The following is a 225,885-nucleotide window of genomic DNA, read 5'->3' as shown; positions in this document are numbered from 1 at the left end:
TGCCTTCCTAAGCGGCCGTGGGGAGGGCCCCGGAATGGGTTGCCAACCTCGCCAGAGGTGGGAGAAATAGGTCCGCCCACTGCGGCTGCCTGGGCGCCCCTCCGCGGACCATAATAGTAGCCCTGCCCGTGGCGCGTCTGCGCCCACGAGCGGAAGTAGAGTAGTGGGGCCCAGGGGGGAAGAGGAGAGGGGGCGACTGGGGCAGAGCAGGGTCCCCCAGCTGCCCCCCGCGCCTGCGGCCTCGCCACTAGTCACCTGGCAGAAGCTCACCGAGCCTGGCCTGCAGTCCATCTCCAGACCTGCAACTTGAAACTCGACATTACAGTTTCTGGTGGCCTATCATTACCCACAGTGTTTACAATCTTCTGCCCACTATTCATTTTCCACCAAAATCTGGTCCCATATTAATTCCAGAGGACAGCTCAGCTAATATCCTTAACTCAAGCCCTTTGCTAGTCTCCATGCATCTACTGTATGCTTGACCCAGTAGGCCTCCTCCTCCTTGCCTATCTGAAGCTTGTCTTTGGTTTAAGGGCCTGCTCGGCTCTTCTCTATTAGCCCTCCCCATTCTCTGAATTCCCATAACAATTTCTTTAGTAAGAACTTAGGTCTTGGAGTCAGTTCAAATTGAGTTCAAATTCCAGTTCTGCCATTTACAAGTGGTGCGAGCTTTGGGATGTTTTAGCTGTTTGATATTCAATGTTCTCATCTGTAAAATGGGGATAATAATAGCACCTACCTCCTAGGGTGGCTTTGAACAAGAGGGTGAATATAAAGCAGTCAGCACCATGCTTGGCTCACAGGAAAGTACTTCATGAATCACAGCTGGTTCCATCATCATTTGACAACAATGTACTGCTCATATTGTTTTCACGTGAGGCATGTTTTTCTAACTGGATTGTAAGTTACTCATTGAAACAGTTTTGGTATCTCCTACCTTACCTGGTACAGTGTTGAGCATGTAGTTGTAGCTCAATTGGTACTGAATGAATGAATGAATGAAAGAAAATAAGTCATGTTCAGCTGGGTCCCCTATGTATCATCCTTAACCAAGTTCATTTTCAAAATTCCATAACATGAATCTGTGTCACTCGACTAAAGCACCAAACCCATTATCTCACTTTTTCTTACTATTGGCTCTTAAATAATGCAGCAATCCACGTGATGCGCCTCCATGCAAAATTTGCTATGGTCAAGGGGTAAATAAAACTAGACATTAAGTTATCACCATTAAATCTCTTGGAATGTGAATATGTACTCTTACAGAACTCTCACATATACTGTAACTAAAAGCTGGGATTATTGCTTCCTTTCATTGCTGCCTTTGTTCACAGTGAGTTCTTCTTCAAGGGTCCATTTTGTAGCCATAGGGGAAAATAACTGATGACCTTTACATATCACCTGACATTTCCATCCAGGATAGAAACATTTTCAGTCTCTTGGTCTCTTTGTAAATTCTGCTACACACATATACCTCTTTTGGTGCATAGCCAGCCTACATTCTTAGGCTTTGGTCTATGCTTTAATGTATATTATCATATAAGCTGTATTTTTCAATAAGCTTGAAATTCAGGAATAAAACCAAAAAGAAGGAAGGCTATTACTTTTTTAACTTTTAAATCTCCAAGCAAATTTCAGTGATGCTTTTTGGACTACAAGCTCTGCTATATAAAAATCAGACTCATATCTTAGATTTCTATGTCCCTGAGATATAAAACCTCCATTTCTTGGTCCCTATATCCATGAAAACGTTCTCTGGTTGTGTCCCAATAGAAACCCATCTCCGAGTCATTTCTCAAATGTTTGTTAAGAATCAGATATGGAATGTGATGGGGTATGCTGTTGTTTCTGAAGCTGATTCATGATCTTTATAAAGATGAAAGTCTGAAACTAGACCCTTAGGTAGCACCATGTATAACTTCTCTGACCCCAACCAGAGGGTCTGCCCCTTGTCCTGCCGTGGGGGGCTTCTGCCAAGGAAGTTCCCAGGGAGCCACATGTCACCATCCAAGGTGGAAACCAACAAATGTTTCTCTTGGAGGGTTCAGGTCTTTGACTCTAAAGAAAAGCACGCCATCTTTGACACAGAAGAGAGGGTCCGTTCTGAATTAATTTGCTGAAAATAGCCAATTTGCCAAATAATTTCTATGACAATTTAATTTTAGTTGACTGGAGATCATTTTGTTTTTTATCACAATATTTTAAAGAATGCTGAATATATCTCTGCTCCAGCTTCCTGCAGCTAGTTTGAGACTGAGAGGTAAAGAGAGAAACGCCAGGGAGCATAAGATTTCTTCACAGCGAGGTATATATCTATAAATATTTTATTTTTATTTATTTATTTATTTTGGACTGCATTGGGTCTTCGTCGCCGCGCTCAGGCTTTCTCTAGTTGTGGTAAGCGGGGGCTACTCTTCATTGCAGTGCACGGGCTTCTCATTGTGGTGGCTTCTCTTGTTGCAGAGCACGGGCTCTAGGCACTTGGGCTTCAGTAATTGTGGCTCGCGGGCTCTGGAGCGTAGGCTCGGGAGTTGTGGCGCACAGGCTTAGTTGCTCCGCGGCACGTGGGATCTTCCCGGACCAGGGCTCGAACCCGTGTCCCCTGCATTGACAGGCGGATTCTCAACCACTGCGCCACCAGGGAAGTCCTATAAATATATTTAAAAGAACACATTCTGGAAGAATGTATTCAATTTTTGTCCACCCCAACTTTTTTTTTTTTTTGCAGTACGTGGGCCTCTCACTGTTGTGGCCTCTCCCGTTGCGGAGCACAGGCTCCAGACGCGCAGCCTCAGCGGCCATGGCTCACGGGCCCAGCCGCTCAGCGGCATGTGGGATCTTCCCAGACCGGGGCACGAACCCGCGTCCCCTGCATCGGCAGGCGGACTCTCAACCACTGCGCCACCAGGGAAGCCCCACCCCAACTTTTTGATGCTGTACCTAGAGACTAAGGTGAAAAGAAAAAAGAATATACTGCTAAGAATTCTTCCCGTTCAAGATGATGTTCTTATGTCCACTCAGTCTTATCTTTCTCCTGCCCGTCCTTCAGACTCCAACCGCAGTAGCGAGGAGCTGAAGCAGAGAAAAACTCAATAGTCCTTAAAATGCTCTTATGGAGACAAAGTGACAACGCACTAGTCCATCTGATAAATTGCTTGTTCAGTAAATTAGCTCTCTGTGGAAATGACCTTCAACAAACTAACCTGCCTCCTAGGTGACCTCGTTAGACACAACCCAGTATCTCCAGTGAAGACATTTCACCCTTTTTACTGAGAACAATCATGATGCTGTCCATTGAAGTTAACAGAGTTACTTTGTGGGATTAATGAATGCAGCGTTTTGGGGGAAAAACAAAACGAAACAAAAAAAATTCTCGAATGTTCTGAGAAAATACTCCTTCAAATACTGGCCACTGTTGTGATACTCCTTGCCTCCTCATATTGCCACCACCTTTGTCTCCTTCAGTAGAGTCTCAGATTGTGGGACCAATTTGAAAGCCAAAGGAGGGTGCTTCTCAGGAACATTCTCTCTGTCCTGCCCCTTATCTGTCTGAAGTAAAAATACAGACGAGAATTTGGCTTAAGGACTGTAGCCAGACACAAAACACAATAGGAAAAATAAGGGGTGGGGGGCAGGACCTAAAGGTTGTCAGACATTGTGTATCCTTTTGTGTACACTTTGTTTACATAATCTGCTTTGGGAGATTTGGTTTCTGATATCTCACCCCCAAATCTAGAGTATCTCACCACCTCTCTCATCAAATTAGTACTCAACATCTTTGAGGCAACTGAGCATCGTGGAAGGAGAGATTGCTCAGACACCTCTTGTGGAGTTGAGGCCAGCTTTCCCCATTTGTGGCTCCTATATGCTAATCAGCTCCCCAGAAACCCCAGTTCCGATCCTCACCTTCTTGAAATCCTACTGTTTGATGCTGAGGAAGCAGACACTTGGAGGGGATCCAAATCTGGGGCTTGTGTGAGCCAATGTCAACGTGTGTTAAAGAGATAATCTTGAAAGAGCAAGAGGAAAATGAAAAAGAGACCTCAGAAAGCAATCGCGGGAGGCAGGACAATCCTTGCTCCGACTTCACGGTCACAGCGTGCCTGCCGCCTGCCAAAGGATGCTACTGTCGAGTTGCCTTCCTCAGGGTGGTCCTACCGCTTCCAAGCTCCACCACCAGGGAAAGAGATCACAAATGTTTTCCTTTTGTGAAAGTTCTCGAACTTAAAGGGCTTAACTGCAAATTTATTTTGGCAATTTTAACATTTTTGTCAATTTTAACGTATAAATACAAGACAATTAAATAAATCGGAGAAGAAATATTGCAAAGACAAATCAGCACTCACAGAAGTGTATTACGTTATTACTGTGGTTAGTCTGGGATACAACATTCACTTGAAATATATGCAAGGGAACCTTGGCGAAAGACCTAACTAAAGGTTTTTGAAATGTTCCTAGTAAGGACATACTTGAGGCACTGCTCAAGCAGTTGTAGGTAGGAAGCAAGACAGACTCGCTATGACTAGGACCAATCAGGGTTTGATACATATGGAAACAATAGCATTGCAGGATAGTTCACTGTTCCCAATAGCTGCTCCCCCTTGTCACTATACACTCATCAAGACAATTCTTTAAAAAAAAATAATTAAAGCTCTGGCTGGGCCAGAGTGTACCAGTCATAGCAATCAACAAAGTACCATGCAGTTGCTTTTTAAAGAACAGCAATATGATTTTTTTTTAATGTACATCTCTTTTAAAAAGTAATCCTACTCTACTCCCCTCTTCTGAAAGGCTCTGGGGATTTGAGAAGTGGCAGTGTATGTATCGCTTCCACATCATGATTTTTCTACCATATGGTCTAGATTACAGTTCCTTCCCTCTCGGTGCCCAAGGTATTCAGCTAAACACCTTGGTGCAGCTCCCATAATCTGATGATTAGGGAAGAGGTCAGGAGATGGGTGTCAGTATCGGATGCTATGTACGGTTGTACAGGTGCCACCCTGAACAACGGTGCATCCAAGAGGGTGAGTGGGGCGAAAATATGGCCCTCATTCTGTTTGCCAAATCACGAGCCCATGGGGCTGTGTCTGCCCAGTGGGGGCACCTTTTTCTAACTCACTCCAAGGCACTATATGAGCTAATTGTGGCACTATCTGCTTACATTTTTCCAGTCTGGCTGGCGTCATTATTTCTTGATTTCAGTGAAGTTCCTGTATTTCACATCCCATATAATCTCCAAAAGGAGCTTTAGAGGTCACTGAATCAGCAAGGATTTTCTGAATTATCACATTAGACACAACAGCACAACCGTGATTCTACAAAGAAAGAAATTTACACAGTAGAAAATAAATACCAAAAATGGAGAAGTAAGATTTTTGACATGTGGGTCACTAGAATTTATCTTATTTACAACAAAGGCATGCACGACGAAACTCACCAACAGGCTGAAGCCAACAGTGGCTTCATATGTTATCAAAGATAACTTGGCATCTTTAACTGGGGCTGGAAATGAACTACTTTGATTTTTTAAAAATGAGTCTTATTCTTAGTGTGTTGTTTAAAACCAGTCTTCTTTTAAAATGAAGGATGAGAAACCAAATCACAAATGTCTAAGAACCATGGTATAACGTCTTGGTTTCCTCTTCCAATAGCAACCATTGCGCTCAATTAGCTTATGCTCCTCCAGAAGTTGCTGAGTATAAAATTAGTTGATTTTCATACAACTCACATTGTGTAAAAAATAAGATTGGACATTTTCACACTGTCAAGCAACATGCTTTGATTTTAGGAAACGGAATCACATTTGCTCAATAAAGTGTAAGCTTCCCCGCTTTGAAGTCCTTCTTAGAGCGATACGGTTTTTACCATTGCAGGAATCTTCTTTCTCATTAAACATGTGCTGTTTTCCAGTGAAATCATGGAGGCACACGTCTCCATTCTGAAGACTGAAAGAAAAACCATTCTTCTCGGTAGAAGCATTCGCTGTATGAGGAAAAACAAAATCAGCGTCATAAAGTATCCACAGAAAGCATTTTCAGGGGACAGGAGAAGATGGCGGAAGAGTAGGACGCGGAGATCACCTTCCTCCCCACAGATACATCAGAAATACATCTACACGTGGAACTGCTCCTATAGCAAGCATTTTCAAAATAAACAAACGTCACTTTATTCTTAAGTATGCACATGTAGAGCATGTCTTTTTTTAAAAAAAGTCTGATATATTGTCATATTTTATTTACTTTTCATTCCTTTCCTAAGACCACTCAAAGTAAGCAAAACAAATTGGAGAATGATTCAGAAACCAGCTCTCTGTGGCAGCTTTTTTTAAATGAAACGGTCAAAATATGAAGCAAAGCAATGCTTTTCATTTTAAAAGGCCCATTTCCTAACTCTGGTTGAACATATATTGCCTTCAAGTAGTAGCGTTTGTATAATTTAACTTAAGGTAATATTCTGGTCTCTCCCAGAGGTTAGCAGAGATCCCTCACAAGGTTCTCAGTTCCCTAAGATTCCTACAAAGTAAAACTTTGTACCAGAGAAACCCAGAGTGACAACAGTCCTGGCAAGAAAAAAAATCATCTCTCATACACTAAACCAGCCCCTCTGACTAAATCAGGATAAGACTGATTCCCAGGAGGAAACAACAGAGTCCAACCTCAGAGTCCAGGCCAGGGAGCAGGTGAGCCTCCCCAATCCCAGGCAGGCCCTGAATTGTGTGTGTGTGGGCGGGGGTGGGGTGGGCACAGCTGCTGAGATCCTCTAGCTCCTTGGCACCATCTTTTTGACCGTTACACCATTTGAAGACAATGTAGAAAGCTGAATAATAAGCCCAACTGTTAGTTCATGCCATAATTATACTAATAATGACAGTGCTGAGAACTTTATAAGAATTATCTCATTTACTACCCTACGGGATGAGTGCTATTATTATCCCCATTTCACAGACGATGGAACTAAGGTGTCAGAAAGTAAGTGCTTTGCTTAAGGTTACATGGCTCAGAAGCGAAAGAGTCAACATGTGATGTCTCTTCCAAGCTGTGAGCTTGTGGCCCTGTGTACTGAGTGACATGGCTGCTAGTAGCCAAGCCTCCAAGGCATAACTGAAATAGGTAGTATTCACACACACTAGGTGACGGATGTGGCTAACACAGCTCCACCTCTGGGCATAGCGATGGGCAAGTGACTGTCCGAGGCTGCTCTTCTGATTTAGGCATTTTGGTTCGAGGACATTCTTGTGCAGGAACAATTTGACCTGGTATAATAAACAAACCGTTAAACTTCCAGCTTCTTTTTCTGTCATCCATCCCAGATCCTGATGTGCAGGTTATGTGGTATTAAACACGTGGCCATTTTGTTGACCTAAAATGTACCCCGCCCTCACTGTCAGCCATGGAAAATAGCGGTGCGAAGTCAGCCACGTCAAACAGTTGTGCAAAATGTGCTGCCTCCATTCAATCCGATTCCCCGAAGGATGGCAGCATATTGGCAGGCTAGGCAAGTGAGGCTTCGTCTCTGAGTTCTTTCTAGAATATGGGAGCCCCAAACACTTCTATCCAAACCAGTAGGTTTGACTGATACGTTGTGATTCTGAGGGATCTTGATGACTCAGCTCACACCTCTGATTTCTCGACTTTGAACTCGGTTTCTCCCACTAACTTATGAATCAGCCTTGACTGCCACTGCCTCTACTCTGTTTACCTGCACTGAGTCACTCCCGCTATAGCAACTTGGCACCGAGCCCAGCTCTCCCTCTGGTATCTACAATAAAGAGCTAAGGCCCCAAGGCAACTGTTTCTCATCTGATACGGCAATGGTTCTCAACAACTGGGGGGCGGGGCGATCTTATTCCCCAGGGAACATTCCACAATACTGGAAGACATTTTTAGTTGTCACAGCTGGGGGGGGGCGGTGAACGGCTGGGTGCTACTGGTACCTGGTGGGTGGAGACCAGGGGTGCTGCTAGACACTCTCAAATGCACAGAACAGGCCCCACAACAGAGAGTTATCTAGCCCCAAATGTTAACTGTGCCGAGGTTGAGAAACCTTGATTTAGAGACCTCCTCTTGTATTTTATTTATTTAAAAACAATTTTTTAAATTAATTAATTAATCTTTGGCTGCGTTGGGTCTCCATTGCTGCACGTGGGCTTTCTCTAGTTGTGGCGAGCAGGGGCTGCTCTTCATTGCGATGCCCGTGGGCTCTAGAGCACAGGCTCAGTAGTTGTGGCACACGGGCTTAGTTGCTCCGCGGCATGTGGGATCTTCGCGGACCAGGGCTCGAACCCGTGTCCCCGGCATTGGCAGGTGAATTCTTAACCACTGCGCCACCAGGGAAGTCCCTCCTCTTGTATCTTAAAAGTCTATACAAACCAGTAGGACCTCCCACCTTTGGGAGGCTAGAAAATTATCTGGTAAGTATATGAACCTTCTCACAAATTTATCTGAATTTGTCATGCAAATAACTAATATTCTAAAATGATAAGTAAAGGCAAATTCTCCAGGAAAGGAGAAAGTATACCAGCAGAATTTAAGTTTTTATAAAAATGCAAAAGACATATTAAGAAGCCAAAGAAGAGAGAAACAGATAAGTTTTTATGAGAAATGAACTGCCCAGTCTTATGAAAGAAAGAAAACGTAATGGAAGTTCTAGCTAGAAATGTCAGAATTAATGAGTAAAGGAGGCACAGCAGCAATGATCTGTATGTATATTGGAGACATATATAGTCACCAATACAGGTCACAATTCATCTTCCAGTATTTGATATATTCATGGGGATTTGGGCACTGTCACAAGGCAGCCACGCTGTGGAAAAGAATGAACAAACATGACAAGCAAAAAATAGGCAGGTTTAAAAGTGTTGAAGATGTGTATAATTATAGATATACTAAAAAATTGATGTAGTCTTACTGAGTATTTTAGGTACTGCTTGCACAGAAACAGCATAGGACTGAAGTCTTTGGGCAATACTTAAGTCAGGATTTGCCACATTAAAACTTTTAGGTCGTCATCAATTCCCATCGTGAAAACTTAAATCTTTAAAAAAAAAAACAACCCCTAAATCTTAAAAAAAAAAAACTGCTCTAAAATGAATGAACTTGGATTAATAAACTTTCTCTTTTATAAGGGAACCACATTTTGATCCACTAGTCATACATGTAATTATACACTTTGCTTAGCAAAAATGCCATTAAAGGATAAAAGTGCTTTAATACAACAAGCACTAGCTTGAGAAATACCATATTGAGACATAACGTACCGTTTCCGCTCGTGAGTCCTGAGCAATCATTATTCACTAGCAGCGTGGTGGACTGGGTGGAGTTACTGTTTGACTGTAAGGAATTTGAAGAGCTCGAGACTCCTTGGTTTACAGTCTGCTTCTTTAAACCATTAGTAGCAGTTTTACTCCAGTCTACAGTAGGGTAAGCATTACAGAAAAACAGGGCAGAATGTTGAAACTCAGATGCAGGAGACAGGTCACAGCATAACTCATTCTAAGCAACTGATCTCTCGCTTCCAGATCTTACAGAGAATCCCACATTTCACAGGTTGGTGTGATAAAATGTATTTTCATTTAAGACTGTATACATTCGTCCTTTAAATGACTGCCTGGTTAAAAGTAACCTATGTTCTCTGGGAACTAAAGGCCAAGCTAATTTGATTGTGTCTATAAATATCCTCTGAATTAGGTAATATTTCAGAGCCAAGGACTGTCTTCACAAGAACACAAATCGACCTGCTGTGATGACTAATGGCTCTTCAATCCAGGCAAATGATGGAACTCTAGGTACTGCCATTTTCCAATCTTGTGCAACCAGATCTTTGCAATACTGCAAAGTCTGTATTCATGGGTAATATTTATGCAAAAGGAATTTAGATTTTCAAAGAGTACCTCGTTTTTCTTATTTTCTTAAAAATGAGCTATTTGCTCTATAACCCAGGAGGGCATAGCTGAAAATAACTTCAAAATAACCAAATGTATGCTAAGGCTTATATATAAAGTCTGGCCCAATAACAAATAAATGAAGTCACTGACAACCAGGACCTGTGGAAAAAAGGTTGAGTCAAGACTTAAAAAGTTAGGGAGGTAAATATTAAAAATTTCTTTGGACAAATGGAAAGCATGCACTCGAAAGGAAATGAATTCTAAAAATTTCACTGTTGCTTCATTCAGGAAGCAGCCAGGCCACTAATTCTATTGCTCACTAAGTTCCCAGATGTGAGTAATTGGTTTTTAATTCACTAGGTTTTTTCCCCTAATGTTCACAATGGATATTTTGTGTCGAGCAGGCTCCATTCATTGATTTCCAGACCCGATATTCCTTTGGCATTAATTGCTTTGGATCTTAGCTTATACAGTCTTTTCCTCAAGCTTTAAGGGAAGGAGAAAAAGTAAGGTAAATATGTACCAGAATTTTCAGCCAGTCGTAACTTTCCACAACACAGATACCGTCTCCACTGCTTTCTGACGTTCTCTTTTGCTACACAGTAAAAGATGAATATGAAAAATCCTATGGGGAGGGGGGGAAAAACATAACACAATGAATTCCAAACTAAGACTTGAATGTCATGAGCTTACTCTGCACAAAAGATAAAACCTTTGGCAGCCATAGGCAAAATGAAATTTTGCAGATTGAAAATAAAGCCCGAAGTCCTGGGAAAGTTTGCTCTCGAAAGGCACCCTGGGAGGACTCTCTTTGTAAGATTAAAAAAATACTTGTAAAAAGAATATCACTCCATATGTCCAAAATTAAACTCACTGTCTCACCTCTCACATCCTGTCATTGGCCTTCCCTATCTTTGGAATTACGAGCCATCTACCCAGGATGCCAGCTCAGACCTAGGCTCTGCCAACTAAAGAATGTTGCTGGCCATCCAGCTCTACAAGGATCGAGTCATAAGCCACTGCAGTCACTGACATTCAACACACCCTAAAAGGGTTTCAGGATGGAGATCAGGCATGAGGCGCTCTGTGCTCGGGGAAAACTGGTAGAAAAGGCCTTCGGATGGTTAGGTATTTTCAGGAGAAAATTTTATGAACCCAGTTTCTTGCATCTTCCCACACTTAGAAAAGCACTAAAAGCATTAACTAAGATATCTGTGCCTTGTGACAAGCAGTAACCTTCTGCCGAGATGTGTGCTTGACTGTACATACCCCTTCTCCAAACTCACACATATGCTGATCTCCCCCCTTACCTCTTCGAAGCAGCTCTTCAGAGCTTTCTGAGCGGCTCTCTCCCGGACTCTATTCCCCCAAAGAAAATTGAAACTCACAGCTCTCACATTGTGCTTTTTTTTTTTTTTAATATTTATTTATTTGGCTGTACCAGGGCTTAGTTGCGGCAGGTGGGATCTAGTTCCCTGACCAGGGATTGAACCCGGGGCCCCTGCATCGGGAGTGCAGAGTCTTAACCACCGGGCCACCAGGGAAGTCCCTGTGCTTTTTTACTTTCAGTCCACAGCTCCTACCTCCCCGTCCCTCCATATGCGTAATCGGTTTCCAAGTTCTGTCAAATGCCATCTCCTCCTTTGTCTCACACCCCTCCCTGCTTCTCTCCAGTCCACAGCCATATCCCTTCCCTGGGCCTTCCTGCGAAGCCTGGGGCACTGCAGCCATAGCCTTGTCTACCTTCCAGCCTCCCTGTGACAGGCTCAAGGAAATTCTCCAGTGGTGTCCTGGCCACAACACTACAGACGGGAAGAGGCCCTCAGGCTCTGCCTCCACCCCCCACTGCATGCAGGCGCAGGGCTCCCCACACAGCCCCCTCGCTACCACTCCCCAAGGCTTTGAACGCGAACAAATATTAGCAGAATGAATGGGCGAATTGAGTTCTCCCTCTCCCCAGCCCCCAAGCTATCTGCTTTAAAACCTTCATGTTAAAATATCAGGTTTGCCTCTAGTAGGGTACACGTGCCCAGCCTGAAGACTGATATCTCGAGTACTGCACACCTTTGTCCACCTGCCACCCTGGGCAGCTACACTTGGTTGCATTAGGGGAGACATCAAAATGGGGGTACCCAAGGCCCAAATCAGAACCTGTATACATCTCTCCTTTTATCAACCCCAAAGCCCTGTGAATTAGGCTTTAGTTCCCTTTTATAAATGAAACAATACATTCTTTCTGTCCACTCATATTCTAATGAGAAGTCATTCTAGGGAAATGAAAAAGAGGCAGGTTCAGTTTCCACGGTAAATATGCGAGGGGAGGTACCTTGCTTTCATGTTTACGATTAGTGTGATTTGGGCATATATTTTTTCTCTTTAAAATAAGTGTCTCTTACTTTTAGCATGCCATTGTTGGCAAATAAAACTTTTATAAGTTGTCCAACACCTGGATATACCAGTTCAGGAACTGTACATTGTAGGTAAAAATGAACAACTGTATGTACCCAGCAAGCACGTTAACTGGCTTCCTCCGAATAAAATAAGAACCGGTAGCCAAATTAGGCATTTGAATTCAATCTCAGGTTAATGAACTATATTGCCTGAAAGAACTACAGGAGAATGCTCTGGGAGCTAAAAGCCACCAGCAAAAGATGAAAACGAGTGGATGAGAATGCAGTTAAAGGCATCAACACAGAGGATTTGGAGTAAAAGGAAACCAAGGGACACGTAAACTTATTAGCCTGCTCCGCTTTTAATGCCAAAGTGCGTCCATGAAAAATTAATCACAGCTGGGACTTCCCTGGTGGCACAGTGGTTAAGAATCTGCCTGCCAATGCAGGGGACATGGGTTCGATCCCTGGTCTGGGAAGATCCCACATGCTGCAGAGCAACTAAGCCCGTGCGCCACAACTACTGACCCTGCACTCTAGAGCCCGTGCTCTGCAACAAGCCAAGCCCGGGCACCACAGCGAAGAGTAGCCCCCGCTCGCCGCAACTAGAGAAAGCCCGTGTGCAGCAACGAAGACACAACGCAACCAAAAAAAGAAAAAAAATTAATCACAGCTGACAACTCTTTTATAATGCTGATCTAGAAGAATGAGTAATTTGCTTTCCTAAAGAATACAATGAGACCAAAGGAAAAAAAAAAAGAATACAATGGAAGAGGGCTCCCACATGACTGCGGCTGGGCTTCATTAACTAAGGGGAAGCTCCGAGGTCAAGGGTCACACACAGAGCCTGCCCTTCCCGCTGCATGTCAGGGCAGAGCAACTGCGTGGGATTAAGCACTGGGCCAGGCTGCTGCCATTGACTTCACATTTATCATTGTCTTCAAATCAAACACAGACCTAGGAGGTCAGAGTGGTGAGACCTCACGGGGACACTTATGGGTATGTGCACTTTTCTGTATGCATGTTCTACTTCAATAAAAAAGTTAAAGGGAAAAAAGGTAAGGAACCAGGTGAAGGAAGAGTGAGTGACTCTCCCAGAAACAGTTCCCTGGTAGGTTCCCCTTGATATGTTTGTTCCCTCCCAGGAGGTAGTGATGGATAAGGAGGAAAAAAGGACCACTTCTTGAATTTAACGAATTTAGCCTTTCTTCCAAGGCTCTCAGAGCACCCTTTCTCAAAGTTAAATCTGTTTTTCCATGATTATATCTTAAGCTACTAAGTAAGCCACTTTGCAGATACTCTAACTTTTAGTAGCAATATTTTTCAGTTCGACTGGGTCATCCAGTGTGTATTTAGTGCTGTAGAGCTTACCTTGTAACGTGTTAAAGATGGCAAAGAGATACATGAAGGTGACATTAACTGGTCCCCACGCAAAGAAGGCAAAGCCCCAAGTAATTCCTAGTAAAAACGTAAGGCCAGCGACACTCCTGAGATCTTGAATACTGGTTTTTCGCTGGGCTCCCAGTTGCTTCTTCTTTTTAATTCGAAAAAGTTGAACCAGGACCACAATGAACATGCTGACGTTCAGCAAAAATATCACACAGAAATATCCCACAACCGTAATATAGAATACAGCATTGCTGTTGATCCAGCAACTGGAATTGGGGGGAAAAACAGGGAAAACATATTATGGTTTTTTTTGCTGAAATATGGTTGAAAATGATAACAATGAATCTATATTGTTTTACTGAAACATTTTCCTACAATTACAAGAGAAAAAAAAGATAAAACCTCTGATCTCCACAGCCATTTATAGCTCTAGGGGGAAAACTCCAAGAGGGTTTATTTTAGGACACTTGGTGATTGAAAGTATTTAAAAAATATTCTTTGAAGACATTAAAAGATTTTATCCCCTTTAGATCCTAGTAACTCTATTCCATGAGTCTTTACTAACATAGTGTAGCTGGTATTTTATTTTTATCAGAGGCTTATAAAAGTATTTTTGAAATACTTCCTCCGAATTCATTTTTTTAATACTTACATAGTAGCATGGCTTTTCTAACTAGCTGATCTCATTACATATATAACTGCAAAGCCTGCTGTAAATGTTACTGGATTTTATTAGGATGAGAGCCAGTTGATATGCTGATTAGAGCCTCCATTTTCTTGGAGAATTCTGCTTTCCAGTTCACTTAACATTCCGAGGGGGGCTTTGTACTCACAAGTCATCAGGTGACCCGTTGGGGAATTTCCCATAGGATCCAAGTCCATAGTTATCTGGAGATATAATCAGGACAATAGTCACAACCACAGCTGGTACCCCTGGAAGATGGGAAACATTGGTCACACACAGTTCTAATAACCAAAGGTGGTGAGAAGAAAGAATAGAGATCACGTTCTATTTTCTTCTGAAATAGCAGAGACTGTGAGCTGTTCACCAAACCCAGTTTCTCTTCCTCCCGGCATGTGGCTGGCCATCTCCCAGCCTCTCTTACAGCTAGGTGTACGTGGCTACTTGACTAAGTCTTGGCCAATGGAACATGGACAGAAGTGATTTGCTCCACCTCTTGGCCTAGCCCATAAAAACCTCCAGTGAGATTCTCTACTCTTTTCTCCCAAATTCAGAGCGACCTCGGAAGCCCTGTCTTGAGGCAGAGTCTCCAGCAGCTTGGCTCCTGAAAAATCACAAGACCAGAGACCCCTCCACTTCTGCTAACTGGACTGCACATGAGTAAGAAATGACCTGCTCCTGACATTTCAGGGTTTGTCTGCTATGGTAGCTAGTGTTAGCCTTAACTTACACCCATCTGGAATGTAATTTTAAGGGTCAGGTGGCAGGCAAAGTGAAGGACTCCAAAATATACACCAAAGAATCAACCTGTTAGGGTTACCAGCAACTTCTGGAAAATCTTTCATTATGAACCCCAAAGTCCTCAACTGATTATCTGGAACCCGTTGATGGACTGAGATGCCTGACCTGATTGATTTGGGGGTGTTGACTGCCACTACACTGGCTCTCTCACTGGCTCTCCCAGGGCGCTTGGGCTAAGAGGAAGCATAATGAAAAGGCTCCTCCCCGCTTAAAGTGACCTTGGGCTGGGTAGGAGTCCGTCTCACCCCTCTACCCCATCACTCCCCACCCCACGCTGACACTTCACACTCTGTGCACACAGACCAGCCTGGCATACAATCTCAAGGCTCTGGTAAATAAAAAACAATTCCTTCTCACAGCCAGGCTGGGCTACCTGGTACCATCTAACATAATATTTCATTTAATTCTTTTGTATTTGTACCTTACGGAGACCCTGACATATGGTGACTTCCTAAGCGAGACACCTTCCTAAAAAGAAAATACTGGGGGTGTGGAGCTTTTCCTTGACAAGGGAATCTGACCATTCAGGATTGTACAAAGAAGACGGAATCCGTGCCCAAGATCAGAGGCAGGGATTTCTTTTTCTGGGAATAAGTGACTTTCTAGAAAGGTGTTGTTCTTCACAAAGATATAATAACAAGCAGGATGACAAGGGAGGAAAAGGGTCTGCAATCCTATTGCATAGGGAATATCTGAAGGAATATTTATTTAATATACATATATTTTAAAATATCTTTTGATGTAGACCATTTTTAAAGTCTTTATTGAATTTGTCACAATATCACTTCTGTTTTTTGTTTTTTTTGGCCCGAGGCATGTGGGATCTTAGCTCCCCAACCAGGGATTGAACCTGCACCCCCTGCATTGGAAGGCGAAGTCTTAGGCACGGGACCGCCAGGGGAAGTCTCTGAAGGAATATTTAGCCTGAAGAAGAGGAGGGAGTCTGGGAGGGATGGCGGCTATAATACAGTGGAAGGGATATGCATAAGAAATTAGAGGGCTTCCCTGGTGGCGCAGTGGTTGGGAGTCCACCTGCCGATGCGGGGGACACGGGTTCGTGCCCCGGTCCGGGAGGATCCCACATGCCGTGGAGCGGCTGGGCCCGTGAGCCATGGCCGCTGAGCCTGCGCGTCCGGAGCCTGTGCTCCGCAACGGGAGGCCACAACAGTGAGAGGCCCGCGTACCGCAAAAAAAAAAAAAAAAAGGAAATTAGAAAGCCAGCCTCGGCTGTTCTCGAGCTGTGGAAATTAGGGTAAATTACGTCATCACTTTGAGCCAGGTTCTTCACCTGGTATTAGCAGTAACTGCCTTGCTAACTTCACTGACTTGTCTCTTATGGGATTACTTGTGTGAAAATACATTGAGAAATAGAGCATTATACATATACATTACATGTAGATTATCTAAAGGACTCTTTGGCAGAAGAGGTATCAGCTTCTTATTTTTTCTCCTGAGAGAGCAAAACCAAGACCGCTGGAGTGCCACCAGAGAGCCAAGTGAACTTAATGGAAAAACAGACCTGCGGAGCTTTAGAAGATGGGCATTGGCTGCCTTGTAAGGTATTGAAAACGAGACAACAGGCCCAAAATGGATTCGCTTATGCTAGCCACAGGTCACCAAACTGAGACTTAACTCCATTACAGAGTTAAGTCTTCGGCTCTCCCAGAAATGGAATCTTAAACCAGTCAATCCGAAATCACCTTATCAGCACTAGGTAGGTAACCTGCCTGATAGACCCCTGCCACCCCTGAAGGAAAGTAACCTTGCAATAACCAACCCGTTTTATTGCCCAGAATGACTTCCTTATTCCTGCTTCCTTCTGCCTATAAAAAGTCTTTCACTTGGTACAGCTCCTCAGAGCTCCTTTCTATCTGCTAGACGGGATGCTGCCCGATTCATGAGTTGTGAATAAAGCCAGTAAGATCTTTCAAATGTACTCAGCTGAATTTTGTTTTTTAATGAAGGTAATGAGCTCCCCTACAATAGAAAAATTCAAGCAGAGGTTAAATTATCTTTAGTCAAGGGTAAGTCAAGTCCAGGAGGCTCCTACATTTGGTGGGGAGTTGAATGAATAAACCTTCAAGATCTTGGGGGCGTCTAAGACTTTGTGATCCACCACTGACAGGTGGCATGATCTGAAATACCGGGCCGGTGTGGTGATGAAGTTACATTAGGTTTTATCTGTACGTCCTCTCGCTCTGCCCTGCTGAGCACACTGTCGTGCACATGTGTGAATCTGGGAGGTACAGAGCAGAGTGAGGCTGGCCGGGAGCTTGGGGACTGACAGTCTGGCCTCATTATCACCAAGCTGATATTTTCAATTGATTGAGCACCTTCTGTGCCAGCCCCAGTTCTAGTTACTGGAGATACAAAGAGGATTCATAGCCCTAACCTCAGAGTGTTGTGGTCATAACCAATCCAGGGTAAATATACAGGTGTTCTAGAAAGAGACTTGACGAGGTTGCTCTCTGGGCAGTGAAACATGAAAAGGAGAATAAAGCTGTTTTAGAAACCTGCCAAGTATGACCTGCTTCATCAATGTCTCTATCTGATTAAAAATCAAAACACTGGAGAAAAAAGCAGAGAAAACCCAGGCACTGTGTGAGCAAAAATTATACGTACCCCAACCAACAATGCAGAATTTAAGGATGTATTTTCGGATGTAAGTATTAAACACTTTGACAAGGGCCAGGTACATATGGAATGCTTCCAGGCCCATCCAAGTGAACGAGACCAAGAGAAAATAATGCAGAAATATAGCCACTGAGATGCAGAGGCCTCTTATGTCATACAAAGCAATCCACGAGTCCAAGAGGAACACCAGGTTCAGCAGCAGCAGAGCTGCACACAGCTGGATGAGGATTTTGGAAGGGTAATCCCTCCGGATCTTTCTAAAAGGAAAGGACAAAAAAAGAATTAGCATCACAATCTGCCAACGTTTATGTGAACATATCTGTGTTCTAAGCAATTTATTTGTATTTTTTGGTAAATGTCTATATGTATAAATTTCGTCTCTTTGAGCGTGGGTGTGTATGTGTGTGTGGGGGGAGGCATTAAAGCCAACAATAACAACAAAGGGAAAATCGAAACCGAATCATCTGTGATAACCATATGGAAAATTCATGTTTATATTTCAGTGGAACCTTTTAATACATGCCGACTATTGACCCATCCTTTCAAATAGTTTGTAGTGGAATCTTCTGAGCACCCACCTCCACTTCTCCCAAACTACTTCTAGAAGCATTGTGCTGCTTCTCATACAATAGGCTCCTCTATTCAGATCTTCAAAAAGCCAGATTCTCCTCTTATCTTATGTTAGTAGTTAAAATGAGATCATGGAAAGAAGAGTTCAAACTATAGCTAAATGAAACAGCCGTAGGAAAATACAGCTAACTGATGACACGTACATGTTTATGCGTGTGAAATTAGATCTGGTGAGATCACTCTGAGTAATGGTTGGCCTTATAGTAATTTAGTCTCATTAATCGTATTTCCAAAGGTCCACTAGAAGATCTGTGGTCACAGCTGGACCCTAAGTTTGGCACTAAAAGTAAATTTGTGCATTTCCTGATCAGTGTCCAAAATCTAAATCCCAGAACTTACATATTATTTCATTTAGTTAATGCAATAAAAGTGCCTATATTTCTTTTCCGACAGAATTTATTGGAATCCCCCCCCAGAAGTGACCAAAGGGACCCTTCTGATAAGGCAAGAAGGAGATGCTGTCATTTGGAATGTCATTCTTGCTTTGACCTACAAAGCCACACTCACTGAGTATCTGTATTTTTCAGTGACACTTGATACACTTTATTCTTCTTCATCCCCACACCCGTTAATGCATTGAATCTTTTGTGTTTGCTCACTATTATTTAGAAACTTAACATATTAAACACAGCTCTTGTGCTGTACATGGAGCTATGGTCTACTTCACATTGTAAGCTCTTGGGTTTCGGGGTCTGCACCCATCTTTCATTTCTCACTTAATGCCAGCTAGGTACCAGGCATCATTTTAGGGTACAAGGATGATTAAGACACAACCCCTGCCTTCAGTGAGGGCATGAACTAGTGGAAGGAAGGAAGTATATAAACCAAAAAGTCCCATGAAGTTTTACATATAGGTGGCCCCACTAGATGGGTGGACAGGATAAGCTAGGCCAAGGAGCATGCTTAATTAATTAATAGACTTTGGCAATTGAGGTGGTACGTCATATAATCCAAGTTTCCAGTTGTGGATACTCACTCAAAGGCTATGTAGGTTACAAGAGTAACTGACAAAAAAATTGACGAAAGCCCACAACCAATATAGGTGATAAATGTCAGGGCCATTATCTGAGCCGGTGGCAAGGATGTTCGAGACAAGTCCTGGAAAATAAAATATTGCTTTCAAGACCAAATATTTTTAAATAAATAACAGAGTCATAATTTACATTTATTGGGTATTCAGGTACCCGTCCATAGTTCGTTCAACAAACCTACAAGATAGGCGCAATTATTATCATCATGTAAAGATAATAAAACTGAGGCCCAGAGAGGATAAGTAATTTGCCAAGGGTCACACAGCTACAAAGTAGAGGAGCCAGGATCCAAATTCAGGTCTGGCCGACTCCAAAGCCCATGTACTTGATCACTGCATTATGGTGCACTGGAAAAGCACCAGGCTAGACGTCAAAAGACTTGAATTTGGCTTCCGGCTCTTATATTTCTTAGTTCTATGACTGTAGACAATTACCTAACAAGTGAGTCTTGATTCTGACTTCATTAATATGAAAATAACAACTCCCTATTCTACCTATCTTGCTGGATTGTTGGGAAGATTAAATAAAATAATTTATGTCAAATGTTTTATAAAATTTTAAAGTGCATTAAAACTACTTTATTACCCATTTTAATCTGAATTCCCTAGTCCTCTTATAGCTATCTTAAAAAGAAAAACTTAAATGTAAAAATAGAATGCGAAAAAATACTTCTACGTTCAAGTATTTTCCTTCAAGTACATTTGCTTATTAGAAGAGTCATTTCATTGGTCTATAACTTTGCCACAATATCATGAAACCTGCTGATCTATCAAAGTTATCCATCAGATTAGACATCATGGTATGATCCCCAGCTAACCCTCAGACCCAAATCTAAGGCCAGGTAGAGTGGGGATATTACCAGTAGGACGCCGAAGCTTGTAAGGTGGCTGCAGGTACAGGTGGTTTCATTTAGCCTCCTGTCTTTGACAGAGCAGCCATCAGATGACCAGCCTCCTCTGCCACCTGTTGGCATTGGAAAGAGTGTCTGCCCCGTCAGCAAAGCCACTGCGCCAATCACTGCTCCTCCCTCCCTGCTCCCCCTCCCCTTCCCACTCAAGACTGAAAAAGTTATGTCTGGAACCTACCGTTTCTGCCCAAGTCCCAAAATACACATCTCACTGTTAAGTCATCCTGTAACAGAAAGATAAACTACAAATAATTAATTTACAGAACTGAAAAAACTGGAAAGCGATTAAAAAAAAAACGGTATTTTAAAATTTCAGAATCTCGTTCCTGATTCTAGGAGAGTTCTTATTTTACACTGGTCTCTAGAAGCAAGTGAGTCTCATATACGTCAGCACTTAAACTCAGCAATTGTGCATAGGAATCACCTTGAGGCCTTGCTAAAAGGCACATTCTGATTCAGTGGGTCTGGGGTGGGGCCTGAGAGTCTGCATTTCTAGCAAGTTCCCAGGTGATGCTGATGCTGCAGGTCTGCAAACCACACTTTGAGCAGCGAGGTCATAGATGATGCTCAATGTGAACTGAACCAAGATGCTTCCTCTTTGGAGGTGAGAATCAGACCTGTAGCCGCAGATATAAAGCACTGAAAACTGGCAAGAAGAGCTTGCTTTTTACACTGCTCCTTCTTGGAAATTAGGAAGGCAGTTATTAGGCATGTTAAAACCCAACGGAGTGACTATGTGATTCTAGTCTTACACGCTGCCCTAACTGGGTCTAAGGATCTGCTGAATCTACTTTTTTCAGGCAAAGTCTTACAGCCATAGTTTGCATGAGGTGTTTCTGGTCAACGAACAGACCAGACAGGCCCCGCCCACCTGGCTCCGGTGGATGTGCTTTAATGTAACCGTCACGTTTCTTGTCAAATTCTTGACTGTCAGGTTCGCCACGCTCGAGGAAATGACATAGCTGATCAGAGAGAGGTTCTCCAAGGCAGGGTCCTAGCACACCAAAGAATCAACAAGATGGCAAGGGAAAATGAAATGTTATCAGAGAATTTTAGAGCTAGACGGGACCCTAAGGACTATTTAGTCCACACTGGTTTATTTTACTACCTGGGTCAGGAATTCAGGGGCAGGGAGTAAAGTGACTTTCCCAAGGACCATAATGAGAGGCAGAGCTTATTCCACTATACAATGCTCTAAATGCTGAGTTAAATTTCACAGATTGACACAACGAGACCCTCATGAATCTTAAAGGGAACATAACATTAAGCCATTTAAGCTGTGTGTTCCTGAGCAAGTTACTTAACCTCTCTGTGCCTCCATAGCCTCATCTGTAAAACTGGGATAATTCAATAGTTCCTCCCTCATGATGTTGTTGAGAGGATTAGAGTTAACATTTCTAAGTGCTTATGATACTGCACGGCAGGTGATAAATGCTATGTGAGTGTCAGTTATTGTTATTTATCCTCAGCAGCATCATTAGGTCCTGTTTAAAAATAAACTACAGGGTTTCCCTGGTGGCGCAGTAGTTGAGAGTCCGCCTGCCGATGCAGGGGACACGGATTCGTGCCCCGGTCTGGGTAGATCCCACATGCCGCGGAGCGGCTGGGCCCGTGAGCCATGGCCACTGAGCCTGCGCGTCCGGAGCCTGTGCTCCGCAACGGGAGAGGCCACAACAGTGAGGGGCCCGCATACCGCAAAAAAAAAAAAAAAAAGAGAGAGAGAGAGAGAAAAAAATAAACTACAGCTTTTCAGCAATTCATGTGACTTATAGCAGGCTTAAGAATATGTGAGGATTAAAAGAAATAAAACTCCCTCAGTCCCCTCCAAAACCGAAACCAAAAGCAATTAGAGGCAACTTTACCTGAAACAGGGCAGGTGTTTCAAAAAAGTTGAACTGCACCCTGGAAGCCAGCTCCACATCATTAGCTGGTAAATTACTCATCAGCGAAGAAGGCAGAGTAATAACACCAATACTATTCTCAGGAGCCTGAGTTTCCAGAGAAACCTGAAAATCAAGTAAAAGATCATAAAGACACCTGGGGCTAGTATAATGAAGAGATGGAAAACACAACACCTAATTAAGATGGAGGATCCTGTAAGGGCATTTATTTGTGGTGTCTCTATGTACAATTGGTTCTTCTTTTTTCTCTGACTGCTATGAAATTAGAGGATGTGTAATAGGGAGATGAGGCCTCGGAGCAGGAAAGGAAACATTTTAAGGATAAAGGATATACAGAAACAGAAAGTGCAGGATACTATATGTCAATTATATCTCAATAAAGCTAGGGTGGGAGGGGAGAAAGTTCAGGATAACTGCAGACCCCAAGGAAACCACAGCAGCAGACACACCAACTTGGTGACCTGTTAGGGCAAAGTCATCATAGAACCACATGCACTAAACTTGTAAAGGGAAGACTAGACAAATTAAGTTTAAAGGCGAGACTTGGTTTTACTTGCATGTTTCCAGTCCCCAATCCCTCTAAAAGAAAACACTAGAAGCAGGATTGATATACAGCACCACTATTCACACCAGTGTAGTCGTAACACTTGTTAAAATATTGAAATGGGGACTTCCCTGGTGGCACACTGGTTAAGAATCCGCCTGCCAATGCAGGGGACATGGGTTCGAGCCCTGGCCCAGGAAGATCCCACATGTGACGGAGCAACTAAGCCCATGCGCCACAACTACTGAGCCTGCGCTCTAGAGCCTGCAAGCCACAACTACTGAGCCCACGTGCCACAACTACTGAAGCCCGTGCTCCGCAACAAAAGAAGCCACCGCAATGAGAAGCCCGCGCACTGCAACGAAGAGTAGCCCCCACTTGCCGCAACTAGAGAAAGCCCGCGCGCAGCAACGAAGACCCAATGCAGCCAAAAATAAATAAATAAATTTATATATTAAAAAAATTACTGAAATGGGTCGAAAAGTAGCTTGTACCGAACGTAAAATAGATAGCTAGTGGGGAAGCAGCCGCATAGCACAGGGAGATCAGTTCGGTGCTTTGTGACCATCTAGAGGGGTGGGATAGGGAGGATGGGAGGGAGACGCAAGAGGGAGGGGATATGGGGATATATGTATACACACAGCTGATTCACTTTGTTATACAGCAGAAACTAACACACCACTGTAAAGCAATTATACTCCAATAAAGATGTTAAAAGAAAAGAAAAAGCGAAGTAGCCGGTGTCCCTGCTCTCTCCCAACTGCCTAGAACCCGCTGGACACCTCCCCGACTTGACTGCCCCCCCGCAAACTTCCACAAGCCAGCTGCTGAAGGGTTAACACTGGGCACAACGAGGGCCTCTGAGATCCTGCTCCAGGCAAGACCAATGTCCTTTTTCTTGATTCTGTGGTGCCCCACTGTTCTAGATGTTAAATATTTTGAATATCACCCCTGAGTATAGCAGTAATTGCCTCAATCATGAAGTACACAAGGACTATAATCATATACAAAAAAAGGTCTTTTCCACAATAAACTAGGATGTACCTGAAGATTTGCAGGGTCTTGAGCAGCAAAAGTAGTTGTGTCAAAATTACTGGCATTCACTCTGATCACAGTCAGAGCCAAAGAAGGGGAGGTCAGACTTATGGTCTTGGTTGAAAAATTCAGCTGTAAGCCAATGTCATCCACTACTTTTAGCAATCTGTAAAGAGAAGTAGCCGTTCAAATTCACTCCCACTTTGTTTTCCCCAGTCTAAGCAGAATATTGAGTAGAAACTTAACAAGTCATCATGAACCTCGTACGTGAGAGAAAAATACTTGGCTTTAATTAATCATATAGAAGCATCATTATCATTAGAGGGTCCCCTCTCATGACCACATCAGTTTGCTAAGTCATACCTTTGGGCCAAAGGGGCCAGCAAGGTGGGCGGGGAATGAAGGAGTCTGCTGACTTGGTTTATCATTTGTCCTGCGAGGTTAGGCTCCAAGCTGCCTAAGGAAAGAACTTTCTCCATCCGGGACACTTGGTTCTCAAGCTCAGAAACACTGACGCTGCTGGTGTGAACAATTTCTATAACAGAGAGCCAAATCACTTTCTGAACACATAATGGAAAAAGCACTAATGAAGAAACACACATAGACTCTGTGACCTAGCAAACCCACTCCTAGGTATTTGCCCCAAGGAGATGAAAACCTGTCTTAAGAAGACATGTTCATAAATGTTGATAGTAGCCTCTTTCATAATAGTCCCAAACTAGAAACAACCCAAATGTCCATCAACTGGAGAATGAGGAAACAAACTGTGGTCCATCCATACAGTGGACTATTACTCAGTAATAAAAAGGAATGAACTGCTGATAAATGCAACAACATGGACAGGTCTCCAACAGTCCAATGTATTATGTTACATGAAAGAAGCCAGACTCAAAAGGCTACATACTGTATGATTCTCTTCATGTGACATTCCAGAAAAACTGAAAGCATAGGGAAACAAAACATATCAGTGGTGCCCAGAGGTTTGGGGTAGTAGGTAGGAGTTGACTACAAAGGGACACGAGGGAACGTTGGGGATAGTGGAAACGTTATATATCATGATGGTGGTTACGTGACTGTGGGCATTTATCCAACCTCATAGAACATCTATAGAACTGGATGAATTTTATTGTAGGTAAATTATACTTCAAGAAACCTAACTAAAAAAAAATGTAAAAGCACATTAGTGTATTTAGTGTATATCTGTATAAGCATAAATATACATGTATTTAATTTACAGCATGAATACAGAACTTTGTGTGGGTAACTAAAAGCTTAGTTATGTGCTTAGTTATGTGGGTAACTTAGTTATGTGGGTAACCAAAAGCTTAGGAAAGGAGAATATTATGAAATCAACAGCTGGACTACCAGCTGTAAGCCTGATTTTTAGTAATGTTTTTAATTGGGAGACAATGATATAAACCTGTCTAACAACAAAGAAGTCTCTCTTTTAATTTTATTGAAGTATAGTGGATTTACAATGTTGTGTTTATTTCTGCTGTACCGTAAAGGGACTCACTTATACATATATATATTCTTTTTCATATTCTTTTCCATTATGGTTTATCACAGGATATTGAATATAGTTCCCTGCACTATATACAGTATGACGTTGTTTATCCATTCTATATATACTAGTTTGCATCTGCTAATCCCAAACTCCCAATCCTTCCCTCCCCTATCCCTCTCCCCCTTGGCAACCACAAGTCTGTTCTCTATGTCTTGTGAGTCTGTTTCTGTTTTGTAGATAAGTTCATTTGTGTCATATTTTAGATTCCACATATAAATGATATCATATGGCATTTGTCTTTCTCTTTCTGACTTACTTCGCTTAGTATGATAATCTCTAGGTCCATCCACGTCGCTGCAAATGGCATTACTTCATTCTTTTTTTTTTTAATTTTTATTTATTTTTTGGCTGCGTTGGGTCTTTGTTGCTGTGTGTGGGCTTTCTCTAGTTGCGGTGTGTGGGCTCAGTAGTTGTGGCACACGGGCCTTAGAGTGCATGGGCTTCAGTAGTTGCGGCGTGTGGGCTCTAGGGCACGTGGGCTTCAGTAGTTGTGGCACACAGGCTCAGTAGTTGCAGCAGGCAGGCTCTAGAGCGCCGGCTCAGTAGTTGTGGCACATGGGCTTAGTTGCTTGGCGGCATGTGGGATCTTCCCAGTCCAGGGATTGAACCTGTGTCCCCTGCATTGGCAGGAGGATTCTTAACCACTGCACCACCATGGAAGTCCTATTTCATTCTTTTTAATAGCTGAGTAATATTTCATTGTATATATATGTATAAAACACATATATATAAAAAACATATCTTCGGGCTTCCCTGGTGGCACAGTGGTTGAGAGTCCGCCTGCCGATGCAGGGGACACGGGTTCGTGCCCCGGTCTGGGAGGATCCCACATGCCGCGGAGCGGCTGGGCCTGTGGACCATGGCCACTGAGCCTGCGCGTCCGGGGCCTGTGCTCCGCGGCAGGAGAGGCCACAACAGTGAGAGGCCCGCGTACCGCCAAAAAATATATATATATCTCTTCTTTATCCATTCATCTGTCGATGGACATTTAGGTTGTTAACATGTCTTGGCTATTGTAAATAGTGCTATGAACACAGGGGGTGCATGTATCTTTTCAAATTTTCGTTTTGTCTTTGTATATGCCCAGGAGTGGGATTGCTGGATCATATGGCAACTCTATTTTTAGTTTTCTGAGGAACCTCCGTACTGTTCTCAATAGCGGCTGCACCAATTACATCCCCACCAACAGTGTAGGAGGGTTCCCTTTTCTCCACGCCCTCTCCAGCATTTATTATTTGTAGACTTTTTAATGATGGCCATTCTGACCGGTGTGAGGGGATACCTCACTACAGTTTTGATTTGCATTTCCCTAATAATTAGCAATGATGAGCATCTTTTCATGTGCCTATTGGCCACCTGTATGTCTTCTAACAAAGAAGTCTCTTAATTTCACCACCTAACATCCTATTTCTTATTTTGCATATTCCCTTCTAATCTTTATCCACCTGTTATAACTTACTATTACAAACATGGTGTGCAAACTATTTACTGTCGCGTTATTTTCACTTCACTCAAGACTTGAAAAATGCCCCAAGTTTCTGTCTAGCTGTTCTTATGCACAGCTGCGTAATAGACATTTTGTTGAGGTGGCGTATCATATTTCATCATTCCTCTCTTGTGGAATTCAAAAATATCTCCAGTCATTTGGCTCCAGATCTCCTGGGGATGCTTGCCCGGCGTAGAGGAGGCAGGACCACAGCTCGAGCTCCAATCTCATGTCGCCAAGAAGTTGGCTTTGCCTCCCACCCTCCAAATTCTAGAGGAAGGCCTGCTTCTTACTCACTGGCTTGAAACTCCAGAGAGTAACCAGAGTTCTCTCTGCTTCCTTCCCTCTTCCCTTTATCTTTTTAACCCTAAGCCTACTTTGTGTCCGGGGAGCCCCGTGCAGTTTCCATGGCATTCTCATGTCCGCCACGGTTCCAGACCTATGAGGATAGTGGGATTATTTCCATCTTCAGGCAGAGCAGGCTAAGTCAGGGGGAGCTAAATGGCTTATTCTGGATCCCACCGCCTGTGAGGGCCTGGGCAGACCCACCCCTAGGTCTTCTGAATTCTCTTCTCCTCCTCACGGCTACTGTGGCTCAGCCCCAGCTCTGGCACTCTGTGACTGACTGGTTTTCAGGAACATCAATGTTTTCTTTTGTCTTCTGTCTAAATGGAGTTACTGTGTTTAATAGTTCAAAATCTTTCTCTTCAGAATGTCGAAAACAGTGACCCAACAACCTTTTGTAGGAGAAAGAAACCTATAAAAGAACTCATCGTGACAAAATGAGATCTGTGTTTGCCTCAGAGCTATTTCTCTTGGCCGAACAATCAAACTCAGCCCTATCTATGTTCTAAGAATGCCCAAAGGAAAGCTCTCAAAATCAAGTAGGCATCACAAAAGCAAAGGCTTAACGTGGTTTCATTACAGGTATTTTGATTTGGCAGGCTGGCAGCTGGGTTTCACGTGACCAGAATTACAACAAACGTGGGAGCAGCGTTGCTCCCTGTACTTACCTGTCTTGTCAGGAGGTGTGCTGGTCGTGTTGACATTCACAGGGGCAGACGTGGTGCGAGAGGGAGGTAAGGATTTCACAGGTGGCAGGGTGTGGGAAAGATGAGTTGGAGGCACAGGGGAAGAGATAGTTCCAGACTGGGGGAGCATATCAATGGCAGGGCTGGAAGCTATGGGAGCTGAAGGCTGGGGAGAAGAAAGGGGAATCACCCCTGTTGGAGAGTGAGGGCTCTGGATTACAGACGGATGAGCTAGAGGCTCAGTAAAAGAGAAGGCACTGGAGGCCTGGGACACAATGGTGGCCTGAGGAGCAACTGCGATGGAATTGCTGGAAGAAGAAAATGGTGTACCATGTGGATGACCAGCAAGACACACAACGGGATCCTGCACGTCACTAAAGGAAAGAGTCAGAGAGATGCACGTGAGACACGAATGAGCTACAGAGGCTAATCTCTTCTTCTGGCAACCATCTGACACCACCACTGTGACATGGCTCCACCAGGGACCTGCCACTGCACATCCTCTGTGGACCTGCTACTGGCCTCCTGCCCCTGCCCATTGCCACCACCTTCTCCCTGGAAGGGGAATTAGCCAGGAGGGATGCTCTTTCATGAATTCCCAGTTCTGCTTCACTTGTTCACTGCCGCTCCCTGACTCTATCAGTCAGTTGAGGAGATCTTGTAACATTTCCAGGTGCTTCTTGCAGAGGGGAGCTATTAAACGCCCTGCGACCCAACTGGTAGTTTCCATATACTAGGAATCTGTCTTTTTTGGTGTTTTTTTTGATTTTACAAAATTTACTCTCAAAGAAAATGGAATCACATGCCCAAACTGTGCCCAACATACTTAAAATTTTTCTAAAAACTGAATCAAATGCCAAAATACCATTTTCCTTTAATATTCAAATCCACACTGACAAAACTGGCTCATCATTTTTGGAACAACTGATTCGACTTAGAAGCTAAAGCACACCCATTTCAAAACTATGTCTGTCCATAATAGATCCACTAACTCTTGTGTCAACTCAGTATTAACAACGGCTTCAAAGTGGTATGGCGTAAACTGAAAAGCAGTTCTAAATTTACCAGTAACAACAAAATGTTCTTCAAATTTTTCTTACAGTTTTTGCAACCAAAGTACATAATTCTGTCAATTACAATTACAATCTTCTGCATATTGATTGATAGAAGAGAAAAATATGTAGAAATCACTATTATTAATTTGTAGAATGGAATTTTTAATTCTAGCAAATTCTTGTACTGGTCTTGGTGGGTCACAAATAAGCTTTTCCTTTCCAAGAAACTTCAAATTTAGGTCGTTCACATGCACACTGGTGATACTGGCTAGGAAAGGTAAATCACACTGCCATTTTTTTTTCTTCAACGTATTGAATTTTGTTTCAAGAAAATCTCGAATTGGAGTTAACAATACATAAATTTTTGTGAAACTGATGAGCATAGGAATCTGTCTGGATCAATTTTATACTGCTATAGCCTGCCATGGTCCTAACTAGCACGTAGTATGTGAACAAGAAATGCTTGCTGAATGAAAACATGGATCAAGCTGGGGCCAAAGGGGTGGTCCCCAGCTTGTACATCAGCTACACCCTCAATGTTACTGTAGCCCAGTGGTTCTCAACCTTGGCTGTGCCTGAGAATTACGTAGAGGACTTTTTTTTAAAAACAGAGAGATTTCTGTGGCCTTCTCCTAAGTATCTGATTCAGTTGGTCCTGGAGTGGGGCTGAGATTCCCAGGCCCATGTATTTTCATGACATGGAAGACTGAGAAGAACTCATCTACCATCTGGCATAAAATCCACCAGTCTTCAGGGGACAAGGCAACAAATTATCACTCAGGGAAGACTCTGGTGGATCCAGTTTTAGATGGTGACTTAGAACACCAGTGAGAATGTATTCCTGGAGCTTCTCTTGGGTTAGAGGAGGGAGGAATATCAGGTTGAGAGACCTAAGGAAAGTCATACCCATAAAAAGAAATGCTGGCTCAACCCAGTCTGGGCCAGGCACCCAGCGAGAAGCCTCTCCCCACGGCCTGATGTTCGGGAAGCAGTATGGACAAAGGGGTGCCAGATAGAAAGATGATGAGTCGCGAAGCCTTGGCTGGGGCTCCAGCTCTCACTACTCCTCTGGGCAATCCACCCAACTTCTCTGAGCCTCCATTCCCTAAATTGTATAATGCGGCAACCCATCTGGCCAAGCTGTGGCAAAGGTGCTTTGAGAAGTGTAAATTAAATTTCCTTCATATTATCTGGGGGCTGCAGCAGCCGGACCCCTTAGCATGGGGCTCCCATTCGCTGGGCTCAACCATGAAGAGGCTGCCCTGTATTGCTCTCATCACTTCTGCTAATCAGAGCCCTTAACCCACTGGGTGACGTACGTGGTGAGCAGCAGAGCAGTGGCGGGCAACGCCACCTATACGTTAGAAACCTTGGAGCACTTCAGCACCAGTGCCGGGGCTCCCAACCCAAACCAAATGAGCGAGAATCTCCGCGGTGGGTGCAGGCATCCATATTCATTTTAATGTGCTTCTTTGCCGAGGCCTAGCCTAATACAGTAAACTGTACTAATCTTACATTTAGAGCTTGAAGGATTATAAAAATTGTAATTGTAATATGTGTACACCTCTATCATCACCACCCGGATCAAAATATAGAGTATTTCCAGCACCCAGAAGGAGACCTTGACACATCAGTTCTAAAAGAGCCCCATGTGTTTCTAATTGGTTCTTAAGAACCAATGCATTGGAAAGACACTGGGCCATCATCTAATTCTAGCCTAATTTTTAAAAAGTCCAGAAACCTAGGCTGCACCCCAGACCAATGACATCCCTAGCTCTGCGGGTGGGAGGCAGGCATCAGCGCATGTACGTATGTATGCATGTATGTATGTATGCATGTATGTACATGCTGTGCCGCGTGGCTTGTGGGATCTTAGTTCCCTGACCAGGGATTGAACCCGGGCCCCAGCAATGAAAGTGCCAAGTCCTAACCACTGGACCACCAGGGAATTCCCAGCATTGCTGTTTTTAAAACTCCCCAGATGATTGCAACATACAGCCAGGGTTGAGAACCACTGTTCTACAGTCTAGAACTCCACTACTCAAAGTGGGGTCCATGAACCAGCTTCACCTGGTTCCCCCAATGTTAATATCTAACATTTGGAGTTTAACCCAAATAGCTACCAAAATTTAGCATATGACAAAGGTGGCATCTCAGGTAACTGAGGAAAATGTGGACTTTTTTTTTTTTTTTTTTTGCTGTACGCGGGCCTCTCACTGTCGCGGCCTCTCCCGCTGCAGAGCACAGGCTCCGGACGCGCAGGCTCAGCCGCTCCGCGGCATGTGGGTTCCTCCCGGACCGGGGCACGAACCCTTGTCCCCTGCATCAGCAGGCAGACTCCCAACCACTGCGCCACCAGGGAAGCCCCAAAAGGTGGACTTTTTAATAAATGGTGCTGGGACCACTAGATAGACATTGGAAGAAGATTAAATTAGACCCATACCTCCCACCACATAAGAATAAGTTCCAAGTGGATCTAATGTAAAAGCAAACAAACAAAAAAAGAAACCATACAAGTACTGTAAAAACACAAGGGTAAATTCCTCTATAGCCAGGCGTAGGGAAAGGCTTTCTAATAATGCCTCCAAATTCACAAGCAATAAAATAAAAGATTGGTAAATTTAACTACATAAAAAAATTTTCATTTGCATGACAAAAACATCACAAACAAAGTCAAAAGATAACTGACAAATTGGAGAGAAAATATTTGCAACATATACCACAGACAAAGGGCTAATATCCACAATATAGAAATATATAAATTACTCTTAAAAACTGATTAAATATCTAGTGGGAAAAAGATATGAACACACAATTCACAAAAATACAAAAAATGGCCCCACATATATGAAAAGAAAATGTTCAAACAGTTTTAATAAGAGAAGTACAAATAACACTAAGACACCATTCCTCATCTACCACACTGGAAAAATTTTTCAGTATGAGGACACGGTCAGTTGGTGAGGCTGTGGGAAGTCAGAATAGTGTCAATGCTCCCCAGGTGATTCTAATGTGCAACCAAGATTGCAAACCATTGGTTTAAAGTGAAGGAAACTTCATACAAAAGAAAACTGTGCTTTTTCCCTAAACTTGAAAGCCCTTCTTCACCGTCAAAATTTCAAATTCCTTAGCCAGCATGGCGATTAAGTAGTATTATTATTATTATTAGGAAAAGGGTCAGCATATTTGCTACATACCACTGCAGTTTTTCTAACTCTTCCGGGGAGGAAGGGCAGGGGATCCTGACAGAACAGCAGCACTGTTCTGCAGGAAACAAAAAGAAAAGAAAGAAGAAAATGCATTGGTCAAGAATAAGGCAAGGTAGAAGCTCAGCTCCGTCAAGTATAACAGTTCTTACACTGATGGGATTTTGAAGAGCATTAGTCTAAAACAGGTGATAAAATAAATTGGATTCCATTATACTGACAATTATATATAAATAGTAGGTGCTCAAAAATATCTATTGAGTGAATCATTTGGGGTTATATGCACACAGTATCAATCGCTCTTCAGCAACTCCTAAGAGAAATTCAGGAGTAAATATATCCCAGCAGCAATCGATCGAGCACTCCAAATAGAATTCTCCCTCTCAGTAGGGTTTGTTTTATCATGATTTGCAATACGGCATACTGAAACTTTACTGAGAAAGCAGGACAAATCACCTTTTCGAGCTCCTTAAAAACTGCCCAAGGACAAAAGAGTCAAAACAGAAAGCTGTAACATATGTAAATTTATTCATTGTATTTTCAATTTTGAAAAGAACACATCAAAGTCATGTGAAAATGAACACAGCAATAAAGACAGAGACAACTTACCCATCCGTCGAATCGTTACTGTTTGCCAAGCAACCATCGCAGTACATATGTTCATTGTCTTATGCAGTTTTATTGTGAATGTACAATTTAATGTGCTATAAAGAGAAATATATATAAACAGAGTATTACTAAACTGGAAACCTACCTACATATTTGTAATTGCTTTTTCAAGCTTAGAGTGAGGAAAGGGGGCACTGATACTGTTAACCTGCAATGTCACCCCAATAAGCTTGTAAACACCCACCTATCAAGGGCTGAACTTTACCCCAAAGACTTTCTAGGATGAAGAATTTATAGAGGTTTACATTCACAGGGACTGCAAACCAGAGACCCTCTGACCACACACAGCTGCTGAGTCGTTTTGCCTGCCCGCATCATGAACATACAGGGGTGAAACCTGGTTGCAAAGACAAGCGTCCTGACATCTACAGTCTTACCACCCACCCACACCACCCGGTGTCTGGAGGCATTTGCGTTTCCATCAGGAGAGCCCTTTCACATACCAGCCTAGATGAATAGCAAGGTCTCTTAAATCCAAAATCTTTCTGGCAGTTCAATTCAGGTCACCAGATAACCAGGAATTTAAGACATTCTATTTCTTTTTTACTTTCGTCTTGGTTTAATGTTGCAAATAATGAAAAGTGAAATAACCAGATACATACAGTGAATAGGAATCCTATCTACAATTTCACGGAAGGCTTGCCTTTATTTGTACCAATGAACCGTCTGATGAGTAGAAACTGTTATTTTCTAGGACTTTTACTCTCACAGAATGCTCAAGATTCGGGTAGTGAGATTATCGACCTAAAAGCCATTGGCTTATGCAGCCAGGACAGCCAATGGACATAATTTCAAATGATAATCTGTGTAACCTCAAATAGCTGTCAGGCAATCTCTGATTCATCCTTGCACACACTTTTTTTTTTTAAAATAAATTTCTTTCTTTGTTTTTGGCTGCACTGGGTCTTTGTTGCTGCACGCGGGCTTTCTCTAGCTGCGGAGAGCGGGGGCTACTCTTCGTTGCGGTGTGCCGGGTTCTCACTGTGATGGCTTCTCTTTTTGCAGAGCATGGGCTCTAGGCGTGTGGGCTTCAGTAGTTGTGGCTCACAGGCTCCAGAGCACAGGCTCAGTAGTTGTGGCGCACAGGCTTAGTTGCTCCGCGGCATGTGGGATCTTCCCAGACCAGGGCTCGAACCCGTGTCCCCTGCACTGGAAGGTGGATCCTTAAACACTGCGCCACCAGGGAAGTCCCGACCCTTGCACACACTTTTTATTTTCTTCTTTTCTCTTTCTTTCCTATCTTTTCCTTCCCCCTCTCTCCTTTTCTCTCCTAGCTCCATAGTTCCTTCTTCTCTGTGTGGCCTTCACCCTGACTGGACCACTGGGAGCCATTTATTGTTCCTATTGGTGGCCTTATGGGGCTAAGGGAACTGATGACCCTTAGCTTCATAGAACCAGAGGCAAATGGCCCAACACCACCCACCCCTCTGTGCTTCATAAAGAAATGAGAATATGGATATGACAGTGATATGTGTTTGGAAGAATAAAAAATTATATATCCAAAATGTCACTAATGTGTATTTATTTTAGAGGAATGCTTTTGAATTTGCACCCTAAGACTCCTTGTACTTTATTTCTCATGAGTAGCGAAATAAGGTTATTTATATAAAAGTATTAAAAATGACTGACCTTTGGGCCTCTGCTGTAGCACACACTATAAAATAAGTCTGAAACAAAAGAAAAAAAAATCCATGTTAGTTTGACAGTTGAAAATGTCAGGCAAGATGACCCAGGACTAATCACAGCATCACAGAATCTTAAAACCACAAGAACCCCTAGGAATCATCCAATTCACATTCCTACCAGATCAACGACATATGATCAAAGCTATTCAGGCCAATACAGGCTCTACTTGGATACCTCTAGTGTCAGGAAACTCATTACCACACAAGGGAGCTCATTCTCCTGGAGCCCTTGTTTTAAGAAACTTGGTTTTACTTACAGGAAAATCTACCCCCTTGTAATGTCCATCCATTGAGCCTAGTTCTGATTTTTGGAGTAATGGAACTAGCCCGTTCATTCTTATACATGACAGATTTGGGGTAATTTGAACACATATCTCCTCAGGAGTACAGAACTCCATGCTCTCCCCCAAATAATAACAATAATTATAAACAAATACAGGATGTACTATGATTACCTCACTTAAAGTTTGCAGGGTTTTGTTGAGTTCTGATCGTCTGTTAAAAAAATGAGAAATTGATATGAAGGAGATCATTGGTGATGTTAAGTTCAAAACAAGTTAGACTTTTAGCAATTAAATTAAGCATATGGTATTTATTGCTTGCAGTGCTCACTCTGAAGAAATACTGGGTATAACAAGAGATTCCTAGGTGGGAAAAATTCATTATTTATATGACAAGGGAAACTAACCAGACAGAAGCTGTATCGGTTCTAGCCAACAGCAAGATATAAATTATGGTTGAACAATCTTATTTCATTAGGCTACTGCAACCCCCAGGCAGCTGCTTCTGGCAAAGGGCCAGAGGAAGAGCCGGCCGGAAGCAAAATTTCTGAGAGGGGCCAGCCACTCACCCTGGGGTCTGTCTCTGATTTCTTACTCATTCTCTCTCCAACTGACCCCACCTGCCCTCTAGCACTCCCCAGCCCTGCCTTCCTCTCCTCACAACTCCTCTTTAGGAATTTCCCTCATTCCTCTCCTCCAATCCCACTCCAACAACAGTTTTATTTCTTCAATGTGGCAGAGCTTCACATGAACTTAGGATGAAAGAAATCTAGTTAAAGAACTCACGTGAAGGCAGCGATTCTCAACTGGGGTGACTCTGCCCCCCCAGGGACATCTGGCAATATCTGGAGACATTTTTGATTGTCACAATTGGGGGCAGGGTGCTCCCTGCATCTAGTGGGTAGAGGCCAGGGATCTGTTACACATCCTACAATGCTCAGCACAGCCCCACATAACAAAGAATGATCAGGCCCCAAATGTCAACAGTGCTGAGGCTGAGAAATCCTGCTCTAAGGACTGGGCAATAGTTCTTGGCTCCAGGGAAGGTCTGGAGAGAAGAGAAGTATCGTGGCAACAGTAGTCAGCTAGCTTTTCAAGCTGGCAGGAGCTGCTCCTGCAGAACTGTGCTCAGAGGCCACCTTCTTTCTGGGGTTTCCCTGGCCACTCCAGTCATGTCCAACTACTCTGCCTACTCGATATTCAGACACTCAGAACATCCTTTGGTAGCCTGTACGTGTCACCTTCATTGCAGGGATTATACTGTATCGTTATCATTTGTTTGCTTCCTGCTTCTTTCCCATCAGACTCTAGATTCCTGCTTCTCAAAATTGGCCTCGTGCTGGAACCACCTAGGGAGTTTTCAAAAACACCAATGCCTGCAACTCAGGCCCCAAATACCCATTTAATTGTTATGGAGTGTGCCTGGATAGCAGGCATTTTAAAAGCTCCCCAGGTGATTTTAATATACAGTCAGGGTTGAGAACCACTGCTCTAGACCCAGTTTTCCATCTCAGAGAGTTGGGTTTATCCCCATTTGTATCCCCAATGCCTAGCACACAGTAGGTGTTCAACAAATGCTTGGTGGCTTTAAATGAACTCATCTATATTTCAAGTCTAGCAATTAAAACGAATTACTTACAAGTATGCTAGGTTGTGTTCTATTTACGAACTTGTGAGTTTAAAAACATGTTTCCTATCACATGTGGTTTTTTTTAATTGATACCTTGGAAAAGTTTTTCTCTTCAGTGTCATCACAGATACTCCTCAGAGCTTCTGGATTTGGTTCAAAAGTTTACGAAAATCTCTTTTGAAAGATAATAGCAAGGTTGAGAGTGGATGAATTTCACCTGTGACAGTCAAGGTGCGCCTGTCTGCTGGCCGACATTTTGACCTATTGTCTAACTAGGAGCATTTATTTGTAATGCATTTCTTACTATCTGTGCTTACCCTTGTAAACTGAGGTCTACTTAACAAAGACCTCTCTCTGACTTTCGAATGACCGATGCCTCATGAAAGCATGAGTAAATGGTATACATGGAGTCCTACCTTGAACTCTTATTTCAACCTGGCTGGCTACCAAATCATATTAAAACCCAAATACCATTTCAAATGGAGCTCTTGAAACCGTGGGTAATTATTAGTCAAATCCATTTCGCCTATAACCTGCCTTCACTAATCAAAGTCCTTTTAAGACCTGCATGTCCTCCAAGCAGCATGTAGCCTAAACAATAAGATGTTTTCCCGAGTTGTTTTCCAGGAACTTGGAGTCAGCTGTATCTAGTTCTAGCTGAACTGGTTAAGACGGGATAGGACCCGTGACCCTCCAACTGGGCATGCGCGAGTGTCCGATGTCCTTGGCATCAGAGGGCTGAAAACTCCACCCTCAGATGGTGCTAAGCGCCTCCATTTTTGAACATGCAGAGGTCTGTAGCTTAGTAACACCTGCACAGAACAAAGCTTATCCACCTTTTTCCAATCACCTTTCCCCATGCTCCCCACGCTCCCCAGCCTCAGACTGCCCTGCCACTTTATTCTTTACCTCATAAATACCCCAAGTCCCTGGCCTTTGGGGAGGCAGATCTGAGACTTGTCCTCCTCATGTGGCTGCCTTGGGAATAAACCCTTCTCTTTGCTGCAAACCTTGGCCTCTCAGTGTTTTGGCTTGCTGTGCATTGGGCAAAACGAATCTGGTTTGGTGACACTCTTACATATTCGATAGCATCAAAGAGAACAGCCTCACAGGGATATTAGTTGAAGACAGGCGACTATGGTTAGTTTGCAAAGATCTCAAGAACCAATTCCTTATGACCTCTGGGGTCTGTCTCTTTCCTATTCTCAGTTTCCAAAAGTATAGATAGCGCAACAAGTATCTTTCCGTAGTTGATGTCTTAAGTTTTAAATCAAACAGCAGACTGATTACTCACTTCAATTCCCTTAGAGACAGGATTCCAGTTGAGGTGCCATTAGCCATAACTTGATTCTGCTAGAAGCACAAAATCATTAAGAATACAACAAATATTGTTTTGCTTTATAACACTTTCTAAGAAGAAGCTGTTCTTCAGTTTTGTTGGGCATCCAAAGAACTACACCCCAAAGACTGTGATTCCTAACGGCATGGAATATTGTCTAGCAAACGATCAAATATATATTGGCTGAGTCAGTTTTTGTTTTTATGTTTTCTTTAAAAAAATATTCTGAATCAGCAAGTCTGATGTGCTAATTTCTATCTTTTGTTGTTCCAAGGGGTCCCCCAAAAGAACACTATTAAAGTTCTCTATGTGAATGTAAACAGGGACACTTGGTAGCAACCATCACTGCATTTCTAGCACCTAGCTCATTGCCTGGCACATAGTAGGTGCTCAGGAAATATTTACTGAATTAACAAACCATATTTAGCTGGGATCTTCTGAACCAATCTAGGTTATGGGAAGGCTGATACTACTGTGTCTGAATCCCCCATGGGGTGAACAGGATCAGATTGAGAAGACAATCTTTAGGTTCAATATATTACATTTCTTACTGCTAGGAGTTTCTAATATAATTTCAAATTTTGACTGGCAATAGAACTGTATCATATAAACACTCTATTCAGCATCAAGCCTAGTGAAAACTAAAATATAATTTTTAACAAAATACCACGATTATCATGAAGTCAAGCCCTCCCAACAAAGCTAATGTTTCAACAACACGTACTTTATTTAAATTTAGTGATTAAATATGCTAAATATCAGAAATAATTTGAACCTTAAATCTTTAAATACATGAAAATTCACTTTTTAAATTGCAATTAAAAAGTCTTTAAAACCTACCTGGGTAACATTGCTTTCTTCATCATATTGAAACACGATCTCACCTCTAAAAAAGGCTAAAAATAAATTTTCAAAAAGCAATTTGAAACTTGCATCCTTAGAGTTTGAGGATTAATACAATACAGAAAAATATTATCAGATTACTTTATAAACAATTTCATCAAATTCTTTGTTATTCACATTTACTTTCTTTTCTATCACAAAGTTACCCAACGATTATCAATCAGTATAATTTTCAGAAAATATCAACTATACATTTTATGTGGGAATGCAGAAAAACAAAAGACTTGTCCCCTTGTCAAGAAATTTTATCCCTATCTATGTGCTTCGCATCAGGACTTTGTTTCCCTTAATGATGTTAACTGGGGAACTGTGGCTCTAACACTGCAAATCTTTTTAAGCTGTTATAGTTGCAGTTATGGGAGACATGGGAGGGAGGGCAAAAGGATTTCTCAGCAGTTACACAGCCTTATGAAAGTCTATTTATTCCTTGCCATTTTGGGTTTTTCTTTTTTGTTTTAAAATACAGCTACCAGATGAAAATAAAAATATATATATAATAATAAAATAAAATACAGCTACCAAATGCACTATCTTTCCTAGGAGCAAAGTTGAGATTTTGCTTTGAAACCTGAACAGAATGCAGAGCAAATCCTTTCTTCAGCTGAAAAACTCACTGTGGCTTTCGTCCCAGAAACACCAGAAAACCCTGTTCTGAAAATGCTCTCCTTGGGAAACACAACTCAATTTCAGTCAATGCCATTTCCTGCAGGGTATACTGGGAAGGGCTTTGGCTCTATCTGGAGACAAAACAGAGACTCCTTAACAGAAGTACACTGTGTGCACTTCATAATCTACAGAGACAAAAAACTGGCCTCCTGATCAGAAGGGCAAGGATATCATATAAACAAGAGCAGGATGCAGCCAACTCTTTTGGTAAGAGATCAGAAAGTAAATATTTGAGGTTTTGTGGGCTATAGGTTCTCTGTCGAAACTACTCAACTTTGCGGTTGTAGCGTAAGAGCAGCCATAGACAGTATATAAATGAATGGCATGGCTGTGTTCCCATGAAACTTTATTTACGAAAACATGTGGCAGGCTATTATCTGGACTATGCGTAGTAGTTTGCCAACTCCTGAGCTAGAGGGTGGAAGGCCACCCCGTCTCATCTTTTATTGCACTACAAAGTACAACTGATTCCTACAGCCAAGGACCCAGTGGTCCACTTCCCCTTAAAATGGCTGACAACGCCACTAGGCCAGTGATTAACATGATTTATCTATTCCAGCAACCTTTCTACTGAGAACCTCAAACTCTGCATATTGATACTGAAATTTCAATTAATGCACTACATAATTATTAAAAGTAAAGATAATTGATGGGGCTTCCCTGGTGGCGCAGTGGTTAAGAATCCACCTGCCGATGCAGGGGACACAGGTTCGAGCCCTGGTCTGGGAAGATCCCACATGCCGCGGAGCAACTAAGCCTGTGTACCACAACTACTGAGCCTGCGCTCTAGAGCCCACGAGCCACAACTACTGAGCCCGTGTGCCACAACTACTGAGCCCACGTGCCTAGAGCCCGTGCTCCTCAACAAGAGAAGCCACCGCAGTGAGAAACCCGCGCACCGCAACGAAGAGCAGCCCCCGCTCGCCACAACTAGAGAAAGCCCGCGCATAGCAACGAAGAACCAACGCGGCCAAAAATCAATTTAAAAAGAAAAGATAATTGATACATGCATAGAATTACTCGTACATTTTTGCAAAAATCTTAGCTTTTAAAAACTTATTTAGTGCCTGTGTGTGTGTGCTGACACCCACAATTTTTCTCCCTCACCTCTCCATTCTCCAAGTTCATCCCTCAGTCTTACTCAGCACATGCTGAGTTTCAAGAATGTGCTGGGCGCACAGGGGTGGCAGAGCAACCAGGAAGCAACCACCTTCTGACCCTCAGCCTAACTCTACCTGGTCAGCTCTCAGTTTTTTCACCAGCCTCCATTTCCCTTAATGAATCCAGATTGGAAACTGCAAGAAGTGAAGGTTTCTAGTTTCTGGGAGGATATCGTGGAATTTCTGGTGACAAAACAGTAGGTCCCCTGAAGAGGCTGTTTTCACCAGACACTAAAACAGATGGTCAATTCAGTAGCTTAACTGGGGAAAACATTACTCTAACCAGCTTCCTGGCATCTGTTACTCAAGATGACCAGGTTTTTTTTTGACTTAATGTTCAATTTTCAGTTATCAAACATCATGTAGACATAACACTAAGCTAGACATTAGTCACCAGTCCAAAACATAGATGAAGCATGAAAATAACGAAATTATGGAGAATTCCGTGAAGAGAAGGGTAAGAGAGGAGGGAGAGGAGAAGGAGGAGAGAAGAGAGTTCCACAATATATAAAAGTGAAATGTATCCAACAAGTTTCTGCTCCCTTTAATCAAAGCCAGCTAACACTTTCCTGCTATATTCGACCTGGAGCATACTATCAGCAGAAAGCTGATGTAAGTAAACCTCACAATCACATAAACAGAAAGTGTCTGTGGAACATTCTTTCAATGGAAGTTTTCTAAACTATCCAACCTTAACTTACTTCACTTGAAATTGTTTCCTATGTTTTTCAAAGAAATTATTAAACTGTTAAAAGGAACAGAATAAAAGGAAAACATTCCTATAATGATTGGCTTTTTTGTATCACTGGAGCTACACTAAGACTTCAATATTATAAAATACTTTGTTACTCTCCTCTTCTTTCTTCCCATGGTCCAGTTCTGACCTGCCATACCATGTTTTTCTGTTTTTCACATCTCTTTCATTGGTTTTAATAAGGAAGGGACCCCAGAGAGCCAAACCAACGTCAGAAAAGTGGTTGTTTCATTCCTTCTGGCCCATGGCAGAAGGGAAAATATTCCCATTTCAAAAATAGCATGTTCTCAAGCGACTGCCATCTTAATTTTTAAAAATAGTGGACAGTCTAGTTAGAGATGGCAAAATACACTATGGGCACTACTGCAATTAGCGTCCAATTAAACTAGGTGTACGTAAGATTTGCAACATTCTAGTAGAGTGGTTTGTTTTATTTTTAGCAAAAGACAACATCCTGTTTCTAAGTTATAATACTTAAGGTCCTATGGAGAACCTTGAGGATATTATATATAAGAACTGGCTTTCAATAATTAAGTTCATTATTATGTTCATAAATCAACTCTAAGGGCATTAGCTATGGATTTAAAGCTATGGTGAAAAATATTTGGTGCAGAGCTTCACGTTCTCATATTAAGGAAGTTAACCCATTATCTCACTTTCAGCCTGATCTAAAATTTGCTTTTGTTTTCATTCGAGACTCTTAGTAGCCAGGTGTGATGAAAGGAGATAAATCAGAGGGGCACACATCACATACTCAACGGCAGGAAAACAAACCATTTCTCTGTGGAGCTAATTTACCCGGTAATGTGTAGTGTACACAAGAACTAACCTGAGTCATTGCAACTAGATGACAAATTGCAGATATTTCTCTGGGGTTTGACACCTGCAAAGAAAACACAACACAGCGGGTTAAGCATGTAAACATCTGCGCTTACATACTACATTAAGAGAATTCACAAATTCAAGCATTAAGCGTGTACCCAAAATATTACATGTTGGATATAATTGGCTGGATGAATTCCACAAAGACTAAAGGAATGAGAATTTTCATTTCTTAGTAGTTCAATTATGGAACTGGACTCTACTATTCTTTAGTATGTCAGTGTCTGATCCCCTACTCCCTAAAATTTCTTTGTCCCATTCCCAATTAATCCCTCTTCTGTCCAATATAAAAGGAACAGCATGAATACAATCGAGTATAGAGACTTTAAATGAAATAGCCCTTCCCTACTCATAGGTCCTCCTTCCTTTCCTAGGCAGGGGATTCCATGAACACTCTAACGCTGGTCTTAGCTCCTTATGCAAATGTATGTATGAAATAACATCAATGTCATGATGTCATTTCACATGGGCAAAAACTACAAAATTCAAAAAATGTTTGCTGAGCACCTACCTTATTCTATAGGCTTTGGGAGGTTCCAGATACAGACCCTGCCCTCAACAAGCTTACAATCTAGTGAGTGATACTGGCCAGTAAATAAAAAGTTACAGTGAGGGCAAAATGGAGTGATGGACAGTACAACAGATGACGTAGGCATACAAAGGAGGCAGAGACGAATGGGAGGTGAAATAAGCCATGTTAGAAAAAATACTTCATACGTATTAACCTGAGAAATACTTTCTCCTTTGGTGAAAGGAGAGGTACATCTCTTCTTTGATTTGATTTACTCTGCTGAGAATCTTCCCTTCATTAATTTCATCCTTTTGGCAAAGTATAAGAAATCTATAATAAGTGTGAGAGGCAAATGCTGATAATGTATTAGCAGACTGCCAAGGGGAGAAGGTTGTCATATTTTGATGTCCCTGTTAGGTCTGGTTTGGTCAGAATTAACGTATGCAATGCCTGATTGCTATTTTATTTCTATAGTACTTTATGAGTGCTTAATTCTTCCCTAAGAGAACTAGTTTGGACACAAACTAAAATTATAATTTGAGTTAGTGCATGCGATGTGGTTCCTGCCAGAATGATTTAGTTGACATTTGGTGTGTAGGCATCACGTTTCAGCTAAGAGTTTTGATTCTGTGAGCGAACTGAATTTAGGTGCCAAAAGTTACCTGACATGTAGATTTCTATATTGTTCTGCAGCAATGTTACCCACACCAAAAGAGAAAGATTTCATTTTAAATATACTTGCTTATGGACATAACTCACTGGAAACATACACTATGCAAATACTATAGATTACTATGGATAGTAATGCTTTAATGTTCTTGGTCAAACATTGTTCTATTGCTTACTAAGCTTTTCATTCTCTCATCTCCATCTCTCATCTTTCTTGAAATTTTAGTAGCACCTTTGTTTCCAGTGATGCGTATCTTTTGCTACTCGTTCATACTGAGAATTTTCTTTCCTATTGTTAGGGCTGTTATCCATAATTCCCTCCAAGTACATGGCCACAAGTCAGCCTTTAAATCATGAGCGAGAAAACTCTGGCTGTAATGGGCCAACCCTATTGTAAATATTTTAGGCTTTGTGTGTCATATAGTCTCTGTTGCAGCTACTCTACTATTCCTTGTGGCGGGAAAGTAGCCATAGACAATGTGTAAACAAATGGGCATGGCAGTGTTCCAATAAAACTTTATTTACAAGAACAGGTGGTGGGCCATATTTGGCCCACAGGCCATAGTTTGCCAACCCCTGCTTTAAATCAACTGGAAGCCTTTGTTAAGCAAATCATGTATCCTTAATCTTATAATAGGCACTTAATAGTACATCCCTTATTTGATTTAAAAAGAGTTTGAGGTTCACTCCTCTAAGAATCTTTCCTTCATAAATTGCATCTCACTGATAATCATTAGCACCAGCCCTTCTATCTCTCATGATTCTTATCCATGTCAGAATCACTTGTGAAATCATTGCCTTTATCTGCACACGTGTTCATGCTGGTTACCTGTTTGCCTTGTCTCTCCTCATAGACTAGAAGATTCTAGAGGGCGGGCATTGTGTCTGATCATTATTATATAACCCCAAACACTTAGTACAATTTAAGGTACCCAGTGCATAAACACCTACACGTGAAGAACAGATTTGATTTTTAAAAGACAGGAAAAAAGAGAAAGAAAACATAAACACCAGCCATTTGTTTAATTTTACTTTAGTTACAAAAAAAGAAAGTCTTGATATTGATAATAAGTCATACCTGATGCATTGAAGGTTTTTACTATAGTGATTTTAGTTTTTTCTGCAAAGAAGCAATTTAAATATTAGAGCAGAATTGTTATTTTTAAAAAACAATTTGCCATGAGTATCATTTTAGTGAACTGCTAAGAAAATCAAACCGTTGACACATTTAAGACACTATTGGTCATCTCAGCAGCAGAATGAATGAGAATTACATACTCAGATCATATAGCATTGGCAGAGGGTGGGTCTGGATTCAGATTCCTACATTTACCCAGTTAGATCATTCCTGTTACCCCACTGCCTGCATAATTCTACTGCAGTTTCCATGCGCTGCTGCTAGACAAATTAATGTGAACTTACACTTCAGATATGCAGAATTAAGTCACTATCAGGACCTTCGGGTGATAGGTTGTAAGGAGCAGGTGATTCAGAATAAAAATGAATGGAAATAGTAAACACAGGATCTACTATCAAAATATTGCTACTATACCCGAATATCAACAGTGTCCTCCTACCTTCTTTAGGAGTTAATAATAATAATATAATATTATTGATAGATAAAATTATTCTCAGAGAGGCTGAGACTATCCAACTACAGTCATCCAACAAGCTCACAGCAGAACCAGGACAGAATTATTCCAAGTCCATGACTCACAGGCAAATATTAACACACTCTGAAGAAACGAACCTTAGAAATATCTTCCCGACACACTTTGGGAACAGAGCCCATGGCTTATTTCCCAGATAATAGAGAACCAGGCTCAGAAATCCTTACTGTAAGGATGGCCAGTTAGAAGAGACTGTGTTCCGGGCACAGACTTACAAAGAAGGTCTGTCTCCTAGGGTGAGTAGCAAGTTCTGAAGAAAACACAAAGCTCAGATCTTGGAGAAACACTTAAGAATGATGACGTTATCCTGACAGTTTCAGAAATCTCATGTCTGTATGTGTTATTGACAAGCTTCTGTTTCAGTGTGTGAAAGACCCATGGGCAATGATCGGTGGTAATTATAAAAGCTGACAGCATTTTGCATTACTATTAAGAATCCTTTTAATATATTATTTTGTTTTGCCCTGACACTTTCCTTTCCAGAGCAAACAAAACACAGCTGTGAAATGAACTTCTGATTCCAGTAAAAAAATCTTTGGGGGAAAAGTGTTCAACCTCACAAATATGAAAACATGCAAAATAGAACCTAAGGAATTGAGAGGAAAATCTAATAGTGTATGACATAGTCTCAGCTCTAGGCAAAGGTACGGTTACAAAGACATTCTCATCCACTGCAGACAGGAATGTTGTTGGGTGCAACTTTTCTAAAAGGTAATTGGGCAATTGGTATCAAGGGCCTTAAAATATTCATAATGCTGACCCAAATAAGTCCAATCCTTGAAGAGCATTCTACAAAAATCAGGGAGAAATGCAAAGATGTTGGCACAAGGATGTTCACTGCAGCAATTTCTATTTAAAAAGCAGAAACAGGGACTTCCCAGTCCAGTGGTTAAGACTCTGCACTCCCACTGCAGGGGGCACGGGTTCCATCCCTGGTTGAGGAACTAAGATCCCGCATGCTGCGCAGTGCAACAACAACAACAAAAAAACAAGTAGAAACAAATTTAATGTTCACACATGGTACACGACGGAATATTACCAAGTCATTAATAGTAAGGGATGCTGGAAAATACTTATAATTTAATATGAAGTCAAAAGGGTAAGATACAAAAAAGTATGTAAACTATGACTATTTTGTTATATATATATACATAGTGTGTATATATATATATATGATACTGAATGGAAATATACCAAATTATTAACAGTAATAGTCGTAGGAAGGTAACATTAAAGATGATTGCTATTTTCTTCTTTGCATTTTTCTATATTCCCCATTTTTTATGAGCTAAGATGTATTACTACTGTAATCAAAAAAATTGTAAATGTTATTTTAAATGGAGTGCTATGGCCATAAGAGTTTGGAAGTTCAGGAGTGTGGTGACACCAGAATTATAGTTCAATGTCAAAGTAAAACGAGTAATAAATCAACAGTTGGAGTCATAGGAAATGGGCAAGGAGATAACTTTTACTAACCCAGAAGACCACACAAGTGAGAAACTCAAGAAGCCACAGAAGACAAGTTATTATATTTAGAAATAACTTGACATTACCTGTTTTGTTCAAAGTAGATAATACGCTCGAAGTAGCATCTGAAATAAAATGATAAAAATTAGCACGGCTATTGACATGGTTAACAAATACATGCATCTTCCTAAGTTCCTTAAACATTTCACTTTTCCCCAAATCCTGGAGAAGTTAGAGACTTTTGCAAAAGCCAACTGGTCCACCCCCTCACGACACTAGCCATTCCCCAACCCGCGTAGACCATTCCTCAGCAAGTATTCATTCATTTAAAAATGTGTTTCCTGAACACGTTTTACGTGTCTAAAACACAGCAGCACTCCTATAATCATTAGATTTAAATAAACCTATTTATGTTGTTTAATATTCTGTCCCCTTTTTTTCTCTATTATAATGAAAGTCTCTAAGGGATATGACATTTCCGTAGTTAGTAGTAACTTTAATATTATACATAGCCCTATAGATGCTTAATGCATTTGTACCTAAAGGTATACTCTTATAAAACAATCGTTAACAAATTCTAGTTTAAATTTGGAGTTCTTGAACATGATATTCAACGAACTTTTAAGGAAATCTCATTTTGATCGTTTCACTTAAAATCCAATTTAAAATCTACCCTATTGGTATTTCTTTAAATGAAAATCCTTCTAGAATTTATTATTCTGGATGAAACTTTAAGGGGGAAAAAAAGGCCTGTAATATATTATTGCACTTAAAAAAAAAAAACCCCACACAAATGGGATCCAAAAACTACTGCCAAGGCTATTTTAAAGATGTTTTTTCACTGTAAAAAGTAATTGCACATAAAAATGATAATGTCTTGGGCTTCCCTGGTGGTGCAGTGGTTGAGAGTCCACCTGCCGATGCAGGGGACACGGGTCCGTGCCCCGGTCCGGGAAGATCCCACATGCCGCGGAGCGGCTAGGCCCATGAGCCATGGCCGTTGAGCCTGTGTGTCTGGAGCCTGTGCTCCCCAACGGGACAGGTCACAACAGTGAGAGGCCTGCGTACCGCAAAAAAAAAAAAAAAAAGATAATGTCTTTCCTTCCCACTGGACCAAATGTGAATTTAAACCAGTTTTGATTGGCATGAGTTGCATCTATGATTGTTTAGCTCCTTAACCACCAACCACATGGTGAGATTTCATCTTAACTAAGGGATTGTGAAAAGTGTTGGGTTTTTGACTGCAATAAGATGGAAGGCTGTCTACCCACAGAGAAAGGGAACAGAATGTGCTGCCCTGCCCACCTCCCTCGATTATAGCCCAATTCTTTGCCCTTTTCCCTAGCATGAAGCCAGATTTTTTTTTCATTTCATACTATTTAAAAATTGATAAAATCATCTGTAAAAAAAAGGCTGTCTCTGAACACTTTGTGCCTCTAAATCTACGGTGAATCACATTAAAGTCACTGGATGTGCTTTTCCCATTTAAACAATCTGTCCTGTAAAGTGTGTTCACATCGTGTTGGAGAGCAAGTAGAGCTCTCAAAATGTGATCGATATTTCTTTCCTTTCACAGCACAGTTAGAATGGTGTACGGCTGTCCTCCTTCCACAATAAGAATGTTATCATTTAACCAGAAAGTTTAGGTTGCTCTCCAGGGTCGATGGTCTGGGGGATTTTTTGTGTTTGTTTGTGTTTGTTATTTGAATAAGGAAACCTTCAACACCATTCATTATACTTATATTCATATTAAGGGTTATCAATTTTCACTTGCTACAGAAAAATTCTCACCATTTAAGCTTGTAGTTTCAACCTCTTTTGACCCAAGGAAAAATGACAAGACAAAGGTATGATTAAATCAAAAACTTAACAAATTGGGGTAAATATAGGTTTAAATTTTTTCAAAATCTTGCCTGGAGTACCATTGGAGTAGGGGACAAAACCAACAAGAGATGATTCAGCTGCAGGAGAAAAAAAAATTCCAATTAATACTTTGAAACAATTATTTATTGAGTTTTAAGGAGTTAAACTTTTGAGATATAATTATGAAAAGTAGAAAACAGGCTATCAGACCAACATGTAGTTAAATCTGCAAGTCCCATAATCACTCAGTGAGTATACATTTAATCAGAAAATCATAAAGAAAGAACCCAAGAGATGAAATGAGTACAACTGTTTCATTTTACAGGTAAAGAATATGAGACTCATGACCACGAAGCTTGCTCTGACCTATGGAATATTATGGAAATAACTTTAGGAACCACAACAAAATAGAGACATACTACTTTCAAAATTTTTCAGCCACAGAGTCCTAGAAAACATTTTATAGTTTAATAATTTGTCACACTACAATTATGAAACATATTGGCACATAGGTTCTATTCTGTTTATAATGACACCTGGTAACTTTTCTCATAATGAATTTAAGATTTAAAAAAATGACACTGCTATCACTCAATACTGTACTACCTAACACAACTTCCTGGTAAGTTATTTTAAAATATGGCTGCTGGGACTTCCCTGGTGGTGCAGTGGTTAAGAATCCGCCTGCCAATGCAGGGGACACGGGTTCGAGCCCTGGTCCAGGAAGATCCCACATGCTACGGAGCAACTAAGCCCGTGCGCCACAACTACTGAGCCCGCATGCCACAACTACTAAAGCCCGCATGCATAGAGCCCGCGCTCCGCAACAAGAGAAGCCACTGCAACGAGAAGCCCGCGCATCTCAATGAAGAGTAGCCCCCGCTCGCCGCAACTAGAGAAAGCCCATGCACAGCAACGAAGACCCAACATAGCTAAAATATTTTTTAATTAAAAAAAATAATAAAATAAAATATGGCTGCTATTAAGACAATCAGGTTGTAAATTTCCTGTGGAATAACTCTATTTATGCTAAGAGGTCAGTCTACTGCACACACTTTGCATGTTTAAATATTAAAAAGATCCAATGGCTTGACCTCTCCGTATACACAGGACAAGTAAACATTTTACAACTAAACTGAGCTTTGCAATAGGGAGCCTGATATTCAGCTGGTAAGGACAACATTTGGGTGTGTCGAGGCGCTTGGCTGGCCTGTCTGTTTTAGACCAATCATGCGTTGGCTGAAACACACACACCCTGTCTGTCCTACATTATTCCTTCCAAATTTTGTCATTTTTTTAAATTACCAAGTATATTTCTTGAGAAGTAAGACAGTTCCTGAGCAATAAGATTCAAAGCCTGGGTATGGAATCCTTTGCTCTTGGGGCAGAACAATACAATTGCCCAAAGGTGGTTTTTAATCAATGGCTATTCATTTTTCTGATTGGAGAGGAATGGGTGACACCATCCAAAGAGGCCTGCAGGCACAGCCGCCTGTCCATCCCTGGATGTGTGCTGGCTTTCCCCTGGGGCCCTGGGGCTGTGCCTGGCATCATTGTGTGCCTCCAAACCCTCGACCTCATTCCATGCAAACAGAGTTTTGCAAAGATATCACCATGATTAAGTCTGAGAAGGCTACTGCAGCAGAAGAAAAATACAGTGGTTCATTTTATCCTAGAAGTTTAATAACAAGGGGGCAAACTGGCTTAGTTAAAAGAGCTTGGGCTTTGGAGATTTGCAGTCCTGGGTTTGAATCTCTGTCCTGTTACTTAATAACTTAATAATAATGATCAGAGACTTCCCTGGTGGCACAGTGGTTAAGAATCTGTCTGCCAATGCAGGGGACACGGGTTTGAGCCCTGGTCTGGGAAGATCCCACATGCCATGCAGCAACCAAGCCCGTGCGCCACAACTACTGAGCCTGCGCTCTAGAGCCCGCAAGCCACAACTACTGAGCCTGCACGCCACAACTACTGAAGCCCACACACCTAGAGCCCGTGCTCCACAACGAGAGAAGCCACCGCAATGAGAAGCCAGTGCATTGCAATGAAGAGTAGCCCCTGCTCACCGCAACTAGAGAAAGTCCACGCACGCAGCAACGAAGACCCAACGCAGCCGAAAATAAATAAATAAATAAAATTCTAAATAAGTAAATTTGTAAAACATAATAATAATGATCGTTATTACTTACTGAGGGTTTACTCTGTGCTAGGCACATGTGTTATCTCATTTCATCTTCACAACTTCCCTATGAAGCGAGTACTGTTATTCTCTTCAATTTACAGATGAAAAAACTGAGGCACAGAAAGGTGAAGGAACTTGTCCAAAGCCACACAGATAGCAATGGAGGTGGGGGGGCGGGGGGGTGGCCAAATTCAAACCCAAGTAGTGCGGCTCCAGAGAATGTGTGAACATGAGCAAGTTTCATCCTCTCTGACCCTCGGTTTCCTCATCTATAACATGAATATAACGATCCCTATACTGCAAGACTGGAAGCAAAAAGATGTCGGAAGACTCCCAGACATTTAGTATGTGCATGAGCAGTAATAGCGATCATTACTAATTTCAGTTAAATGAATTAATAACAGTAGAAGCTCATTTTCACACAACTAAGGACAATGTGAGTTGACTCACTCCTTACCGTAAAAGATTGTTCTGTACTATATGGTATATATATCACAGAATGAAACACAGAAGTAGGAGTTAGAGAAGCTATGTGCAGCCTCTGTGATGTAGGGCAAGAAGCCGTGTGAACTTAGATAAGTTACTCAGCCTCTCCAGGCTGCACCGTGTTATTAACTAAGGGATGGGGTGGGACCACTTTATCCCTGAGGTCCCGTTGTAGCCAGCAGTCTGGAATGCAGGTTCAGCTCCTGGTTCCTGCCAAGACGGGTCCTAGTTATAAATTTCTCTTTATTGATTTGCCTTCCCATTCTCATGAGTGCTAAGCCTTTAGAAGCCTTTTGAAAAATATTAATTCAGTGGGGTGCTGAGGAAGTATATTTAAGAGAACATCTCAACCCTCAAATATAGAAACATTTAGCATGTTTATGTCCTTGATACTCTTCAGGAGACATGAACTAGAATACTAAAAATAACACTGAAGAACTGAAGCAGTTACCATGATGAAAACCCACAACTTAGTCCCTAGCTTTCTTTAGCAATTGGGGGGGATTGATAGACTATCCTGTTGTCTGTGTCTGCTTTGATTTTTCGGGAGTAGGTTTAATGACAGAATTTAATTAAGCTTTATAGAAGAAAACAATTTTTCTGTATCTGACATTGCATGGAGAACTTTTAGAATATTTTGCTGAAATGCCCCCAAAGTCATGAAATAACAATCTTACCAGAAGGTGATAACAAACTGGAATTATCAGCATGCTCTGTTGACGAAAAAGGTGATTTAAAGTTAGTTTAGTTTGTAGATTAAACAACAGGGAACTACTGTATAATACAGGGAATTATTACAGTATCTTGTAATAACCTATAATGGAAAAGAATCTGAAACAGAATATATATATATATATATATATATATATATATATCTGAATCACTGTGCTGTACACCTGAAACTAACACGACATTATTGTAAATCAACTATACTTCAATTAAAAAATGTAAAAGTAAATAAAATTAGTTTGTACATGAATTTGTAGGAGATTAACATCTTTAACGGCAGCGAATGTAAAATGAGTTGCAAATAGCTACCAAAAGAGGGCAGTATGTTAATTTACTATTATTTTCAACAGCCTAATCAGTTCTTTCAATTCTCCACAAAGACATATCTCTGGTGAAGCAATTCTTCCAATTTAACTGTTGATGGTACTCTATATATCTTGTTATATAATGGTTTAGTACATTTTAAAATAAAAATGATGACTAAGAACTTCGGTTGTTGGCAAATGTTCATTAGAATGTGTAAATGTATACATCTGCATAAATTAAACTTCCCGTAACTGTACTTCTTTTTATACCTATTAGCGCAGACTTTATACCTTTAATTAAGCCAATCAGACACCTCTGGGTATATAAACTACAAGAACTGTTGTGTTATTTATTTTGGGAGGATGCTAGATTCCTTGAAAGAAAAGTAATTCTATTTTTTTCTCTATGAAAAATAATACACTTATTGGAGAAACTTCAGAAATTACAGATAAACAAAAAGAAGAAAATTAAAACCACCTATAATTTCACCACCCAGACATAAATGACATTAACATCGTGACATATATTCTTTTCTCTTTCTATGTGTTAATGTATATCTACATATGAATATAAATGTATGAATGTATGTGTATACATATGTACTTACACGTACGATAAGAAAGATCATGTCACTTAAAACTACTTGTAACCTGGCTTTTCTCATGACACTATATCCTGAACATTGTTCTATATCATTAAATAATTTTCCCCAATACCATTTTGTAATGACTGCATAGCATTTCATTGATTGGATGTACCATTAATTTATATAACAAATTTCCTTTTGATGGACATTTTACTGTGCACAGTTTATCATGATTACAAACAACGCTGCAAGAAATCCTCTTGGTAAATTTTTGCATACATACTTGCTATTTCTTTCAGAAATTCCATGAATTTTGATTGCCAAGATGCCTTACAGAAAACAAACCAATTTATACCACTCTTTGCAGTACATCAGAGTGTTACTTTCGCAAACTCTCACCCAATGGGATATTACCTTATAAATTCTTAAACTGTTTTTAATTACAAAGGAATGGTTATTTCCATAGTGGTATCTTGAGATACAATTAAAAAGAAAGAATAAGTATACTTAGAAACTAAAATTGCACAGTGAAACATACCTGGTAGCTTCCAGGAGCCTATTTTCCTTAAATGGTGGTAGGGTACTGATTATTTTCTGGTATAATTAAAACACAGTTCTTCTTGAAAGCAGGACTGAATGAGTGCTCCAGTGGTTGGCGCAGAGTAGTTAGTGTCTTGATGCCCTAATTTAATTGGCATTGCCTCTTCTTAGTCTCTGTCCTTCAATATATCCCTCATGCTACCTTAAATATCCCACCAATCAAAGAGTCTGTTGAATTAACAGGAGTTTAATTTTGAGAATGCTCCTGGGAGCATTAAGGGGAAATCAGTCATTCACAGCTTAGTATGAATTAATTCCAATTGGCTGAAGTCTTTTGATTATGTAGCAAAGACCTACCATACTGGGCCATGTTGAAAATTTCCGGGAAGAATCAACATTCAATATGGGCTACTTGAAAATGACACATCAGTTTAGGCAGGTGAGGTAGAGTGGTGTGGGAGCGTGGCACAGGCAGGGAACAGCATGAAGGCACTGAGGAAGAGTTGAGTACCAGGGAAGAGGGATGGAGAGTGATGTTGAAGGGCAACAGGGGCTAATACTGCTTCCTTTTCAATTTTGCCCAGTGGCTGACCAGAATCACCAATTGTTCAACCTTCTCCATTGCTAAATCCTTTGACAAGAGCTGTATACCCACAGGGAAAGGGGCTCATCTGAGTTTCACCTCTTTCTTAGATGCTAGAGGAAATGGACAACTCAAGGGTAATAGGAGAGCCAGAGCAGAGAAGGAACTTTCCTGGTTGGCCATCTCTGGGTAGACAGGTTTGATAGGCATGGATTCACAATCAAGAGGTAAAACCTGATCAAAATATAGATCAGGGCTCCCCTGGTGGCGCAGTGGTTGAGAGTCCGCCTGCAGATGCAGGGGGCGTGGGTTCGTGCCCCGGTCCGGGAGGATCCCACGTGCCGCGGAGCGGCTGGGCCCGTGAGCCATGGCCCGCGGAGCCTGCGCGTCCGGAGCCTGTGCTCCGCGACGGGAGAGGCCCCAACGGTGAGAGGCCCGCGTACAGCAAAAAAAAAAAAAAAAAAAAAACCATAGATCAAGGGCCAGCCCAGCCCAGCCTACAGGGCTCCCAGCAGAGACGTACACTGATGAAGGGAGGGAACCCAGTAAATAAAAGTTAAAGGTTTTTAAACTGTTATTGTCCGCTTTTTGTCTTTTGGCATTTTTTTTCTTCTAGGGGCCCGATTACTCAGTGACTAACATTTTATTCACTTTTTCTGTCTCTCATTATAACGCTCCACATCACTCCTCTTGGTGCCACATAGAGACGTCCCATAGGCCTTACATTTTCCTGAGTATCAGCCTCTGTTTTTCTTGGGCTCTCTCCTAACTCACTTCTCATTTGTTAAAACCAAGGAGGTGGTCGGCATTTCCAGTGAGTCATATATTTGAGTTCCATGTCACTCTTAGGAGACAAAACATTTCCATTGTTAAAAAGATTCGCAAAAAAAAAAAAAAAAAAAAAAAGATTCGCAAGCAAAGAAAGGAAAAACATTTAAATTTTTCAGATTTTCCTTTGGAAACTTACAAAGAGCAAAATTTAAAGCATTATTCATTTATTGAAGTCTCGATATAAATCCATAAATAAAATTGTGAGCTGTCTATAAAATTTACTCAATATGACCCCCTAGTGATTTTTTAAAACAAAGTCCGTATATTGCAATTATGATGACCAGGAGTTTGGCATGCCTAAGCTTCGAATGGACGCCAAACAGAGGAACTGGCAACTCAAGAAAGCGGCCCCCCTCGACGGGGTCTCTTTCCCTACATCGCCTCCCTGGCACATTCTTTCAAATTTACTGCTACCACCTCCCCAAATCCAATCCCACATGATCAAGTGTGGTCTGAGCACTGCCATGTGAATGCCTTACTGTCATTGCCTCTCCAACTCCATATATCCAAGACCTTGTCCCCCATCGCCCCACAGCATTTCCATATCATTCTTGAATTTGATGGACCTCTGGTAACACCAGCCAAACAACTGAAACTGGAAAATTCAGTATATTAGTTTCCTGTTGCTGCTGTAACAAATTACCATGAACTTAGTGGTTTAAGACAATGCAAACTTGTTACGTTAGAGTTCTGTAGGTCATTAGTCCAACATGGGTCTCACCAGACTAAAATCAGGGTGTCAACAGGCTGCACACCTTTCTGGAGGCTCTGGGGGAGAACCTGTGTCCTCCTTATTTGGATAACTGGCAGAATTCAGTTCCTTGCAGTTGGAGGACCTAGGTCCTCATTTTCTTGCTGGCTATAAATTGAGGGCCATTCCTCGATTCTAGAAGCCACCCACATTTCTTGGCCCCATTCCTCCATCTTCAAAGCTAGCAACAGTGGGATGGGGTAGGGGGAGTCCTTCTCATGCAGCATCCGTCTGACTCACTCTTCTGCCTTCCTCTTCCACTTTTAAGAACTCGAGTGATTAGACCGGGAGCACCCAGGCAATCCACGATCACCTCCCCATCTCCCAGTCCTGAGCTTTAATCACATTTGCAAAATCCCTTTTGTCATGTAAGGCAACATAGTTACAGGTTTGAGGCATTAGAAGGGGACATCTTCGGGGAGCCATTATTCTTCCTACATACTCAAAAATCCAGGTTTTTTTAAATTATGGAGAATATGACTTGCAAGGAACCACACTTTAGGAAGAAAAATCCCACAGGGGTTAAGTGAAGGGCCCAGAAAACTAGAGTCAGTTTCAGCAATACAGCTGAGTCTACAAACCGAAGGCCAACGCTCTGGCCATCGCTCCTGACTCCTCCTGTTCCCCACCTCCCATCCCACCCCCAGATTCCGTCATCCATCCTGTGCATTCTTCTCACCCTAACAGGGAGCTGTTGCAAGGATTAAAGAGAAATGATGTGTGTGATGACAGTAAGAGTGAACACTGATTGATGCTTCCTGTGAGCCAGGCTTAACGCACGAAGAGCTTCCTGCACATTTTATTATTTAAAATCAGCCAACGACTCTGTGAAATATGTGGATTCCTTAGCATCAGTCCTTTTTAGCGCTTGAGAAACTGAGGCTGCGCGAGGTTCCGTGAATTGTTCCAGGCCTCCGTGGGAATTCACTGTAGAGCTGGGATATGAACCCAGGCAGTCTGACTTCAAAGCTTACCCTCTGGGCCTCTATTCTATCCTACCTCCAATGACAAACTGTGTAGACCATAAACTAGTACATAAATGGAGGGTATTAATATTCCCTAATCTCTCTCTTACCTCTCCTTTCTTCCCATGCCCACTGCCCCCTTCTAAGCCCAGATCTTGATCGCCTCACATATAAGTGAAATATTAGAACCCAGAACCTTCTCATTGGCAAGGATCTTAACGTTCTTTGCGTCTGACTTCTCACCCAACTCAGTAAACCATCCCCCGCACGCACACCATTGGCTCCCAATCCCAGCTCAGCTCCCCGACGAGTTCTATCTTGCCCACACGATGGAACTCACACTGAAGTTTTTGAAAGTTTGAATTTCTTACCAACATTTAAGAATTAGGAGATTTCAAATAAAATTCCAAATTCTTACCCTTCCAAAATTGGAAGTTTTAGATGACCCCTTTCTGTCAGCTCTCCAGCCCCCTAAAGCATGCCCTGGCATGAAACTGATGGAGACGGCTCTTTCCTCTTAGTATCTTAAAGTTTATTCATTGGCTACACCATTCACTTGGCATTTGGACATATACTGTTAGGCACTGTTATTTAACTTTTTCCACTGTATGTCTTGTTTTCCCAACTAAATGCTAAGCTGCCTGATTCTTTACTATCCTCCAGGAATCCAGTGCAGGGCTTTGCATTTTTGCATTGACTGATGACATCATTAAGGAGTCTCCAGCAGTCATGAATATATGACAGGTAGTTCAAGAGCATCAATTTAATGCAAATATTGCAAGGGGTCAGGTCCCTGTGATACAAAGCACAGCAGGGGAGAGATGGGCAAAAGATCTGAGAGCAATGAGGCAGAGTCCATGAAGGAAAGACTTGAGAATACTTCTTAGATGGCTATGGTTCAGAATCTGTACTTTGGAATCATAGCTATAGCTGCCAATCACAGCAGGTAGCTTGCTTAACAGATCTTCTAAACGTATACTAAAATGGCCATTCAACTGCCGTATCACAAACGTTGCCTACAGCAATGATCTCAATACTGTACCCTTTATCAACCTTTCCTCTTCCTAATGCCCTCTCCCTGCTCGCTCACTCCTGATTCCTGGGATCACCTCCCAAATAACCTGCACCCAAGACATACAAGGTCATGTCTGAGGGTTCTGAGGTTTTCAATTTTCTTCTGCTATTTGATATGTGGGAGATGTAAGACTTAAAACGTCAGACAGTTGGTTCTCTTTACACCCAGCACATTCTCCCCGAAGTTGGATGGGAAAGATAAAGGCTTAATCTTCTAGGAGTGGATCTAAAGAGAATACAACTAGCCCCCCTTGCATGAATGTTTTAGAACCAACTAAAATTTGTAATCCGGTGACAGTCCTTCTCTGGATTGAATTACTGTTCCATAGAGAGATGATTCAAAACAAGGTGCCACGCCTAGGCACTCTTATACAGGAACCCCAAACAAAACGAAATTATTATGACAGTGGCTCTCCAGGGCTTGGGACAACAGACACTCTTACAAGAACTGTATTTTTCAGATTTTACTACAGAACCAACAAAATGACTGAAAACATTTCTACTTCGGCACAGCCAAAATGTGTTTACTTGAGCTGTGACCATCTCACGTCACAGTGCTCAATAAATACTCTGACACAATGTTTTTATTAAACAATTGATAATGACATCCCTAAAGAAAACTTCACCTCCTAGCTGGTGGAATTTCCCAAAGTGCAAACGATTGGCAATTCTAGGTGGGCCGTGGCCAAAACGGGAAGTGGGTGAAACGTGGCCTTGATTCCCCAGCCCCTGGGTCTTGCTCCTCTCCCGTCCTCACACGGTACCACTCACCCGCCCTCTCGCCCCTTAACCCCTCCAGAACTGATCTGGCCTCTCTCAGAGGTTAACAGACAGTCCCTCCCTTGAGGATCTAGGAGATGCATTTTGGAGTGTCCATAAATGCCCTAGAATAGAATGCAAATTTGTGTGTATTCATATGTATTTTTTTCTGGGAACAGTAGAGTCCCAAAAGGGACTCTATTTTAAATTAACAAGCATGTATATAGCATTACTGTGACCAGGCACTTCATAAATATTAACTCATTTAGTCCTCATAACAACAATACGAGGCAAGTTACCCCATTTTACAGATGGGGAAACCGAGGCCCAGGGAGGTCAAATAACGTGTGTAGTAAAGGGACAGAGCTAGGATCTGAGCCTAGGCTTTCCAGCCCCACTATACTGGGCTGCTTCTCATCTTGGGCTGTGGTCTAAAACAGTGAAGAGCCACTGACCTGCTGGCCACCCACCCCATTCCACTGGGAGGGATGTATACTTTAGGAAGGAGGAGAGCCTTGAAATAAACTGTTTCTGACAGGTGGGGGTTTTAGGGCATCATCCCCCCTTCCCAGCCCCCCTGAAGTTAGACACATAGACAGTAATCTAGGCTGCCCGTCAAGGCCGGTGCAGATAATGGAGTATTTGGGTTGTGCTTTCCATTATAAAATGCTAGCCACAACTTGGGTTCACTCTACTTCTGAAGGCTGGTAGCTTCTGGAGCTTTTTCAGTCTGAAAGGTAAATACTGCTTAGTGTTTCAGGGGGCAGGGAGGGAGAGAGGCAAACTGGCCTCTATTGAACACTTATTACAGTGGCATTATACCCATGCTTCTTCATGGAATCTCCCCACATGCCCGTGAAACATGGCCCTCTATCCAGACCTCATCTCCCCCTCCTCTCCCCTCACCCAACCACTCTGGTGTCCCTGCTGTTCCTCCAACACACTGGGCATAGTCCCACCTCAGGGCCTTTGCACTTGCTGCTCCCTCTGCCTGAAATACTTTTCCCACAGAGAACCCCTTGGTTTGCCCTGCTGCCTCTTTCAAATGTTGCTCAAATATCACCTTCTCTGAGAGACTGATCCAGACCACTCTATTTAAAATCACAACACTTTCCCCCTTTGCCCGACCCTTTCCATCCCCTTACCCATAACACTCCTTGCCATCCAAACAGTATGTATATATTTATGTATGTGTGTATTTATGTATGTGTGTACACACACATACACACAGCCCTAAGAGGGGGTGTCTCCTAACATTCTGTGCCCTAGACCCCTCACTTGCCTCATCCAAGTCCCAGCCCTGGGTAATATGTAAGATTTTGGGACTTCCCTGGTGATGCAGTGGTTAAGAATCCACCTGCCAATGCAGGGGACACGGGTTTGAGCCCTGGTCCGGGAAGATCCCACATGCCGCGGAGCAACTAAGCCCATGCACCACAACTACTGAGCCTGCGCTCTAGAGCCCGTAAGCCACAACTACTGAGCCCGTGCGCCACAACTACTGAAGCCCACGCGCCTAGAGTCCGTGCTACGCAACAAGAGAAGCCACCGCAATGAGAATCTCGTGCACCACAACGAAGAGTAGCCCCGGTTCGCCGCAACTAGAGAAAGCCTGCACGCAGCAATGAAGACCCAACGCAGCCAAAAAAACAAATAAATTCTTTTGGCCCCCAAGAACCAATTTTCATTCCCATGGGGGCGAAGTGGCCCCCATAGAGAATGCACACTCCAGGGCTATCTCCGTTTCCTCCCAAAGAGATCCAGCTTAAGGAAAGCAACATTTGCCTGGGTGCCCCTCTCCTCCCGGATGCCCACTAGTGTCTCGGGTGATTCTGCTGTTAGTCAGCTGACATGTTCTTTCACTCCAAAGCACCTGTCATTTATGGGTAGTGAGAGTTCCCTGTGGTAGATGTTTAAGTGCAGAAGCACCTGGAAGTGGGGGGGGTGGGGCACCAGTGGGTAGGGGACAGAAACTCTTCCAGTCTCCCTCAGATCACGCCACTCTTTGCCGGCTCACAGGTGAGCAGTGACCCCCTTGGCATCTTAGCTTAGGTCCTCCGGGGGTGCGGAGCCTAAGGTAAGGACTTGGCTGCACAACGGACTCCCCATCCTCCCCAGCCCCTGGCACAGAACAATATTTTTTTTACATAGCTATGAAATAAACGAGGAGGGTGATCTATAGTGGGACGGCCAGACAGCAGGCTACTGCAGTAGATTAGCCAAGACATGATGACGACTTGAACCGGTGCTTGGGAAGCTGGCATGAAAAGAGAGGTTCAACAGACACTTCTAAGGTAAGATGAGAGGATGTAGGGGATGTTGCGGTGAGGGAGAAGCAGAATAGTTAACCTATCAAACCCCAACAGTGCAGATGACATTGCTCTGAATCCCTCAAGTGCGGCAGGTAGGTTAACAAATAACAAATGTTGGCGAGGATGTAGGGAAAAAGGAACCCTCGTACGGTTGGTGGGAATGTATATTGGTGCAGCCACTGTGGAAAACAGCAGGGAGGTTTCTCAAAAAGCTAAAAATAGAACTACCATATGACCCAGCAATTCCACTCCTGGGTATATATCCAAAAAAACCCCAAAACCACTAATTCAAAAAATTCTGAAGCAATTAGAACAAATGGCCTATAGCTGTACTGTTCAATATGGTAGCCACTACCCACGTGTGGCTATTTAAATTTAAAGTTAAATAAAATTTAAAATTCAGTCTCTCAGTCACATTTCAAGTGGTCAGTGGCCACATGTGGTTGGTGGCTACCGTACTGGACACATATAGAACACTTCCATTATCACAAAAATTTCTATTAGATCATGCTGGTCTCTAGTGATGACGGCTATAGTTTTTACGGAGTTCTTCCAACGTGTCAAATGCATTTCAGCCATCTGTTTTACATGCATTAACTCATTTAATCTGCATATAACTCTATGAGAGAGATACTGCTACTTTACAGATAAGGAAACTGAAGCACAATGATTAAATACCTTGGTACAGTCAGAGTTAATAAATGGCAGAGGTAAGACTTGACCCCAGGAAGTCCAGAGCCTGTAGTCTTAACCTTATACCACATTGTGGAGGTCCCAGTGGCCTGGGTTGGCACAAAGGGAGTGGGCAGCTCTGGTGGAGTCCCCTGACTACAAATGACTCTCTCCTGATTGGACAGTGATAATCTGGTAGTGCCCAGAACAGCCTCCTCCAGCTTTCTTAGATTGTATGAACCTGGGTTCATACATGATCTCAAGAAAGAAGGGATGCCTAGCCCATCCCACCCCACCTTCCAATGGCAGAATGAATGAGATGTAACAACTACCCTGCCTCATTAGTTAAGGTAAGGCAAGTTGCTACAATAAATAAACGCTGAAATCTCAGACACTTAAAAAAAAAAGGTAATTTTCCAGGTGTGAAGTCCAATCAGCAGCCTAGAGTGGAGGGTAGGGTGGGACAGAGAGAGCAGCATCTGCTCCATGCAATCATTCAGGAACCCAGGCTGACAGAGGCACTGCCATTTTCAACATGAAGATTCCAAGTTTGCTCTGGAGAGCAACATCCAGCCAGGCAAACAGGTGGGAGATTTTTTTTTTTTTTTTTGCGGTACGCGGGCCTCTCACTGTTGTGGCCTCTCCCGTTGCGGAGCACAAGATCCGGACGCGCAGGCTCAGCGGCCATGGCTCACGGGCCCAGCCTCTCCGCGGCATGTGGGATCTTCCCGGACCGGGGCACGAACCTGTGTCCCCTGCATTGGCAGGCGGACTCTCAACCACTGCGCCACCAGGGAAGCCCCAGGTGAGAGATTTTTAATGGCTAAGCCCGGAAGTGGCAAACATCATTTCTCCCGACACCCACTGGCCAGAACTCAGCCACACGGCCACTTCTAACTGCAAGGGAGGCTGGGAAATGTAGTCTAGCTGTGTGCTAAGGAAGAAAGCTTTGGTGAGCTGCCAGCCAGTCTCTGCCACATCAGACTTAATTTGAGTGTTGTAGAGTAATGATACCCATTAAACTAATGATAGGTCAAAATTAATGCTAAAATCACTCTCCCCAGTCATTTTTTCTCCAGTTCTTTGCCCTCATATTGACTAGGTCAAAAGTCAGGGAATCAATATGAATCAGAGGAGGGGGAGTCCTTGCCACTCTGAGGCTGAATATGAATCCCCCCTTCTTTGTGACTCACTTCCCCAGCTTTGCTCCTAGCTAACATCCATATCATGTTTTTTCATGACCCCCAACTGTAGAACTCCTGTGTGACAAACCAGTTCCGTAAACAGTGACATACTAGTAAAAGCCACAGAGAACGGCTGAATTATAGATATTCTTGCTGCATCCTTAGGTGAAAAAGTTGTATTTTTGAGTTCCCTCTGTTTTGAAGCCGTGTAAACCTTAACCTCTGCTGTAGCACTTCTGGGTAGAAGATGCTTAGGAGGCCCTTAGGCCTCTGTATGTTGGCGGCTCCTGTTCTACTGTTTTCCCCTTCTATTGTCTTTGGCTTGTCATGAGCTTTGAAGTCTGATCTGGAACTCCTCACTTTTAATAATGTGTAACTCTTGAGTTAGTAATCTCCATGTGGATAAAAGGCCCATGTCCATATATTTCCAATGGATGAATGAGCATGCCTCCTTAACCAACTTTAAATGTGATTAAGAGACTAGGCTCTTGAGAGAGAGGTCCAAATCCTTGCTCTGCCTTGAGTAAGTTTCTGACATTTCTCTGCTTATATTTCTTCAACTGTAAAAATGGGGGTGCTTGCTTTGAAGGAAATTATATTACATTTACAAAGTATTTTTATCACAGTTCCAACAGTAAGTTGTAATTATTATTTTTTTTAATTTTTTAAATTCATTTATTTATTTTTTTTTTGGCTGCACTGGGTCTTTGTTGCTGCACATGGGCTTTCTCTAGTTGCATCGAGCGGGGACTACTCTTTATTGCGATGCGCAGGCTTCTCATCACGGTGGCTTCTCTTGTTGCAGAGCATGGGCTCTAGGTGCGTGGGCTTCAGTAGTTGTGGCATGCAGGCTCAGTACTTGTGGCTCGTGGACCCTAGAGCTCAGGCTCAGTAGTTGTGGCGCACGGGCTTAGTTGCTCCACGGCATGTGGGGTCTTCCCAGACCAGGGTTCGAACCTGTGTCCCCTGCATTGGCAGGCGGATTCTTAATGACTGCGCCACCAGGGAAGTCCCTGTAATTATTATTAATTCACTCTGCATGATTCTGTGTCTTTGGATAAAGTTTACCTTTATGTAATAAACTGGTTTTTTTCCCTTAAAACAAACAACGTGATATCAGTAATTTGCAGAGGGGCGTTTTTAAAAAATCATAAAGATAGTTTCTTTCCAAGATTTGCATGTATGTGATTTCCATTCTAACTTTAAAACATTCCTATCTATTCACTAATGCTTGATTAGTGAGAATATCTATTACAAAACTGTGTTCGTCTAATTCAAGTTTCCATGGGTTAGCATCATAGGAAGACATCTCCTAGAAAGACCGTGGGGTTCCATCACTTTGTATCACACATCAGGAAATGGAAGTTCATAGAAATCCACTTCAGAGGCGAAGGAGACTTGAAGATGACCTAGTATAATATTGTAAATCCAGAAAAGTGGCAAAGGTAGTGACTTATACTATATTTCTTTACTTCAAAAATGGTTTATTTACCCACAATAGACTGCATGAGAAAACAGAGTGTGATGTTTGCTTTGTTTGAAATTACATCTCTCCTGGTTTTCTACTACTGATCACAAACACTGGATGCAGTTATCTTTGTTGTCTTTGCTCAGCACAAAAATGGGAGGAAAATTTTACTTAAATAAACCATTTGAAAGATAGTATCTTTTAGGACTTGGAGTTCACTGGAAGAAAAGAATTACAACATAAGCCATAGGTCTGGAAAAGACTAAATACCAAACTAGTCCAAGCCCCTCAGTCTACAAGGGAGGAAAGAAGCTCAGAACAGGAAGGGATTTGCCCAAAGCTTATTCACTTATTCCAATTTTTGAAGGCCAATTGTATGCTAGGCACTGGGGTTATAGCAGGAATAAAACCAAACCCCTGGCCTCAAACAGAGTTTACATTTTAGTGATATTATGCAACTCACTTGAAAGTTTTAAAATTCTACTTTGAAAAAAAATCCTATGACTGAAAGTTCTTCACTAATTCAAACTCATCCCTCCTGCCTGTACACCAAAACCCAGAATTGGTTAGCCTTTACTGTGAATCCAAACCAGTAACCAGTGTAATGACAAGGCCTATTTTACATTAGGAGCAAGGCAAAAAAGGCTACAGAGTTGAGACACAAGACAGCTATGTGTTCAGTCCTTGTTTATTCAATTAATCAGATAATTATAAGCAATTCTCATTTATTCACCAAAGCAACACCACCACCCATTTGATAGTTTTCATTTCTCTCGTCCTTAAATTAACAAAATTCTATACTATACTAAATACTAGAGCAACAAGAGAGTAACTTTTACTTTATGCTGTGTGCATTCCTAAAGGGAAAGAAGAGGGAAGGGTATAGGTCAAATAGGACACTGATGTTAAAAACAAACACAATTGGGCTTCCCTGGTGGCGCAGTGGTTGGGAGTCCGCCTGCCGATGCAGGGCACACCGGTTTGTGCCCTGGTCCGGGACGATCCCACATGCCGCGCAGCGGCTGGGCCCGTGAGCCGTGGCCGCTGAGCCTGCACGTCCGGAGCCTGTGCTCCGCAGCGGGAGAGGCCACAACAGTGAGAGGCCCGTGTACCGCAAAAAAAAAAAAAAAAAACACACAAAAAAACAAACACAATTGCCACAGACATTGTTGCAAAAGCACTCTCAATCTATCTTGATGGGTTTCTTTTACAGCGCTGTCATCTTGTGAACATGAGGCTTCTTGCCAAGATCAATCTGTTTCTTGTTATTTCCTTGAAGGAAAGCTGTACCCACATCAAGGTACATTTCAACAGCATGTTCTCTTGGAACAACTTACTTCTTAACAGATTAAATCAGCGGAACTATTGCTTTTGTTCCTCAGATCTCTCTTAATCTTTATCTAGTCCTTTGGAGGTACAAACCCATCCCAGGATAAATGAATATGGCAAAGTTTCAGTCAAAGTCGTGTAAAAAAACATTTTCAACTGCTTCAGGGACTAAACACTGAGGAAGTGGTTAAGGACACAAGTTCTAAAATGCCACCACTTCTACTTTCCAGCTGTGTGAACTTGGAAGTGACTCAAACCGTCCAAGCCTCAGTTCCCTCATCTAGAAAATGAAGGATTAACACCTGACCGTAACTATTATCAGGATTCACGGAGGTAACGCACGAAGCATTTAAAACGATGTGACACACAGTAAACCTTTGTAAAGTTAACTTAGATGTGTTAGAATGCTTTCAGAGGCAAGTCGCAGAACATTCAGTTAAAAGTATCACAAACATTAAGGACATTCAATTAAGCCACCTAACAAGAACTCCAAAAGCGGACAGTTCTAAGGCTGGTCCTACAGCTCAGTGATGGCAACAAAGAGCCAGGCCTTTTCCAGCCGTCGGTTCATTCAGCCTCAGGATACAGTTAGTTCAGGGACTCAACCTTTCAAAAACTCAGGTTATCTCCACTTTCTACTTGCACTCCCTAGCTCCTCTCAGTGTTTTTAAGATGGCTACCACTGTTTCAGGCATCAAATCCAAACATGAAAATGTCTAGGCACAGCACTAGCCAAGAGAACTTTCTACAACGATGGAAATATTCTATATCTGCACCGTCCAGTACGGCAACCACTAGCCCCACGTGAATACTGAACGCTTGAGATGTGACTTAGTGTGACTGAGGAACTGAATTTTTAATTTCACTTAATTTTAATTAATTTAAATTTAAATAGCCACATGTGCCTAGTGGCTATCATATTGGACAGTGCGTGCCCAGAGTAAGAAGAGAAACTCTTTTTCATTGAGTCTCAGGAGTGGGGATGTTTTCCTAGAAGTCCCCCAGCAGATTTTCCCAGGTGGCTTTTTGGTCAAAAGTCAGTCACAGGGCTTCCCTGGTGGCGCAGTGGTTGAGAATCCGCCTGCCGATGCAGGGGATACCAGTTCGTGCCCCGGTCCGGGAAGATCCCACACGCCGTGGAGCGGCTGGGCCCGTGAGCCATGGCCCCTGAGCCTGCGCGTCCGGAGCCTGTGCTCCGCAACAGGAGAGGCCACAACAGTGAGAGGCCCACATACCGCAAAAAAAAAAAAAAAAATTCAGTCACATACCCACTCCTAAATCAAATATTGGCAAGGAACAGCATTTCCACGGGTGGCTTAGAATAATCAGGATTTACTCCTGAGTGCTGAAAGAGGGGAGCACCCTACGAAGCCAGGCTCAGCCAGCAAGAAGAAAAGCAAGGAATGGGTGTAATATAAATGATCAGTAGTAAGTGCCGCACCACTTCTGCACTGTCTAGACCAGGAAGGAGTCTGTAAACTACAGTCCATGGGCCGAATCCAGCCCACCAACTGTATTTGCAAATAAAGTTCCACTGGCTCAAAGCCACATCTATTCATTTACATATTGTCTAGGGCCACTTTTGAGCTGCATGGGCAGCGTTGAGTAGTTGTCACAGAGGCCATAAGGATCACAAAGCCAAAATATTTATTATCTGGTTCTTTAAAGAAAAGTTTGCCAACTCCTCATTTAGAGGGACATTCCTCATGGTTAAAGTCACCCTTATTAAAGATCTTGGATAAAACATACTCCTATAACCAAAAGCAAGCACTTCGTGCAGGCTGGTGTACAAGAAAGAGTTCTGGAGAGCTGCTTTCAGCACCTTGATACTGTCTCTTGCTGGGTAACCTAGAAAAGTATCCTTTGCTTTGCGCTTCAGTCCTCTCATCAGCAAAGTGGGGATAATACAAACTTCTCCACCCACCTCAGGGGGACATGAGGAGATGATGTATATGCCAAGGTGCTCTGTAGACCATGAAGACCTACAGAAATGTCCAGATGGGTTGCTACCGCTGTTCTTAATGTTCAGTGCTATGTGCTGTTGCCACTGGATCCTACGAAGAGACACTGGGACTTTTCCATGTACAACAAGGCAAGGATAGCACTGGCAACTGGGAGATTTACCAGTCAGCAAAAGCCATGTCTGGAGCTTTTATCAATATGGAAATCAAGAGATTCACTGGCTTCACAGTAACTTTAAGAGCTTTCGAAATCACGTCAAGTTAAAAAAAGTAGTCTGGAGAAAATAGGACTTTTAAATTGTTTCCAGTTTCATATTAGGAACTTTGAATAGGAGAGCAGCCTTAAAATGGGATTGCAGAGATGAGTGGTTCTTAGTTCGAGGCAGACCTCAAGGATCCCCGGTATCCCAGGACAACAAATCAGGAATCCAAAGACTGATCCTACTGGGTAATCGAACTCACAATGTCAAAGTGTGAAGGACTCTTAACAGGCAATCAGCCGAGCCCCTTCATCACATGGAGGAAAGGAAATACATTCCTTAAGGGTAATTGGAGCCAATGTACAGCCACCTCACTGAGGTCTACACAAAAGTTTAGTGGAATATATGTTGTATCAGAACTCATTGGGTTCAGATAAGGATAATGCTGGTGGTGTACGCTGAGGAGAGCAGTCCATGTTTTAGTGTATCTCTAGGCTTTAGACTAGAGCCGCAAATCAAAACCAACCAACCAGCCAGTTTATTGAGCACTTACTATGTGCTAACACTATGGAGGATATAGACAGGACCTGACCAGATATTCCTTCATACCTGCAAAGATAAAACCAGGAGGAGGAGCAGAATTCAGGATATCATGATGGCCTTCACCACTGCTAGCAGTGTCCTGACACATCCTAACTGTTCAGTATGGATGTTTTAGAGTTAGTATAAAATGTATAGACATACGGGGCTTCCCTGGTGGCGCAGTGGTTGAGAGTCCGCCTGCCAATGCAGGGGACACGGGTTCGAGCCCTGGTCTGGGAAGATCCCACATGCCGCGGAGCGACTGGGCCCGTGAGCCACAACTACTGAGCCTGCGCGTCTGGAGCCTGTGCTCCGCAACAAGAGAGGCCGTGACAGTGAAAGCCCCGCGCACCGCGATGAAGAGTGGCCCCCGCTCGCTGCAACTAGAGAAAGCCCTCGCGCAGAAACGAAGACCCAACACAGCCAAAACTAAAAATAAATAAATAAAAAATTTTTTTAAAATCTTATAAAATGTATAGACATAATTTAGATGTACAAACAATAGTGACAATAAACAAATTAAAAAGAAATCCTTGAGCTTTCCTTTGATGTCTAGGATGACTCCATCTTGTTTTGGAGCCTCCATTCCAGAGGTACAGGAAAGGGATCCTTAAACCTGATGATTTAAGGTAGCTCTCTCTTCCGCTCTAAAATGGTCTCTAGGTAACTCAATGTCTTCCAGATAAATGCGCAATCTTCGTTTTCCCTCCTCTTCCTTCTGGTAGTCAAGATGGCTTCCAGGTTAGGAATGGGGTGCCAGTGTTCTGCACAGCAGGGAGAAAGGACCTACATCACCTCGTGCTGAGCACTGGGTTCTCAAGGGTCTCTCCAGGGATCTCCCTCACCCTGCAGGGTTCCTGGGGGTCCAGCTGGCATCCACTGCTGAAGGCTGTGTCCAGTGCGCCCCATGTTCTAGTCTCTCAGAATCCCACCCTGGCCTGGGGGGTCCCTCTCTTGCTGACCTAGGTCCTCTCAGCTCTCACCACTGGGTGTCTGTCACATCCTCCATCTGGCCCCTGGTCTCAGCTGTCCACACCGTCATCTCTGCAGCCCTGTCCCTGCCCCTGGCTCTCAACAGAGCTACCCACTAGGAACACGAGGGCAATTTTGAATCCCTTCCCTGTCACACAAGAGATGAGAAAGACCTGGAGAGGACACCACCTCCAGCCTTCACTCTGCCTAAACACACTGTGCCACCATTTCTCATCTCTGCCACTGCCCCATGTTGATTTACAGTCCACTGTGAGGGGTTCTCATCCGGAGTTCTAAGTGGAAAGTGGGACACAATGTCCTCTGCTTTCAGTTTCCCCCTCAACCCATCTAGATTCTCTATCATTCCTTGTCACCACTTCTACCTGCCAGGGAAAGAGTCAGGGCCCAGCAGAAGTGACCTCATGCCTGTGTGGAATTTTGGGGGCTTGGGAAATTGGCTGAGTATCAGATCAGCACTATGGTATTTATAATCGCAATTTTACAGATAGAAAAGTGAGAGACAAGGAGACCAGCACTGGGTTTGGAAAGAAGAACAAAGACTTGGATGGACAAAGTATGAGACGGTAAGAGGAGACAAGCCAGTGAGGCCTTGGACAAGGGGAATTAGAGAGAAATCTATCACTAGAAATGCCTTCAGCACAGAAAGATCTAGATCCAGCCCAGAAAGACAGTAAGTTGGGATTATAGCTCATGAGGTCACCAAACTGGCTCAAATGTGTACTTGTTTCCAAATGGGGACGACAACTCTGCAAGAATGAAATTATAACCATCTTCCACTAATATGTCATCTCACGCTCTGGAAAACAGTTGTACCTAAAAGAAGACCTTCTTGGAAGACAAAAAAAAAGCAGTGGAAGAAAGGAAGGAAGGGAGGGAGGGAGGAAGAAAAGAAAAGAGGTATTGGCACAGCCCAAGAGAGCTAGAGGCTAGAGGTAAGTTACCCGCCAAAACTTATTTGGGCTTCTGGTAGACCACGAATGACTCCCTCGAACATCACCAAATTACACAACTGGAAGTGTCAAGGTCTAAGGGTTTTCCCTATTGGTCAGTGGCCTAACAAGAGAGTGTCAGTCCGGGGAGAAGATATGGGGATATATGTATATGTATAGCTGATTCACTTTGTTATACAGCAGAAACTAACACAACATTGTAAAGCAACTATACTCCAATAAAGATGTTAAAAAAAAAAAGGGAGTGCCAGTCCGATCCCTCCTCACTGTCAAGAGCCACTGAGTCATCTCTCAGGCTTCCAGGGCGAAGCTACTGTGTTTGCAGTCCAGATACCCCAGAGCCAGGGGCAACGGCTGCTCCCTGGCAGTCCTTCAGGCTCCCTCTCCCTCTTCTCTCCGTGCCTCAGTGCCACGTTCATTCAGTCTTCACTTACTGGGCAACCTGGTATAGTATGAACAGTACGGGCTACTGATTCCAATGGGGGATCCTCCAAGCTGTGTGACTCTGGGCAAACGACTTACTCTCTTTGACACTCAGTTTCTTCATCTGCAAACTGAGACTTAAAATATCTACCATAAAGAGTTTTTGTGAGGATTAAATGAGATGATCTACATCATGGCCTGCCCCAGAGCAGGCCCTCTGCCTGCTTTCACCCCATTAGTTTCCCACCCACCTTGCCAAACCTTCATTCTCCCTTCTCACCTGGCACAGACCATGTGCTGAAACGACTCATGATGCAAAGGAAGTACATCATGACATGATACAAAGTGACAAGCATAAAAAGACATGGATAAACAGAAAAGGGAGCACTGGCAGAAGAGATTTAATTCTTATGAAGACGTGAGGGGAGGTTTCATAGAGGCAGTAATACTGGGCTAGACTTGGAAAATGAGTGTGTTTCCAAATGGGGATGATCCCAGGAAGCAGAGGGAGGGAGTAGGGGAGTGAGGTAGGGAAGAGAGTAAAGCCAATAATGGGTACATTAATTAGCACACTGCTACTATGGGCAACTGTGGCCCAATCCAACAATCTCCTAGGTGTATAGAACACACCTTAGCATTGTCCCACCAAGGGACAAGGAAGCTGGCATAGGTAAACACGAACTCCCATTCTTCACTGCTTTGGGGTATTAACTCCCCGGCACTACTAGCTTGTTCCATGTACAGGCCAAGCATGGGTGCATGGGTACAGATCATTCTCAGTCAGGGAGACATGGGAGCCACCAGCATGTGCAGGATCCGTCTCTAGGTGACCTCTGGGTGGGCCAAGGGAGATGGGCAGCGCACCAATAGCATCTGCTACAGGTGGCTTAACATTTAACTAGACTCACCCACGGATTTGGCCGAAGGCCATATGTTAAAGCCCTATAGCACTGACTCACGCTTCAGGATTTAGTTACAGTTTGTACTGTTCTCATGTGTCATAGTCATGTCCCTCCAACTGGAGTGTAAATTTCCTGGAGTCAGAGATGATGTCCTCTCAGCAGCCAGTAATGCTAGGCACACAGCAGGCACTCATTACCACGCAACTGATTATCCAATGTAGAAGTAGCAGGTCCCCTTGGCCTTCATCAAAGACCAGACCTAAGCCATCCTGAACCGAAAAGAACCTGCCTCAGTCCAAAGCTGTTCAGAGAGATGATGCCTATAAGCCGTCTGGATGATCCAGTCCAATATCCAGTCCAGAAGTGTATTCCACCTTGACGTTTAACCTACAGCTACACAACCACCAAGCACAGTACACAACCTAGTGTAGCAGAGAGGTTAAGAATGCTGAAGACAGGACAGCGTAGTGGCTAAACACACAAACTTTGGGTCAGATGGCCTGAGTTCGAATTGCAACTCTGCAACCAAAATGTTTAACCTAGGGCAAGTTGCTTACCTTCTTTGCGCCTCGGTTTCCTGTAAGTCTGTAAAACGGAGCCTAATGCTAGTGCCTACTTCAAAGAACAGCGGCTGGCACAGGTAAATATTATCAAAGTGATTATTAAATAACATGAATACTCTTAGTTGGAGTTCTGAAAGACAATAACGAACTCCTATTTAGCCCTTTCCAGATCCCAAAACACTTCATTCAGAAAAACCTTTGCATATGCAATGTTAAATGTTATATGTCAATAAAGCTGGAAAAAGAAACAGAGAAAAGAAAAAGAAAAACCTTTGCCATCATGGAGGTTCTTTTTTTAAAACATACATTGAGCCTTAACAAGAGCCCAGGGCTTCCCTGGTGGCGCGGTGGTTAAGAATCCACCTGCCAATGCAGGGGACACAGGTTCGAGCCCTGCTCTGGGAAGATCCCACATGCCGTGGAGCAACTAAGCCCATGCGCCACAACTACTGAGCCTGTGCTCTAGAGCCCGTGAGCCGCAACTACTGAGCCCACGTGCCACAACTACTGAAGCCCACACACCTAGAGCCCGTGCTCCGCAACAAGAGAAGCCACCACAGTGAGAAGCCTGTGCACCACAAGGAAGAGGAGCCCCTGCTCGCCGCAACTAGAGGAAGCCCGTGCACAGCAAAGAAGACCCAACACAGCCAAATATAAATAAATAAAATATTTAAAAAAATAAAAGATAAATAATGTTTAAACAAAACAAAAAACAAGAGCCCACTGGGGGAGCTCAGGATTACACCCATTTTGAAGATGAGGAAATAGAGTCCCATGTCAGTCTACTGGCAAATAGAGATCATACAAATAGCAGGTGGCAGGCACGGGGAGGGCTCTAACTCTAGATCTCACCACCTTTCTACTATATCATGGGGCACAGTAATGTTTCAGCCAATTCTTTAATAAGACTGTGGCTCTCTGAGAATGCATCAGCATCACCTGGAGGGATGGTTAAAGCACAGACTGCTGGACCCCACCCTCAGAGTTTCCAATTCAGCAGGTCTAGGCTGGGCCTGAGAATCTGCACTTCTAAAGAGCTCCCAGGTGATGCTGATGTTGCTTGTCTGGGGGCCACACTCTGAGAACCACTGCCTTAAGAAATCAATTCATCAGAGAGCCAGAGCAAGAAATACATTCAGCGACCTTAGCATCCACACAGGTTTTCCCTACTCAGGCTGGTTTCAGAGCCATGAAACTCTCATGTTTACCTGCCCCATTTTCATAATTTTTTTTTTTTTTTTTGCGGTATGCTAGCCTCTCACTGTTGTGGCCTCTCACGTTGCGGAGCGCAGGCTCAGCGGCCATGGCTCACAGGCCCAGCCGCTCCACGGCATGTGGGATCTTCCCAGACCGGGGCACGAACCCGTGTCCCCTGCATCGGCAGGCGGACTCTCAACCACTGCGCCACCAGGGAAGCCCCCACAGTGGTGTCTTAATGCCCCAAGGAGATGATGTGTCTGAGCACAGCTTACATGAACATCACATGGCCATAAAAGAATTTGTATCCCATGATATATATCTGGAGGAGTTTTCTCTCCCTACTTATGTCTTCTGCCAGTTGTGTAGGTAGTGGTATCATCTCTGAACCAGTCACATCAACATCACCTGAGAACTTGTTAGAAATGTCAATTCTCAGGGCCCGCCCCAGAGCTACTAAATCAAAAACTCTCAGGGAAGGACCCAGGAATCTGGCTTAACAAGCTTTCCAGGTGATTCTGATGCATACTCAAGTTTGAGAACTCTGGTTTTGCGGTTAGGAGCACAAAATTCCAAGTTGGGTACAATTCCCAGCTCGGCCACTCCCTTGAGCAAGTTACTTATCTCTCTGAGCCTCAGTTTCTTTATCTGAGAAATGGTGCTAAGACTAGGATCTCCCCTTAATAGATTTGGTTGAGCAGCTTAAGAGAGTGGATGTATATACAGCACATAGGAACCCAGCACATTGTAAGCAGTCAATACACATTTAGCTCTTATTTCTTTGTGTAAAGTATCATGGCTTCTTGACAATATGCCCCAGTGCCTACTTTTGAAGGACTGTCAACTGTGTTTTTTCGTTTGTTTGTTTGCTTTTTGCGGTACGCGGGCCTCTCACTGCCATGGCCTCTCCCGTTGCGGAGCACAGGCTCCAGACGCCCAGGCTCAGCGGCCATGGCTCACGGGCCCAGCTGCTCCACGGCATGTGGGATCCTCCCGGACCCGGGCACGAACCCGTGTCCCCTGCATCGGCAGGCAGACTCCCAACCACTGCACCACCAGGGAAGCCCTCAACTGTGTTTTAATCTGTTGCAAGTTTTCCATTTAGTTTGTGTGCATCTGTGTGTCTGTTGTATTTATGCTGTTGTTTGCTGCTAGTAGATATTTGCTTTATCCAACAAAGATTCCTTGGTCTTGCAACTCTCTTCTAAATAAGTAAGGTATTTCTCTGTATGTCCTTAATAATGTCTTCTTAAATACTGATTTTTTATATTTGCATAGCACTGTATTCTTTTGGCAGTTGTACTCAAAGATATTGCAGCCCTGGGGTTTCTGGACTTTTTATCGCCTTCCTCAGGTACGTTTTCCCATTCTCACATAAGCTTCTAAGGATCCTCTTTTCTGAAATGGATGCTGCTTCATTAGGGTGATTCTCTATCTCCCTTAAATTTCCATGCAGAAGTGCCTTCGAGTAGGTACTTTTAAAAACAAATAGGGGCTTCCCTGGTGGTGCAGTGGTTGGGAGTCTGCCTGCCGATGCAGGGGACACGGGTTCGTGCCCCGGTCTAAAACTATAAAGCTCTTAGAAGAAAAATAGGGAAAAATCTTCATGACATTTCTTGGATATGACAGCAAAAACACAGGCAATAAAGTAAAAATAGACAAATAGGACTTCATCAAAATTAAAAACTTTTGTGCATCAAAGAACACTATTAAAAGAGTGAAAAGGGACTCCCTGGTGGCGCAGTGGTTAAGAATCTGCCTGCCAATGCAGGGCACACAGGTTTGATCCCTGGTCCAGGAAGATCCCACATCCTGTGGAGCAACTAAGCCTGTGTGCCACAACTACTGAGCCTATGTGCTGCAACTACTGAAGCCCACGTGCTCTAGGGCCCGTGCTCCACAACAAGAGGAGCCACCACAATGAGAAGCCCGCACACCGCAATGAAGAGTAGCCCCCGCTTGCCACAACTAAAGGAAGCCCATGCACAGCAACGACGACCCAATGCAGCCAAAAAAAAAAAGAGTGAAAAGACAACTCACAGAAGGGGGAAAATATTTGCAAATCATATATATAATAAAGGATTAGTATCCTGAATATATAATGAACTCCTAAAACTCAATGAAAACAGAAAACCCCAAACAACCCAATTCAAAAATGGACCAAAGATTCGAATAGTCATTTCTCTAAAGAAGATACACAAATGACTAATAAGCACATGAAAACATGTTCAAAATCACTAATCATTAAGGAAATGCAAATAAAAACCACAATGATACCATTTCACATCCGTTATCAAAACAACAGAAAATAACAAGTGTTGGTGAGGATATAGAAAAATTGGAATCCTGTGCCTTGCTGGTAAGAATGTTAAATGGTGCAGCCTCTGTGGGAAACAGTTTGGCAGATCCTCAAAAAGTTAAACACAGAATTACCATATGACCCAGCAATTCTACTCCTAGGTATATATACCCCAAAGAATTGAAAGAAGGGACTCAAACGGATACTTAAACACCAATGTTCACACTAGCATTATTTATAATAGCCAAAAGGTGGAAATAACCCAAATGTCCATCAACATTGAAGAGATAAACAAAATATGTACATACAATGGAGCATTATTCAGCCTTAAAAAGGAATAAAATTCTGGATCATGTTACAACATGGATGAACCTTGGAAACATGCTAAGGGAAATGAGCCAGACACAAGAGGATGAATATTGTATGATTCCTTATACTTACATGAGGTACCTAGAATAGGCAAAATCATAGAGACAGAAATAACAGAGGTTACCAGGGCCTGGGGGGAGGGGGGAAGGGAGGTTATTGCTTAATGGGTGCAGAGTTCCTATTTGAGATGATGAAAGTGTTCTGGAACTGGATAGTGGTGATCGTTGCACAAAACTGTGAATACATTTAATGGCAGTGAATTATATACTTAAAGATGGTGAAAATGGTAAGTTTTATGTTATGTTTTTTTTACCACAGTAAAACAATCCCAAATAAACACACACACACACACACACACACACACACACACACACAGATAAAATAGGAAAAAGATGAAGGAAAATGGGCACCTTACCTTCCAGGGATGTAACCACAGTGACATGAAGACAAATGATGACAAGGAATATCTTGAACGTCAGTAAAAGTTCCTCAGGTCTCCCAACATGGCCACACTGCCTGCCAGAGAAAAGCATCCTGGAATAAAATAGGGGGACACATCATCACAGCTTTGCCATAATCACGACACAACAATGCCCAAAAGGCCAGTTCCTCAAGCAAGACAACCTGCAACCTGCTTCCTTTAAATTACTCTAGTCCAGAGAATTGGCAATGCCAGGTGGGCACTGGCTACAAAAAGCAAAACCCATGTTTATTACGGGAGGCCCATCCAGTGGGATATTATAATAAAAATGATAAGCAAGGTAGTCCATGTAGATTTATGGAAAACATCAACACATGCAAAATATCAAGAAAAGAATTTAAAAACACAAAATGCTGCGTATATATAATGATTACCACTACATAAAGGCTGGTTAAAAACTATGCTAAGAATCAGAAGAGGTCACAGAATCTTATAAATGATCTATCCCCATTTAGGTCATACCGTAAAAGGATGGGTGTGTTGCATTTCCTCTTTATTGTATGTTAATTCATTATCATCGCTTACATTTTTAGTAGTGGGGAGGGCAGAGTCAACGTTTTTCAAAAAGTGAAATTTATATCAATACTGAATTTTTAAGTCTCATTTACCATTCGTTTATTCATTTCGTTCCAACGAATAATCATCAAGGGCCAATATATACCAGATGAGATGTGTGGGTTAACTAGGCAGCAACTAGATGAAATACACATGGGGGAGGTGGGGCAGAGGCTGAGAGGAGCTCGGCACGTGGAGAAAACTGCAGATGCTAAGGCTGCGTCCGTTCCTCTCCCGATGGAGGAGTTGGCCAACGGAACCCCGTGACAGGCAGTCAGCACCAGCAGCAGGCGCTGGCGGGGGATACTGAGGGAGGAAGAAGCCAGCGAGGAAATCACACGCCACCCACGGGGCTCGGGCAGTGAGAGCCCACGGAGCAGGCTCCTTCTACATGGCCACAGGGGAAGGGGCCGGGACAGACCAGGCCGCGTGTTCTCAGCTGGCAGAGCTCCTGGCCACAGGGCATCCAAGCACCTAGCCACCACCGCAGCTTCTGTTGGCCTGAGATAGAGTGTGCAGGCACCGCGGTGAAGGCTAAAGAGCATGGGATCAAAGGTCCTGGCTCTGCCACACAATGTCTGAGGGACTCTGGATAAGTTATTTCCGATGGCCAAGATTCCCCATCTAGCGAACTGTGATAATAGCACCAGCCTGATAGTGTCGCTGTGGTGAGTAAACAAGAGATCTGGGCACAGGGGCTGGCACTGTGAAGGCACTATAAATGCTAGCTAGACCCTTCAGTCAGTCAACAAATAGCTTTTTTTTATTTTTGGCGGTACGCGGGCCTCTCACTGTTGTGGCCTCTCCCGTTGTGGAGCACAGGCTCCGGACGCGCAGGCCCAGCGGCCATGGCTCACGGGCCCAGCCGCTCCGCGGCATGTGGGATCCTCCCGGACCAGGGCACGAACCCGTGTCCCCTGCATCGGCAAGCGGACTCTGAACCACTGTGCCACCAGGGAAGCCCAACAAATAGCTATTTTGTACCTCATATGTGCAGGGTAAGATAGTGCAGGGATTGCAGGGATAAGGACACAGAAAGGTGGGAATAAATCACGATTTCTCAGTCTCCAGGAAAAGCTGGCAATCTTTAAGAATCCTATAATTTAACAGCCATTGCCGGTACCAGAGGAATGATTCTTTCCTTGGACAAGGCATGATAACGTCTTAGAGCAGGAAGTGAATCCTTCTCCTTCCAAAGAGGACTTCTATTTTTAAAATCAATACTGTAAATTGTATTATGTATTAATAACACACTATGTTAATAAATTATAAAGTGCCTCTGGTTTCTCTCCAGCACTTTCATCCTCTCTCTGTTCATAATGGCATATTACCGACCCTCCCGAATGAGTCACTTGAATGATAACGTCGTCGTGCAAAGATAAAGCAACGTCTCTCTGGAGGAAAATTTAAGTGTCTACTACAGCTACACACAATAATAATGATGAATCTCTGAAATACAATGTTAGATAAAGGAGCCAGACATAAAGGAATGCATGTTGTCCATGATCCCATTCAGATGAGGAACAAAAGCAGGCAAAACTAATCGATGGAATGAGGGTGGGAGCATGGTTATCCTTGGAAGCGGGCAGAGGATACAACAATTAGAAGTGGGCTCAGTGCGGCTTCTGAGGTTCAGGTAATATTCTGTGTGCTGGTTACATGGTGTGTTCAGTTTCTGAAATTCATTGAATTATACACTAATATATATGTCATAAAAAGTTTCATATATAGGGCTTCCCTGGTGGCGCAGTGGTTGAGAGTCCGCCTGCCGATGCAGGGCATGCGGGTTCGTGCCCCGGTCCGGGAAGATCCCACATGCCGCAGAGCGGCTGGGCCCGTGAGCCATGGCCGCTGAGCCTGCGCCTCCGGAGGCTGTGCTCCGCAACGGGAGAGGCCACAACGGTGAGAGGCCCGCGTACAGCAAAAAAAACAAAAAACAAAAAAAGAGAAATTTTCATATAAAGTTTAAAAATTAATCTATTTTTAGTTTTTAACTCAGCTCCCCTCCAAAAGTATTCCCCCTTTTCTTTTTAAGCTATATTTAATGAACCTCTACAAAAAAACCCTCCTATACAAATGCCTCAGGTTTGACTCTACCTGGAATTCACAGAGCTGACTTAGAAGATTTACTACACAAGTATCTAATTTTAGTTCTGGAAAGAGTATCAGAGCAGTCTGTTTCTGGAAAGGAATTCAGAATTCACCTAGCTGAGACCCTTATTCTACAGATGTAGAAAGAGGCCCAACGTGTTCTAGGGGATGGGTCAAGGTCATCTGGCTGTTTGGTGGGACTCCTACTCTTTCTACCAGGCCACAATGCTGGCCTCCTGCGAATTGATCTCCTTGGAAGTAAACTGTTTTGAGTTCGTCAGGTGAAATAAATCAACAAACTCAAAATGCTATTATAGAATTTTCAAAATTTCTGCAAACCCATTCTTGAGCTTTGCCAACTTCTAGGGTAGGGCCTAAGTGGTGTATAAGATATGGTCAAAGTTAAGTTAGTCATGGCACTGGGTGACTGGTTAATATGTGCTGTGACTTGGGCCTCTGATCAAAATAAACCATGCTTTTCCACTGAAGAGAGCTTGTACTCAGCTCCCAGATGACGGCAGGAAAGGGCACAACGAAGGGTGATTCCAGTAACCATCCTGAAAAGAGAATATGGCTCAGGAAGAACTTACTACAGACCTGGCGCCACTGAAAAGACTGCTTTCCATTGTCCATATTCCAAGCCTGGAATACGTTTCCTCAAGGCTGAATATATATTTCCTAATAGGAGAAGAAGTGTTATGGTATTTAAAATAGTAACCACTCCTACTGCCTTCTGCATAAACTAGAGGACATCCTGCTGGGTCATGACGTCTCTGGGATCACTGATTAAAGAGGGAAATCTATAGATTTTGAAACCCTTACTCATTATATATAAAAGTCATTTTTTTCTTTTTCAGCTGGAACTTCTCTTCATCTTCTGGTGCAAGTTGGGTTGCTTCAATGCTATCTACGTCAACAGCAAAGATGAATAGCCACTGGTTCTTAGCAAAATTTCAAGGTGCTAAGGATGGCTTGTGAGATAGCATCCATTACAAAGAAAACTATTTGCTAGCATTTAAACAGTAAAATCTAGACCTTGACACTAGATAACCACTCATTAACGATTACCCCACGTTCATGTTTTGTGGTTGTAGACTCTGATGTAAATGGCAACCCCTAGGGTTGAACAGTACATAAGCTACATGACTGAATGCCATGGCCCCGCTTGTACCACTCCAAGAAATTATTCTGGAGCTCTTCAATTTCATTAAATAGTACAAGTATCATATTTTTTAAAATGTAGACCATCGGTGCAATCTTGAATGGTAATAAATGATAAATCTAACTTCATCTAGGTATAGAATAAAGTTTAAAAGGAGGGAAATAGCTTGATACCACTGCAGAGCAGGTCTGGGTGAGGGTCATTCTGTGCTACCACAGGTTAACTGATGTAATCTGATTATACCATGGCTGCAATGATGTATGCAATTATCAATATTTTAGACCTGAGTAACAAGAGGTGTGATAATTGCTCCCTAAGTGTTTTAGAAAATGTTATGCCTTTGAGATATTCACACTGATTTATAAGTGTTGGCTAACAAGACTAGCATAAGGAGGACTTCCCTGGTGGCGCAGCAGTTAAGAATCTGCCTGCCAGTGCAGGGCACACGGGTTCGAGCGCTGGTCCTGGAAGATCCCACATGCCGCGGAGCAACAAAGCCCGTGCGCCACAACTACCGAGCCTGCGCTCTAGAGCCCACGAGACACAACTACTGAGCCCGCACGCCACAACTACTTAAGCCCGTGCACCTAGAGCCCGTGCTCCGCAACAAGAGAAGCCACTACAATGAGAAGCCCGCGCACCGCAACAACTCCTAAGGAACTTATTACAAATTGGAAGACAAGCTCAAAGCCCGCTTGGGGGCTGACCTTGTTAATGTTTTAGTAGCATGTATTACTGCTCAGTCTCAGGTTTCATTAACTGCATCACAGGGGCACTGGACAATGAAGTGATCGGATCTGAGGAGGGATGGTCTCTTCTAGAGACCATGCTTCATTAGCTATTTCTTCAGTTTTTGTGACTTAACTTCCCTAGAAACTAAACTCCTTGATATCAAGGATTGGGTCATTTATGTCTCTTGTATCCCCAAAGCCAGAGGCAGAATTCTTTCTCCATGGAGGGGCTAAAAAAATAACTCTCTACTGATATGTTTGGCTCAGAGTTGGAAGGGGGAGGCAGAGGCATTGGCAATGACCTGAGTGAGGGACAAGGCAGATGCACGCTGGGGAAAGGAAACTGTGTGCCCACCCAGGACAGAAAGCACTGCTGACAACCTGACTTGTATCTTCAAGAATATTCCATCATGCTTCACTTCAAAACCAAAACATCAGTACAGCTCTTAGCTCAAAGAGGACAGTCACTTCACACTATGATATCCCCTCATGTGAAATACAGACATAAAGATAAAGAGGTGCAAGAGGTTAACAATCTATAGGGTGATCTTGGAACCAACTGTCCTACTCCTGGCTTCAGTCAATGAGCCGTGAAGACAGAAGTTCAATGCTCAAGGAGGATCCAGAATATGAATTCAAAGAGGAAATAAGGAGTCATGGTGAGTTTCTATTGATTATATGCTCTTTAAGAGGAAAAAAGAAGTTTTTAATAAAGCCTAATATGTCAGGAAAACCTCATTAAGCAATGTTTAAAGAAGGCAAAAATGAAAGCCGAGCATGTTGTCCTGTCCTAGGATGAGCAAATTACAAACACATGTACCAATATTCAACGTGGAATGACTGTAGGATCAACAACTGAAAAACATTAAAATAATCAAACAAGGAAACAGATCAACTATGACTTCAAGTATGGAAATAATTTCACTTCCTATTTGTGCAAATGAGAATTTTCTACATAGGGGTTTTTGATGAAATTTCACAATTCAAGTACATTGCCTCTTCCAAAACCTTATGGATAACCACGATAAAGCATGCTGAGTGGCTCCTGGTAACCAAGCTTATTAATAAACAACATGAGGCTCTCTTTGCTCCCTTGGAACACTTTCAGGTAGAAAAATAGGGCAAGCAACAGTGAAATCTGTTTTGCCCACTGAATGAAACAATTAAAAAGCCTAATAATACCCAAAGCTGGAGAGCATGTGGGGAAATGAACTATTGTTTACACTGCTGGTGGCAATGTAAACTTTGAGAGAACAGTTTAGCTATGTTTTGAATTTTTAAATGTGCATACCTTTTGATCCAGAAATTCTAATTCCGGAGATTGTCCCTACAGAAATAGTGACATACATACACAAAAATATACAAACAAATACTGTCATTGCAGCTTTGTGCAAGGGGGAAAAGCCTAAGTCTCCATCAGTAGATGAACAGTTAAAAAATGATGGTCCATCCATATTCTGGAATATTATACAAGGCTTAAAAAAAATGAAGTTGATCTATATGTGTTGACACATAGAGATTGTCAATACATATAAGTCAAGTGAATAAAATCAAATTTCTTAATAATATAGATACTAGGATATGTTAAGAAACAAACAAAGCTATACATATATATGCTTATTTATATAGTGACAAGTATGGCTGCATACAAAAAAGCCTGGAAGGAAACCCACCAAACCTCCACAGAGAGGCGTGTGATGGGGGAAAGGACGAAGCCCAAAAGAACACCGGCACATGTTCATGTATTACTTATACAATTAGATGTATTTCTTCTAGGAAAATGCATAACAGAGGGAGGCTGGGCCAAGCCATCCAGGTTCTCCAAACAGAACTCGTAAATCAAGCTCGGAGGGGGGCTCACTAGGAGGTAATGCCATCGCTTGTTCAGCTGGACACCGCCTCCCCTGGCCCTGCTCTAACACAATTAGAAAGGCCCCACTGAGAGCACAGACTTCTGGTCTCAGAGCCAAGAAACCAGCTTCCCAGCCAGGGAGCAAGAACTCACTTGAGTAAGTTGTGGAAGAGAATGTCAAAAGCTATGATGTGAAAATGGCTGATGGACACAGAGGCCTAAACTTAATTAAAGAACTGTGCATCCGTCGGCCTCTGGATCCCTCTTTGCCACTATCGCCACAGCACGTCCACCGTCCTTTATCTCCGCGAGGAACTGAGCAGGACAGAGTGCCTGCCAATGTCTGGGCTTCTTACATCATTGAAAGGAAAAGGCAAGTCACAAAAGGAGCCATATTGACTTATGTAAGACATGGCACAGGACAGAGAAGTTTCTCAGAGAAGAACAGCAAACTCACCAATTGCTAGGATTAACTGAAACCTCCCACAACTGCAGACTCCACCAAACCATGACATCAGGAAGTCTGGAAAGGCAACCAACTTCCTCTATTTATCAAGCTGGCTAAAACCCAGGGTAATACCAGCATAACCAGAAAAAAAGAAAAAAGCAAGCAGACTGTACAAGTGGTTTGGGTGGGAAGGAAATGATCTCTGTATGAACTTAGAGCCCTGCTCCAGCACAGAGGAAGCTCTCAGAGAGGCTGCATCCAGGAATTAGAACTCCTGTGCTCACAGCCTGCTCAGGGGCCCTGGGTGCTGACCACAGGGCCCACACATCCTGGAACAATCAGCAAAACAACGGGCAAAGGGCACAGGTAACAGCAGCCCCAGACAGTTTCCCACTGTCCTCTTGGGTAATGTGATGCTGGTCCAAGGAGGAACCAAAACAAAACAAAACAAAACCCAGTGACATGCAGCATCCTGAGGGCTCGGCGCTTCATTTACAACCTAATGATTAATCACTGGCCCAGACTGAGGGGCAGAGAGTGGCTCACACTTCCAGGCAGTGACACCAACACCACGGAAGAAAGAACCAGAGGACAAAGGCCTTGATAAATTGAAAATGAGAGTAGAAATAAGCAAGGAGAAGCTTCTCCACACTAGTAGGAAAAGCAAATTGCACAGACGGAGAGAATGGTGAAGGTCAGGCTTGTGGGCATATACAGGAGAAGGTCAGGGATATGCAGGTCTTGGCTGTAGAGTGGTAGGTATGGCCATCGAGGAACAAACAAGAATGGTTCTCAAGCCTTGTGGTGGCCCCATTACTGATGGGAGCCCGTCTAAAAGGACCTTTACCTGCACAGACTGGTTTGTTCAGTTCTGGATGCCACCATTCAAGAGGAGTTAAATTGTGAGATGGCTCTGAAAGACTTCAAAGATAATTAATTCAACAAAACTTTACCAAATGCCTACTGTGTGCCAAAGAACAGGGCCGCTCTGTTTGGGTGTGCCAAGGGCACTTGGCCAAGAGGACCATTAGAGGCTGAATGCAGATGGCCAGGCTTTCTGGAAGCGCAGATGAACTGGCAGCGGGCTCTGTCACAGGCACAGCGGGAGCTCCAAGGAAGGGAACCTAACCTGTTGTAGGGAAACGGATCTGGGAGAGTTTCCTCAAGGAGATAACAGTCATGCTGCATCTTCAAGGATGTGCAACGCCCTTTACGTGAAGCGATGGGAATGGGCATTCCAAAGAGAGGAAAGTACCTGAACCAAGACACAGAGTCAAAGACTGGCATGGAGTAGGCAGGGCTTAGAATCTGCTTGACGTTGCTGAAGCATAACAAGCAAATCAGAGAATGGCCAGAAGGGACCTGGAGGAAAGGAGCAGACAACCGATGGAACGTATTAAAATTTTAATCTGTGAATAGACTGGGAACAATCCCCATTGCATGTCCAGGTGGAGGTTACGATGGATTATGAATAATATCCACGATGTATACAAGGCCCTCTGAGAAAGAACCATTGCAGCGAGGTGGTTTTCGTCTCTGCCATGGGCACAAGGTGATGTCTAAAAGGTAGCTTGAACCACATTCCAAGGGATTTAAATTAACAAGAGGAAGAACGTCCTGATACGGAGCATTGTTCAACTGTAGAAGTGACGAAGAGAGCTTTTGGAATTGCTTTCCGAAACATCTAAGAAGATGACCTCTTGGTCACCCTGATGAGGCTGCGTCAGAGGTGGAATGAACCAGACCAGGGAAAGGAGCTGGTGGACCTCTTGCAACTGTTGGTCCGATGCTATTTTTCTGCAGCACTGAACACTTTCTTTCCTCTCCTCCCCTCTCTCCAGTCTTCTCGTCCTCTCTTCCCTTCTGCTCTCCTTGATCCCAGTTTCCCTCTTTTCCTTCCCTCCCCTTACCTAGCTTAAGGCTTCCCAAATGTATCCCAGGGGATAGAATACTGCTGGTTACCTCTGCCCAGAGCTGGAGAAGAGGGTATTAAAGAGCACACAGTGAGGGACCCAGTTTCGAAGGACCCTGATCAGCAGACCCAACCCTCTGGGTGAGGCTACCACAGGCCTCAACCCAACATGGTGGAACTAAAGGTGTTTCAAAACTTAGGCCATGCTGGGACGTCCTTGGTGGCACAGTGGTTAAGAATCTGCCTGCCAATGCAGGGGACACGGGTTCAATCCCTGGTCCGGGAAGATCCCATATGCTGCAGAGCAACTAAGCCCGTGTGCCACAACTACTCAGCCCGCACGACACAGCTACTGAAGCCAACATGCCTAGAGACTGCACTCCGCAACAAGAGAAGCCACCACAATGAGAAGCCCGTGCACTGCCCCAACTAGAGGAAGCCCGCATGCAGCAACGAAGACCCAACGCAGCCAAATAAATAAATAAATATACCAATGAATTCTTTCTCAGAACATTAATTTTCTATTTCACAAAAAGAACACCTATTGGGCTTCCCTTGTGGCGCAGTTGTTAAGAATCTGCCTGCCAACACAGGGGACGTGAGTTTGAGCCCTGGTCTGGGAAGATCCCACATGCCGCGGAACAACTAAGCCCGTGTGCCACAACTACCGAGCCTGTGCTCTAGAGCCCATGCGCCACAACTAATGAGCCCACGTGCCACAACTACTGAGCCCACGTGCCTAGAGCCTGTGCTCCGCAAAAAGAGAAGCCACCTCAATGAGAAGCCCGCGCGCTGCAACGGAGACCCAACACAGCCATAAGTAAATAAATAAACAATTTTTTAAAAAACAGAACACTTATCTACTGGATTTTCTTAATGACAGTCTTATATTAAGCTGTATTCATACGAAGTTAACTAGAGGTGAACTTTTTTCCTTTGGTATGAAAACATTTCACCAGGAAAACTGAATTTAGATAACTACCACCTCATTAAATCAATCCCAACTGCCAAATCAAAACTACAGTGAGGTATCGAGATCACTGAAGAAGTCAAAGAGGAAATCAAAAAATACCTAGAGACAAATGACAATGAAAACACGACAATCCAAAACCTATGGGATGCAGCAAAAGCAGTTCTAAGAGGGAAGTTTACAGCTATACAAGCTTTCCTCAAGAAACAAGAAAAATCTCAAATAAACAATCTAACCTTACACCTAAAGGAACTAGCGAAAGAAGAACAAACAAAACACAAAGTTAGCAGAAGGAAAGAAATCATAAAGATCAGAGCAGAAATAAATGAAATAGAACAAAGAAAACAATAGCAAAGATCAATAAAACTAAAAGTTGGTTCTTTGAGAAGATACACAAAATTCATAAACCATTAGCCAGACTCATCAAGAAAAAGAGGGAGAGGACTCAAATCAATAAAGTTAGAAATAAAAACAGAGAAGTTATAACAGACACTGCAGAAATACAAAGCATCCTAAGAGACTACTAGAAGCAACTCTATGCCAATAAAATGGACAACCTGGAAGAAATGGACAAATTCTTAGAAAGGTATAACCTTCCAAGACTGAACCAGGAAGAAATAGAAAATATGAACAGACCAATCACAAGTAATGAAATTGAAACTGTGATTAAAGACCTTCCAACAAACAAAAGTCCAGGCCCAGATGGCTTCACAGGTGAATTCTCCCAAATATTTAGAGAAGAGCTAACACCCATCCTTCTCAAACTCTTCCCAAAAATTGCAGAGGAAGGAACACTCCCAAACTCATTCTATGAGGCCACCATCACCCTGATACCAAAACCAGACAAAGATACTACAAAAAAGAAAATTACAGACCAATATCACTGATGATTGTAGATGCAAAAATCCTCAATAAAATACTAGCAAACAGAATCCAACAACACATTAAAAGGATCATACACCACGATCAAGTGGGATTTACCCCAGGGATGCCAGGATTCTTCAATATATGCAAATCAATCAACGTGATACACCATATTAACAAAGTGAAGAATAAAAACCATAAGATCATCTCAATAGATGCAGAAAAAGCTTTTGACAATATTCAACACACATTTATGATAAAAACTCTCCAGAAAGTGGGCATAGTGGGAGCCTACCTCAACATAATAAAGGCCATATATGACAAACCCACAGCAAACATCATTCGCAATAGTGAAAAACTGAAAGCATTTCCTCCAAGATCAGGAACAGGACAAGGATGTCCACTCTCACCACTATTATTCAACAGAGTTTTGGAAGTCGTAGCCACAGCAATCAGAGAAAAAAAAAATAAAAGGAATACAAATTGGAAAAGAAGAAGTAAAACTGTCACTCTTTAAAGACGACATGATACTATACATAGAGAATCCTAAAGAGGCCACCAGAAAACTACTAGAGCTAATCAATGAATTTGGTAAAGTTGCAGGATACAAAATTAATGCACAGAAATCTCTTGCATTCCTATACACTAATGATGAAAAATCTGAAAGAGAAATTAAGGAAACACTCCCATTTACCACTGCAACAAAAAGAATAAAATACCTAGGAATAAACCTACCTAGGGAGACAAAAGACCTGTATCCAGAAAACTATAAGACAGTGATGAGAGAAATTAAAGATGACACCAACAGATGGAGAGATATACCATGTTCTTGGATTGGAAGAATCAATATTGTGAAAATGACTATACTACCCAAAGCAATCTACAGATTCAATGCAATCCCTATCAAATTACCAATGGCATTTTTTACAGAACTAGAACAAAAAATCTTAAAATTTGTATGGAGACACAAAAGACCTCGAATAGCCAAAGCAGACTTGAGGGAGAAAAACGGAGCTGGAGGAATCAGACTCCCTGACTTCAGACTATACTACAAAGCTACAGTAATCAAGACAATATGGTACTGGCACAAAAACAGAAACAGAGATCAATGGAACAGGATACAAAGTCCAGAGATAAATCCACGCACCTATGATCAACTAATCTATGACAAAGGAGGCAAGGATATACAATGGAGAAAAGACAGTCTCTTCAATAAGTGGTGCTGGGAAAACTGGACAGCTACATGTAAAAGAATGAAATCAGAACATTCCCTAACACCATACACAAAAATAAACTCAAAATGGATTAGAGACCTAAATGTAAAACCGAACACTATAAAACTCTTAGAGGAAAACATAGGAAGAACACTCTTTGACATAAATCACAGCAAGATGTTTTTTGATCCACCTCCTAGAGTAATGGAAATAAAAAAAAATAAAATAAGCAAATGGGACCTAATGAAATTTAAAAGCTTTTGCACAACAAAGGAAACCATAAACAATATGAAAATACAACCCTCAGAATGGAAGAAAACATTTGCAAGTGAATCATCGGACAAAGGATTAATCTCCAAAATATATAAACAGCTCAATATTAAAAAAAAAAAAACAACCCAATCCAAAAATGGGCAGAAGACCTAAATAGACATTTCTCCAAAGAAGACATACAGATGGCCAAGCAGCACATGAAAAGCTGCTCAACATCACTAATTATTAGAGAAATGGAAATCAAAACTACAATGAGGTATCACCTCACACCAGTTAGAATGGGCATCATCAGAAAATCTACAAACAACAAATGCTGGAGAGGGTGTGGAGAAAAGGGAACCCTCTTGCACTGTTGGTGGGAATGTATATTGATACAGCCACTATGGAGAACAGTATGGAGGTTCCTTAAAGAACTAAAAATAGAATTACCATATGATCCAGCAGCCCCACTACCGGGCATATACCCAGAGAAAACCATAATTCAAAAAGACACATGCACCCCAATGTTCATTGCAGCACTATTTACAGTACCCAGGTCATGAAAGCAACCTAAATGCCCAATGACAGACGAATGGATAAAGAAGGTGTGGTATATATATGTGATGGAATATTACTCAGCCATAAAAAGGAACGAAATTGGGTCACTTGTAGAGACATCGTGGATCTAGAGACTGTCATACAGAGTGAAGTGAGTCAGAAAGAGAAAAACAAATATCGTATATTAACACATATATGTGGAACCTAGAAAATGGTACAGATGAACCAGTTTGCAGAGCAGAAATTGAGACACAGAGGTAGAGAACAAACGTATGGACACCAAGGGGGGAAAGCAGTGGGGGGCGGGGTGGTGGTGGGATGAATTGGGAGATTGGGATTGACATGTATACACTGATGTGTATAAAATGGATGACTAATAAGAAAATTAATAAATAAACATACACAGGTCATTTGTGAGTAAAAAAATAAAAATAAAAAATTACTGGGTCTCTTTGAACTCCAGAATTCAATGGACACCTCTTATAGCAATGGATGGTGATTGTTTACTAATAAAGGTCAGTTGATATGGAATGCAGAAATTTAAAAAAAAACAAAACTACAATGAGGTATGGAAGCAACCTAAATGTCCATCAACAGATGAATGGATAAAGAAGATGCGGCACATATATACAATGGAATATTACTCAGCCATAAAAAGAAACGAAATTGAGTTATTTGTAGTGAGGTGGATGGACCCAGAGTCTGTCATACAGAGTGAAGTAAGTCAGAAAGAGAAAAACAAATACCGTATGCTAACATATATATATGGAGTCTAAAAAAAAAAATGGTTCTGAAAAACTTAGGGGCAGGACAGGAATAAAGATGCAGACGTAGAGAATGGACTTGAGGACACGGGGAGGGGGAAGGGTGAGCTGGGATGAAGTGAGAGAGTGGCATGGACATATATACACTACCAAACGTAAAACCGATAGCTAGTGGGAAGCAGCCGCATAGCACAGGGAGATCAGCTGGGTGCTCTGTGACCACCTAGAGGGGTGGGATAGGGAGGGTGGGAGGGAGATGCAAGAGGGAGGAGATATGGGGATATATGTATACGTATAGCTGATTCACTTTGTTATAAAGCAGAAACTAACACACCATTGTGAAGCAATTATGCTCCAATAAAGATGTTAAAAATAAATAAATAAAATAAAATAAAATTCAAGGTGAGGGCCTCAAACTCAGCCTCTATACTGTTGTGTCTCTGCCAACCTTGCCAGCCAAAGAAAGTTCTAGCCCTTCCCTTTGTGGGAGATTGCAAAACTGGCCAAAAATTCTCCCTATGCTAATATGCCTGTCCATTTGCAATGTGACCTCAGCTCCTCCTAGCAAAAGGCGGAGTCTACTTCTCAACCCCTTGAATGTGGGCCGGACTTGCACCTGCTCTGCCCAATGGGACACTGGCAAATGTGATACAAGCAGAAGCTCGAAAAGAGCTTGACCGCGGAAGTCTGTACTTTCTTGCTGCTCTTGGAACCTCGAGCCACTCTGTGAACAGGGAAACGAGCCTGAGCTAGCCTGCTGGATGGTGAAAGGCACGTGCCCAGTCACCACCATTGTTCCAACCCCCAGAACAGAGTCATCTAGCTGACTGGCAGGGGACTGAAGGGGTGTGAGTGAGCAAACTGACACCAGCAGGACCATCCAGCTGAGCCCAGCCCACACTGCACACTCCAGAACTGGGAACAAATGAAATGGCTGTGGCTTTATTTAAACCACCAAATGTTGGGGTGTTTTGTTACACAGAGAAAACTAACTTATGTACCTTCCTTCTTCCTTTCCATCCTCTTCATTCTTTCTCTTCCTCTCTGCCTACCTTTCCTCCCTTTCATTATTCCCCCCACGCTTCTTGCTTTCCTCTTTTCCTTCTGCAAGTACTACAAGTACCCGTTTAAGGACCCACTGGGTACAAAAGACACTGGCCCGGGCTAGTTCAAATTCAAGGCCTCATTTCCTTCTAGCCCACTCCCTCTGAAGCCCGCATAAGCAGAGTCTATAGACACGGTCTCTGGGACTCACTCATAAAGTGATTCAGCAAGATGTTTCTGGGGACTGCCAGGCAAGAGGGTGGACTCCTGGCAGAGTTTGCAGTCCGTCTCCGGGCATTTGTTGGTGATAATCTCCCTGGGAGAGTCATTTATCACAGTGACCTGCTGAGTAGACTACTGAAGCATTCTAGCCCTCCGCTCTTGACCGGTCAACTCCTTGCAACCAGACGGGAAGTACAATAAGAAAACAGGCCTTTCATGCCAGACACCCAAGGTTTAAGGGGCACAGCCCAAACCCCCTTCCCTCACCTGGCTGCCCAGCCTAAGCGACTGGAAGATACATTTATAACTACAGGAAACAACGCACTGTGAGTGGTAAAATGGTTAGATTTCCATTTCTTTACTATATGAATAAAAGAAAATCAATAGGATCATCTTGCTAATGACATCAAAGCACTCAGTACAACTCAGAAGCCAGAAGGTTATTTCTTAAAACGCTTTCTTTCCTCTTCCACATTTATAGTCCGTACTTTATTCCCACTCTAACTTATTTTTTCCCCTGAATGATGTTTTTTCAGACTTTTTAAAAGCTTACTTTTCCCTGGTGTCCTGGAACCTGTCATTTGTTTGTGGTTACAACATTAATGTTTAGGAAGGGCAAATGAGATGTCAGGGTTGGATAAAGGTTCACTTTTTTTTTTTTAATGGTGTTTTAAATGGAACTCTTTTCTCCCTAGGACTCCCTGCACAAGTTCACTTCTTCTCTAGGTGCATGTGTGAACGTGTTTTGAAACTGACCACCAACTGTCTGTCAGGTACAGAGATTTTAATGGCTTCCATCAACAAGAATAAATCGAAAGTATACCCTCTGGAACACATTTCTAGGATTTTTCTCGATTTCTCAATGCCATCTTCTGGAAGAGCAGAGGAAGACTTTATTGCCTCAACTGTCTTCCAATATCTCCCTTCCCATGTTCCAAAACTGTCTATAGAACCTCCCTGTTTTTCTTTTGTTTTTTAGGTTTCTTTGTGGTACGCGGGCCTCTCACTGTTGCGGGCCTCTCACTGTTGCGGGCCTCTCCCCTTGCGGAGCACAGGGTCCAGACGCGCAGGCTCAGCGGCCATGGCTCAGGGGCCCAGCCGCTCCACGGCATGTGGGATCTTCCCGGACCGGTGCACGAACCCATGTCCCCTGCATCGGCAGGCGGACTCTCAACCACTGCGCCACCAGGGAAGCCCGAACCTCCCTATTTCAAGAGAACTATTTGCCCTCCTTCTCATCTGTTCTTGATAGTAACAATCCCTTCCATTTGTATGGTGATTTATGGTAGACAAAAGGCCAAGAGGTAATCAACCACCAAGACCACAGATGACAAAATGGCATTCTGTAGTCCCCTCCCCACACAAAGGAAAGCAGGTTCAAGGAGAATATAAATTAGAAAAGGAGATCAAAACCAAGGAGGGGAATTAGAAAACAAATAACACGGTCATAAGGCCTTCACATTTGTATTATCAAATATCAAACCACAAACATGGCTCTCTGGTGCCCAGAGAGAAAAGGAATCACATTCCACGCCGAACTCATCCATGAAGAGGAGAAAACACAATCCTTGAAGGAAGCAAAGTTTTTCCTTGTAACTAGTCTTTAACTGAATCTGCTCAGGGCTTGGCCGTACTCACGGTCACCACTTCCTCTCTTCCCAGCCTCTCTCGAACTGATTTCAAATAGGCTTTTGTGCTACTCTTATCAAGGTCGCCCGGGACTCCCACCTCACCTAACCCAGCAGTCACTTCTCAGTCCTAGGCTAAATCCTCCTGTCAGCAGCCTTGGACGTTTGATCACATCATCTACAGGAAGTTGTGGCTCCTAATTAAGACTCTCTTCTAAATGGAGACCGGTCCACATTTGCACAGGGAAAGGATAAAGGGGTATGTTCTGGGAAGGCAAGAAACATCTTCACTCAACCCCTATGCGCAGATGAACAGTGTTATAAAATGCGCTCTAGTCCTAAGAGCAGTGCTTTGAGGACACAAAGATGGGAGTGACTGACTCTTTTTGTGTTTGGGAAGTGGAAGACAGAGAAATGTGTTCCATATCAAAGGGACTGAAGGAGAGGATGCCCTGTTAAAGCTTGCCTAGAGTAGGACTCCTCTCCTACCCTCAAAGTTCTTAATTTCTGATTAATAATCAAAAGATCACCTCTCAAGGCTTGTTTTTTTTGTAAGGCATTGCAATCCATTAAAGATGCAAATTTCAATGACTGTGGTCATTAACAGACAAGTGTGGCTCCATTGATCAGATCAGCTTTGCTGGTGAGTAGGGATCCCACAGGCAGGGATGACTGGGGAGAGCCCATTGAGGTCAGGCACAGACAACACGGGGGCACTGAGCTGGGAACCTGCTGTTAGCTCAGTGAGGGCAAAGGGAGCGGGATGGGGAAGAGACCCCCAAGGAGGCTTTGCCTACATTATAGGTTTAGGTTTGCTGGGCTGGTCCTTAGAAACCAGAAGTCAGTGCCATTCCAAGCAGCTCTCCTACATCCAGGAAAACCTCCCACTTGCTAGCTGGTCTTCTCATTTTTTTCCCTCCCTCATCAGGATGTTCTCTTAAAGCATCAACACTACCTGTTCCTTTTGTTTACATTGCCTTCAAGTGACTCTACTTGGCTCCACCAGAAGTGGAATTATTTTTTCAGACTGCAAAAACTAATGGTGTAAAGTAGGGTGGGGAAAGCCTCCGATGGTGGAAACTCCTCTCTCACCGGGGAATTTTGCTACGACACCGAGCCCTGGCCTCAAACCAGAGCAGGGCCATGCTCTTTCTTCTTCTCTTTTTAGTGTTCCCCTCTTTGACCCGCCCAGGGCTGCAATTTGTCAGGGTGTTTTTCCAGGTGACCTGGCTAACAACAATGTGACAGATTCAATGGTTTTCATTCACAGCCCCAGTGGAGTCCTCCTCCAAAAACTGCAAAACTGGACACACGAACAGCCTATAAAAAAATCCTACCTCCCACAAGTGTCTGGACACTGCCTCTTCCCTAATGACCCTCCAGCAATCATGCAGCCTCGGGGGCTTTGCAGTATTTTTTTTTTTTAATGATTTTTCCAAAACCAAGGTGTTCCAAGTGGTGAGAGAGTATTATTTTTTTCCCTTGCAGCAAGAGTCTAACTCCCCGGATATTTTCTGAAAACTGGAGCAGACCACATGAGTGGTCCCAAAGCTACTCACTTGCCACCAGACCTCAAAGTCTCCTTGAACCATGAGGCACACTGGGCCTGCCTGTTATAAGGTCTGTAACTCTCTAATACACTGCAAGGAAAGCCATGTGATATCATGTGTGGGCCAGTTGGTTTGACCTTGAACTCTATGAGGGGTCAGCAAACTTGACAGTAGAAAGGCCACTCTGCAGAAGCAGCTCCTGTAAGTCCTTCTGCCACCCAGACCTCAAGCAACAGTTGGGGGGCGGGGGAGGGCGGGGACAGCAAGACATTTTTACTGAGTCCTGATGAGAATGAATATGAAATTTTAGCCTACCACAAGCTGCAGGATGAAGTCATCTCAGATATTTAATGCCTCACCACCTCAGATTCCTTATCCATAAAATGGGAATAATCATCATATTTGTGCCCTAAAATTCTTGCAAAGGAGTAGTAAGTACAGGAAGAGTGCTCAGCATAGAGTATGGCTCACAGTACATGCTCAAAAAATGTAGCTATTGCCTTATTGCCATCATCCACTGCTCAGGTGTGTCAGGCACTCGGTTGATTGCTTCATCGGCCTGGGCGGCACGTGAAACTGAACGAGCTTCTCTAGCAGAGACTAGAGAAGCCTGGGCGGCGGGCACGCTGCCCTTCCTGCGCTCTTTCCTCCCTGGCCATCCCACCTTGCAGGCCCTCTTCCCCCTCCCTGCCCTGTGCTCTTCTCCTCATCCCCACCCTATCACCACTACCCCCTACCCCCAAGACCGCAGCTAACATCCCTCTTGATCTCCGAGTGTGAAGATCTTAATGAGCTTCCTGTCTCAAAAGGCACTGGTACTTGAAACCAACTCAGATGGTTGAATTGATGACTCTGCCATTTGTTAAAGGAATTGGCGGCCTGAGGGAGAAAGTGAGGATGATATTTGTGGGGCCAAGGCCATCTTTTAGGGCTTCATTCTCTCACAGCTGAGAACCCGGCACACGGGTCGTCCCCATCCTGGACCCCTGCGCGGTGGGCGAGTGTGTGCCGCCAGGCTCAGTGGACTCCCCATTCAACAAATGTATAGTGAGTAAATACCATGTGCAAGGCACTACGTGAGGCACTAGGAACACAGTGGTGAGCAAGACAGATACAACTGTGCCCTTCTGGTACTTACATGCTGGTGGGGCACTCAAATAAAAATGTAAACGAACAAATATATGAAACAATTACAAGTTTTAAAGAGGGCTGTGGAGCAAACACGGAGTTGAATTATATTCTCGGGGGAGAGAGTGACACACAAAGAATGTGCAACTTGCTCTATATTATAAAGGAAGTCAGCAAATAAAAAGTACGCCACCACATGACCCTTTCTATTAAGGCGTTTACATTGGCAAGAGTCGGACTAACGCACTGCCAACACGCCAGGAAACCTTAATTCCAAGTGGGGAAACTTGCCGTCTCACTCAGCTGCCCTGCCATGTTTTTTTCTTTACTTCTGGGGCTGAGACCAGGCTGGACCAGTATTGCTTTGATATTTTCTCTCAGACCAGTTTCAGATGAAAATATGAAGAAAAGTTTATCTTAAAGGAATCAAAACTATAATACTTACAGAACATAGGAAATCTTCATTTGCTTATAAGTTGTTTAGCTAAAGTTCTATGATTAGACTAGAAATGCATTCCCTCTAGAGCTGGTGTAAAATTGCTTTCTTCTTAATACACCCCAAAATGACAACCCTGGGGGAGGGGTGGGGCTATGGGTGGATTATATTTGTTTCACTGTGGTTTTCTGTAATTTCTCAAATTTTAACAATAAAGCTACACTATTTTTAAAAACAGAAAAATAAATCTCACAGGCATAGTGTATTTGTTTTTTTTTTCTTTCTATCCAACAGCAAAACAAAACTACACTAAAAATATTATTAGCCGCTCAATAAAATCTACATGTTATCAGTAGTAAGTATTAGGTAGAAAACTAGGTAGGTAGAAGCAGGGAAGTAGACACGAAGTGTATGGGAGGGCATGGCAAATTAGAGAAGTGGCCTGTGAAAGCATCATGAGAAGATGACATCTGAGCAAAGACCCGCCAAAGGAGACCAGGGAGTGAGCCAGGAGGCTCGCGGGGGGATGAACACTGCAGATGGAGGGCTCTGTGCCCTAGAAGGAGGATCCTCCATCACCTGTTAACCCAGACAGACAAAGTCGCCTCAGACAGCAACCAGTCTGGACTTAATGGAATCAAAAAATGAGTCAGAAGAAAACTAAGTGATGAGTAGGCACAACACTGAGATAAGAAACCACTGCCACAGACTATGGTCAGGCAGGATTCTAAGTCCTTTATTTGTACTAACTCAATCCCAGTGACAACCCTGGCTAGGGTACGTATATAATTTAATGTCCAGACTGGAGCACCTGAGAGTAAAATGAGACACTATTAATAAACACAGAGAAAATAGGCATAAACCAGGGTTGCCTCAGGCAAACTGGGATGTATCACCCCCGTACCCAGAGGCATATTATTATAACTGCTTTATAGAAAAGGAAACTGTCACAAGGCACAGAGGTCACAGAGGTAAGTGGCAGAGTGAGGATTTGAACTTGGGCAGCCAAGCTTTACAGCCCACACTCTTGATGCCTACGTAGTATTGCCTTTCTGTGTTGTGTACGCTAGGAAGCTCCCGGTGCTAAAAAGCTGGGTTTTATTTATCATCAGGAGCAGGTGATTAGGCTGGAAAAAGCACCAGCTTTTAGAATTAAACATCACCACTTTACAAGCGCAGCAGCCCTGGACAACCTCAGTAACCTCTCCAGTTCAGTCACCTATAAAACAAAGCTACTTAGACCTCTCCCAACACCTCTACCACACTCCAATGAGGCAGCGTTTGTAAAGATGATTTGGAAGCTGAAAAGTGTGACATGCATATTAATTCTAAAAAGTTATCATATATAAAAATCTGCACTTTCTCTGCAAAGGGCCAAATAGTAAATATTTGCAGCCCATATGGTCTCTGTTCCAACTAATGAACTCCACAGACAACATCTAAATGTATGGGTGTGGCTGTGTGCCAATAAAACTTTATTCACAGGAAAAGGTGGAAGGTTACAGGCCAAAGTTAGCCAACTCCTGACCTAGAGAAATGCTATTTAAAACTGAAGCCCCTCAATGCTCCCTGTGCCTCTTTTCTGATTCATTTTCCTCTATAGATAGCACTAATCACCATCTAACATAATGTGTATTTTATTTACTTATTATCTGCTTTGCCCACTAGAAAATAAGCTTTGTTGAAGGCTGAGGTTTTGTCCTTTGGGTTCACTGTTGAGTCCCCAGTGACTAGAAGGTTGCCTGGCACATAGTAGGAACTTTAGAAATACTTGTTGAAAGAGTACATGGATGAATGAATGGAGAGATTTTGAAGGAGTTGGACATACTATTGGGGAAGAAGGGAAAATCCATGGCAAGTTAAAAAAGGAAACAGAGAAAAAGGATGATATCTGGAAACCTACGGCAAGAAAAACTACTGCAAATGAACTCAAACTCAACTTTGCAGTTCCTTGTAGGCAAAGGGAAAAAGGATTATTTCCAAAACCAATTTTGTGGGTTGTGAACATTTGGAAGAACTAAAGCCTTACAAAACAATTTTCAAAAGAGCTGGTTAAAATCTAAATGAATTATTGGCTTGATTTAAGTTTAGTTAAGAGAATAGCTTGAGGTTTGCTGCAGATCAACTAATTATGAGTGTGTGTGAGTGTGTGTGTGCATGTGTGTGCATGTTTAATCTCTCCTCTTCCACTACCCTGCCAAATGTGGGTTCAGTTTGTTCACTGGGAGTGGTCTGGGGAGTGGTAAGGAATTAATTCAGCAGACTTGGCAGGGAAACATACATATTTGTCCCTAGTTTAGTTCAGGGCTTGGCAAATTATAGTGTCATTCTTTCTGATTTTTCTTCATAGTTCAACTCAAGCTCAAGGTTAACGTCAAAATATTGATTAACTGAATGAGTACATTTTTAAAGAGAGAAGGGTTCTTTATATACAGTGCTTTATGCTGTCTTTCAAATCAAGATCTATGTAACACAATCAACTGAACAACCTGATGTTTGCTAGAAGAAAATACGACTTCTCTTCTACAAAAGCAAGTTTGCATATCTAATGCACAGCTCACAACCTAAACAATATTCCACTTCCCAGGCACAGTGCTTAGCGAAAGTTTGGCTTAGCATAAACAACACTGGCAAGACTCTTCTAAAGAACTCTGATGCTGAACTCTCTATTCCGGTGCAGTCAGCTCAATGTTTGAGTGCCTAACGCATGCCAGCAAGGAGTGAGGCTGAAGAACTTCGTTGTTAGGCTCACGCGTAATCATTTCATTTCATCCTTAACTTCTTAAAGAAATGAATTTCCACTTACTGATTGATTTAACATGGTAACTGTAAAAAGAGCACTGGATTTGGAGTCAAAAGACTTGGCTAAAGGACTGAAGAAATGAAGGAAAAGGAATAGAATGAAAAAAGAAAGAACATGAAAATGAAGAAAGGAAATGAACCCAAGAAAAAATGAAGAAGGGGAAGAAAAAGGTATGAAGTTCTGATTCATGACATGGAAGACTCTTGAAAACATGAGGCTAAGTGAAAGAAGCCAGACACAGAAGGCCAAATACTGCACGATTCCATTTACATGAAATCTCCACAACGGGCAAATCCACAGAGACAGAAAGTAGATGGGTGGCTGCCAGCGTCTGTGGGGAGGAGGGGAAAACGGGCAGTGACCGCTAATGAGTGCAGGGCTTCTCTTTCAGGTGATGAAAATGTTCTGGAATTAGATGGTGGTGATGGCTATACAACTTTGTGAATATACTAAAAACCACTGAATTGTACACTTTAAAAGGGTGAATTTTATGGTATGTGAATTATTTCTTAACAAAAAAAAGAAGAGAGGGATATTAAAAACAAAAAATGACCAGGCTCTGCAATCGACTAGCTTTGTGAGCTGTGGACAAGGCATTTAATTTCTTTAATATGTTTCCTCATCTGAGAAATGGGGGTAATATTAACCTACCTCTCAAGTTGTTGCAAGACACAAATGAGATCATCTATATCAAAGTAATTTGGAAAAAAATATATAATGCTACAAATTCAAGGTAATTTCACTCAAAATCTTTTTGTCTGTTGTTTTTGTTTTTTTTTTTTTTTTGCCGTACGCGGGCCTCTCACTGCTGTGGCCTCTCCCATTGCAGAGCACAGGCTCCGACGCCCAGGCTCAGTGGCCATGGCTCACGGGCCCAGCCGCTCCGCGGCATGTGGGCTCTTCCCGGACCGGGGCACGAACCCATGTCCCCTGCATCGGCAGGCAGACTCTCAACCACTGCGCCACCAGGGAAGCCCTCACTCAAAATCTTAATGAGGTTCTTTATGGAACTTGATGGTAACTCTAAGGTGTATAGTCGTCCCTTGGCACCCATGGGGGATTGGTTCCAGGAACCCCCACAGGTTCCAAAATCCAAGGATGCTCAACTCCCTTATATAAAGTGGCATAGTATTTGCCTATAACCTACAAAGGATGTATACTTCAAATCATCTTTAGATTACATATACTACCTAATACAATGTAAATGCTATGTAAATAGTTGCCGACTTGCAGAAAATTCAAGTTTTGGTTTTGGGAACATTTTGGAATTTCTCTTTCCAAATATTTTCAATCTGTAGTTGGTTGAATCCTCGGATATGGAACCAATGGATATGGAGGGCAAGATGTGTATGTAAAACAAAGTGGCCAAGACAATTTGACAAAGAATAACAAAGGAGGGCTTGACTTACCAGATACCAAGACTCTTGAGAAAGTTACAGCAATCAAGGCTGTGTAGTATTCACTCAGGGTTTGAAAAATATACCAGGAAACCAAATTTGAGAGAGCCTGGAAGCAGATTCACACATATATGGGCACTTGATACAGCAAAGGAGGTGCCAGGGTAGATGCAGCTCAGGGAGGGCAACGATCAACTCTTCAATAAATGATCCTGGGACAACTGGTTTTCCACATGGACAAACAATCCACACACAGATTACCTCCCTCAATTCCAATTAGACTAAAATTATTTCAAAAGCCAACATTTAAAACTTTTAGGAGACAATAGAGAAGAATATCTTTATGTCTTTGGGATAGGAACACAAAGAGTGCAAACCATAGGGCTTCCCTGGTGGCGCAGTGGTTGAGAGTCCGCCTGCCGATGCAGGGTACACGGGTTCGTGACCCGGTCCAGGAAGACCCCACATGCCGCGGAGCGGCTGGGCCAGTGAGCCGTGGCCGCTGAGCCTGAGTGTCCGGAGCCTGTGCTCCGCAATGGGAGAGGCCACAACGGTGAGAGGCCCACGTACCGCAAAAAAAAAAAAAAAGTGCAAACCATAAAAGAAAAAAAGAAGAAATTTGACTACATTGAAAGACCTTTATCAGAAAACACCATAAAAAGTGAAAAATAAGCCACAGACTGGGAGACATTATCTATAACATATATCACTAAAAATCAGTATCCAGAACATATAAAGAACATCTACAAATCCATTTTTAAAAATACAGATAAACTGATAGAGAAAAATAGGTAAGAAACTTGAACTAGAATTTCACGAAGATGAAACTTAGTCAGTGAACACTAGTACTGAGAGAAATGCAAATCACAACAAAAAGAGATAAATATCATACCTATCATCTTAGCGATATTCAAAAGTCTGACTATGCTAAGTGTTGGCAAGGATGCTGAGCAACAGGAAGTCTCTTACACGGTTGCTTAGGAAAGTAATCTGGCAACAACTAGTACAGTTGAAGAGGCACATACCCTACCACCCAGTACTCCCATTCCTGAATATAATCCCTACAGAAACATTTATATATTAGCACAAGGAAACATGTTCAAGGCTGTTCATAGCAGCTTCATGTTTAACAACAAAATCTGAAGCAATTTAAATGATCATCAATAGAAGAATGTACAAATAGATTATATATTTACACAACGGACTACTTACAGAGCAAAGAAAAAGAAATGAGCTAGAGCTACATGTAGCAACGAGGACACATCTCACAAAAAAAAGACACTGAAAATTAAAGTTGCAGAATAATATGAGGGTAAAAAAGATACCAATCATATAAAGTTCAAAAGCATGCAAGTAGCATTTTCTCTTGCTTAGGGACATATTCATATATAAGTATAAAGAAATATATGAGAAAATGAACACCAGTTTCAGGACAGTGCTTACCTCTGTGCACTTTTTTAAAGCTAATGTACAGCCAGGGTTAAAGACTTCTAGATGACACCATTGATGGAGCAGGTCCAAAGGAGATGGAATTCCATGCACTTTCCTTAGCAGAACTGAAACAGCACTGACCCACCCTCTATGGGTCCCCCTAGGAGCAAAGGCCACATGGGGTCAAAACCATATGCCCGACTCATACACAATGTGCTGATTAGCTGAGCTAATTATCCACAAGCAGCCAATCCCAGCAATAAGAAGCCACGAAAAGGGCTCACTTTACCTCAGGTACCATTTTGATGTTAGCGTGGGAGAAGGATGAAGTACTAAAATGGAAATATCCTGGTTGGTAAAGGATTACCATTCAGTAACAAGCAGTAACCAAGACTTTATCAATATCGGGGCTTCCCTGGTGGTGCAGTGGTTAAGAATCCACCTGCCAATGCAGGGGACACGGGTTCGAGCCCTGGTCCCGGAAGATCCCACATGCCGCGGAGCAACTAAGTCCATGCACCACAACTACTGAGCCTGTGCTCTAGAGCCCGCGAGCCACAACTACTGAGCCCGCGTGCCACCACTACTGAAGCCCACGCGCCTACAGCCTGTGCTCCGCAACAAGAGAAGCCACTGTAAGGAGAAGCCCGCGCACTGCAACGAAGAGCAGCCCCCGCTCGCCACAACTAGAGAAAGCCCGCACGCAGCGACAAAGACCCAACACAGCCAAAACTAAATTAAATAAATTTTTAAAAAAAGACTTCATCAATATCACAGTTAATATGAAAATTATCCCATACATAACTTAATCTTTGATGATTCAAAAAGTACTTTAGGCTCCAATGACACATAAGAATCTTTACTACAAACAGCTGTTGTCATTACACATAATTTGTTGGCTAATAAAAAGTGTTGAGAGGGGCTTCCCTGGTGGCGCAGTGGTTGAAAGTCTGCCTGCTGATGCAGGGGACACAGGTTCGTGCCCCGGTCCGGGAAGATCCCACATGCCGCGGAGCGGCTGAGCCTGCGCGTCCGGAGCCTGTGCTACGCAACGGGGGAGGCCACAACAGTGAGAGGCCCGCGTACAGCAAAAAAAAAAAAAAAAGTGTTGAGAGAAGGCTGGAAAAACCAGTGAGAGGTTGTACTTCTAATTCTCCCTTTGCAGAGAGACAATAAGACTCCCTCTTTATCATTATTTTAAAATTTTATTTATTATTTATTTATTTTTGGCTGCAACATTTAAACATTCTCTTGTTGCTCTGCAACAAGAGAAGCCACAGCAATGAGAAGCCTGCGCACCGCAACAGAGTAGTCCCCGCTCCCTGCAACTAGAGGAAGCCTGAGAGCAGCAATGAAGACCCAACGCAGCCGAAAATAAATAATATAAATAAAAAATAAATTTATAAATAAATAAATAAAAATAAAAGGCGATGTCTTTCAAATTGTTCATAGATCCAAGAAAGCAACGTTAAGTACTCAGTTCTTTGATCTTAAGGGTTATTTTGCAGGAACTGATAAAATAATTCTGAGGATTTGAACAGGCCTTGGCAAAGTTAACAAAAAGACACTGCTCCGAGAAAACCAACTTTCATTTTAGTACCCTTTCTCTCCTCTAGATGGGGCCCATTCCCAACTTGCAGGTACCCAGTGGCCTCCTACTTTTTGAACGCTACCTGCTCTCAGGAGCCGACCTCATATCAAGACACATCAACCAAATTCTGTGCCCATTTACATTTTAACAACTCTTTAAACCAAAGAAATGAATCTCAAATTGTGGAATTTCAGGATACAGCTAGATGAATGGAGGGGTTGGGGGGGAAGCTGGGCACAGTTACTGCTATGGACTGGACTGTGTCTCTCCCCCCACAAATTAATATGTTGAAACCTTAACCTCCAGCATGACTGTATCTGGAGACAGGGTCTCTAGGTGATAATTAAGGTTAAATGAGGTCATAAGGGTGGGACCCTAATCTAATAGGGCTGTGGCCTTATAAGAAGAGACAGATTCCCTCCCTCCCTCCTTCCCTCCCTCTTCCCCCCCCCCCCCCGCCCCTCTCTCTCTCAGGGAAGCAGTCACCTAGCCATCCATCCTTGATGTTTTCATGGATGTTTACATTAAAGACAGTCCTACTGATGTCGTGTGTACTCTTAAAATACCAAATCCAAAGGAACAAGGGTCTCTAATCAGGAACCCCAAGAGGCCCAAACAAAGACATGGGTGTTCAGCCTGGTGGGCAATGTACCCTGGCAGGGGTACAGCAAGATTGTGAGCAATCCATTCTAGAGTGCCAGGTCAGGCTACCCTCCCAAATATCCCTGCCTGGTGGGGGTTCCCATCATACAAGGAACCACAGAAAGCGGAGTGCTGCATACAAGGTCTTGAGGGGAAAAGGCGCACTTCTGAACATATAGAAGGGCTAAGATCCCCCATTTGGGTACAGGCAGTTCTAAAATGCACTCAGAAGTTTAAATTATGCCAAGGTTTGGATCCATTTCCAGTCTGGGGAAGAAGGCAGGAGGAGGGGGACAAGCTAAAGGCACGGCTATGAGAAGCACTGATCATTGGTGCAAAGCTTGGAGGACAGGGGTGGTACGTCCCTGAAACTTAAAGTCAGGAGCCTCCATGCAGTAAACTGAAGGTCCAAGAAAGGACTCCTTGTCCCAAAGGGCTGGGCAGAGAACTCACAACAGAGAACCCCAGGGAAGGAGGCCTACGGAAAGGAGCATGGAAGCAGGAGGCAGCCAGGATGAGGGTTGCAGGGGCCACAGGATGTGCTCAGGGCTCTGAGGCAGAACTCAGAGATACATGCCCCTGGTCAGGAGTCAGAAAGACAAGAATCAGCTCTGCTAGGAACCCCAGATATCAACTCTGTTGACAGTCCAGGAACACGGAAGCACGCTCTCCATGATCGGGCTTATTTCCAGCCATCTGAATGGTTGGTGTCATGCCAACAAAGTAACTAGACAGTGGTGAAACCCCCCTAGGACAAACCCAAGGGGCTCCTGGGTTTTCTTGTAATGGGGTCTTATTAAAACAAACAAAAGTACTTCCTGACTGTTGGCCTCAAAGAGCCTTGCCATAGTTTGGGTTCCTCCAGAAGGTAACTCCGAAGCAAAGATTCAAGAGCAAGCAATTTATTTAGGATGTGATCCCAGGACACAGGAGAATGGGGAAGAGGGACGGAGGCAGGAAGGCAGCTAATACAGGTGTTACCACTGGGGGCAGCTGAGTCTCAGTCCTGGGGAGCTCTGGGAGCCAGCGCAGACCATCCATCCATCTCAGTGGTCCTGCTCATGGGCAAAGAACTGGGCTCTTTATCTACCAGCTTTCATCAGGCGCTGGCTGAGGGCTGCTCCCGGGGTGGGCTGGGGATTGTTAATTCCCCAGCCCTCCAGGCTGCCACATGGGTGGGCAGAGAAATGCACAGCTAGTGGCTGGAAGGGGGCTGGTGTGTACAGCAGTGCTCGGCACCGGGATGTTGAAACGGACACCCAGTCTCTGTGGAATGAACAAGGAAGTACAAAGCACTGAAGCCAGGGGAGAAGAGAGCGGCTTCGTGCCTGCCCTGCCCCACTTCTTCCTCCAGGTCAGTACCTGGGATTAAGGGTGCTCGCGCGCGCGTAAGGGCGGGGGTTGGGGTGTGGGTGGGTGTGTATGTTGGTTTGGCGTGCTTTTGAGGAGTGCAGTCGTTTTTCTTCAGGTGTTCGGAATGTTTGAGGAGAGACTAGGTGAGGGGAGATAGAAAGGAGTTGCTACTTGAGATTTAAAGAAACATCCAAAGAGCACTGGGCTTTTGTGGCTCTAACGGGGACTGCACACACCTGGTTCTTCAGCCCGCACTGGGAGGCCAACCCGAGAGGCACTGGGGCAGGGATGACCCCTGAATGGGCAACCGACCAAGGTCTCATGTAAACCCGGCTGTGCTCTAAAGCCTCGCTATTCAAAATGTGGTCCCCCAAAAAGCAGGCATCTTCCAGCCCCATCCCAGAACCCCAGAATCCGCATCTGCATTTCAACAAGATCCCCAGCTGATTGATGTGTACATCTGAAAAGCAGTGCCGTAGATAATAGTGTTCGCTGTGTTCTCTACATAAAGAGTACATTCAGCGGCTGTGACTCCTACCAAAATCAGATGGAAGGTATTTGCTCGATTTCAGGCTATATTTGCTCTATTCAGTTTGTCGAGTTAACTTCAGATTTGCTGAATGGAATAAGTTAATGCAGTCTGGCACAAAGGGAGATAATAATGTCAACCTGCGGACCTGGGTGTAATCACAACACAATAAAGCATACTTTAGTGTTTCAAAACCGCTTTCATTCACTTTGTTCTTCCCTTTTTCCCCCCTTGGCAAAATTAGGAATCAGTGCTTAATAAGCCTGTACCACTCCAGGACTATTCAGGTGGGGTAAACCTTTGCCTCAATATCTGCAAAATACATTTGACAGTTCCAGGAGTGTTTTTCATTTCAAAATAATTACGTGTGTGTGTGTGTGTGTGTGTGTGTGTCTCACAGGAAAAGAAAAAGTCAAAATTCTTGAGATACTTAAAAATGACATTTTGATATAGGTAAGCTGGTAAAGTAATAAATGGACATAGAAACACTCTTAGAAAAAAACTGAAGTAGAAAAACAACTGATGCTAAAACAATTCAAGTTATGAATAAAAAGCCTCAACACTGTATATAGATACAGATATGGAAGTTTATGCAGAGGTGGTTACTAATCCTAATTGCATTCAGAGAAGAAAATAACTGACAACCATGAAAATGAGTAGAAATATATCTGAAGCGTTCTTTTAGGTATTGAAGGGGAGCACAATATGACACCCCAAAATGTCTCTTTGGCATAAGAATTATCTTGAGGCTGATTATTTTTAAGAAACGGCACACAAAGGAGAAGCTCTGAAAACCGAGTAGAAGTTACCCTTTTGTAAGAGACATTTACATTTATAAGGGAAATCTCCACTTTAAGGGTGTCTCCCTTTCTGTACCAGGAAGAGAAGGGTGACTCTAAATCTCTAGGAACTCTTGTCAATGGAGAAGGCGGGGACTTAAATCTGTATAACAACCTTACCCTTGTTTACTGTATTTTTCCTGATAATTCCTATAGTTGGCCTCCTCCACCACCACCCCCGCAAAATCCTCTTTTGTCTTTAGCTGAAGATGGTGTTGAAGGTGGTTGGGCTTGGGCCATTTGGGGGAGTTACTCAGTTTTCGTGGGTCTCTCCTATGCATACAGGAGGTATATATGTTACTAAACGTGCTTGTTTCTCTCCTGTTAATCTGTCTTTTTATTACAGGGGTGTCTCAGCCAAGAACCTAGAAGGGTAGAGGGAATACAGCATTTACCGAGTAGTAATGCACATATGTGTTTATCAAAAGATATGTACAAGGGTGATCCTCACAACACTATTCATAAAAACCAGAAACTAGAAACAAACCAAAGGCCTATCAAGAGTAGAAAGGATAGGCCTTCCCTGGTGGCACAGTGGTTAAGAATCCACCTGCCAATGCAGGTGACACAGGTTCGAGCCCTGGTCCAGGAAGATCCCACATGCCGCAAAGCAACTAAGCCCGTGCACCACAACTACTGAGCCTGTGCTCTAGGGCCTGCAAGCCACAACTACTGAGCCCGCGTGTCACAACTACTGAAGCCCACATGCCTAGAGCGCGTGCTCTGCAACAAGAGAGGCCACTGCAATGAGAAGCCCGTGCACCACAACAAAGAGTAGCCCCCGCTCACAGCAACCAGAGAAAGCCCGTGCGCAGCAACGAGGACGCAACGCAGCCAAAAATAAAATAAATAAATTTATAAGAAAAAAGTTCACAATGAATAAAAATTTTTAAAAATTTTAATATATATGTAATTAGAGCTACTAGAAATAATAAGGGAAATTTTTCAGTATGCAAGGAAAGTAGGATGTGTGTTTTCAGTAAAAGAAGGTATGAGGAATAGAAATACATTTTGCTAAGGGAAAAAAGTGGTAATTTTGTCCTAGAGCTAATTGTTTCTGGATGGGAAAGAAAATAAGGGACAAATTAATACGGATACAAAAAGTTGTGGAAGGTTTGTAAAAAAGGAACCCTGAGAAAAGTGTTTTGTGCATGGTCAGGGTTGGCTAAGATTAGATTGAATTTAATTAAGTAAATTGATTTTGTTATTAAAAGTAAGCTGGTACAAGACTGGAATTTGGTTTTCCCTCTGTTAAGAAAACAAAGTTTTTTGGACTATTGAGCTGCTTTTGATATCAGATTGTAAATTTTCTTTACCTTTTAAGTAATTTGTTGTTACATTCTGTATTTGCTTTTGAAATCTTGGTCACTTTGGTTAAGTGAACAAGTATTGTTTCCCAGTGACCTATGTGTTTGACCAAGTGTTTTGAAACTTTTCGATATTTTTGACAAACTTCCCAAAGATCAAATTCTAATTAAAGTCCGTTGACCTCTAGCTAACTTTGAGTTTTCCAAAGAGCCCCTAAGGCATATCAAAGAGAAATATTAAACTAATTAGGCTTGCTTGGTATGTTAAATTACATAGGAAGCATTGTCAAATGAGGGATAAACCTTAAGTTATATTGTATGGGTAAATGTTATTAATATAGATATACTAGAAATTATATGGAATTCTTAAAATTTGAATACATCCTAGTAAAATGGTATCAGTCGTAATTCTAGTTATCATCTTAAAATGTTGTATGTCACAGCAGTAATCAAGTTTCTTTGTCAATGGCATTGTAATCATGTGTTTAACCATGCCTTTTTAAGTTTTTTTTGTCATTCATAGACAGTTATTGTTTTACTCTGATCCTTTTGCAAAAATGTTTCATCTTCAGGATTCATAGAAAGGACTTTTTGGCAAGTACAGGTTTCTAATAACTTTCAGACCATACTGCTGAACAAGGTAAGAAATTTAAAGAATCCTAACAGAAAACCTGATGGCTTCCCAAACTGTTAACAAAAAGGATTCGTTACATTGGACTGAGTGAACTGGTGAATATGATTATAATTTGCATGGTTTTTGTCTGAAATATTACTGGCTTTTAATCTGTGTTTTCCAGATATAAGGAAACCTTTCCCCTCAGGGTAATTACGGCATACAGCAACTTGGTAAATTATACCTTTGTAAGTGGAATCGAAACATTTATATTTTCTCTCTACCAAATCCCTCCAGAAATTGGAAACTCTTAGGTTCCCAGATGCCTTATCAGGTGAATACGGAAGGTCACCTCCTGACATGTACAAGAATCTCAAGATGTTTGGTGGACCTCAAGAAGAGAGGAATTCACCCAAATCTATACATATCACAGGCGGAATCTGGCTAGCCCTTGCCATGGATTTCCCAGCCTGGAGAGGCCTTTTAAAAGTTCGACCCGAGATTCCTTAGGAAAAGTTCCAGCACAGCCAATTTAAAAGAGCCTATTTGGTCAATTAGCCAGACTTATTCTGCAAACAAATCAGTCTTAATTTGGCTATATTTGGTAGAAATGAGGGTAATTTTAGAGAGAAAAAGATTGTTTCAGTGAGTATTAAATTCTAGGTTTGTTAATTGAGGTCTGTATTTACTGCTTAAGACTCACTTCCCAGATAGCTCCTTATTAAGTTATATTATTGGAAAGTTTAATTGAATTATTAAAAGAACACTCAAAGTTTGTTTCTGAAGCTTATCACAGCAATCTATCTTTGGATGAAGATCAGATGCCCCGTGACCTGCAACCAGGAGATTATGCATACTGGAAAAGGCATCATTTAAAGGACTGTCTCCAACCTAGATAAAAGGACCCTTATCAGGTGCTATTAACTAGCTCATACGCAGAGAAACTGAAGGGAATTGACTCTTGAATTCATATTTCCCACTTAAGAAGGGCCTTTGCATTGGACTGATATATAGAAAGGTCTGCTGACCCCCAAATGATACCCATATCAGGACAAGAAGAAGACAACAGCAGTGATAGGCAGATGACCCAAGAATCTGGATCAGGCTTGTAAGATCCATCCTACTAATTCAACTGAACTGTTTACCAAATGTTGGTCTCCTTATCAACATTGAAAGTTATTGTTTTACTTCTAACCATAACATTACATGTTTATGAAGATCAGGAATTGTGTATGCTCCTTGTTCCTATGAGCACTGTGGTTGAGAACACAGGCTCTAGGTCCATCCACGTTGCTGCAAATGGCAGAGTTTTATTCTTTTTCATGGCTGAGTAATATTCCTGTGTGTGTGTGTGTCTGTGTGTGTGTGTGTGTACACACACACCACTTCTTTATCTATTCATCTGTTGATGGACAGTGAAATAAGTCAGACAGAGAAAGACAAATACGGTATGATATCACTTATATGTGGAATCTAAAAAATAATACAAATGAATGTATATGGCAAAACAGAAAAGACTCACAGATATAGAAAACAAACTAGTGGTTACAACTGGGGAGAGGGAAGAGGGAGGGGCAAGTTAGGGGTATGGGATTAAAAGATACAAGCTACTACGTATAAAATAGATAAGCAACAAGGATGTAGTGTATAGCACAGGGAATTATGGCCATTACCTTGTAATAACTTTTAATGGAGCATAATCTATAAAAATACTGAATCGCTATGTTATATACCTGAAACTGATACTGTAAATCAGTTATACTTCAATAAAAAAACAAAAACAAAACACAGGCTCTGAAATCAGATGGTCTGTGTTCAAACCCTGGATCTACTGCTTACCATTTGTATGACCTTGGACAAAGTATTTAACCTCTCTGTGCTTCGGTTTCCTCCTCTGTAAAATGATGATAATAGTACCTGCCCCAAGAGGATGGGAGGGTTAAATGAGTTAATATACGTAAATTGAGCACTGCCTGCCCAATAAATATTAGCTGTTAGTTATCATTATTATTATCAGAGTCAGAAATGTAGTTGATACCAGATGTCTGTTGATTAATGACTTACGTTAAAATATATTCTAAAAATAAGTTAATTAAAAATACAGATAAAATATACTCTATGCTTAACCTAAAGAAATTTCCACACCAAAACTGAATTTGAATTTCTCTTAGGATTAGTGTCTGATTTCTTCTAGATTCTAGGTGCACTCATTCATCCATTCAACAAATATTTATTGAGCACCTACTATGTCCCACTGTTCTAGGTCCTGAAAATACAACGGTGAGCAAGATACACAAAGTCCCTGCCCTCCTATATTCTAGCAGGGAAAAAAAGGACACGGAATCAGTGAACGAATAACTAAATAATATAATTGCAGATAACAGTGTTACAAGAAAACAAAAGTGGAATGAGGGGTGGACATTTGTAGTGGTAGGTGAGGAATGCTGATTTAGAATGAGGGTTAGAGAAGACCCAAATGAAACAGAGGGACAAGTTATGTGATTATCTGGTGAAATGGTGCTCCAGGCAGGTAGCACCACAAATACTAAAGCTGGGAAGCAGGAAAATGCTTGGCTTGGGTGATGAATAGCAAGAAGGCTGGTATATCTGGAGAAGTGTGGGAAGAATGAGATAAAAGTCATATAGGGCCTCAGAGGCTACAGGGAGCAGCTGGGGGTTTAGCGTAAATGTGGTAGAGGCTGTTAGAGGTTTTGAGCAGTGGATTTACAAGACTGCCTTTACTGGCAATTCTCTGGGGTCAAGACTGGGTGCTGGGAGACTGGGTTAGAGGCTATATCCTAATTCAAGAGAAAAATCTGGGTAGCTACCACTATCTCAGGGTATTAAGAATGAACTCACTTTGTATCATAACAGGATCTGATATAAAATGAATCTGTCCTGGACACAGTTCAGCAGTTTGGGGGCTTAGAACCTAAATGAACAGTTTTATAAAACAGGGTTATATGAAAGGGTGTCAGATCAATGCAGAGGGTCATGATCATCATTCTTAAATGAAGTAGAACAGATGGAAGAGAACTGAAATTTTCAGAATACACTGCACAGAGGAAAAATGCATAATACTTCATGAGATTCTGTTTCAATTATATACAGGTATGTTCATACTGGGTTGAGATCTATACTTTTCACTGTGAATGGTGGGCAGGAAAGTTTGAAAAACACTACAAAAAGCTATCTTATCTTATTTATACTTAAGATATTTATTTATATATAAACTGTTCCTTTATTCTCTCCCTTCCTCGCTGTACCTGGCATCCCCCGCAAATGAGAACATTATAAAAAAAAGCTCCAAAGGTAGTTTCTTCCTAGTCTAAATAAAATGAATTGACTTCTGCTACACTATCTTCTTCTCCAGGGAAGAAGGTCAAAATATGACCTCCCAAAGCTGGGAAGACTGACTCACCTCTAAACTGTTAGGCTTTCAATGAAAAAACAAAAAACCAAGAAGAACAAGAAATTTTAAAATTAAATTTTAGAACATTTCAAAGCTAAAAATGGAAAGAAAACCCCCTGAAGGTACTAATAAGGGTAACTGTCAGAACGCCACAGCAAGAAGAATACCTAGTGGTAAGCTATGAGAAGCGTTCCCACCTGAGTCAGATACTACTCCTCAACACTGCTCTAACAGGGCAGCCTAGCCACTAAGGAGACCAGACAAACTGAGGAAAAACTATTGGGGGCGGGAAGGGACCCCTATACCATTGCCATTTGCAGCCCGTTTGATTGTCGACCTTGAAAATTCAAGAAAACTGACTGAAAAACTATGAGAACTAATGAAAGTTCAGTAACATGGCTTGAATATGCTAGACCTACAGAAAAATTAAAAAGCCTGTCTATACAATAGTATAGTCACAACAAAATAAAATGGGGGGGGCGCTTCCCTGATGGCGCAGTGGTTAAGAATCCGCCTGCCAATGCAGGGGACACGGATTCGAGTCCTGGGCCGGGAAGATTCCACAAGCCGTGGAGCAACCAAGCCCGTGCGCCACAACTACTGAGCCTGTGCTCTAGAGCCTGCGAGCCACAACTACTGAAGCCCGTGCACCTAGAGCCCATGCTCCACAATAAGAGAAGCCACCGCACCGCAATGAGAAGCCCACGCACCACAACAAAGGTAGCCCCTGCTCAACGCAACTAAAGAAAGCCCGCGCAGCAAGGAAGACCCAAAGCAGCCAATAAATAAATAAATAATAAAAATAAAATGAAATGGGCAAAAAAGGATACAATTTCTAAAAGCAATACAAATTACAAACAAAACAGTCTAGGAATGCACCTAACAAGAATGTGTGGGACTTCCCTGACAGTCCAGTGGTTAAGACTCCGAGCTTCCAACGCAGGGGGCGCAGGATCCATCCCTGGTTGGGGAACTAAGATCCCACATGCCACGCAGCGCGGCCAAAAAATAAAAAAAGAAACAAAAAAATTTTTAAAGAAAACAACAACAAAATACCCTCTTATTAAAAAAAAAAAAAGAATGTGTAACACCTACACAGTGTGGTATAGGCATAAGGACAGATGTACAGATCGATGGAACAGAAGAGAGTTCAAAATTAAACCCACACATACTCAGTAAATTCATTTTTGACAAAGGGGCCAAGGGGATGCAATGAGGGAAAAGTATAGTCTTTTCAACAAATAGTGTTGCAACAACTGGCAACTATCTATATGGAAAAGAGTGAACCTTGACGCATACAAAAATTAACTCAAAATGAAGTCGTGGGACTTCCCTGGTGGCGCAGTGGTTAAGAATCTGCCTGCCAATGCAGGGGACAAAGGTTCGAGCCCTGGTCCGGGAAGATCCCACATGCCACAGAGCCACTCAGCCCGTGCACCGCAACTACTGAGCCTGCGCTCTAGAGCCCACGAGACCCAACTACTGAGCCCACATGCCACAACTACTGAAGCCTGTGCACCTGGAGCCTGTGCTCCACAAGAGAGGCCACCGCAATGAAGAGTAGCCCCCGCTCACCACAACTAGAGAAAGCCCGCGTGCAGCAATGAAGACCCAATGCAGCCAAAAATAAATTAATTAATTAATTTTAGAAAATGAAGTCATAAACCTACATACAAAAGATAAAACTATAAAATGTCTAGATGGTGGCACAAGAGAAAATCTTGGTAAATGTGAGGTAGACACAGATTTATCAGACAGGTTACCAAAAGTGCTATTCATAGAAGAAAAAGAACCTGATAAATTAGACCTTCTCAAAATTTAAAACTTGTGCTCTTCAAAAAAAAAATCATTAATTCCACTTATATGAGGTATGAGTCAACTAAAAGAGTCAAACTCACAGAAACAGAGAGTAGAATGGTGGTTGCCAGGGGCTGGAGGGAGGGGGAAATGGGGAATTGCTGTTCAAAGGGTACAAAGTTTCAGTCATGCAAAATGAAAAAGTTCTAGCTATCTGCTGTTCTACACCATGCCTATAGTTCACAATACTGTATTGGACACTTCAAAATTCGTTAAGAGGGTAAACCTCATGTTAGGTATTCCTACCACAATTTTTTTAAAAAATAAAGAAAATGAAAAGGCAAGCCACAGACTAAAAGCAAATGTTTGCAATACATATATCTGACAGAGGACTTGTGTGCAGATGTATGCAGAACTTTTACGATTCAATAATGACACACAATACAATAAAAAAAAAAACCCAGACATTTCATAGAAGATATACAAATGACCAAAAAGCATACAAAAAGATGCTCAACATCATTAGTTATCAGGGAAGCACAAACTAAAACGACAGAGATGCCACCACAAATCTACTGGAATGGCTGGAATAAAATAAGCTGACAATACCAAGGGCTGGCAAGGATGCCAAGCAACAGGACCTCTCATACATCACTGGTGGGAGTGCATGCTGGTGGAGCCACTTCGGAAAAGTTCAGCAGTTTCTTATCGAGTTAAATTTACCACACAATACAGCAATCCTCCTTCTAGGTATTTACTGGAGTGAAATGAAAACTTATGTTCACACAGAAAGCTGTTTGTGAACGTTTACACTGGCCCTATTCATAATCACCAAAAGTTGGTAAATGGACAAACTGTGGAATATTACTCAGCAATAAAAAGGAACAAATTACTGATTCACACAACACGGGTGAATCTCAAGTGCATTATGCCAGGTGAAAGAAGCCAGACTCAGAAGGCTACATCGTGTATGAATCCATTCACAGGACATTCTGGAAAAGACAAATTTATAGGGACAGAAAACAAATCAGTGGTTGCCAGGGGCTGAGAGTGGTGGGAGGGGTTGACTACAAAGCGTCAACAAGGAACTTTTTGGAGTGATGGACTTCTTCTATATCTTGACCATGGGGGTGGTTACATGATTACATGTATTTGTCAAAGCTTACAGAACTGTACACTAAAAAAGGTGAATGTTATTGTAAATAAACTGTAGTTCATTTTTTTTAACATCTTTAATGGAGTATAATTGCTTTACAATTGTACTTCAATTTTTAAAACATGGAATCGGCTCAAGAGTTAAGCAGATTTATAAAATTAAACACAGGGGCTTCCCTGGTGGCGCAGTGGTTGAGAGTCCGCCTGCCGATGCAGGGGACACGGGTTCGTGCCCCGATCCGGGAGGATCCCACAGGCCGTGGAGTGGCTGGGCCCGTGAGCCATGGCCACTGAGCCTGCACGGCTGGACCCTGTGCTCCGCAACGGGAGAGGCCACAACAGTGAGAGGCCCGCGTACCGCAAAAGAAAAAAATAAATTAAATAAATAAATAAATAAATAAATAAAATGGAACACAGTGTTCACAGACTTTGATTGAGGGGATTTATTTTATGACAATTTTTCCCAAATGTTTACCCCATTTCTTAACGTCCAACATCTCCCACCTCACACCACAACCCCCAGATAATTTCCATGTGGATTAAAGACCCATGTATTTTTAACACCATGAACATTTTAGCAGAAAAATTGTTCTCCTCTATCTTGAGGTAGCGAAGGCCTTTCTCAGTGAGGCATAAAAGGCAGCTCCCAGGTTTTTACTAAAGGCAGAATCTCTCCTTTCTATCTTCAGAATTATTACCACCACAGAAATGCATTCTTCCCCTCTCCCCGACCCCCAGCTCTTTCTTTTCAATGTAATGGTGCTCTTCCCAGTTTGTAGTGTGTATTTGAACTATCTTGGCACTCTCAGGCAACAAAATGGAAAAATATGTTTGTCAGTTTCATGTACGCTGTGAAAGCACTAGGAACCTCACGGTGATGTCCCCCTCGCTGAGTCCCCAACCAGCCTCAGGCACACCACAGCCACACTGGAGCACCCAGAATGACCACATTAGCCGTGGAAGTGCAGCTTCCTTACTGGCTCTCCCTAACACCTGAGCAAACTCACTTTGCCATTTCTGGAAGGCTGTTCACGGTACCAGAAACACAGCAGCTCTCCTTTGCCTGCCAAACCCGCCAATGAAATGCCATTTCCCAGGCTTTTTCCTCCCTCTGCTGAACAAAATCATATCCATAATTAAAGTTCCATTTTTTTTCTTTTCTCTGTCTCCAACATTTTTTATTTTTTCTCTAGAAAAGTACACACACCTGCAGTCTGTGGGTTTGGGGCAAGAATTATTCACAGAAAACACTAATGCTGGCCCTGCATTTCTTCAGTGTTTTTCAATAGCAAAGTCTGCTCTATCCCCCTTTTAATGAAAGTCACCTTGCAGGGATGTGGGAATGATAAAAGCAGAGGGAATCCGATAGGGGCTGGCGTCGCACTGAGGCCCTGTAAAGCAATACCCCTGAACAGCTTCAAAATTTGGCCACTTTTTATTTTCCAGCTTTGCATTTGAGCTGAAAAAAGCAGCCAATTTAGCAATGTCCAGCTCATTTTAGATCTTAAGTAAGCAAAACTTTGGGACACTAAATAAAAACTCTCCAAATCCTTTGAAAATAGCACACGCCTTTGTCACTCAATTCACAAACTATTACAACATCGAACTTAACTGTATTAATAATTAAGCTCTTAATAGGTTATTAATATTATTTTTAAAATAAATATTGTCATACCATGTAGAACTGAAATTATACTCATAGGCTTATCTCTTAAAATAACTGAAAAGAAGTTGAGAAAGATGGAAGGAACTGTAACATCTAGCTTGTCTTTGCTTAATAAACCTTCACTCTCCATCACCCACCAGCTCTGAACACGGATCAAAGAAATGGGTCCTTGGGCTTCCCTGGTAGCGCAGTGGTTAAGAATCTGCCTACCAATGCGGGGGACACGGGTTTGAGCCCTGGTCCGGGAAGATCCCACATGCCGCGGGGCAACTGGGCCCGTGAGCCACAACTACTGAGCCTGTGCGTCTGGAGCCTGTGCTCCGCAACGAGAGGCTGCGACAATGAGAGGCCGGCGCACCGCGATGAAGAGTGGCCCCCGCTCTCCACAACTAGAGAAAGCCCTTGCACTGAAACGAAGACCCAACACAGCCAAAAAAAAAAAAAAGAAAGAAAGAAATGGGTCCTTTTTCTGCCTACGGATCAGCTACATAATTTGTGGGGCTTAGTGCAAAATAAAAATGCGAAGTCCCTTGTTCAAAAATTATTCAGAATTTCGACAGCAACAGCAGAACATTAAACCAAATACAGGTTGCATGCCCATGAAGCCAGCTCTACTATCAGATAATGTAGTTGGCTGGTAACCCAGTAAGAAGAGTAAAGCATTTTGCTACTAAATGAGTAGCAATCGTTTAAATGTGTGTATTTGGGGTGGAGGTGGGATTGTAAAGTCTTAGGACCTCCTCTCCCAATGTCCCAGTTTTCCTAAGGTTTTCAGCCTGTTGGACAAAAAGTACTTCTGCAGGGCCTGCGGTGTAAAGTGTGATCCATGGAGCAGCAGCATCTGAGAGCCTGTCAGAAATGCAGACTGTCGGGCCCCACCCCAGCCGGACCTACTGAATCAGAATCTGTACTTTTACAAGATCCCCAGGGAAGTCGTGTGGACGGTACATACAAATAAGTGTCACTGTCGAAGCAGCCACGGAAAACCTCTGCTGCCTGCCTCATCTGGCTCTCAGGAGGCCGTCAGCGCTCCCTCTCCTCACCTGAAACGTATCTAACTCCGGAGCCTTGAAATGGCAAGTCCCTGTCGAAAAGCGCTCACCCGAGACCTCCATTCTCCTGTCCCCAGCCTCAGGCTCCTGGCTGCCGCTCCATCCCGCCGCGCCCTTAGCCACCTGCTCTGCGTCCAGCCAGACGCTGCCGCGCCAAGTCGTCTGGGGCCCAGGTCGCGTCCGCGCTCCGCAGGCTCCGCCGCACCCACCGCGCGGCGCGGCAAACTGAGTCCCCACCAGTCGGGTCTCGAAGACCGCCCGCGCGAACAAAGCTCGTGGCTCTTTTTCGCGGAGGGTTGGGGAGAGCTGGAGCCCGTTTTAAGCTTTTGGATACACACGACCCTCTCCCTCGGAGAACGCGTCGCCAGAGCCCCCTTTCCCACGGCGCGCCCTCTCCCACTGTCGGGGTGCCAGCTCCCGGAGCTCGGCCCTCAGCCTCCGCCTTTTAGGGCGGCCCAGGGCCCCGGCTCAGAGCCGCAGTCGGGCGGAGGGAGCGTTCGCCCCGCCGTCCCGTCGCACTCCAGGTCCAGGCGCTGCGCCCGAGCCGCCCACGCTGGTCGCCAGCTCCGCGGCTCCCCGGCCGGGTCTCAGGAACCCGAGAAAGACAGACCCATCCCGGCGCCGCGCGCTTACCTGCCGGTCCCCGCCGACGGGCTGGCTGTTGGCGCCCTCCAGCCCTCCTTTTTCCCTTTCGCTCGGGCCGCGGCCCTCCTCCTCCCGCCCGCGGGCTGGGCACCGCCCCCGCCGCTCCCGGACGGTTTGCCGGCCTGCTCTTCAGCGGCCCAGCGCGGCATGGCGCGTCCGGCGCGTCCGTCGCTCGGCAGCTGCGAGGCTGGACGCGGAGGTGGGGAGCTAGCGGGGAGCGGGCGGGGCGCGGAGGGGGGAGGGTGTGAGCGAGTAGCTCGGCCGCCCGAAGCCGGGGGGAGTTCCAGGCTGCGGGGCGGGGAGAGAAGTAGGGGCCGCGGGCCGAGCGGCCCACACCACCCTGCAGAGGCCCGCGTGGCGCTTCTGGACTCCCTGGACCGCGAGCACCTCCGCTGCCCCGCGTCCGGTTCGGCGTGCTCCTAGGGGCCTCCAGTCTCCAGACCCAGCCGCTCACCTTTAGGGGTCGCCCTGTCACCCAAATGCGTGTCCCACCACTTTCAGCACCGTGTACTGTGATGGGTGGGAACCCCGAGGTCGCCCCTCTGCCACAATATTCCTGACGCAGAGGTCAGACCGCTTGGAGGGGGATTTACAGAGGTCGGTAAAAGGAAAGGGTCCTGATAACGAATTCGGTTCCATGGTTACCTGGCACACCGGATACCTAGAAACTGGGATCCCCAGCGCTCTGACTGCTGGGGGGTGGGGGGTAGTATATGAAGTGAGTTGTCCCTGGTCCCCTCTACCTTTTCTGTCAGCATCTCCTGCCTCTGCACATTCTAGAATAAAAACTAGATCCGGATAAGATTTACAGATCACCTAACCAGCTTGTCAAAGTACCCAATGTTACAGATGGGAAAACCGAGGCCCAGGGGAACTTAGCTCGGTTCTACAATAAGAATTGATTGTACAGGCCAGGGGGAAAAGGGCTCTGAATTCCCTCTCTGGCCCCTTTTACACCATCCCCACACTACCCTCTCCAGCCCTCCTCTTTGTAGTCAACTAACTCCAATATTTGCAAGATGCTTTATCACTTTCAAAGCACCATTCTCTTTCTTTCGTTAAAATCTACAGGAGAATATTCCATTTTTCTTTACCAGTAAAACAAAATTCTAGATTCTGAATTGCATTCAGAGCTTTGGAGAGGATGTTTATAAAGTGCAGATCTACAGAGCACACCCCTGTCTGGCTCTGCCATATTAAACACAACACCCGTGAGATGTATACTCCGCTTTGCAGGAGGGGGTTGATTTTGTTTTGCAAACACCAGTTTATTAACACTCACAACATTCTAGCTAGATAAATGAATGGAAAGGGTTGGATTAAGGGGGAGTGGACGGCAGGAAGCTCACCCAGGTTACATAACAAGTTGGAGGCAGAATTGTGATGAAGAGTAAAATAGTATATTTTAATAAATAGATTGAATGCTATTCCAAAGGGTTAAATTGTTTCCATTGGCATTAACTTAACACTTGCATATGTTAGAAAAGACTTCATGTTGTGTAGAGCCACCGGAAATCTCATACACTGCCATTCGGCAGAATCGATTAAAACTGAGCACACAACTACCTGATGTCCCGATTCCCCTCCTAGGTATATACTCAACAGAAATGAGTGCCTATGTCTACCAGAGGAAAGGAACGAGAATGTTCATAGCCATATATTTGTAATAGCCCCAGATTGGAAGCTCCCCAAATGTGCATCAGCAGTAGAATGGATTGAAAACATTGCAGTGGTATAGTCTCAAAATGGAATACCAGACAGTGAATGCACAAGCCACTGCCACGCTGAGTGTAGATGGACCTCATAAGCAACGTTGAGCGAAGGAAGTCAGGCACAAAAGCATACATACTGTGTGGTTCCATTTATACAAAGTATAAAACAGGCACAACCGATCTGTGAAGTTAGAAGTCAGAATGGTGGTCACTGGGGAGCTGATGACTGGAAGCAGTTATAAGGATGATAAGGATTTATGGGGTACAGGTAATGTTTCTTGATCTGGGTGCTACTTACATGGATCTGTTAAGTTCGTGAAAATTCATTGAGCTGCTCACCTATGATATGTGTACTTTTCTCTATGTATGTTCTACTTCAATAAAAAGTTAATATATGTAGAGCTCATATTAAAAGTTGCTTGACCTAGAGGGGTGGGATAGGGAGGGTGGGAGGGAGACGCAAGAGGGAGGAGATATGGGGATATATGTATATGTATAGCTGACTCACTTTGTTATACAGCAGAAACTAACACACCATTGTAAAGCAATTATACTCCAATAAAGATGTTAAAAAAAAAAAAGTTGCTTGAAATTCTAAACAGCAATACCAGAATAAGTATGCTTTTCCTTTAAACAACCTGGCCGTTAAAAAAAAGGCACTTTGGGGAACTATATCTAAAATACACAAATGAGATACTGCCTAAAACTTAAATTCCTATTTTGATGGACTTCCAGGCAAACTTTCATTCTCCTTGACAAACGCTCAGATCAACAAAACTCTGCCATCAGGATCAACAGAAGAGGAAAGAGGCTGGGGCTGAAGAGGGGCCCCTCCAGCCATGGGGCTCTCTGCCTTTTCCGAGAGAGGGGGCCCTGGTCACACGCTTCCTACACAGGCACTGTCTGGTGACATGAAGGAAGGCCGTGGCCGCTTAGGATTTGCGGCTAAATCATCCACAGCCCGTGGGCTGACGTCCCAGCAATTGGAGAGCGGGCAATTTTGGCTCTTGCCCCACAGGGTCTTTGAACCAGTGATAGAGTTTGATCCCCAGACATCGGTTGGTCAGGAAACATGGCAGAGACTGAGTGGGGAGGGCATAAGTCCTTGTCTCATTGCCCTCTTCCACTGGTTGGACCCCTTCATGTGGGCAGCAAAGGGAGGTGGCAGAGGAGGACAGCTCGCCAGTGCTCAGGGCCCAGCTCTCTCCTTAGAACCGGAAATGCAACTTTACCTGTGGCTAGTCTAAAAATACACTACACAATGGCCTCAAACAGATTCATTATTTCCCAAGGGAAATGAGCACAAAGAGAACATGGGACTTGGGTGCAAGGCAAAAGAGTGGGATGAGGAACTAGAATGATGATGATGATGATGATGATGATGAACATACTCGGTTTTTACATCTTTTTTTTTTTTTTTTGCAGTACGCGGGCCTCTCACTGTTGTGGCCTCTCCCGTTGTGGAGCACAGGCTCCGGATGCTCAGGCTCAGCGGCCATGGCTCATGGGCCCAGCCGCTCCGCGGCATGTGGGATCCTCCCAGCAGCCATGGCCGCTGAGCCTGCGCGTCCGGAGCCTGTGCTCTGCAACGGGAGAGGCCACAACAGTGAGAGGCCCACGTACCGCCAAAAAAAAAAAAAAAAAAAAAAATACATAGCTGGTAACAATGTCAATCTAAACTCCAGTGGTGGTGCCAAGAGTTGGCATGGGGTCTTTTAGGCCCCCATAATCTCCATCAACACTCCAACAGCCCAAATAAAAGGCATCTAACAAAAACAGTGTACTACATACACAAAACAAGAAAACTCCCCTAAGCAACATGGCCCCCACTTCCCACAAAACTGTAATCAGCTTACCAAGTTTGAATTTCCCTTTTATAGAAACTCTGGAGCTACCACTGCTCAGAAATCCTTTCTGGTTTAAGTCATTCATTCATTCAACAAACATTTGTTTTTAATGCCTACAGTATCAGTGAGGATATCCTAGGTTATGCTGCAGTAACAAACAACTCTCAAAATCTCTATGGCTAATGCAACAAAGGTTTATGTCTTACATTGTGTTGTCACTATAGGTTGGAACAGGGAGCTCTACTTCCTCCAGTCACTCAGGGACCCAGGCTGACTGACGAGCCACCTTCTCAAACACGGCTGGTTGCTTAGCTAGAAGGAAAAGAGAGTTCTGGACCACAAGCATTTCAGTGCTGCAGCCCAGAAGTGATGTGCAACACTTCTGCTCCCAACTCATCAGCTGGAACTGTTCACATAGTTGCACCCAGGCACAGAGGGCCGAGAAATGCAGCCCTACAAGGACCTAGGAAGTGGAGAGGTAGTTCATCATACTTGATGAACTGCACTGATGACTATCCCATCTACTATGTGCCGGACTCTGGGCAGGATGAAGATGGGCAAGAGGTGATCCCAGCCCTCCAAGGCACTCACACTCAGACCAGGGAAGTGTCTGCTGATGTGATCTTATCCTCTGTGGTGTAGGCTTTGGTGGATTTAGGTGAGAAACCAGTCACTGCCGATGTGAGTGAAGTCACCGTGTGATACAACAAAATTTTGCTCCAGAACATTGCGCTAGTTGTGATGGTGGTGAACCTACTGCACAATGGAAGAGATAAGTAAATCACACACTCTCGTGGGAGGCAAAAAGACTCTCTCTTGTTGAAATACTGAATGAAGATGCTTGGACAGATTGTCATTCTGTTCGATGAAAATTACAAATGGTAGTTTAATGAACAATGAAACTTTGGCCTCGACCAAGATGAGAATGGTGGGACCAGCCCTTCCAGAGAATGTGTTCCAGTTTGGGAGGAACTGAGCATGGCCCCCTGCCAACACAAATAACCAACCAGAAAATCCAGAGGAAACTAGATGCATTCCAGTAGATCTGCACACTGGCATTGGCTTGTGCAACTGACCACCACCCTGCCTCCAGAGAGCAGCCTTGGCTTTGGGGTAGAGATGGGGGCGGGCGGTGAGGAAGACGAACCCATTGGGTTCTTCAGTAGAACACAGAGGACAACACTTTGGGCCAGGCCTCATCCAGCTCAGTCCTAACTGAAGGTCTCTGATCCCCTTCTTGTTTCTTGGAGGAACCCATGAAGTCCTGGCCATGCAATTTTAAACCAAATCTCTGTTTACCTGTGTCTGAAACCACAGGGCGTATTTCAGGGGAAAACCCTGGACATACACAGCCCTGTGACTCCCTAGTTTGTCTTCTATGTTCATTTTCTCCCTTGAGGAAGATACTTTGAGACTATACAAATATCCTGTTTCTCTTCAAACCTTCTTCCATTAATTTTAGCATCCATCAGTGGATCACACTTGCAACAATGATTACTGTGGTGTTCTAACTGCTTTTCCATTTCTTTCATTCATTCCTTCTACACTAATTCATTGGAACTCTTCTATAGGGAAGAGCTATATCTTCTCTCCCATTTCTTTACTTATTCAGTTATTTATTTATATCATTACGGACTCATGGGTAATTACTTTAGTCTGGTTTATTATCCAATGCTATCATTATTTATTTTGTTGTCAAATTGTCTTGGCTTCAGTCATTGGGAGTTCTTTCAGGCTGGTTCCTGCATTCCATTCTTTTTTGAGCACTTTCTTACTTTCTGGAACTACAATATATTCTGGGCTCATCTTGTGTATTACTCCATTTTTTTCATTTCACTTAAGAAGATTACTTAAGTCCCCCTCTTTTTAAAAAAATATTAGTTGTGTATTTTTAGTCAGTTCACCACCTGGGGACCCAGTGCATGAAGTAATGCTCCATTTTATTTGTCCTAAATTGCTTTTCCCAAGTTATAACAGTTATAACAGTCATTCTAGCTGGGTCTAGTGTTTGAGAACTTGGTGAAAAAAAAAAAAAATCCCTGTTAACTAAATACGTCCTTCATCATCCTAGAATATTTTTGGTATGCCCATTGGCCCCATACTTCCTTGGTCTCATAACTTCTTTGTAGTTATGACATTTTTGGCTATAAGTACAAGAAACCACAAGTCCAACTGGCTTAAATCATAAGGAAATGTGTTATTTCAGGGAACAGGCACAGTGCAAGCATTCTGGCTCCTTTTCACTGTGATCCTTTCAGCTCTGCCCTCAGCCTAGTTTCCCTCATGGTCGGCAAAGAAGGCAACCTCACTCGTGTCCATCAAAAGGGGTAAGGGAAGGAGCAGGGTCCTGGAAAGCTTAGGAAGGGAAAAAAACCCTCCTTCAACTGTGGCTTCAATAGCCTTCTCTTCAGTCTGACTTGGGCCAACTTAAGTCACATGACTCCCTTTGGACCAGTTCAGCTGCCAGGGGAATGCCAGACACTGACTGGCTTAAACCTGGATTCAGGAACCAATCACTATCAAGGGGAATGTGATTAACATGATTGGTGAGGACAAGTGGTTCTCAAATATAAGCCTGCATCAGAATCAGCAGGAGGGCTTATTAAAATACAAATTGCAGGGCCCCAGCCCCAGAGTTTCTGATTCAGTAGTCTTGAGGGGTTGGGGGCCGAGAATTTACTTTTCTGATTGTACATTTCTAACAAGATCCCAAATAATGCTGATGTCGTTAGCCTAAGAACCACACTTAAAGAGAACCACTGGGTTAGACCCAGCAGACTGGCTTTGCAGCTAAGGTTGGGCTCAGTGTACCTTGAGTCACATGGGCTGCATGAGGGAAAGATGAATGCCTGAAAAAAAATGAGGAGACGAGAGGAGTGGGTTGAGGGCAGACAATCAGCCAGGAGCATGTGCCTCCAAGACGGCCAACGTAGGCAAGGGAAGGGGAAGGAAGCACTTGGGCTTTTAAATGCCTCAGCCCAGAAATGATACTTATCACTTCTTTTTTTTTTAACAGGATTTTTTTAATTTTTATTTATTTTGGCTGCGTTGAGTCTTCATTGCTGTGTGCAGGCTTTCTCTAGTTGTGGTGAGCGGGGGCTACTCTTCGTTGTGGTGTGCGGGCTTCTCATTGCGGTGCCTTCTCTTGTTGCCGAGCACGGGCTCCAGGCACATGGGCTTCAGTAGTTGTGGCTCGCGGGCTCTAGAGTGCAGGCTCACTAGTTGTGGCGCAGGGGCTTAGTAGCTCTGCGGCATGTGGGATCTTCTCGGGCCAGGGCTCAAACCCGTGTCCCCTGCATTGGCAGGCAGATTCTTAACCACTGCACCACCAGCGAAGCCCCATATCACTTCTGCTCACAAACGATTGGCGACTACTAGTCCTATGGCTCCAACCTAATGCAGGGAAGGCTGGGAAATGTAGGAAAGTACATGGAATATTTGATGAGCACTCATCTATACCATAGTAGATATCAGTAGTTACCTGATGAAATTATTTCTTGATCGATTGTTTGAGTCTCTTTCTCAGGGTCTTTTCCAGCTTCAAGAGATCTTTCTTGAGGGTTTATGACCAAGGCCACACTGAATTCCAGCGAGGCCTTCCCTGGTCGCCCTATTTATTTATTCTTTCAAACTCCCTTCTTCACCACCCCCAGCTCTGTCTCTACTCTTTCCCTGTTTTATTTTTCCTCCATAGCACTAACTGCCTATGTACTTGCTTGTTTTGTTTATTGTCTTTCTCCCCAAAAAGACATAAAGTTCCATACGTTCCATAAGGGCAAGGTTGTTTTTGTAGTTTTTACTTTTTTTTTTTTTTTTGCGGTACGCGGGCCTCTCACTGTTACGGCCTCTCCCGTTGCGGAGCACAGGCTCCGGACGCGCAGGCTCAGCGGCCATGGCTCACGGGCCCAGCCGCTCCGCGGCACGTGGGATCCTCCCGGACCGGGGCACGAACCCGTGTCCCCTGCATCGGCAGGCGGACTCTCAACCACTGCGCCACCAGGGAAGCCCTAGTATTTACTATTTTTGTTGCTGCTAGTGCCTAGACCTGTGCCTGACACGTAGTTGATATTTAATAAGTAATTGATGAATGAATGAATGTGTGAATCATGGATTTTTATGAGAGGAGGTGATGCTTTCGTTTTCCTGGAGGGCATTGGCCTTGCCTGAGTAGATATACCAAAGCAAAAGTATATATTGGCTATTAAAAGCTTGTACTCTCTGAAACCGGTAGTGCCAGAAACTTCCCATGATTCTTTGCTCTGCTCCCTCCTATGCTTATCTGTATACTCAAGAGGAGGAGAAGGACAGAAGAAGAAGTCTTCATACATATGGTGCCAGGGCTTCTCTTTTCTTAGGTTTGCCTCTGGATAGACCACGTCCCCAGGGCAGGGTGGGCAAATCTTCGGAAAGCAGGCTACTAAATAAAGAGTTTCCAGGGACACTCAGGAACACTGCTGCTCTCTTCCTCCACCTGAAAAAAAAAAGTTCAAGAAAAGCAAGTTTTTCTCCAAGTCACCAGGTGAGGTGCCCAGTTTCCCTCCGGGGAACTTCTGCCCTGGCAAGAACAACAATAAAATCCCTTTCTCCCAGCTGCAGAGGTGGGACTCTTGGGAATAACTGAAGTTCCCTGCTTTTTGTTTCATCCTCTTTATTCTTTCACTCCACAAAGTGAAATGTGATAGTAGCGTAATTTCTGTAGCTTTTCTAAGAAATTCCTCTTTGCTGGCACACAGAAAGGACTCTCCTGGATTCCTGCCATTGGCCATGGAGCTTTAACACATTGTTGTTGGCTCAGCTGGGGAGCCAAGATGAGTAAGACATTCTCCAAACTCCTGTGGAAACACACAGCAAGTGTTTCCAACCGTACTGTATTATTTGACCCAAAATATTTTTCCCCCTTCTATTTGCCTATCCATGTGTTTACTTCCCTCAAAACTCCAAGTGGCCCTCCTTTCTTAAACCCTACAGCCCTTGGATTACGAAGAGGGTCTAAAGCAACCTCTGACTAGTCTTGTGAACTTTAGCAAATTACCGCCCTTTTCTGGGCTTCTAGTTTCACATCTATGGAAAGGGCTGTATTAGAACAGTTTCTCAAACTTTAGTGTGGATTGAAATCATCTGGAGGGCTTGTTAAAAATGATGTCTGGGCCCTTCCTCCACACTTACTGATTCAGTAAGTTTGGGATACGATTCCAGGATTTGCATCTCCCAAGTTCCCAGGTGAGGCCGAGGTTCTGGTTCAGGGGCCACAGTCTGAGAGCCACTGTATTAGAAAAACTCAGAGGTTCATGTTGCTTGTTCATTCAGTGAGTCAGTAAGTCTGAGTCAGAGCTCTTTTGGGTGCAAATGACAGAAATTTGACTCAAACCAGCTTAAGTAAGAAAAGGAATTTATCAGCTCACATATCTGGGAAGGACAGAGGTGGAATAGATTCTGGATACAGGAATTCAAATTATGTCATCGGATTTCTGTCTCTCTCTCAGCAGCTGGTCCCTATCCCCCCCCCTTCTCACAGGGCTTCTTCCATGCTAAGTTGCATGAGACATGGCTGAAGACACCCTTAGCTTCTATTAGCCCAGATGGCAATCCCAGAGAAGAAACAGAACTCCTGCTTCAGGGTTCGGTGTATTGAATATAATCATCTCAGGGACACACTCTCACTGGCCCAGCTTTAACCATCACATGGTGAGGAGGATGAAGTATAATGATTGGCTAAGCCTAAGTCACATGCCTCCTCCCCTTTAAGTCAAGGGCAAGAGCATTAGGACGGGCAGCATCCTTCTCGAACTGTAACCTCTGTATCTGTCTTGTCTACTGCCATATTTTCAGGATCTAGTGTCTAGCATATAGCAGGTGCTTCACAAATATTTGTTGAATGAGTGGATGAATCATTTCATAAATAGTGTAAACTTTTCTTAGTGAATCTAGAAATCTTCAAAATTGGTGATCTTATGCACACTGGGGATAGGTGTGAAATTTCTTGAGATAGTCACACAATCTTACTGCGCCCAATCAAAGTACAGTTTGTTGTTCTTTTTTTTTTTTTTAATTTTCTCCCAGTATAGACTAGAAGAATTGTGGTGGGTTTCCCTGGTGGTGCAGTGGTTAAGAATCCACCTGCCAATGCAGGGGACATGGGTTTGAGCCCTGGTCCGGGAAGATCCCACATGCCGAGGAGCAACTAAGCCCGTGCGCCACAACTACTGAGCCTGTGCTCTAGAGCCCGTGAGCCACAACTACTGAGCCCACGTGCCACAACTACTGAAGCCCGGGCGCCTAGAGCCTACGCTCCACAACAAGAGAAGCCACCGCAGTGAGAAGCCCACGCACTGCGACGAAGAGTAGCCCCTTCTCGCTGCTACTAGAGAAGGCCTGCATGCAGCAACAAAGACCCAACGCAGCCAAAAATAAAAAATTAAATTAATTAATTAATTTTAAAAAAAAGAATTGTTCTAAGACCCAGCATATCCACCACTCCTTACATTCTTTTGGGTTTCTGAGGCTCATTCTGATCCTGCTTTTTTAACAATCAAGTACACTTTTTCCTCAAAATAATGTAAATTACTTTAGATCCTCTTTAGTGTCTTTTATTAAAAAATATTTACTTATTTATTTGGCTATGCCGGGTCTTTAGTTGCAGCATGTGGGATCTAGTTCCCTGAGCACGGATTGAACCTGTGTCCCCTGCAATGGGAGCACAGAGTCTTAACCACTGGACTGCCAGGGAAGTCCCTTTAGTGTCTTATGGTAAGTGCCCTGTAGGCTTTTCTTAGCTGATAGTTTAATAAGGTTTAAATTAAGGGTTTTTTCCAACAGAGATAAACATCTCCCCCTCTCCAACCCCAGCCTGTATTACAGTGGCTTCTTATTCAGATACTGACTAAATCAGGGGACCTGGGTTCCTGGTCACAAACACTGACTCTTTGTGGTGGGGGCCTCAATTGCCTTATTTGTAAAAGAATGGGGTTGACGCAGACCAGTGGTACTCAGACTTGACTGCCCATTACAATCACCAGGGGAGCTTGAAATAAATACTGATGCTTAGGCCCCATCCTTAGAGAACCTGATTTAAATGGTGGGGCCATCAGTATTTTTAAAAGCTCTTTAGGTGGGTCTAGTGTGCAGCCAGAATCGAGAACCACTGGCTAGATGATTCTAATTTTAAAATGTAGATTTAGAGTCAGAATGCCAGCCCCACTACTTGGGCAAATCACTTAATCTCCCTAGGACTCAGTTTCTCTATCTGCAAAATGGAGACATTAATAGTACATCGAGTTACTGTGAGAATTCAATGAGATGATCCAACTAAAACTTTGCTCTCCAAAGTTTGGTTCACAAACCCAGACAGTGGTATCTGCATCGCTTGGGTGCTTCTTAGAAATGCAAAATCTCAGGTTTCTCCCCAGACCTACTAAAACAGAATCTGCAAATCTGCATTTTAAAGATCCCCAAAGGACTGGGTTTGTTTGGCTGTGCCTCCAGCTTGTGGGATCTTAGTTCCCTGACCAAGGATTGAACCTGAGCCCCTGGCAGTGAAAGCACTGAGTCCTAATCATTGGACCACCAGGGAATTCCCCCAAATGATTCTTATACGTTACAATTTGAGAAGCACTGGTGTTGAGGATTTAGTAGACTATCCAGCACACAGTAAACGTTCAATCAATGTCAGTGGTTACTAATATTGGTACTGATAATTCTCAAGATAAATCATTCTATTTCCATCCCTGCCTCTCAAAGTTTTTCTAGACCCCCTCATTAATATTTTAGTCTTTGTACCGTTTTCAACTAAAATAAACATTTATTCCCAAAGTTACTCATTATTAAAGATGTAAAATACAAATATGTTTTAATTATAAGGGGGAAAAAAACCCATAACCAAGTTTGGGATTTTTTTCTTTTCTTTTTGGTAAATTAAATCAAACCTGTTTCTCCATTGCCTATCTTCAGTGCACTTGACAGACATACAGTTCTTTTCCAGTTTAGAAAAATAAAAATGTATTTCACAAAATTAGGATTGGTCTTTAAAACTGCCATGCTTGGTATATTCTATTTAAAAACAGAGTTTATTCAGAGACCAAGAACATCATTATCAGTTTAATTTTTTTTTCATTTTGTTTCAAATGCTGTACCTACACTTTGAGGCAATTATATGCAAGTGAAATTTGACAACCAAAGAACCCAATGACATCGTGATTTTTAAAAAAAGGTTTAGTGTTTTCTGGACGTACGGTTCACCATATTACCAAACAAATTCAGAAATCAACACAACCCTAAACCCGAAGCTCATTGAATGTAGCATTTGCTACCTGAGACTTCACCAAATCAGTCTCATTTTATGATAAGATTATTTTCTGATTCTTCTGACACTTTATTTTTAACTCACTGGTTTTTGCCTAGAAGATTCACAGCTTATCCTCCCTAGCTGAGTGGCCACCCCTCCGAGCCTCAGTTTCTCCGTCTGTCACTGGGGGTAAGACAGCAGCCAGCTCTGGGGGGACTCACTGATAATAAAGGCAAAGTGTTGAGTGTGCAGCCCAGCACCGGCGGCCCCTGGCGGGAGAGAGCTGCAACATGGCGGCATCCCCAGAGCCAGCAGAGCACCTGTGCCCCTGAGGCCCGCCTTCCAGCAGCTGGTTCCAGTACAGAGACTGGAGGCGAGAGCCACCAGCAGAGCATGTGCAGGGCCTAGTTTATTCAGACAGCTCTCAGCTCACGTGTCTGCCTGCTCTGTGTTTTCAGAGAGCTGTCCCCAAACTGTCCTTGAGGCGTGTGCCAGGTGGAGCGTGTAGCTGACCAGGGCCACCTTCTACGCCCCTGTCCTTCCAACACCAGGCTCTTCCCGGGAGCTGGGCTGGGAAATCGGGGCCTGTAAGTTAGATGCGCTGGTTCTTACTCCACGTTTAAGAGAGTATTGACAACTTATCCTGAATATTTTCCCCCTCAAATTCAATTTAAAAAACCCCAAGGAGCTTGCCTGGTGGTGCAGTGGTTAAGAATCCACCTGCCAATGCAGGGGACACCGGTTCAATCCCTGGTCTGGGAAGATCCCACATGCTGCGGAGCAACTAGGCCCGTGCGTCACAACTACTGAGCCTGCGCTCTAGAGCCCGCTAGACACAACTACTGAGCCCGTGAGCCACAACTACTGAAGCCCACGTGCCTAGAGCCTGTGCTCCGCAACAAGAGAAGCCACCGCAGTGAGAAGCCCACACACCACAACAAAGAACAGCCCCCGTTCTCCACAACTAGAGAAAGTCCGCGTGTAGCAACGAAGACCCAACGCAGCCAAAAACTTTAAAATTAATTAATTAAAAAATAAAATAAAATAAAATGGTCGTTTAAATAAATAAATACCCCATAACATTTTCCCTCATTTTGAGGGAATACTTTTCCCCATATTATCCCCTCGATTTTCTCATTTTTACTCATACATTTTATTCATCATTCCAGAAAGTGATTCTGTGAAATAAGAGGATGAAAGACTGTTCCTCACAGCCCCCCAGGGACTATGTGTAAAACCATCAGTCACACCCCTTATGAGGCAACTAACTTCTTACTGTCAACGTGAAGTTCTTTTTTGTCCTCAGGGATGGCTTTCGCACACAGAAAATATTATTCAGAGGTTAATTTGGTTCTTGGAAATAATATTTGATTTAAATTAGCAAATTTTAAAACTTAAAAACCTAGATCTTTCTTAAGCTTTTAAGATCAACTTACAAATCTTGTTGTTTTCCTTATAAACATAATTGCATTTTATCAATAACTTTACAGGGACTTTGACAGTTAAGTTCTTTTAAATAATTTTAAGCCAAATTTTTTTTTAAATAAATTTATTTATTTTGGGCTGTGTTGGGTCTTCGTTGCTGCGCCCGGGCTTTCTCTAGCTGTGGCGAGAGGGGGCTACTCTTTGTTGCGGTGCACGGGCTTCTTACTGGGGTAGCTTGTCTTGCTGTGGAGCACAGGCTCTAGGCATGCAGGCTTCAGTAGTTGTGGCTCAAGGGCTCAGTAGTTGTGGCTCGCGGGCTCTAGAGCACAGGCTCAGTAGTTGTGGCACACCGGCTTAGTTGCTCTGCGGCACGTGGGATCTTCCCGGACCAGGGCTCGAACCTGTGTCCCCAGCATTGGCAGGCAGGTTCTTAACCACCGCACCACCAGGGAAGTCCTTAAGCCAAATTTACACATTTAGTATATTTTATTTTCTGTTTAAATATATCAGTTGTTTCCTAACAAAGAACTTCCTCAAGAATGTCACTGATTCTAATATATTTAATAAATTAAACTTCTAAATAAGTTCTCTCAAATGTTCTAATATTGTTTACAAACTTGGTGAACTAGTTGTCACAAGCCTAAATCAATTAGTCATGTACACATTTTAAATTAGAAACATAAGGCCAATTTGTTAGACAGTCAAATACTCAAAATTATGTTAAACATTGCAAATAGATATACACAGAGAATTTCCACATCTAAGACAAAAATATTAATACTGTGGGTTTGATTTATTTATCTAGCTCTACACTGAACTGTAAATCTTCATAGGGTTAAAGCAGTGGTTCTCAATAGAGGGTGATTTTGCCTCTCAGGGCATATTTGCCTATGTCCAGAGACGTTTTTGCCGTCACAATCTGAGTGGGGAAGAAATTCCGCTGGCATCTAGCGGGTAGAGATCAGGGACGCTGCTACATATGGTACAATGCAAAAGGACAGTCCCCTACAACAGAGTTATCCAGTGCAAAGTAAGAATGGTGCCAAGGTGGAGAAACCTTGGGTTAAAGGTCCACTTAAGGAGACAATGATGTCATTGCAAGCAATTTGGGGTCACACCCCATGTGAATTTTGGGGTTATCTTCTCAGTTGGCTGAGATTTGGTCAGAATGTGCGATCTGGAACTACAGACATTCATAGTGATCTTTCTTACGACCAAACGGCCTTATGGTTCCACCCTCTGCCCCAACATTTTGTCATAGTGGCCATCCCAACAGAAAACTCCAAGTTCAGATCCCATAAATGAGGTCAGTTTTGCTCTCAGAATCCCCGGAGTAAGTTCAAGTCAAGGCTTATTTACTTTTGTAACTTCTTTCCCCTTTTTCATCTGATAAGAGTCAATAAAAAACTCTTCAATCCAGAGTGCTTCACTGTCTGATTGGATTTACCTAATCTATCTACGGCTTCACTCTATTGTGAAATTTTATCCTATCTCAGAGGGCTGAAATACTTGAATGCCTCTTATTGGATTCTGCCTATTCATCAAGTTTACTCTGGCTAGATGGTCAAGTTCTCAAGTCATTCTAATGCCAATTATATATATTTAAATAAATTAATTAGTAAAATTATGCTTTATTAAAGTATATAATAATAGTATATATGATATCTAATACATGATGTATATACTATATATACATTATAGGTATAGAAATAATATATATTATTGCATGCCTACTATGTGCCAGGCACTGATACTGCACATTAATATTGCTCTAGACATAAGAACCACAGTTTAAACTGCTTCTAGGTTCTTGTAAGTCTCTCTCTCCATGCCCTCAAACTAATCAAGCTTTCCTCTCCGTTCATTTAGCAAGTATTTATTGAGTACCTATTATGTGCCAGATACTTCGGGAGGTGCTGGGAATGAGGAAGGGGCCAAGATATGCATATTCTCCACTCTCATTGACATTACATTCATTTAGGATTAAATGAGATAATATATGACAGTCCTTTATACCTCCTAAATCACCATGCAAATTCTAAAGATTCAGGCACACAGAGGCTACAGCAGATTCAAGTGGGAAAACTTTGTATCTACAGGGTTTAGAGTCATCTCAGGGTTGAATTCTGGAAAGCCTCAATTCTTTCTTCTTTACAACAAAAATCACAATGGAACTTGGTTACACTACTCTTGAGTGTGGATGAACAGGGTAGACACAGCCAGTAAGAGAGGCTCTACCATCTGCAGTCTATGGCTTTCAAGATTGCCCTGAGGGCCAACATCCAGCCAGCAGGTTGGGGGGAAGGGAGGGAGGACTATGAATGGGTAGTGTTATGAGCCAGGTCTGGATGGTGCACTTCACTTTTGCTCGCATTTTATTGGTCAGGCTAGAGCTCAGCCATATGGCTATACCTAACTGCAGGGAGGCTGGGAAATGCGGTTCACCTAGGTGCCCAGGAGGAAGAGGATCTAGTTTTAGTGATCAGCTAGCCACTCTCTAACACATTCATTCACGCAAGACTATTAATTATGGTGGACAGGGTTATATGAAAACCCTGTACTGTGCATCTTGAATCTTGATACTTGGTTCATCTTATACTTCCAAAGCTTAAGACTTACATTTGAAAGAAAGGATAAAAGGTATGTGTGTTAATTTCTTAGGGCAATTCTCTCTGTCTCTTAAAGCTATAGTTCTTTTCATTTATAAAAGAAAACATTGGGACTTCCCTGGTGGTCCAGTGGTAAAGAAGCCGCCTTCCTATGCAGGGGACACAGGTTTGATCCCTGGTCGGGGAACTAAGATCCCACGTGCCGCGGGGAAACTAAGCCCATGCACCACAATTGCTGAGCTTGTGTGCCACAACTACTGAGCTTGCGCACCACAACTAGAGAGCTTGCGTGCTGCAACTACAGAGCCCATGCGCTCTGGAGCCCATGCGCCACAACTAGGGAAGAGAAAACCCGCAGGCCACAACAAAAGATCCCACATGCCGCAGCTAAGACCCAATGCAGCCATAAAGATAAATTAAATTAAAATAAATATTAAAAAACATTGAAATAATAAAGATTAGAGCATAAATTAATAAGATAGAAGAACAATAGAATCAATGAAACAAAAGTTGGTTCTTTGATAAGATCAACAAAATTAACAAATCTTTAGCTACACTGACCAGGAAAAAAAGAGAGAAGACTCAAATTACTAAAATCAGAAATGAAAGAGGGGCCATTACTACCAACCTTACAGAAATAAAGAGGATTATAAGGAATACTATCAACTGTATGACAACAAATTAGATACCCTGGATGACAAACGTCTAGAAAGACACAAACTACTTAAACTGACTCAAGAAGAAACAGAAAAGGTGAGTAGACCTATAACAAGTAAAGAGACTGGATAAGTAACCATACAAACTCCCACAAAGAAAGGCCCTGGCCCAGATGGCTTCACAGGTGAATCCTACCAAATATTTATAGAACTAATACCGGGTTTCACAAACTGTTGCAAAAAATAAAAGAGGAAGATATGCTTCCCAACTCATTCTATGAGGCCAGTATTACCCTGATAATAAAACCAGGCTATGACATCATAAGGAAAGAAAACTACAGACCAATATCTGTCATAAATACAGATGTAAAAATCCATAGCATCTTATAAAAAGGATTATACACTGTGACCAAGTGTAATTTATCCCAGGAATGCAGGTTGGTTTAACATGCAAAAATCAATTATTGTTATATACTATATTAATAAAATAAAGGAAAAAAACCACATGATCCTCTCTATAGATGCAGAAAAAGCATTTGAAGATATTTAATACCTCTTCATGATAAAAACATTCAACAAACTAGAAATATAAGGGAATATTCTCAACCTGATAGAGCACCTGCCAAAAAACAAACAACAACAAAAACCACAGCTAGCATCATATTTAATGGCTTTCCCCAAAATCAGGAAGAAGAGAAGGATGTCTGCTCTCAATATTTCAACTTAACATTGTACTACAGGTTCTAGGCAGGGAAATTAAGCAAGAAAAAGAAATAAAAGGCAGCCATAGCAGGAAGGAAGAAGTAAAACTATCTTCTTTCACAGATAACATGACCCAAATAATTAGTAGAAAATCCCAAATAATTCTCTAAAATCTACTAGAATAAACAAGTTCAGAAAGGTTGCAGGATATAAAATCAATATACAAAAATCAATTGTATTTCTATATACTTACAATGAACAATCAGAAAATGAAATTTTAAAAAATTTCATTTACGGTAGCATCAAAAAGAATAAAACACTCAGGAATAAAATTAAAGAAAGAAATTCAAAACCTATATTCTGAAAACTATAAAACATTGTTAAAAGAAATTAAAGACCTAAGAAAATGGACAGATATCCATGTTCATGGATCAGGAGAATTAAATTGTTAAGATAGCAGTAGTCTTCAAGTTGACCTACAGATTAAATGCAAAATCTAGGCTAGGTGTTTTACAGAAATTGACAAGCTGTTCCTAAAATTTGTATGGACATGGAAAAGACCCAGAATAGCCAAAACAATTTTTGAAAAGAATAACAAATTTGGACTTAAACTTACTGATTTCGGGCTTCCCTCGTGGCGCAGTGGTTGAGAGTCCACCTGCCGATGCAGGGGACACGGGTTCGTGCCCCGGTCCGGGAAGATCCCACATGCCGCAGAGTGGCTGGGCCCGTGAGCCATGGCTGCTGACCCTGCGCGTCCAGAGCCTGTGCTCCGCAACGGGAGAGGCCACAGCAGTGAGAGCCCCGCGTACCACAAAAAAAAAAAAAAAAAAACTTACTGATTTCAAAACCTAATACAAAACCACATTAATTATGGATGTTTTTCTATTTATTTAGATCTTTAATTTCTTTCAGCAACAATTTATACTTTTCAGTGTATGTCTGTGTCTCCTTGGTTAAAAAAAAAAGAAATTAATAGGGTCTACACAAGACTTACTGAATTATTCAATTACTTCCATGATCAACATCTTGGACTATCATACATTAGAGGGATATGGGTTGATAATTATGTTTTAACACTCAAGCCGTTTTTCTCTTAACATTTGTTTCTAAACGTCTGTCATTATTTTTGAGATAGAAAGTTTTCCCAATTTCTGCTCATCTTTGGCATCTTATAGCAGTTTTGTAGAAAGTAAAACAAAAAGGGCAAAAACATTTTGAACTAAAAGCTTAGAAATGTTTGATAAAGCCAACCTGAGAATGCCTGAAAAAAATAAATAAATAAAAAATTCAAATACATATAAAAAAAAACCCCACATTAGTTAAGACACTATGGTACTGGCATAAGGACAGACATATATATAGATCAGTGGAATAGAATTAAGAGTCCAGAAATAAACTTCCACATTTACAGTCAATTGATTTTCAACAAGCGTGCCAAAACAATTCAATAAGGCAAGAATAGTCTTTCAACAAATGGTTCTGGGATAACTGGATACCCACACACAAAAGAATTAAGTTGGAGACCTACACTGTGTAAAGCATAAAAAGCTACTTTACACAATGTACAAAAGTTAACTCAAAAAATGGATCAAAGACCGAAATGAGAACAAAAACTGTAAGACTCTTAGAAAAAAACATAGACCTATATCTTCCTGGCCTTGGATTAAGCAATGATTTCTTAGAATGATACCAAAAGCACAAACAACAAAAAATAAATTGTACTTTATCAAAATTAAGAACTGTTGTGTTTCAAAGAACAGCGTCAAGAAAATAAAAAGAAAACTCACAGATTGGAAGAAAATATTTGTGTAGGGGAGGAAAAATAATTTTCCTTCTACCCTTCTAGGTTCTTGGCCCATAATAAAAAGACAGATTAACAGGAGAAAAACAAATAGAAGTTTAAGGACATGCACACCTGCGGTATACAAGGGAGAGTCCCAGGGGGACTGAGTAACTCCCTGAAATGGCCCAAGCCACCACCTTCAGTAACAGCTCCAGCTAAAGAAAAAAGATGTTGGGGGTAGCAGTGGGGAAGGCCAGTTAATAGGAGGTTACCAGGAAACAACAAACAAGGGTAAGGTTGTTATGCAGATATAAGTTCACGCCTTCTCCATTGGTAAGAGTTACTAGAGATTTAGTCATTTTTCTCTTCCTGTTACAGAGATGGAGACACCCTTACAAATGGAGATTTTCCTTATAAAAATGTAAAACATCTCTAACAAAAGGGCAACTTCCACTCAGATTTCAGAGATTTTTCCTGTGTCTGCAGCCTCTCGAAAAGAATCAGCTCAAAATAAAATGCCAAAGAGGCATATCCGGGGGTAGCAAATTCTGCTCCCTCTCATTTGCAAATCATATAACTGCTAAGGGACTTGTTCCTAGAAAATATAAAGAATTCTTACAACTCAATAATAAAAAGACAACCCAATTTAAAAACAGGCAAAGGATCTGAACAGACATCTCTCTAAAGAAGATATACAAATGGCCGATAAGCACACGAAAATTTACTCATCATTAGTCATCAAGGAAATGCAAATCAAAACCCCAATGAGATACAATTTCATACCCATGAGGATGGCTATAATTAAAAGAAGAGAAAATAACAAGTATTGGTAAGAATATGGAGAATCGGAACCCTCATACACTACTGGTGGGAATGTAAAATGGTGCAGTGGTTTTGGAAAACAGTCTGACAGTTCCTCAAAAGCTTTCACATAGAGTTACCATATGATCCAGCAATTCTACTCTTTGGTATATACCCAAGAAAAATGAAAACATATGTCTACACAAAAATTTGCACATGAATGTTCATAGCAGCATCATTCATAACGGCCCCAAATTAGAAACAGCCAAATGTCCATCAACTGGATAAACAAAACATGGCATATCCATACCACCAAGTATTATTTGGCCATGAAAAGGAAGGAGGTACTTTTGTGTATTAGTTTGATATGATTTCACAACCACTTGTTTTGATCTAAGAATGAAGTTGTTTAGTTCTAAGAGTAAAGTTGTTTACATGGAGGAGGCCACGTCAGGATGTTGTCATCAACATCTGTGGTTGTTTATAAGCCCTCAGTAGCTCAGCTACTGAGCTACTGAACACGTGGAAGAGCCACTGTGGCTGGGGGATATTTAAGCTTTAGATACCAAGAGGTTTGACCAGCAACTAGAGAGTGTCCAGTCTGGACGAGTCTACTCTGCTGAACTGAAGAGCTCTCCAAAGACCTTGGGGCATTAGCTCCTGCCCAGGCAAAGTAACTCTCTCCTGGCAGTGGTGAAAACTGTGAAGCTGCCCGTGAAGGAGATCATCTTGCCCACCAACACCAGTGCTTGTATTCCTTGGCAATATGCTCTAAAAATAAGGGACTTGAACTTTTGCAGCCCGCAGCTGGATGTCAGCGCTTGGTTGGCGAAGCCGACCCTCCTGAGAACCAAGTTGTACACGTCATCTAAATGTGGACTTTCCTTTCATCTCCTCCTTGTCTGGAATAGTAGTGTGATTAACCTCTCACTGGTTTGGTGTATCTCTTTACTGGCTTATTAAGAGACATTATCCTGTATGCTACTGGCTTGTGAAATTATTATAATTCCTGCACTGAACTTGTGTTAAATAAATTATTGGCAAAGACAATCTCAGTCTCCAAGCATAATTTGCTGCCAAACAAAACAAGTACTGATACATGTTACAACATGGATGACCATCGAAGACATGATGCCAGGTGAAAGAGGTCAGTCATAAAAGGCCACAAACTGTATATTGCATAATTCCATTTATAGGAAATGTCCAGGATAGGCAAATATATAGAAACAGAAAGTACATTAGTGGTTGCCTAGGGCTGGAGCGGGGCAAGGGGGAGGTTTGAGGGAAAATGGAAAGTGATTGCTAATGAGTATGAGGGTTTCTTTTTAGGGTGATGAAATGGGTCTAAAATTTATTGTGGTGACAGTTACACAACTGTAAATATAAAAAAATTGAATTGTACACTTTAAATGGGTGAGCTGTATGTTATGTGAATAAAACTGTTATTTAAAAAAAAAAATTTAGAAAGCATTGGTGCTTAAGTCCCTGTCAGCTGGAATGATCTAGAACTGACCTACCAAAATGAATACATCAGGGATCCTCAGGGTGATCAAAATTGTAAAGCCCCACACAAAGAGTTTCCTTTTAGGTTATTTCTATAGGGTAACAAAACATGTGTCATGTGTGTGTGTGTGTGTGTGCGCGTGCACATGTGTGTGTGTGTGTGTGCACATGTGCAGGCATTTATACAATCTGTATTTAGTCCATATGTTCAAACAACTACACATCGAAACTCCAAAATGCTTGGGAACCATTGCTTTAAATAATATTGTATTCATTGTGAGAAACACTTTCAGATCTCCTCCAGTGTTCCAAAAGATGAATTATTTTTGAAGTTTCAATGCCTTCCCGCTGGTTTACTCAGAACTAACTTTTAAAAACTTTTGTAAAAGGAGAAAATATTAAAATAGGAGGGAGAGAGAAACGAAGGGATAGATGGGAACAGAAAATTGTCCACATTCCCCACTCTGGCCTTTTCTTTCCTATTCTTCTGGTACTTTTAGAAACAATACATTTTTTTTTTCTTTTTTTAACTCTTTTTCTCCTGCTTAAATTCTGCCTTCATCTTTATTCTCTCTTTCATCAACTATGTTTGCATCGACCTTTGCATCGAGGTTCATACATCCTGGGGTGGGCAGATAGAGTTTATTTGCTGTCTGGCATAGTTGGTAGGGCAGGGGTTAGAGGTGGTCCCAAACTGTGATATTAATAAAATATTTCTTTGTATCTTTGGACTCTTCTCTATCAAGCTGTCCCTCTGGACATTTATTTATTGATTCAACAGACATTCATTTACCTTCTGATACCAGGTACCGTGCTAGGTTCTGGGAACACAGAATAAATGAGATTTCTTTCCAATCTCAAGGAACTCAGAGTTTAGCACAGTGTTTCTCAACCTTCTTTTCATTATCTCCCCACTTAAAGAGCCTTTGTAGGCCTCTTTTTTCCCCTAAGAGACCGTCCTTCACGAAATTTTAAATGCACAGGTACACTGTTTACCTCTTTATGTATTTGTGGCCCTTTGAAGAGCCATAAATCATTGTCATATCTAAGATTTTTGGTCCCTTGGGGACCATGTTTCTCCCATTGAGAATGCATGGTTTAGTGGGAGAGAGTGATATATAAGGAGATGACAAAATGATATGACATTTTCAAGGGAGAACAAAATATATCATATCTTAAAGAAAGGAGTGACTTTACATCCAAACTGCTTACATGGCAAGAGACTGTGCTGGGTAGGGGTAGAAAAACCAACAAAACAGGTCTATATCTCCAAAGCATTTACAAAAAAGCAATCTTTTCTCCCTTGCTTCCTTCCTTCCTTCCTTCTTTTTTCCTTCCTTCCTCCATTTCTTCCCCCTTCCTTCCACAACTCCTTCTTGATTAACTAGTTAAGTGCCAAGCACTGAATATTTTCTTTAGCTTTCCTTCCCTGATTCAGTTTTGCTCTCTCCCTTCTTCTCATCTCAGATCTCAGTGCTTTTCTATACTCTCTTTAAATAATTTATTCAGGTCCCTTATCTCCACTAATGATTTTTTTAAAATAAATAAATATTTATTTATTTATTTGGGCTGTGCCTGGTCTTAGTTGCAGCACACGGGATGTTCGTTGAGGCATGCCGATTTCTTAGTTGTGGCATGTATCAGGATCTAGTCGTCCGAACAGGGATCAAACCCGGGCCCCCTGCATTGGGAGTGCAGAGTCTTACCAACTGGACCACCAGGGAAGTCCCCCCACTAATGCTTAAATGACTGATAAAAGATTGAAAACATTATCCTTCTGTGGTCAAGACCACTCATTACCTTTCTTCCTCAGGTACAGCATCTTAGGTTTTTTATTTTTTTGCGGTACGCGGGCTTCTCACTGTTGTTGTCTCTCCCGTTGCGGAGCACAGGCTCCGGACGCGCAGGCTCAGCGGCCATGGCTCACGGGCCCAGCCGCTCCGCGGCATATGGGAATCTTCCCGGACCGGGGCACGAACCCGCATCCCCTGAATCGGCAGGCGGACTCTCAACCACTGCGCCACCAGGGAAGCCCAGCATCTTAGTTTTACACTAGATCTTAATGAGACAAGTGACAAGACTACATTACCCAACCTATCTTTCAGGTAGGATTGAACAATGCGATATAAAAAGAAGTTGTTGGATGGCATGTTTAGGAAGCCTCTTTAGAAGCGGATAGAAACTGGTACCAATGGGCCTTTTGCCTTTCTTTCTTTTTTCCTGCTGACTGGAATACATATATGATGGTTTCGGCTTCAGCAACAATCTTGGACTCTGAGTGGAATTTGGAGATGGAATGCATGCACTTAGGATGATAAAGTAAAAGACCAAAAGGAGCTGTTTTCTTGATGATCATGGAACTTCCTTCCCAACATTGGACTGCCTACTTTAGGATTTACTATACATGAGGGGAAAATAAACTCCTACGTGTTTAACCACTGCTATGTGGGGTTTTTGGTTACATGAAGCTAAATCTAATACAAACTCCTACCTTCCAGTGGTGGTATTTGCATTTTAACAGGCATTAAGAATTTAACCTAGGGGCTTCCCTGGTGGCGCAGTGGTTGGGAGTCTGCCTGCCAATGCAGGGGACACGGGTTCAAGCCCTGTTCCAGGAGGATCCCACGTGCCTCAGAGCGACCGGGCCCGTGCACCACAACTACTGAGCCTGCGCTCTAGAGCTCGCGAGCCACAACTGCTGAAGCCCTCGAGCCTGGAGCTTGTGCTCTGCAACAAGAGAAGCCACCGCAATGAGAAGCCCGCGCACTGCAGTGAAGAGTGGCCCCCTCTCACCGCAGCTAGAGAAAGCCTGTGCACAGCAAGGAAGACCCAACGCAGCCATAAATAAATAAATAAATAAATAAATAAATAAGAATTTAAACTAAAAGAATGAAACTCTACCCTAAAGTTTCAGGCGGAAGTCAGCAGATAGGATATTGAGGTCTTAGATCTTCTTTGGGATTTTGAGATCTCTTCTGGAACACAGCCTTAATATCTATAAAATTAGGAGCTGTGTTTTGTAATAATTTTCTACCTTAGCAACTCTTTGTTATTCAATCTATAAGGCAACATTTAAAGTGTTATTTTCTTATGCAATAATTCATCTAAATGGTTAAGTGCAAAAAAGAACACTTTATAATAGGTAAATAAATGTTTAATTACCAAGTTTGATTGGCTTGGATAAAAATCCCGTTTTCTAAAATTGGAATTCAGACTTGTGCACTATTATAATGTGTTTTCTGTTTGTTTCCTGGGCTTGTGCTGAGGAAATTAAAATCCAGAATTGGACTTTGATAAGTCACAATTATCTTAGCACATGCATGCCCATGCATAACATACCCAGGTGGTGAACTGGTGCCTGGAGCACCGTAGCTCGAACAGGAAGCTATCCCTGCTTAGTCACACCACCATTAAAAAAAAAAAGTCAATCCTATCAACTTGGAAACTGTATGTAAGAATGCCAGTGGCTAAGAAAATATGAATCATTGGATTCATTGGATTACATTTATGTGTTATTTAAAATCTATTATATGTGTGGTTGTCTTACACATTATTTAATACTGAGTTACGTCCAGGCATATAGATCCCCGGACAAGTTTTTAAATATATTTTCTTACTTCACTGCTAAGAAATTGGGAGCCAGTGTGAAGCTGCAACTCAAGCCTCTATTTCCAATCTCTGCTCTGATTTTAAAAGCATATTAATTTGCCCAGACACAAGAACATTTATCCATTTATAAAATTATATTGTAAATATTCAAGTTTTCCAAAGAGTGCAATTGAGCTGCTGAACTCCTTGAGCTGCCAATAAAGAAAATCCTTCTCCACACAACCTGGCTAAAGCCATGAACAGCATCTTAGTGAAATTTGCCTAATCACATTTTCCAGAAATGCCCCCAAATGTTTATTTTGGTTTAAAGGGATAAAAACTGCTTGCCAGTTACTAAAATGTGTGCTTGTGTCAAGCTGAATGCCAGCCCTTGAGACTTTCTAACCACACACTGGCGAATAAGAAGTAGTAATACCACGGAGAGGACTGATACCCATGAATATGTAAATATAGCTACAGAAGATGGTTCCTACAGTGAAGGGTCAAAATAATCGATGCCCACCTGAAAAATGGGTAACTTTATAGGTAAGATCAGCTCCCTTCAAATAAAGCCAAACAGACATTTCCAAACAAACAAACAAACAAAAATATAGCATTTAGAAGAAGGCAGTAAGTGAAGAAGTTAAGTGGACAGGATCTTTGGCAGGGAGTTCAGAGATCAAATATTAACTTGTCAGAGTTCCAGCAGGAAATAGAAGGCACACTCAGCTGGGATCTATGAAGACAATTTAGTGAAGAGACTATTTCTGGAAGTGTGTGCAGGGCTAAGGGAACCAAGAGATGTCAGGGTGCTCAGAGACCAGCAACAGCGGGAAGCTTACTACCCTTGGGTTGGAAAGGAGAAAGGGAAAAACTGGTGTTTCCAGCTCCCACCCTCCAATCTCCAGTGGTGACTCCCAATGGCCGAACCCAAACAGAATCCAGAGGATAAGGGAGGCCTGGGGCACAGAGTAGGACCCGGATGGGCCAAAAATGGATTAGGAAGAGGGATTCAAGCAGAGAATACTCAGCATGTTGTAAAATGTGTAAATGGGGATAAAAATAGTACCTATCTCCTAAATTTGTTTTGAGGATTAAATGAGATTGCATATATAATTCTTAACACAACATCTGGCATAGAGGAGCAGTCAGTTAACACTAGCGATTATTTTTATTGTATGGACTACTGAAAATATAGACATACTTATTCGTTTGAAGTTATAGCCAGTTTATCAATCAATGTCAAGATTTAAGACCTCTTGAACATGATTCTAAAAGCTGGCTTACACAGATGTCTTTTCAAGCTGTCTTTTTCCATTAAACCTCATGACTTTATACTCCATGACATAACAAGTGATGTATCAGTCAGCAACTTCACCTCATTTAGGCCTGTACACTCATAAGATCCATCCAAATGATAAATCAGAAACCAGAGGATGTAGAGAAGCTTCTTCTTTCCCGCTCTGGAAAAATAATATGTTAAAAGTCCAAGTTTTTTCTCGTTTGACTTACAGGTGGACTCATAAAACATTAGGATTCTAGATTCTTCAGCTCCCCAAATTCTTCCCCACTTGCCTTTGATACCTGAAATTCTTCTATAGAGGAATAGAGTTTTTCCTTCTGCGAGATATGAAATAAAAATGGCCCCTGGGAAAAGAGCATTTTGACCAAGAGTTCGGATGCTTCCCAGACTGTAAGCTTTGATATAGGCAGAAAGGGAGTAAGCGGGCTTCCTTCAACTACTCAGGCCCTGTTGAGACTGTCTGAGGCCTGCACTGAATTAAAACGGGTGTGACTCAAGGCAGTCTGAGGCTGTGCAGCCAGTTGCAGGGGAGAACCAGAATAGTTCTTGACTGGAGCCACGGTCAGAGCTGCCAAGTCAATTTCATGTGTGCCATTCGAAAGGTGAGGCCAGGACAGAAAACTAGTATGGACTGTGTGTGGGCCTAGGGGCCATGGTCAAAATATTTCACAACAGGTAAAGTAACACAGAGCTGCAGATATAGAAATGTAATACATGTAGGTAAAGACATTATTTGGTATATTGATATATAGTATATAACATTAATAAGAATGAAATGCTTATAAATCCTTTTATTCTCTAAAATCTATATGTTTATATAGTATAAAGCTGCTTATTAAATCATTCATCAAAAAATTTAATTTCTAAATTATTTGGTGATTTTCAGAAAATCTTAGTGTGGTCTTTTGTTCGACATGGGCTATTACTGCTAAAGGTCTTCATTTAAACACTTTTTGTTCTACTTCAAAGAGATTCATAAACATCATTTGGTCAAATTTCAGGTTTTAACATTAAGAAGTTTTCCCTCATATTTGTCATTAAACAACACAACCATTTTAAAATAATTTTTAAGGCAAGTGAATGGTAGCTCTTCTTGGAATTGATATTTACTTAGTTTCAAAGGGATGTCCTAATTCTCTATCTCTAATAATATCATCCACCTCTCTTTACACTTTGATTTATTTTATTTTATATACTCAATAACTTTTCCCTTTCATCAAATTAATCTGCCAGCTTTAATATCAAAACTTTTCTTGCTTGTAGAGCTGAAGAAAGTTATTGACATCTCAGAATATTTAATTAATTCCATTTAATAATTTCAATTAACGTGACGGTACAAGGCTAGCTATCCTCTCCAAACTGCTTTTGCAGCTTCTAGCCCTACAGACTGCCCCAGGAGATCAAAATATTCTCATTTTCATTACTTTCAATTTCCAGATTTTCAGACAATTTATTTATTTCCAATTATTATTTTTGTATGGCAGCGTATTATAAAATTTATGGAGAAAGGATTTTCAGTGTTTTACTTTGGCAGTTGTTAAACTTTTTCTGTCACTATTTTAGGCTTTGCAGGACACAGGGTGCCTGTAGTAACTATTCAACTCTGCTGTTGTATCATGAAAGCGGTCACAAATTTGTAAATGAATGGGCGGGGCTGGGTTCCAATTAAACTGTATTTATGGACAGTGGGATTTGAAAATTTTTTTAATTAATTAACTTATTTATTTATTTATTTTTGGCTGAGTTAGGTATTTGTTGCTGCACACGGGCTTTCTTTAGTTGCGGCGAGCGGGGGCCACTCTTCGTTGTGGTGCACAGGCTTCTCATTGCAGTGGCTTCTCTTGTTGTGGAACACTGGCTCTAGGTGCGTGGGCTTCAGTAGTTGTGGCACCTGGGCTCAGTAGTTGTGGCGCACGGGCTTAGCTGCTCTGAGGCATGTGGGATCTTCCCGGGACAGGGCTCGAACCTGTGTCCCCTGCATTGGCAGGCGGATTCTTAACCACTGCACCACCAGGGAAGGCCCTGGGATTTGAATTTTATATAATTTTCACATGTCACAAAATATTTTTCTTCTTTTGTTCACAGGCCATACAAAATCAGGCAGCGGGCCAGATTTGGCACATGGGCCCAGAGAACAATCTCTATTCTATCTAATTTACCTTTTTATTGCATCATCCAAAATAATCGAATGCAGTGGCTTATTTCCAAACTAAAATATACAGAAAGTTTCCTAAAATTTTGACCGAAGTTCCATTCTTTTTATCAAGCAATAAGATTTTCCTATAAATATTTGTCATTTAAATATTTTTTCCCAAGCACCAACAGTAGAGTTTAATATATTACTCCTTTAGGTTTTTGGATATCAACAAAACTCATTAAACTATATTTAGTCTTGAATTTCATAATTTAAGTATGTCATTAAAATTCTTTTATGTGACTAGCTAGAGCACCTTGGATGATTATTAAAATTTGTATCTTCTTGTTTCATGTTTTCCTGAAAATTACTTTCTCATTTTACTAAATAAGTTTTATAATAAGAAGGACTTTAAGTCTAGATTGCATTATATGCTTATATCAGTATTATTCTTTCTTTGAAGTTCTCATAAAATTTTCCTTTCTGAAGAAGCTTGATTATTTTTAACTACACAGTAGACAACGTTTAAAATTCTGATTGTTTTCTAAATGTTTTTTACTTGCTTTTTTGACTTTTTGATTAAATATTTTTGGAATGTTTTTACTATTTCAAAAGCTTTATGGAATTGATTCTTGATGTTATTTCAAATTTTTTGTGATTGATGACTGTGCATTTTTTTTTGGAACCATGAGTTTTAACAGAACATAATTGCCGTTTTGATAAAAATGCATGTTTGGCACTTCCATATTTTAGTGATACAACTTTTGAGTCCATTTGCCCCTAACATTATGTAAGTAGGAATAATAAGCTACTTGTATTTTTTGTTGAAATAATCAAGCGGTTTTTAATTGTGGAATTACAAATTATTTTACTTTGAACTGATTCTTACCCGAAATCAAAGGATGTTTCAAGCTGTTTGTGATTTTTGCCACTACCAGAACATGTAACAGGCTGCAGTTCATTATTGAAATTATTTCTTTGTTGTTCTCTTTCATATTCAAAAGATTCATGTTGAAGATATTTTAAAGGAATGTTAGGAAGCTTATTCAATTTTATTGTCTCTCCATTCTCTAAAAACCTTTGAATTTATGAATATCAACATACTGCACACTTACCACATGCACATTGCAATGAACTAGTAACAAATCATTGCATGAATGGAATTATTTAAAAGTCATTGCAACTAAGTGATTTGAGATTAATAATAAAATGATGGTTTTCCTAAAGCACAGAATGCTTCATAAAGAAAGTGCAGTGTAGCCTTACCAAAATAAAATCAGTATCATTCATGCTTCCTTAAAAAACTAAAAATGGAGTTACCATATGATCCAGTTATCCCACTCTTGGGCATATATCCGGAGAAAACTATAATTTGAAAAGATGCATGCACCCCAATGTTCATTGCAGCACTATTTACAATAGCTGAGACATGGAATCAACCTAAGTGTCCATCGACAGATGAATGGATAAAGAAGATGTGGTATATATACACAACGGAATATTACTCAGCCATATAAAAAAAGAATGAAATAATGCCATTTGCAGCAACATGGATGGACCTAGAGATTATGATACTAAGTAAAGTAAGTGAGACAGAGAAAGACAAATATCAAGTGATATTGCTTATATGTGGAATCTGAAAAAATGATACAAATGAACCTATTTACAAAACAGAAATAGACTCACAGAGATAGAAAACAAACTTATGGTTACCAAAGGGAAAGGGGGAGAGGGATAAATTAGGAGTTTGGGATTAAAATATGCACACTACTATATATAAAATAGATAACCAACAAGGACCTACTGTATAGCACAGGGAGCTATACTCAATATCTTGTAATAACCTATAATGGGAAAGAATATATATATTCTAAAAAGAATATATGTAGCTGAATCACTTTGCTGTACACCTGAAACTAACACAACTTTGTAAAACTATATTTCAATAAAAATTTTAAAAAAAGAAAGTTTAGTGCAGCCTTACCAAAATAAAATCAGTGTCATTCATGCTTCACACATTTTTCATCTATCTATGCATACACAAAAACACAAAATTAAGACTAATGAATTGTTCAATATTGTGAACTGTTTGCCAGCCACCATGTGCAACCACAGTGAACACCATGCTAACTCACAAATATTTTTGAATCGAGAAGGGAAGGAAACAGTTGGATGCCTGGGACTGCCGGAAGCAATATTTCATTATGCAAGGATCCATTACATCCATTATATTTGACAAGGAACGTTAATTAATTAACTTGGGTTTTCTCTTATCTAGGCATTTCCACAACTGAAATCTTCCGTGTACTCCAAAGCTATAGATGTTTTTTTAGGCCAATTGCTGTGTAACCATGAACTCTTACAGCAGTTGGCCACAGCTGCCTTTTGTTTTAAGGCCACAGGATGAGAGATGTGCAGAAGCATTTCCCTTGAGCCTGAACAGTGTTAGTCATGAGAGTATAAATGTTTTAAGTTACAGGTTGTGCTGTGCCAGGCTGAGCAATGAATTCCTCATGACAGAGGTGCCCCAGTATTTAATACTTCTTTTCTGGGGTGGGGGGGGGCGGTGTTTGGGATATCTATGGCCCTCTCAAGCATGGTGTCCAGGATTTTTCTTGCATGGATCTAACAACATTACTGAGTATGTGTCAAGTATTGTACTCGATGCTAGAGTACGCAGGTTAACAAGGTCAGGTTACACATAAGACCAATAATGGAAGACAAAGAAACTCAGCAGTGTGCTGAGGATTACACTAGAAATGGGCAGGGGGCGGTGGGCAGAATAGGGGGCAGCTAGTCCAGCCTGGAGATGGGTAGGGAGAGAAAGGCTGGAGAAGACTTTCCAGAGGAGAGGAGATCAAGTTCGAAGAAGGGGAAGTAAGGAAAAAGAAGGAGAGTGTTTCAGGTAGGAACAATGGCAGGGGAGCGAGAAGGGAGCCAGGTGAGGAGGGAGCCAGGCAAGTGTGGCATGTTGGGTTGGGCAGAGACCAGAGCCCTCAGAGGTCTGGAGCATTTGGAACCACATGAGGACAGAAAGCAGGGAAATGATCTAACAGATGTTCATTTCCAAAGGGGTACTTGACAGAGGATGGGTTGGACCAGTGCTGGGATCCAGGGGAGAAAAAAGAGCTATGGAAAGTGGGGGATTGAAATGACAGAGGGGACAGGAAGACCCTCTAGATATTGGCAGCTCCACGTATGAAGGGGGAAAGGAGAGGAAGTAGTGAAGAGACACCGCCAGGTCTCTGGGCTTTCTGACTTGGGTAACAGGCTGGACACTAGCACTGCTCCTCAAGATGGGAGATCACGGAGGAGAGAGAATTTTGTGGAAGGTGAGTTCAGTTTCAGACATGCTGAGTGTGGGTGTATCCAAGTGGAACTGTCCAGATGGGTTGACCCCATGGGTCTGGAGTTCAGGAGGGTATTCCTGGCAGGAGAATATAAATGGCAGAGGCGAGGGCCATCCACACATGGGTGTAGTTGAAATCTTGGGAATGGACTTATCTTTGGAGAAAGAACTGGGTGGAGAGAGGAATAAAAAGAGAAAAGTGGGAATGAGAAGTGAGGCAGTGAAAGAAGAGGTGTGAAGAGGGAGGAGAAGTGAGGGGAGGAGAGGTGACCGAAAGACCGAGGACAGGAGCTTGGAAAGCAGCAATATTTAAGGAGAGAGGTGGCAACCATGGGAAGCCCATGAAGAAGACGAAGGAAGAGCAATCAAAGGGCAGGAGGGACAGGAGGAGAACATGGCATCACGTAAGTCAAGAGAGGCGAGTTCTGAAAAGGAGGCAATGGCCAGCACCATGGTGTGAACCGGATTTGGCAATGAGCTCCTTAACTGCCTTAGTGTGAGCGGTTGCTGGGACCGGCTAGGGGCTGAAGACAAACTGAAGTGGTTTGAATAATGAATGGGAGCAGGAAGTGAAGATCATAATAAAGAAGCTGGATCGAAAGGGAAGGAAAAAAAATTGGCTGTGGCGAGATGGGAGAGAAAGTAAAGAGAGAGTTTGATTTGAAAGTGTTTATATCTTAGATGAATAAAAGGCAGAGGAGTTATGGGGGTTGAAGATGCAGGAGAATCGAGTAACCAAAGAAGTAGAAAGGAAGGGGCGACCTTGCCCAGGTGGATGCAAGACGAGACCATATTTTCTGTGTTGTGTGAGAATGTCACATGCTGAAAGTAGAGGACTTCAAGTGTGCTGTGAAACTTTGAAACAGTTGCTGTGGACACTGGGAGAGGGAGGATGCCATCAGAGAGTGGGACCGTGAGGGTGAAGAATTTCAGGTTCTGAGTAAGTACCTCCAGTTCTGTCTAACCACTCTGCCCGGGCTTTACTGATATTGCCAATTTGAGATGTCATTAAACAGGAGGTTAAAACTACGGAGCCTATATTTTGTGTCTGGGGTTGTCCAACTGCATTCCCTGCTGCTTCCTACACACAGCCAGCCACTTAACACTGAGAGTCACCTCTCCACAGTAGTTCACACAATCCAAATGTGCGATTGGGGGGGGGGGTAAACAACCAAGCAGAGCCCCAAGAGTCTCCCATCAACCCTACAGCATTATGAGTCCCTAAGCAATTCTGTTTGGGTTCTTTGTCAATGCAGCTTACACAATCCAGGGATCAGCCCCTGGAGTTAGCCTTGGACCATGACTGGATTCTCCACAGGCCCCCTGTGAATGGTTCCCTTCATCACAAATATATTAAGCGCCGTTGAGGTCTGATTTACCAAAGTTACCAATCCAAGTAAGGTCGCTCAAGAGCTCACCCAGTCCCAACAGATGGGACATCTCTCAGAGCCACGTGATTCCTGCTCAGGCCTGGACTCTGTCTGGGCTTTTCTCAATCTGCCAATATCCTTTTTTGCTGCTATGCACCCCACCATCAGCACCACCAGGTGGGCTCCACTGGGCATGGCATCCCCTGGCCCGTTGCACGCGTGATTCACTTTGACGGGTCGTTCCCAGCAGCAGCAATCCCTGTGTACACATTCCATGAACTAGCAATGCCTCTGTCCAGAGTCCTGGGGCTCCAGGGTGGGACCCAGCACAGCACAGCCAGGTGGTGCTGCCTCTCACTCCCTGGCCTCCCACATGCTCAGTCCTCCATTTGTGGGGTATCTGTCCCCTCGCTCTGTCTCCAGCAGTCCCCCAGCCTCTGGAGGCAGATGGGCCCATGGCTCTAGGCACTTGGCAGTGGAATGTCCATTCCTTCTGGGGAGCAGGCCTGCTACGTCACAGGCTATAGGCCCTCCAACCAGCCAGCAACCTCCCAAGTGACCAAAGGTCTGCATCTGCAGTACAGAATTGAAAAACGTTCCTCCAGCTCCATGGATCCTATCCACCCATCACAGCAGAGACCGAAGGCCACTTCTTCCATGCAGCCTTCCCTCATGCCTATTAATAAATGTCATTTTTTCCTTCTCTGAACAGCCACAGAGCCTCACCCGTGCTTCAGGTTCAACCATTCATTCATTCAGTATTTACTGAGAAGCTTCTGGGACCAGGCTCTGTGGGAAGTGCTCGAACACAAGAATGAAAACACAAGTCTCCTACCTCATAGAACTTTCCAGAATAACTGGGAAACAGCTGTGTACACGAACAACTTAATAGTAAAAACATTATTGTGTGGTAGGAAGTATAGTTGTTAAGAGTGTGGGCTCTGCAACCAGACTGCTTGGATTTGGATCTCACTTCCAACACTAACTGGCTGTGTGAACTTGGGCAGGTGCCTTAGTTTCCACATCTGTACAATAAGAGAGCAATAACTCTCACCTCACAGAGTCTAGACTACTGAAAGTGTTCTATAAATGGGTTCCTATCATTATTAATATTGTTATGATTGTTTTAACAGTTACAAGTACAAAGGGAAGTTGGAACAGAGGAGGAGCATTTATTCCTCTTGACTTTTTAGAGTTCTTTATCTGTGAGCCTTATCTCCCCTTCCAAAGTCTAAGGTCCTCCAGGACAGACATTTATAAACCATGTAACATTTGACTCAGTTCCTTGCACTTAGTAGGTGCTCAATAAATATTTACTAGTTTCATGAAAACGGCTTCACCCAGCTTTGGGTCAACACCCAGGCCACTTCAGCTGGGTATAAAAGTAACAGAAGCCGCCTCCAATCTTCCAAACCAAACCCTGAGAGGCTGCATGGGTCTGCGGTCAAAGGAAAGGGGCAAATAACAATGAAGGAAAAGCTGCCTCTTCCAGAGACGCCGTGCTTGCTTTCATCCTGGACTTTACACTTATTCCCTCTCAGGAAGGCCATCTGGTGTTTGGCGTTTCTACTCATGATGTAAACGTCTTTTCAAGGGTTGGTTACTTGGCTCCGGAGTTCACTGGGTGGACCTCAGCACTCAAAAATCCATCCTGGGAGCCGTTAGCACTTTCCCACTCCCTACCCCCTTACTAAACTAACAGAAGGAGACAGAAAGGTCCGTTTTAAGGTCCATAAATGCAAACAACTTATTGTTTCCCTAAGAAAGTCACTTCTGTCTTCTTGAAATAAACGTCATTGACTTACTGTAGAATTTTCCAGAAATTCCTCAAATTTCTTAAATTTTGAGTTGTGTGGTTCTAAAAAGAAAATATGTCATACTGGTTTTAATGTTGAATGGTTTCCAATTTGAAGTCCTGGCCAATTTCTATGCGGGATTGAACCCTAGCCAGACTTTGAATTAATTCTGGTAAATGATGGCGACAGATAGCTTGCCTGTTGCCAGCTTCACTGAAGCAAGTTAAGGCAGGTTGAGTTAATGTGTTCTTCTTTCCTACCTTGGGTATCACGTGCCTGACTAATACCTTCATTACTATAATTTCCAGTCTTTTGTAATCTCATTAGAGAAGTGTTTTAAAAATACAATTCCATAAAAGACATGGAAAACACTAATCACAGGACTTCCCTGGTGGTCCAGTGGTTAAGACTACGTGCTTCCAACGCAGAAGGCATGGGTTCGATCCCTGGTCGGGGAACTAGGATCCCACATGCTTTGCGGCACCACCAAAAAAACCCAACAAAACACTAATCACATGTTCTTCAAGGAAATTTGTATCATGGAGTAGAATTTTTAAAGGGGCATGGATTAAAACCTGGGATTAGATACAGGCAAGAATGTAGTGGGTGCTCATAGGCAGGGTGGCCTGTTTTTGAAGACAAAGGAATCACAGAACTTAGAAAAGGTCAAGTTTGAGGTCTTCCCACCCAACTATGTACAGAGTGCTAAGTCCTGTCTACAATATCCAGGACTGCTTGAGTATCTCCAAGGAGAAACAGGTGTCCGTATATCAGACTGCTGGTGTTCCCTTGACATTCACCTCTCCACTCCTGGATCCCGAGAGCATTTTTTGTTGGAGCACATTTGGCCCATAAGCAGGGCAAGCCCAGAGTGTTGGAGAGTTAGTGCTTCTGGAAGCAGTTCGAAACCAATGGTGGATGGGGAATGGGTGAATGAATCCTCCACCTTCCTGGTCCCTTGTGGGGACAACCCCGAGGCATGCTCTCCTCTGTATCCCAGAGCTCCCCAGCGGGATTGACCTTCAGTTGCCCACTCCACTAACTGGCTTGCTAAAAGACCTGTCAGTGTCTTCCTTTCTTTCCCTGTCTCACTCCCCCTCTCCCCAACCAGGGTTTCCTAGGATCACCTCTCAAAGAAACTATTTGCAATTGAATCCTTGTCTCGGAGTCTGCTTCTGGAAAGATCCCAAATGGAGATAATTCCTGGTTCTGCAACTCTAGGCAGGTCTTCCCCACTTCTCTCCTTGATGATTTTATACATTCCCCACCTGGCCTCTGGCCTGCAATCACTTTTTCGTCTTTCCTTACCACCCATTGCTCCCAGATCATCCCTCCTCCTAAAGCATTGCTTGGATCTGTTGTTCCCCCTGCTCTGAATCCTTAACTATTACCCCACCTTATAAGTGGGAACAAAAGTCCAAACCCCTCTCCCTTTTTTTTTTGGCCGTGCCTCGCGGCTTGCGGGATCTTAATCTGCCCATACCCTCCCCAGCATTTGACCCACAATTTTCTATGACTAGATTAGAAACAGCTTTTTCATCCCCAGTTCTTTCACTCCAGAGCTAGGGCTCTTAGCAGCCCAACTGGAACAAATTCCGTAGGTGAAAGTCCTCCTGTAGTTTCGTATACTGGAATTTAACTTAAATTCTCTGGAGGAATTAAACCACTGATTTTCCAATTGCTTTCTAGTTTGTTTAAACCACAATAGGTACTGTAATGATAAACATTTCACAAATGCAGACAGAGGGAGGGAGACGGTGTGCCATGTGGAACTAAGCAACATAAGAGGCCTCAGCTATAGCCTGGCTCTGCCCTTAATAGCTCACGTGATATTGAACAAGTCACGTAACTTCTCTGAACTTCAGTTTTCTCATCTGGAAAACAAGAAGGTTGTCTCTCAGATCCACTTTAGAGCTAACGTGCTACTAACAAGGTTCTGTGATTTGAAGCTGTGGTTGCTGGGAATAAATAGGTGGGTAGATTCAAAGGCTCAGAGACTAAATTTATTCATGCTTCCCATAATTTTAGTTTAGTCAGTCCAAAAATCCACTTCACTGTTGTAGTCCATAAAAATGATCATGAGTGTTACCCATCAGGACATGAACTAAAGTCAGCCAGTCTTTGCCTCCCCCATAAACCCTTGCCTCTCCCCCTCCACCAGTGTCTTCCTGACTTTCAGGTTGGATGACTATAACCTGCCTAACTTGGTCCTGGCTTTCTCTTGAGAAAGATAAATATTAAATGTAAAATGAAAACCACACATGTGATAATGTTGGGATTAATGAGGTGCTGAATTGTATTCTTACTTTGCTATTGTTGGCAAGTGTGGTATTCAGCCGAATTCAAAACAGTGAAACCATTTCTAAACCAGAAATGTTAGTCCAAAGTTTTGCATCTACCATGTGGCTTATTACTCTACCAAAGTGGGATGGAAGGGCCCTCCACTAGGAGGCAGGGCAGGCAGTACTGGTGTGATGTGGTCTAGGGGTTCTGGGGAAGCCCCACCTCCAGCCTCTGTGCTCGGCCAGTCACAAAGAAGGGAAGGGAAGGGAATGGAAGAGAAGAGATTGTTCCCATGTAGTCTGCTCTGGTGAAGACTGTTGGGAAGGGTTATCCACTAGACCATCACTGGTCATTAAAATGTGAACTCTCATTCATTTCCAAGATTAACTAGTCTCCAAGCAGCACTGAAAGGGGGTGTGAAGTAAGCCTCACATGTGCAATTTCTCGGGTATTCATTCCAATAGCTCTCTGAGAAGGTGTCACTAGTCCCATTAGACACTGAAGAAACCAAGTCTTCTAAAAGTAAGTGACCCACATGGTCACATAGTTGGCAAGTCAGGGTTTAAACCAGGGCTTTCTGGTTGTAACTCCAGCAGTCAGTGCAGCCACCAGCCACCTATCCTTAGAAACGCAGGAATGTGCCCTTTCTACTCTCCTACACTGCAGCTCAAAGTGAAAGTTGGAACCATCTTTGGTAAGAAGAATTTGCGTTATATATCAAGACGCTCTAAAATGTTTATACCTTTTGACTGTGTGATTCCACTTTTAGGAATCTTCCTGAAAGAAATTACCTGAGGGACTTCCCTTAACCACTGTGGCGCAGTGGTTAAGAATCCACCTGCCAATGCAGGGGTGACGGGTTCGACCCCTGGTCCGGGAAGATCCCACATTCCGCGGAGCAACTAAGCCCATGCGCCACAATTACTGAGACTGCACTCTAGAGCCCGCGAGCCACAACTACTGAGCCCACGTGCCACAACTACTGAAGCCCGTGAGCCTAGAGCCTGTGCTCTGCAACAAGAGAAGCCACCGCAATGAGAAGCCCACACACCGCAACGAAGAGTAGCCTCTGCTCGCCGCAACTAGAGAAAGCCCACAGGCAGCAACGAAGACCGAACGCAGTCAAAAATAAATTAAATAAATAAATAAATTTATTTAAAAATAATAAATAAAATTCTAAGGAAAAAAAAAAAAGAAGAGGAAGAGAAACCAGAGGAGCAATCATGTGAAGAAGCAGCAAGAGAGTGGCTATCCACAAGCTCAGGAGCAACCAACTCTGCCAGCACTTGATCTCGGACTTCCAGACTCCAGAAGTGTGAGAAAATAAATTTCTATTGTTAAAGCCACCCACTCTGCTGCACCTTGTTATGGCAACCCTAGCAAAATAATACAGCCTCCATCTCTGTTGTCTGAAGCCCAGAACCCCAAGTCACCTCTCTTTCCTCCAATTCCCAAACCCACATGGCTCCTAACCCAGTGTTTTCAAACCACATATTGGAACCCAGTAGTGGGCTGTAAAGTCAATCTAGAGAAACTTGACCAACATATTAAAAATTAAATAGAATAAAAGAGAACAGAATAAAATGCAACAGAATAGGACAGAAGAGGAGAAAATAAAATAGGAAATAGAATGTGATGCATGTAGTAAAGATTAAGTATTGCTCATATGAAATCTTTATTTCCATTATATATGTCTATGTGTGTATACTGGGTCATGCTGTAAACCGTATTTCATATTGTGGGTCATGGTAAAAATAAATTTCGGAGCAACTGACCTAATTTCACCCCATATTCTGTCTTTCTTCAACTCCCAAATCACTTTCATTATGGTCCGTCATCAGCAAAATCCCCCATGCACTTAACCTCTTCCAAATGTTTTGTTCATCTTGCTCAAACCAAAACTAAAAAGTACAAGTCTCACAAATATAACCACGGCAAGGGGAGATATTATTAGGTGTGCTCCGAGCAAGAAACCTTCTACTTCATCTTGACTCTTGACTCACAGTGGATTTGAGACAGGAGGGAAGGGGGCAGGGCACAACCTTTAAAAGAATGACTAAGCCCTTGAGGATACAAATAACTGGTTAGAATCAATTAGGCCCAAGATGATGGAAGATTTGACTTCCACTAGACCTTGAGCCTTGTTATATTAAGACACTCATTGTAATGCATTAGCATATGCTAAAGGACACAGCCACAGGCGCCATGAGAGTTCTGAGGCTGACCCTAAAAGGCCAAAAAGTAGGCATTGGCCCAATTCCTGGAACCCGCCCCCCCCCAGCGCCTTCCCCAAAATAGTTGGAATAATCCTCCCACTTGTTAGCCTATGAAACTACCCAGCCCATAAAAACTCACCACCCTCGCCTTTTGAGATGGACCACCACCGCATTCTGTCTATGGAACGAGCATCTCCCAGGGCTTTTAGGCTTCTGAGACGGACTGCATTCTGTCTATGGAGTGTGTATCTCTCTCAATAAATCTACTTCTTACCTATTACTTTGCCTCTCGCTGGATTCCTTCTGCACTGAGACATAAAGAAGCTGAGCTTCATTAAGTTCTGAGACCAGGTGTGTGATTTCAATTAAAAGACAGTGGGTTTGAGTCCCAGTCCGTGGGTTCAAGTCCCAGTCTGAGTTTTGGCTGGGTTCTAATCCCATCTGAGGTGCGGTTGGGTTTGAGTCCCAATCTGAGTTGTGTGGTTTCAGATTTCTATAGAACTGTGTATTCATTTTTGAAGAACAAAATTGAAAACTGTGTATGAAAGGCTGGAAATATATAGTAGAAAATTATGTCTAAAATTAAAGTGCAAATTTCATAATCATAATTTTTCACTGAATGTCTTTTCTAAAATGCCATTAACTGTAAGATGGACCATTAATTGAGTAATGGCTTTTCAGGCAAAAAACCCTTTTGAGTCAAATAGGGTAACCGCTAGCCATATGTGGCTACTTAAATTTAAATTAATTACAATAAAAAAATCCAGTTCTTTAGTCGCACTAGCTACGTGTCAAGTGCTTGCTAGCTACATGTTCTATATTATAGAACATTTCCATCATCACACGAAGTTCTACTGGACAGCACTGCTATAGAGTTTGGATGAATGTGGGGTAAGAAGCAAGAAGGTCTGAGGGCAGCTGTAGCTTGTGAAAGCACCGGATCCTCCAAAGCATCCATTGCTTTGGAGGAAATGGATTTTAACGAGTGGTGTGTAAGGGTGAAACCGAGCAAGAACCTGTAGCGCCCTCCTGGGTACAAAAGCCTTTCAGTGTTTTCCTTTCTTATTTGCAGGAAAAGGTTTCAGCCTCGGAGACCTTCCCTGAGTACCAAAGGGCAGATTCAAACAGTTGCTGATCAGGGAAGTGAGGGAATGCAGAAACAAAGGAAGAGCAGTCAGGAAACAATAGTACCTGATAAAGCAGAATCCTAGCTCCTCCTCAAGGAATATGCATAACAATACATCTTTGAGTTCTTCAGGAACTAAGGACCCCGCCCAGGTGGAGGATGGTAACTCCAGGCTGTGCACAGGATTGCTGGAGCACCGCCCTGTTACCTCAACACCAACCAATCAGAAGAAACTTACACACCCTGCAGCCCTCACCCCAAATTTTGCCTGTAAAACTTTCTCCCCGAAAACCATTAGGGAGTTTGGGGATTTTTTGCGCACAAACCTTCCGTTCTCCTTCCTTGGCCCTGCAATAAACCTTCCTCTGCTCCAAACTCCGATGCTTCAGTTTGTTTGGCCTCACTGCGTGTCAGACACACGAAATTGCATTCCACAACAGGGATTATAGTTGGATCTTCAAGAGAAGGAAGTGAAAGTTGGAATTGCATAAAAATGGAGCCCTAGGGCTTCCCAGGTGGCGCAGTGGTTGAGAGTCCGCCTGCCGATGCAGGGGACATGGGTTCCTGCCCCGGTCCGGGAAGATCCCACGTGCCGCGGAGCGGCTGGGCCCGTGGGCCATGGCCGTTGAGCCTGCGCGTCTGGAACCTGTGCTCCGCGGCGGGAGGGGCCACAGCAGTGAGAGGCCCGCGTACCGCAAAAAACAAAAAAAGGAGCCCTACAACAATAGACATTAATACAAAACAGCAATTATAAGAATTTTTACTAAGAGCTTGCTGATGTCAAGCACCATGCTAAGCCCTTATAAAATAATCTATAAGATTATCTGTGATTACAATCCTGGAAAGTAAGAATAAACCATTTTTACAGATGAGAAAATTGAGGGTCAAGCATTAAGTAACTTGTTCTAAAATAGAGGAAAAAGTGGCAGGACAAGGATTTGAAACCAGTTTCCAAACCTTATTCTTCTGTTAATCCCGTTCTCAACTGGAGATTGGAGATAAGGGTGGCAGGGGCAGCAGTCTAGGGAAACTTTCAGCATCACCCGGAACTACTGGAAACCCAGGAACTCCTCCTATTCTCAGGAAGCCCTTTCCTAAAGCCCTCCCTTTCCCTCCTCCCCCACCCTTTCTCCCACAATTCCCCCTGCAGCCATTCAGGCTACAACTCTCTCGATACAATGAGGCTGAAGCCAGAGGGGGAGTCATGCAAAGGCTGTCCTAGACACATAAAATTAGAATTCCAACGTGGGATAGGGCTTCCCTGGTGGCGCAGTGGTTGAGAGTCTGCCTGCCGATGTAGGGGATGTGGGTTTGTGCCCCGGTCCGGGAGGATCCGTACGTGCCGCGAAGCGGCTGGGCCCGTGAGCCATGGCCGCTGGGCCTGCGCGTCCGGAGCCTGTGCTCCGCAGCGGGAGAGGCCACAACAGTGAAGGGCCCGCGTACCGCAAAAAAAAAAAAAAATATATATATATAGGCAGGAACTTGAAAATCAGTTAAATATTTAGTTAAATGAAAATAATTGTTGTAAATATGGTTACTAAATTGAATGCAAAAATCCAAAGCCAAGTCTTGAAAAAGAACATTTATATAATAAATATAGCATAATAATTGAGTTTTATGACCCCAGATTACATTAGTAAAGACAGGAATTTGTGAGATGTAAAAGTGAAAACAAAACAAGCAAAAATAAAACCCATTAATTGTTAAATGGATGATGTAAAAAATTAATTTTTTGCCTTCATTTAGACAACCAAAGAAGCATGGGTTCAGGGCTACATCCAATAAAGTTAGAGGCAATCACTACTAGAATTAAGAACCACCTTCCAAATTACCACCAAAGAAAAGAAAACAAAAGCACTGCAAGTGAGAAGAAAACGTGGAAAATAGCAAATAAGCCTAAAAGAGAGTATGAAAAAGATTCCAGAAATAGGAGCAAATGCACCAGTTATTATGCTAATTGTAAATGTTTTACGCTCTAATAAAAAGAAGAGTTGCTCACACTGGGCTAAAAGCAAACAAAATATGATTATGTGCTGCTTATAAAAGACAACCTAAAACATAATTACACAACAAAGGTTAAAACTAAGGACTGCCCTGGCGGTCCAGTGGTTAAGATTCCGCGTTTCCACTTAAACTGCAGGGGGTGCGGGTTTGACCCCTGGTCAGGGAAATAAGATCCCGTATGCCGTGTGGTGTGGCCAGAAAAAAACAAAAACAAAAGACAAAGTTAAAATTAAAAGGGTGAATAAAGACATATCAATCAAAGGTGGGAAAAAGAAAACATCAATGGAAAATATTACTAAACAGAGGATTCAAGACAAAAGCACTATTCAAAATGAATGTAGATTTACAAGCGTAAAACAATGAAAAACTCAAAGATCTTTTCATAAGGAATAAGTTTACTGGACTTAACTGTATAAAAATGTAAATGGTTGAATAGCTAAAACAACATAATCGGCTGAAAAGGTAAATAGTAAAAGAGAAAAATATTTTCAAAAATGAAACACAAGGTTAGTAATGTAGCTTTACTATATAGAGTTCGTGCAAATCCCTGAGAAAAATATTAATGCAAAGATAGACAATTCAGAAAGAAGGAAACTGAATCAATCTAAATCAAAGAAATTAGAAATGAAATAACTGGCTTCTCTCACATTAACCATTAAAAAAAATCCCAGCAAGAGCACTGGTGGAAATATAAATTGGTATCCAATTATCTGGACATGATTCTGACACAAACTCTCTGGAGCTTTTAAAAGGTTCATTCCTGGGCTTCGCTGGTGTCGCAGTGGTTAAGAGTCTGTCTGCCAATGCAGGGGACAAGGGTTTGAACTCTGGTCAGGGAGGATCCCACATAACTAGACCCGTGAGCCACAACTACTGAGCCAGCAGTCTATAAATTTATTTATTTATTATTTATTTATTTATGGCTGCGTTGGGTCTTTGCTGCTGGGTGTGGGCTTTCTCTAGTTGTGGCGAGTGGGGGCTACTCTTTGCAGGGCGCGGGCTTCTCACTGCGGTGGCTTCTCTTGTTGCGAAGCACGCTGAGCCAGCACTCTAGAGCCCGTGGGCCACACCTGCTGAGCCCGCGGGCCACAACTGCTGAAGCCCGCGCGCCTACAGCCCGTGCTCCACAACAAGAGAATCCCGCGCACCACAATGAAGAGTAGCCTCTGCTAGCCACAACTAGAGAAAGCCTGCGTGCAGCAACGAAGACCCGATGCAGTCAAAAATAAATAAATTTATTTAAAAAATATATATATATATTAAAATGTTCATTCCTTTTGAAACAATAACTCCACTTCTGGGAATCAAATCAAGCCTGTGGACAGAATCAGAACTGCCAGACCAAGATTTATGTAAGAAGATGTTCAGGAAATTATTATTATTATTATTATTATTTGCGGTATGCAGGCCTCTCACTGTTGTGGCCTCTCCCGTGGCGGTGCACAGGCTCCAGACGCGCAGGCTCAGCGGCCATGGCTCATGGGCCCAGCTGCTCTGCAGCATGTGGGATCTTCCCGGACCGGGGCACGAACCCATGTCCCCTGCATTGGCAGGCAGATTCTCAACCACTGCGCCACCAGGGAAGCCCCGATAGAGAGAATTTTGAGAGAGCCAGAATATTAAATGATGGTGGAAATTTTTAGAAAAGTATGGTATATCCATAAGACTAAATATTCTGACTCATCAAAATTGTATTTGAGAAGTTGTTATTGAAATAAAGAAATGATGTATGGTATAATGTTAATATTTAAAAAAGAAGTATGCCATATTCTATAAACTGTATAGTAAATTGCATACATAGTATCATCTCAAATAAATCAATAGTGCTTACCTTTGAGCAATGGGATTATAAGGGTTTTTTTGTTTTTTTTCTTTAGAATACTTTTCTGTATTTTCTCAACTTTCTACATTGAGAACAGGTTACTTTTATAACCAGAAAAAATCTGAGTAGTTTCTTCAATAAATGGTGCTGGAAAGACTGGACATTCACATGCCAAAGAATGAAATTGTTCCCACATCTTATACCTCTTACAAAAATTAACTTGAAATGGATTAAAGACTTAAATGTAAGACCTGAAACTATAAAACTCCTAGAAGAAAACAGGGGAAAATCTCCTTGACATGGGTCTTGGCAATGACTTTTTGGTTATGACACTAAAAGCATAAGCAACAAAAGTGAAAATAAACAAGTGGGAATACATCAAACTACAAAGCTTCTCTACAGCAAAGGAAACAATCAACAGAATGAAAAGGCAACCTATGGAAGAGAGAAAATATTTGCAAACCATATATCTGATAAGGGGTTACTATCCAAAATATATAAGGAACTCATACAACTCAGTGGCATAAAACACAAATAATCCAATTTAAAAATGGGCAAAAGTCCTGAATAGACATTTTTCCAAAGAAGATATACAAATGGCCGTTAAGTACATGAAAAGTGCTCAACATCACTAATCATCTTGGAAATGCAAATCAAAACCACAATGAGATATCATCTCATACCGTTAGTATGCTTATTATCAAAAAGACAAGAGAAAACAGTGTTGGGAAGGATATGGAGAAAAGGGAACCTTTGGGCACAGTTGGTTAGAGATGTAAATTGGTAAAGCCACTGTGGAAAACAATATGGAGGTTCCACAAAAAAATTAAAAATAGAACTACCCTATGTCCAGCAATCTCACTTATGGGTATATACATCCACAGGAAACTGAATCACTATCTCGAAGAGATATATGCACCCCCATGTTCACTGCAGCATTGTTTACAATAAACAAGACATGGAAACACCTTAAGCATCCATCAATAGGTAAGTGGAGAAACAAGATGTGGTATACATGATGGAATACTACTCAGCCATAAAAGAGAAGGAAATCCTGCCATTCGTGACCACCTTGAGAGCATTATGCTAAGTGAAATAAGTCAGATAAAGACAAGTACTGTATGATCTTACATGTAGAATCTTAAAAAAAAGCTGAACTCAAAGAAACAGAGAGTAGAATGGTGATTGACAGGAGCGTCTGTGGGGGGATGGGGAGGCGGCGGGAGGAGAAATAGGGAAATGTTGGTCAAAAGGTACAAACTTCCAGTTATAAGATGAATAAGTTCTGGGCATCTAATGTACAGCACGATGACTGTAGTTAACGATACTATATTATATACTTGAAAGTTACTAAGAGAGTAAATCTTAAATGTTCTCACCACACACACACACAAAAGGTAACTATTTGAGTTGATAGATGTGTTAACTAACCTTATTATGGTATTCATTTTACAATATCTACATTATCAAATCATCATGTTGTACACCTTAAATGTATACAATGCTATGTCAGTTATAGTTTAATAAAGCTGGGAAAAAAAGAGAAAAACGCAAAAAGTACAATAAAACAAGCTTTAGATTATAAAATAATTTTAAAAAAAAGAAAAACTTCTGAGTAGAAACAAATCATTCCACTCTGTGAAATCCTTAGTTATAGCCCTGTTTTATTAACCAGGATTCTTTGCACAGAAACTGCCGCTGGCCAGCTTGAGCAAAAGTTAATTTGTTGCAAGGATTCAGGAGACAAAAAGGTTTGGAAAAGCCTGTTTAGCACTGGAGTGATGTGATAAATAACCTTTAACTAGTCTTCATATTCTTATATCACCCAGGCTTCAAAGACATGGGAGAGGGTGTCCCATGGTCTAGCCTAGATCACCTGCCCGCATCAGGGTGAGGGAGCTGGCCCATTAACTTCCACCGAAGGAGGCACATATCACCTCTCTCCAAGACAGGACAGAGTGGGAGAAAGGTGAGCACCCAAAACTAGTTAGGGGGCTATTAGGGAGATTAAATCCTGTTGACCTGAAATGTGACATCACCACTCTCTCTCCTGCCGATAACTTTGCTTCTGAAGTATCTTCTCCATCATTCCTCTCCTATTCAGTTCTCATCTCCCTGAAATGAGGCCACTCTCCCCCCATTCCCAACTTTCTCACTCAAGTCACCGATAGAACTGACTGTTAGATCCAATGGATGTTTCTCAGGCCTTATCTTTCTAGATATCTTAGTTTGGGTTCCCCTAAAAGTAGAACCTGAGGCAAGAATTCCAGTGTAAGTGGTTTATTTGGGAGGGGATCCCCGGAAATACAGCTAAAGGAGTGAAGAAATGGGAAGGAAAGGGAAGAAAGTCAACACAGTGTGTGTTATCAAACAAGTTACGGCTATGGGCAAACAGACCTTAATCCTGTTCCAGGGAACTCTGGGAAATAGCGTAGAACACGCATCTCAGAGTTACATCACTCAAGGGTCAAGGGAGCTGGAGTAGTGGTACACCAGCTTCTGTCAATCATCAGCTGAAGGCTGTTTGAAGGGGAGTGGTATGCCTTAATTCCCTGGCATTTCCAGCCCCCCATATCCATGGACAGAGCAGGTTCTGGAAACCAGAGAAAGTCCAGAATCAAAGAGATGCAGGTTTTGGAAGTTGGAAATCTGGCTGCATACACTGGTAAGAGCTGAGGAAACACGGGCTTGGCACCAACACCATTTGCTTTATTAGACATTTCTGTGTGTTGTTTCACATTGCTCACGAGGCTTCTTGAAATTCTTCCTTCCCTTGGATACTGGAACATACGACCCCACTGGTTCTCTGCCCTCTTCTCTTGCCACTTCCTTCCATTCTTCTTCAAAGGCTCCTTGTCTTTTTTCCTATACTTAGATATTGGTAATAAGCCAACTGTTGTCTTCTCATCTCACACAATCTCCTCATCGACCTCAACATATCCTTGCCGTGGAGCCCATCTATAGACTCACTGATCCAGATGACTATTTCTAGCCCTCCTCTCTTTTGCGGAGTCCACACTCAACAGCTTAAAAATCTCTCCACTTGGATCTCCCATGAGCACCTTAACCCCAACAGGTCCAAAACATACCTCTCCGAATCTTCTCTTCTCTCTAAATCTCTCTCTCCTGAGTGCCCTCTCTCAGAATGGCAGCAGCATCCATCCAGTTTCCCACGCCAGAGACCTGGGATCATCCTTCTTTTGTTCTTTCCTCTCCTCACCTCTGATGCCTAATTGATCACAAAGTCTTAGCCATCCTAACTTCTAATCTCTTCTCTGCGCTCTCTACCTTTAAGGCAGACTACCTTTATGCACCACAGTCCATAAAGGCTAGGTATAGAAGGGACTCCTAGCTTTCTCCCCAACATTCTGTTGGCTCCGTTTGGGCTCATTTCCAGTCCCTGAGTCTTTGTTGACTTCAGTCCTGCCCCTTTGGCTTGGAAAGACCTCAGCTTCCCTGGCTCACCTCAAAGTGTTTGCTGTAGCCTTAGAGTTGGACTTATCCCCAGGAACTTCCCATTCTTGGTAGGATTCTGAATCAGCTGGGCTTAAGTTTGGTTGTGAATTATCAAAATCCAAAACAACTGGGACTTAAATAGGCTAGAAGTGTATTCATCTCTTATACATTAAAAAAAAAATTCTGCGAAGGAAATCAGTCCAGGGCTGGTGTGACTCCCTCCCGCACCCCCATAGTGTCTCAGTTTCTGCTTCTGAGGGAACCCAAATTAAGACAAAAGAATAAAAAGTCACTTGGAGCATTTGATTGAAAATAACAATTCCCCTGAGCACAGTTCTTTAACAACTTGGTTAAATTTCAGGTGTACATAAATCTGTGGAGGGTAGAAGCCCTAGGAAGGTTTTCAATGAGTTACTTCTTCTCCATGTGGAACTATTACATGACACTGCTATGCAGCAGCTTACAAGAAGCTCTGTTCTGAGAGAATCAGAGAATGTGACTTCTTCTTTCTGGGGTTCCCGGGGACACCCCTGCCCACAATTCCTGCCAACACCGCCACCACCAGGCTCTAACTTCTCAGCATCTTTCCTCCCCAACTTCCCCTCAGGCCTACTTCATTCGGAGCCCAGCAAGCAGCTCACTGGTTTCCCCAGGGTCTTATCCCACCTAATCTAAAACTCACCCATTATCCGAGGTAGGTGTCTCTGAGCTGTCAGGGTCCTGAGAGCTGATAGCTGAAGCACTTGAGGAGGTAGGAGTTGATAATAGCATGCTGAGTTCACCCCACCCAAGGAATATTTACTTCTTAATGGGAACGATCTTGAGCCAGTGTTTTTTCACCACGTGGCTCAAAGACAGTGGTAATTATCAGAACAGCACCCTAGGGTAAAAGGATGAGGCTACGTATGGCCCCAGGTTACCAGGGCAGGGATTCTGGCCAAGAGCCCCACCCTCTGCCTTAGGCCCTGCTGGCTGCTCCAAGGGCTGAGGGGCTCTCGATCTCAGCTACGTCTGCGATCCACACCCTCACACTGGTAGAGAAACAACTTTTCGTGACTGAGGAAGGATGGTGCCAGCCTGTTGCCCAGGTGAAGGTGCAAGATTGAGAAACAGTGCCTGAAAACAGAAAAATGTGGTTTTTTGTTGGGAAAATTTCCAAAACTACATAAAAGCAGAGACGACAAGTCACCACTTCGGACTTATCACCCAGATGCAACAACCGATACTTTGCTGTTCTTGTTTTATGAAGTCCCCACTTTTTTTTGCGGGGGAGGGCAAGTTTTCTCTAAAGCAAATCTCAGTTATCATGTCCTTTTGACTTCAATATGCTTCTCAAAAGGAAGGAAGGAAGGAAAAGGTTTTTCTTGTATGACCACAGTGCTGTTAACACAGAATTATTAACGATTCACAAATACCAGCTATCACGTAGTCCATATTTAAATTTTGAGACAACTGGGAAAACAGAGGAGTACTTTTTAAATGGTGGGACTTTTTTTTCTTTTACAACATCAGAGCAGACAGTTATAGGAATAAATTAGGGGAGTAGAGATTGTACCCTCTTAGACCCTCTCCAAACATCCATTTGACCCAAACTAAGGTGGTGGAGTCTTGTTAAGCTGAAAAGGCAAATTTTCTCCTTATACTTGTTCAGTCCAGAAAAAAGTAAAGGTGCTCTTCCCAGTTTTCGCCCTGTGCCCCTATTCACAGGATTTTGTAAGGTACTGGAAGGTTACTTCTACCCACCTCCAAGGGCTCATATCAGTCTCCCGCTAAAACAATGTGAATAAAAGACTCCATTTACATTCTAAGGGGGAACATTATGGTGCCCACTTGTCGTTCTTTATATCAAAGACTCAGGGAAAAAATGATGAGGATTTGTACATTTGTACATTAGCCAGGAATTGTCCATTAACTTTCTAAATGATCCAGTCATAGTCTACTGAATTTGGAAGAACTGCCAAAGATGAAACGGCTTTTCCTGCTCAACTGGAACTAAGGGAAAGTGGTTTGGGACAGAGAGTGACAAGTCAGGGAAAGATAAAAATCAGGACAACTCCTACCAGCTTGCCTAGAAACAAGTTGGCTTTAATTTTATCTGATAGCACTTCTCCTTGCTCGAAGTGAGTGTTTTCTAGTTAGAGCTAACATTTAAAAATTTTCCTTAAGTCCCAGGCTCTATTCTCAGGACTCACTGTATGAGCTCATGTCATCCTCACAACCCTCTGAAGTAGACCTAATTATTCTTCTCACTTTTACAAATAAGAAAACAGAAGTGCAGAGAAGTTAAGAATAACCTGCACAAGATTACATAGCCAGTTACAATTGGAAGAGGTAGGGCTTGAACACAAGGCATCTATCTCCGGCCTGCGTTCATAACCACTATGTCGTATATACCACCTCGGGATGAAAAGCTGTGTTTTTTTGTACACATGGTCTCATCTGATATCATTGCTTACTTCCATCCCAACACTTCTCACATTGTCCTATGTAATCTCTGCTTACCCTCCTGTTTTTCCCAATAAAGTTATGAGCTCCTTGAAAGCAAGGGCTGCTATGTCCCTACAGTGCTTAGTAAATGGCAGGCATCCATTAAATGTATGTAACAGGACCAGGACTCACCCCCAGTGCAAAATCTAACAAAGCTCCAAAAAACTCAGCAATAACACAAGTAATGGTTTAATGAAACGTTTTTTGAAAAATCAGGGACTTTCCAGGCCGTCCAGTGGTTAGGACTCTGCATTTCCACTGCAGGGGGCAGGGATTCAATCCCTGGTTGGGGAACTAAGATCACACATGCCGCGCAGCTCGGCCAAAAAAAAAAAGGTGGAGGGGAAGGAAAATCAAAATCAGGATCAGTCACAGTGCCATGCTAAGCCATAACAGAACCTGAGGCCAAAGGAAAAATCAGCAACAGTGATCCCATCTTTTTTTTTTTTTAATTAATTAATTAATTAATTTATTTTTGGCTGAGTTGGGTCTTCATTGCTGCCCTAGGGCTTTCTCTAGTTACAGCGAGCCGGGGCTACTCTTCGTTGTAGTGCGTGGGCTTCTCATTGCGGTAGCTTCTCTTGTTGCAGAGCACAGGCTCTAGGCGCGCAGGCTTCAGTAGTTGTGGCATGCGGGCTCAGTAGTTGTGGCGCAGGGGCTTAGTTGCTCCGCGGCATGTGGGATCTTCCCAGACCAGGGCTTGAACCCGTGTCCCCTGCATTGGCAGGCGGATTCTTAACCACTGCGCCACCAGGGAAGTCCCTCCCATCTTTAAAATATTGAAGTTTTGGTCATAATAGGTTTTTTGCATTAATTTTGATTTCTTTAAAATATTGCATTAAAATATTACTTTTCTTGATTATTGAGGTTTTTTTGTGTCCCCACCCAACCCCCCTTAAATTTTGCTCCCAAGGTGAGCGGCTCACTTGCTTCATCCTAGTTGAGGTCCTGGGTGTAACTGAATAAATGGCTGAGTTCACACACCAGTGTCTACATTTTACAGATGGGAAAACTGAAACCAAGGTGCAGCGAAGTGGAACACTTTATTCAAGGCCACACAACTAATTGGTATCAATTCTTTTGGAATTGGAACACAGACTTTGTAACTTCTGGTATCTCAAACTTAGTATCTTAAAAATGGAATTTATGCTTTAGCTAAGAATGATGAATAGCAAAAATAAACGAAGTTCACAGGTAGGACAAAAATGTGAGCCAATGGGTTTAAAGGTTGCACTAAACTGCATTATCAGCTACTCACATATGATAATATTGAAAAAACATGACTATTGCCATCATTTTAAAAGAATTTATAATCATGAATTCATTCAACAAACATTTATTTAGTACCTACCGTGGAGATTTCTCCTTTTTTATTATTTATTATTTTTATTTATTTATGGGCTGCGCTGGGTCTTTGCTGCTGCGCGCGGACTTTCCCTAGTTGCAGCGAGCAGGGGCTACTCTTCTTTGCTGTGCGTGGGCTTCTCATTGCGGTGGCTTCTCTTGTTGTGGAGCACAGGCTCTAGGCGCACGGGCTTCAGCAGTTGCAGCACGGGCTCTAGCGAGCAGGCTCAGTAGTTGTGGCACACAGGCTTAGTTGTTCCATGGCATGCAGGATCTTCATGGACAAGGGATTGAACCCGTGTCCCCTGCATTGGCAGGCAGATTCTTAACCACTGTGCCACCAAGGAAGTCCTCCTTTTTTATTTTTTTAAATTTTACTTATTTTTTTTAAGATTTTTTTTTTAATGTGGACCACTTTTAAAGTCTTTATTGAATTTGTTACAATATTGCTTCTGTTTTATGTTTTGGTTTTTTGGCCGCAAGGCATGCGGGATCTTAGCTCCCCGACCAGGGATCGAAACTGCACCCCCTGCATTTGAAGGTGAAGTCTTAACAACCGGACCACCAGGGAAGTCCCCCTTAATTTTCTTTTTAATTTTTTAAATTGAAGTCTAGTTGATTTACAATGCTGTGCCAATCTCTGCTGTACAGCAAAGTGACTCAGTTATACACATACAGACATTCTTTTTTTAATATTCTTTTCCATTATGGTTTATTACAGGATATCAAATATTGTTCCCTCCGCTATATGGTAGGACCTTGTTGTTTCTTTTGCTTTTTTTTTTTTTTTTTTTTTTTTTTGCGGTATGTGGGCCTCTCACTGTTGTGATCTCTCCCGTTGCGGAGCACAGGCTCCGGACACGCAGGCTCAACGGCCATGGCTCACGGGCCCAGCCGCTCCGCGGCATGTGGGATCATCCCGGACCGGGGCACGAACCCGTGTCCCCTGCATCGGCAAGCGGGCTCTCAACCACTGCGCCACCAGGGAAGCCCTGCATTTTTTAATAGAATCCCTACTAGGCCATAAGATGACCCCAAAACACAGGTAATCAATTAATTTGTTAGATAAGCCTCTGGATAAACCAGCATTAATTGAAATGAATATATATATGTATATACATACAGTTGCTACTTTCAATGAATAATGGAAAAGACAAATAAAGCACCATATGTTAAATCAATAAAGCTTAAAGTCATAGAAGACATTGTTTCTAGGAAATTCTTTGCGTTTGCCTGAGTCATCTGAGGTTGGTTATCTCAATTATTTCAAGCAGGTTGTTAATGAGGTCACGGCCATTGACCAACAGTCCTAAAAAGCCCCTCAAAGAGCATGTCCTGCTAACAATGACTCATTCATTAAACAAACATTCACTGAGCACCTACCATGTACCAGGTTGTGTGTTAGATGCTGGGGATGCAGCGATGTGGAGTCAAAGCCTGTTTGGAAGTGTGGTGTAAGTGGGAGAAGGTCAACAGGCAAGAGTTCAGAGGTCTATCAAGAGGGCTCTTGGAAGACTTCTCAGAAGGGCAAGCAGCATGCCAGTTTGGAGTTGGGGTGTTTGAAAGGGCCCAAGAGATAACTCTCCCCGACCTGAAATCTCAATTACTTATAAAATAAAACAAAGAAGTTGGCAGGTAGAGACAAAAATATTAACTTTGTCCCTGATATAGCAGATATTGGAGAACGTAGCTTATATCTGCTAACAAGAGAGCTTCCCAATCAGAATTAGACTGACCCACCCACCCAGCATTCCTGGACCAGGGCAGACCTTGCCCACTGCACGGACAGAGCCTGCCTCTGGGGCACTGGAAGAGAATGGTGGCTCACTGGGGCAGCTTGTACCCGAAAAGTTGGGATTAGACAATGCTTGCCCATATATTGTGTGTATGGTATAAACTGTGATGTAAATGTGTAAACGTGTATAAATGAACTTTAATCTAATCCTTAGAGGTGGTTAGTTAGCGTTTGAATCCATATTCCAGAGTGATTTAAGCACTACAAATGTCATTATTTAAATCTATACCCAGAGGATTTGTTAATAAATATGTTAGAAATAATTTTTCATTGGTGAAATGACTGGTATTTGATACATATATGGCAGGCTAGAAAGATTATACTGGCCCAACTGTCCTCGCATGATAGAAGAAGTGAGGGAGCTCTCTGAGGTCACTTTTATAAGGGCACTAATCCCATTCATGAGGGCTCTACCATCATGACCTAATCACCTCCCAAAGGCCCCACCTCCTAATACCACCAACTTGGGAGTTAGGTTTCAATACGTGAATTTTGAGGGGGACACAAACATTCAGTCCATAGCAGGGACACAAGTTTGTAGCATCATCTCCAATTTCAAAGTACACAGGTAGGCACAATTCACAGAGAAGTATTCAATCTATAAATATTTATTGAGCCATTAATATATAAATAGCAAATTTATAGTAGTAACTCTAGGTGGGAGATTGTATTTCCAAAGATACCCACCACAAACACAAATTTCCAAGGGTAAAATCCTTTTCTGTATGCTATGTATATAGTGCCCAGAAATGAAGGGTTTCTTAACATGTTTCTTATGTTTGGTAGATGATTAACCTCTGCTTAGGCATGTGGTAGTGTCTCAGTAAATACCTGATGAATAAACGAGGGGATAAATCTAGAAGCATAATACCCCCTGTGTGTTAGTGAGCCATTGCTGTGTAGCAGATTACGCCAAACGTTAGCATCTTAAAACAATAAACATTTCTTATTTCACAGTTTCTGCGAGTGAAGAATCAGGAAACAGCTTGGCTGGTTGGATCTGTCTCACAAGGTTGCAATCGAGGTGTCAGCTGGGATTACAGCCATTCAAAGCCTGATGAGACTAGAGCATCCTCTTCCAAAAATACTCACAATGTTGTTGGCCAGAGGCTTCAGTTCCTTATCATGTGGGCCTCTTCATAGGGCTGCTCACACATGGCAGCTGGCTTGGCCCAGAACAGATGATGATGATGCGAGAGGCCACACTGCCTTCTATGACTGAGTCTCCAATCACTGTCACCTGGGCCTTATTCTATTCATTAGAAGCAAGTCACTACTAAGTCCAGACCCCATTCCAGGGAAAAGGATTACACAATATCAGGGGATCACTGAGGACCATCCTGGTGGCTACCTACCACACCTTGTGAATTGTTAACTGCTCAAATAGCAGCCTCCAAATGCTCAAATGTGTTCTTTGCTGTGAAAGTGGTTATAAATTGTTCATCAACCTTTCTCTCATAGTTCTGCAAACATGGTAACATTATGACCTCTTTGTTCTTCCAATGCAAAGCGCACTCCAGGAGGTACATGGGTAGTGATACCAACTACATTTGCACTGCAAAGATTCCAGGTAGGTTCAGATGAATTGCTTTGAGGCAGTTTTTGGTTCGTGTCTTTGATGCACAAGATTGTTCCTTGACTAGAATAAAAGTTTAGTTTGTATTTCTCAAGCCCATCTTCACCAACCCAGCAAAGCTAGATACCAGTTTGAGCATTAAAGCAAAAGAACTATTGACTCTGATAATCCATTTTATTTAAACTCTTGGTCTAAGATGACCTGTAAAAACAAGCAAAGTATCGCTATAATCAGGAATTTCTGAGTGAAAGTGATCGGTGCTTGCCAAAGAATGAAATGTGGATTTGCTTCAGGGAAGGAAAAAAAATTTTTTTCTTGGTTCTAAAACACACACACTTTCTCATGAAAAAAATCAAAGTAAGAAAAACTAAATGCTTTTTGCTTGTTAGTGAGTTTGCTAAACAGAGATTTTGGCTGAGTTAGCTAGAGGCAAAAGTGGTCTCACGTGAATATTTTCTAGTTGGTAAGCCTATATGGCCATTTGATGGGTTAGAGATATGGGCCTTTTGTCTATTTTTAGCCCATTACTTCTGCAGCCTCAGCCAGTGCCTGAGCAACTTCACTCTGTGTGATGAGTCTCTTCATGCCAATTCCACATAAAGCCTCGGAAGAAGCAATTAAATGTTCGTGGTCAGTATTCATGGTAAAGCGGAAAAAACAATTTTCCTCTTACAGATCATTTGAATAAGACTTGATATCAAACAAAGATGACTGAAAGGAAATTTTCCCAATTATGCTGTGGGTATGAACATTTTCACAGACTTTCCCTAAAAACAGTTTTGCATGGTGGCTGCCAAACCTGGCCCAGATGTTTCACATCAGATGGTATCTCCACCGAGGCCAGGAGAAACTCTAGCTGAATTTCCCTGAACTCTACACCTCCAAGAGCAAATCGATCTCAGTCCTTAGAGTTTTGTACTACCTTGGCCAGTTCTGTGTGGCTGGTAACCTTAGCCACAAACAAAATGCTTTTAAATCATTTCTGTGTAATAATTAGATTAAGATTTGTCCTTTGAAGTCTGCTTCTAGTTGGCATTTTGGATATCACTTAACAAATTTAGACTCTGCTTTTGTGCTCATAGGTTGGGCCATGTGGCCATAGGACCTATTAAATTTTTACTTCATTAGTGGATAGGAGCAAGTTTATTAACACCAGTACATCTATGGAGAGAGGTGCTTTTATCGGGTAGTATTTTCTCCTTCTCTTAACCAGCTCTCTTTTGTATCAAATGTTTAAATAACCATTCATGTTGGCCTAGACTAGTACTTCTCAAACATTAATGTTCATATGAATCATGAAACATCTTGTTAAAAACCAGATTCTGATTCAGTTAGGACTGTAGTGGGGCTGAAGAGTCTACATTTCTAATGTATGCCCAGATTATACTGATATTGCTAATTCCAAAACTACTCTGAGTCTCAAGGGCTTAGAGCTAAACCAATTAAGGGCAAAACTGCTTTGCTTTCATAGAAACCCAGTTATTCTTCTTAGGTGAGCAGCCCTAGGATTGAAAATCAACAGCTTTTTACGTAAAGAATCCCTCTCTCTCTCTCTTTCTCTCTCTGGCACAAGGCAAACTCTTGAATTTCCTTCCAGCTAAATCGGTTTGAACAAAGAAAATACTGTTTGAACCACTTTAGATCGATAAACACATTCCTTGTTTCTAATGACTGTAGTAAGTAATGGAAATTGGATGGACATTTTTAGCAATTGCCTTTTCTCTTTAAAACGTCAGCACATTAGCTGTGGTTTATTTACTTCATTTGAAGTGACCTCCAGTTCTGCTCAGGAAACACTCTACAAGCCACTTCAAGGTATTAATCATATTGAATTTGTGACTGGTTTTTAAAAGGCTTTCTAAAGTCAGTACATTCTCAAGGACTTTCAGTGTCATTTCACCTCTCTCTCCACGTCTCTCTCTCTCTCCGTGTTTCTCCCCCGCCCCACCCCCCACCCCCGGCCGGTCTCTCTCTCTCTGTCTCTCTCTCCTAATTGGCCCACGACCTACAGACTCCACAAAGCTTCCCATACTACTAATAATTTAAAATACACAGACAGAGGACGCCCCTTTCTTTAAGGATGCTCCGCCTAGCTTCAAGAAGCAAACTAGCTAAGAGAGTAAGAGAGACAGGGGATGGCGCATCAGCTGTCGGAGGACCAGCAGGCTAGAGTAAAATTCCCTTTGCTTCTCACTGGAGAGTTTCAGGCAATTCCAGAGGACTGGCCACACTCTGCTTGAGACACACTATTTAATTTCACAGAATATGTTCCCTTTTAGGTCTTCCCTGAGGAATGTAGGGTCTGCAGAGAGGGAAAAGCAAATGATTCCCAGTGAATCTCTCCCTTGAATGGGATTTATTTGCCAGGATCTTGCTGAGCAAATACCCAGGACAGAAATAATACAATTTCATAATTTCTCTCTAAGTTACTCCAACGTCTTGGCAGGTCTAGAACATTTAGTTTTTTCATTACTCTATTATTCTTTGAGTCGTAATTTCATGGTTGACTACTTCCCTTACTTAAAAAAAAAAAAAAAGGTAGTAGCTACCTTTCTGCTACATTACCCTAGACAGAGGAGCCTCAGGAACCACATTGCCAGGGATCAAACCCTAGCTCCTTCATCACTAATTATCTGACCTTAACTTCAGATGACTTAAGTTGCTTTACCTCAGTTTCCTCATCTGAAAAATGGGGATAATAAAAGTTCCTTTGCGGGCTTCCCTGGTGGCGCAGTGGTTAAGAATCCACCTGCCAATGCTAATTCCAAAGCCCTGGTCTGGGAAGATCCTACATGCCACGGAGCAACTAAGCCTGTGTGCCACAAGTACTGAGCCTGCGCTCTAGAGCTCGCAAGCCACAAGTACTGAGCCTGCGTGCCACAACTACTGAATCCAGCACGCCTAGAGCCTGTGCTCCATCCGCAACAAGAGAAGCCACCACAATGAGAAGCTCACGCAACAAAGAGTAGCCCCTGCTCGCCGCAAATAGAGAAAGCCTGCACGCAGCAACAAAGAACCAACACAGCCAAAAATAAATAATAAATTTAAAAAAAAAAGAAATAAAGATGATACACTCTCTTTAAAAAAATAAATAAATAAAAAATAAAAGTTCCTTCTCTATGAGGAGCTTGAAGGAATATGACTGGCTCAGTAAAAATGCTCAAAAAAAGTTACCTATTGGGCTTCCCTGGTGGTGCAGTGGTTGAGAATCTGCCTGCTAATGCAGGGGACACGGGTTCGAGCCCTGGTCTGGGAAGATCCCACGTGCCGTGGAGCAACTAGGCCCGTGAGCCACAACTACTGAGCCTGCACGTCTGGAGCCTGTGCTCCGCAACAAGAGAGGCCGCGATAGTGAGAGGCCCGTGCACTGCAATGAAGAGTGGCCCCCGCTTGCCACAACTAGAGTAAGCCCTCGCACAGAAATGAAGACCCAACACAGCCAAAAATAAATAAATAAATAAAAAGCCAAGCATTTGAAGCCCTTTAAAGAAAAAAAAAAATTCCCTATTATTTTAATTCCATTCAACACAATTAACTGCAAAATGTCCAACATGGATCATTGCAACATAACTACCTACCAGGTTCTGTCCAGGTAATTCTAAAAACTTGTCAATTGTCTGCATTAAGTCAATCCAATAGTTTGGTGGTATGACAAGGCAATCACATGTGCCCATAACATCAGATGATAGCAAATGGAGTGGTCTCTACCCACCCTCCCACCCATGAGAACGTAAGTGATAAAAATGCTTTGAAAAGTCGAATTCCCCGCACTGAAAAAACACATACACAATAATAATTGCTATAAACTACTAATATATTACAACCCTGGATTTTATTTTTAGTTTCTGGTTTTCTAAAACCCTGTGTGGTACAGGTCAACCAATATGCAAGTATGTATTAGGTCCACTGTTCTGAATTAGGTACAACGAGAACTTCAAAGATGATATAAGACAAGGTTTCTGCCCTCAAAGGTTTGGCAATCTACACTGGAGAGATCAAGTTGTCTGCAGTTCACTGCAAGGACGGAGAGAGATGCTCCAGTACAGGGGGGTTTCATAATAATTAAACGTCAACTGAGGCATCCCTATTTAGAACTAAGCTTTACATCTTAAAAAATTCTCTCGTTCACCCCCACAACGGCCATAAAAGTGTGTGTGTGTGCGTGTGCACAAATTTGCTGCCATAGTCCAGTCTAAAGCCACTATTTTCTTTTTTATATTCAGTCAACAAATATTGATCGAGAGCATATCACATGAGCTAAGAATTGTGCCCTATTTATTCTAGTCACAATTATACACACAAGTCCAGAGTCCTTCAGGCAGCGGCCTTTACAAAAAATGAATAAATTGGGGTAAAAATCTTTCACTCTTCAATTACACAAAATATCCACGTAGGCCAATTTGAAGGTAGAGGATTTGTTTTAGAAACAGGCATCAAGACTCTGGCGGAGGGCTTCCCTGGTGGCGCAGTGGTTGAGAGTCCGCCTGCCAATGCAGGTGACACGTGTTTGTGCCCCGGTCCGGGAGGATCCCACATGCCGCGGAGCGGCTAGGCCCGTGAGCCATGGCTGCTGAGGCTGCACGTCCGGAGCCTGTGCTCCGCCACGGCAGAGGCCACAACAGTGAGAGGCCCACGTACTGCAAAAAAGTAAATAAATAAATAAAGACTGGCGGAGAAATCCAAAGTTTCGTTATGAATAGATGTGAACCAAAACCAAGAAATGGGGACTTCCCTGGTGGCGCAGTGGATAAGAATCTGCCTGCCAATGCAGGAGACACGGAAGATCCCACATGCCGTGGAGCAACTAAGCCCGTGCGCCACAACTACTGAGCCTGTGCTCTACAGCCAATGAGCCACAACTACTGAAGCCCACATGCCTAGAGCCTGTGCTCTGCAACAAGAGAAGCCACCGCAATGAGAAGCCCGCGTACCGCAAGGAAAAGTAGCAACCGCTCACCGCAACTAGAGAAAGCCCGCACGCAGCAACAAAGACCCAACGCAGCCAAAATAAAAACAAACAAACAAACAAAAAAACCAAGAAATGATTCTCAATACCTTTTACAGCAAAAGCAGAGTTGGTTGCCTATCTGAATGTTCCAATGTCGTTCCATTGTTATTCATTTTATTTTTTGAATATTAATAGCTACTAAAAGAAAATAAAATCAGGTTACAATGAGACCCTTACTGCAGGAGCACTGTAATAATATCCCAATTTGCTGGATACTGTGAGTAAAATCACCAGGCAGCTGAAGAGATGGGGCCATTTTATGTTCAGCTATAGCACACTCAACCTTTGACATGAGATCTGTTTGTGAACCAAGAAATGTTAGCTCACACCCCAGGGCCTCTTAAACCCTTGACCTCTCTCAAAAATGCTGCAGGATATATTGAGGCAAATAGTTAGGTAAGTTCAAAATAGAAATAAATGCTCCATGAATGCATTTGAACCCTTGACATTGCAGCCCTGTTGGTCAGGGAAGATCTTGCTATTTTCGCAGGGAAATCCTTTCTCCCTTGAAATCACTTTGGAGGTAACATTACGTTTTCCTTGTCACTCAAAAATTTTTTTACTTGTCATAAAATAAAGTGAAAAAACTCTGAGCCCAAGTACATAAAAGCCTTAAATGCATGAGCTTTATCTTTATCTTTCCTACCATAGTTGTTAGTCCTTAAATTTCATGGTGCTGAAAATATCCTTTTTGCATTTCTTTTCTGGATTGTTCCCCCTCTGAGCAATGGTTACCAGAATCTTTTAGAATGACATGTGTTTGCTAATTGGATTAAAGGGGAGAAAATGGAAGAGATTTTTTTCAAACATAGCTGTGACATTCTTAATCTGGGACACAGATGTTTCCACATCTTTTTGCATCTTTGTGTTCAGTGATTACACTAAGAAAAGGTCTCAGAATCTTCCAAATTGTTCACATTCATCTTCCACACAGTTGGAAGCAGGAAGCCATTAAGATGAAGGCCTTGAAGCTTACATGTAATAAACAGGAGGTAAAGGAAGGTAGAAAAGGGAGGGAGGAGTCCAACTTGTTCTTAGTTGATGTTTTCTATATTCTCAGCTCTCAAAATTGTCCTTTTGTTTAATTCATTTATTGAAGTAGTTAATGCTTATTATAATCCCATGCACACAGATAAAAATATTAAAATGCACTTAATAAGTGGAAGATGAAAGCTAATTCTCATTTAGGTGGTTACACTACCTCCACTGTAGGTAGTTCTTTTACCTAAAACACCATAAAAAGGCAGTTTATCCACTAGGGAAAAAATGTGCTAAATTTAAAACACAAATAAAACCTCCTGTGTCTCTTAACTTTCATCTTTCATCCAACAATGTTTATACACATTTTGTAGGCCATTGGTATTTGAGAAAATGGGAGGAAAATGGTTATTATCGAAATAGAGGTCTTAATGAAAAATATGGTTTCAAATGTTCAAATTATGTTAAAAAAAGGCAAAAAAAATCTTATTACAGTAGCACCCTTGTTACAAGTTTCAACAAATTTAGTCTTTAAAAAACCTTCAGTAATAATAACAAGAAAGATCCTTTGACTGCATTTATCAATGAGATTGATTAATTTGGCATTATAAAAACGTCACATTTTCCGTAACTGTTACTTGGAATCAAAGATGTGCAGGACCTCTGTCTACATTTGAGGTTATACAAAAGCCTTGGTGTGCATAAAAGTGGAAATTCTTGGGTCCTGCACCCAGAGATTCGAATTTATTAAGTCTGGGGGGTTTGCCTGTGAATCTGCCTTTTTAACAAACAGCCCTAGGTGATTCTGATGTTGGTGGTCCAGGGACCATACCTGGAGAGGGGCGGTTCTGTAGCTCTTCTGAGATCGTAACAATGAACACAGCACAGCCCTGCCTGCCATCCTCCGCTTGCACAGCTGTTACTAAATATCCTTCAACAAAGATCTTTAGGGAGATGACTTTCATATAGTTTGATATCTTGAAATACATTCTGAATTATCCTCAATTATGACAAACACCTTTGATTTATTCACTAAAATCCTCCTGAAATTAGTGAACATGCAAGGGCATATCTGGTAACTCTCTATAACCACACTACACACTTGGCCAGAATCCTCTGGTTAGATAATAGAGGTGGAGCTGCCTATTCACCCAGTTTTGAAATCCAAATGAAATGTTAGAATTCAAATGAAGGGCACTTAGCCTACCACCATTATATATTGGAGAAGAGATTATGTCATTTAGAGCAAATCCTAAAAGACAGGGCCCATACATTAAAAAGATGTGGAAGGGGTAAAGAGAAGGGGTTGAATTTAGACCAAGATCTGGTTATTTTGACAACTGGTATACAGTGTAGTCTGTTTTGCTGAATTTCACCAGCTTCTGCTTCTGTTTATCTTTCTAAATAAATTTAGATGTGTTGATGCAAGCAGAACTTGAGACAGCTTCTGGTGAATTCTAGATTGCCTCTGAGAAGTTTATCCTTCATCACAAACACCTGGAGGTGGGGGAGGAGCCAGAATGCTGCCACACCCACAGAATGGCTTTTCTCTACCTGCATGAATGCTAGACCAGCTCTACAAAGGAGGCTAGACAAGCGCTTACAAGTGAGGCACAAGGCAGAGTTCCTATGGGAGCTATTTCCTCCCTCCTTACCCATCTTTCTTCTGTTGGCACCCTGCAGAAGGGAAGGTAAGTGTGGTAGAATGTATTGTTTGTTTACGATTCTTCCTTCTATTCCCTTTACTGTGCCGTAGCTTCATGAGGCAGATTATGCTCTTCTGTCCCACTGACCTTGAGCTTGGCCATATGACTTGCTCTGGCAAAGGGAAAATGGGCAGAAGCGATCATGAATGTGTTCTGAGCTGAGATACTAAGGCACTGCAAATTTCTGCCAGGCTCTTCTTGTACTTCTGTCATCCACCATGAGAAATGCATGCCCCAGGAAGCTGCTGATTGCAGAATGAGACACATATGGAACAGACCTCAATCTGATTCACAGCCTTAAGCAGAGCTGCCCTAAGTGACCCATAGACACATGAGTGAGAACATAAATGATGTTTTAGCAAGCCACTAAGATTTGAGGGTGGGAGTGTTTCCTATGCAGCAGCATCATAGGCTTAACTGACTAATACAGGAAGGTAACTGCCATTTGCTCAGGACTCACTCCTTGCCAAGCACATTAGTTCCTTTAATCTACAAAATTTCCTGCTGAGGTCTGTTAATGCTTCCATCTTTCATGAAACATCTGCCCAGAGAGGGCAAGGACTCACAGCTAACAAGTGGATGAGTCAGAAATTCACATTCACATGTCCAAATGCAATCATTATTCCATGGCTTTTTCCTATCTTCCTGCAGTTTACACCACCGGTGATAGCAACAACAACATAAAAAATAATTTCACTCTTTTATGAAGGGCTTTACAGTTCAATGCTCTTTCACGTATCTTTTTTCATTGATAAGAAAATGTCCAACTACTAACTGGGGTACTTAGTTCTGTTTAGTTCTGCTCTAGATTGAATCATAGCCCATGAGATTTGAAATGGCTAAGTCTTCAGTTCGGAAAGTATTGTGCTTTAGAAACCACAGGAAGACTTAAAATAGACTGGAATATTCTGAGGTTATAGGTATGAGAGAAAATGTACCAGATAAAAACCAGTTGAGCCAGTGTTTGGAGCTTTTCTTGACCAAAGCAGACAGACTCCATAGAAACTATTCAGGATCCTCCCCGTGAGACCGCTGCAGGAGACAACCACTCAGAAAGCGCCACCAGTATTGTTGCTATCCACACTCAGAAGGAATGATATTTTCCAACTCTGGCTGCACATTAAAATCACTTGGAGAACTTAAGAAAAAAAAAAAAAATCTGGGCCCTGCTGACAAACTGAATCAGTATTTCTGGGTGAGAGGTTGGGCATGTGTTTTTTGGCGGGGGGAGGGGCGGGGGCGGGGAATTCGTAGTTGTTAAAGTTCCCCAGGTGATTCTAATTGGCAGCCAGAGCTGAATCCCACTAAGCTAGAAGATGGAACACAGAAAATATATTTGCTGATTTTTTAAAATTTTATTTTGGCAGCACGGCACAGTATGCTGGATCTTAGTTCCCCGACCAGGGATGGAACCGGAGCCCCCTGAAGTGGAAGCTCGGAGTCTTAACCACTGAACCACCATGGAAGTCCCTTTGCTGTTATTTAGCATTAAAAACCAATTCCATTCAATGGCTCACACCTGGAGATTGGAGTGAGCCGTCAGCTTTGTGTCTGAACTACCTACCCACTCCCCTATCATCATTCTTTACCATTTCTCTTTCCTCCATTGAATATTTACTGAATGCATATTTATTTACTGAAATCCATATCTATGTCAATTCCTAAAGTGGTGTTTGACAAGGGTTAGACTGTAAAAGTCTATAGAGTTTGTTAAGGAATTCGCTGTTATCGGCTAACAATAGGAGAGATGTCAGTGGCTTCACTAGCCGAATAAATAAATAAAAGCACAGACTGTCATTTGTATTGATTCTATATGTGGTTCATACTCTCCTATGAACATTGTGGAGCACTGACATTCTGGTTTAATTTGCACATTCAAGTTCCCAAGGATTAGCTGTGATTTGCATAGCCCCAGATTGAGATGGGTATGCTAACCTGCTTCTGCATACAGAGACCCCTTGTGGCACTTATCTGATTACCTCCCAGGTTATGTGGGAAACTTTCTATTTCTTTTACAGTAAGACACACAACTCCCTTACTGCACTGGTGGCAGTTGATTTCAATGCATTTGAATGAAAATAATATCTAAGATTTATGGAGTATTCTTTTTTTTTTGAATTTTTAAATTTTATTTATCTTTTTATACAGCAGTTTCTTATTAGTTATCTATTTTATACATATTAGTGTATATATGTCAATCCCAACCTCCCAATTCATCACCCCACCCCACCACTCCACCCCTTTCCCCTCTTGGTGTCCATACATTTGTTCTCTACATCTGTGTCTCTATTTCTGCCCTGCAAACAGGTTCATCTGTACCATTTTTCTAGGTTCCACATATGTGTTAATATATGATATTTGTTTTTCTCTTTCTGACTTACTTCACTCTGTATGACAGTCTCTAGATCCATCCACGTCTCTACAAACGACCCAGTTTCGTTCCTTTTTATGGCTGAGTAATATTCCATTGTATATATGTGCCCCGTCTTCTTTATTCATTCATCTGTTGATGGACACTTAGGTTGCTTCCATGTCCTGGCTGTTGTAAATAGAGCTGTAATGAACGTTGTGGTACATGACTCTTTTTGAATTATGGTCTTCTCTGGGTATATGCCCAGTAGTGGGATTGCTGGGTCATATGGTAATTCTATTTTTAGTTTTTTAAGGAACCTCCATACTATGGAGTATTTTCTATGTGCCAGGCACTATTAGTGTTCTACATGCATTAACTCAAATAATCCTTAACTATGAGGTAGATGATTTATTATTCCCATTTTACAGATGAAAAAACTGAGGCTCAGAAAAGTTAAGTAAGGTGCCTAAGTTCACACACTTATTAAGTGATAAAGCTGGAATTTGAACCCAGAAAGTCTAGTTCCAGAATCTGGATTCTTAGCCACTAGACTATACCACACCCCCTAGTAGGTAGGGGATTGGTGGAGTACATTTTAGGAGAGGATGTAGAGTAACCAGTAGTCTCATCACTGCTAGTGGAAGTGCAAACTGGTACAACTACAAACAAATTGACAGTATCTGCTAAGGCTGAACATATGCTTACCCTATGACCTAGTAATTCCTGGGTACATACCCCAAAACAGTCCATACTTGTGTTGACGAAAGGACATGAATTTGAATGTTTATAACAGCACTACTTGTAATCACACTGAACTGGAAACTACCCAAACGTCCATCAACAGTGGATAAATTCTGGTGTATTTATACTGCTACGCAGCAATGAGAATAAACAATCTATAACTACACAGAGTAATAAGGAAGGTTCTCACAAACATAATGCTGACTGAAAGGAGTCAGGAAAAAAGAGCACAGGCTGTATGATTCTATTTATATACAGTTCAAAGGCAGGCAAAAAGAAACTGCGCTATTAGGGGTCAGGCTATTGGTTACCATTAGGGGGACAAGTTGTGTCTGGAATGAGTACTTGGGGGAGGTGCCTTCTGGGGTTGTGGGTAAAGTCCTCTTTATTTATTCGAGCCACACGGCTTTCAGGATCTCAGTTCCCCGACCAGGGATTGAACCCATGCCCCCTGCAGTGGAAGCACGGAGTCCTAACTACTGGACCTCCAGGGAAGTCCCAAGTCCTCTTTATTGATCCGGGTACTGGCCACAGCACGTGTTTAAGTTTTTAAAGTTCAGTGAGCCGTACACTTAGGTTATATGCACCTTTCTGTATGTATACTATATATCAATCAAAAGTTTGAAAGGGTACTATCTGTGATCAAATACTACCTAGAGTTAGGAGATTTCGTTAAATATTTTAAAATAAACAGTGCATATTTACGGAAGATAGTCATTCCAGGCAATGAAAGAGTAAGTTTCTGCTCTCTCTAGTTCTTCCCTGCTTTCCTACTTCTTACCACAACTGCCAACCTGATGACTTAATAAGAGAAAATGTTCAACTCAGTCAGGTATATGGAACAGGTTCAGTCTGCTCGCCTCCAGACAGGAGTTCAAAGGCAGGGTGACTAATGAGAGTTGTATCAAAGTATGGTTTGTAGGAGGCATCAGAACAATGGGTCCCTGGCTCACGCCCTTTACATCTCCTGGAGCACCCACTTCCAGGGGTGTGGAAATAGGTTTCTTTTGTAGAAATCTTCAAGAATGAGGAAACTGAGGTCTAGGGTATGAAGCGACTGACTCCACATGACATTCTGCCAAAGGGTAGTCCCTCTTAGCAGGGACTCAGTGGGAGCGGGTGGGAGCGGCTCACCGTAAGAATTCTCACTATCCCTGCACACCTGTGGAATCAAATCATCAGCCACCCCTTACATATTTGAGAGGTACAGCCCAATCCACAACGCCCCATTTATCCCCCTTCTGCCTTTGAGAGACAAAGACTTCATTAACTGTCACAAAGGCAATGCTTTGCCAGGGAAAGCACTAACTTCTGTTTGCTTTAAGAAGCATGCCTATAGGGCTTCCCTGGTGGTGCAGTGGTTGAGAGTCCGCCTGCCGATGCAGGGGACACGGGTTCGTGCCCCGGTCCAGGAAGATCCCACATGCCGCAGAGCGGCTGGGCCCGTGAGCCATGGCTGCCGAGCCTGCGCGTCAGGAGCCTATGCTCCGCGACAGGAGAGGCCACAACAGTGAGAGGCCTGCGTACCGCAAAAACAAAAAAAACAAAAAAAAAAACTTTCATCACTACAGATGCCTTCAGCCAAGTTCTTTCCGGTAAGTTTCACAGGGAAGAACTTTTGAACCTAATCTAGATCAAAACTTACAATCAAAACAGCCACAAAATTCACTTCTGTTATCAGGCAAGACAATGGTTCCCCTCCTTGTCCCAGCTCATGAATCTGGCCACCTTACCAGGTTTTCTTTCTCTTCCTCTGTGCATGGCACAGAATTATGGATAATTAAATATGAGATAACTTTGGCAAATACTTTTCTTACAATTCTGCTGATTATTCTCAGGGGTAAAATTATATTTAAAGGAACTAGGTTAATTTAATTACTGAATTCACTCATCAATCATTTAGTAAATTTGCTTCCAGGTCTGATTTCCACTTGCATTCTTTTTTTTTTTTTTTAATTTATTTTTTGGCTGCATTGGGTCTTTGTTGCTGTGCGCGGGCTTTCTCTAGCTGTGGCGAGCGGGAGCTACTCTTCGCTGCGGTGCGCGGGCCTCTCATTGCAGTGGCTTCTCTTGTGCCGAGCATGGGCCCTAGAGTGCACTGCCTTCAGTAGTTGTGGCATGTGGGCTCAGTAGTTGTGGTGCACAGGCTTAGTTGCTCCGCGGCACGTGGGATCTTCCCGGACCAGGGTTCGAACCTGTGTCCCCTGCATTGGCAGGTGGATTCTTAACCACTGCGCCACCAGGGAAGTCCTCCAGCTCCATTTTAAATCTCCAGCTATTTTCAGAATCGGATTTATCCCCTCCTCATTCTCCCCATCACCGCTCCCACTCCCTCCCTCTCTCTCCATTATAGACTCATCACTACTCACCTGAAGTCTTTCTTTCCCACAAGGGCTTAGTGGGACTGAAGCTGAGAATTCCAACATGGCTTCTGTGGTGGGAAGAATTTCAAAGACTTCCCTGCAGATGGGTCTGGATATTTCAATATTGTAAAAAGGCCTCCATTCCCTTCTGAACTACGGCTTGGGGACATTGCTCACCACCTCATTCCAGTTGTGTCCTTGGGTTGCAAGTGAGACCAGTCACCAACTTTCAAAGCCTTTTCAATGCCCTTAAGACAACAGAGCTGTGGCTTCCAACTCCCATCATTTCTGCAGACTCGCTTTACTAAGGAGATACCAGGGGGCATGAAGCATCTGTAATAGGGAAGAACCTCTTTAGTTAATCACTAAAGGGGTGTTGCCTATAAGCTTAAATTATGCATAATGGCCCATGTCTGGGAGCCCTGCCCTCCAGGTAATGAGCATTAAGCTAAAATACCTTTGCTCAGCTCACAGTAATCATCCTGACCAGGCCCACCTGGGAACTGCCGCAGGCAGAAAGAAATTAACACATCCCCCGCTGGAGTCTGGCCAGAACCAGGATTTTACCACCTCCCCTTTTGCCTGAATTCCAACTTGAGGAAGGTGGTTCTTTGGGACTCTAGTCCGTCATCTTCTCAGTCTGCTGGCTTTCTGGAATAAACTCAGTATTACTTGCCCGAGCAACTCACCTCTCCACTCACTGGCCTGTCATGCCGTGACATGAGCTTCCCTAACAAGTCCTCATGAAGCAAGGTGTCCTGGCTGAGTCCCTAGCCAAGAGTCAGTGTCAGCAGAACCAGCAGGCTACAGATACCTGCCATCCTGGTCTTACCTGAGTTGATTTGAGGTGTTTTCATTTGGGGGCAAAAAGAGGAGGAAAGACCCCCGGAGAGAGGGGTGAGGGAAGACAAATTCTTGGTCTGGTGTCTGCCCTGTGTCTGATGTGATGAGAGCTCTGAGACCCCAGAAAGGGAAGGGTCAGGGCCTAATGGCTGAAGGGGCTCCGTTCATCAGAGGTTGGGCCCAAGAAGGGGTTATGTGATTACTATGCAGAGGAGATAAAATATGAAAAAAAAAATTACTCAAGATAAAGTTAAAAAAAAAAGAGGTGACGCTCTCCAGCCCTACTCTCACAGAGACCATCACATAGCATTGGCACCATAGGGCCTTAGAGTGGGCACTAATGGAGAATGGCAGTTCATAGAAGAGAAATAGGTGGCTACGTGGCAACTATCAGAACTAGGTACTTAATAAGGACAGCTTAGAAGAACGTGGGCAAGTATTTTCTTGAATACCTGTAAGACACTTGCCCTGTGAAGTCCCAGGGACATCAGAGGGATTTCTTAGGGGTAAGTTATATGGTCAGGCCGCTCAGGATGGCTGTTCTCACTCTCTCTCTCTCTCTCTGTCTCTCTCTCTCTCTTTTTTTTTTTGGCTGCGCCGCGCGGCATGTGGGATCTTAGTTCCCTGACCAGGGATAGAACCCGTGCCCCCTGCATTGGAAGTGCGGAGTGCTAACCACTGGACCTCCAGGGAAGTCCCAAGACGGCTGTTCTCTTGCTCTCTGTACACCCCTGCCCGACCAGGGCCTGCTTCACCTACACCCTACCCACAGAACTGACCCTCCTACGTACCTGCCCCAGGCCCCAGCTAAAGATAACTTATCCGAGGAGCGGTGAGGGGCGTGCCCCTCTACTGGTTTCCCTGGTAACTAATGAGCCCACCTGAGGTCAATTCCTGACTGACTGGTAATTCCTCCCCCCTCCCCCCGCCCCCAGCCCAGGAGCGAAGCCTGCCGCCTTGTCCTGCCCGCGCGCCGCCGTACACGGTGGGGTGTCGCCCCAGGACTTTGCTTCAGACAGGTAAGCTCCCCCATCCGTTAAAGCATGATGTCTCTGTTGCTGACCCCGCCGGGCCCTTTCTTCGGTCTTAAAGCTGGTCAAGCGCCGGCCTTGTAGGCCCGCGGAGTGCATCCTAACAGCGGGCAGAGCGGCCAGGAGCCCGAGGAAACTCCCGTGAGCCTCGCGATGTAGGGAAATACGGGACGGGGAACGGAAAGCCGCGGGGGCCGCCCACTACCACGTGGCTCCCGAAAGTTGTGTGGGTGATCTCGGGGCGGCCGTCCACTAGGTTGGGGGGTCCTGTGGTGGCCGTCCTTGCTGAGCGGGGCTGCCGAGAGTTCTGGACAACAGTGGCCTCCAATGGCTCTGCTATCGTATCAAAGTGAGCCTTTTGTAATTGGTTAAGCTAGCTTTCTAGAAGGGGTTGGTATTTCTCTTGTGCCTTTGGGATGTGAATGATCCACCTGGACTCTCTGGCTTTTTAATCTTCTGTGATCTCTAAGAGTAAAGGAGAAGAAAGAGCTTTTAGGTAAACTCTCTGGAAATAATCGTGTTATAACTGGTAATTCCCCGGCGCCACCGCGCGCCTCCCCCCAGCCCTGGGAGGAAGCCTACCGCCATGTCCTGCCCGCCGGACGCCGCACACAGTGGGGTGTTGCTCCAGGACCTTGCGTCAGACAGGTAAGCTCCCCCGTCCACTAAACCATGATGTCTCTGTTGCCGACTCTGAGCCCTTTCTTTGGTCTTGAGGCTGGGCATGTACAGCTCTTGGAGGCCTGTGGGGTGCAGCCCAACAGTATTAACAGGGCATAAATGTTGATGTGACATCATTTGTTGACGTAAGCCACTGAGATTTTGGAGTCAGTTTTAGTTGCAGCATAACCTAGCCTATCCTGATTGATACAGGGATTCAGTAGCCCATTAGCACATTAAGGACATGAGAAGTTTTTTAGTAGAGACATCTGCTTGATGTTATTTAATCCTATGGTACCATGGCGCATGTGGGGAGTGAGGGCTTGCTTGCATCCTGGCCCACCTTGAGTCTACCTCCTGCCACCTCCTCACTTCCCCCGATGAGTTCTTTACCGCCCCCTCGCCTCCATCCACTGGAGCCCCAGCCTTGCCTGGCCTCCCCTCTCTGCCCTGTGAGCACTGCCACCCTCTACCCTGGCAGCGTCCAGGTAGCACTGGGGGAAGAGGTGGAGTGGTGTGGGTAGGATAGGATAGGGGTTGGGGGGGACGAGGCCCATGTCCTACCTGACACAAGTGCCAGGAATGTTGCAGTGGGGGTCTGGGTTGGACATGTGCCCCATACGGAGTCTCGAGTGGGGCATGCTAGGCTGTCCTCACCCTGGGCTGGCAGCACCACGGTGGGTTCGGGAGACAGCTTGGCAAGTGTGAGCCTCTAGCCCATCTCTGATCCAGGTATGGAAGTTGCAGTCCTTTGAGGGTTGGCCATCTGCCATGGGTTGGGACGGTGGGCTGTGGGAAGGGGGATTGACTTCCTGGCTGGGGCCGGGACGCTGCACAGGGGCCCAGTGGCTGGTGGGAGGGGGAACCTGGCAACTAGCAGACCACGTGCACCTCATCACAGAATGGGATCCTCAGGTGCCTGGGAGGATTCAGTGTGACCTAAAATAGGAACTGAGAGAGAGGGAGGGGAAGTGGGAGGGGAGGGAGAGGGGGAGAAAAGAGAGAGAGAGAGCAGAGGCAAGGAAATATTTTATATCTTAGGACCTTAACGGCACTCTTTTCCTGCTTTTTGAACACGTGGCCCTGCATTTTTATTTTGCACTAGGCCTGACAAATTATGTAGCCACCCTAGCCTACAGAATATATTTTCCATAGTTACAATGAAAGGAAAGGGAGCCATGTCCACCATCTTTCCACAGACCGGCCTGGAGACGGGGGCAGCGCCCGCTAGTCTACACGTCCATAAGCGTATAAGCAGCCCCTCTCAGCCCACACTTACGTATTTTGCTTCTGTTTCCTATTGGCTGTGGGACCGCATGTTGCTGCCTGCTGTAGGACCTGGGAGCAAGGATTTGGAGTTTTTCTTGTTGCTGGCCCTGATCCTAAAACTTGAAGTTCTAAATCTCGTCGTTTTGCATTTAGAACATTTTGGAGCTTGTACCAGCTCCCTCTTGCCTTCCTGCTTTCAGCGTGCATGTGCCTCGCCCATCTTCCAAGCCAGCTGGAGCACATCGGCTAACATTCAGGCACAGGCAAAACTTTCTCGCTTTAAATGGTCTTGCCCCACAGGCGGGTGGCGCAGAACGGAAGTGTTCACGAGACTCCCCCAAATGTTGGAGTAGCGTTTGGTGGAGGAGGAAAGGAAGGAGAAAGAGCACCACATTTGTAAAGTGATGTACAGTTGTTTTACCGTTTTGCCCCTTTAAGTGTTAAAATGGAAGTGTAGTGAGTAATCTAATAATTAACCAAAACGCACACTTCCATGGACAAGCCTGAGTGGAACCTGAAGGTGTCAGGCAGTGGGAGAAAAAAAAACACCACCTTTCTGCTTTGAGAGAGGTAGAGGCATTTCCCATTCCAAATTAAAAAACGAAACAAAATAAAAAACTGCAAATGAACTTCAGTTTCAGGATTCATGGGTAGCTCAGGAAAGAACTGTTGGGTCAGCTGTGCTGAACGTTTTCTTCGGTTACGCCCATCAGTGGTTGAGCTCATCAATTTTGGAAGGCATCCTAGTATGTCTCATTAGGCTGTTTGAAACTATTCATGTCAGAATATAGCACTCTTATCCCTTCTCTTTTCATTGCTAATTAATGAATTAAAAGTCCACTATAAGAGTGTTAGAATCTATAGCCTAGGAAGAAGGTGGTCCTGGACTGTTGCCTAGTTGCCTCTGATCACATCCAGTGCTGCCAGTGCCCGGCCATCAGTGTGTATTCTGAGACAACAAAAACCCACCGGTGAGACATCTGGAATGCTTGCTAAGTTTAGAGGCATCCATTAACAGACTCGTGGCTTTTAGCAAAATGGAAGTTTGTTATTTAGAAATTTTGTTTTGAATTATTAATTTATGTAGAAATAAGAAATGCTTGAATTTTCAGCCAGGTCAGCTTGGGTCCGCAACATCATTCTGCCTATTTTAAGGTGAGGAAAGGCCATCTGTTTGTCCGGAAGAGAACTGACCAGCTCTTGAGTACTTTATAAAGTAGCAAATGATGAACCATTTTAAGTGGGTTGGTTTAGTTAAGTCTACAGCCTATTCAGTATTTTAACTGTCTATTTATAGATAGGCCGTAAGGTGAAGTGAGAATAAACCCTAGTTCTGGTGACATCTGGCTGTTCATAGCTCTTTTTTTTTTTTTTTTTTTTTTTTTTTTGTGGTATGCGGGCCTCTCACTGTTGTGGCCTCTCCCATTGCGGAGCACAGGCTCCGGACGCACAGGCTCAGCGGCCATGGCTCACGGGCCCAGCTGCTCCGCGGCATGTAGGATCTTCCCGGACCGGGGCACGAACCCGTGTCCCCTGCATCGGCAGGCGGACTCTCAACCACTGCGCCACCAGGGAAGCCCTTGTTCATAGCTCTTGCTTAGGACCTTTAATTCTAACCATAATAGCTTCTACTTAGTGCTTACTATAACCCAGGAATCACATTCAATGCTTTCAATATGCTGGGCTTTTTGTTGTTGTTGTTTTGTTTTTTTTGTTTTTTGGCCACGTTGTGCTGCTTGCAGGCTCTTAGTTTCCCAACCAGGGATTAAACCCGGGCCCTCAACAGTGAAAGCTCTGAGTCCTAACCACTGGACCACCAGGGAATTCCCTCAATATGCTGTTTTATCTTCACAAAAATCTTAGGAGCTAAATATTATTATCCACACTTTAAAGATCAGGAAACTACCCTTTAATAGGGTTAAGAACCTGCCCAGGGTCCTACAGCCATTAAGGAACAGAGGCATGTTTGCAGACTCCTAAATCCAAGCTCTGGGGTTTGAAGAAAAAGGGAAAAGGCCATATAAAAAGTGTTGAATTCTAAACTCTCAAATGGTAAAACGTAGATGATCATCATAGGACCAGTCCTTCTGACATATTTGGAAACCTGGCAGAATCCACCTTGTTCAGGAGGAAGGACACACACACTCACACAAAGATACACTTTTATACATATGCACACACACACAACAGCCCTTGGCCATTCACACCAGGGCAATCAGCAGACACCCGTATTCTGGGATCCTTCACGCTCAGAGCCAAGTTAAAAGGCAGACCAAGTGGATAAATGCTCTGAACACCAATCTATAAGGGTAATAACATTCCCAGTGGAAATTAGAAATATGGTACCATGTAACTCAGACCTCCACGTGTGACTGCTTCTATAACCATCAAATTATAAATCAGTCTCGCTCGTAGAAATGAAAAAAAAATTATCTTGGTGCCAGTTCCGCTCCGCCATTAAGAAAATGTTGCATTAATACTGAAAGGATATCATCAGAAGTACACCTAATTCTTAGTCTGCCTTGAGCTCCAGCATATCTGGTCCAGACCTGTTTGTGCTATGGGTGGTCTACTCTACTTCTGGCACCGAAGTACCAGAGTCTCGAGCGCTATGCCTAGTCTTCCATTCCAACTACACTGTTGTCTTCATCTCTCATGTGTGGTCCAATGCATGAAGTCCGGTGCTTGTTTCTGCACTTGGACTTTCCTTCTGATCCCGTACGGAATTTGGAGAACAGATCTTGGTTGCCTCGCTGGTCTTCAAGCCTCTCCCAAGTCTGACTTTACATACTAGATTTCCATTTTGGCTTCGGGTAAACTACTTTTCTCTTCTTGTTATTTGGGCAGCAGTCATGCTGCTGAGTCCATCAACCTGGGCCTGGCCTGGCCTAGCCTTTGGCCACCTGGGGCCAGTAGCCTTCTCTTGCTTCCCAAGCATCCCAGGAATGCTCCTGGGGTGCCCCTGCTTATTGAATGTTCAATATCTGTCCTCTCCTCTGAATGTACACTCTTTATTCACCACTGTTTCGCCAGCACCTTGCATGGGGCCTGCTGTGTAGAAGGTGATAAATAAGTATTTGTTGAATAAATAAATGAATGGATGTTTATTTGCTTACTTTGCAGGTACATGGCACTTACTATGTGCCTGGGAATGTTGTACAGATTTTATACACATGAAACTCATTTAATTTTTTTTTTAACTTGCTGTTTACCCCACTAGACTATTTGTTTCTTGAGGACAGAATTTGTGCTGATCTCTAGTACAGTGTCTAGGACACAGTTTGTGCTGATCTCTAGTACTGGTCTCTAGTACAGTGTGTGACAGTAAATATATATTAATTACATGAAGACATTTATAGTTTTAATTGTTAAAATTACATTTCTGAATCTCTTTCTACTGGAAGCAACATGAGGACTCACATATCTTTTTTTTTTTTTTTTTTTTGCGGTACGCGGACCTCTCACTGCTGTGGCCTTTCCCGTTGCGGAGCACAGGCTCCGGACGCGCAGGCTCAGCGGCCATGGCTCACGGGCCCAGCCGCTCTGCGGCATGTGGGATCTTCCCGGACCGGGGCACGAACCCGTGTCCCCTGCATCGGCAGGCGGACTCTCAACCACTGCGCCACCAGGGAAGCCCTTGTGACCATCTTTTAAAGCTTCCACAAGGTTAGCACTGGACAGATGAATGAATGTATGTGCTGCGTGGCTTGTGGGATTTTTAGTTCCCCGACCAGGATCGAACCCAGGCCCTCGGCAGTGAGAGCGTCGAGTCCTAACCACTGGACCGCCAGGGAATTCCCTGCATTTATTCTGAAATATTATTAGGTCCAAAATTAAGACTGTTTTTATCATGAGAAAGGGTCTGCTTATACTAACTTCTGGGCATAACGTAAAAAGAAGGAAAGAAGAAAAATAAAATGAAAGGCAGAGCTGGCATCTACTCACCTGGAAGGATCTACCTCCCCAGATATCTCCTCCTTCATCTATTTCCCTGCTTGAAATCCCTCCAATGAAGGCTTTTCCTTCTACTGGATCTTGAGGAATTTGTCTCTATAGAAAACACTCATTGTGATACAGACAACACTTAGAGATGAATAGCATGTTAGTCTTTTAAAAATATCACCCCTTGGGGGTTAGAGTGGGAGTGAAGAGGAAGTGGAAACTTTGGGTGGGGGAGGTAATGAAGGCGTTCGAGATTTTCCAACTGTGAAGACTGAGAACAAGAGCCTCCATACTCTGGAAGTGGAATATAAGACAGACTAGGAGTAGGAGGAGAAAAATGAATGGTGAGGTAAAAAGATTCTAAAGGTTAACCTCACATTTCAAAATGCCCAGAACTGACCCTGTATGGTAAGTTGACAGGTTGTCAAGAGAACTTATCCTGACCCACTAGGGAATGCCTAACAATACTGATCCTCCTATGTACCAGGCATATATTCACATATTAATCATTACAATAGTGCTTTACAAGAATAGTGTTGTTATATTCATCTTACAAATGAGGAGGACAGAGCCACAATGAAGAAGGAGTCTGGGCCCCTGGATAGCCATGTAGGAGGCTCTTCAAGCAGAACACTCCTGTTAGACTGTGATGAGAGTGAGAAATAAATCCACTGAGTATTCAAGGCTTATTTGTTATAAAACCATTGCTGCCTTTAACTAATACAGCCTTGGTTAATTCTGCATCTCCACTAGTCACAAAGATAACATATTCCCATTGGTAATAATACTCTAGAGGTGGGGGGAGACCTGGAGTGGAGGAGAGGTGCAGAAGAATGTCTTAGGAAAGGCGTATGTATATTTTTAAAGTCTCCCAAAATGCAATCCCCTGCCACCGCCACCCCTACTCCCCAGGTAACTTGTTTTCTACTCACCCCTAGGGTTACAAACCATTGCATTTAAGGTTTTAGAGTAGGAACACCACGTGAGCAGAGGTGTGCAGTTAAGAAAATGAGTATGGCAGTGCGATGTTGGATGTATTGGGGTGGTGGAGTGGTGGGTGGAAGCGGAGTGACAAGTAAGGATTATCTGGGAAAAAGTTGTAGGTAGCTCTAAACTACCAGATGAGAGAAGGCCATAAAGAGTATGGGTGCAGTAAGGATTGGGCAGTTAGAAACATACACAGGAGGACATGGATGGACTGACTGGATGGGGGGCCTAAGGAGAGAGAAGAGCTTTTGAATTTTGGGGACCGGGAAAATGGTAGTGTAATAAACAGATTACAAGAGTCAGGCTTGCTCAATATACTCATTATATCATATACGTGAATGATTTTGGACAAACATTTTACAAATCATTTGGCTAAAAAGGAACGCAACAATCAGCCTCTACAATAGCTGAAGGAATCCGGTTAATCTCTTCCACTAAAAGCTGAAAAAAAAAAAAAAAGCTCTTGGGCTTCCCTGGAGGTGCAGTGGTTGAGAGTCCGCCTGCTGATGCAGGGGACACGGGTTCGTGCCCTGGTCCGGGAAGATCCCACATGCCACGGAGCGGCTGGGCCCGTGAGCCATGGCCGCTGAGCCTGCGCGTCTGGAGCCTGTGCTCCGCAACGGGAGAGGCCACAACAGTGAGAGGCCCGCGTACCGCAAAAAAATCCCCGAGAGATACTCCTATATCTCTTGACAAAGTCTGGATTTTAAGCTGGTCCAACACGGTAGCCCCCTCCTTACCAGCCCCCAGAGCGGTGGACCTGCCCTTCTTGGAGGCTCTGGATGCCCGGGCCCGAGCCCTCCAGTTTGGCTTTTCATATCTCTGCAGGAAACACTTTCCAAAGCTCCCAAGCAGCCCTCCAGAAGTCTCCCCGACAAGGCTAAAAGTGAAGGAGGTTGTGGTCTTTCTGCCCTCAAAGCACAGCAAGAGTTCTCTCCAAAGAAACTTCTTCACAGATCTCCTCCCCTCTCCACACCCTGACCTCTTATGATGCCCTTGTTCTAGTTGAAGGTCCCAGAGCCTTAGAAACAAAGCTTGAACACTTCCCCTGTAGTTTCTGCTTCTGGGGTTTCGTCTCCTACTCACTTTCATATCTGATATCTGCAGTTCAGACACCTCAGCTGAAACTGCGGTGGCAAAATTCCATTCTAACCCGCTGTTATAGAGATTACACTATTGTATTAAAGCTAGACAATCATTGTTTTTTTTTGAATTTTATTTTTTTATGTAGCATGTTCTTATTATCTATTTTATACATATTAGTGTATATATGTCAATCCCAATCTCGCAATTCATCCCAATCATTGATTTTTAAAAATCATAATTCCTGCCTTCAAAAAAAAAAAACCTCAGCTGACATTTTACAAAGTCCAATGTCATTTAAGACTCCAGCTTCTTCAACTCAGTTGTATCCATATGCCAACAGTCAGTGTAATTTTTCTCTGGTCCTCGGCAATTTCTTAGCCAGAGATCACTTTTCATCATGTAACAGTCGTTTCCAAGCCATCTCTGAGATTTGTAGGGCCAAGTACAGTGACTTACATTTTTGCATTTCTTATTCCAACCAAATTAATCTAAATGGAGAAGTCCATTGGGAATCAAGTTCAGAGGAACAAGAGCAATTTCAAGTGGCCGGTCTGAATCAGCTCCAGTGCCAGTGCTACTTTGTGTAGACTCCTTTACCAGTGGAATGTTTAATATAAATTGTGGTGTGTTCATAAAAGTCATGCTTAAACAGGCATTTTAATTACAAGAAGGAAGAATGTTTATCTCGGTATTTCTGTCTTAGTGGTTTTTACATGGTCCACTTCTTTTACTTTTTGGCTGCACCGCGAGTCGTGTGGGATCTTAGTTCCCCGACCAGGGAGTGTTAACCGCTGGACCGCCAGGGAAGTCCCCTATAGTCCACTTTTTAAAAGAGACCATATCTTACTTTGATAATCAGAATATATATTTACACATGTATAGGTTTACATACAACACACAGACACATATAAAGAGTGAGAGAATGGGATAGAAGATTCAAATGGTCTTTACAGTGCTGTCCAATAGAAATATGATGCGAAACACATAATGTAATTTTAAGTTTTCTAGTAGCCACATTAAAAAAGTGAAAGAGGTGAGCTTAATTTCAATAATATATTTTATTTAACCCAATGTATCCAAAATATTATTTTAACATGTAATCAATATAAAAATTATTAATGAGATTTTACTTTTTATTTTTAATACTAAGTCTTTGAAATCTGGTGTGTATAATACACTTAGGGCACATCTCAACTTAGAGCAGCCTCATCTCAAGTGCTCAAGAGGCACGTGGGGACCTCCCTGGGGTCCTTAACAACTAACCAGTGGTTAAGACTCCGCGCTTCCACTGCAGGGGGCGTGGGTTCGATGCCTGGTCGGGGAACTAAAGAGCCATGTGTTTATATTGGCTACCAAATGGGACATCACAGCTCTATAATCTCAATGATGAGCTCCTTATCATACATGAATATCAAAGATCTTATTATGCCTTGTTGACTGAACATGGATTTGTTTTTATGTGCTTGATCAAAATTCTGGGAAAATCCAAAAATTTGCAAAAAAAAAAGAACTCAGTTATTTCAGTAGAACATTCTTGTATTTGTCATCCTAAGAAAGTTATATTTATGAACTGAACCTCCCATTCTCTTTAGTGATTTGGTAAATCCCAAAGCAGTGTCTAGATAAACAATAAATTGCATCTCAACCCTAAAGGAGAATGGATTCGTTCACATCATTGTCTGATGTATGGAGACCACTGCTCTCCAATATTTATTGGTACTTATCTGTTGAGGTGACAACTTCAAATCAATGGTTCTTTTCTATTTTTAATGTCCTTTTGCCATTAATCTGTTCTTATGTCCATTTTTCTTACTCAGCAAAGATTTGTGCAGAGGCTTGAGTGTTTTTCTAGGTTTTTTTTTTTTCCTCTGTAGGAGCAGATTGTATTTCATTTGGAGTGTGTTAAGTCAGATCAGGCATTAAAGACTGGCAGTGTACCTTCATTTTAGAAAAAAGGGAAGTAATTCTCAGGTCTGCTGTATGAAAAATAAAACTCGGGTCTTATGTCTCTTTTTATATTATTGTGGTAAAAAATACATAACATTAAGTTCACCATCTTAACTGTTTTAAAGTGTACAGTTTCAGTAATGTTAAGTATGTTCACATTGTGATACAGCCTTTTGCATCTCTGTACTTTTTGTGTACATCTTGGTCAGAGAAGCAAGTAGCCTCTCACCCTCTGTAGACAGGCTGATCTGTTGTCTAAGACCTCAGACATGGTTGAATGGAGAATTTAGAATTAGGTCATGGGCCTCTAAGAAATCAGGGAGGCATTAACTCCATCTGACCCACTATGCAAGGGAGGCAGACAAGCCGTCCTCTCTCGTCGTTATGAGGTTACAGGATGGGGTATTATCCTTACTACCTTACTGCTTGAGTTTCAGAGCACTCTGTACAAGGGTCAAAGTGATCACCTGTGCCCCTAATGTTTCTCCTGTGATACTCTCAGTCAGCTTGCAACCTGTAGCTTTTAGCCGTCAGTAGATTGGTGAGACTCATCTGATGGTGACAAAGCCAGAATATACACATGTAATTTCAAAAGCTCAGATCCTTCAGTTAATCCACATCTTAATACCAACTGTACAGAGGGACCCAATAAATGTATTTTTAGGTACTGATGTTCAGAAATTTGCATGTTAATAGGTTCACACGTTAAACAACGTTGGCTTTTGACTCTCCTGAAGAGTAATTTTCACTGCTAGAAATCTTACCGGCCAATGAAGTAAGAGTTGTTCCTATTTTTGACATGCCAATGATCAAATGGTAGATACGAAACTGTATGAATTTTAGATTGCAACTGGTGACCTGAATTTTGCAATATCACTACATGATTTCTTAGTTTTCTGGAGATATTTTATTGTTATTAACTTTTGAAAAATTTTAAACCTAATAGAAAAGTTGCTCGAATCATACAATGAATTCCTGATGGTCTGTACCTAGATCCACCAATTGTTAACATTTTGCTACATTTGTTTTTTCTCTCTCACTAGATATGTATTTTATTTATTGAGGTGAAATTTATATAACATAAAATTAACCACTTTGAAGGGAATAATTCAGTGACATTTAGTACATTCACAATGTATTAATCTCTATCTAGTTCCACCTCTATCTAGTTCTAAAACATTTTAATTACCTCAAAATAAAACCCATATCCAGTAAGCAATTACTCCTCATTTGCCTTCCCCCCAGCCCCTGGCAACCACCAATCTGTTTTCTGTCTCTATGAATTTGCCTGTTTTGGGTATTTCATATAAATGGAGCCATACAATATGTGACCTTTTTGTGTCTGGCTTCTTAGCATAATATGCTGGAGGTTCACCCACAATGTAGCATGTAACAATACTTTCACCACAGATACTTCTCATTGAGTTGTCAATTGAGTGTGGCGCAGCCTTCTGTCACCTATGTTCTCCTGGTCCCACTTCTCCCCACAAACAGACTGGATAGGATCTAGTGGTCTTGAAACTGAGCAGGATTCTTTGGGACCTTCCTGGGGACAGACCCCCCCCCCCCCCACACACACACCATGTCCTCTACCTCTTGTTTGTAAAAAAGCTTTAGCCTCCCAGGCCATCCCTGCTTTCCAAAGAGCAAATTAAATCAGAGAAGTGAGAAAACGCAGAAACAAAAAAATAACAAACAAGACAAAATAATAATAGTTTAGCCATAAAATAAAGTCAAGGACCTTTAGTTCCTCCTTAAGGGTTATAGATAATATCCTGAGCCATATCCTTGAGTTGTTTTGCAGATACTAAAACCCCACCAGGTGGAAGAACTTAACAAGCATGTAGACCCCAGACTGGTTGGAACCAGAAGGTTGATTTTTTTTTTGTTTTTAATGCTGTGAAGGTTGATGATGTTAACTCTGGAAATACCACCCAGTGACCTCATCACCAACCAATCAGAAGAATGTCCACGAGCTGATCATGCACCCTACAACCCTCAAACCTAATGTTGCCTGTAAAAACCCTTCCCTGAAAGCCATCAGGGAGTTCAGGTCTTTTGAGCATGAGCTGCCTATTCTCCTTGCTTGGCCCTGCAACAAATGCTGTACTTTGCTTCACTACAACCCAGTGTCAGTAGATTGAGTTTGTTGCAAGGCAGGCAAGCAGACCCAAGTTTGGTTCAGTAACAATCTCTTAAGTCCTGTAGTTCCTTTTAACTCAAGTGCCTCTTTGGGGAAAAGGTGGGTGTTTATTCAAGTATATGTGTGTCACATTCCATACACTTATTTAATAGTTTAAATGGGCATAAAGAAGAAAATACCCAAAGATAACCACACTAAATAGCTATATCACTCTGGATATGTCACTTAATCTCTCTTACCCTTAGTTTCTTCACAACCAGATCCAAGCCCTAAGAGTCATTGTAATGAAAATTGTATGATTCTATTCCCCAGACATTCTGGCTTACCCATTCCTAAATCTGTTATTCCAGAGAGCTATTTTTCCTCTGTGGTATATCAGAGTAAAATTGGAATTGATGAACCACTGGGTGTGTGACCCTGGAGGTTACAAACTATAGCTTGGATGAGTTTACAATTCAATTGGAGCTAAAAGATAGATGAGCATGTGACAACAGGGATATTTATAATTGGAGGACAAGTCTTGTTAAGAGGGATTAGATATTCACTGTTGAACCACATACATACCCTGTAGAAAACTGGTGAAAATGACAACAAGAAATATCAGACTGCCCTTATCTTCACATGTCACTACCTCTTTGATTTGATTGGTCATCTGTGGGTCAAATGACTACAGAATGCTTCTGGAAAGCAAGTGGCATTTTAAGATTAAAGTTTACCTAGCTGGTACTCCAGACAGAACATTCTCTCTTGAGTTTTAGTGCTGGGTTTGTTTTTATTTGTTCCAAAATTTTATTATAAAACTTCAAACACACAGCAAAATTGAAAGAATTTTACAGTGAACCCCTATATACCTACCTCCTAGAGTCTACCATTAACATTTTCCTGTACTTGTTTTATGACATATTTATCCATCCTTCTATCCATTCATTGATCCATCTTATTATTTTTGTTTGTTTGCGGCACGTGGGCCTCTCACTGTTGTGGCCTCTCCCGTTGCGGAGCACAGGCTCTGGACGCACAGGCTCAGCGGCCATGGCTCATGGGCCTAGCCGCTCCGTGGCATGTGGGATCTTCCCGGACTGGGGCACGAACCCGCGTCCCCTGCATTGGCAGGCGGACTCTCAACCACTGTGCCACCAGGGAAGCCCAATCCTTCTTATTTTTTCAAGGATTTCAAAGTAAATTGCAGACATCAGTATGCATGTCATTAATTAGAATTTTAGTATTTATCGATTTTTTCTTTTGATGTAAAATGTGTATACAATGAAATATGTAAATCTTAAAGTATACATTCATTGAGTTTTTAAAAATTAATTAATTTTTGGCTGTATTAGGTCTTCGTTGCTGCAGGTGGGCTTTCTTTAGTTGTGGCGAGCGGGGGCTACTCTTTGTTGCAGTGCACGGGCTTCTCATTGAGGTGGCTTCTCATTCTGGAGCTCGGGCTCTAGGCACGCGGGCTTCAGTAGTTGCGCCACGCGGGCTTCAGTAGTTGCGCCACGTGGGCTCAGTAGTTGTGGCACGTGGGCTCTAGAGCACAGGCTCAGTAGTCGTGGCGCATGGGCTTAGTTGCTCTGCGGCATGTGGGATCTTCGCAGACCAGGGCTCGAACCCGTATCCCCTGCATTGGCAGGAGGATTCTTAACCATTGTGCCACCAGGGAAGCCCCACATTCGTTGAGTTTTGACAAATGCACACACCTGGGTAATCCAAAATCCTATCAAGCCAAATAACATAGCACTTATTTTTAATTTAATTTTTAATATAAATATGTTGTTTTTAAAAATATGATGGCATGACTAGTCTTAAACTGAAAGACTGCAGTCACCTGCCCCTTACTCCCAATCCCATTTTCTGCTTCTCAAAAGCAACTACTTTCAAATCTTTTACATGCTTCTTCTGGTAGTTCTTTATATATTCCTGTATAGAATGTTATTACTTCTATTTCTTAAGTTTTCAAGTTTAGAATTATCTATCAGTTAGCTACTATGGAAGAAGAGGATTTAGCTATCTCAGACATTTCCCTAAACATATACTTTTTCTTCCCTCCACCCCCGATATATTTATAGCATAGATTTGGTTAAGTTAATATTGAGTGTTTATATTATTTTAACTATATAAATATTGTTCATAGTTGATAGTAGATATGATCACATTCTATATCCTATGTAACTTTGGTTTTTCCGCAGTTACTTATCACCTATTTTTTGTTTGCTTTTTTTTTTTTTTTTGCGGTATGCGGGCCTCTCACTGCTGTGGCCTCTCCTATTGCGGAGCACAGGTTCTGTGGCCATGGCTCATGGGCCCAGCTGCTCTGCGGCATGTGGGATCTTCCCAGACCAGGGCACAAACCCGTGTCCCCTGCATCAGCAGGCAGACTCTCAACCACTGCGCCACCAGGGAAGCCCTTTTTTTTTTTTTTTTTACAATTTTTTTTTTTTTTTTTTTTTTTTTTTTTTTTTGGCGGTACGCGTGTCTCTCACTGTTGTGGTCTCTCCCGTTGCGGAGCACAGGCTCCGGACGCGCAGGATCACCGGCCATGGCTCACAGGCCCAGCTGCTCTGCGGCACGTGGGATCTTCCCAGACCGGGGCACGAACCCGTGTCCCCTGCATCGGCAGGCAGACTCTCAACCACTGCGCCACCAGGGAAGCCCTGTTTGCTTTTTATATGTCTCATCAATTCATCTCTAAACTCTCTAAGAAAACTTAAAAATTCCTTTCAGTGTGGTTTAACACATTAAATAGTGCATCAGTTCCATTTTCTCTTGGAGGCATTGCTCCAGTCTGTATTATTTGTTCCCTAGGCCCATAGCAGGGCTGCCCCATAGGACCCTCCTTCACCTCTTCTCGCCTGTGTTGGATTCCTTATTTCTGGATCCTACATCTTCCTCATGGTTTCTTCCTTCCTCTTTTTTTTTTTTTTTTTAAATATATATTTATTTGGCTATGCCAGGTCTTAGTTGTGGCACACGGGATCTTCGTTGCGGCACACGAACTCTTAGTTGCGGCATGTGAGATCTAGTTCCCTGACTAGGGATCGAACCCAGGCCCCCTGCAATTGGGTGTGCGGAGTCTTAGCCACTGGATCACCCGGAAAGTTTCCGGGTGAAGGTGATAAGGTGATTCTTATCAAGTAAGTTTGGAAAATGCTGCTTCAAGGACTGGTGGACACTGAACACCGAGCTTTTGAGCCATTTCGATGGCCTCACAGATCCATATGTAATTTTGGAGGGGAAGACGCCTTGGAGGTTGTGTGGCACAATTTCCCCCTTTTACTGATGAGAGAACAGAAGTAACTGATTTGCCAAAGTCGTGTGGTCTGCTGGAGTCAGAGCTGGAACTAGAATCCAAGTCTCCAGATGTTCTATTTTTATTCTTTCCACTGTATTTATGTGTGTTCTTCAGACTGAATGGGTGGGGAAAAAAAAACAACGTGCAAGTGATATCTGGTGTACCTACCTCAATCCACATTTGATTTTGAGGCAATAAAAAGTACCACTTACTGAGTGCCTACTATGTACCAGGCACTGTACTGTGTGCGACTTACATGTTAAGTTTAAACCCTCACAACGAACGTGTAAATATTATGCCCATTTTAAGGATGAGAAGAGTAGGAATATGTTCAAGTTCACAAATGGTAAGTGGCAGGGAGGGGGTTTGAAATAGGGTCTGGCTCCTAAACCATGTCCTTCCCAGCCTGCAGTCCTCAAAGACAGAATGTCCTGCCTACACATGCTGCTGAGGCAAGGGCTGGGGGTTCTAACACTGCACCAAAACGGAGTAATGAGCTTCCACTGGCATGTGACCCAATCACTGCTGCCATGGCTCTTCCTGATGCTTGGGAGCATTTCTCCACCACAGCCCGCCTCTTCTGAAGGTTGCCAGTCCCCCTCAACCCCCTGCTGTGGACGTGATCTTCTGGTTCTTACAGCCATCATAGCAAGGATGGGAAAAGTCATCCTGCCCTTTGCCTCTACCCTAGCCAAATCTCCATCCATAGCTCCAGTGTCTAAAGCTCTGCTGGTTGGACTCCCAGGTTCTCTGTTCGAATTGCAGCTGGGGAAGATTCCTCACATACAAATTTGCCATTTGTTGAATTTGGAAAGTACATCCGCTGGAGGAACATGGTGAGGTGGCCATGCCCCTGTATTTGGCTTGGCAAACATCTCGGAGACCTTTCAAGTATTTGGGGTTGGTATAATCTAGAACCTAGTCGTTAGTTTGGAATTCAGTGAGTATTTTCAGGAAAATGAAATTGTCATGTTCTGATTCATATACATACACACAGCTCAGGAAAATGTGTGTGTCTGGAGGGGGTTAATGAAAGTCTTAGAGTTGGTATTCTGTGTTCAGAATAAGCAAGGTTATCCTTCTTCCACTTCATAGAAGGATGGGGAGCTTAGAGCAAATACAATTTCTAACCTTGACCCACAACCGGATGTTTTATAAATGGGTAAAATCAGGTCAAAATCTATAAAAAGCGATCATGGAAATTAGCCTTATGAGAGAAAGTCAAGAACAGAATGCAGAGGGTTAAGTACCAAAAGTGGGGGCAACCACACCTCTTTGCCTTTGGGGCTGGGTAAATGGATTGACCACGGGGATAGTCTCCAGGACGGACCAGCAGCACCAGCGTCAGCATGTCTTGGGAGCTTGTTAGGAATGCACATTCTTGGGCCTCACCCCAGACCTACTGCATCAGACCCTCTGGGGTTGGAGTCTGGCAGTCTTTGATTTCACCAGTCCTCCAGGTAATTCTGATAGTGCTTTTGGACAGTAGTTCTCAACTACTGGTATATTAGCCTTGTACCATGGGGCACTTTGGGAAAAAAATGGCATTCTGATTTAATTGGTCTGGAGTGGGGCCTGGGCATGTGTACACTTTAAAAGCTCCCCGGGCATTTCTACTGTGCAGCCATCCTCGATCCTAGGCCCAGCTCTGCCCCCACCAGCTATGTGACCTCAGACACTTCACGTATCTGCACCTCAGCTTTTTTCTCTCTCAAAAGGCACTGGGAAGCCAGTTGTTGTCATTGATCTCTAGGACATTGTCCAGCTCTAACAAGCTTGGGAGCACTAGCTGGTGGTGACCCCTAAAGCTTCCTCCTAAATCCCTGCCTAGTGCTGCTAACTGGGGAGTCATGCCCCTAATGGGTGGCATCCAGGACTGAAAGGGCTGAGTGACCGGCGGCTGAATAATGACATCCCTAAGGAGTTGATATGATCTGTCCAGCTTTCAGAAATGACCATCTAGAAAGGCCTCAGTCTCTTATCATCTGGAATGAATGATACATCAGTGGGAAGAATTTCACTTTATTTCTCTAAAATTGTTCAGAGGCCAAAGGTTTTTTTTTTTTTAAATTATTATTTTGGGGGAAGGCTTTGCCTTGCTGAAGTGTACTCCACGGATGGGCAGTGTCAGCATTACCCGGAGCTTGCTAGAAATGCAGTCGCAAGCTCCACCCTAGACCTGTTGAATCAAAATCTATATTTGATCAAGATCCTCAGGTCATTCGTATGCACATTGAAGTTTAAGAAGTGATACTTGGAGCAGGTAGGAGACTTTTTAGTTTGGGGCCTGTTATAGACTGAACTATGCCCCCCCAGTTCATATGTCAATGCCCTAACCCCCAATACCTCAGAATGTGACTGCATTTGGTAATTAAGGGTAACTGAGGTCCTAAGGGCGGGCCCTAATCCAATATGACTGATATCCTTATAAGAAGAGGAAAAGACACCAAGGAAGCTAATGCACAGAGAAAGGGCCATGTGTGGACACAGCAAGAAGGTGGCTGTCTTCAAGCCAAGGAGAGAGGCCTCAGGAGAAAGCAAACCGCAGGCCCCTTGATCTTGGACTTCTAACCTCCAGCACTGTGAGAAATCAATTTCTGTTGTTTAAGCCACCCAGTCTTTTGTTGTGGCGGGCCTAGCACACTAATGCAGGGCCTCTGCTAGAACATGAGCTTCAAGAGACTTTGCTCAGTGATGTATAGCCCCAGTATCTGGCACATAATAGGCATTCAAAGAATATTTATTGAATACAAAATAAAATGACAAATTCCCACTCATTTGGCGTAATTAATCCAGGGACATATTCATAGAACACATCTTTGAGAGGGAATGATTATAGGGTGTTCTGTTCATCTTTTCAAAGAAATAGTATAAAATGCCAAGGGATATTCTTTTTCCAGATAAGGCCTTCAAGAAATCTGGGAACTTGCACAAAATCTCCAGTACTTCTCTTCTCTTCTCTACGCTAACCTCTGCAGCACATTTTGCTGTGTGACCAGTATCTTTTTACTCTCAAAGAGGTCTCTGCATTCTCACATTTTTTTCCAGCTTCACTGAGGTATCATTGACAAAAAAAGATTTTGTATATTTAAGGTGCACAGTGTGTTGACTTTATACATGTACACATTGTGAAATGATTAGCACAATCAAGCTAATTAACACATCCATCGCCTCACATGGTTACAATTTTTTTGTGTCGTGAGAACACCTAAGATCTACTCTCATCAAATTTCAGGTGTCTGATACAGTATTATTAACTATAGTCATGATGCTATACATTAGATCCACAGAACTTATTCATCCCATAACTGAAAATTTGTACACACTGACCAACATCTCCCATTTTCCCCACCACCCCCCAGGCCCTGGAAACCATCATTCTACTCTCTGATTGTACGAGTTTGACTTTTTTAGATTCCACATATAAGTGAGAGCGTACAGTATTTGTCTTTCTCAGTATCTGTCTGGCGTATTTCACTTAGTATAATGTCCTCCAGGTTTATCCATGTTGTTGCAAATGGCAGGATTTCCTTTTTCATAGCTGAATAATATTCCTTTGTATATGTATACCACTTTTCTTTATCCATTCATCCACCAGTAGACACTTAGGTTGTTCCCATATCTTGGTTACTGTGAATAATGCTGCAATGAACATGAGAGTGCAGTTATCTCTAAAAGGTAGTGATTAAATTTCCTTTGGATGTATACGCAGATGTGAGGTTACTGGATTATATGGTAGTTCTAATTTTAGTTTTTTGAGGAAACATCATATTGTTTTCCATAATACCTGTACTGACTTACATTCCCACCAACAGTGTACAAGGGAATTGTACTCTTTTCTCTATACCCTCACCAACACTTATCTATTGTCTTTTTGATAATAGCAATCCTAGCAGATGTAAGGTGATATCTCACTGTGGTTTTGATTTGCATTTGCCTGATGATTAGTGATGTTGAGCACCTTTTCGTATACCTGAGGGCCATTTGTATGTCTTTGGGAACATGTCTGTTCAGGTTCTATGACCATTTTAAAATCAGATTATTTGGTTTTTATGCTATTGAGTTGTATGAGTTCCTTATGTATTTTGGATATTAACCCCTTATCAGATATATGGTTTGCAAACATTTTCTCCCGTTCCATATGTTGCCTTTTCATTTTGTTTATTGCTTTCTTTGATGTAGAGAAGCTTTTTGGATTGACGTGGTCCCCACTTGTCTACTTTTGCTTCTCTTGTTTGTGCTTTTGGTGTCATATCCGAAAAAATCATTGCCAAGACCAATGTCAAGGAGTTTTCCTCTAGGAGTTTTATGGTTTCAGGTTTTCTATGTAAGTCTTTAATCCATTTCAAGTTAATTTTTGTGTATGGTGTAAGATAGGGGTACAATTTCATTCTTTTGCATGTGAATGTCCAGTTTTCCCGACACCTTTTGTTGAAGAGACTATCCTTTCTCCATCGTGTATCCTTGTCTCTCTTGTCAAAGATTAGTGACTATATATGTGCAGGTTTATTTCTAACACTTCGGTGGAGTCTTTAGGGTTTTCCATATATAAGATCATGTCATCTGCTAACAGATAATTTAACTTCTTTTCTGATTTGGATGTCTTTTCTTTCTTTTCCTTTCTAAATTGTTCTGACTAGGACTGCTAGCACTATTTTGAATAGTAGTAATGGAGTCAGGGCTGCTTCAGCATGCACGGACTGAGGTCAGTGGGCCTTCCTCTGAGGGCATGGACAGTCTCCCACTAGGTCCCCGAGCCAGCAGGACTGCTCCTCAACCTTGGCTGAGAGGGGCTAGGGGCTGCTTCAGGGTCCACAGCCAGGATTGAGATTGGGGGGCCTGTTAGCCAAGGCATGGGCAGTATGGCTCCTTCCAGGTCCCTTAGTGGGTAGTGCTGATGGCAGGACCAAGGCCAGATAGGACTGTGGCCAAGTCCACAGGGAGATGGGGCTGTTTCTGGGTCTGTAGCTGGGGCACGGCCTGCAAGTCTGCCGTGGTGGCGTGGGCCTTCCTTCTCAAAATGGCCCTCCTCAGTCTGGGGCTCCACCAGGGTTTTGCAACCTCCTACCTGGATCCCAGAGCTGCAGCGAAGGCACTTTTGTTGGTGAATGGCTGCCAAATTATTGTTGCTGTGGGGGAATATGTGTAGGGGAGATCTCCCATTCTGCCATCTTGCTGACATCACCCCCTGTTACTCAGAAATTTTTTACAAGGATGGTTAATGCCTCCCCAGGGAGAAAGGTAAGCCTTGGAACTATTTGCTCACCAAATGCCGGGTTATCTGAAATTATGGAGATAGAAAACATACACAGTACATGGAAGCAAATAAAGACTGCTTAACTGTAGCTGAAGCCCACCCAGCTTAAATGTTCTCTTGGTGAAAGGCTGGAAAAGGAAGGAAGGTACTCCCAAACTCAAGTGTAACAAACTTGTTCAATAAATGAATCCCATTCATACAATGGAATACTACACAGCTGTGAAAAAAATTGAGGCAGCTCTAAATATCTTAGATGTTACAACTTACTAGAAATAGAAAAAACCCAAACTTTGGGGGCAAAAAGGGGACATATGAACTTATATATACTTGTGTATATATAGAATATACCTAGAAGGAGAAACAGGAGTGGTTTACCTCTGAGGATAAAGTCTAGGGTTCTAAAATAGAAGGAAGAGTTACTTTTCATGACATGCCCTTGTGATCTGTCCGCACATGTTACTTTGAATTTGTATTGTTTTTAATTTAAAATTTACTTATGTGAAAAGAAATAAAAAGTTGACAAGTTATTCCAGAGCTTGAAGCAAAGTACAGTTCCCAAGCCCTCCCTGGAACAGAAAGAAAAAAAGATACTTTCTTCTACTCTGTGGCGCCTGCCTTATGCTACTCAATCCCCAAAGCCATAGTTAGTGCCACAATGACACCTGGCCTCTGTGTCTTGTTAGTGTTGCAGGAAGGGAGACCCCTTCCAGGGCCCACTAACATTAGTTGTACTTTTCGGTCAATCCTTTGACCAATATTTTTTAAATGTCCAAATATCCATGACTGGAATCATTAAAAAGAAATCTAAAACTAACCCTTTGTCCACCTGTATCGTCAGGCCACTCAAGATGGCTGTTCTCTTGCTCTCTGTACACCCCTGCCCGACCAGGGCCTGCTTCCCCTACACGCTACTCACAGGACTGACCTTCCTACGTACCTGCCCCAGGCCCCAGCTAGTAATTGTTCTTATCGAAGGGGCCGTGAGGGGCGTACCCCTGGGCTGGTTTCCCTGGTAACTAATGAGGCCACCTGACGTCACTTCCCCTATAATTGGGAACCTCCCTTTCCCCCTGGGAGCGAAGCCTGCCGCCACGTCCTGCCCGCCGTCCGCAGCGCACAGTGGGGTGTCACTCTAGGACCTTGCTTCAGACAGGTAAGCTCCCCCATCTGTTAAATCATTAATGTCTCTGTTGCTTCGGTGCAGCTGAACACCACCCAAAGGCCCTCCCACCCCATCCCCACCCCTAGCTTGAGAAAATGTTATTTTTTGTTCATATTTTCCCTCTTCGTGAAATCAGTATGTTTAGGCGCTTCCTTTTCAGAAGAGATGCAGCTCATCCCCATGAGGGCTCGGAGGGCAGCTCCTTGGAAGCCATACCCCCTAGAACACAGGGCCCTAAACTTTGAAATAAGCAACAACTAAAAAGGCTCCAGAACACCTGAAACAGCAGTTGTCACCAACCCTATGTTAACATTCTGGACTTTGTTCCTTAAACCAATGATTTTTAAACTTGAGTGTGTGTCAGAACCGCCTGCAGGGCTTGTTAAAGCACAAAGTGCCGGGCCCCAGCCGCAGGGTTTCTGATGCAGTAAGTCTGAGGTAGGGCCCACTTCTCATTTCTACCACGCTCCCCGGTGAGGCTGCTGGTCTTGGTCTGGGGACCACACTTAGACTCTGGAAATTGTAAGGAATTAGCCTAAGGTACTGATCTTCATTAAAATCTTTACTAACTGAAATGTATGTATACTTAACATCTTTATCATAAATATAGTACATATTCATTAGAGGAAATTTGGTTTAAAAACGAAAACTAGAGGGCTTCCCTGGTGGCGCAGTGGTTGAGAGTCCGCCTGCCGATGCAGGGGACACGGGTTCGTGCCCCGGTCCGGGAAGGTCCCACATGTTGCGGAGCGGCTGGGCCCGTGAGCCATGGCCGCCGAGCCTGCGCGTCCGGAGCCTGTGCTCCGCAACGGGAGAGGCCACAACAGTGAGAGGCTCGCGTACCGCAAAAAAAAAAAAGAAAAGTACAAAGAAAAATATATCACCCATAATGCCAATATTCTGACCTAACCACTCTTGACATTTTTTGGGGTCTGCAATTCCTGATAAGCCTGATTATCCAGTTTCCCAGGCCACTGCAGATTAGAAGCTGCTATCCAAAATGTCATGGGAGTTAGGAGGCAACTGATAATGTGCCCAAAGATGGCCTTGCTGAGAGGCCGCTGGGAGTGAAAGCAGGGAGAGGAAAATGTGAGTGGACCGAACTATATCATCACGTGATCAAATTACGCATGGTCTTCACCTTGACCCCATCATATGCACAGGGCACTATGGGACCTCTAAGAAGGAACATCCATCTCAACCAACAAGCATGGGCAGGGAAGAAGGAGGACTTTCCGAAAGAGGGGACGTGAGCCTCAGCCTAAAGGGAGGGTTGGAACTGAGGCGGCAAAGAGAAGGAGGAAAGGTATTCCAGGTCCAGGAGACAGGAGGGGCAAGGCTTGGAGGCTCCTGTGTGCAAGAACTTAAGCAGAGCTGTATTTCAATCAGAGACGAAGGGAAGGTTAGAGGGGAAAGTTTGAAACTCGGAGGCTGTGTCACTGAGGGTGTCGTATGCTCTCTTGTCAAGCTTGGGCTTTATCCTTCAGGCAACTGGAAGCCATTGAAAGATTTTCAAACAACAATATGACATTAGCAGGTGAGTATTTCACGGGGACCATCAGTGAATGCAGAGTGGAGCTGCAGCTTTGCCAGTGGTCCAGGTAGAGGGGGTGGTGAGCTCCAGAAATGGGGCAGTGGGAATAGAGATTGAAATGAAGGAGAGAAACAGGTGACAAAATCAACAGGGTTTGAGGGCTGACTCAACAGGGTTGGGTGCGAGAGATGGCACCGTGGAGGCTGGTTCTCTGAGGGGCTGCGTGGTTGGTTGCACTTCCACCTGGGACAGAGGAAGATGGAAGCAGAGCCTACTCTGAGGGGAAGAAGATGCGCTCAGGCTGAGTCATGGTGAGGAGAGGCTGGAAATGATGTCCCCCTGGATGAAATCATTTTCCATATTCTCTTCTAAAGAAAGCAGCAGTGTAGATCACACTTCGAAATCATTTCATTTTTTTTTTTTTTAAAGAAAAGATTTGGGCACCCAAAGGAACTAGCTGCAGTAGTTTTCAGAAATTATGGTCTGTGAGTGTCCTCATTCCCTGAGAAGTCAGATAAGTGAGACATTGCTATGATATAAATATGCCTGCACATGAAGTGAATTACGTTAGATGGGCAGCTTGTCCATCAGTCTTTTCTAAGACTCTTTGGGACTTAGAAGTTGAGTATTTTATGCATCTGAATCTCTACAAAACTGTTTTGGAGAAGCTTTGGCCTTAGCTCAGCTTTTTAATGACTTGCTTGAGGGCAGAGGTGGATGTAATCATCTTCTTAGAACACAGGTGGATTTCCTAGAAAAAGAGCAGCAGGGAACACCATGAACGGAATTGCCTCATGCTCTTGGGACAGTCTGTTCACCACCCAGGTCACTTGAGAAAAGAAACCCAAATCCACGTCCAGAAAGTGAAAAGGGAGGGAAAGGCAGAATTATCAGAGCCTCCAAGTGCTTCTGCTGGTTGAGTCCACATCAACCTTCACCACAAACCACTGATAAATGAAAATGGGGCTTACACACTTCTATTTGCAATATTATGGGATGTAGAAAGTCCAAATGAGTTTGTTAGCATCGTTATCAGTGGTTTTTTACATTTGGTGACCTTCAGTGAGGTGTTTGAAAAGTCAGGCTACCGGTTAGGCTTGCTGCCAACATGAACCCCCAAATCAACCCAGCAGGATGCGTAGCAAGCGCTGAGCACATGTAAACTCCCTGCTTGTGCTTTTCTTTTGTTAGGTGAACTGAAATTGAACTAGATTTCAAAAAGTAAGAGTCCATGTAACTGTCACTAGGGAGAACTAGTCACTGTTGTAAATCCTTTACGTTTGCAACCTCATTTACTCGCACACACAATCCCATTTCACAGATGAGAGTGTGGAGGTGCAGAGAGGGTCAGTGAGTTGTCCAAAGCCACAGCCGAGAGGTGGAAGAACTGAGATTCAAACACAGAACTCTGGAGCCTGCATTTTTAACCCTCATAATATACAGCCTCTACCACAGAGCAGAGACCCCGAAAGACGAGCATGGGCAAGGGGATAACGCCATGCATTCATACTGGGGGTTCCGGCAGGCGCTGCGTGGGCATGGCAGGGGATACAGAGGTGAACCAGGCCATGCCTCCAGGAGGTCACTGGTTTGTAAGAAAGGGTGAGGCAAAGACACAAAGAGCGCCACCAAAAAGTAGAGCAAGGAAAGAGCCGTGAGAGAAGCACAGATCAATGTGGATGTGGGAGCAGAGGAGGAAAGAGTTCTTTTTTCATCAGTAAAAGCTCCCTGGTGGGGCTTCCCTGGTGGGGCTTCCCTGGTGGGGCTTCCCTGGTGGCGCAGTGGTTGAGAGTCCGCCTGCCGATGCAGGGGACGCGGGTTCGTGTCCCGGTCCGGGAAGATCCCACATGCCGCGGAGCGGCTGGGCCCGGGAGCCATGGCCGCTGAGCCTGCGCGTCCGGAGCCTGTGCTCCGCAACGGGAGGGGCCACAACAGTGAGAGGCCCGCGTACCGCAAAAAAAAAAAAAAAAAAAAAAGTCCCTGGAGGAGACAGTGTCTGGTAGTAATTCCTTCCGGCTGCAGTGCATGGCATAGGCAGGAAAGCAGCAAGAGGAGAGGCGGAAAGAGGGGCTGGGGCCTTGTTTTAGGGGGCACAGCCCTGACCCCGCCCTGCACTCGAAGCCAGCACGCCCGCCCATGCAGCGGGAACTGAGCTGAGCTCCAGAGGGCGAGTTTCCAGGTGGGAGAGTCGGCTCTGCTGTCTCCTGGCCCGGAATCTTACCGCTCCCTCGCGCTTTTGTCTCGTTGATACATGTTGCTGCTCCTGGCCCAGCCCCATCTGTGCCCTGGCACTTCTCCTTTAGAATTCTGGCCAAGCATGGAGAAAAGCCTCTTTCTTGGCTTCTTTTGTCAAGTAGGGGCATGCTGTCACTTTGAAGAACTGCATGTCCCAATCCCAGGGTCCTCTGAGTTTGAGTTTCATCTCTAATCTCGGGATAATGAGTAATGACTAAATGGGTCTTGTGTATAAAGTACCTAGTACGGTACCTGGCACATAGTAAATACTCAATACATGGTAGCAGTTATTCAGATGATATAGGAAGATAATTCTGAGCAGCATAAGGATAGCTAGTAGGGGAAAGGGAAGCGAAAATAACACACTTATCGAGAGCTTACTGTGTGCCATGCACTGTTCTGAGGACTTTATATTTAAACTCAAATCTTACAGCAACCCTGCAAAGTAGGTACTATCATCCCATTATATAGGTGAGGAAAATTGAAGCACAGAAAGGTTAATTTTTTGAGATCACACAAGCTAGGAAGCTGTAGACGAAGAATATGAACACAGGCAATCTGGCTCCACAGCCCTTACTCCTTATTTTTTGTTGAGGTATAATTGACATATAACATTACAGTTGACTCTTTTTAAAAAAAGTTTATTTATTTTTTTAATTTACTTTCGGCTGCTTTGGGTCTTCGTTGCTGCACGTGGGCTTTCTCTAGTTACGGCGAGCAGGGGCTGCTCTTCATTGCAGTTCACGGGCTTCTCATTGTGGTGGCTTCTCTTGTTGCGGAGCACGGGCTCTAGGTGCGTGGGCTTCAGTAGTTGTGGCACGAGGGTTCAGTAGTTGTGGCTTGCGGGCTCTAGAGCGCAGGCTCCGTAGTTGTGGCGCACGGGCTCAGTTGCTCTGCGGCATGTGGGATCTTCCTGGACCAGGGTTCGAACTCGGGTCCCCTGCATTGGCAGGCGGGTTCTTAACCACTGCACCACCAGGGAGGTCCCCATTACAGTTGACTCTTGAATAGCATGAGTTTGAACTGCACGGGTCCACTTATATGCAGATTCTTTTTCAGTAAATATACGCTACAGTACTACACAATCTGCAGTTGGTTGAATCCAAGGATGCAGAACCTTGGATACAGAGGGCTGACTGTAAAGTTATAGGTGATTTTCAACTGCATGGGGGTGTCGGGGCCCCTAAGCCCTGCATGGTTCAGGGGTCAACTGATTAGTTTCAGGTGTACAACATAATGATTTGATATTTGTGTATATTGCAATATGATCACCACAATAAGTCCAGTTAACATTTATCACCATAGTTACAAATTTATTTTCTTCTGATGAAGACTTTAAAGATTTACTTTCTTAGCAACTTTCAAATATGCAATACAGTAGTATTAACTGTACTCACCATGCTGTACACTACATCCCCACGACTTAATTATTTCATAACTGGACGTTTGTACATTGTGACCTCCTTCACCCATTTAGCCCCTCCCAGCCCTTGCCCTTAATCACTAGGTGTACCACCTCTAAGCAGGGAGGCCTTTTAGAAGGGAGGATGAGGAGTTCACATGAGCCAAGAAGGAGACCTGGACTAATCTAGTGCCCAAGGGTTTGCAAAGTGGGAAACAATGAAAGACACAATGCAGAGACTAATCTGGCAAGCTAACTTGGTAACCAACTGCAAATAGTGAATGTTGGATGAAGAGGCAGAACTCATTTCTACCGTGTATGATTTTCACAAATCATGAAAAGATAAAAATCAGTTGTATGTTACCACGGGATTGGGGGGGAGGGATAAATTGGGAGATTGGGACTGACATATACACACAGTACTATATATAAAATAGATAACTGATAAGAACCTGCTGTATAGCAAAGGGAACTCTACTCAATACTCTGTAATGGCCTATGTGGGAAAAGAATCTAAAAAAAAATCAGAGTGGATATATGTATATGTATAACTGATTCACTTTGCTGTACACCTGAAACTAACACAACATTGTAAATCAACTATACTCCAAAAAAAAAAAAAATCAGTTGTATGTTCTAAGAAATTACATCACGTCCTGTTAAGTTTTTAAGAGATATTTGAGAAACTTGAAACACCTTATACAGTGGATGGAGAATCAATCTGATTTTGGACTGCCATTGTTGAAATATGAGAAGACAAATGAACCTCTACTTCGTCCTTCTTCAACCTAGAGATTCTCCTTCTTCTGTGGTTATGCCAAAGCCATCCATGTCAGAAGTGTCTTCTGTGTTCAAGTCTTAAGTAAGTGAAAATTAACAATATGCACATCTGACTCCAGTATGGCATGTCTGTCTGAAAATCAGTCACAACTCTCCACACCTTCCAAAGAATGACTCCCTCACACGCCCTCCACCAGTATCACTCACCAACAGCTCTTCTCTCTTCCTTTCTTATATTATGAATTCAAAGTTATTTGCTTTAAAATTGCTGTTTATTACACATAGAAACATGTTTTCACTGTCCAATTGATCTATTTTTCTATCTGCAAAAAGTTGTTTCAGTATCTCGGGTTGGGTTAGGTATATCATGATTTTTTCCATTGAAATTAATGGTAACATTTTTTTATTTAATAACTTTTCACTTAGCAGCAGGGCTTTTAGGATAAAATGAAGAATGATGTATTTTGGTCATGTAGTAGAAATTCAGTATGTGTTTGAATGAATAGAATGGGTGCACGCACCAGTGAAAGTCACAGGAGGAAGGAGTTGCAGGATGGAGAAAAGGGCTGCTCCTACTCCCTGTGGCAAGCACACATAAATGGTACATTCTTTTCTTTCTACTCTCTTATTTCAGTCTCTTAGTAGCTATTTGCGAGACTTATTTTTTCTCATTTGGTCCTTTGAAAGCTAAGATTATGAGATCTAGAGATCAGTAATCTTTGATTTTTATAAATAGTCTCCTTTTGAAATGGTAAAGCTCTACTATGTTCATCTCCAGGTTCTACTAGGGTACCCTCCCTTGTGAACCAGGCCAGTCCTCAAGACTAGGGATTGTGCTGTGAAAGGCCTGTGTTACAGTGTGGACATTGCCTTGGAAAGGTAGAAAATGAATCCACTAGAAGCCATTAGTTAGTGCCCTAAGGGGTGAGCTCTCCTCTGCCACATTGTCCAGAGGTTGAAACTTGGCCCAGAGAAATGTAGATGGCTGAAAAGAGGCCCCTGAAAAAACCAGAAAGGCCGTGTGTAGGTGCTGGATTCCTGGACCTGAGAATGGGTTGATGCGGAAAGCTATAGATTGAATGTTTGTGTCCCCCCAAAATTCATATGTTGAAATTCATCCCATCCCCCAATGGGATGGTTTTAGGAGGTAGAGCCTTTGGGAAGTGATTAAGTCATGAGAATTGAGCCTTCACAAATGGGCTTAGTGCCCTTATAAGAGACATGAGAGAACTTGCTTCTTTTCTCTGCTCTCCGCTGTGTGAGGACACAGCAAGAAGGCAGCCATCTGTAAAGCAGGAAGAGGGTTCTCACCAGAACCCGACAATGCTGGCACCCTAATCTCAGACCTCCTAGCCTCCAGAACTGTGAGAAATACATTTCTGTTATAAGCCACCCAGTTTCTATGGTACTATGTTATAGCAGCCCACACTAAGATAGGAGGCCATCGAAACAGAGGACACATATGCTAAAAATAAGCAATCAGCTTCATTAGTTTCAGTGGAGTTGGCCGTACTTGTTGCATTTAATATTGTTCAGAATGTGTTATCCATTGGCTGAAGATTAGACATGTGGTCATAGAGATTTTTTCATTGCAGTGGTATTTGTTAGAGTGAGCTTTGAATTCTTTCTTTTTTAAATCTTTATTTATTTATTTTTTTGCGGTTCGCGGGCCTCTCACTGCTTTGGCCTCTCCCGCTGTGGAGCACAGGCTCCGGACGCACAGGCTCAGTGGCCATGGCTCACGGGCCCAGCCGCTCCGCGGCACGCGGGATCCTACTGGACCGGGGCACGAACCCGCGTCCCCTGCATCGGCAGGCGGACTCTTAACCACTGCGCCACCAGGGAAGCCCCTGAATTCTTTCTTAAAGAAAACCAAGCAGTGTCCATGTAAATTAGAAGTCCAGCCTTGGACATTGCTTGTGGCAGACACTCTTGGCTGCCTACCCAACAGCCCTGTTACCTCCTTTCTCTATAACAAATAGAACTCTGATTTTGTTCAAGCTATGTGTTTCAAGGAAGGTCAGGACACTTCCTAGCCTCAGAGGATGAATCTTGAGTAGTCAAAGCCAATCACTGGTGATTGGTTTGGGAACAAATTTGTGACACACAATTCTGGTCAGTTGGACATAAGGGAAAGTCTTCTGGGGGTAGAGTGCAAGTCTTCTGGGAAACTCAAAGAGATACATAAGGAGAAACTGGTCTTTCTGCCTCTGTCTTTGGCTGGGTGAATAGGTGATAGTAGGTCCTGCTGCAGCCTTCTTGCAACCATTAGGGGGCAAACGTGGACTAATGCCAACATGCTGAGGATGGCAGAGGGGAAAGAAAAAACCTGGGTTCTTGATGACATCATTAAATTTCTGAATGAACTAACCCTAGAACGTCCTTCCTATGGACTTGTTGCATGAGGTAATAAAGGTTTTTTTCTGTTTAAGCCCCTGCTACTCAAGATGCAGTATGATTACCAGTAGCATCAGCATGCTTGGGAGCTGTTAGAAATGCTCCAGACCTAATGAATCAGAAGCTGCATTTTAAAAAGAGCCCCTGGTGATTCCTAGCCACATGAAAATTTGAGAAGTGCTGGTTTAAGCTGTTCCTAGTTAGATTTTCTGGTATTGGCAGGTAAAAAGCAAACTGACATGCTGTCTTACAAAGCAATAGCAAAGAGCTTGTTTTATAGCACCAAGAAGAGGATGCAAGGAAAAGACAAAAGTGTTTCTATCTATGCAAGTCTTTGAGACCTATTAGAAAAGTTCCCTTGCTCTTTAAACTGCTTTATTTCTAATATCGAGAGGAAACAACTTATCACATAGTGGTTGCACTTTTTAGCTTCAAAAGGCAGTGAAAACAGTTCTTTTTTTCCCATCTGTTTATTTTTTTAAGGGAAATTTAGTTTTTAAAAAAATTTTAAATTTATTTTATTTATTTTTGGCTGTGTTGGATCTTTGTTGCTGTGTGTAGTTGCAGCGAGCAGGGGCTACTCATTATTGCGGTGTGTGGGCTTCTCATTGCGGTGGCTTCTCTTGTTGCGGAGCATGGGCTCTTGGCTCATGGGCTTCAGTAGTTGTGACACGCAGGCTCAGTAGTTGTGGCTCGTGGGCTCTAGAGCGCAGGTTCAGTAGTTGTGGCGCACTGGCTTAGTTGCTCCGTGGCATGTGGGATCTTCCCGGACCAGGGCTCGAACCTGTGTCTCCTGCATTGGCAGGTGGATTCTTTTTTTTTTTTGCGGTACGCGGGCCTTTCACTGCTGTGGCCTCTCCCGTTGCGGAACACAGGCTCTGGACGCGCAGGCCCAGCGGCCATGGCTCATGGGCCCAGCCGCTCCGTGGCACGCAGGATCCTCCCAGACCGGGGCACGAACTCATGTCCCCTGTGTCGGCAGGCCGACTCTCAACCACTGCGCCACCAGGGAAGCCCTGGCAGGTGGATTCTTAACCACTGGGTCACCAGGGAAGCCCTGTTTTGTTTTCTGTTTTTTTTTGAAGTATAGTTGATTTATAATGTTCTGTTAATTTCTGCTGTACAGCAAAGTGATTCAGTTATACATATATATACATTCTTTTTAATATTCTTTTCCATTATGGTTTATCACAGGATATTGACTATAGTTCCCTGTGCTATACAGTAGGACCTTGTTGTTTATCCATTCTATATATAATAGTTTGCATCTGCTAATCCCAAACTCCCAATCCATCCCTCTCCCACTGCCCGCCCCCTTGGCAACCAGAAGTCTGTTCTCTATGTCTGTGAGTCTATTTCTGTTTCGTGGATAAGTTCATTTGTGTCATATTTTAGATTCCACATGTAAGTGATATCATATGGTATTTGTCTCATTCTGACTTACTTCACTTAATATGATAATCTCCAGGTCCATCCATTTTGCTGCAAATGACATTATTTCATTCTTTTTTTATGGCTGAGTAGTATTCCATTCTATGTATGTACCACATCTTCTTTATCCATTCATTTGTCGATGGACATTTAGGTTGTTTCCATGTCTTGGCTCTTGTGAATAGTGCTGCTATGAACATTGGGGTGCATGTATCTTTTTGTTGTAGTTCTGTCCAGATATATGCCCAGGAGTGGGATTGCTGGATCATGTGGCAACTCTATTTTTAGTTTTTTGAGGCACTGCCATACTGTGAAAACAGTTGTTACAGTCACTAAAATTGCAGGCTGTGTGAACACCTCTTGAGTTCACATCTCCAGGTAAATGAATAGTAAAAGTGGCAAGAAATGGAAAGAGAACAAGACACCAAAAGAAAAAGAAGTTCTAAATCAATTACTGGGTTTAGATCAATAAGGCATCTCAGATTTCCTCATATATGTAGTTACTCAAGAGTAATTGCAGTGTCCATCCAGATTGCAAATATGTTAATAGCACAAAATGAAATAATTCTGAGTTGTTAAGAGAAAACAAGATATTCTCATAACATTATTATTCCTGAAAAGACTACTCAAGTTTTCTGAGGTTGTCCAAAACAGGCAATTGCACAAGTCATTCCGTGTTTATCCTGAGTTTATAAACATCTGTTAAAATACAAGAGGGCACTAAATATGATTACTTAATGGTCTATCGGTAGACTTTTAATTTCAACAACAAAATTTCAACAAACAAAAATTCTGCAGCTTTTTTTAGGGAGACTACTCTGTTGTGATTATTTTTCAACAACAAGCTATTGGGAAATCATTTAGGTTGGTGCTTATTGTGAAAACACTGTTATTAACATTATTTCATAGCCTGCATTCCTGAAATCTCATTTATTATATTTGAGAAGGAAACAGCTGAGCAAAAATTATGCTGAGGATTTAGAGGTTAAACCAATGTAATATTTAGTGATAATCTTTAAAAAATTAAGGCCTCAGGTTCACAAATTTCATTGGCATTTCACATTATAAAATCACCCTATTTATACCATAGAATCGCTGGGAGAAAAAATGGAGATGCACTATTCTACAGTGTTCCTAAAAGCTGTCTTGTGGCATGATACAAACCAAAAGAGACTCCAAAAGAACAAGCAAGCCACTTCAAAACCTTGGCTTGGTCAGTTTAAGTATCTGTGGAATATGATAGCCAAAGCCAATCAGGAATAACTTCTGAACAGGATGTTTGCACATTCCCCATTAAAGAACTCATAGAGACAACTTTTCCCCAATAAGTCACTTGGAAGTTCGTGGCTCTATTTGTACTTTTGCTTCATGATCCTTTCCCTTCCGGTTGCCTGCTTTGCTTTCCTCTTGAGCATCTCCAGGGATGGAAATGTACCTGAGAAAGAAAAGGAGAAAAAGTTGAGACACATCTTTGAGTGGTTTCAAGGTTTAACTGAAAGATTTGCCTCAAGAGGAGGTGGCAAGACATGGGTGGTGTTTGTGCGCTGTGCATGGAGCTTACATATCTGTGTCCTCCTGGACTCTGTTCTCGTGGGAACCTGGCTCTATTTCTTCTGTCGGTTGCATTTATAATCCTCAGTATTCAGACAAGATGAGGCCGAAGAGTTTCACGTGGAGTTATCAGATACTCGTATCTACTGTGTACCTGCTGTGAGACCCTCTAGCCTGTGTGGGATGTGGGGATGCAGGTATATAGGACTTGTTTCCCTACCCTGAAAACACTTATAGTCTAGCTAAGGAATAAAAAACTAAGTCATACTGAAGTTTTCACTTTTACTTATTTTCCTCCCAAATTTTATAGCTTAGAGGAAGGCTTTTTTTTTTTTTTTCTCGGTGGCCCTGGGCCCTCAGCAGTGAAAGTGCAGAGTCCTAACCACTGGACCTCTAGGGAAGTCCCTTAGAGGAAGCTTGTGGGTCATTGAGTTTAGCTGTCCCCTAACACCGATAAACTCTCTGGGCCTCAATTTCTTTTTAATTAATTAATTTATTTTGGCTGCGTTGGGTCTCGTTGCTTCATGCGGGCTTTCTGTGGTTGCGGCAAACGGGGACTACTCTTCGTTGCAGTGCGCAGGCTTCTCATTGCAGTGGCTTCTCTTACTGCCGAGCACGGGCTCCAGGCACATGGGCTTCAGTAGTTGTGGCACACGGGCTCAGTAGTTGTGGCTCACAGGCTCAGTAGTTCTGGCGCACGGGCTTAGTTGCTCCATGGCATGTGGGATCTTCCCGGACCAGGGCTCGAACGCGTGTCCCCTGCATTGGCAGGCGGACTCTTAACCACTGCGCCACCAGGGAAGCCCCTGGGCCTCAATTTTATTAAGAGACCTACTTAAGGTCTCAATTGATAAATGATGGCAATAGCACCCTGGGCTTTTTGGTTCTCAGAGTTGTGCTCCCTTTCTGTCCCTCAGTGCCTTTCGGTGAATAATCTTGAAATACTTTGTTCACGAAGCTTCCAGGATGCCAGACTCTCTTGGCTTTCCTCCTACTTCACTGAGGGCTTTTTCTTGGTTACCCCGCTGATTCCTTTTCAACTGCCCAAACTGTAAATGTTGGAAGGCTCCAGGTCTCTCTTCTTACAGCACTTCTCTGTTTACCCTCCCTCCCTTCCCCGGTGATCTCATCCAATTTATAGCTTTATATTATCTGTGTGCAGATGCATTTCTCCCTTCATTCTAGATTTACATATCCATCTGTTCCTACCTGGCATCTCTATTTGGATGTCTATGAGGCATCCTCAAACTTAATATACCCCCAAATTAACCCTTGCTCTTCCCCCAAACCTGATCTTCACAGAATCTTCCCCAATTCAATAAATGGCAACTCTGTTCTTCTCTATTTCATTATGCTTTTATTTTTCTCCATTGCAGTTATCCCGTATGACATTATCATGTCTTACATATTTATTTTTTTATTATATTAGTTAGGGTATTGTCAAATGACTATAAGCAAGAAACCCCAGAGTACCATGGCTTGAAGAATATAGAAATGAACAGTCTACACCAGTAGAGTATCTCTGCTCCAGTCGTTCAGAGATCTGGGATCCTCCCACTGTGTTGCTCTGCCACCTCCTACAGCACTTTTCTCATATGCATGATTGAAGCTGGGTTACTACCAGGTTCAGGTCCCTGCTGGCTGAAAAGGGGAAGAGAACGTGAAGGAGGCACAGCCAAAGTCTCAAAGCCCAATTTAGGAAGTAGCGTAAGTCACTGCCACTCACATTTCATCAGCGAGAACTTAGTCACATGACCACACCTAACTCTAAAGGAAACTGAGAAATATAGCTTAGCATCCCATTTTCCAAGGGATAGGTGGAAAATGGATTTTTGGTGGACAACCATCAACATATCTGTAGCCTTTCTCCTCATTAGAATAGGAGCTCAATGAAGGTGGAGATTTTTGTTGGTCTTATTCATTTCTGTATTCTGGAAACCCAGAATAGCTCCTGGCACATGAAAAGAGCTCAATAAATATTTGTTGAATAAGTGAAGGAGTTGCGGCTGTGAAGGCTTTCCTCCTGGACTTTATAGGAGAAAACATATCTCCCCTAGGACAACCTGGCATTGAACTTTTTTACTTTATCACATGAGAGCTCAGTAGAATACTTCACTCAGGGAAATGGGATCTCAGATTTCTCTTACTGCATCTCACTAGTGAAGCAGTTGCAAATTCTTCACCCACTAGTATCATATAGAAGCAGCCCCACAGACGGTCCCCCTGTGTATTGAAAGATGACCAGGGCTAAAGGAAGAGGAGTATTCTCCTTGGTTCAATAGGGAGTCCTAGAACTAAGTCCTACAGTGATTCGGGATGGCAGGAGTCAGAAGAAATTTTTGCATCAATTAAGGACTGTTGGTTGAAATCTTTGTTGCATGTTTCCGAACTCAGTAATTTTGTATTAACAATACAGCTCCCTGCCCCTAACCATGGGTGATGTTCGTGCTGCTAATTAACCAAAATTGAAAGGATCCAAAGAGCCTGAAGAGTGGCCAGAGAAAGTCTCTGATGGTCTGTGAACTCAAGATCCTATCCCTCATACCGCCCCCCTTCCCCGAGCAGACAGGACCCTTCCTCAACTCACTCCCATTCACACACAGAGCATATTCCCGCAACACTTGTCCTTCAGATGTTCAAAATATAGCTTTTTAAAACTTACTGAGTAACCCAAAGCTCCTTACAATAACCTTTTAGGGCCAGTTGTATTTTACCAAAAGTTTCCTTGTGCAAACAGATGCCTCTGATGTAAGGGTTGGCTCTGTCGGGCTCCAACAGTGGAAGAGAGGAAATAACCATGAAGCCCAGGAACAGAAAAAAGTTTCCTTCCTTCAGGAGAAAAAAAAATCCCAACACCATTTTCAGTTTAAACTGAGTAATGCAACAAAACATGGGACTGCGACATTTGTCTTTTTAACAGCCTTTATCTATGTTTGTACTAACATTCTCAATGGGTGTTGTTTTAGCTGTCAACTCAAACCCAAAGAATTAAGCTCTAGTGTTAAGCTGGCTAAAGTCATTTAAAACAAATAATAGTGAGGTGTTTGGGAGTGTGATTTTTGTTTTGCTCTTCACATTTCAAAATGCAAAGATTGAAACTCCAAACCCTCCAAGTGATTTTTATAAATAGAGCCAAGTTTGAGGCATCATCCCCGCCTCCTTTTCAGAGAATATGTTGCTAAGTCACAATATGTTGATGAGCTCTGGTGTGGAATCCATCTTACTAAGAAGACCAACGGCAAAGTTGTTTTTGGAAATTATTTTTCTTTTTTTGTTTGTTTGTTTTTTGCGGTACGGGCCTCTCACTGTTGTGGCCTCTCCCGTTGCGGAGCACAGGCTCCGGACGCGCAGGCTCAGCGGCCATGGCTCACGGGCCCAGCCGCTCCGCGGCATGTGGGATGTTCCCGGACCGGGGCACGAACCCATGTCCCCTGCATCGGCAGGCGGACTCTCAACAACTGCGCCACCAGGGAAGCCCTGTTTTTGGAAATTATTGAGTTATTTATCTATGGTCCCGAAGCCTTCTTTTCTGGTCTTTTGGAAAATGGTAAATGCTTCAGAACTCTTTAAGGATACTGACAGTTTAATTTGTATGCCTCCCTTGTTGAATATTCTGGGGCACTGCACAAAAATATTAGAGAGGAAAACAGCAGTGAATGAATACAAAGATTCAAGACAGGGTTTTTTAAAGAAAGGAGAAATTAAAAACGCACACAAGAGGGAAGAGATATGGGGATATATGTATAACTGTTTCACTTCGTTGTAAAGCAGAAACTAACACACCATTGTAAAGCAATTATACTCCAATAAAGATGTTAAAAAACAACAACAACCCACACAAGTCAGCAGACCCATTATCTGTGGTTAATGTTTGCTTCCATCCACTTCCAAATGACTTGATTATCTTTTGGCCTGTTTTTATGTTATGCTTTAATAATTTGATTATTCTTTTTAATCCATTCTTTCAAATGTTGAAAAAGATATGGTTGCATGAGAATATTGTTTCATTTGTCTTTGTGTTTGAATTCCATGAAAGTCCTGAAAAATACTACTCAATTTGGGGGAGAACCTGCCATGCAGACCCAGATCTACAAGAAAGAATACACTGGTTCCTTGTTTAGTTAGAAATTCGTTAGGACAATTTTGAAGGAAAAAAACCCTAACAGCTTCTATTGAACATATTGTATTTCTGGAAATACAATTAGCATTACCCTTTCTGAGTTTCCTTTTCATGCTTCAGTTTAGATATTGGGTGGTAAAGGCTGTATGTTAGCCATGAAAGGAAAGTCTGCGTCCCCAATTTCCAAAGAGCACCTGAAAGTTGAACTTTAAGAAATAAAGTATCAATCATGAAATGTTCAGAATGGGCAAATCTATAGAGACAGAAAGATTAGTGGTTGCCTAGACCACGGGATGGGAGGTGAAGGGAGATGGGGAGTGACCACTAATGGGTGTGTAGTTTCTTTTTTTTTTTTTTTTGTAGTTTGTTTTGGAGGAGAAGAAAATGTTCTAAAATTAGATTGTGGTGATGGTTGCACAATTCTGTGAATATACTAAAAAACATTGAACTGTACACTTTAAATGGGTGAATTGTGTGGTGTGGGAATTATATCTCAATGAAGCTGGGTTTTTTTGTTGTTTGTTTTTTTAAAAAACCATGAGCCATGACAGGCTTAAAGCAATGCTTTGGGCAATGCTAAACACACAGACACACACATACACCTTTCCTGCCTCCTCCCCTTACCAACTCCATCCCTGGCTCATGAAAGCAGGACAGACCTAGGCATCCACTAGGCTGGCCTGAATGGAAAGAACAGACTTTCTTCAGCAAGAGAGATTGAAAATAAAAAAAGGAAATTTGGATCATTATTGTTTACATTTGTGAGAAAATCCATTGTTTACCTCAGTCACCACACATATTTCTTAAATGCTGAATGCAAGAGTCTGAGTCCCCTCAGAAACATGGGTGATAGACAAAGTCTCACCCTATACACCTTTGTTCACACCGCTGATTGAGCAAGTGACAGTGTGTCATTTACCTCCAGGGATGGACAATAAAGGATTTCAAAATGTTGGAAGTATGTTTTGAGTTTTATGAGAGAAGCTAGCATGTGAGTAGGGAGGACTTCTACAGACGCCATAGAACTACCTGTATATGTGGAATTCCCTGGCGGTCCAGTGGTTGGGACTTCGTGCTGTCACTGCCGA

The 225,885-nt window shown here is 42.9% G+C and overlaps 1 protein-coding gene and 1 long non-coding RNA gene across 25 annotated transcripts; both read right to left on the bottom strand.

Annotated features, from left to right (window-relative positions):
- Positions 1–4,224: 4,224 nt before the first annotated feature.
- On the bottom strand, positions 4,225–187,410 carry ADGRG2 (adhesion G protein-coupled receptor G2). Of its 24 annotated transcripts, XM_073799605.1 has the most exons (31): positions 185,738–187,408; positions 143,900–143,984; positions 135,460–135,608; positions 125,497–125,641; positions 75,933–76,051; positions 51,667–51,702; positions 48,372–48,419; positions 48,250–48,273; positions 46,545–46,583; positions 44,400–44,441; positions 42,089–42,142; positions 38,617–38,672; positions 37,732–37,790; positions 34,982–35,021; positions 34,471–34,508; positions 32,782–32,876; positions 32,164–32,230; positions 27,894–28,285; positions 24,191–24,362; positions 23,837–23,993; positions 22,210–22,353; positions 21,219–21,341; positions 20,526–20,571; positions 20,300–20,403; positions 19,386–19,507; positions 17,768–18,036; positions 14,496–14,595; positions 13,645–13,928; positions 10,407–10,508; positions 9,257–9,409; positions 4,225–5,982 (listed from the first exon to the last, which is right to left on the bottom strand). In XM_073799605.1, coding segments are annotated over exons 4-31 (3,072 nt in total). In that variant the 5' UTR covers positions 125,499–125,641; positions 135,460–135,608; positions 143,900–143,984; positions 185,738–187,408; the 3' UTR covers positions 4,225–5,797. The 24 variants fall into 24 exon arrangements, with proteins under 24 accessions (XP_073655706.1, XP_073655689.1, XP_073655690.1 ...); XM_073799588.1 differs by lacking the exons at positions 125,497–125,641; positions 143,900–143,984 and adding an exon at positions 182,656–182,828 and having other exon boundaries at positions 37,732–37,787; XM_073799589.1 differs by lacking the exons at positions 125,497–125,641; positions 143,900–143,984 and adding an exon at positions 182,656–182,828 and having other exon boundaries at positions 48,381–48,419.
- Positions 187,411–188,191: 781 nt separating this feature from the next.
- LOC117310270 (uncharacterized) lies at positions 188,192–190,064 on the bottom strand. Its single transcript, XR_004524446.2, has 2 exons — positions 189,545–190,064; positions 188,192–188,348 (listed from the first exon to the last, which is right to left on the bottom strand). It is a non-coding gene; the product is annotated as an uncharacterized lncRNA (long non-coding RNA).
- Positions 190,065–225,885: the final 35,821 nt, after the last annotated feature.

Source organism: Tursiops truncatus, chromosome X (assembly GCF_011762595.2).
Source record: "Tursiops truncatus isolate mTurTru1 chromosome X, mTurTru1.mat.Y, whole genome shotgun sequence".
Taxonomy (NCBI): domain Eukaryota; kingdom Metazoa; phylum Chordata; class Mammalia; order Artiodactyla; family Delphinidae; genus Tursiops; species Tursiops truncatus.
The sequence above is the reverse complement of the archived record's forward strand: the minus strand, read 5'-3'. Positions and strand labels throughout refer to the sequence as shown.

Excerpts from the sequence above, each read along its gene's own strand:
- ADGRG2 (XM_073799587.1), bottom strand. The coding sequence starts at position 182,742 with ATGGAATATTACTCAGCCATAAAAAGGAACGAAACTGGGTCGTTTGTA. Across the intron at positions 51,703-75,932 it reads TGTGGTTACATCCCTGGAAG|AGCATGCTGATAATTCCAGT; the intron begins GTAAGGTGCCCA and ends TTTCGTCAACAG. Across the intron at positions 35,022-37,731 it reads CTGTCTCTAAGGGAATTGAA|ACGATCAGAACTCAACAAAA; the intron begins GTGAGTAATCAG and ends TTTTTTTAACAG.